The following is a 284,893-nucleotide window of genomic DNA, read 5'->3' as shown; positions in this document are numbered from 1 at the left end:
ACAAAGATCAAAGTAACAGACAAACTCCAAAAAGCTTTAATGCTATTCCACTTTCAGTGAATTTACTGGCTCATACTATCTAGTGGTTTTAGTTGCAATACAAATCACGCCAATTTGGATCATATATATATAATAATTCATTATTATAGAAAACTTGTCCTTTCTCTATAAAATCCCTTGCTACACTAATTCACCAGTGTTTCACTAGTGCTTTGATAACATCAAGGTAGAAAGTCTTCTCAGTAACCCGGCGCAATGATCGGACTGCAGGCCTCATGTCTGAAAAGCTGGCCTCCCAGGAACCCTTTTAATAGCCCATAAATGCGAAAATGGCTTGGAGCATGGTTAAGTTAGAACAGTAAGGGGTATGTGGCACTAATTCCCAGCTGAGTTATTGTGCAAGTGGTGTTCATGAACCGTTGTGTGTACAGCTGGCTCCAAGCCACCTGAGCCAGGAACATCATTCATGATGTATGGCCTGCTTTAAAAAGTTTCAAATGTTTCACTGCAGCAATGAGTCTCATCACCATACTATGCTTGAAGTCTTCCATAAATGTCAATCAGTTTTTCGCATTCATTCACAAAAAGTGTCATCACAAATCTCAGTTTGACTTGAACACCCCTCATATATTGAAAGAATAACTCATGCCCTCATTGGATTCCATCCGTGATATAATGAAGACTTGTAAGTGAACAGATAACATGTTCACAAATTGAGTCCTCACAGACAGTACAGCAACAGTTACATTGCTTTCATCTGTCGAAGATACCAATAAACTTAAGTTTTTTTTTTTACTGTGCTTTTTTTATATAATAAAACAGCCCTGATCCATAGAGCCATGGACTCGATTATGCATCTAAAGGTGTGTTGTATTATCTGGCATCATTCCTCTGTAGCAAAATCTTCAAGTCCTGATAGTTACAAGGTGGGACATTCAAGGATTGGACTTATTTTTCCAGCACATCCCATAGACGCTCGGTTGTACTGAGATCTAGAAAACTTGAAGGCCATGTCAACACCTCAAACTTGTTGTGATTCTCAAACCATTCGTTTCTGCAGTGTGTCAGGGCACATTATCCTGCTTGAAAGAGGCCACTGCCATCAGGGAATACTGCTGCCATGAATTCATACTTGGCAGAGAAGAGGTGTACTTAATCACCAGCATTGTTTAGGTAGGTGTTGTGTGTCAAAGTAACATACACATTAATGGCAGGACCCAAGATTTTCCAGCAGAACATTACCCAAAGTATAACACTGTCTCCACCAACTTGCCTTTTTCTCGTAGTGCGACATGAGTGGTTTAAGGAACATGACAAAAAGCATGAGGAACATTACATGAAAGTGTCAGAACACACATGGCATTGCAGCTTGGTGTGTGTGGTACAGTGTAGCTAAAGACTGGTCAGAGTGCATCAAAACTTGACAATGAAGAAATAGAAGAGGGTGGTCTGAGCTGATAAATCATGTTGTCTGTTTTTTTTATTAAGTGAACCTGGGCAAGATATGGCACCAGGATGTAGTATGAGGCAGGCCAATGAGGTCAGAGTGATTTTCTGGGAAACCTTAAGTCCTGGCATTCGCATGGATGTTGACTTTGACACCTATCACCTACCTAAATATTGCTGCAGATCAAATCCACTTCTTGGTGGTGGTATTCCGAATGGCAGTGACCTTTTACAGCAGGACAATGTGCTCTGTCAAGGGTTTGAGGAGCATTAATGGTTTGAGAAACATGACAGGTTTCAATATCTTTTTATTGTGGGATGTTCTAAGCAAACAAGTTTGACCAGTAGAAGCCCCATCTCACAACTTTAAAGGATCGTTTCACTAGTGATTGTATACCATTAAGGTAAAAATGCTTCTCAGTACACCGGAGTCATGATCATAGTGCCTGCTACCAAGCTTTAATGTCCTAAACATGTGGAAATGGCTTGGAGCGAATTCAGGACTATACTGTATGAGGACGTGCCAGCCGAGTTCCTGTAACATGCAGCTGATGTTTGTGAATCATTGTGTGTACAGGTGGCTCTGAGGATGTACTGCCTTCTTTCAAAAGTTGGCACCATTCAAATGTTTTATTGCTTCGAAGAGTCTCACCACCCTACTGTGCTTCTGTAAATGTCAATCGATTTTACACCTTCATTCATGAAAAAATGTCATCAGAAGTCCCGGTTTGATTTGAACACCCATCTGCTATAAAAAAGAAAAACCCAGGCATTCATGTGATACAATATTTTGAGCTCAAATGTAAAGGGATATGTAAAAATGTGAGAAAATGTGTTTAATTGTAGTAATAACTTTCTACCGATATTTGTACTGGCTGCCTTAGAGAGTGGCATCAATAAATCACTCCCTGTAACGTCTTGGTCCACTGCCCTGTGCAGACCATTTTAAGCTTTTTTATAGTCTTAGGTTTGTGGCTTGTGTATGGACATCTCTTATCATTTCATTTCATTTAGTTTTGAAACGTCACATACACAAAAAAATCATCTAAAAGATGGGATCTTTGGACTCTTTATTCCCTCCTCTCACTGTGTGGGAGTTTAGTGCTCATAGGTTCAATTCCTGGTAAGTATCCAACTATTTTTACAGAAGTATTTTTACCTGTTTGCGTCTATTTTTTAGATCCATTACCTGATTTGTCAAGGTCAACAACCATTTTTCTCTTTTGTGTTGGAAGATGCTTGGTCTTCATAACATTTATCTTTACTTATAAATATTAGGGTCATGGTGGATCTGGACCAATGGGTGTAAGGCAGGAGAATTTGTCACAGATGGAAGTAAAGTCTGTTGCAGGGGACTATGGATACTCTGGAGATCCCAGAGGGAACCCACCTGAACAAGAGTAAAACATGCTCAGGTTATAATGAGGGACTTTAGAGCCATGAGATGGCAAAGCTCCATATTGCCCCACCATGCCACTCACCTCAAGTTTATACCCCAGGGAGCATATTATGAAAAGTAACAACAGCAGACTGTGACTTGAAAGCAAGTGAGAATTTAAACTTTTCATGTGTTTGGTCTCTGTAATGGTTCAGATATTTTTTAAAAAACTTTTTTTTTAAAGTTATTTTAATGAGAATTAATTATAAAGGGCACTGTTTATGGTGAGGTGTCAGTAAATTATATCTGCGCTATATCCTATGATGAATCAGACTGGCACCACAGGTGTGTTGCTCATTAATCGAGTGCTAAAAACACACTGGCAACCAATCATCTAGACACGATTCTGTGTGCCATAAGGACTGAATGCTAATATTTAGATGCTGTACCCAAAAATGTGCAAAGAATGACATCAGAGTATTAGATCGAGGTCTAAAATTAAGGTTTGCTTCTTTTTTGTTACACAATTCCAATAAAAACATACAGTTGTTCTTTAAGAAAAGAAAGTTATGTTTGATCAGGAACCTGTCCAAGAAACACTGACCATGAGGAAGGAATACATCCTGGAAGGGCTGCCAGTTCATTATACTTTAGATCAGGGTGCACACACATACTTATACCTAATGGCAACTTAGCATACTGATGTTTTTGTGAAATGGGAGGAAACCTGAGAACCTAAACAAAAACCCACATGCAGACATGAGAAAGCCCTAAACAGTCTGCAACCCAAGCTCGAGATTGAACCAGGGACCCGGTACTAAAGGCAAGTCACCCATGATAATTATAATGTTGACTAAACTGTATTTGCATACAGTCGCACAAGGTAATTATTGAGAATTAAGTTCTTGCTAGCATAAACTTTTTTCTCTGCATTTCCCATGTCTGAAATATGAGACACTATTTGATGTGCTTAAGCCCATAAAGCATAATTAAGGATCACCCAAAATCTTTTCTGTACTTTAGCGTTTCTCAGGATTTGCCCTGACTTGGAATTTTGCACTGTATAATACCCAGGAACTCATAGAGTAAAACACTGTTTTGTGGCCTACTTACACCTCACAAGATGAATCCAGTCAAGCAGTCACGTCCAACATGGCACTAAGATGTAGGTCTACAGATGCCTTCAAAGATCTAACAATAATATAATACGATTTTTCCTTTTTATCTTCAGTGTCCACAATCCTGCCAAAAGCATCCAAAAAGTGCTCACGATGTTCCACTATAATTTGAGCAGCACTATAAATATCAGGCCTAAACCACAACCAGTTCTTTGGTAATGTCACACAGAGTTGCTGATGTGGCTAGAGGACACAGTGGGACTAAATGAGCAACATGTTACAGCGTAGCCAAACATAATTGGGTGCAGCCATCTTGGCCAATAGAGTGACTCTTTAATAACTATTTTTCCATGTTGTATCCATTGCAGCTTTTGCCATGCTAATCCTGAATTTGGAATTATGCAAATAATAATATAGTCGTGCTTTGAGCTTAATTCTTAAATACATACTATCCGTGCTATTTTACATAGCATTTGCCTTTGCTCTTCCTGTTGTGGGTTGCTGTGGCAACAGGTTGCGTCAGTCCAAACTTGTTTAACCCTAGCCACAGATTCCAGCACCTCCTGGGGGAATCTCCAGATACTCCCAAGCCAACTGTGGGATTTAATCTCTCCAGCATGTACTGGATCTGCTGCAGGGTCTGTTTAGTTGTCTATGTCCTTAAAAAGTGCCCAAGCCACCTCAACCTATTTGCCTCAAACCCAGCTTTCTTCCAAGACTCTCCTGACCTAAACAGATCATTTGCTCACAAATTGAGCTCAATCTTTAGCCCTGCAGACAGGTACAGAGACAGTTACAATGCTTCCACACTATCTTTTTCAAAGACCAATCTAATTAGGTGTTTCTTTAAACTGATCTTTTTATATATAGCAAAACAGCCCTGATCCATAGGAGCATTAGGCATTCTAAAGGTGTGCTGTAGCACCAATTCCTCAAAAGCAGATCCTTTAAGTCCGTTGAGTTACGAGGTGGGGCCTTCAAGGATCAGACTTATTTTTGCAGCACATTACACAGACGAATAATTGTATTAAGATCTGGAGAATCTGAAGGCCATGTCAACACCTCAGGCTTGTTGTTGTGTTCCTCAAACCACTCTCGAACCATTTTTTACCGGGTGGCAGGTCGCATTATCCTGCTGAAAGAGGCCAGTGCTGCCTCTGCCAGGTTGCCTTTTTCCTATAGTGCAAGATAAATGGTTTAAGAGACATGACAGGAAGGTGTCAGAACAAACATTGCACCGCAGCTTGCTGTGTATGCGACTGCATAGCTAAAGACTAGTCAGAGTGCTTATTGTGATTCCTATGCACTGCTTAAAGTGTCTAGTATGGGCATGTGGGTATCAATAACTGGACCATGAAACAATAGTAGAATGTTGTGAATCGCCATTAGAGGCAGTGTGATGCTCTGGGCAAAGTTCTCCTGGGAAACTTTGTGTCCTGGCATTTTTGTGGATGTTTACTTCCGTAATGGGGATGTTTACTTCTGTAGATGTTTATCTGCATCGCTGCAAATCAAGTACACTCCTTCATTGCAGCAGTATTCCCAACCTTCTCAGCAGGCTAAGGTGCTCTGTTACACTGCAAAAAAAATTATTAGGTATGGTTTGAGGAACACTAGTGCTTGGAAGAACATGACAAAGAGCATGAGGGACATGATGTGTTTTAACTTGGCCTACTGTTTGAATATCTGTGGGATGTGCTGGACAAACAAGTCTGATCCATGAAAGCCCCACATCACAACATAGGATTTAAAGAATCTGTTGTTACTGTCTCTTCTATGTAGTTAATATATATTACCTATATTGAATTATATATCGAAGATTTGGGTATGTCATTTAAAAAAAATATTTCAGGTGAGACATTAATTTGCTGCCCCCCAAAAGTATGTGGACACCTAAGAGCTAAACATACACTTCCAAAAACTATGCGCTTTAATATTGAGATGTTCCCCTTTTCTATTTAAACAACCACTACTATTCTCAAAGGGTTTTCCACTAGATTTTGGTGCACATCTGTAGGGATTCCTGCCCATTCAGCAACAAGGTGACTAAATGGTAATGAAAGTGGATTGTGTTGATTTAATTATCTAAATTTGTCTTTTTACCTACCAAACTATATTGATGTTTCACTGCTCCCCTAAATAAATGTATCATGGATATAGTGAAAAAGTAAAGTGATGGGACTCTACAGAACATAATGAAAAGCCACGTCTTTGATGGTTTCTAAATGGGGAGAGAAGCAAAGAGAAGTGATTGACAACAGGAACCACGGGGATGTGCGGATGAAGAACAAGGCAGGTAAAACAATTTGTCTTCCACATGATGTCCGCCTATCTGTCTTTCCCCACCACCTGTTCCTCATCCTTTCTCTCTTTCTCTCTCTCTCTCTCTCCTCTCACATCCTCCTCCAGGAAAATTGGGCAAGCGTTGCATAAGCGCTGGAGGAGTGGTGGGGTGACGGCCATGAAGAACTGAAGAGAAGGTGGGGGTTGAGGCAGAGTGGAAATTAATGGAAACGCAAAGAGGAGGATGGGAAAGTGTGCCCTTTCTCCCCCTCATTCTCCCTCTCCGGTGCTGTCTGGCATGCGTCCTGCCGAAAGTAGGCTATGTTTGACGTGCTTGAGGGTAAGGCTGAGTCACAATACGCCACTGAATACTAAACCCACTGATTGCATTGGACTAAGGCTTTCGCTTGCATCATTGCAATATCTTGCATGATACAATATCAGTCCATCATCCTCATCATCTTCTCCACAAGATGGGGTGGCGGTGACAGCAGGATTAGCGAAGACAATTGGCGGTAGTGACGAATAATAAACTAAGTGTGACCTTCGGATCCCATTAACATTTAAAGTATGTTCGGTATGAGAAAAATTATTCTTTCTATTTTTCCTTCAAAACTGTTTGTTTGAATTTGAGACAGTGGAATTCAGTGCTCTCTATGACAATACAGGCCAATATCAAAGTCCTGCACAGTTTCCTGTTTCTGTGTTACTTCCTCAAACACTTGGACGGTGACGCTCCTGGAGGGAAGAAATAGTGTAATGGAGAAGTATCCAAGTACACGTCATTGCATATGAATTTAACTCAACAACGTAAACTATGACATGAATTAGATTACAGTAAGTTACAATTATTGGTAGGAATGGATGGATTTTGCCATGGCAACATCTTTCTCTTCTCATCTATGAGCTTATTTTGGCATGGACATTGGTATTAGTTACAGGCAAATAAGTACAAAGCCTAAACGTTCTGAAAAAGGTCCTATTAGGTCCTATAAAAATCTAATTTATCTTAATAGGAATTGTTTTAAAAGACTGTTTGATGAATTTGACAACAGCTCTTTAAAGCAACTGAACGAGATGAAAGCAGCAGCGGCGTAAACACGAACTAGAACCTTTGGTAAATTTGCAGCTACGTGCCACTAGAAACATGTACCCAATTCAGGCACTGAATACACAATAACTTACGATTAATATGAAAACAAAAGCCACCTGGAAACTCTGCCCTGTCACTCCTACATGTTCTTTATCACGAGTTTAACAACTTTAAGAAAATACACAGGTAGTGTGGTTGTGTTGGTTACCTACTCAAACACCATTCATTACCTTAGGTACAGACTCCCTTGTCCTGGACCTGTTTCACCTTTCATAATTAAAAAAATATGAGTTTTATTTTTCCACTATTCAAGCCACTATATTTTTTTTAGATGCATTGTATATAAATGATGTGGGATTACAATGCACATCTATGTCCACTAATAATCACTAAAGAGTATCAGACTGGCCCTTTTCTCTTGTCATCATTTACTCCATAATATGAGTCTGATGAATACAACCCTTTCAGTTTTCAATGACTTCCTTAGTCATAAAAAATGTCAGGTGGCCACAAAAATGTGTGTCTGGCCACAAAAATACTGGGAGCACGGTAGGAGAACCATGACTGTCTGCTGTGTGACCGTCCTTCAGCCTAATTTCTCTGATTTCCACACATTCCAGACCCGGCGCAGACACACACACAGTGAGACAGCCAGTCAGTGAGACAGCATGAGAGGCAAAAGCAATGACCTCATGCTGCTGGACATGCCAGATGTTTCCAGACACGACCAAGTGTTTCCCCACTTATGAGTAACCCGAGAGAAGATTATACGGGAAGAGAACGCACAGACGCTGTGACACACTGACTTAGTTTTGAACAGGGAGGAGACAGAAATCCCTATTTTATGATCACAAATTTGGAAGGAACTAATTAGTATTAATAGATATATGGCAGGACTTTTGGATTAGTGATTCAGATCATTCTGGATTATTGTTGGGTAATTTTCTGAAAATAGCACAGGTTGTAAGTTAAATCGGCCCTTAATGTCGATTCTTTTGTTTTGAAGCATCATCTTAATTAATACTGTATCGTAACGACTTATACGGCATAATCTAAGGCTAATACTGTACTATTTAGTTTTATTTTTTCTAAAGAAAAATGTATAATCCTGTATGATGCCTTCTGTAAGTGGATGTTTATGTCACATTAATGGAAGGATTCTCCAGTTTTAGCTTTTTGTCCCAGTTAACATACCACCATGGAACACTTCATGTTCTTTAAATGACATGAAAGAAGGCATCCCATGATCTCTATCTATCTATCTATCTATCTATCTATCTATCTATCTATCTATGAGCACACCACATTTGTTAATCCTTACTTAACTTGGTATATGTAATGTACAGTATTTCTCCATGTGTAAATGATGATTGTGATGATAAACAGAGCTATTCTGTAACCTGGATTATGTAATGCGATTGTACACAATCAGATTAAAGGTTCTTTATTCGGTTTACATGATTGCCATGTTGACATCAGTGAATCATAGTCTATTGATTTCAAATTTACAGGGTGTGAAAGTAAACTGCCTAACAGCAGCTGTTATGACTAACATAACAGCGTGTGATTTCTTGCAGTAGCAATAATAACTCAGAATAAGACAGAAAACCTAAAATATTAACTCTCTTAACTAGACATAATGTGCACATAAGAAAGAAAGAAGAAAAAAACTCTTCATGGTTGTCAGTTATGTACATGCTTCTCTTACTTTTTGTGGTTTTATTTAATTAATCCAGGATTTCTTTTGATAAAAATACACAAAAGTCATCGAGAAGATTATACCTATACTTATTTAATTTTTAACGAGTACTGGATTACATTTCTTCTGTGAGCTTCCTAATACTGCAGAGGGGGCAAACTTATATCAAAACCTATAGCTCATAACTGAACCCACTGCATTACTTTTGTGTATTTGTGTAAAATATCTGTCTCTGGTGTGCCAGAGGTGTGTGTCAGGACCGTAAAAACAAAGCCAGAATAAACAGGGGGTCTGGTGGCATACAGTACAATTTATTTTAAGTATCAATACTCTGCACAGCTTTGGGTGTTTGTGCAAAGTCCTAAAAGTGAAAAACTGTGTGCAAGGGTACGTACGTGAAAGTTTGACATAAAGCTACAAACGTCCATTTTTAATATCCGAGTTCCTTTTCACTTCACTTTCCATTTCGCTTTTGTGTGTGATAGGAAGTTAGAGGCTCTGGTTATGTAATGGCGTCTGTGTGAACAGCCAGGAGGGGTGTTACCAGAGCAGGCCTGTAGTGGGACGAGCCTGTCTGTTGCCTGGTTACAAATATTTTGGGCAGGGAAATGGGCAAACACGGCCTGCCTCCCCAGGAAATGGGCCGCTCTCGTGACTGCTGCAGGGGGCTTGAGTCGCACCAACACCACAAAACAAAACAGGAACACTGAGAGCATGCGATAAACAAAACCTGCTGTTTGGGTTTCAGCGTGTTCTTCCTTTTAAAGTTACAAAGTCGCCGCTGCAGCTTGCTGCTGCTGGAAAAGCTGCTGGATTACATTCGTGATATAGATAACTTTCTTTAACTTTGAAGATATATAGATTGCTTTGGTGCATACATAGGTATAAATATACAGTACATTAGTGATAGGCATTGTTTTACATTTTGATTCCATTTCTAGTTTTTACAAAAAATAAAGGTAGTTTAAAAGTAGTAAGATAAAAGATTAAAAAAAACGTTATGTAGTTTAAATTGCAGTCAAACTGCAGTCTTTAAGTTCTGATAATAGTTAAACTTGATTTGCGGTTAAGTGCAAACGTCTGTAAAGTTGCAAAAAGAAGCCAAGTTTACAATATTGATAGTAAAACAACCTAAATTATACTTATGCTTTTTATATATAAATTAGCTGTTGTTCCACTTTCTGCTAAGAACTGCTAAGATCCAGTCTAAGAACTGCAATTTTCCCTCCTGGGTTTTAATATCATTCATCTCCTGTAACCGGTTTATCCTGGTCGGGATCACGATGGATCCGGAGCCAATCCTAGGAACAATGGGTGCAACCCAGAAGCACATCCTGGGTGGGACACCAGTCTATCGCAAGGCACTATACACACACACAAACACACATTTATACCTAGAAGCAGTTAAGCACAGCCCACTCACTTGCATTTTTTGAGGAGACGGGAGCAAACCTGGAGAAGCTGGATGAACTTTCATATCCTTTTAAGCCTATAAAAAGTTTTTTTTTAATTGTTGTGGAAGCTTTTTTCATAATTACTGATTACAATAGACGTGTCAATGTGGGCGAACATTTTGAACTTAATAATAAACATAATTGCTGACATAAGACACATTATTACTTTTCACAGTGTATAAGATAATCTCTATAATATATTGCCCAAATATTAAAACAGGTCGTATAAATATCCTCTTATGGTAATAAATAATAGCATACTACTACTACTACTACTACTAATAATAATAATAATAATAATAGTTACTACAATTCTCTTGTCTCATCAAGCAATGTGATATTGGCTAGTGTAGAAAATAGACTTGCATTAAAAAAGGTAATAAAAAAAATAATAAATCATTTTTGCAAATGCTCCTGGGGTCACAGCTGTCCTGTGAGTTTTGCATACACTTATGCCATTTCACTGTTCATGATCTTTCAGGAGCACTGTGGCAGTGGTCACACTTAGATCTTTATTTAAACAAACAAACAAACAAATAAACAAATAAATAAATAACTAAAAGCTCTGACACTTCCAGAACTTTGTCATTAGACGTCTTTGGTTGCAATGTTGCTAAAACATCCTCCAGTGAGCACATCACGTTACGATACGACTCACGACCAAGGAGTTTGGTTACAATAGTTATGTTTACATGGACAATATTTCTTTGATCTAATTGAAACCATTCTGATCAGAGAGTTCAAGCTGTTTACATGGCTGCTGATCTGAGAAGATATGTGGTTAAATGCTCAAAGCATTTATTGAGTTTAGACCTAATTTCTTTGACATGTGCAAATTTTATTTTATTTTTTTCAACTTTGTTGTACAGAAAAAATATAATTCCAACAAAGGAGAAATTATCAGATTGAATTGTTTACATGGCTAATATTTTCCTATTGAATGAATTATCACATATTAACACCATATCTCTCATTCTGATCTCTCATTCTGGTAGAAAATTCTTTCTGATCAGGCCAGATCGGGTCAGAATGTTCTGATTGAGGTGTTTAAAATATGCATTTTCATTCTGATAGAAAAATCATACAGTGTAAACCCAGCTGAAGGTGCAAAACGAAAACTATTTTCCTTGCTAATGCTCATTTATCTATTTCACGGATTCCATTTAATTCAATTTAATTTATATGGTGCTTTTAACAATGTTTATGTTCAAAAAGCAGCCTTACGAATAAAAAAAAAAGAGAGAAAATTATTTTTGAAAGATGTGAGAAAATGTGTATAAATTATAGTTATCAGTTTGTCCCTGTTTGTTCCTGATAAGCAAGCCATGGCGACAGTCACAAGGAAAAACACCCCGAGATGACAATAGGGAAAAACTTTAAGAGGAGCCAGACTAATCAGGGAACCCATCCTCATTTGGATGATATCAGATAGATATAGCAGGGATTAATTTGCAGTCCTACTGTGTGTTAGGTGGCTAAAAGATCAGCATAATGGGACATGTATCAAAGTTATGTTAAGACCACTTGTTGGAGTCTCCTGTTTGTGGGAATTTCAGTCCTAAACTTTTGAGCGGCTGTAGTCACAAGCCTCAGATAAATTCTGACGCAGGCAGCCGAGTCCAAGACCATCTTCATGGTCAAGTAAAACCATGCTCAGCCACAACATCAGATGAAATGTAAATAAAGGTACTTTTTTTGAAACATACTTCCACCCAAAAAACAACTGGACTACAGACACACTAATGACCTAAAGGTTACAGTGTACAGTTGTTGTTTTACATATCTTTCCTGTGTTAATGTTATGGTAACCTAACCTCTTCTTGGAAGGTTTGCCTCTAGATTTTTAATTTTAATTTTTTTACTGAGCTGTGCAGGACACATGAGCTCTTCAATCCAACCTGAGCAAATCATGCCATCATGATGCTCACTTTGTGCACTGAAGCATTACGATATTGAAACTGTTTGAGGTTAAGTTCCAAAGAATGAAAATCTTTGTGTGCTAGCATCTTTGTGGCAACAGATTGTGGAAGAGCTAGATATGGAGATAACATTCAGTTGGCCACAAACTATAGGGTATTTAGTGCGCTTGTAGTTAACTACTTCAACGTCAACAGCAAATCATTGTTTTAATTCATTTTTAAAATGTTTGGTGATAAAACACAAGCAAGGTCCGAATTCTTAGAAGAAGGCGCTAGCACATTGGCTATCTCGGCTCTAGCTAGCAACCCCCCCTCCTTTTTTTTTTTTTTTTTTGCTAACCGGATGTTTGCTAATATGCTAATGCACAAAATTTAGATAATCTGTTTGTTTTGAACTTATTTAGACGCAACGATTTTTTTGGCAAACCTGTTTAGCAACCAGCTAGTAGCCGTGAGAAAGCTTTCCAACTAGTGGAAAGGTTACGGCTAGCGTCCTAAGCTAGCTAAAACGTTTAAACCGAACAAATACTATGCAATATATTATTGGTAATATCTTTTTAAAAAACGCTTATCTTTTACACATCGTGTATTAAAATAGGTTAGATAGTAATTATAAACCAAATATATCTAAGTCTCCGTGTCTGCTAATCTGCTAATGTGGCATACCCAATAACTCCTTCCTCCCTTTACAAGCGCCCTAGGTAGTGTATAAGAAGTAAAGGCTTCCGCTGCCATATTTAGTGCACGATTTGTACTAGATTAAGTTGTTTAGATGGCGCTCACAGAACCGCTCATTGTGCGGCCCAGGGGTTGCCACGGGAGACGGTTGCTGCGCAACAAAAACAAAAAAAAAGACCAAATCGTCATGACGTCGCAGCGTCAGACGTGCCGGAACGGCGTTTCCATGACGACGTAACGCCTGTACATACACATCTGCAGATATTCTGTTGTAGGGAGCAGCGGCAACACATGGGACTGATAGACTCGAGTTGTTTAGTGTCTAATCAAGAAATACGGAATGTTCAAATTTTTTTATAAGCACAAACAAACAAATAAACACAGACAATGGTGGAATACAGATTCGCATATTCATCTTTTACTACCAGATTTGATCCAGATTTGTCTGATGAAATAAAGGAAAAAAAACAGCTGATAAATCTGATTGTTTCTCTTCCTCCTCCTTCCTCTGTCTGCGTCCCACATAAGGAGTTATGATGCGCTTTTTTTCTGACGTAGCCATGGGTCGGCAGCTCTTAGCCACTGGTGAGAAAGAGAGTTCAGGCTGCGTTTTTTTTGCGGAGAGATATTCCTGGTGAAAGTCATGTGTTAGTCATGTTGGTTAGAGAGTAGTAGTCTAGCTTAGCTCCTACCTGCCGGAGGACAGAACAGCTCGTTCTCCGTCCGTCAGTGACGTCAGACTGCTGACTAATTGTTGTCGTCCTCGCGCGGCCCTATACTCAGTGTTGACATTTTAGTTCTGCGTCTTATTTCCTCGCGGCGCACAAAAAAGCTCTCCTGCAATTTCCTCCTGCTTTCTTTCTTTCTTTCTTTCTTCTTCCTCCAGTTTCTCAGATCTCAGGCTCTCCTCATGTTGTCGTGCACAGGGAGGAAGCGATGACTTTCTATTCATTCTGAAGTGTCTCACTGTTGTTGCACATGCCTTCCTGGACACGCAGACAATAAGAGCTTTGTGAGGTTCCGGCAAGTTGTGCTCAGTGTAGTGAGATGTCCTCAGTGATGATTATGAGAACATCATCTCGCGTGAGATCTTCTTCGATTACATCATCATTAGTATTATTATTCCATCCATCCATCTAGGAACCTCAGTAGTCCAATGGTGGCCATTGTATTTTACAACCTTAGTAGGACCTCTGGTCAACATTCACATGCTCAGTCAAACCCTAATCTAAAGCCTAATAGTCATGTCTTTGGAGTGTAGTAGGAAATCGGGGTAGCCAGAGGAAACCCACCAAGCACAATGAGAACATGCAATCTCCATCCAGCACAGACCCCAAGGCGATAATCGAACCTGGACCCTGGAGGTGCAAGACCACAGTCCTAAACACAATTCCATCGTGCTGCACATTATTATTATTATTATTATTATTACTGATGGTGAAGCTGATACATTACCATGATATATTGTTGTTATTAATAACAACATTTTACGTTTTTTTCTATTTGTTGTTTACGTATGTTGTTTATGCATTACAAATTTCCAAGACATTTGTAAACCCAGTGTATTATTAGGCCACCCGGGATTCCGTAAGACCCATGAGAAAGTTTACAACGGAGAGTTATGTTCACCGTAAGCACATTTCCACAGCCTCATCATTCACACGGGATAACGGATAGCGCCATCTCTGCTAAACTGCATGCATATCTGCCAGCTTTATTGTGTCTTTTAGTCAGTCAGTCATTTTCCTTTCATCTATCTATCTATCTATCTATCTATCTATCTATCTATCTATCTATGTGTAATATCTGATCAGGACACTTTAATTATGAGAAATAGCATAATAATAATAATAATAATAATAATAATAATAATAATATAGTCATTATCATTATGTTGATTTGAGCTTAGCTTACAGGCCAAGTATTTAAATAACAAATGAGGTCCATCATGTAAGTGTCTTTATCTACATTGTTTTGTTGTCATCACTTTCCCTGGCAACATTAAGCAAAATCCTATATGCTGAAACTTTTTTTTTCTTTGACGCACTTGCCGCAAAATAAGTGTAATATTGCCTTTCCTTATCGCTTTTATAACCTACAGTGTCTATTTAAAAAAAAGATGCAATCAAAAATATCTCCTCTGTGGAAGCTATAGTAGTAAACGCTGCTATTCTCGACCGTGCGCGCTAGAGCGTTTTTTTCTGTGGGTGAGGGAATCCCTAAACGTCATCGCCTAGGTTACCAAAAAACAAAAACACGGCTCCATGAACCATATATGGGCACCTACGTCAGCGGAACTCCAGTGAGGGGCGGAGACAGAACTCCCTACTTTACAAAGCGATCTCAGATGGCTTCATTCAGAAGAGACGAGGGACGCCGGCTCAAGCGCACAAAACGCTGGTTTATCATCGATGACATTTTTTTCTTCATGGATATATAAATGCACACTTCAAAAAAAATATAAAACAATAAAAGGAACTTTTTAGGGCTTGGATTGTGATCTCAGCAGCCAGAGTGGACGTGTCCGCTTTGGAGTTGTAAACTTCTTTCGCCTCGAACGCAGAACTGGATTGCCATCTTAATGCAACTTTTTTGGAAAGACACGAAAGGCTTCTTGACTGACTCTTCAAGTAGTAAATCTTGTTACGGTAGGTGACATGTTACATCATGGCTCGTATCATGTAATGTAAGCGTGTGTTGTAATAGCCTTATTTAGCCTACATGACATAACGGTGTAATAAGCGATTTCTGTAGCTGTGCATGCATTCAAGTCAGATGAAGAGACTTGTCAGTGCATTGTAATGATTAATTAAAACAGTGCACTAGAACAACCAATTTTTGGGCGCCAGGTGACGTGCCATTTTCTCCGGGAACGAGCGCTTTCTCGGTTTCACTCGGCTCTGCCGGGGAGATGTTCCAGGGGTTCCCCGGTGACCCGGACAGCGGCTCACGTGGAAGTTCCTCTCCGTCGGTCGAATCTCAGTACCTGTCTTCGGTGGACTCCTTCGGGAGCCCCTCCACCACCACTGCACCACAAGTAAGTCGTTTCCTTGCTGCTTGCATGCATGCATGACCTGTCAAACTGAGACTGTTTCTTGCATTTCCTGAAAATCTGTGAATAGTGTTAAATGACATTGTAGTGCAACATTTTCTGTTAGCAACGTGCTCCGCGTGTGCGCGTGTATGTGTGTGTTCACCGTGAATTACATGCCGTGTGGAACCTCTCTCCGACGCGCTCTCGCTAAGCCCCTCCCCTCGCTCCGCTCTCCGCGGATCCCTCCTCGTCGCTTTGGCCTCGCTGTGACGTCAATGCGTTCTATTTTGGAGTGTTACGTCGCGTTGCTAAGGGGAGCACTGGGGGAGTGACGGCGCAGGCGGAGCGTGGAAAGAGGGCGGCGGGAGAACGAAGCGGCTCGCGAGCGCCGATTGGCTCGCGCTCGCGGAGTCTCTCGTCTGACGCTGCATATGAAATATTATCGGACGTCCCCGAACTCGAGCGCGCGGGCGGGCGGGCGCGCGCTCGCTCTCTCCCGGGCTTTACGGACGTCCTCGGTTTCTAAATAAAGAAGTGTGATGTGTTCTTTTTTTATCCACGGATTATTGTCATTATTATGATTATTATTATTATTATTATTATTATTAATAATAATAATAATAATAATAATAATAATATAAGAATAATTGTTATAAATAATGATAATAATAATAATAATATGTTATAATATATATATATATAAAATGATGTAATTATACATATAAATTATATAATTCACTATAGCGCACTGTTGTATAGGGACTATATAGGAAAAGGAAGCATTACAATATTTGTTTTATATTCTGTTAGAATTGATGGATGGATCACGGAAATAGGAAGTAGTGTGTGTGTGTCTGTTTAATCCAGGGCATTATGTTATCCCTTTATGACCTTTCCAGCCACTCAACCTTGATCCTGTGTGGGTTCATGTTCCACAGGAGTGTGTATCAGGCGCTGGAGGTGTAGGGGTGGGTGGCGGGACAGCTGGCAGTGCTCCAGGGGTGGACATGCCTGGCTCCTTCGTTCCCACAGTGACTGCCATAACCACAAGTCAGGACCTGCAGTGGATGGTGCAACCCACCCTCATCTCCTCTGTGGCACCAGGGCAGAGTGGCACAGGTACGACCACCATGACCCAGTCCGTGGCCCTAGACCCATACGACATGCCAGGGCCAAGCTTTTCCTCTGGCTCGGGCTACACCCCTCCCAGCAGCTCGGACACCCCAGGTCCCTTGCGCCAGTCACGGAGCCGCCGGCGCACACGTGATGAAACGGTAAGCCAATGCTTCTGTTGGACCTAACACCTTGTCTTCCTGTCCCTGTAGGCCGAGGTTTTGTCTTCTCGTCTTGTGCACGTGTGTATGTCATTTTGCAAAATCCCAAGCTGTGCATACTACGGATGTGCAAAAGTGTTGAAAATGCTCTTATCCCCTCCTTCAGCTGACTCCGGAGGAGGAAGAAAAGAGACGCGTCAGGAGGGAGAGAAACAAACTGGCCGCTGCCAAGTGTCGCAATCGACGACGTGAGCTTACAGACAAGCTACAGTCGGTGAGCACCTAATTACATTTATCACATGCATTTGACTTTATACCACATCTATAGTGTAAATGGGAGAGGACATACAACATACAACAAGTGTAATCTTAAACTCAGCATGGTAAGTGTGGAGTGTTCTCACTCTCATTTCTACATGATTTAAGCATTTGATGATAATTGAACTGCTACTGTAATCATAAAGATCATTATGCTTACACTGAACATTCTTTCACCACACTTAGTACTGTCTGAATTCAGAGTATACAACTATGGAATTTTGGATTATATTATTCTCACTTGATCTGATAGATGTGACTGTAGCAATAGGTCTTTATCCTTCTGTATCTTCTTGAATTTCTAAAAGTTCAAATTCGTATTTTATTTGACAATACAATGTGCAATCAACCCTCTTCAGGTAAATTATGAATAGCTAAAAACTGTATACTATCGGTAATATTATGTAGGTGGGTGTTGTGGGTGTTGTGTGAGTGGTCAAAGGACCACTACAAGGTATTGTCCATGTTCAGGGTCCGAATGCCCTGAAAGAAAAGTAGCTCCTGTTCTTTCTCCCTGTGTTGGACTTCAGGAAGCGAAAGTGCTTTCCTGACTGCAGCAGAGAGAAGTCCATCACTTAGTTGGCTGAGGTCCATCACTATCTTCCAGGCCTTGGTCCAGCACCACCTGCTGTAGACAGACTGCATGTCACAGAGTTCAGTGTGGATGGTGGGCTCAGCTGATCACACCACACTCTGTAAGGCCCGTCTGTCCTGCTTGGTGCTGTTCCCAAGCTGGCTGTGATGATTCATGTCAGGGCGCTCTAGATGTTGCAGGTGTAAAAGTTCCTAAGCAACTTAGAAGGCTTTATAGTCCTTTAGATATCTAAAGTGGTAAAAGACGCTGACAGGCCTTCTTTACCACGCTGCCGATGTGAACAGAGATCAGTTTCAATCAGCGGAGAACATGTTTCCCTGTCTGTCACTCTCACTCATCTCCGTTTTTACCCAGGAAACCGACATTCTGGAGGAGGAAAAGGCTGAGCTGGAGGCTGAGATCTCAGAGCTGCAGAAGGAGAAGGAGCGTCTGGAGTTTGTCCTCATCACCCATCAGCCGAGCTGCAAGATCCCTTACCAGGAGGAGCAGCAGCAGACGCCGGTGCCTCCTCTGCCTCCATCCTCCTCTGTGGCAGTGGTGGGTTTGACTGTGAAGGAGGACTCGTTCTACCTGCCTCCACCTTACTCGTCCCACCACCACCACCACCACCAGCAGCAGCACCACCACCAGCAGCAGCAGCAGCAGCAGCCAGCGCAGCAGCAGCAAGGGATGATGCAGGAGGTAGCCTTTTCTAGTTCTTTCTATGGGCCGAGCCAGCCGGCACCGGGTGGCCCGTGCCTTGTTGCCGACGGCGGCGGTAACCCTGACATTGGCAACCACAACCCCTCATACACATCTTCATTTGTGTTCACCTACCCAGAGGGAGCCTGCGGCGCCAGCGCTAACCAGCGAACCAGCAGCAGCGAGCAGTCCTCTGACTCCATGAACTCGCCCTCGCTTCTTGCACTCTAAATGCCCTGACACTTTCCTTTCTTTCAATGCTCTTTTACACACACACTCACACACCCACATACACACACAATCATTCACTTAATCATGTGCAGCACGATAGTCTCTGACACTTCTTCGAGAAGATACCATTTGCTGTTGCATATTCACATCTTAGAATTATATTTATTGCCAAAAATATACAAAAGTTCTCACAGTCTCATCGTTTCAGCTAAATTGTTTTTGCACTGGTGCTTTAGTTGCTTAACTCAAGCCTGAATCACTATCAGATAAAGTATTAACCTTTTAATAGATTCAGACTCAGTATCAGAATAAGTTGGCACCTGTGACATCTTATCCCTTACACACTTACAGTACATTTTATACTGACACCTAATAATGCCCTTAGTTTCTTACTTACATTTCGCTCTTCTCCTTCTTTCTCTTTCTCTCTCTCTCTCACACACGCTATCTCTTTCTTTCTCTTACGCTCTCTCTGCTCTCTCCCTCATTGCTCGTGCTCACTGCTGGTGTTCAAGCTCTCCTTTTCTCTCCATGCTGATCCTCTGCACAGTGTATTTGTGTATCTGAGTTGAAAAGGGGACACACACCTTTTGTGGCTTCAGTATTTGTTTTTTTTTTTTGGTTTTTCATAGGCCAAACGGTAATCCACACACTTTTCATCTTCCATCTAATCTTTTTCCGTCCTTTTCTGCTGTCATGCCGGGACTTTTTAAATAATAAGGGACATCTTTTCCCTCTACAGTCAATCAATCAATCAAACAATCAGTCAGTCAATCAAATCACTATCTATCTCTTTTTCTTGTCTCCTGCATCGTCCATCTGCCCATCTGTTTCTCCTCTCTTCTGTCTCTATGTGCCTCTGGTTCTCTGTGAAGCCTTCAGCCCCCGAGAGCCCATTGGACCCTGAAAGCCCTTGGAACCTTGAATGATGGCCGGGCCACCCAGCACCAGACAACCCCCTTTTGTCCTCCAGCATGGACCGACTGCTACACTGCAAGGAGGAAACGCAGAATTTGAAAAAAAAAATACAGCCAAAAAATACCAGCTACAGCACGCAGGTCAAAACCAGGAACGATCAGCATTTCAGAGCAGGCATCGTGTTCCGTTTTTACTTCTTTAACCCCAAGGAATTAGAAGTATGATATAGAAAACCAAATGGACCTGACAGATATCGAAAAAAAAAAAAAGGACTTGAAAGGCCGGCGCTGATGGAAGAGCTCTTGGTGAGCTAGATATCCTCTCATTTCCTGAACACCTCTGAGAAGAGGAAAGCAAAAAAATAGCCACATGAAAAACGAGCGCGTCCTGCCACACGCCATCACTTTATCTTGATTTCTCCACATATTTTTCAGATCTTTTTTTTTCTTTTTTCGTACAGTCCTATGCGGACACCCTTTATTGAAGACTGTTTTTAGCGGCTTTCCATCTGTTTCCGCAATAGTATTAGCTTTGACCTAAAAAAAAGAAAAAAGTGGCTTAAACGAATGTTACATGCAAAAACTGCTCTTGTTGTGAGTGGCACAGGTTTTACAGTCAGTGCTCGTTACAGATTGTTATAGTTATACAGTTTTTAATCCACCTCTTTAGAATTTGGGCTAAACGGCCTGTTCGTGGCCGTTGACCTTCGCTACCAGATCAGCAGGCAGCTGCAGGCTTTTATTGTGAAAGAGCATCACTGAAGCTGCTTCTCCAGTTTATTTCTTTCTGTAGATGAGACAGCACAACTGTGGGCCAAGACAGACGGAGGAAGAAAACCAGGAGTCATTTATGAATATGAAAACTTTATTTTTCCTGTGAATTTATTAAATATCATTTTGGATTTTCTTTTTCTTATTTTATCTTATTTTTATTTTATTTTTATTTTTTTTGGTTACGCTTTTTTCTCTCGCTTTTGACTGTATTGTTGCTGCCAAATGGAGGAACCTTGTGGAGCTGTGAACTGCTCCTTTTACTCTGTTACTGTTGTCCTATTGTTGTAATAAGTATTGTTATTATTATTATTTCATCGTTACCCTACGTTTGGCAACTAAAAAGACATGTTGTGCACTATGAACCTTTTTTATGTCCTATAACGTTAACCTAAAACGCTCTATATTATAATATGTACAATGATTGTAATGTATGAATGTGCAGAAATGTAAAATGGATATTTTTGTTAATGAAGAAAAAAAGAGGGTGAGCTTGGTGTGGCTGGTTTTTGGTTTAAACATAGATATTTTTCTAAAAGAACAAAAAGTATATTATGATATACAATAATAGCCCGCCTTTCCTTCAATATGAGAAGCATTGTCACTGCCTTTGCTCTATTGCTGTGTATTTATATGTTCTATATATAAAAACACATGATATGTATGATGACTGTATTCTGTGGTGCATATAACGGTCTATATGTATCATGGGTATGTTGCAGTGATGCTGTGCTTTTTTTTTTTTTTTTTTTTTTTGCTCTTGCTTTTTTTGTCAGTGTGAGGTTAATCCCACAACTCCTTTTACCCAGCAAACCAGCCCCTGTGGACAAAACACACTGGATGCAAATGAAAAAAGGAATATAAAATGAACCAATAAAATCAAGTGAGATAAAAATGTGTCAATGTAAATTTAATACTCATACAAAAATTCCTATTGGAATGTTGTGGTCGAGCAATATTAACAAATAATCAAGGACATAATTCTGGATTGATTTTTACACTCCAGTGTGTACTGTCCCATGTGAAGTTGCAAACACATGCAAAAACAAACGTGAACTTTTTTCCTTTTTCTTTTTTTTTTTTTTAATAGTATCTGCAAGATTTTGACAGGAATTTGATTTCCTGTCAAAATCCCATCGTCTCTATTCAACAGGCAAGGTAGAAAAGCAGGGATGATATTTCTTGCACCCTGGGAAACTGAGATTATAAAGCAGCTGTCAAATGTTCTCATTATTTGTGCGAGTGGTGTTTCATGGGATGAACCTCAGAAAAAAAAATGTGAGGCTATACTTTCATTTAAAATCAATACTGCACCATAATGCTTGATGATACTGAAATCCTCTTAAACTGGCTCTGTGGTTAAAGGCATTCAGCTTTATAAGAAAGCAAGGATATTGCAAAGCATGTAAGCACTTTCTAATGTACAGTAGAAAGTAGACTTTTCGTATCCATCCTGAACAGATACTATGCTGTGTAATGTAATGATAAAGATGGACTCATATTGCACAAAATGTCAAACACAGGCACAGTGCGTGAAAGTTACAATTTAGAAGTTTAATATTAGCTCAGAAAATACAGATTGCATCCTTTGTGGTGTCTCAAGGTTTAGAGACATTGCATTGCATGCAGAACTCTATAAATCTGCTGGCATTTGGTGCTCATAGTACGCTGTTGGTGCTTTTGTTATCCTTAAGCCAAAATATAGTGTTACTTTATCTTTTACTGTATATGACATGACACTAATATGGTTACTGCATTGGAAACAGAGCATGGCGGAAATTCCGCTTTTGCAAAAACGTTCAGTTTAGTTATAAAAACCAACATTGCTGCAGTCATTGTCTTTGATGTTAAATGCATTTTAAATGCAATATAAATGAATACCTTAATTTCCTGGGGCAACACTGGCATGTAGCACAATAGCTATCCTGCAAAATAGGCTTTTCTGAATGTTCAATAGTGTCATATTGTGGGTGAAGTTAAGGCTTTGCCTTGGTTTATATGTTCTCGTTGATGGAGCTATGTGTTTCTTTGATATCCCAATCTGCCTTTGTCAAATCAACAAGGGCCTTAATTCTGAAAATACAAACCTTTCCAAACACTTAAAACAGAAAAAGAAGATGCATTTTATTTTTATGGGACATTTTGTGGACTTATTCTTTATTTTTCTCTTTTTCAGAAGTGGTGCCTCTTTTAGTCCCATCAGCAAAGCACTTCGGATGATTTTGGACTAGCCCTTATCAATATTTGTATGTCTCTATGTGTATTTTGATGTACGAGATATGATAATGTCAAATACAAAAAAAAAAAAAGATCTTCGAGATGTATATGAATTAAACTGGCTGGGATATTTTAGGTGTAGGGGTGTTAGTTCTGTTTAAGTCAGAACATTTTGAACCCCCGTACGACCACCAATCCTGGCTCTTCAGCAATTCTTGATCTCATAGTGTATATTTTTCAATCTCAATGGCTCTTGGGGGCTTATTATACTTATTATATTTATCTTTCTCAACTTCTATTACTATGTCATTATATTATAAGCCCTTTACAACAAATGAGAAGGACTTTGTTGCATAGGCTGTGAACCCTAAGTGTGCTAATCTATCTGGGTCTCTTGGTATGATCATCATTTTTTTTTTTTTTTTTTCCCTTTATTTTTATTTTTTATTTTTTTGTTTTTTAAATGGCATTAAAATAAACTGAAGCATATTGAATAGTTTTGATTTTTGGGGTTTATTCAACATGTCTTGAAAATATTGAATATTTCTTGCTTAAACATGCTTTAAATCATTTCAATCAGTTACATTAATACAATAAATGATGCATTAGGTTTTATCCCAACAGTAAAATAAGTCATAAATGTGATTGGTCTTTCGGCTGCTCCCGGCAAGGGGTCGCCACAGCAGAATACCCAGTCCGCACTACAACTTGTCACAGGTTTTACACCAGATGCCCTTTCTGACGCAACCCTCCCATTTTATCCGGGCTTGGGACCGGCACTGCATCCAGTGGCTGGGGTTTGGGCACTGGCTGGGAATCGAACCCAGGCCTTCTGCATGGCAGGCAAAACACCTACCACTGAGCCACCAGTGCCCAAGTCATAAATGTGATTATTAGCCCTATTCCCCAGCCTTGCATTTGGGTTACATGGAATAGGACATGCCCTATATCAATTGTTTATATCAAAAAGCTTTTAACCACAATCACATTATTATGGATATTAAAGCCCATAGATCTCTATTATCTGCTTTTCTCACTGGGTAACACTTTAATCATATACACAGTGGGCCAAAAGTCTGATCTAATGGTTTAGTAAATCCTGTTTTCTGTACATAAGAATAATTCTACTCAATCTTCTATTGTTAGTATTCAAAGCTGTGCTAGGTCTGAAATTAAATAATAATAATAATAATTATTATTATTATTATTATTATTATTATTATTTTTATTGTTGCTGTTGTTATTATTATTATTAAGAAAAATCTCTATGGATTCAGATACTAGGGCCACCCTTTGATTTTGCTTGAGCATATACTGTATGATCACTCCCAGCAGCATTTTGACATTATCTTCCCTCATGATCACTAGCCTCTCAGGGGAGGCACCATTGATAACCAAAAGTGTCATTTTCTAAATTTGTTTTCCTCAAAGTGGGATCTGTGATATACATCCAGTAGATTCTTTACTGTATTCAGATGAGGAGATTACAATTAACTAGAAGAAATGTTATCTTGGTTATCATTTAATCGTCCTAGCTTGACTGACTGGTCACTTGAAAGTTCACTTGTCACTTCCTCTAGATGTCCGTACATCAGAGACTTTGACTATCTTTAAACAACGACTCAAGACTCATCTGTTTCTTCAGTACTTGGACTAAAAAAAAAAAAAAAACCTCTTCTTAGTTGTGTTGGACTAATGGCACTTAGTTATTAACCTAGTTAACCCAGTGTAAGTATGTATCCAATTATGTAAACATTAAAGCAGTTTTTGTAAGTCGCTCTGGATAAGAGCGTCTGCGAAATGCCTAAATGTAAATGTAAATGTAATGAAAGGTGATAAAGAGGTCATTTGAAACTGCAATTGTACCAGGAAGTGATTGACACAGACATGCTAGAATAGTTTTTAACAACTTTAGAACGCGCATAGACATGGAATCAGAGGAGTGTTCTTGATACATATTCAAACAGCATGAAGATGTCTTTCAGCAAGCCCAGGTGAACCAAGATGTGACTTTGTCAATGTTTAAATGTTTGTCCCATCTCTTTAAAATTAAATGTATGGGTAGAAAGGGATATTTCCAGATTCCTAGCTATTCGTGTCAGGGTTAGTCAACTCTTATTTTGACCAACAATCTGGCATCTTTTAAAATCATAAAGATGGGCATTTTCTAACCCAGAAAGCCAAAAAAATAAATAGAAGCCATGAAAGTAGCAATGCATTTTGAAAAGAAAATTCACATATCTACTGTAAGTGTATTACTTATTTCAAGTTTGCATTTATATGATACATGCTATTTATGAGTAAAAAGTTAAATATTTAAAAGATCTAATAGCTTTGAACTAATGTCATTGTACCTATTTGCCTTACATTGGTTTTAAAATTCAATTTGATCATAAGTGGTCTTTGGAAAGTCTGCAAAGGGTGCCTGAAACCCCTGGCCATACCAATGACACATGCCTACTTTAAATATGACAGCATAGTAATTCACAAAATATAGGCAAAATTTTGTAACATTTACTAAATTAAAAAAAAACATAAGCTTAATAACAAATTCCTGAACCAGCAATTTGCAGCCACTTCATTTTTGACTAAGTGAGGTACATTATAACCTATGTTTAGTAAGTACTATCAGCAATGTACATTTGTTATAGCTCATGTAACATATATTCTTCCTAATTAATGCACTTACCCCTTTATTTAATACAAAACATAAATGTCATATTTGAGATTTGTAAACTGTGAATTGTCAGTACACTTTATAATTATCTCAGTTTTTATTTTTGCTAATTGTTTAGACCTCTATTAATATTAATTTAGTTACATACAATTTAATGGTATTCCTGTCAATAGGATCAAATAGATTTTGAAACTTCTACACATCAGAACACGTCACTCCCAAGCAATCCATTAGAAATGTTGCATGTTTTACAAGCCTGTTGTTGGTGCCAGTATTGCAGAAATCCAGCTGTGAAGGAAATAAACATTCCTCTTAGAGTCACATCTCTCAAGTATTCACAAATTATTTCTGATAATAATATAACATTGGGGTAGAAATGCTATCAGGTTTGAAAAAAAATTATTCATAATTCATCATTCATCATTCAAACGGGTGTACTCTGTGTTGCTGTTAAATCAGACCTGGAAACATTTAGAATACTGAGCAGTTGATCTGAAAAAAGACTTTTGCTTATTAAGCTCATGAAGGTTTAAAACTAATTTCACTTGAAATGATGCTAAACTGATCTAGGGTTTCTTTGTCCAGGGTCTCTTGTGAAGGAATTCCTCCAGGTTCTCTCACACATTTTGAAAACAGGTTCTGAATAGAGTGTGTGAATGTGTGTGCATGGTGCCCTATAATTGACTGCTATCCCATTTAGAGTCTATTCCTGACTCACTCCTCACTCCTAGTGTTCCTGGGACAGGCTCCAGATCCAACATGATGATGAACGAATTAATGAAATAATGAATTAAGTTAATCATGTAACTCGTTATCTGGAACAGGAAAATTGGATGAGTAAAGTCCTCCAGAGAGTGGCGAAAACTAGATACCATATTGAATTTGTAAGATTTTACTGCACCCCAGTGGTCCAAAAAAGTACTTTTAAAAATGCACCAAACTAAAAGCAATAGTGTATGTGACAAATAAAATTTGAATTTAAATTTGAATTATAATATACAGTATAATATATCATTTATCTGTCTTGTTAAAAAATAAATCAATTCATAAATCTATCACTATCACAATTATGTTGTGGTCATGACTTACTAAGGTGTGAGAATAAAATAGTATATACTGTAGCACGAGATACTATGTAGTGGCCACAAATTAATATCACCTGGAGATGACATAGTTTAATGCATGGCCACGAGATATCATGTCGTTGCTACGACTTAATAAATTCAAAGTTAAAATTTTATTTGTCACATACAAGGTCATACACAGTACGATATGCAGTGAAATGCTTATACGACCGCCCGTGGCTTTAAAAACATCAATAAGATGATAATTTACAAATTAGAGAATAAAATAAGAACAAAACATAGAAAAATATAGCCTCATTACATCTATGCTGTTGTAAACTACGGACAATTTTATTTCAAAAGTAGTATTTGTTTATAACTGTTAGTATCGATAGATGATTACCTTTAATTTCTCACTGACACAACAACAACAATCTTTCTGTCATGACTGGCACATGAATGATGGCACATGAATGATCTTATTACAGCACATGACTGGCACATGAATGATCTTATTACAGCACATTTAAATCATGGCCACAACGTAATATAAGGGACATTGCATTGCATTGCATTGCATTAGTAAGTTGTGCCATAACATAGTATATTGTTCCCACAACTTAATAAGTCGTGGCCATAACATCATAATCAGAGTATTCCCATGCCGTAGTAAGTCATGGCCACAATATAATGTCACATTCTCGCAGCTTAGTACCTAGTACATTGTGCCCACACATTAGTAATCTCTTAATAAACTCTTTATAAGTCGTGGCCACAATATACTGTTAAAAAAATAGTTAAAAAACAAAAAAGAAATTAAACCAAAACAGCAAAAGGACTGTAAAAATTAGCTGTAATATATATATTCGTGGATGATGTGATCTCAGGGTTCACTCGGAAATATTCGGATTTCCGATCTGTTCCGAGAAGCAACAGGAAATGACATCACAATAGTTCCGCAGTGTGAGTTTTTCCCCCACCAAAATGGCGTCCGTGACAACAGGTGAGAAAGAGAGGCATCTCTGTTTGTAGCGTTGGCTTATGGTTAAATATGCCGATATAGTTTTAAATTGTGATATATTTTATTTTAAAATGTGATAACGCCGGTATCACAAAGAATTCATCATGTTTCTGGTAATCCGGTTATCTCTTAGGCGAGCTGATATAACCGAAGCTAACAGGCTAACAAACAATTGTATATGATAGAATTTATACAAAACAAGCCATGTCGTTGACTTTATTACGGCGGTATTTAATTTAAATTTATAATCTATGCAAAATAGAATAAACGATATTAACAATAACTCGCCGTCATTTTTAATTTAGCGTTATTTTGTCTGAACAATGAAGCCGGGTAGCTCGGGCCTTTTCGGTTGACTAGGCGGCATGTAATTACTGTTATAGCGTTACCTAAAGAACACCACCGTAATGACATTTAATATTGATAAAAACAATAACACTATCTATAGGTTCTGTCTAGTTCTTCATGTTTTAAATGTGACTGAAGCCGAATCTCAAATGTCTCCTCACTACAGTACGTACTTATAGGATGTGAAATAGAAAAGCCATCCGAGTTATTCCTCATGTTATACACACGTTAAAAAGCTGTTTAATGTCCTAATAACTGATCTGTATATAACAGGATTATAAACTGTAGAACTAAACCTGACTTTGCAGTTCACTATGTCTGTGATCAGTGCTTTATAAATAACTCTCAGCTGCTCCTGAACATCAACTGCTGTTCCCTAGGGCTCAAGTCACCCTTGCCTATATGCAGCTTTTAAAAACTCAATAGAAAATTTCGCTGCATAGAAGTTCTTTTAAATCACAGCTTGCTAAAATCAACCAAGGCGATGGTCCGAAGAAAAACTACAGTTTTAACTGCATTTGAATGGACAAATAATCGATTAACCTGCTTAACTCTTCCTTTTTTTATAACATGAGGGGGCTGTAGGATTAGATTTTTGTTTGTAAACCCCGTTGTGATTATTTTGACACGCATTGCGACTGCAATTTAAACCAAAATATTGAACTATTTAATGCCATAATAACCATATATTGTATGCCATAATAACCCACCTGTATTAAAATGTACATCAGCCATGGCATTATGACCACCTACTAACTTTTGTTTTGCAACCAAAACAGTAATGACTTGTGTGTTCTGATACCTTTCTATATAAAATCAGCATTAACATTTCAGCAATTAGAACTACACTAGCTCTTATATTGGTCCAGACTACACGGGTCAGCCTTCGATCCCCATGTGCATCAGTGAGCCTTGGCCGCCCATGACTCTGGCACTGGTTCACCGGTTTTCCTTCCTTGGATGACTTTTGGTATTTCCTGACCACTGCAGACGGGGAGAATCCCAGCTGCTCTGACCCAGTCATCTAGCCATTACAAATTTGGCTCTCATCACAGTAGCTACAATTACAATATCTCATGCCAGTGGCACCTCTAAGTGGGTGGGTATATTGGGCAGTAAGTAAAGCTTTTGTCCCTGGAGTTCATGTGTTGAAAACAGAAAGAATAGGCAAACGTCAGGATTTTAGTGACTTTGACAGGGGCCACATTAAGATGGTTAGATGTGGTGGTTACACAACTTCAAAACTGCAGCTTTTGTGGGATGATCTCGATCTGTAGTGGTCAGAAATGAGCAAAAGTGGTGCAAGGAATTAAAACCAGCAACAGGGTCATGGGCAGACATGTCTCATTGATGCATTGTGAAGAGCGAAGCCTGGTCCATATGGTCCGATCCAATATAAGAGCTATTGTAGTGCTAATTGCTAAAAGGGTTAATGCTGGTTCCCATAGAAAGGTGTCAGAACACACAAGTCATTACTGTTTTCGTGGCAAAACGGGGGGGGTGGGGGCGCTACTTAATTTTAGGTGGTTGGTCATAGTGTTGATACGGCCAATGGCTGATCGGTTTATTTATCTAGGCTAATGCCAAATAAATCAATTTACCAATATTTATTTATCAACTCAAAATGATATAAAAATGTATTGACAAAAAACATGCATATTAGGATAATTAGCATTCCAAAATTGTCCATAGTGTGCGAGTTGATTGTGTGTCCTGCAACGGATTGGCAGCCCATCCAGGAAATAGTTTTAAAAAATTGCAAGTAATTTATCTTAAACTTCAAGAGAAAGAATCTAATTATTATATTCTTTTATTATAACATTAAACAAGTTGAATTGTATGTAAAGACTATGATGAAGAATTTCGGGGAACACTTGAGTCTGTCCCGGGCACGGTACAAATCATGTCTAATGTGAAAAAGCCTTTTAAAATCTGTGGAGTTAAATGTCGATTATTTGCTACCTCTTTATCTAAACTATACTGAAGCACATAGCATAACTGGACTTATTAAATTAACCTATGAAGTTGCTACATATATTACAACTACAGTATTGTGGGGAAAAATGTTCAGCCCCATTTCTGAAATTTCTGATGCTGTTTAATATATTTCACCCACCAAGCAGAGTCTTTTATGCGTCATTTATATGCTGGTCAATATATACAGCGACTTTTTATGTTTGTATTTTATTCCAATTTCATTGCAACCATCGTTCATAGCACTTTCTGCAGCAGGTAATTATTTAAGTGGTATTGCAAGTATGGTGTCAGTCTTGCTTTGCTTTTAAGAGTTATGAATTGATGTCATTGTGCGCTGTATGTTACAGGAGAAATTATTTTAACTTGTTACTGGTTGTTTGCAAAAATTTCTATGCTTCCATTTACTAGAAATCATGTCAAATCTTATCGAGAAAGGGCCAGTGTGGGTGTGGGCTTTTAATCCAATCAAGAAGAAGCGAGACCTGGTTTCACTTGTTTAATTAGTCACTCCTTGGCTCTTAATAGACTCTCAGGTGCGGCTTATGCTTGCTAGGAACGAAAGCCTGCACCCACTCCGGCCCTTCCTGGAGAAGATTTTTACACTCCTGTAACAGACTTTGTTCCATTCTTTGTTGACTTCAGTTTTTTTCCCTCCTGTGTTGCATTATTGTTGCCCAACCACCTCAAAAGGCAACATTATAGTTTTTCAGCTTCTATTCACTAGAGAAGTTGGTTTGCGAATATTGACTTTAGTGTAAGAAAATGGCAAAAGGCTCATGAACATTTGTGAGTTTACTGTGTATTCAAGATCGCATTCTAAATAACAGTTATTTATGATATCGTCTTTGATATTCAGGGGTGCGTTTCCCGTACAACGATGTAGCTCTTTGCTTAACCACCGTTGTATGATGCAACGTTGAAGAAAAGAACTAACTAGTCACGACTGTTTCCCAACACCATAGTACCTGTGTCACACTTCCATTGTTAAAACCCTGTTGGTTTAATCTGTTGTTGTTCTTCTTCTTCTTCGATACAATGGCGGAGTAGTGCCATAGGCACATATCGCCCCCTACCGTAAAGTGTTTTTTCTCTCTTCGGCTCGCATTTAATGCGCTTTCGCAGTGACATTACGTTGAAGTGGTGTAATAATGTCACGAACGCAACATTCATTATTTGTACAATAAAACTTATATAGGCATACACAGTTTAAATGTGCTCTTTTCGAATAACAAAGTCTATAACCTTTAGTTATATTTCATTTGAACTCATTTTTATTTGGTATTGATACACAAGTACAATTAAAATAAAAAGAAATTATGTGTTTTAAAATTGCTGGGATTGTGTTGTGAACACCTGTTACCTATTTTGCTCAAGATCATTTCCTATATAAGTCCCTTTACATAAAGCCATGTTTTAATGAGAGTTGATGTGAAAAAATGACATGGAAACCACAATTTACTACAAAAGAGCTTGCAGGTCAACAATCAAATCTTGCTTTTCTAAAAAAAAAACAGTTACAAATTCTGACAAAAAAAAAAAACAAGGAATGAAATCGCACAAAAAATTAATGCTTCTGGAAATGGGTATGAGAGAAGCCCAGAGGAAGTCAGAAACAAGTGGAGGAACTTTGCAAGTGTAACCAAACAAGCAAGTCTAGTGGTGGCCTGAAACCAAACCCCTCCAAAAGCTGCCATGTAATTGTAGTTACTGCAATTGTCCACAACATTGCAGTCAAGGAAAATGTCCTGCTTTTTGATGAGGAAGAGGGGGTCTTTCTGGTGCTGCTGTGAATGAGGAAGATGACACTTGTGATAAGGATATCTATATTTCCAAATCGCTCAAAGTGGTTGGGAAAATTTTTAGAAACTAATAGTGCGTAGGGTCGTGAACTGTGAATAGAACACACCCAGCCGCGGCAAGGAACTATGCTTCTAACCACAGGTCGAAGGCTGTAGTTCCAACCACGTAAGTTTGCGACGCTGTTTGCGAATGTTCGTTCGAACTATGGTTTCGAGAAACACCGAATTGTTGAACTATGTTGGTAACGACGGAACTTGCGACCATAGTTGGCTGACGATGCTTTTGGGAAACGCAGCCCTGATCAGCAATTAGTCCTTTAACTCTCTTGGTGTTTGTTCTCAGCCACATCTGAGTGGATCCAGTTCTTCAAAGATGCAGGAATTCCTCCGGGTATGGCTGCTACCTATGCCATGTCCTTTGTAGACAACAGGTAAAAACCCTTTTCATGGCAGAGAGACACATCCAATGTTTGTTTTATTTTATACAATTTAACACTGTCAATACTTATTAGATATTAAGCCTTAAAATTATTAGAACATAATTATTAAAATAATTCAGAACTATTTACCCTGTGTAAGTTGTTTAACCTTGTTTATTTTGTGCGCATGTGTGTGTTACAGAATTCAGAAGAACATGCTGATGGATCTCAGTAAGGACATCATGATGGACTTGGGTATCACAGTCATTGGGGACATTATTGCCATTCTCAAACACGGCAAGCACGTTTACCGACAGGTGAGCAACGTCTCTGAGATAGATGCTTGGAACGAAATCTTTAATAGACTTGTCTATATGACCGTTAGATTTTGGCATAGACAAGGATTACTTATAATTACTAATATTAAATTATAAGTTTAATTTCTTTATCATTACAATAAAAAATTAAATGTTTAATTTACATTAAAAAAAATGGAAAAGCGTATTTTTGTACAACAGAAGGCCCCAGGTTTAAACCCCAACCAATCAGTTGCCACTGTTGGAACTCTTGAGCAAGACCTTAACTGCTCAGGTGTCTAACTAGATGCAATCTAAGTTGCTCTGGATGAGGGTGTCTTTAAATGTGCAAGCACTGGCCACTGTAATAGGAACACTTGGGGAATTTTAACATTAGGATCTTTTCCAAGAACACCCCAAAACCTGGTTTATTTTGATCCATGAGAATCCAGATGGGAAAAGACTGCATCTTAAACTCGAGCATGGATCGAACCAGATATGGAAGCCAATCGTACCTGAACACTGAAGGGGATGTGATTTCATTAGTGCCATCTGTCTCCTCCAAACCCTGAAGAGACACGGGAGCATTGCTCTTATTTTCCTTAAAAACATTTATATTATTAGACATAGCTTCTTCCTTTTTGTGCATACTGCCTTCTGCTGTAACCAAATATGGAGAAAAACAATAATGTGAAAGTTGTCCAGTTGAGAGGGGGGCAATCATTTTTGGACATGCCACAAATCAGTCGTGCTTAATGTGATAGTGTGCTTAAAGGTCCTACACATCATATTTTTCATTAAATGTTAATATGATCTTTAGGGTCCTAATGAAAAGTTTGTATTATACGTTAATTAAAAATTCAAAAGGATTGTGTAAAAAAAACACTACTTTTACCTGGTAAAAACTAGCTCTGTTCTCAGCAACCTGTTTCAGTACATGCTAATTTGCTAATTTAAATGCTCATGACCATCTGCAAAGAGTCATAGTAAAATAAATCACACTCACCGAGCCTGGTGAAGATAAAGCAGGAACACGAAGCGTTAGTACAGATCCATTTTTAGGAGCAGCTTCCTAGTAAAACCTGCTTTATATTGACCCGCGTTTATAAAGCAGTCTGGTAAAAAATTATTATCGCAAACATGAACGCATTTAGGTAGATCAGCGGGGACGTTAGCTTTAAAAACTAAATTCAGCCACTGCCTCCTCAGTGGCTCAGATACCTAACCCTAGGTAGGTACCCTAGGTCACTAACCCTAGGTAGTGAATGACGACTGCTGTGTTCGCTATTACACCCAACTACTGTACACCACACTCGCTTAGGCGCCATTTTGTTCCAGCGGCGAAAAACAATGGCCGACAGCTTCTTCTCACTCAGGGCGGGTCTTTGCTAAAACACCAGTGTCAATCAACTTGTGTAGGAGCGGCCTCTGTCGGTTTGGCGTCACATCGACAGGCATTTGTGATTGGCCTGATTTCAGAAGGGGGATGTTACTGTAATAAACGAAAAGAAAACCACTGGGCGGCTCTTTATCATCGTAGAGTGGTTGTGTACGCACTCTCCTAACACACAGTTCAGTCCAAACAGCTTAAAATAGTGCATGTAGTGCTGTATGACCCCTTTAAACTTTGCTTATTTATGCAGTGATCCAATTAACCAAAACTATGCTGGTTTTCTGCTAACAGTGGTTTTAAAGAGTGGTTATTTAAGTTCCTGTTCCCTGTTAATTCTAGTGACATTAACCAATCACAGGCATTTGCAACTTGAAGTATGCAGAATGCCTGTTTCTACTTTCATGGTTGTCTGCTGTTTGTGGTACGGGAGAGCTAGCTCTTGGCCAAACTGGGGGAAAGCAGCTCAAAATGTGGCTGAATAAAACAAAGTAAATAGTAAAAGGTGGTAAAATTAGGTCAGGTCAAGTTAGGAGTAATTTGTTTCCAAGCAAAACGCATATTTTTGCACAGTACAGTCACATGGTCAAGCGGTTTTAATGTTGTGAATTATGAAGAAAATATAACCCTTACTCTTTGTGTTGCTTGTTGTAGGATATGTGCAAAATGGCCACTGAAGCTATTTCCTCAGGCCAGACCAGCGTTCAGGCTGAGCTGAGGCGTACTGCCAATACCCGTGAGTATCTTACCTACTCAGATGCACATCCGCCCTGATATAATACAATTCTGATAAGATAAACGGAATGAGTGAATAAGTATATTTATTTGTTGTTAGGCATACAATGGCCTAAAGGGGTGTGACTTATCATTAATATATATATATATATATATATATATATATATATATATAAAGGGGTGTGACTTATCATTATTATTTATATTATATATATATGTGTGTGTGTGTATCATATTATATAACAAAAATCAATCTGGCATTTTCTGATCGTCTACCAAATAATACATAAATAAAGGGAAAAAAAAGGCTAAAACTATCGAGTGCATTGAGAATTTTTCTTTTATATCGGACTCATGTTTATAAACCTAAAGACCGAGACCGCTGGCATCAGCACGATTCTTCTGTATTGCAGTAGATCAGTCTTTTTTTTTTTTTTTTTTTTTTCTCTCTCCCCTGTTTAAGCTGCCACTCGGATGATCGCCAATGCCTTGAGTCGAGACTCACCACCGAGCACGCCCGTGCGTCGCCCTGACAACCGGCTCTCAGTGACCATCTCCAACAAGAGCTCCAAAATCGGTACAGCTCTCCTTTTGGTAGCAGCTCATCTGATTATCCCGTTCCCTCTGCCATCACCATGTCATTGGGTGTTATCTTAGTGTAAATGTTTATTTCTCAGCACACATGCATGTCTCGGGTGCAGACATCTGCTCAGTGCCCACACCTCTTTGGTTTTCACACCTTTGTTTTTTACAGTTCCTTTTTTTTCCCCCTCTTTCTTTTTCGTCTCATCCTCTATCAGCCGCCAGTCAGACTTCGGCAGAGGTGAACGGATTGCCAGTAAAGCGCCGGCGAGTAACTTCAGAGATGGAGGGGAAATACGTAATTAGTATGCCAAAGGGCACCACCGCCCGGAGCCGACGCATTCTTGCCCAACAAGCTAAGAAAGGTGACCAGGGATCAGACTGTTGGCCTTATGTTTAAACACTGCCTTCTTGTTCATGGTGTTGACTATCTAGTTTCCAGATGAATCCTAAATTAATAATACTCACCATTTATACCCTCATCGGTTAGTTAATTAACTATAATCAGCTGCAATGTTGGTTCTCTTAGCTACTTAGTGTTGATAAATTTTTTTTTACTTTTTCACAAGGTTCCCCATTATTAACTTTTAAATGTCTGTTAAAGTTGCTTATTATAAGTAGCTTATTTATTTAAGTTGATTGTGTGTGGCATTTATATGGAACACATATTATGTTTAAGGTCCAACCTCATTGTGAGGCGAGTAGTTCACCTGGTTTATTTAATCCTGCTGATTTAAATCAATGTTGAAATAGCTGCGTTGAAAAAAAAATAATATAAATTTAATGTTAATTTTTTTTACTAGCATTTTTAAACATATAAACAGCACAAACTTGGTGTAAAGGTTTCCTGTTACACAAGTTGCTTGCTTATTTTAAAGTTTTAAGAAAATCCTTTTTTTTGTGGAATTAAAATATTAATAGTTATAGCTCAAAAGTTTTTAAAATCTTACACAGTTGCAGTTGACAGTTTTACTAAGCTTTGATTAAGCTCAAATTCAGCTTTTAATTAGTTAAGTATATATTAATCAGTATATATACTGTGTGTATAAGTATTTTTTAAAAGCTCAAGCACTTACATTCTTCCCATCTGTTTTGGTTATAGGTAAAAGTTTAAAGCGTACTTCCGTGTTTGAGAGACTGGGCTCCGATTCTAAGACAGACACAGCAACAGCCAATAAGGTGAATATTGTGGTATATTTACTGGTTTAGTAATCTGTTCATCCTGGATCGACTGTAAGGTATTGAAGAGGTCGATCATTCTCTTGCTCTTTTTTTCTCTCATTTCCCCTTCTGCAGCAAGTAACGGGTGTGTTCAGCCGTCTGGGCAAAGTGGACGAAGATGAAGAGATTGATACTGCAAACATCCCAGCGGCTGAAGAGGACAGCGATGGCGAAGGCTCCGTGCTTCAGTATGCAGGTGTCCTTAAACGGCCCCAACTGCCATCCAAAAAAGAGCCCATCGTCCAAAAAACTGAACCCGTCGCTCTGTATCGCCTAGGCACCAAATCTAAAATCCCACTAAAAGAAAGCACGCCTACTGCTGTTCCCTCTTCTACATCTTCCAGCCAGGAGGTGGCGCCCAAACGAAGGATACTGCGAAGGTTGGGTAAAGTTCCTGCAGCCAGTCCTACTCCTGCGTCTTCTTCCAGCTTACGATCTAGCCAGTCAACAGAGACTCAGGATAGTCAAGTGACCAGCAGCAGGAGCAAGGCAAGCTTTGCCGTGGCCAGTCCTAAAGTCAGCAGCAGCACAGGGACGGGCAGGGACGCACACGGGGCTCAGATGGACGCTGCTACAGTCAGTGTGTTCAAAAGGCTCGGCGCCAAGAGGAACTAACACACAAACCTCCTCAACACTCCTTTTCTTTTGGGTTCCTGAAGTATCCCACGTTCAGGTTTTAGGAATAAAGAGTAGTCTCTTTGTGTATATAGGAATGATCATGTGCACCATTAACATTTTGCAGACTTCTAATTACTTTTCACATAATGATCCTATACCTCTAACATTTCTCCACTTTGAGAAAGTCTCTTTAGATTTTTTTTTTAGGGAGGAGAGATTCTATGGCAGTTTTATACAGCAAGGCAATTATGTATGTGCTGTTATGCCATAAACAGACTTTGCAATATTAGGATGTGTTATTTATAAGATTTTTACTTGCCTCTTCACACAATGATCAGCAATTTGCCTGAAATTCCAACTGAATATGCAGTTCTGTTTTAAATTCTGCGGATAGAAAAAACTATCAAATCTTTACAACTTCCCAAAATAATGTATACAGGAAGGTCTGGATTAGTGAAATATTGTGTGCACTGTGTTACCGGTTCACCCACTTCACATCAACATCTTTCACCTGCCTTCCTATAATCAAGAACAATGTCCTTTTATTTTCACTTAACTGCCCATCAACCTTACCGACTTCCACCCATGTAGCCATTAAAATACTTGTAGAATGATATAAAACACATCTAAATTCAAATTTTATTTGTCCCATATACAGTCATATCTACACTGTAACTCATATCCACAACAACATATCCACACTGTAACTCCAGTCACTGTCAAAACACTCCATGAAATCAGATGTTACTTTAAAGCCCTGAGTTTTTCTTCTTCTGATTCAAAGCCACGTTAAATGTTATCTGGATGTAAGGAGTAATCAAGGTGTCATCTTCCCCTGCTGGGAAATAGCATTAAGTTGCTAAGCAGTGCACATGGCGATAGACCCTAGGGTGTTGATGTTTTTCACCTCTGTTTCTGGCCAACATGACAGAAAGCAGCTTCTGGGTTTGAATTACACCAGCAGGTGCTGACCACACTCTTGTCTCAGCTACATAAATGAATATACCTGGCCTCCGACCCTGAGTCGCCCAGTTTTTGTATAATTATTTTTGTTTATTTTAATTTGTAAGTTTTAAAGGAGACCTTTTAGGTTTAAAATGGGAAAAGATAAACGATGGTTTATTTTATAAAATGGCTGTATTTGCAGTTGATTGACCATAAAATGGAGAAGTAAAAAACTGGCTGCTCCCTTTCTTTGAGTGTCTCACATTAAATGTAGTTTAATTTTTAAACTAGGTCTAGTGTCTAATGGACTTTCAGCACATTAACTGTTCGACACATTACAAGTCAGTTCATTAATTTAGGCCTGTGGTTTATCTTAATAGTAGAAGAGCTGCTGTTCTAGAAAGTGCAGTTAAAATTAAGAATCTTGTAGCACACTGCCTGGCAAAAAAAAAAAAAAAGTTGCACACACTTGCTTTGATTATGGTGTAAATCTGCCATGCCAGTGTTTTGACAGCCATATGCAATGTCATGATTATTTCTGTCCTGAGTTGTATATTTTTACTTGTCAGGAGAGTCAAACCACTCTCATGTCACAAAAACTTTCATTGTGGTTAAGGTCAGGACTATGTGGTGGGCAATTCATGTGTGCACAGAAAAAAAACTCCATAGATGTGATAACCTGGTCATTCAGTACATTCAGGTCATTAGCAGACTTCATTTTATTGCCACATAACGGTGCTGGGTCAATCTGAACTCATCCGACCACATGACCATTTTCTATTGCTACAAAATCCGATCTTCATACTTTCTAACAAATGTAATTTTTTTGTCTGATAACGTTGCCTTACTAAACGTTTTTCTTATGACAACAGCTGTTTAATCCCAATCCTGTAAATTCTTGTCACATTGAGCCTGTGGAACTGCTCTTAGTTTTGCTGTATAAACGTTTAAACATAGCTGTGATTTCTACGTTTTTTTTACAAAGTTTTCTCCATTTGTGATTATATTTTTGTACCACATTTCTTTTGTTAACTTGGCTTTCCAGCATATTCTTTCAGGTTTCAATAATGCATTGGCCAGTAATTTTAGCAATATCCTTAATTGTTTCCTTTGCTTGATACATATATATATATTTTTTTTTTTTCAGGCAGTATACATCTATATCATTTCCATTTTGTATTGGTAACTCACAAATCTACATTCAAATGAGTTGCTTTAAAGAGCAATTTTAATTTTAATGCTATAAATTATGACCACAAAAATAAACCCTCATTTTGGTGTTAGGTTTTGCAAACCTCTTAAAATTATCAGACCTAACATAAAGTTATGTTTATTTTCTGATGTCTGGAAATACATCTCAAAAAGTAAGTCCAAGAAATGTGATAATACAATTGCTTGAATTGAAAAAAACAATGTGGTGGGAACTTTGTATTTTAGTCATATTAGCATTAGTATAAAGTTTTAAGAATATTTCCTTAAATTTGGATTAGGTTCAACAATGAAGAAACAATCACTTTGAATTTATATGGATACCTTTGTAGAAAATAATGCTTTCAGGCCTTAATCTGATTATAGACACTTCTAAGTGCGGCTTAGGGCAGTGATTGGACATTGATTTCATTTCAGTGTGTCACAGCTTTATCACCTTACTGAAATTAGAATGCATTGTAATAGGGAATTGTCTTTATATCTTATTTAACCCCAAATTGCCAAAATCTCCATTGAGCTTTAATCTAATCAATGATAAATTATGTCAGCCTGTCTGTGGAAGGTTTGGAAATAAAAAAAAAAAAAACTCTGATTATAATAAATAGCCAGAATATTATTGTACATGTATAAATAATAAGCCAAATAATTGGATTATGTTTATAAAAAAAATTGTCCTGAGTAATATTAGTGAAATTTGTTACAGTTAAAGGGTTCTCTGGCATGAAAAAGGTTTAGTCACTAGCACCTGTACTAGTCACATGTTTTTCAGGTTGTACTGTAAAAATGAACAGCAAATGATAAGTGTTCAGCACCAGAGTACTGCAAAGGGTTTTTCCTAACGCCACTTCAAGAACCATTGATCTAGATAAACAAGAAATGTTTATCACCTTGCAACGTTTTATGAATTTCACAAAAGTTCATAAATCCATTGAAATATACTACATATGAAAATACAGTACTTATCTGCATGTATACAAAATAGTATAATGTGGCTATTGCATTTGTGTATGGCCTGAGTATAATCCCCATCAGACATAAAACAGTTTTTTTTTTATCATGTAGCAAACTACAACTACTCTTCCATTAAGAATAAAAAAAATCTAATATTATACCTCAAAATAATTTGATCTGTAGAAACTGGGATAACATTAAATCTGTCTTAGCTAGTACAGTTCCTACACATCATTACACTGTTGCTTTTGGAGAATGATGACGTGAACATTCATATTTCACAGAGATTTAGCTGCCGTCCCTTTTTTTCTTTTAAACCAAATGGACCACAGAGAGATTTTAAAGTTCAGGTTCACATCAAGTGACTCAGGAAATTGATCATAGCATGTTTCTAGACAGTTCAAGGAATTGGCCTTCCCAAATTGCCCATAGTGCTCCAGGCTCCCGCAACCCTGTAAACATGGGTATGCAAATGTCATATCTGCTTGATAGGAGTATACCCCTGCAGACACACTAGCGGAGAAGATTGGACACAACAAACAAGAAGAATTTGACTTTTCCTTGTGTGTCCATGTTTCATGCTATATGATTGACCAGGCATCATCCTAACTACATCCCTGTGCATGTTTTGTTTATTTATTTATTTTTTGTAATTTCTGTTTATTTATTTATTTATTTATTTATTTATTTATTCATTCCCTGGCTGTCAGAGTGTTAATAGCGAGCGTGCTTCCGAAACGTGATCGTGATGCATCATCAGCAGCTCGCCCTCTTTGGTTTCCCATCATGCCACGCGGCTTAGGCGTCTGTTCGTGGTGCTGAAGCTGAGAGAGAGAGAGAGAGAGAGAGAGAGATGCGCTGAGCTCAGGAGTCGCACAAGGCGTCCGTCACCCTCATCAGGAAATAACAGTGCAGGGAGAATAACACGATTAACAGAAGAAGAAGAAGAAAAAAATAGAAAGGAAATGTCGAGTTCGTGTTTTTTTTTAAAAATTATTTAAGTTAAATTTTGGACGCGCTCTGATTTGATTGTTAAGGATTTTTCTTTTATTTCGGTGCGAGCTCTGCGTTCTCGGCGCCCCGCGTCCTTTATGCACAGCACGCTGCTCCAGCCTGTAAAGCGGAGCCAGGCCGCGGGTGGAGACGGAGGAAGCAGCGGAGGAGGAGGTGGTGGTGGTGGTGGTGGTGGTGGAGGACCCGGAGCACGAAGCGCGGAGATGGAGTCCAAAATCCAAAAGGCGATCGACTTCAAGCTGGAGGGTCACCGCTGCTACAAGGAGAAGAAATTCCGCGAGGCTATCGGCAAGTACCACCGCGCGCTGCTGCAGCTGAAAGGCGTGCAGGTGGCGGCGGGAGGAGGCGGGGGAGGAGTCGGCGGCGGCGGCGGCGGGGACGTGGAGCTGCTGAGCCGGGCCTCCGCCGAACAGCTCTCCGAGGAGCAGCGGCGCGCCGTCAGGAGCACCGAGATCGAGTGTTACGACAGTCTGACAGGTCGGTCCCTGTGAGGATCTCCTCCTCCTCCTAGCAGTTTGCTCTTTACTCGGCACACTGAGCAAGATTGTGTATTTTGGAATGTGAATAAACTGAGGCATTATCCACGAAATATCTCATTCGTGTAAAAAAATAAAAGAAATAATAAAAAAAAAGAAATATATATATATATATATATATATATATATATATATATATATATAGCTTTAGGATCTGGTCATATTTCTAATATCTGAGGCTAAATAGATGTTTGTATTTTATTCAGATAAAAGATTGTTATTAGGGATGGTTACTCAAATCAGTGAATTAGAAGATGCACACAATTATAAAAAGACCAAAAAAAAACACTTTCTAGCTTCTTTAAGGGTCATAGGAATGGCCACATTTAGGTTATGACCACTCACATACAGAGAGAGAGAGAGAGAGGAAGGAGAGTCTGGTGTTTTGCAGCCTGGAGCATCCCTGGTGGTCTCCCACGGTAGCATCACAGTGGCTTGTGGTCAACACAACAGAAAGAGATAACGGAGTACTTCGTGTTCCAGCGCCGTCCCTGATTTGCCATCATGCCTATGATTTCTCATCAGCTGATCACGTTCCTTTGTTTGTCATCTCGCAACCTGATGTGAACCTGCACACACAAGGGAACATCAAGGTTGTGAATGTCTCGTAGGTGCAGAAAACGGAAAATGACGGGGAAAAAAAGCCATGTTGGCTTATATCTGTTCGGATGTTTGAAGGAAATATTCCATCAGTCCACCATGTTGGGTTGAAATGGTCTTAAAAGCAAAAAAAAAAAATCCAGATTTGGGTCAGCATGTCTAACATGGGCTGTGTAGTTCAGGTTATATTGTGTTTATGATTGCATGCAGGACCTTAAACCTGTGTGCGCACACAGAGATATTTTTCAGCTTGTGGTTCTGTCAGCATCAGCAGTCGTGCTCGGGTGGAGCGGTCACCGATGCTCGTGTCTATGGTGGAGGGAGAGGGAGGGGGTTTTGATAGAATAGCCTGCTGTTAGTCCTGCCAGGCTGAGTCAATACAGATGCTGCTTTTGTTGGTGTCTGTGAAAGAAAGAGAGAGAGAGAGAGAGAAACAGACAGAGAAAGTTGGACATATAAAGCTGTTTGTTGACAGTAAAAGGACCGGTTGTCCTTTTATATGTTCAACACACAGTAACCACAACAACTTCTGAAGTTAGCACAGCTTTTTAACAAAAGCAGCCAAGCAGTAATTATGAAACACATCTAAGGCAACATGGTTGTATTGAGACGCACCCATAAAACCTCTGATAAACCTTAAACAGACTGGTGAGACTGGTAATCTGTGATTAGTACAAAAGCAGAATGACTGGAAGTGAGTGTAGGATTTGGCATCGTCATGGTCTATACCGCTTTATAGGGTCATGGGGGGGGTGTCTAGAGGGGTCTGGGCACGAGGTGTAGGATTTGTGTGTAGGGAAATTTTGGCATGACTCAAAGACCTGATGTCTCTGTAAGGCAATGACTTATTATTAAACAGCTACACAGAAGTAAATGAAAAAATAAAAATAGAGAGAGATGTTCTAGAAAAGAAACGGCACACTGAAATTTCCCTGTTGTTCCCTGATTCTGACTGAACTGTAACAGAAGATGAATGGTCTATTTGCAATCCTTATTAAAACACAGTCTCAGGAGGGAGCAGGGCTAGGAAGCCTTTGTATCTGGGTTACAGGTACATTTGTCAGGCTATGCAGTAGCTATGAGTTTTGCTGGGTCTAGTATTAATCAGCCTCCGAGACTTTGCAGACATACAAAAGAGAAATCATGGCTGATGAAATATGTTTATCTTCCTGAATGGATTCATGAGGAAGGCTAAACAGCATCATCATCATCTGAGGTAGTTAGGGCTTTTTGACAGAAGTTAATCAGAGAGCGCTTCTGTGAGGTTTTCGAGCATCAAATCAAGATATCACTACAAATAATGCAGTTATGCTTTGAAAATTGAGATCAAATTATTTTTGATTCATACCGATTTATTACCAGTGGCATCAATTTACCATCAAAGTACTTTAAACTATCATTCCTGGCCATGCATTTGATTTTGTGTGGAACCCGACAGCAAAGTGTTTTGCAATTCATAACTGTTCAAAGAACACTCGGGGAGTTTTCCTTATTCGAGAGGGTTCCATATAGAAAGTCAAGAACTCAGATACTACAAGCTGAGATGGCAGCTCTCAAAATGTCTGCAGTGCTCCTGCAAAGTCGCATCATTATCATCAAAACAGTGGAGTGCTTACACATTCTGTACACACGACAGCAAACAAGGATTTAAAATGTTTAAATCAAAATTTGTTAACGGAGAAAAAAAAAACGAATGAATCAGCATTTACAGCATTTCCTCAACGGTGTTAGCATCAGGAGAGATCAGTGGAGTGAGGAGATGATAACAAGGCTCGTGTTTAAATGCCATGAGTGACTTTTACCTCAGGATATGATAATACGTTTGAATAAGGTGAATACTCATTTCTCAGCACTTAGCATTGTTGTCTCGCACACTTTCAAATCTCACCACATGAGTTTGCATGTTCTCCCTCTGCTTTGTGGGTTTTATTCAAGTACTTTGGTTTCCTCCTACAGTCTGTAGACATGTGTTGATTGGCCGTAGTGTGGTGCGGGCACCCCATCCAGGGTGTCTTCCACCTTGTTCTCTGGGATCGGCTGGATCCAGGGCCCCTTGCAACCCTGCACAGGGTACGCGGCAAAGAAACTTAAGGTATTAGGTAATGTTGTTTTTCCAAGGGGTAGAATTGATCCAAATTTAGGTGGTAAAATTTTCTGTAAAATTGGATTAAAATGTAAAAATTGTTCTTAATTTCATAGCATTTTTTGGAAGCTAACCAGATTTTTAGATCTAGACCTTTGATTGAGAGACATAGTTAAGATCATAAAAAATGCAGTTTTTTTTATCATTGTTGGGGGATGTTACTTTTTAAAGTAAGTAATTACATTACAAAATTACTGTCATTAAAAAAGTAATCAGTTGCATTACAGCGTTACTTTCTGATAAAAGTTAGAGTACTTCTCCATTCCTTTGTGATTCCTCATGCATGTTGTTTTAGTCAAGACCTTTATAATTATTTTCCCATCATCACTTAACGTTTGGCTCATAACCTGTTAACTACTAAAACCCCTATCTCACCTACGCGATTTCGCGCAGTGGCCGTAAGTACGGTTCATTATGATTCATTGCGAGTTTTGGCGCTGTGATAACGCTTCCAAGCTCGCTGACCCTACAGAACGTCGGGCGGTCACTCGTGGCGGCTCATGGTGCCTAACACCGCTTCTCACCCGGAGTCAAACAGCATAAGTGAGATAGGGGTATAACAGCAGGAATAACAGAGGGGGTGGGTTGTTGGGGGCGGAGCTTGTAGGACGACTATCACACACACACACTAACGGAATGACTGCTGTCTGGCTCACATTTTTGAAAATATAACTACATAACTAAGTGCTTAAATGGCAGATTACTCAGAACAGATAAAGTAATCCAAGTACTCTAACGCTACACCCAACACTGGTTTTCATATAGTAAAAATATCACATTTCGATCATGTAAGCCAAATATTAAAGCCAAATACATGTACGCAGTCCAATGCTTTAATATTAAAGCCAAACTCAGCACCAACAGCAGAGTACAAAGTACATATTGCATGTATCTTAAAAAAAACTACTTTTATTAGTGAATACTTTTTACTTTTATACATCCCACAATAAATGTATTTGCACTTTCTACTTCACTACATTTCTGCATTGTGTTGCATTACATAACCAGAGTGGTGCATAGTATTTAAAGCAGTAACATCGCCACTTTATTGCGTAATTGCATGATTTTTTTTTCTTCCCTTAATCATGTGGCACTTGTTTGAACTCAGAAGTGGAGATGGTTGCAGAAAGTGAAAAAACAGCATGTTCGCAGTCAGAAAACAGAGCGCTCTCGCTATCTCTTTCCAGACTGCGAATGTGCTGTTTCGTCACTTTCTGCATTCGCCTCCACTTCTGATTTCGAACACCTGCTACATGATTAGAGAAGAGAGGGAGAGAGAGCGAGACTTTTATTATGACTTTATGGCAATTGTAAGCTAATACAAACTCATTACTTTTGATAAGGTAAATACATTTGTACTTTTGCTCTAATAGAATTTTGAATGAAGGACTTTTACTTTTACTTGAGTAATATTTTACCTCGGGAATCTAGACTTTTACTCCAGTACAGGATTTGTGTAGTTTCTCTGCCACTGACGAACAGTCATGAATCAATAAACCTGTACCTACAAAAACCATTGTAGTACCATGGTCTGGGGCAATGATGTATCAGGTGGTTGCAGCTCTGGATTGCTGGTCTGAGGGTTGGGGGTTCGATCCCTGCCACTGTCGGGTTACCCCTGTTGGCCTTTGGGCAAGGCCCTATGCCGACATATAATACCCAGCCACCCAGAGCCAGGGCAGAAGTGGGTGGATTGTTGCAGGAAGGGCATACAGTGTAAAACCTGTGCCAATACCTTGCGGATCGGTTTGATTCGATGTGGCGACCCTGAGAAAGGGAAAAAGCCAAAGGGAATCCTCATAACAGTGGGACATGGCAGAACAGCTGGTAAGGCTAGTGCAGATAAACTTCAAGTTGATTGAAGGCTTATGGCAGCCAAATCACTTGTAGTTGGCTGTCTTGTTGCCTGGCAGAGTAGATGCATAATATTTTGCAAATCAGGACTGAATGAATAACTTGGGGTTTGGTGCAATACCGTTTTGGATGTTGCATCAGCAGCCTCCAAGCTAAATGAAATCTTTCTGCATATTACTTATGAGACAAATTATAGTGTTTTTTTGTTTCTTCTCTACACTGCAATTTTTTTTACAGTTGAGCTGTGGGTTTGTGTGTCTGTGTGTAGCCAGGACAGGAAATGGCTGCAAAACAGTGGACTTATCATGCACGCATTCCGCTGACACGGAAAATCGGCATCGTTTCATGGATTGCGATTATGCTGAGATGGTGAAGATGAGTTCATATTGGACTCATATACTAGGCCTGAGCGATCACTAGAGACCTCTGTGATGAACAATTACTCTGCTTTTTTTTATGAAGCCAAAGGACTCCGTTCATTGCACTTTGACTCTGTGTAGATTCTGTAGAATTGTTTAAATATGATTTTTAAAAACCTTTTTAAATCCTTTGCTATGCTGGGTAATTAGGAACGACCAGATTAAACAGGATTTAAGAGATAGACATATTCTAACAACCCCCGTCCTTTTCCCCTTCCCTCTGGAGAAAGCAGATAGCGTTATACCTTTCCCTTCATGGGCAGGGCCTTATCAACATCCCAGGAACCCAATCATAGGAAAGCAAAGATAGATAAATAAATAAATAAATGGAAATCATCATGCTTTAAAATTTCTGTGCTGTGAGCATGATGAATTGATGTATAAATGGGGGAAGTGGAGATGAGAGTCCTCTCTCTTTCCCCCTATAGGCAGTGCTGGTTGGGAGAGTGCGTAGGGCAGCCGGTGCCAGGTTCGCAGATGGCAGAGCGTCTCTGTGGGGCTCCACTCAGAACAGACCCTACTGTACAGTACTGTATTATAACATAACAGCTCCATACGCCACAGAAAGAGAGAGAGAGAGAAAACATCAGAGGATTATGAGGATTATGAATTATTATTTAAGAAATGCTGTATGTGTTTTTTTTCATGACAGTTAATTAAGATACTTAATACTTAAATATAATATGTTGTGGAATTATGTTTTAAGTATGCTTTACAGTAGTAGCAGTACTAGTTATTGCAATTAAAGCATATACGGCAATTTTTTTTTTCTTTATAACAAAATTGTATACCTCCAAACACCTTTTTATGGCCTCATTCACTCACTCACTCATCATCTATACCACTTTATCCTGTATACAGGATCATGTGGGTCTGGAGCCTATTTCAGGAGACTTATGGCACAAAGCGGGGTACACCCTGGATGGTGTGCCAATCCATCGAGGGCACACACAATCACACTCACATTCACACACCAAGAGCAATTTGAAAACATCAATTAGCCTAATCTGCATGTCTTTGGATTGTGGGAGAAAACTGGAGTACCTGGAGGAAACCCACCAAGCACGGGGAGAAGATGCAAACCCTCTCCACTCAGACCAGAGGTGGGATTCGAACCCGGACCCTGAAGGTGCAAGATGTCCTTTTATGGCGTTAGGATACATAAATATTATAAGATTATAATTTTTATTTTAGTACTGTATTTACATTTGGAAGCCAGAATAACTCTTCTAGAGTGCTTGCTTCCTCTTTATTGCATTATTTAACGAAGGAAATGGCCACCTAGGCTGCTGAGGCTGCCAAAGCCAGACAGGGAGCTGTCATCAAAGGAAATCAAATCTATTTGGCTTGAAGTGTGGAAACAAATCAAAACAAAAAAAAATTAAATACAAATAATAAAAAAATCATCTGAACACAAATTTATGTTGAAAAAAAAACTTGATAGATGCCTCTACACACAGACTGTTGCCATTCTGTTCAGAAGCATCGCTTTGAGCCCTGACACATTCATATTCCGAACACATGCACCGTTTGATCACTTGCTAATGTTCTAGTTGGAGGTTTTACTGGTGGTTTGATGTTATTGCGAGCTCTTCTCTCAGGCAAGGTGACTGCACCGGCTTGTGATGCTGAGTCATTTAGTGTATGCTGGTGGGCGAACACAAACGCACCCTGTGCATTAGGTCTTGATGCTCCCTAGAGGCCAGTATGGATTAATCCATTATGATATATACAAAGGATTTGGACGGAGATACTGTATCACTAGATAACATACATGAGAGATGTAAGGAATAAAATACCATGTGGTATGCTGTTATAGGAAGATAATCTATGACAGGGCGGTATAAAGTAGAGTTGCTGTTACTACAGAAATTTGCCAATAGTTTTGTTAATAAAATGTTAACTTGTTGGTTAAGCAATATTAGATGATAAGGTGATATTTAGTACAACAGCATGTGTACTGAATAACAGAATGTGATATTGCTTTTATACAACAGTCCCACAAACCATTGATTATCAACCAATTATGACTTTTTTAAATTTATTTTTTATTTAACCAACAAGTGTCAATCACAGTCGCTTTGCACCTCCAGGGTCCGGGTTCGATTCCCGGCCAGGCTCGATTCCCGTCTCTGTGTGTATGAAGTGTGCATGTTCTTCCCGTGCTTGGTGGGTTTCCTCCGGGTACTCAGGTTTCCTCCCACAGTCCAAAGATATGCAGGTTAAGCTAATTGGCGTTCAGTGTGTGAATTAGTGTGTGTATGTGTGTGTGCCCTGCGATGGATTGGCACCCTGTCCAGGGTGTACCCTGGACAGAATAAAGTGAAATACAGGATAAAGTGGTATAGAAGGTGAGTGAGTGAGTGTCAATCACTTATTTCATACACCAAGTAGTGCCCTTGATCAGGGGTTAGATAGGGATTTGGGATTCAGCATTGAGCAAGTTAGTTTTGTAGTACACATTAGCCGGTTTCGGAGGCAATTCAGAATGACTTTTAAAAGCAGTTTACTAATTAGACAAAGTAATGTTTCAGATGATAAAGTTATTAGGTGGGTTTTCTTGCTAAAAGTGCATTTATATAAAGCTGACAGAACTGTCCTTTCTTGATGTTGTTCGGGACATATGTTGCGTGACTGACTTTCCCACTCCTGGAAACACTAGGAGGCTGTACTACAGCACCAGATGCTACTATTTAAGGTTCCAGTAACCCACAAAAATGCGGCTTCTGCATGAGATTTGTTTATAACTTTATGGAAGGTGTAGGGTTTATACCGTATATTTTAGTCAAGACTAATAATTAACTGAAGCATAATTTAATAAATGATAGCAGTTCAATAACTTATTATTTTATAAGTATTATAAATAATACTTATTTTGTTCAGTGATATTCAAAACCCTTATTAAGTATCATGCATCCTATTTTCGTGATTCTAGGTGCCCTGCTCTTTTACGTCATTCTTTTCGGTCACTATGTACATTCGATCCATTTTGGTGGTAGGATCTCATCTCTCGAATGCCCCTTTCAGCTCTTCAAGCTTGTCAGAATTCAGAAGCTTGCTTATGTTTTGCTGTTCTTGAGTCATTACTAGAGGTTCCAACTTGATTTTTCATGTCAGTTCTTTTTGTATTTAGTGTATTTGGGAGGTTTTAAAAGATTTAGTAGTAACCTAAGTCTAGTATGATTGCAGCTTCTATACAAAACCGTACTAGACAAAGTTAAGGCTCTTGGTTACCGATCAGAAGGTCCTGAGTTCCAAGCCCAAGCCCCCTGAATAAGGCCCTTAACATTTTCTGCTCCAGGGGTCCATGATATGGGTGCCAACCTTGTGCTCTGACCCCATCTTCCTAACAAGCTGTTATATGCACAAAAAAAGGAGAAAAAAAATAATTTCACTGTGTTGTAATGTATATGTGACAAAACAGTCTAGAGATTAACAATAATCATGTAAATATGCACGTTCTAGGAAACAATTGCAGAGAAAAGAAAAGCGAAAAGTGCTGGTACTGTACATGGTACCAATAGAAAGAGAAGGACATACCAGAAGAACATTACTTACCTATAATACTCAAAGTTCTATTTACTGCACCATGCCAAAGGGTTCCTCGCTTAAGTTCAGAAGTTGCATCAGCATTTCTCTGGGAAAGTCAGAACTGGCTTATGCAGGTACTTTACATTCTCTGACCTGCCCTTTCAGATTAAAATCACCTGCATGTGGTTCTCACCACAGAAGGTATAAATAGACCTGTCTATCTTTAAGACTAAAATATCAGACGGGTAGCAAACACGGGCTGTGGCATTGCTGTCAAATGTAATGCGATGTAACATAAATGCAAGGGACAAATGTTGTTCATAGTTTTAGCAATAAGCAAAAATCTGGTTCTTGACATAAATGAAGACACTTATTAAGGCTGATTCAAACTCTCTTTGCTGATTACTCTGACAGTGTCACTGTTATTAAAGATGTCTAATAACGTTTAATATCGGCATCAAATCGTTTTTTTTTTCAGTGAATTCACAGCCTAAAAACATACATTTCATAAGCATGCATGACATATTGTGATGATAATTTATTAAACTGTCCATACCACTTGATAGTGCTTAAGTCTGTAATTACTGTTGAGCTGTAATTACTGCAGTTGCACTCCTTATAATGCATGTAAATTTCACCAGATACTCCAGTTTCCTCCCACATTCCAAAAGTTGCCTGTAGTGTGCGAGTATATGTGTGCCCTGTAATAGATTGGCACTCTGTCCAGGGTGTACCCTGCCTCGTGCCCTAAGTCACCAGGGATAGGCTTCAGGTGCCCCACAACCCTGTATACAGGATTAAGCATTATTTAACACATACTGTAAAAAAAAAAAAAAGGGGAAGACTTACTCTAGAAAGAGATTACTTGGTCAGAGATAGCTCTGTGGTTTATGTATTGGACTACGGTTCGGAAGGTCCCAGGTTCAAATCCCATGACCACCAAGTTGTCCCTGTTGGGCCCTTGAGCAAGGCCCGTTACCCTCAATGGCTCTGATGTACAATGTCAAATCCCTCAATTTTCACTAAGGTAATCGGATAACTGACAAATAAGCAGTTTCACTGTCAGGTGTGGTCTGAGGTCTGGATTTGATTCCAAGTGTTTAATTTGCATCTGGTAGCTGTTCATGGGAACTCTCAACATGCGGTCCAAAGAGGTGTTAATGCAAGTGAAGGAGACCATCATCAGGGTAAGAAAAAGACCTGGCAAATCACAAATTTGGTACATCTTTATCAAGAAGGAATGCAGAAGTGAGCTCAGAAACACTAAAAGGCCTTGAATGCCACAGAAGGCAACTAAAGTGGATGATTGAGAATTAGTAACGAAAAACCCTTCTCAACAGATGCCCAAATCAAGAACAATGAAGTGTCATTGTCAGTCTACAATTAATTTAAGCCACCATAAAGGTAATGACAGAGGGTTATCTTATGATGCAAACTATTGGTAACTCTAAAAAAAAGAAAGGCCAGACTTTAGACTTTGCCAGAAAATATATAATCTTTTAAAGGTGGCTCTGGTAATGGACCAGGATGGCATCTCAAGGGAGGAAACCCAGCATTTGGTGATGTCTATGTCTTCTTAAGTAACCTGAACTGCATGAGTTCAAAACGAAACCCCCTCCAAGCTTAAGCAGCTCCTGTTCCTTGGTTACAGTCCAGCTGTCTAAGAACTGTGATGAAAGACTAAGTAAAGGTTAGACACTGACATCTGCACAACCGCGCCAACACTAAACCGGCACCAGATACGTGCTGGGGAAAGTGCTATTAGCAGATTAAGTAAATAAATCATTTGAATGTATTGTCACTTATAATATATCTTTGGTTGAGAGATTACCGTTTAGATTAGATTTGTAGATCTCTGGTGCATTTAAATGCGATTTCATTCTAACTAAGGTGTTGGCTCCCTGGACTGAGAGAGCTGCCAAGAAATGTCACCACAGTAAATACAATCTTGTTAGCCTAAAGGAAGAAAGTAAAAACTTCTGGCATTAAAGAATAGAAGTAAGAAAGATTGCTTTAGCCCAGTCATACAGAAACGGAAAAATCTATCCTTTCACTCCTCAGGAGGTTTTTTAAAGATGGGAGGAAAAAAAAATTATACTTTCTGTAAACGCGACCTTGGAAACTAGTGTAGTTCAGTGACGCATTGGTCCATAGGTGCTCAAGCATGAGGTTTTGAAGCAGGTGCACAAATAGACCAACATTTGGTAACATGTTGTATAAGAGTGGTGGCCAAAAGTTTTGAGACAATTCAATGTTTTATTGAAATTATCAGTAAAATAACTTATTTTATGTTAGGAAATGGCTATACAACAATCAGTATTTATTATGAAATCCTTTATTCCTCCCAACTTGCTGATTCTGGCTGTGCATAGAGTCAAAAAGACATCAGCAATACTCTGGTGTCACTCGCTCAATCCATGCCTGCTTGATTGCTTCATATACAGAAATTTGCCAAGAGATTCGCAATCCACTTGAGAATTCCCTAGTTATTGCCATCCTTTGTGCAGACGTGGACGTCCCAGCTTTGGAAGAAGAAAAAGTCTTGCCACATATTTGTTCCATCCAACTAAACCAGCTGATTCTAATTCATTCAGATAAGTAAGGAAGTAATTAGTGTTGTCACCCATTTTGTGCACAGAGAGAACTATAAAACCTGGCATGTGTTGTCTTAGTACTTTTGGCCACCATTGTATACACTTTAGTGTTAGCCATATACTGCAATTTTTCTTTTCTTTTATCCTTGAAATGAAGACACACTTTTTGTACCACCAGGGACCAAGGGAAATAATATTTCTCTTCCTTGTGGGAATATGGGTCAGATATTATTTCCTTTCCACTTATATGCAGAAGCAGAGCAAAATGAGGACAGGTATAGTTTAAAATAGAGCAACAACCCAACTGTCCAACTATTAATTGGATAATGTTTAAAATGGTAAAATTGCTTGATTCTATTTTTAAGTTTTCTTGACAGATAGATTGCGACCTGTTAAAGATTGAAGGCACTCGATCCTCCTAGGCATTCTTACCTGACAAATATGTAATATGGAGTATGTTTATTTGATATAGAAAGGGGAAAGAAATGCTAGGAAAAGTTTCCACAGCTGTCAACATTGGATAGTCTCGCTTTAATCAACAGAGGGAAGAATAAATCTGTCCTTCTTATGCAAAGAGTTCTGTGCACTTTATGACTCTTGCCAAAGATAGCTGTGGCATCACTGCAATTCAGATTTATGATCTCATAAAGACCGGGGCAGTTGGAAGCCCTAAAGCTAAAATGCATTCAAATAAACTCTTCTAAAACAGGCTGGTACTAAATGCTGGTACAAAAGGTGGAACTTTCTAAAATGGTAGATAACCTACTGTACCTGAAAGGGTGCAGAAACTTGTCCAGACTGATTTTTTTTGTTGCTGCGCAACAAAAAGTGTGTTCTGACTGTAAAATCCTTGAGCGATTTTTTTTGCGAATGACATTTTTGTTATAGATAGCACTAATTCTGCTTTAGACATTCTTACAATTTATGCAATTTTTTTGTAATTTGCAGACCTCCTTGCTTTACCACACTGTTGTTTTACATAGGTGTTCTGTGGCACTTCAAGTCGATGTCTTGGTATTGCTGTGTGTAGGTGTTTGTCTTGTATTTTGGGCTCTAGTGCTTCACTGCCTGTCTCTAAGCAGGCGAGTCGAACGAGAACTGTCTGCATTTCCCCCCTCATTAGCATCGACACCTCAGGTCAGCAGCACAACATGTTTCGCACCTGGAGAACACCGAGAGAAATTCTACTTTTATTCAAGTGCAACACTCGCTAAGCTTTTAAACCTGATGTAATTCAGAAAATCTCGTTTATAGCGATCATTTAAAATAAAACGTAATGAAAAATCTTAAATAAGATCAGATCCTAGCTGCGGTCTTTGGAGAAAACCGCCAGCGGACAAAAGGGACTTTAACAACATGCCATGGTGGGTTACATAAGTGTTACTTCACTGCCTTGTGTAATTCCTCAGAATATAGTCAGTGCCATTTTTCCACTAATAACCTTGTACTGTTTACATAGTTCTGATAATGCTGTTCATTCTTTTGTACCGATTTTGCACCTACTTTTGGAAAGATATAAAGCTACACAATTTGTTCTTTATTAGAGTAAAGCTATTTTAAGGCAAACAGATACGTGCATCCAACAGTCTTTACAAGATTTTGATGATTCCAAAAGGAAGTTGCTTAGTCATGCTGCTAAACATTAAGTTAAATTAGAACATATAACATCTGCTTTCAGTGGAACTTAATGATTTGTGCTTTTAACAAACACATAATTTGCAATTTAAATGGATAAAGTCATAATATGTTGCTGTATAACTGGTAAATGAACCCCAAGCTTAAGCTAAGCTAATGACTAGCAATTAAGCTAGCTTGTATACACTCCCATATAGCGGCATAGTAACAGCAGAAACAAGACAAGATTACCAGAAAACATCAACATTTCCCTCAGATGTGTTGCTAAACTACAAAAAAAAAAAAGAAAAACTATGATTTAATTATATTTAGCAGATACAGTACTACAGACAGAACTTGCACGAACGCCGCCATTTTAAAAACGCATCAACATGAAGTGACATGAACTTATGAATCATGAATCATAGCTGTTTCCTATAGTGGATATCTTTGGAATTTTCTTAAAACACAATGGTGTGCATGTTTGAATGTATCAAGAGTCCAGTCCACAATGAGTTTCATAGACAAACGGGGATTAGGAAAGTGCTGATATTTAAAAAAGCAATATAATGTCTTCCTGGAACTTACTATGTAGTCGATTTGAGCGCATTCATGTAGATTCAGCATGTCTATATCTAAACGGATATTACTGGATGTCTGCCTTTTTATTGAAACCTCTAATGCTGGCTTATTGCCATCCCTAAAAAACCTCCAGTAAAATGTTTCATTCCAAATTCATGCATATGCCCAGTAGCCAAGTAAGTTACAATAGGAATTAAGAAACGCTTTCAATAATTGAATTTGGAGGATTCGTTAACTTCTAATTAATCTTCTTAATTAGATTTATTTATGAAGTGACATTCACAGATATGATATCAAAGTGCTGGTCAGTTTAGTAGATAGCTGGATATGGTGCTAACATGCACTATACACTATTTCAATAAATTAGAAAATCGTCGAAAAGTTTATTTATTTCAGTAGTTCAATTCAAAAAGTGAAACTTATATATTATATATTATTACAGAGGTAGGTTTCTCGTCTGCCATGCAAAAGGCCCAGGTTCGATTTCCAGCCAGTGCTCAAACCCCAGCCACTGGATGCAGTGCCGGTCCCAAACCTGGATAAAAAATGGGAGGATTGCTTTAGGAAGGGCATCCGGCATAAAAACCTGTGCCAAGCTGGTATGTGCGGACTGGATGGTCCACTGTGGCGACCCCTTGCTGGGAGCAGCCAAAAAAACAACCACACACAGACTGATACATTTCAAGTCTCAGAAAATTTGAATATTATTTAGGACCAATAAAAAAAAAAATTAGCACAGAAATGTTGGACTACTTAAATGTACAAACATGTACAGCACTCAATACTTGGTCAGGGGGTCCCTTTGCATGAATTACTGCAACAATGTGGCGTGGCATGGAGGCGATCAGTCTGTGTCACTGCTGGGTTGTTATGGAAGCCCATGTTGCTTTAATTGCAGCCTACATCTCTTCTGTGCTGTTGGGTCTGGGGTCAGGCATCCTCCTCTTCTCAGTGCCCCAAAGATTCTCTATGGGGTTTAGCTCAGGCGAGCCAATCAAGCACGGGAATACCATGGTCCTTAAACCAGATATTAGTCCCTTATGTGGGTAGGTGCCAAGTCCTGCTGGAAAATGAAATAAGCTTCTCCATAAAGCAGGTCAGCAGAGGGGAGCATGAAGGGCTTTAAAACTTCATGGTAGATGGCAGTGCTGACCCTGGACCTGATAAAACACAGTGGACCAACCACAGCAGATGACATGGCTCCCCAAACCACCACTGACTGTGCAAACTTTACACTGGACCTTAAGCAACTTGCCTCTCCTCTCTGCCTCCAGACTCTAGAACCTTGATTTTCAAATAAATTGCAAAATTTTCTTTCATCTGAAAAGAGGACTTTGGCCCACTAAGCAACAGGCCAGCCCGTTTTGTCCTCAGCCCAGATAAGACGCCTCCAACATTGTCTCTGGTTCAAGAGTCACTTGACACAAGGAATGCAACAGTTGTAGCCCATGTCCTGTATACGTCTGTGCATGGTGGCTCTTGGAGCACTGACTCCACCTGCTGTCCACTCCTTGTGAATCTCCCCCAAATTCTTGACTGGGCTTCGTTGCACAGTTCTCTTAAGGCTGCAGTTATCCCTGTTGCTTGTGCACCTTTTTTTTTTTACCACTTTTTTCCATTGATTCAACTTTCAACGAGTGTGACACCATAAGTCTCCAAAATGTAACTTTTTTACAAATTTTTTATATTCTGAGATACTGAAATTTGGGTTTCCTGTAAGCAATCAAAATTAAAAGAAATAAACACTTGAAATATATTGGTCTGTGTGTAATGAATCTATATAATACATGAGTTTCAGTTTTTGAATAGATTATTTATTTTTTATTTTAATTCTATTCTAATGAAGTTAGATACACCTGTATAGACAAAAGTATTTGGCCAAACCTGCAATGATTGTTTATCCAAATTTATGTCCAAATACTTTAATATGGAGTTGGTCCTCTACTTCTTTTGCCCATATAGTCTAGCTAGAGTGCTATAGTATTACACTTCTCTGCCACGCTTTCACTTACTTAGTGTTTTGTGTTGTGAGCTGTTGTTGTAACTGGAAGTTTTGCTCGGCCTTGTTTGCTCATTTAAATTGGCTATATAACCACACAGTAATCCTGGGTTTAGTTTCTACTCCATCAAAAAAGCAATTTGACTCTTGTTCATTTATATTCATCTTTCCATGCATGGAAGAATAATTGGTGTCTGTCCTTTTGTTTCCAGAACAGTTAAAATGTTTAGTTGCGGATTACGTGCCTCGGGATATTATCCTTGGCATTTCCATTTCTCACACTGCCTAGTGATAGATGTCAGAACATTAGGATGTCTAGCTGAAGTTCTTCTCAGTTTGCTTATAGGTGCTTTACGAACCATAATTGGCAATCCATCTGCTCCATTTCACCCCATATCAGAGATTGGTGCATGGATATAACAAGTCCTGCGTGGGTTCAAGCAGCTCAAAGGCACAAGTGACTTCTCAGGCGGGTTTGCACACAGCCGCAGTCATGGCTGTCTGTGCTGTAAACAATGTCATTGCTTATAGCAGTGATTGGGATTGGAGTCTGAGTCACAGGCTTATGAATAATGCAGCAAAGTACTGTTGATCAGCCTGATCTGTTTGTGCACAGTGTGCATGAGGGAGCTGTGGGAAGGCAGCTAACGGGATACCCCATTAATATTTCATCCCTCCTTCTTAAAACATGCTCAGAGTTCGCTCGTGTGGCTGCATGAGTCCTTCTCGTTACAAGCTGATCTGACTGCGTAATCTAGCGTTCTTTTACGATCACAGCGATCCCTGCGGCACCGTGGGTAATCCATGCAAATAGGGCTGATGAAACGCTGGTTTCCAGGGCTGATGAGCGTTGGTGCTCGTAATGAGCTCTGTACGTGTTCGCTAAGCCAAACACCTACTTTTCCTTGTTTTGTGCCTGCGAACAGATCTAGAGTTGACTTCTCAGGAACACATAACTGATCACACAAAAGCATCCACTAAATGTCGCATATGAGGAACAGGCGAGGCTGCAGTGATTGTGGGACAGCAACAGAATAATCACCCTGGGTGGAGTTTCTTGTTGTTGAGTGGAAAAGAAGTGTGAAATATCATCGTAGGCTGTAGAGACACATTCACCCCCACTGTGTTGTGTTACTTGCCTTTGGGCGGGTTTCCATGAATGTTAATACTGCTGCGTGTATACCTTAAAGCTCCTGAAAACCTAGGTTCAAGTGTTTACAGTAGTGAAGATAAAAATCGTTAGAAATGCCTTAGGTGGTGGTGGAATCAAGAATTATATAAATATTTAATTATAACGAAAAGCCACAAAAATTTTATTTTCTGCCTGTACAGAACAGTGTAGGTGTGTAGATCTCATACTGATTAACGGTGGTGTCTCGCTGGCAATGTAAACAACTTGTGAAAAGTGATATTGCTAGAAAAGTGTGTTGGGAGGAATGACATTGAGGAACCTCCTCGATGCTTTAGTTTTTACATGAGTCATGAATGTTGCAGGTGCCATGCTGCATTTTGTACCCATGTCTGGTGCCATGGTGCTCACGCAGAGCTTCATTTGACAGCAATGGCCTATTAAACATTTAGTCTTCCCTGAGTCTTTCTGGTGAGATCACATCACATCAATTTTATTATTTTGTAATAAAATGGAATGCTTTTTTTTTTTTTTTACATAATCCCCTTGCTTTTCAAAACACTTTGTCCATATGTCAGCAGGCTTTTGATTGTTCAACCCTTTTCCTGATAATTTTCCAATACTGGCCTTAAAAAAATGTAAGCACCAACTTGCCAGCTTATGATTAACTTTTACCTAAATGGCGATTGAGGATGTTTCTGCTGTTTACTCTCAGGCTCATAGTGATAAATCCATGTCTAATCATCAGTAATGATTCGCTTTAAGAAACTTTGATCATCCTTAGAGTATCGGTCCAAATCTCGTTTGCAGATATCCGAACACTTTCTCCATATTGTGCTCAAAGTCTTCGATAAATAATGGCACCAGATACTGCACACCCTCAGACCAGAAAAAAACAAATCACTGCACGGCACTCTCCTTTCATGCAAATCACAACACAGGTACATCCATATTTGCTCGCACCGCAGTTACCAGTATATGTCACATGTACACACCGGCACGGCAGTGACTGGGGAAACAGTAGCCTTGAATTAGGGCAAGCAATTATAATGCGGCAAAGAGAAGTTTAAATATAACCGGAGTAAATCATTAGTCAAACCTCCTAGTGATTACAAGACGTAATAGTAGAACAATCTATAGGATGGTGCATAAAAATGATATAATATTAGAATTAAATTTGCTCACTCTCAGGCACAAAACAGGGTCAAGGCACAGTCACTTGTTTTTCTGTTTTGGAGTGAAACAGGAGCTAACCGTCGCCGATTCTGATTTAAACTGCAGAGTAATGATTCGATGATTTAATGATTGATGAATTTTCAGTGGGAATGCGAGGCCGGTGTAGACCAACACTAATCCGTTATAGAATAACAGGACGATATAAGCCATGTAAACTTGATCAGATCATTTTTTCTTGGATAAACCCATGGCTTCTCGGAGAAAAGTTTAGCATTCCTGATGAGCTATAAAAGTCCTCTTGTAAAACTGCAGGAGCAGTATCCACTGTTTGATGGGAAATAACGGCTAAAATGCAAATATTGTCCTCAGGACTCAATGTGAGGGTTTTTCCTAAGAACCTTAACTTCTGTAAATCTGGAGAGCGCAGGTCAGTGATGTGAATCGGTGAATTTTTACACCTGTACTTCACACACTGTTGGAGAGCCGTGCATCCCATCTGTGTGCAGTTATGGGAAAGCTGAGTCATGCATCGTGTCAACTATCCTCATGTAAACAAACATGCTGTCGTGGTTCGGTATTCTGAGAGTGCAGAAAATAAAATATGGATGAACCATGAATATGGAGAAATGTTATGATGGATTTTGGGCGAATAGGAGATGGTGTTGCTATGCAGCCTGGCAGCAGCTTCAGTGTTGGTGCTGTTTGGCAACCTTTGCCATGGCTCACCCCAAGAGATCAGGCTTATTATATTCATTTAGATGGAGAGAGAGAGAGAGAGAGAGAGATGGTAATGATCTCATAATAAGGGCAACGCTAGAGGAAAATGGAAATTAATATAGAATAGAATAGAACCCAAACCAAAAATAGTCTTGAGGCAGGAGGAAGAGAGAGTGCGGCGGTTATTTTGGCTTTGTCTCCAATTGCAGGCCATGCCTTTTGATTTAGGATTCTCGCGATATCCTTCAAGGTTCGTCGAACTGAGTGACAGCACGTTAGCAACAGGCCGACGAACGCAGCACAGGAACTGCCGCTCAGTACAGAGGGAAGAAGCGTTTGAATTATGCATGCAGTCACAGCATTATTCTCACCTATCGACTGTTCCTGACTACTTGAGGTACTGTGGAGAATCCAACCCACCTACAGTGCAGGTCAGGGAGTTGTGATTAGATTTCTAAACCATTAGAACCAGAGAGCCATGGGCTTCTGTCTCCAGCCTTCAGGATGTCTTGGAGATGTCATTTACCTTCATGGTGACTAGTCAGTGAAATTTGCTTCAGGGATCTTGATGCTAGACACAACGGCAAAAAAATAGCATCAAACAATCAGGACGCAGCATCAGGGTCAAGGACTACAAATACACACTGTTTCACATATAACACAAATAAAAACTTTATGTACAGTAGCTGCAAGTTGCTTGATTTTTTTTTCCTGTGTACAAATACACAAATATGATGTTATTCATTACAGAAACCATTTACAATCTCTATGAGATCACGGTCGTGTCTGGCTTGTGTCTGGTTGTCTCAACTGTAATCGCATTATTTATCCTGTTGTTTTTAGCTGTTGTTCCAGTCAAACCCAGGACTTTTGATTGTGCAGAATAACAGAACACAGTTGTGAGAGTAAAAACTACCTTCATATACGTAGCTATATAATTCCCTGCGACACTTATGCACGTATCCCCGCATTTCACTGATGCTTGGATACCATCAAGGTGGAATGTTTCTCAATATGCTGAACCATAGTGCGCCTACCTACAGTACTTAACGTCTGGAACCCTGGTCACCCAGGAACTCCTTTATTGTGCAAACATGTGGAAATGACTTGGAGCAATGCAAGGACTATACGGTGGATGTGGCAATAACTCCCAGCCAAGTTCTTGTAATGTGCAAGTGGTGTTGGTCATTGGTTTTGTGCACAGTTCACACAGACGGATGTGTCTCTTGTGCAAGTTAGTGGCAAGTTATCTGTTAATTTTGCAACAATCATGTGTTCCACCCTCTGGAACTTCACAGGAATGACCACAGTGGGCTCCAATCCACCTCGGCCAGAATCGTTATTCATGACGTAGGGCCTTCTTTCAACAGTTTGCACCATTCGAATGTACTACTGCGGCAAAGAGTCTCATCATTGTACTGTGCTTGAAGTCTTCTGGAAGTCTGTAAAAGTTTTAAGCACTATAAACCTTAACCAAACCAAAGTACAGCATTGCCATGTTCTTGGCAGAAAACATGATGGCTATATCCCATAATGCACCATGATGTACAGTATATGCAGGAGCTCTGTCAGCCAACATACAGTATAAAGGCAAGTCAGAGACACATTTCTGTCAGGTTATGATGGGAAATGAAGCCTTCCGTTATAGGGAATAGGTGGTTCGGTGGCCCTATAGGTCAGTACTGTTGTCTTGCACCCTCAGATTTGGGTCATTTAATATTACCATTGATCTGTGAGCATGGAGTTTGCCTATTCTCTATGTACCAGCTGGGTTTCCTCCGGGTACACTGGTTTCCTCCTACAGTCTGATGACTGGGTGTGTGCTTGTACCCTAAGATAAGTTGGCACCCCATCCACCTTGTGCCCTAAGTTCCCTTGGATAGGCTCTAGGGGCCACGATGTTCCCTATATTGAAACAGGATAAGTGGTATAGACAATAGGTGACAGGTAGAGAGGACAGAGTGCAATGTAAGTTTTTAGGAAAGCCTAAATGTCTGGTCTCCACATGTCTGGTACCATGGTACCACTTCTGTAACACAGGGTCATCCATGATACAGTGCCCCTGGAGCAGAAAGGGTTAAGGGCCACTGTATCATGGATGACCCTGTGTTACAGAAGTGGTACCATGGTACCAGACATGTGGAGAGTAGAGATAGAGAGCAGGTGTGGGAAATAGAAAGACACGTGAAATATTACACAGGTCAGAAGGGTGAAGAAGGGCACGAAGGGAGAAGCGACGTCAGGAAGAGTGATGGGTCCCAGCATTGGCTATTAAGCTCCCAGAGAACTAATTACTGCCTGAGTGACAGCAAGGTGATCAGTGACGCCTAACGCTGGCTTTAAATTAGCTCCGCTAACACTGCAGGCACTGGACCTGTCAGAGAAAAAGGAGCCATGAAGCAGGACAAGGGATGAGAAAAAAGCGAGAGAGATGAGGGAGGAGAAAGAGCAGTCGAGGGACAGTGACAGGGCAATACTGTCAAGTGGAGATGGATGTTGCAGGAGGAGGGCATTTACAATCGATTACCCAGGAGGTCTCATTCTCTCTAAACTGCCTAACCTTTTGTACCCAGCATCCCTGTCTCTATTTCTCTCCCTAGATCTGTCATCTCTCTTCTTCTCTGGGTGTCCTGTTTTAGCTTCTTATAGCCCTGATACATCACGCTGGCTCTTGGGTACACAATGATGATACTATTCCTGCATTGGAACTAGTCATCATTGGTGGACAAAATACACAAATCCTGTACCTAAGTAATAAGGAAGAGACCCTAGGTAAAATTTTACTCCAGTTAAAGTAGGGGTCTGCTAATCGAAAGAATTTTCAAAAAGTTATTGCCTGCAAATCAGTCATGGCAGATCAATCTGAAAACCAGAATCACATTTTAGTCTCTGGCTGATCGACCAGTGAAACTCTATTATAAAAGTAATGAATTACTTAAAAAACATTTTGGAGTAAATGTGGTAATACATGAATTCTGATTCGATTTCTAAATATAATAATAATAATAATAATAATAATATATTGAGTGGTTGTGAAATAAGAGGATTCAAACACAGCAAACATTCCTTTTGAGACTTATCTTAACATCTCTGCACATGGTTATCATAAACATTAAATGTTTACATCTCCACAATGAAAGAGCCTTCAACTAATAAGCTTCGAAGTCTGCAAAATGTTTCCTCTGGCATTGCTTCTGTCATATTGCATTGCAGAGTAGTGGTCTTTGCTGCTAAAAAAGTTACTTAGCTAAAAACCTTAGCCATGCACACCGCACACTCATAGTGACGACAGATTTATTTTAAGCCCTCATTGATTTTACTAATGCAACCAGTGTTACAGGACGTACAGTACAATAATTATCGTATTTGTACAGTAATTTGTGTCTGTATGATGTATGATTAATAACTAAAAATCCTTAAATATTCGATGATTGCGTAAACATAGTTTTTATGTCATAGTGTAACATCATGGGTCTGATTCGGAACCAGTCTGGATATTTATTTTATATACTGAAAACCTGGTCATCACATGTCACAGAAACCTGACCCTAGATCTGTAGTAAATCAGCCAATCCACATTTCTACTGAGATCTCGTGAAACATCCGCTCTCGCCTGATAGGTGTGGCACAGTATAGTCTATGTCGGCATTATAATCGATGCTCAAAAACAATTGTTGGAATAGGTGGAGTCCATTTCAGTTTGTTTGGGAGACATATTGTATGTATTTACAGTATATATGTATTTACAGTATGATCCAAACTCAGTTCTGGAAGCGCTGTAATCAAATTTCCAATGTGCTGTAATTTGAGAAATATAATTATTCTGGGGTCTCTGTACGATTATTTGGTTTTGACTATTACGCAACACTTACATTAAAATACACATTAAAGAAAATGACCACTAGCGCAAGAAAGGGCTTACTGTACCTCTACATGTTAGCTTAGATTTTAAGCAGAATTATTTTAGGAAGTAATTATTCTGGAATGAGGCAAGCGGAGCAGGCATTCGAGAGACTCTTTTATATTTTGCACAACTCATGGGTTTAGAATGAGAATGTTCTAATAAACTCATGGGTGTTGAAGTGGCGCATTAGAGTCAGGATTTTATTTATTGATTTTTCCAGGCGCTCAGTATTGGAGGCTTTTGCACTGATCTTGTTATAGTAACACTCTGTTTGCTAGGTATTGTAGATATAGTTGGGGCCAAAAGTATTAAGACATATGCCATGTTTTATGGTTTTCTCTGTGCGCTGAACCGGTGATTTCATTAATTAGTTTTCACTATCTGAAGAGTTGTGCTTATTAGAAACAGCTGCTTTAGTTAATTTTTTTTAGTTTAGCCTTTATTCATGATATAAACAGCAAATAACGGTTAAGGGTCTTGCTCAAGGGCCCAACAGTGGCAGAGCTGGGCCTCGAACCGTCAACCTTCTGATCCTTTATTCAGAGCCTTAACACACTGAGCCCACGACTTCCCCACAGATGGGGCAAACAGATGGAGCAAATATGTGGCAGGCCTTTTTTTTATGGCTAAATGGCTAAAACTAGGAAATTCTCAAGTGACTAGCGTACTTAGGTGACAAATTACTGTAGTAGTGTTAAATTTCCTTCAGGAAAAAAAAAATCAGGCTCCACCTCCAAGGTTTAAAAGAATAAAAGACGTCATACTAAATTGCTGTATAGCAGTTTCATTAAATAAAAGGAGAGATTTTTCTTATTATCTTAAATGTCATTATAAATAAATAAATAAATAAATAAATAAACGTCATTAAAACTTAAACTCAAATCAGCCGCTAAACCTTTTTATCATTTGTTAACTCATAGGCATAAAGAAATGACAGATGTTGCATAAGGTAGTGGAGTTAAAGTAGAAAGTCTTTCAAAATGGAAATACTCAAGTCAAGTGCAGATACTTAAATAGTACTCGAGAACAGTAACAGATTACATTTATATGGAAAGCCAAACACATCAAAAGTGGGACTTAACCGCGGCACCTGATTGAGCCGCCCTGGGCGGACCAAATATCTGCGCGGCCCAATGAACAGCGCAGCGCGACAATCTGGATAGCACAGAGATGTTTTGGTTTATTCGCGCATCCCGCTGGATCGCGCAGCGTGGACCAACTCGAGCAGCACAGCTCGAATCACAACCCTGCACGACTCTGATAGAAATAGACCCCGCCCACTATAAATGTACATTTTACCCCGCTAACACAATTAACACAATTAAACTACACTACAGTGGGGAATTGTGGGTAAAATGTAAATTTATGGTGGGCGGGGTCTATTTCTATCAGAATAGTATCTATCTATCAATCAGTTCTGGCATACTGGTTAGTCAAGCGATATTCAAGTTATTATTATTATTGTATTTATTTTTTTAATAATAACACTTTTCTCTATTTTGTTTTTTTACTCATGGTTACAAATTCCTGCCATCTCTTGGTTCCCGGGAATAATTTCCGCTTAAATCGTCTCTGTAATCAGCATGTTCATCAATCAGATCAGTTGATTTTGGTTTTTAGTTGGATATTTGCTTGGTGTATCATTGCCAGAGATGTCTCTCAACCTTTTGGTGCTGTACTTGCTATCGTACTTGGGCTGCAGTGCTCATCCACCCACTGCAAACCTGCCTCTCACGCCCATGCAAAAAAAAACAGAACCATGGTAACCACTATGTCCTGTCATCCCTTACCCTGTAGCTCAGATGACTGAGCATGAGTATTTACACCACTTACATCTAGCTACACGTCTTTTGTAGATGAAGAGGCTTTTGTATAATCTACAGCTCGAAGAGGATGAAGCTGAGGAAATCCTAGGCATCTGCTACCGCTCACCTGATTCCACACCTGTTAAGAGAACATTCGTGGCCTCACCTCGGGTTCAGCTCTGTATATCACAGATATGCTTGGTGTAGAGAGAAAATGGTGGGTGCTCCTAACTTGATCATCACTTGACTTTAAATGCATCGATCTAGCTTCTTCACAAAGTTAGAGCACTTTAGAGCTCAATGCTGAGACCTGGTACTTTTGAGCGAGCTGACCACTTCTTGCTTTCTCGCATCGCCTTGTCAGTCTTGTTATATCGTAAACTTGGCCCGAGCTGCAGATGAAAGTGCAGCAGACCCATTAACGTGTGGCCCCGATGCCATTATTATTTGACTCAGCGCACACTTAAGTGCAATTCCCTGTATCCGCATTGTGACGCCCTATCCATTTCTGTGATAAATTAGTCTGTTGCTGCATGTTTGTGCATGTGGTATGAGTTTGCGCCTATGCAGGCATATCGAGACTTGGGTGGAGCAAGCGAGGTCCAGAGAGAATGGGGGGAATCAAGACAGTACAATAAGAGTGAGGATCCATTAGGCGTTTATGGTTTGTAACCTAATACAGGAGAAGCTTAGCAGGATCCGGGGAGCCTAAAGCAGCTTGGGTAAAGCGGAGAGAGTGATGTGAGGACGAGATTAAAGCTGACAGGCGTTTACTGTTTCACCAAGCCCATGTAGGTCCCACTGGGGGTCATAACAGGACATGAAAATCTGAGAACGGGACACGGAGATGGAAATGCACAGTATAGGCTTAACTTCAGTACAAATGACCCTTGAACTGGGCTTGAAAATGGAAAAATCAATAGTGCATGCACAGTTCATAACTCTTCATGATGACTTATTACTGTTGAACCCAGCTGGAGGACACCAGGGAGTCGGTTGCAACAGCAAACCACTAAGAACATTACATTTGTGGTCAAATACAGTCTTGCTTAAGGTGTCTGTTTCCCAACTCTCTGGTCGTGAATGCGTGCAGAAAGTGAAGATGATGTCTTGTGTCACGATACATGTTCGCTTTAGGCAAAGTTTTATATTTTTTCGAAATGATGTAGGTGTGAGAAAAATTAAGATGAAAATTGAAGAGTGCTTTAAAAGGAAATAGAGAGAGAGAGAGAAAGAAAGAAAGAGAGAGCCAAAGGACAAAATGCAGTCATGTAGTGAAAGTAGAGCTTTGAACGAGACCTAAAGTCGCATTTGCATGGGACTTTAATAGTCTGACTGATAGTTCAGTTGGAATATAAAATCCATGATTGTGAAAACGTAAAATTTTGAGGCCAAAGGAATGTTTTGTCCAATTTTTCAATAGTTCCTCTTTCTCAGTTTTGGTGTTGACATTAAATATACATACAAGTAATGCAGAATGCATGCATAATCCATAATCTTTACTGTAGAATATAAGACATCACTAATGTTTTAGTTGAGAAAGGTTTTAGTGGTTAGCATTGTTGCCTCACACCTCCAGGGGTGGGTGTTCAGAACTCGCCTCCAACCCTGTGTACGTGGAGTTTGCACATGCTTGGCAGCTTTCCTCCTGGAACGATGAGCTGCCTCTGACAAGTCCAAAACCTGCAGTGCAATTTGCTATTCCCAAATTGACTGGAGTGATTAATTTTATGTACTTGTGCCCTGCAAAGTGTTGGCACCCCATCCAGGGTGTACCCCCATCCTGTGCATGTCCTCCACGACACTATGCATGATGTTTATTACAGGGTCATGGAGCTTACCTCAGGAGACTGGGGCATGAGGTGGGGTATACCCGGGACAGGGTACCAATCCATCGCAGGGCAATTTTGGAAAGCCAATCTGCATGCCAAAACGTCTTGTTTTTGGACTTTGGGGTGAAACTGTAGTACCCAGAGGAATCCCACCAAGCACAGGGAGAACATGCAGAAAAACTCGAGGCAGCAATCGAACCCTTTATCCTGGAGGTGCAAGGCCACAGTGCTAATCACTACGCCACCCTGAAGTTGTATATATACACACAATACTTAAATGAAAACCATTTTTAAAGCAGTGTAAAACCGCTTTGCATTCCATTATGCAGCCCTGTCACATTCTCTGTGCCTTGGTAAGGGATCAGCATCACATAATCAATAAAACTCATTATCACTCGACTCTTTTAATGATTTGGTTCCAATATGAGCCACATATTTTTCTATTCATAATTACTTCATCTGGCTATCCTTATTTAACACAACTATTTTAATTAAGTGTTTAATTAGCGTCAGATTAGCATGTTTCATCGTGCTTTATCAAAACCCCTGACCCTTATTTAAAATAATAAACATCATGAAGACAAATTTGTTCATTCTTTTCATACTGCTTATCATGTTTAAGGACGCATGGGGCATGGATCTTATGCCGGAGAGCAACCCATCACAGGACATGCACTACACTACTGTCCGAAGACATTATATATATATGATATTAATGTTGCGCCTGAAAATGGTGTGACAGAATCGCCCATATGGTTGAGCTGCTTTTCTTAATATCTGTATGTAATTAGTTGGGTTTGCGTGAAATAAAATTTGTAAGCCTTGGCGTAAAATACAGCCCTCTGCACTATTATTAGTGTTTGTATGTACTACCACTTAATTGATGTGTTAGGTTTCGTTGTAGCTCCTTTTATGTGTCTGGTCATTTGGCGGATACCCAGTGAATATCTACATTAAGTGTTTTGTGTGGTTTAAGTTATATAATATTAAACTGAACCACAAATTGTTTTCCTCAAATGTTCAAGGGCATCTGGATTTAACACCAAAGATGTTACAGATGTTACATTCCATTCTGATGTTTAAATTACACTTGCTTTTTGATTACTGATCTGTAGTCCACGTTCTCTCCCTCTCTCTTTCTCTCTCTCTCTTTCTGGCTCTTGCTAAAAGTCATGCATTTCACAGAAGTGAGTGTCAGCAGCAGATGGAGAGATAGGTGGTGGAGTGAGAGAGCAATATAGTGAGGAAGAAGGAGAGAAAGTGGCGCCATGCGGTGGTCAGCCAGCTCTGCTGCCCTCTACGTACTGCGCATTTACGCACATTAACCTTGGCCAGGGTCAGACCTGTGCCAGTCTGCCAGGCCCTTGGCACCGGTGACTCACTAAAGGGGACAAGGCTCTTTACTGATACTCCACTCATCTGAGGGCTAATAAACCCCATGTGTGTTCGTCAGGCCCATGCAATCACTGTGAAAGAAATCCGCTCAAACATGCAGTCTGATGAACCAATCTGATCAATAACGTAAATCTGTCAAATGTTTATTATATCTGTATAGATATATTCAGTATTATATTATATATATAAAATAATATATATTAACGACAGACATCGTCATAAAGCAGTTATATAGAAATCCTGATTTAAATTTAGATTCCTAATGAGAAAACCTGACACGACAGTGCAAACTCCTTGAGATGACTTGAAGAAGAAGAAACTTTAAGACTTATAAGATTATAACTCATAACTGACAGTATTCAGGTATAGAAGAATACAGATAATTAGTAATGAGTGCTGGAATGATGTTTCAACGTGAGTATATTTTGACTCCTGGTTTGATCACAAGACAGGCATTAGGACGACAGCAGCAGTTCTTAGGTACAGTAAATCTACAGTATCCAGGTGGGTGAGATAATGGATGAATACAAAGGAGGATTCGGGCTACAAACTGCTTCTGGGAAGTGTGTGTACAGTATGTGTGTGAATATGAATGGCAGTTTGGTTCAATACAATTCCGTTTTATTTGAACAGCACTTTTAATTGTGCAGCATTGTCTCAAAAAAGGATAAACTATACCTCTAAGTTTGTCTCTGACGAGGAAGCCGGGAGCGACGGTGGCAAGGAAAGGGAAAACTCCCTGAGATAACAATAGGAAGAAACCTTGAGAGGAACCAGACTTAACAGGGGACCCATCCTCATTCGGGTGATGTGATGACCACAAGTACCTGAAAGTTGAATGTTCAATATAACAAAAAAGGTGTTTATGTTAATATAAAGTCTGCTTTCATTGTTGGAGCCTTAAAAAGTTTCATGTGAAAAGTTCTCCAGGAAGTTCTCCAGGCTTCCTGCAGCTCAGTTTTTGACTCCCATATTTAGTCCAGTCCGGGTACCTGACCTGGTGACAGAAATGTTCTGTACAGCAAGTCTGCTATGAATGTGTGGCATAAAAACCACCTAACATGTGAGGCATGAACCAGTGAGAAACAGGTGCAGATGATGACAGATGATCAGGCCGGGGATTAGATTACTGCTGATGCTGAATGTTTAGTGGTTGGAAAAGACGAGAGTGGAAATGAGGTCGCTGCTGAGTTTGTTACATAAGCTGCCGATTTTTAAATGCATTATGTAGCCTGTCACAGTAAAACATTTGTTCTCATGCCTTAAATGTAATCTACATCATTTAATTTAATTAAATTTAATATAAAGTAATGATGGGTGTTTCAAGAATTTTCATGGGAATTTCAATTCTCAACTACTGACTGCATTCACAACCCATTATAAATTTCATCTGCATCAGCTGAGTCCAAAACCATCTACATGGTCAAGTGGAACTGTCAATGGTCACCACGCAGAATAAGGAGACCATATGAGGCATCCGCATCAACAGCAAGCCAACCAGAACTCCAACCAGAAAGGGGCACCAGGATGAGTCAGACAGGCCCGGGGGTCAAAAGAGGTCAGGATCGCAGGCAATTCAGGAGTGCCATGTGTAGGTCAAGGGAGGCCAGAGTACGATTCCCAAACGCCAGCCACTGGATGCAGTGCCAGTCCCAAGCTCGAATTAAAATGGCAGGGTTGCTTCAAGAAGGGCATGCGGTGTAAAACCTGTGCCAAGTTGTTGTGCGGATCAGTTGGTCCGCTGTGGCCACCCATCGACAGGAGCAGCCGGAAGACTAACAACAACAACAACATGTATTGCTCGAGAGAGAGAGTATGTTAACAGTTATGCAAGCTATGCTATGATAGCATAACTGAAAGGAAGAGCAAGAAGGAAACATAGACATGAGGGCTCCCTGAACACATAGAGCTCGAGCATTCTTCCTATAAAAATATCTATAGATAAAATAAAACTAGCTAAAACATATACACAAGCACATCACATTTAATTCTACTGTACAACCCATATAATTCCACAGCAACAATGGTTTCACTCTGTTTAAATGCGTGTCACAGGACGGAGCACCAACTCAGATTCATTTGCAGTGCAGATGTTCTTTCAGGGTCGAATGCACCTAATTTTACCCTTTCACACAGCTATTAATTAGCTGTAGCATTTTTCTTTCCTGCTGAAGACCTCTGATGTTTTATTCATTCAACATGGAAATGGGGGAGGAAATGGGATTTCAGCTGTCGGGTATTTTTAAAAATGACCTAGGATGCTTTAGACCAGCTGTTAATAATCTGCTGAATTCTGATGTGGATATATTTTGTTCTCATGCTGCTCTTGCTTTATTTAGTATATTTAATTAAACTGATAATAATAATGTATTTAAAAAAAAAAACAAGAAGGTTTTACAGCATGACACTGATTTTTATATTTATTCGAAATAAATTATAAACCTGCATTAAGGTCCGAAGTTCCAACAGTGAAGACTTAGTTCCAAATTGACAGTTTGGAAAAAGCTTAGACCAAAACTCAGACCGGCTAAAGTAAAAATTGCCCTGGCACTGCCCAGGGGATGCCTGACTACAGTCACGTTCCCATAATCACTGTCACATTTTGCGTTTAACATGGATTAGTGTATATATTTAAGTTCCAGTTTTTCTGTTTGTCTTTGTTTTGCTTCTTTTAACTTTTTGTGATTTTGTAAAGTCTAATACTTGCTTCCTTTTGCACCTTTTCATCATGACAGAATTAGAAAAATGGAAGCAGCAGATCATTTTTGCTGAAGCAGACCTAGAATCAGATCAAAGAGGGGGTTGGGGATTTAAAGGCTATAGCTTTGTGATGCCCAATATGTACTGTACAGTACTGTGCAAGAGTCTTAAGCCAGATGATCAGGCCGCGGATTAGATTACTACTGCTGATGCTGAATGTTTAGTGGTTGGAAAAGACGAGAGGGGAAATAAGGTCGCTGCAACAGTTTCTAGATTTTTTCACGAATTGATTTGAAAAAAGGGAAAAAAAACAGCTATCGAATGGTTGTTCCGCAGGCAAGAGATTCCTTGATGAGTATAGAGGGCAGAGGAGAATTGTAACAGTTGGTTTTTAAATACAGTTTTAAGAAAATATTCAGCATAGATACGCTTTTTATTCCTCCAATCCTAGAAGAGAGAGACAGCATCACCATCAGACAAGCTTTTTCCATCTTTGTGTATTTGCCAATAAACCCGTTGTCCTAGTCATTGTTGCTTATCTTATGAAGGTGCGATTCGGTCTTCATTCTAGGAAAATGAATAAATCTGTAGTCTGAATAAGATGGAGAACATTTAAAATGTAGCACTCAAGACTTAATTCCTAACAATTAATGCCTGATGTAAAGTAAAAAAAAAAAAAAAAAGATCTGTGTTACACTATTTAGCTGTTCAGCTGGCTCTGCACATCCTTTTTTTCCATTCTGGCTTTTATCCCATTTTAATTCCGAGATTTAATTAATTAAGTTTTTCTTTCCTTTATTCTCTCTCTCGCTCTCTGTACAAGTGTTTCTAGCTTGTCTCCTTTAATTGCAATATTATCAAAGAAATGAATAACTTCAGGTTTTGAAATACGGTTTACACATTTTAAATGCCACATTGCTTTCTTCCCCTCTCTATCTCTCTATAGCGTGTCTGCTCCAGTCAGAGCTGGTGAATTACGAGCGAGTGAAGGAGTATTGTTTGAAAGTCCTCGGTCATCAGCAGGACCATTTCAAAGCCATGTACCGCGCCGGCATCGCCTTCTACCATCTGGGAGACTACGATTGCGCCCTGCGCTACCTCCGCGATGCCAAGAGCCGTGAACCCGCGGGTAGGCCCTATTTATTTATTCTCTTGCTTAGCTGTGTCTATGGGTATAGGAACCAGTCTACCAGTCAAAAGTTTGAACGAACCTTCTAACTTCCTGGTCTTTCCTGATTTTTATTTCTTCCTACATTTTAAAACAATGCTAAAGGCGTCCAAAATATGCAATACAGTGGTACCACGGCCTACAAATTCAATCCGAGTTCTTAATGTGAAATTTTGTATTGCAAAACGCTTTTTCCCATAGGAAATAATATAAATGTATAAAATGCGTTCCAGCCATTACCAATACTACTAATATTACCAATTTCTATACTATGATCATATTATTGCAAAAAAATTGATAGAAAAATATCAAATAAATAGATATTAAACCTGACTTAACCTTGATTTTTGATTCCTCTTGGCACCAACAATTTAATTGACTGTAGCTCTGTTTCATCCTTGCCGCCCCTCTTGATAACATTCTTGGGACCCATGGTGCTACTGTATGTTTTCACTAAATCCTGCACAAAATGCAAAAAAAATAATAATAATGTATATATGCTTTGCTTGGCATTTTTGTTGCTAAATTGTAGTTCTTAAGGCAACAATTTAAAAGTGGGCCATCATATGCTGAAGTACCACCGTAATCTCTTTTAAACAGTTGATATTGAGATGTGTGATACTTATGGTCTGTAAAGCCTTCATAACTGATGATGATTTCATCATGGTGCTCGACGGGTTTTGCAAATGCACTTGACACAATACTGTTTTAGTAAGAACTATTCCAGAGCGAATATAGACGTTTGTGTCTGACTGTAGTCAACAACTGACTGTAATTCAGAACGATCCGATATTGTTCTAGAATTTAGGAAACACCACTGAATTAGGAAGTGTGTCCAAACTTTTGACTGGTACAGTAAGTGTATATGTGGTGTTCCTCACCGGCCCCATGGATGAGCTGAGACTGGTTCCAAGAGTATCCTAAATCTGCACTTAACTTTATACATTGACTCTGATTATACTGTAGTTTACATAGAACATAAAAGAAATCTATCCAATTGAGTTTCTTTTTTCTTTTCTTTTTTTCTTTCTTCTTTTTCCAGACACAAATGTGCTGCGATACATCCAGCTGACGGAGATGAAGATGAGTAAGAGCGGTCAGCAAATGCGGGAAAGCAACAAAGAGGCTCTGGGTTAATCTTGGCCCATTCCTCTGTCCATTTGGCCATCCTCTCCACAAATCTCTCCCTCCTTTTCCCTTTCCACTCCTCGTACTATGGACTATCAGGACCCCTGTACTGTGCCCTTTAGTGAAGATGGACTGCTTTTGGCACGGAAGCCCCTCAACCTACCCTCTCGCTCTGAATCCTCTCTGTCCCTTTAAAACCAAACCGCCCCGGTGCTTTCAGTTTCCCAGGTACTGACTGACGAAAACGATAAGGAAAAAGAAAAAAAAATTAAAAAACACGACAAAGCAACAAGAATCAATGAAAGTCTGTAGAAAAATTCACATGGACCTGATAAAGGACCTTATACGTTATTGGGGAGGTGAACGAGCAGTGAAGTGTAGCTATAGAGAGGTGGAGGTGTATTACAGTGTGGCCACCATCCTTTTAACTATAAAAGAGCACACATATCAAAGCCACAGTGCTGTGCCAGAAACAGACACTAAATAGGGCCTAGGATTAAGCAGACGACCTTTGAACTCAAACGCACTCCATCGCACATCTTCTTCTTCCTGGCTGAAGGGAGCAAGAGAGAAAATGCAATTCTGTTTTGCCGGATTACTACTGATCTCTTTGCCTGCGGTTTTAATTGGAATTTTAGTCCGTATCTCTCTCTCTGTCTCTCTCGTTCTCTCTCTCACTTTCTCTCTTTCTCAAATTCGGCTGTATTTAATCTCTTTTGAACTGTTTCAATTCAAGGGCTAATTCTGAGATTCGTAATTCGTCCTTCGATTTTTTTTCCGAGCACGTTTTCTTTCTTTCCGCTGCTCGTTGTACAATAGTAGCATTTTGTTTTTACGCGAATTTGTGATGGTTTTTTTCCGTCTTTCTCCGAGCAAACGCTGCCCTGAACTTTAGAGCTCTTTTTGGCGAACCCATCCTTTTCCTCGCAGTAATGTCAGTTTGACCGTTAACAGTATTTTTACCCATGACAAATCCTGCAGGGTTTTATAAACAGAGTTCGATATCGTTCGATAGTGCAGGCTTGCTCATATGCTTTATGCTTTATATCGTCACATCTGTATTACTTTGTGCCATGTAAATTCAAGTGCCACTATTAATGACTTTTTTTTTTGTAATGAGCTTTGCATATCAACTTTTAGTCCTCTTTTATACATTTCTCAAAATTGTTCGTCCCTGCCTCGTTGTCGCAAATTGAGCGAAAGAAAGCAAACGTCTGGATATGCTTTCGTTTTAATGATCTCATCGGCTGGCAGTGGCTTTTTTAAGGCGTTGGGTTTAATACCATTTCCATCATTTAAACCTCCATTAATATCCGCAGACCCAAAAGTGGAAGCATTCATAATTAATCTTGATCTCCATTCTTTTTTTTTTTGCTCTGCTACAGAATGTGTCTGCTTGTTAAATCACAGGTAGCCATATAATTCGTGTCTAAATGAGAGCTTCTTGGTGCAATCGCTCTTAGTTTCCAGTTTGCATCAGCCAGCGTGACTGGTCAGCTGAGACGTTGCTACGGAAGAGATAACGGTGTCAGTGCGACTCTGAGGATTTGGACGCGGAGAGACTCTGACGAGACGTAGGACCTGGAAAGGGGAGACTCTGAGCCACTGTGCTCACAATGTTGGTGAGAAACAAGGGATCAGAATTCTTGCTTGCGACTCAGTGAGGCACGGCGTGACCTGAGAAACAAAATGCTTGCTTGCTGTCTTCGTGCCTCCCTGGCTCCCCAGCTTTTCTGTACTATTTTTCATTTCTATACCGTTATTTATTTTTGTATTGATTTTTTTATGTGAAGGGCAAAGACGATAGCGATGCATCAGTGGAGTCTGGGTCATTAGCTCTGTTTAACGTGTCTCTTTTGTCCCCGTGCGCTGGCTGTCTTCGGTCAAACGGTTACGACAGCGGATTGTGTGATTGTTGTCCCGACAGCATCAGAAGCACAAACTGAAAGGTCGGACGGACGAAATTGAAGCAGTTAGCCGTGCTTGTTTTCTTTGATGTCATTTGAGGTAGGTGTTTGTTGAATGTTCGAATAGATACATGTGGTTTTGAAACAGATGTACAAAAAAAAAAATGAATAAAAAATGGTTGTGGAGAGCTTTACTTTACGGAACTGTTTTATTGATATATGAGAGAAAATTAAATGAGATTATGAAAATAAAATATATTTAAAGATCAAAAAGGGGCAACTTTGTATCCGTGTATATGTTAAAAATTTCTTTCGGTTTATTGCCTCTTTTTGTGATGTCAAAACTTCCGTCTTGTCAGAATCGCAGTCCAAGGGTTTGGGGGTATGACCTTTGACCTCCCAAGGGTATTATTATAATGATGATGATGATGATGATGATGGAGGAAGTAGTTGAAGGGGTGAGGGTACCCTGCAGACCTGACCACAAATGAACAACTGGTTCATTGGTTTCTTTTTTCATTCGTTTGTCTGTTCTGGAGAGAGCGACTCATACCTTCTGGTTGTTCTGGTTCTTATCCCACCGTCTTGCTGGTTCACGTTTTGCCCCCTCAGCGAGAGTGTCTCATTAGAAGACCTGAGAACTGGTTATATTTACCTGCAAGCCCAGGAATGCACTATTGATATGTATTTGATGACAAATAAACTTTAGAAAAATAGAAGAAGCGTCTTGTCTGTTTTTTCTTCCAATATACAGAGCTACAGATTTGCTGCTTTATAAGTAGAAATGTTCCAAATACCACCTCCATACTTTTTTTCTCAGGAGCTGGATGTGAGAAATCTTATTTTGGATGTGAAACTTGTGATCATCCTTAAATGCCTCCAACTGCCTACCTACACTCCCTAACCTGCTCGCCCACATCAGATCAATACAGTATGAGGGAAGGAAAAAAAACAGCATTCATCTGGCCAAATAAAAGATTTTAGCTCATAAAGGAAAACATTGTGTATCTTTTGGGTTTTACACAATGCCTGTCTCAATCTAGGTGTACATGTTTAGCACTGTTGCATTGCACCTGTATAGGGTTAAAGGTTCAAATCTCATCTCTGGTCTGTGTGCATGGAGGTCGCATGTTCTTCTCATTCTTAGTGGGTTTTCTCCAGGTGCTCTGGTTTCCCCTAACTTGGTGTTTCCGAATTCACACTATGGGCAATTTGAGTACAACAATTTGCCTAATCTGCATGTCTTTGGACTGTGGGAGGAAACTGGATTACCCGGAGGAAACCCACCAAGCACGGGGAGAACACGCAAATTCCATGCACACAGACCCCAAAGCAGGAATCGGACCCAGGACCCTGGAGGAATGAAGCCATAGTGCTAACCACTACACCATCACACCATCCATAAAGAGTTTATAAGTGTTATTATTAAATCTCTGTTGTCAATTTACAATAAGGAAGTTTAGTACAGTAAGTGGAAAGAAAGCCTTAAAAAAAATCAGAAACTTATTTCCAGCCAAGTCATCCATATACTACTGTATATTTTCAACATAGTTCATTTGCATTTAGAAATGCCCATATCCAAGTCCATAAAAGGTAAAGCTTACAAAAAGCCACATGCCAAAAATTGTGGCGAATATTTTTCAAGTTTTTCAAGTTAAATCAAAATTAAGGTGCATATAAGGACATTACGTTGTCCTGGTCGTGGTCATTATATATATATATATTTTTTTTAATATTTTTTCTTATCCCAATGAGAATAATTTAGTTAGTATCTTTCAATGTTTCAGTCTATTTAGTACAAATTTAACTTTCAGTTTACACTGAATGCACTGTAATACAATAAAATGTTAATCACCTGCGTCTCCAACAATGAAAGTGGACTTCATGTCAATTTAAACACTTGTACTAAATTTTTAGCCTCATAGCACACAGTTTGACCACAAGTGAATCTCTGCTATATCCTTCTCATGAGTTTTTTGTTCTATTGTCATCTCAGGGAGTTTTACTTTGTCACCATCTTCCTCGGCTTGCTCATCGGATACAAACTGATAAGTATAACCTATGCATAGTTCCTTACATTTTTCAAATTTCTTTCCATATTGTAACAATGACCATTGTTAAAAGTGCTATATAAACAAAATTGAATTAAATTGAATTGATACTTTCCAACTTTATTGTGAAAAAATTACAACGACTGCTATAATGTACTTACCGTATATGCACCTCAGTTTTTATTTAAGATAACATAAACAAACCGAACTATACATTAAACCACATTATGAAAATAAAGAAGGATACTGTAACCTCTCGCAGCCGGAGGTCTAGAGAGAGCTGATTGGCCGAGCTCTCTCAGAGGGGAGGGATGAGAGGTACGTAGTGCTTTCACATTAATCACGGCTCTACAGCCAATCAGGGTCTGTAAGCTCACGCAAGCGGAAGGAGCGGATAGCGCTGTCCTCCAAGTGGGTTATGCCGTCCCCAACGGTGTGTGAGTGAGCAGTTCGAAAAAGATGCAGTCAGCTGGTGCACGTGGTTCGAAGGAAAGGTCTTTCCGACTGAGTGGTAGTAGTAGCTTAATGAGGGAGCCCCCTAGTAACAGGGAGGAATTGGACACGACTAAATGAGGCAGAAAATCAGAAAAAAAATCCCCCCCGCCAAAAAAAAGGTCAATTAGGTATCACTAGTGTAAATCCCTAGTGTTAATTTAACACTTATATATGAGTCCAAAAGGACCTATACAAACACTGCAGGGTAATAATTAATTACTCTAAGTGTTAATTTTGATGCGTAAACCAAGAAAAAAAAAGTGGGTAACCAGGTGATCCTAGGTACAGTAATATTCCTTCATTGATTTGTTTTTGATAACGGAATATCCCATCATGTTTTGTTCTTTTTTTATACCTTTATTTTTATTCTATATCAACTTTGATTGTCATTTCAAGCACACCTTGTATAAGAATAAATATATATCACATAATAACTGTTTGGAGAACATAATGCAAGATAAAGGAACTGTAAGCAAAAATATTAAAAATTCCTAAAAATTACAAAATGCTCTCTCACTCACTCATCTTCTATACTGCTTTATACTGTATTCAGGGTTGTGGGGGGCCTGGAGCCTATCCCAGGAGACTTAGGACACGAGGCGGGGTACACCCTGGACTGGGTGTCAATCCATCACAGGGCACACACACACATTACGGGCAATTTGGGAACGCCAATTAACCTAACCTGCATATCTTTGGACTGTGGGAGGAAACCGGAGTACCTGGAGGAAACCCACCAAGCATGAGGAGACGGAGTCTGGCCGGGAATCGAACCACTACACCACTGTGCCGCCTATTACAAAATGCTATTTGTTGCTTTTTTTTTTTAGGTAAATTTATAAAATAAAGTATAAATAATAAGCTCCAATTTTATAATTTTATTAATTGCCGTTGAATGGGGAAAGATAAATGAAATCCAGTCCATTTCAGCTCCAGAAGATAAAGCTGCATTGGATAATGGTTCTGCATCTCTCACAGGATGTGTACCAAAAGATGTTTTTTGAAGCTGTGATTCCAGTAAATACTGGCATAATATTTTAACACCGAGATTTGTGAACGCCTCGCTGGCCGAGGTGAGAGGAATGCCCAATTACTGAACCGTGAGCAGGCTTTCATTTGAGCGCCTGATGCTGCTCGATAATTGGGCATATTCACAAGAGATTCTGACTACAAAATAGTCCAACATTATGTTCATTATGGACCTTGTATCAGTATGATAACATCCTCATGAGCGCATTAACTAGGTCTTGGATGATTCAACACATTATTTGTTGATGCTTGTGAGCCTATTCACCTCCTCATTCAGACGCTGCTAGCTTTTTCTTGAGACCCTTTCTCGTTCTTGTGGGGTAATTATGAGTCTGTCACTACTGAGTGCTCTCCTTAATGGCTCCTACTGCTTTGAATGCAGACAGAGAGAGAGGGAGAGAGTTGCAGAAAGGGATAGAAAAAGAAAGAAATCACATTTTTATTGGGTCAATTTCCTTTCCCCCATAGATTGATTGCAGTTATGCTGCGGAAAGGGTGCAAAACCACACGTTGCTACAAACGGAGTGATAACGACCCATTTTGCGTGATACTGAATACAATACAATGCTCTTATGTGAATAAATGTCTTCCGATAAAGCTCGTCATTCTGCATTGACGGCAGTGGCTTATTATAAACACAATGGTAAACACGTGCGTTTTGTTCCAGTATTGCCATGTCCACCATCTTCCCTTGCTTTCCTCCCTTCTTTTCTTCACTGTGGCTTTTTATAGCATTGCCATGGAAGTGAAGTGGAGTTGCTAGGTAACTGAGTGGCGTCCAAAGTGTTGGAGCGGCGGCTGCTTTCACAGACACGAGTATTGGAGCAGAGCACAGCTACAGTATGAGTGTGTGTGTGTGTGTGTGTGTGTGTGTGTGTGTGTACGAGTATGTGGGGATAGGTCCATGTGCAGTAATGGTGGGACAGGATTGTGTGTGTGTTTTTTTTTTTATCTGTCATATCCAAGTCCAGACTGTAGCTCCTGGTGTTTTGTTATAGAAAAATGACACAAGAGTGATATGAACACACTACATGGAGTCTGAAATGGTGGTTGAGGAAAATTTTGGAGCTATGTAATAAATAATATAATAAAATAAGGTAAGGTAAAATAATATTAAGAGTATTAATTATGTTATTTAATACATAATATCATTATTTGGAATATAATAGTGTAACTATACAGCCTATGTAATTACATTAATTATTATAATAATAATTACAGCATTATAAAATTATAATTACTAGTGCAATTATAAACCTATCTATCATAAATCTATCTATCTATCTATCTATCTATCTATCTATCTATCTATCTATCTACGAAACAGCTATTACAGTAAAAGCAAACATTTTAAATAAATACATTTATTAACACATTTATGCATATGTTGCTGTTTATTAAATTATGTATAAAAATTATTTATAAATTATGTTCCAAACAATTGATCTATAAATGTATTTATATATACTTTAATTGATGGTAATCACATATAATGCATGCTGTATGTGTTGTTGTTTATATAATAAACAAAATAATAAAAAATAATATAATAATAAGGAGCAGAATATACTAGTGTAATTATATACATATATAGTTATAAATTTACTTTGTCAATCAAGGACATTATCTATCTATCTATCTATCTATCTATCTATCTATCTATCTATCTATCTATCTATCTATCTATCTATCTATCACATGTAATTAAAGTTGTACTGCATGTTTTATGTATTGCAGTTTCACTCACTCATCTTCTGTACCGCTTTATCCTGTATTCAGGGTTGCAGGGGGCCTGGAGCCTACCCCAGGAGACTTAGGGCATGAGGCAGGGTACACCCTGGACAGGGTGCCTTACTTAGTTGGGCCAGGGGTAGCTCAGTGGTTAAGGTATTGGACTACGGTTCGGAAGATCCCAGGTTCAAAGCCCAAAACCACCAAGTTGCCACTGTTGGGCCCTTGTAATGAGATAAAAATTTAAGTCGCTCTGGATAAGAGCGTCTGCCAAATGTAAATGTCAATCCATTGCAGGCACACAGCATACACACTACAGGCAATTTGGGAACGCCAATTAACCTTAATCTGCAGGTTTTTGGACTGTGAAAGGAAACTGGAGTACCCGGAGGAAACCCACCAAGCACGGGGAGCACATGCAAACAGAGACAAGAATCGAGCCTCTCCGGGAATCGAACCCAGACCCTGGAGGTGCAAGGTGACAGTGCTAACCACGACACCACCGTGCCACTGTATTGCTGTTTATTAAATAATAATAATGATAATAATAGTGTGATTATAAACATATATAGCCATATATTAGTATATATTTAGTTATAATATACAAATATTTCATCCTGCCATTATTGTCCAAACCTCCCCTTGCTTGTGTAGCTTGCACATAAGAATTTCACTCACGTGTACGGTACCAGTGTACCAGTACGTGATGTGACAATAAAAGCGACTTGACTTGACTTGACTTGACTTGTGGATTAATAATAATAATACTTATAATACTACTACTACTACTACTACTACTAATAATAATAATAATAATAATAAAGCCCAATGATTTCTTATTTTTGTAAAATATTACTTACTTTCTTGCTTTTACTGTACTTTGTATACAGTATATATACACAGTGTATACACTCCTGTGGTATTTAACTCTGCAGTTTTGTGCTGTTTTTTTCTGGCTGTGTGTGTATTTGGCGCCATCTAGTGTACAGTTTTTGCACTAAATTTCTATCCCTAAGCTCTTAGAGCTCCAGTCAACATCCTCCTACACTGACTCTACTCCCACTCTAATCATCTTGTACAGAGAACCACAAACAAAACTTAAGATGCAGTTATACATCAATAATATAGTTATGATTATGATTTTTATTATGATTATTATTATTAATGATAATAATAATAATAGGCCTAATTATTAATATTATTATGATTATTATTATTATGATTATTATTATTATGATTATTATTATTATTATTATATGACCATTTGTGTATGTGACCCATTAAGTCTTTAATGATCTGGCTGTTTGTGTTTGTTGCAAATAGTGAATGAGATAGACTGATAATGAATAATAATTCATGACTGCTTCAATCATAACAATAATTTTAATAAATACTCTTAGTTCTTTTCACACAGGAAACAGGGGACGGCTTTGCGTCTCTTCCCTCCACAGGTTCACCCCATACAAGTGATAACAATAAGAACACACAAACACACACTCACGCGCACATTCACGCACATACACACCCACCGGCAGACAGTCGAAAAAATACTGTCGATTACCGGGTTGAACCTTCGAGCATAAATTGGACGTCATAAACACAAGGTCGAGGGCTCGTTGTTCTGAACGGAATGATGTCATCGCGCATCCTCCTCTTTTTGTGTCCGATTACAGCGGCATTTCATAGCATAGAGCATCGATTTATAAAGTGTGATCAGTGTGTAGGTTCGAGGAAGATCTTCCATGGTCTCATGTAAAGAGGTAAACAAGTGTGTGTGTGTGTGTGTGTGTGTGAGTGTGTTTGGATACAGGTAGTAGATGATGATACAGTGTGTTTCCTATTTTATTGCAGATGGACAGAGACCCTCGCTCGACCGTAATCAGTCTCCAGGCCTCGTCGAGTGTTCCTGTTCCTATTTAATGAGGAACACAGAAGTGAGAGGCCATTTCAACCCGAAACGGAACAACTGAGAACTGGTCTCAGCACCTATGACAACTCCTACGACACGTCCTCACAGAAAGACACATGCACACACTCTTGCTTACGTACTCACACACAGGCATTATGTACTATACACCAGGATTTGCTGACGAACAAGGCATTCACATTAAGAACAGCTCCTGCTTTCTGATTAGGTTCTGCAGAGAGCCTGAGATGGTCAGTCTTCTCCTCGAAAACAGAAGAATACAAAATTGACTGTATTTTCTGGACTATAAGACCCACAGGTGTCTCAACTGATCATCTAACATGCAAACAGGTTTGTTCATATTTCCAGAAGTGATGTGGGACAGCAGAGTAAATGAGTCAAATATTTTACGACATCAATAAATAACTGACAATTATTATAATATTATCCTTCCTTAAGTACTTGAGTACGTATATACAGGAGGTTTTGCTGTTTTTGTTGTTGTTGTTTAATTAGATAATGTGAGTTATATTCATTATGGTGCTAAAAGGATGCTGGTTATTTTTAAGGTCGACTGTTCTCTTGCATGTGTATAAGTGGACAATGAGAATCAATATGATGCTGTGTCTTTCAGCTCTGTGTCTCCTGCATGACCAGTCCAAAAATGGTCTGAGAGATTTATGCATATTCCTTCCCATCACGGTACAGCACTACACCTATGATGTGAAGCCCCTGGACAGCTCCAGTGATGGAAATTAGATTTATTTTTATTTCTTACTTGTTTTTTTCGAACGCCTGTAAACAAATAAAATCAGACGATTGTTTTGTCTTTGCTTTACAGTTTACTGGATTGTACTGTAATGAAATATACACTGCCCGTCCAAAAAAAGTCACCATTTCAAACAGGCCAAATAATTAGGCTGCATCAAGCACCAAAAACAATTTCGAATTAATTAATGGAATCTTTCTTAAAAATTATTAAAACGTGTAGGGTTTGTGTTGAAGCATCAGATTTGTTGTAAAAAGTATATATTGATTTTTTAAAAAGTATTTAATAGTGAAATTAAGAGCATTTGCACATGTGCAATATGGATTGGAACTAAATTGCTGTGTGTCCCTAATAGTGTTAGAGGATGTTACTTTTTAAAGGAATTAATTACATTACAAAATTACTGTCATTAAAAAGTAATCAGTTACATTAAAGTGTTACTTTCTGATAAAAGTAACTAGTTGGAGTACTTTTCCATTGCAGAAAATGAAAACTCCTTTGTGATTCCTCATGCATGTTGCTTTAGTCAAGACCTTTATAATTATTCTACCATCATCACTCAGCCAAGTTTGGCCCATAATCTGTTAACTACTAATACCCCTATCTCACCTATGAGGTTTCGCGCGGTGGCCGTAAGTATCATCATGATTCACCGCGAGTTTTAGCGTTGTGATTACGCTTCCATCTTTCCGCTTAAACTTAAATTTGCTAAAAAGAATACAGATTTGGATTTTGGAGCCAAAGAGAAAATGTCATGTGATCCGATGAGTCTAGACACCAAAGCAATGGGCGCATCAGAGTAAGAAGTGAAGAACATGAAGCGATCATGCATCGTGGCCACTGTACAAGCCTCTGGAGGTTGTGTTATGATCCGGGGTTGCTTGAGTTGGTCAGGTCTAGGCAATAAAATGAAATTCAGCTGACGACCTGACATATTTCATATTTTGAAATATGTCACGGTTATCACATCTATGTCCTTTTTTTTTCTCTCTAATGGCACAGGCATGTTTCAGAATTCAAAAAGAGAAAGTGTGCAATTTTTTTTTTTTGGCCAGGCAGTGTATAATTCTTTTGTGTTTTAATATTTAGAAAATCAGACAGATGTTTTACAGCTGTGACCGAGGAAACAAAACGGATACAATACAGAACTGAACTATGGTAACACTAAAAGGACAAGCTAAATCAGAATATTATAATACAGGTCTCTTAATGTGACATATACAGTATAAAACTTAATTATATGTATTTTTTTTGTCATAATTAAGGGAGGCATGTCTTAATATCATGAGCAACCTATTGTCCAGAAAATACAGTATCAAAAGGAATGGCTTTTTGCCGATGCAATTCATCACATACATATTACCTGGTTATAAAAAAAAGAGAGTTTTATTGAACAATCTATAAGGGGAATGATGCAAGCAGTAGGACTTGACCTTAACTTTTATGATGCTCATAAAAGTGCTGCAGCTCTAAGACTGAGGTTCAGTGCAGTGGTTTGGAAAAGTAATCCACAGTCCTCCAGGTGTTGCTGTTGTTGAGGTCTTCCTTCTCACTCACTGTAATGAGATGTCTGTGGTTTCTGTGATACACTGGTAGAACCACAACCGCCTTCATATGAGATAGGCTCGACCTGGCTAGGAATTTCATGGCTCTCTTTGTGTCTAGGGAATATGCTGGCCATGTAAATCAGACCAGGTGGCCCGGGTTATAATAGGGGTTTCCTGGGAAATTATAAGAAGTTCTGCCCGCACAGTGTGGCTCGTGAATGTTGCCCACATAGAGGCACCGTGCTGTCCTGGCTTTGCCCCTCCATGTCCATGTCCAGCAGAGTTTGGCGGCCAGTGGTGGCTCCTGCGCTGACCCCGCTGTCCCCAGAGCCTAGTGGACTGTCACAGCTGCTCCCAGGAGATGAGCTGAGCGTCCGGGACAGTGAAGAAAGCTTCCATGGGTCCGGACGCGCGCGGGCGGGGGTGGGCCGCGGACGGGGTGCAAACTCCAACGTCTTGGGCCGCTCAAGGGTCGCAGTCTGGGATTCTGAAGGGGAAGTTTTGCGTCGATGCGCTGCGGGGTAGACTGTGGATGGGTCTGGTAGACGAGGGATGTCTAGAGTGTCACGGGAACCTGAGGGACGACACAGAACATCATGTACATACTAATTGCTACATACCGTAGAACGAGAATACTATATAGGAGGCGCATTCAAGTCAAACCAGGACTTGTGATGAAATTTCTGGTGAATGAAGGAATTCAATTGATTTGATGTTTGAAGAAGATTTCATACACAGTACGGTGATGAGAGTCTCTTAAAGAAGAGACGTTTCTGTCTGTTGTGGGAAACGTACACATAATCATTCAGGAACTCGACTAAGAGTTATTGCCACAACCCCCATACAGTCCTGACCTCGCTCCAAGCCATTTCCACATGTTTGGCCATTAAAGGAGTTCCTGGGAGGCCAGCGTTTCAGACATGTAGCACATCATGGCTCCGACATACTGAAAAGACTTTCTACCTTGATGGTATCCAAGCACTAGTGAAACGCTTGGTTATGTGCATTAGTGTAGCAGGGGATTATATAGAGAAATAAAAGTAGTTTTTACTCACATAACTGTGTTCTGCACAATCAAAAGTCCCGTTTTGACTTGAACGCCCTCCAAACTTTATGGAAACCCATTAGTGAATATAAAACAGAAAGAAAGACCCTTCACGTTTAGTTGAAATTCCATTCCACAGTTAAATCAAAATACAGACTTTGTTAACTGAAGCACTTAGCAGATAAATAGGTATATACAGATAGTGGCATTGTGTTACATCCATAATACACACCTGTGTGTGGTGTGTTAGTGGGTGTGATGGGAGGAATCGGCATGCTGCCATCTGAGGGCGAGCGTCTGTGCCCTGTGACTGTCTGTGCACGAGGTCTGATGGCACCGTCGGATGGCGTGCGTCGGTGCCCGCGGTTCACGGCCATGGTGGCAGAAACATGAGTGGGTGTGAGCGACTGGTTAGGCTCGCGTTTGAAACTCTCTGCTCGTAGATCCAGCAGGGGGTTTAGAGCGGGTGCTGGACAGGCCATGTTGCTGCTCGGACTCGGGATCAGATCGTCCGGGTCCGAGGGCAGCAGGGACTTGGTGGAGTTGCAGTCAGAAAGAGAGGAGAGGGAGAGGAGTGTGACAGAAGGAGATGGGTCCAGGCAGGGCAGGGCGGATTCGTGATGTTGGCGGCTGTGGGAAAGGGACAGGGACAGTGTACGACTTGGGGGAGACGTGCTGCGCCGGAATCGGCCTGTGCGCTGGAACAGACCTTCCTTCTTTTTTCTTTGCTCCTCACGTGCATCTTGTTCGTCCTGATTCACCTGTTGTTCGCACATCATTTGAAAACATCAGTTAATTAATGCTTTAGGATTTAATCTCACATCAATTCCATCTGCTAAATATTATAACAAATCAAATCAGAACAAATAACAATTAAATTCCTTTCCTCCACCGCGCAAAGACTAGACTAGTTTTACCTCTTTAATAACCATGAACTAAAGTCTTGAAGTTTTGACCTACAGTATAATACATTTTCTATTATATGGATGGCATCAGAGGTGAGACAGAAGGGTTGCTAAAACTGAATATGCTAGTGGATTCAATCTACCCTTCATTACTAATGAACTTAAAATGCACACAAGGAAACTTATTGAAACCTTATTGAGGTTAAAGACATTAAAGGCTATGTATGTTATCAGAAAACACGGATGTGTTCCCTGTCGTCTTTACCTGCAACCGTCCCAGCTGGAGCAGATCTGAGCCGAAGCCCACGGCGGCCAAGATGGAGGCGCAGCCCAGCAGTACCATGTCGCTCTTCTTCCTCTGATTGAAACGACGTAAAGGATCCTGGGGTCCCACTCCGTGGCCGACACCTGTCCATGCATGGCCGGCATCCTCCGTCGCCCCGTTGCTACTGCCCTCCGGTGCCAACCGCTCATCGAGCTCAGACTGTTCCTCTACAGAGACGCAGACGTGAGAGATTATATTTATACTCCTTCAAACTATTCAAATAATTCAAAAAATTGACGTATGATTGATGTCGACTCACCCATTTCACTGAGACTGGAAAAGCCACCAGTTATAGGAACGTGTTTGGGGGACTTGCCTAGATTTGGAGCACTGGAAGACCACACCTTCCCCTCTCCAAGTGACTTTAACCTGCAACAAATATGGCTTTTAATATATCTTGTCAGATAAACTTTAGCATTTATTATCTTAATGAATTTGCTAGCTCTTATCCATATTTCTGCATCAGTCACTGTGTATGGATGGAGCTGCAGATACCTATCTTCTCCTCCAACCCGTTCTCGCTGGTGGGTGGAGCTGGGACCCCAGGTACGGCCTTTCTTTTTGGTCCCTGCCAAGTCTTCTTTCTTACACACTGCTGTACGGCCCCAGGTGTTCCTCCCATCACTCGGGGTCACTGGAGGTCGAAATCACCATTTTTATTGTAAACATTTCATAAACGGATTTAGACTTAGCTTCAAAGCAGAAACAAAGAATTAGGCATGAGACATAACTTGGCTGATATAAGGTAGATACGAAAGCCTGTAAATTATTAATTTAATGATGCAAGCCAAAGGAACATGGTGTATTCATATAATAATTATTATTATTATTATTATTATAACATCCAAATTATTCCACAGTATACTTCCGGCTCACATCCTAGCATTTCTGATACACATAATCAGCTTTCTGAAGTTCTTATATAGAGTTGAAGACATGTACTTACATCGAATGGCTCTGAGGCGAGGTATAACACCCGGACTGGCAGGTGGAGTGGTGCTCTCACTACCCTGGCTTTTCCTCTTATCCACACTGGGAGAGGCTTGCACTGTGATCTTATGCTCGAAATCTAGACAAGAGCAAATAAATATATTTTTTTCTATGTTACACTCAGGAATAAAATCATGAAATGAAAAGAATAACCCTTCGATGCACTTTTCATGGATCATTCGGTTGCATTTTCTATTCCACCCACCAGAGGGCAGGCTGATGCAGTTGCTGTCTCGGCCCAGTTTGTGGAGCCGGCTCTTCTTGAAGTGGCCCTTGCGCTTTTTGACGTGCGGTTTCTCCTGGTACATCTGATGGATAATGATGTTCAGCTCTCTCTCCACGATGTCGATCTCCCGCTCAGCTAACTCCTGCTCGCGTCTCTTCAACAGCTCCTCCTGCGTCCTCTGTTCCTCTGCGGCCCGGGCCAGCGCCTCTTCCCAGGAACGCAATTCCTTTTACAAATGACAATGTGGTAATATATTTTTAGAGAAAACAGAATTATAAAAAAAAATTACGGTGTTTTAAGGAAATAGAGATAATGCATTAGCATTAAGCATTAAGCCAGTTAAGTTATTAACTTGTTTCACTTTCAGGTACTGATCCAGTGTCATAAAACGGTAATTTATTGAAGACATAATTTATATGCTGTCGGATGTTCAAGTGATTACGCTTTTAAAATGTTAGCATTGTGTTTACATTATCACCATGACTAAAAATCTACAAATAATACTAATCTCCGTATACTACTACTACAGAAACCAATATTAAGTAAAGATAATATCAAAAATGACTTGGTGGAATGAATGGAAAAGAAGTGATCTATTACAGAAAGACATCGGCGAGAATAAAAGGGCAAGTCTACAGTGAGACCGGTAATATTGTGCAGTTTGGAGACATGATCAAAAAGTCTGACAAAAAGACATAGCTGGAGATGCTGTGATTTGCTTTAGGAGTGACGAGGATGGGCAGGATTAGGAATGAGTATATTCTGAGAAAGTGCAGGTAGGACTGTTTGGGGACAAAGTAAGAAAGGTTAAGATTAAGATAGTTTGGACATGTGGAGTATAGCGGGAGGAGAATGGCAGAGATGAAGCTGCCAGGCAGGAGGAGAAGAAGAAGACCCAAGAGGAGGTTTATGGATGTGGTGAAGGAGGACATGCAGGAGGAGGTTGGAGTGACAAAGGAAGATGTGGTAGACAGATGGAGACAATTGGGAGGAGGAGAAGGACATGCAGGAAGAGGTCGGAGTGACAAAGGATGATGTGGTAGACAGATGGAGACAACTGGTCCACTTTGTCTCCGCGACCCCTAATTGGGAGCAGCTGAACTAAAATATTTATATTTGATATTTTAACGCCTTGACAATTTACACCTTATCGTCATAAAAAAACTTTGCTCTGCTATAGTAAGTGGCCTTTGGTGGAGTTACCTGATTATAAAAAGAATCACTCGTCATTGTTACCTTCTCTTTGGCCCTGAGCTCATCAAACATCTGCTGGATCTCCATCCTCCAGTCCTCCTGCAGTGAATGGAAAGACTCCAGTGGCATCTGGAACATGGAGGACTGCTCGATGGCCAGCAACCTTTTCAGTATGTTGCTAAAGGAGGGACGACTGTGAGGATTCGGGCTCCAGCACTCTGTAGAGACAGATTATTATATAACCATGATATAAGGAAAAAACACTGTAAAAAAAATAAATGTATGAGATCATCATGACAAATATGGCGCGGCGCTATGGGTAAGGTTTCAACTGGCCCAAAATTAACGCCATTCCGCTACAGTGCTATTCTTAGTACAGTGTGTTTGTGCACATGGGTGTGGGGTCAATCATACCTCCTAACAGTTGAGCAAAAGCCTCAGGGCAGGTGGAAGGAATAGGGAGGGTCAGTTTGTTCATGGCGACTCCATAGGCCACAGCCAAGGCGTCGATCTCCCGATACGGCACCTCACCAGTCAGCAACTCCCACAGCAGTACCCCAAAACTTGTGGGACGAAAAAGTGATATGCAAACATTTGGTCTTTTTTAGCCTTATCTTCACTAGAACTATTAATCAGCCGTTTTACTTAACATTGCTAATGAGCTAATGAACCACGTGACGCCAGCCGACCGCATATTTTCGAACTGCTCGCTCACACACCGTTGGGGGCGCCGTAACACATTCGGAGGACAGCGCTATGCGCTCCTTCTGCTTGCATGAGCTCACAGACGCTCCTGATTGGCTGTAGAGCCGTGATTGATGTGGGAGCACTAAGTCCCTCTCATCCCTCCCCTGCGAGAGAGCTCGGCCAATCAGCTCTCTCTAGACCTCCGGCTGCGAGAGGTTACACCATCACCCGTAAATCAAACTCGCGATCTCCGGATGATAGGGCGAGCACTTTACCACTGCGCCACTTTTCACAGTTCTAGTTTAAGTGCCATAGAACTGGCAAGGTGTGTTATATGTTATCAGCCAGAAAAAACAAGACACTGATCATGTCTTGGTATAATGTGACGTTACAATATAGGTCCGACCTTCTCCTTAGGGTGATGTCTTACCTCCACACATCGCTGCTTTTAGAGAAGAGCGACACCTTAATGACCTCCGGAGCCATCCAGGCGTAAGTGCCTGCCGCACTCATCTTAGTGGTGCGATGCCACTCCCGTGCCAATCCAAAATCTGTGATTTTTAGCGTCTTACCGCTCAGGTCGTCCCTCGCCAGTGGCTCCAGAATCAGGACTGAGAGAGGGACGGAAAAACAAGGAGAAAGAAATATGAGGGGAAAAAGGTGGAAAGAGAGAAAACGTCACGTTAAACAAGGACGACCTGCAACCAATCATTCTGTAACCTAGAAGCTTGTTATGACTATACACATTTTACTGTTGCCTTTTTCTTTTTAACACACAGACTGACCTTTTGGCCTTTAAAGTTCAAGATAATAAAGTAAAACTAAAAGTTCAGTGTGCTTATCAAACATTTACCTCTCAGTCGCATGTAGTGTGTGTGTGTGTGTGTATGTGTGTGTGTGTGTGTGTGTGTGTGTGTGTGTTTGTGTGAAATAACCCTGGAGTGCAACATGGTCTCTTTACCAGGCGCACGCTGACACGCAAACACACAATGACACATTTGCATGTTTAACCACACACACCCTCCACATGAACACAGGTTAAATATTATTCATAGCACGACTAGCATTAATAATTAATAACATTGCAGACGTCTTGCCTTCCAGTTTATCTCAAGAGCAACTTGGGAACTGATTATCGGCATGCCTTTTACAAAACACAGATGGTGTAAGTACATTTTCATGTAAACGCTTTCACGTGCTATCGATACGACCATAAATTTAAGTTCGCTTTTTAAGTGCTAAAATATGAAAACAACCAGCGAGGCATTAATAATTACCCAGTGTAGTCATCATCAGAAGTATACTATTGTCATGAAAATGGGTTTCATTATCACCCGAGAGTCCAGGCATTAATCTGAAGAGGGCTCAGACGTGTGCGCTCACACACGCACGCGCTAAAAGGTCCATTTAAATATAAATGTAAAGTGCTGAGTGGCTATTACAGAGCTTTCATGAATGAATCATAATATTAAGACCATACTGATAAAAGAAAAAAGAAAAAAAAAAGAAGAAGATGACTAATGGAGCGTGTGTATGTGTGTGTGTGTGTGTGTGTGTGTGTGTGTGTGTGGAAATGTGTATATCAAGAAAAAGGTTAGGAGCTAATAGTGTCTAAATGGATCCAGACGTCCCTGTATCGGTAAGCACAGCTTATTGCATTGCTGATGCTTAAAAAAAATCAAAATCAAAAAATTAAAAATATCAGCATCCAGTTGGTTATCCAGCTTGCACACTACTGTGTAGGTTTCAGAACCAGTAACGGTGCAATTGTGAGGCTCAGGGAAGAAAAGTGGCATTAGTGCTTGCAAGGTCCTGGTGAGGGGGCGTGGCTTCAGCTTGTCAGTCTCAGATTAAGAAGGCGTGGCCTCTGAGTCTGTCTTTAAGTGAACTACTCAAAGATAATCCTTTTAAGAAATATTATTTAACCATGCACCATACTCAATCCTACTGTTTAAAGAACTCTGGCTATGAAATGTGCATCATATTGTCTCATACCGTCTGGTGAAACATTTTCCCTTTCCTGAGTTTTAAGGCTGGGTAAAATCCGTCTGCATAGGGAAATGCTGAGGAGGCTCTTGGCCTGGACGAACGTAACTCAGGGCCTGACCATCCAAAGATTTGACTGTCAATTAGTGGTGCTGGGAGTGTCCTGTAGTCCATGCAAGCCTGAATATGCCGACAGTTTCATTGGGAAAATCGTCTTGCAGATCATTTGATTATGGATGGATATTTTCCGTGCTGTATGTTGAGCACGGAGAGAACAGGAAAGGGTAGGAGACTTGGTGAGGGAATGGGAGTTGAAACTCTCTCTCTCTCCCTCTCTCACTCTTTCTTTTTCCTCTCTCTGTTTCTCTTTGTCGCTCTCTCTGTTGCATAGCCACACGCTATCTCTATCTCAGTGTCTCCTCTCTAGACTTCCTCCTACATTTGTGTGTGTGGAAATGTTTATAGTATCAATACTGGTCTGAGTTGCTCGGAGCTGTGTAGGGAGGGGCTGTGTGCCTTTCCCATATCACCTGTGCATATGCAAAAGACACAGCGAAACCAAGAGTGTTCGAGAACATAGCAAATGGCTTTATCTGACTCACTCAATTCCAGTGCAACAGATACATAAAAACATACTATATGGACAAAAGTATTTCGCCAAACCTGTTCATTACTGAATTGAGGTGTTTCAACCCGGCCCCTTGTCCCCAGTGAAGCACAATCTCAATACTTCAGCATACCAAGCCATCTTGGACAATGCTCTATGTCCATATAGTGTATAATAGTAACTGATTTAGAAAATTACAAACAGTATTCAAATCAAGTAATAAGTGCAATAGTGTAGCAGGGTATTATATAGAGAAATAAAAGTCACTCTATTTACTCTCATAAATGTGTTAAAATGCATGATTAAAAGGTCCTAGTTTTCACTCCTGCCAGGTCTGCTTCTGTCCACCAGCTGATTCAGAATGCAGCAGCACATCTCGTCTTCAACCGTCCCAAGTTCTCCCACACCACTCCACTTTTCCACTTCCTGCACTGGCTTCTTGTAGATGCCCGCATCAAATTCAAAACCATAATGCTTGCCCAGCACCCACATACCTCCCAGCTCTAATCACATCCCACTGCACCACATTCCCTTAGATCCTCCAGCAATGCTCGGCTGGTCCCACCATGTCTCAGAGATCGACTTGATCGAGACCTGCATCTAGGCTCTATTCTGTTCTGGCACCGAAGTGGTGGAATGAACTTCCTCTAGATGTCTGTACAGCTGAGTCTCTGGAAATCTTTAATCGATGACTTAAGACATACTGTATCTGTTTTTTCAGTATCTGTTTTTTCTCTTTACTACAGAGAAAAAACCCTTCCCAGCACCCACCCAGCACCTATTAGTAACCTAGTAACCTAGTGTAAGGATCTATCTAGGGCTGCAACAACTAATCGATAAAATCGATAATGATCGATAATGAAATTCGTTGTCAACAAATGCCGTTATCGATTACTTGGGCTGCTTACGTCACTGAGGAGCGCGACCACAAGATGCACAAATACACAAAGACACACACACAAATACACAGCCGCTCGCGCAATGGAGGTTATAGAAGCTTCTGCAGGAAAAAGCGCGCGCCCTAAGAAGACGGTAACCTGCACGCTATGCAAGACCGAGCTTTCATGGCATGTCATGCACGAACACTTAAAAAAAAAAACGTGTTGGTGTTACGGATGGCGAAACGTCAGCAGGGTCGGTAAAAACTGTATCTCTTTATCGTGTAAAAGTTGTATAGTTTAAGTGCTTTTGTTTAAACTGTTTGCTAACTTTAGCACAGTTGCGCTAGATCTGTTCACGTGCTACTCGATAGCTAACATTGGGCAATCACCTCTTGAGCAATAATGAGTAGTTAAATGGCGCTACTTTAGATTAGCTTTAAATTACACAGTGCGAATAACAGTAGAATATTACATTTAGTTATTGTTGTGGTTTTCAGCGAATGCAAAAAAACACAAATAACACAATAATAACAGTACATTTGTGACTATAAGCTTTTTGCATTTTTACAGTTTTTTTTTTATAGTCCACTACTAAGTTAACTTGTAACAAACGTAATTTACTGTGGTTTTACTTATGCATACATCATTTATTATACAAAATTACATTATTTTAGCTTTTTATATCTTAACAACTGAATATGTCAGTGTATTTTTTAAACTATATATATATATTTATTTATTTATACTGTATATATTATATGCTACATTTCATTTAAGGTTTAAAATGTCAAAATTAAACTCTATATGTGGCTTTTGCATTTTTAAAAGTTTATTTTTATACATAAATAACACCTAGATTTGTTTTTTTTTTATATAGTTATAAGCAAAACATCAAATTAAAGAAGCATTCAGGGTTTATCCGATTAATCAGAAAAATAATCGATAGTTGCAGCCCTCGATCTATCCAATGATAAAATGATGATTAAGCACTTTTGTAAGTCACACTGAATAATAGCGTCCGCCAAGTACCTTAATGTAAATGTAAATGTATACTGTGTATTTCTTTTATTATTGTATTTAGTTTTTAACATTACCCTTTTCTCATTGTGATTTTTACTTAATGCTTTTTTGTTGTATAATCTAATTTATGATTGCTCTGCTAAATTAGTTCAGCCATTGTGACACTATGGCTATGCTACTGTGGCTTGCTACTGTAGGTACAGCTACTTTTAGCCATATGCTAGCCATGCTAGGTCAATAGTAACTTTTAAATTTCAGGTAATAAAAAACACACCATTGTAAACAACTGATGTCTCTTGGGTGCTTTTCAAAATATCCCCGGTTTTAAAGTAAATTTGGTAGAAATGCTCCCTGGTAAAGCTAATGCTGCTTGGGTTAGGATAGGCTAAGCTAAGTAACTAAACAAAAGCTGACTAGCAAGTGAAGCAAACGATAAACTACCTTTATTTAAGTAGCACTGTGATAACATATAGCACATAAACAGGCTAACTTTTATTTTAATTGGTCTATACATCAATCAAAATAAAAGTAAGCCTGCTTGTGTGCTATATGTTAAGACAGCGCTAATTACTAATACTTTTTTTGTTTTTCGCATGTTAAGAAACTTCCTTGAAGAAAAGTGACTCAAGGCATGTTAGGCAGGAACAACATTTATTACACTAGAGACATTAACATTTTTACCACACAACATGTGTGCTAAAATAGCTAGCTAGATAATAGTATGTGTGTCTAGTATCTATCTATCTATCTATCTATCTATCTATATAAAAGGTCTTGCCTATGTGTACTTTAGCGCAACAAGAGAAGAACAGAATAGAAGATGACTACTGACATTCATAATAAGCCATTGTTATAGCCCCACTCTCTCCTTTTCTATTTCAGTGCCTCTGTGCCTGTGAGGGACAGCTGTCTCTGCAAGGCTCTATGTGTGTGTGTTTGCATGAATGAGTAAGTGAGCAAGAAAGAAAGAGGGGGGGGGGGGGGAACGAACAAGAAAATATGGCTATATGTACATATGTGAGTGAGAGAAAGCAGAAAGGGAAAAAGAGAAAACGAGTATCATCGAAAACAAGCCAGTAAGAGCCAGAATAAGAGTGTATACCGAAAGTGAGGGCGTGTCACTAATGAGTGTTTGATCTAACACACCTTTGTTTTGCCTCTTGTCTTCTATACATGCATACTGTACATGTGTTTGTGTACAGTATGTGCGTATGAGAATGTGTTACTGGGTGAGTTTGTGTGTTTGGAATGATATTTGAGCTCACAGTCACACAGGTTTGGCCAGTCTGCCGTCACAACTCACATCAAACACAGCAAATCCCGTGCCCACTTGGCCTGCGTTTACGGTGTGTGCCACCTGAAGCTACCATTATTCGTTATGTTCACTTCTAAATGCCCTTGGTGATCAGGTGAACAGTACTCTCTAGTAAGAGACCAATACAGCTTTTTCAAATCTACAATTACATTTTATGTCCATTGAAAGCTGTTCTGTGATGCACAACATCCAGCAGAAGCTTTCTGTAAGTGGCTTATAAGAGTTTCATAGCAGTGGTCACACAAAGTTTTTTATTTATTATTATTATTATAACTGTAATATAAAAATAATTATTTGATCCTGAAATATGTAACTCACCAAACCGAGGACTTTTAAAAAATGGGACTTTTAATTGTGCAGAACTACACAATAAACACAGTTATGAGAGTAAAAACTCCCTTTATTTTTTCTATGTAATTCACTGCAACAATAATGCATCATTATTAATCCAGCATTTCAGTAGTACTTGGGTACCATCAAGGTAGAAAGTGTTCTCAGTACATCTGATCCATGATCAGCTTGCCTGCTTTGTGTCTGAAATGTTGGCTTGCCAGGAACTCCTTTATATGTGAAAAAAACTTAGAATGAAGCCAGGACTGTACAGGGATGTGGCAATAACTCCCAGCCAAGTTCCTGTAATGGGCGAGTGGTGTTACTAAATGATCGTGTGTATGGTTACCACTGACAGATGCATCTCTTTCGCAAGGTGGTGACAAGTTAGTTATAGATTTTTTAGATTCCACATACTGTACTAAATGTTCAGTGACGTATTTGCACCATTCAAATGGTTTACTGTGGCTTAAAGTCCCATCAATGTACTGTGCTTGAAGTCTTCTGTTTTTACACTGGTTTTACACCTTAATTCACGAGAAATTGCCAGTATGAAATTCCCAGTATGACCTGAACTCCCCTTGTAGTTTATACAGTATGAACGTAACAGGGGTCATTTTTTTTTTTGGAAATTTGTAAGCAAAACTTTAGCAAGATTATGCTCTCAGTAAAATTACCTCATATTTACAGACACTATTTGCTAAAATGTTTATTAATATCTGTAGTCCAATCCATCATTTAAAGCTATTTTAAAGACAGCCAATTAGAATATTTTTATCAGATATATTCAGTATCAGTAACCTCCATACCTTTTATGAAACCTTATTTTGTTTTTAATAAAATATTCCATTTAGTCCAATTAATTTTAACTCCTTTTCAAGACCATGAGAAAAAAAAAAAAATTATCCAGAAAGACATTATAAATATACATACACTCTTCATGCGTAGTGTATAGAACTGACATTAAAGCAGAGTATGTCGATGAGACTTTTAGCTGCAGGAATAGCCAATGTGGCTTGGAGCCCAGTGCATGTTTTCCTGTGAACATTCAGCGAGTGGAACGTCTGATCCTTTAAAACCAATGGATAACTTGTAGCCTACTTGTGAAAGAGACGCATCTGTCTGTGGGAACTGTACGCACATTCTTTTAGGAACACCACTTGCACATTACAGGAACTCAGCTGGGATGCCTCATCCCATATAGTGCTGACCTTGATGCAAGCCATTTGCACTTGAGCCATTAAAGAAGTTCCTCTGAGGCCAGCATTTCAGATGTGAAGAAGGTAGTCTGATCATAGCTCAGGCGTCCTGAGAAAACTTTTTACCTTGATGGTCCCCAAGAACTAGTGAAACACTGGGATAAGTGCATTAGTATAGCAAGGGAATTATATAGAGAAATAAAGGTAGTTTTTACTCCAATAACGGTGTTCTGTTATTCGGTATAATCAAAATGCTCTTCCTATGTATTTCTGATTTTTTTTTCTTACGCCCATTGGTGCTGCTCTTGGTTTTTGTTCCACCAAAGTAAAAAATCTTGTATAAAAGGCAGTGAGTTCACAAGGTGGTAGAAAGTTAGTTTACATGGCAGAAATATTCTAAATTAAAAGACAGAAATCAAACTGAACTGACCTGAGCAAATCTATTGAGATTGCCATGATATGCTGGTAAATACTGTACATGTGTACTACGTTCTATTTAGAAAAATGTTTTCACTACTAGGTGTGTATTATTACCTATTCAAATAATATACTGTAGTAGAATAAAATGCTGCATTCCATCTTCACAGCTGTAAATCCTATCATAATGAATATGTGACTGCTTTATATGTATCCTTACTGCACCTGATGATTCAGCATGTATTGATCTGCAAATACAATCTTATGAAAAGATCCACATTTCTATCGAATGCACAAATGTCTCATCTGGTCCTAGCCACGATCTTTCTCACATAATTAAAACGGTGATTAAACAGACTATTTGTACTGACACTTTTCTCTCTCATGGATACAGAAACACAAACAAACACACGGACTTGCTGTCTCCTTCACCCATCTTCAAACAACCGTCTGACTCAACAGGGCTGTGTCTCAAATCAAGGCTTACTCACCAATCTCCTCCATATTTACTCTGCAAATATTAAACATCGCTTAAGTGCACACTCTAGGATAAAATGAGGGTGTGGAGTGACTGTGAAGAAGTTAAATGAGTTATTTGTGGGGTTCATGAATAAATTAAAGCTATGGGCATTTTTTCTGAAAAAAGGAAAAACAACAAGGTAGTGGTAAACTACTAGTGTATATAGAGGATGAAGATTTTTAGACCCCTAGATTAATAGATTATTACTATGCTGTTAAATTCGCTAATCTGATTGGTCAGGGGATGTTGCTCAGTTTTCATTAATACATATGATACAGCAGAATGATACTGCACTAGCTCTAATATGTTCTCATTCCTGTAGTAATATACTGTATAATCATTGATGTACTGAAGTTGGAAGTTGGAAGGAGTTTCCATTTTCGGCACTTCAGGAACAATCAGCAAAAACAGAAAAAGTAATCTGGATTTACACTTTCCAGTTCCTTAGTCAAATGATAAGCTGTGTTTTTTTTTTTTTTTCATCTTATTAACTTTAAATTAAGAGAGGAAGAAGGACAGTTCTCCGACAGTTAGTGCAATTAACTAGGGTGAAAGCAGTTTTAAGTTAATACCAGTACTATGTAGTTAAATAAATAAATTAATTAATTGTTCATTCATAATCTGTTGATAATAAATGGCTGTCATGAAGATGAGGAGAATAAACAATGGAGGTGATAAAAAGGAAATCTCCTATGTTGTTCTGTATATTTGACCTTTTATTCAGCTTTAAAATATAAGCTAACTTCCGGGTTCCGGTAACTGAACCCCAAATAGCGTAAAATGGAAAGTAAGTGTGCGATGATGTACACACACAAAGTAGTGCCCTTGATCAAGAGTTAGCGGGGTACTTGAGATTTTTGCAGGCAGCTGCTTCTCCCCCTCTTTCCCGTTCTGCAGTTTCCTCCCACAGTCCAAAGACATGCAGAGAGATTGCTTGTAGCGTCTGAATAAGTGTGTAAGGCGCTTAACCCTCAACTGCTCAGATGTATAATGAAATAAAAATGTAAGTTGCTCTGGATAAGGACGTCTGCCAAATGGCTAAATGTATATGAGTGAGTGAGTGTGCGTGCCCTGCAATGGATTGACACCCTGTCCATGTTGTACCCACTCTAAGTTTCCTGGAATAGGCTCCTGAGTACAGGATTGAGCGGTACATACCATGGAATGATAATGTTATTTGTTAATAATTGACATTATCCTGGTATGTGTTCCATAGTACCATACTACAGTACATGGTGTAAACCATGCTCCATAGTATACTAGCATGGTGTGCATCTATGGCACTGTCAAAAATATCAAGGTACTACATATAGTACCATGGTACCCATACCATCAGGATACATATATACGGTATATACAGTAGGTAACCATACCAACTATTTATAACCATAAGCAACTTGTATTGTTGTTTATAATGCTCCAGGACACAAGGAGAGCTGATGTTGCAGTTGAATCAGGTCCCTGGCTCCTGTTTCCTGCATTACTGTATACAATTCTTACTAATGCACACTACCGTTAGACTGCTGAGTGGGTGCATCTAGGGCTTTTAATCACAAAGAAGACATTTTGCAGAATGCAGAGTTCTGTTCTCTCTTCCTCTCTTTATACACATATATATATATATATATATAATTTTTTTAAGAAATTGTTTTTTTTTTTGTTGTTGTTGTTGGTTTAATACATCACTTGATACACATTCCTGTGTGACAAAAGAACAGATGACAAGCATGGCACCGAGCCAATAAGCCTGACACAGCAAACAGGGGTGGGACTTCTTTTTAGTCCAATGGCTGCGTGTGTTCTCCTCCCTGTCCTCAGCAGTCTCTGGGAGACTATACCTCTCCTTCATCGCCATGCCCTGCAGACAATCCCTCGCACACCCCTCCCCTCCTCATGTTCTCTCCATCTCACTCGCCCTCCCTCATTCCCTTGTCTGCTGAGGAATCCTCTCATACTGCACCAAAAGATGAGCGCACGCCAGAAAGAGAGAGAGAGAGAGAAAGAGAGAGAGATAGAGAAGGAGAGGCAAAGAAAAGGAGGAATTAGGGCGTATATTTGTGGCGAACTTGCGTGAATGCATGAGAATGTGTGTATTGTACTTCCATGCATCGGATTTTGCGCCTGTGTATATTTGCATTCATGTTATAGAAATGCATAAAGAAAGTGAAGGAGGAGGACAGTGCATGCATCTTGCTGATGTCTCAGTTTTCTCCTTTGACCTTGTTTATCTACATTCAGGTCACTTTGCTCTTTGTTTCCACCATCTCAACCTAATCTCAACTTAAATATCAGCCAGAGATAAAATAGAACTATCGGTGCCCTTGGTAAAAATGCGTTTAAAATAACTAAACCTTTTAATTTACACTTATTATTTTATATCAGTATTAATATTATTGATTTATATTTAACAATTATTCACTTGTATTACTACCCCTGCTTTTATTACTTAATGCATTTTTACCAACATAACAGCACTGAGTCTTCTCCATTATTGTTAGAGAAATAAGAATGAGGAACTGTATCTAATCTTCCGGGACCGTGCCACAACAGTGCAAAACCTGATTCTGCTGTCATTATGGTGAGGTGACCTACTGTAAAGAGAAGACTTCACCTAGGATCCTGGTAGATCTGGAGAAATTGTTTGGTAAGGATGGCTTTTAGATATCTTGCTATCTTGCTGATAAAAATTTGGAAACATACAATGATGTAGAATGTCCGGGTATGCCCTGGCAATATTATCCAATTTACCTCCAGTGGAACTACGAGACCCACCCTGTTCCAGCATGTGTACAAAGCAAAGTCTGCGAAGATACTGCTTGCCAAGGTTGAAGTGAAACCCCACTGACCACATTGGGGATGAACTGGAACACTGACTTAACCTCAGGCCTCCTCAACCAACGTTAGTGCATGACCTAATGATCTCGAATTCCAACATCCACACTCCAAAATCTTAAGGAAAGCCTTCCCAGATAAACAATGGCAATTAAAGCACTAAAGTAAGGACTAAATTATAATATAATAATATGTTATAATATAATATTAGTATATAATAATATGTATCTCTATGACGGTCATAACCTTTGACTATATAGTGTATTTTTATAACCACTGCATAATTTATGCATGTCAGTATACATTTGTCCTATTTAATTTATGTGTACTTTTCTGCAATTAATGGCTAAGAGCTTTTAGCATCTCATACTTATATGCAGGTGAAACAAGACCTCATGGCTGATTACTTAAGAACTCCTAGATGCTTCCAAACAAATTAATCCAATAAATTGTGTACAAATTAGAAACTTGAGTTAATCAGTATAAATATATAACAAGGTCATAATAACGCATGTACTGCCATTTGTCATAATTTTTTGTTGCCAATTATGACAACTAAAAATGCATTCATAAGTTATTTTCACTAACAGAAAAAACGAAATAAGCAATGCATGTTTTCATGAATAAAACCTGATTTATAGTGATAAAGCATTCATGTGTCTAACAAGGGTAAAAAATTTAACTTATGTGTTGCTTTTTAATTTTTTAACATACACACACAATAATTATATATATATTTATACTGCAAAAAATATATATAAACACACTGAATGTTATTTTGTTGGAAAAAACTGCTGTAACACAACATTTTTTAAATATAAAGACTGTTAAAGATCATGAGAAACATAAACAATACAAAAACCTCAGTTTACAGCATCATTAGCCTTCTCGTTCAACAGTTTCGGTGTCACAGTAATCACAGCTTTCCTCACACACAGTGCATCTCCTGATAGGTCTCTTGTGCACAAAATGCTTGTGCATATGATTTGTTATGTTATTTTTCTGCATCACCACAGTGCTGTGACTACAATTTACCAAGTATTTGCCAGGGTATTTCCACAACATGTCGCCGATGTTAAGTGAAACGTACCTGTCATTTATTATTATTATTATTATTATCATTATTAATAGTAGTAGTAGTATCACTGCTGGCGGTAAAGAAGTGTAAACATCCTTATTCTTGGCTCCAACATTCTCCAAAAATCCACTAAACACCTTTAAACTATTCACAGCAGCTGCTGTCTTGCGCATGAAATATCTTTGCTTTACTGATCATGTGACAGAAAGAAGCGCTGCCATTGACTCATCACAATCACAAAATTTTGTGAGGTTCGTTTCGTGCTTTGGTTAAAATGTGGAAGCGTAAAGCTTACGTTATATAGCGGCTTTCAAGCTAAAAACTGTCATAGACAGCCTTGTGTGTCAGAGAATAAAGATTTACCAAAATAAGTTAAGGTCGTGAATTTTGCTAAAAAAAAAAGTCGAACCAGATCAGAATGTGTATCAGACTGCCCAATTACTGAGTGATTGACAATACTCAATTTACACTGCCGCTTAAATGCTACTGTTCTGTTTCAACAGCATCCAGATGTTTTAAATTACTGCTCGTTATTTTAGGATAGTATCGTAAGCTGCACTGTAACAGTGCAGAGGCGGCGCAGTTGTGCCTTAAAACATGCCTGCCTTAATAAGCTTTACTGCCCTTGCAATTAACTGCCTATTATCACACTGACAGCTCTGTGGTCACTGCTGGATAATTAACCAGACATTTGCCTGTTTTACAACATGAGGCACGGACGTTGAAGTGTGATTTTTAAAAATCAATGTTATTATGTCCTGCTCCGGGAATTTTCTGTTTCTTTTAATAAACTGCGTGGTGGAACAAATTCTGAAATACTGTACAGTAGTTATCATTGAAAACATCCACCTCATACACATGACAAAGCAAAATTTCACCAAAAAAAAGGGATGATAGACTTCAATCATGTGTATATGTCACAGCGTCGTTTTCCAGAGGCAATGTTAACTCTTGGACTTCATTAGTCTAATTTATTTAGAATTAATTGTTGGATAATCATGAATATAACTGTCACAATTTAAAATTGTAATATATATTAGCTATTTGTCCCAAAATAAAAAAAAAAAGAAGTTGCTGAAAATGTATAAAGAAATGAATTTATAATGTATAAAAACTTAAATATGTCACTAGGTGCATTTACATGGACCCTAATATTCCACTAATTATGGGAATAATTGGAATAAAAGGCGTAATGTAAACACCTCGGTCCTCACAGTCTGACCCAATCCGACCTGAATAAGAGAGATGGTGTAAGCCTTAGATAATCGGTCCAATACATAAATTAATAATACATAAAAAACCTCATCTGATCATTTGTGTTTTTCTTGAAATGAATATAGTCTTTCTGTGCATGCTTACCCCATGTGGACGTAACATTATGTGACATGACTAGTTTACAACAAAGTGATTTTGCCTCGATTCAGTATACCCCAGGGTATTTTCACAGTCTTTCTTTTAAACTTTCATCCACTGGGTCTTTGTGGATGGAGCACTGATTGGCTTACATTCCACATGTAGGAAAGCATCTAACCAATCATAGAGGAGTCTGAATTCTTGTGACAAATCATAGTGCAGAGGGAAGGATTTTTCTGAAAAAATGGGAAGCCTAACCCTAACCTTACAGATGGAAAAAAAGTCCTAATCCTTCTCATATCTCTGTCAGATTAAACACGTGGAGAGAACCGAACAAATGCCTGGACATCTTATCTGATTAGCGTCCATGTAAACTGAGGGACATGCAAGCAACATATATACTGTATTCCCATATTAACTCAATATTAAAATAAAAAACTGTCGATTGAACTTGAATGAACATACTATAGACAGCATGTCTTTGTCCGTTTGTCTTTAAACATTGTGGTTTTTGCACAAACCTTCCTTTGTGATCTCTCTAGCTCTCTGTGGTCTAATGAACTGCCTTCAGCTTAATAATTTACATATATGTAAGTGACTGTATAAACTGAAACAGAGGATTTGCTATAGAAGCCAGGCTGGGCCATACTTAGAAAACAGAACTGCATCAAGATTTATTCATTTATTTATTTTTTTATAGCTGACACTGCTTGTTCCTGCTACTTTGCAGTGTCTGACTGTTAGCTACAATTAATAATAAGATATTAGTTGGACCTTTAATATTTTTCCTTGAAAACTTTAATGTCACTCAGTGTCACTCAACGCTGAACTGTATGTGTGACCTTTCTCCTGTAATACCAGCCTTGGAGTTACTGATACAGCACCTTAGCTCTAGACCTCTAAGTGACATTTGCTTAAGCCTTTATCTGCTCCATCATGACAAATTGTACTCCTGTGAAATTTGTCCACTTTTGTAAGATCCTGCTTAAACCCTAAACAACATTTATAATCACATGTTCAAACGTTAGCCTGAAGTAGTACATACAGTATATCGACTGCACACACTGCTTATGTTAGCATGTTCTGAACACACATTGTTAAAGCTATTTGGAATGCAAACCACCAAGCAGGAACTGGAAGGAAATTTGCCTGGACAGAGGACGGCAACGAGTCCATGCTCTGTGCTACTGATCCTTGCTCCAAGCTTGCCTTTCTTAGAGCTGTTTGCTTGTGCGATATAAGTTCTGTAACAATATAACACACATTATGTCTGAGCACAAGGTGATCTCAAGAATATATGATTTATACCACATTACATAGATTCAGTATGGTATTATATTTCTGTTTAAAATATTGCTTATTTACTGTATACATCACAATAGATGATCACTGTATTTTAAGGTAAGTACAAGATTGTGAGAAAATTATTTTAAGCCAATTTGCATTTCCTGTGATTGTCCTTAGGAAACAGGTACAGTAGGCATATATTGTAGCAACCGTACTGGCCCCAACCAATCAGGGCATTGACCTAATAAAGCTTGAACAATACAGCTTGAGAAAAGCATTCGTTATCTGCTAGGACATAGAAATCCAAGTCAAATCAAGTGGGTTTTGATTGTTGTTACTGTGGTTATATTGCTTAGATGGGCGTTGGTGGCTCAGTAGAAGACTCCCAGACAATTCCCAAGCCCAGCCACCAGATGCATGGCATCTTTAGTGCCGTGCACAAGCCAAGACAGAATAGTAGGGTTGTGTCAGTAAGGGGATCTGGTATAAAACCTGCTCCATGTTGTATGCGGATTGTATGGCGCTCCGAATTCCAGAAAAGTTGGTACGTTTCTTTATTTGAACAAAATAGAAACTGAAAGACTTTTAAATCACATGAGACATTTTTTTATTTACAACAGAACATAGAAAACATAACGCATGTTTAAACTGAGAAATTTTACAATTTGCACAGCATTTCCAACATGACATTGAGGAATGTTGTTTTTAAAGTATTCCACAATCTTTTTACGCAGTCTTTGACAGATTGAAGAGGCTCGGCCCATCTTTTCTTCTGAGAGACACTGCCTCTCTAAGACATCCCTTTAACAGCTAATCATGTTACAAACCTGATTCTAGATGTTCTCCCAACTAAATCTTTTCAAAATATCTTGCTTTTTACAGCCCTTTGTTGCCCCCGTTCCAACTTTTCTGTAGGTGGCATCAAATTTGAAATGAGCTCACTAAGTGGATAAAAGTGTAAAATTTCTCCATTTAAACATTTGGTATGTTCTTTATGTTCTATTGTGAATAAAATATTGGTGTATGTGATTTAAAAATTTCACTCACTCTCACTCATTGTCATTACTGCTTAACCCTGTATTCAGGGTTGCGGGGTCCTGGAGCCTATGCCAGGAGACTTGGGGCACAAGGCAGGGTACACCCTGGATAGGGTGCCAATCCATCACAGGGCACACAGACATACTGTACACACACTCACACACTCATTTACACGCTACAGGCAATTTGAGAACACCTACATGTCTTCAGGCTGTGGGAGGAAACCAGAGTACCCAGAGGAAACCCACCAAGCACGGGGAGAACAAGCAAACTCCATGCACACAGAGACGGGAATTGAGCCTGGCCGGAAATCGAACTCGGACCCTGGAGGTGCAAAATCGACAGTGCTAACCACTACACCACCGTGCCGCCTATTTGAAACTTTTTTAGTTTTAATTTATTAAAATGTAAAAAAAAAAAAAATCCTATTGTCTTATATCTTGTCCACATAAAATGAAAATATATAGCACTGTGCAACGAGTGATAGTCATCAAGAACACAGAACAATATGTGCAGAACAATAAACACACTTAACATGGACCATAAAACTAGAAAGGAGTGTTGCGGCAATAAGTGTAGCCCAATTTTTGTACATCCTTTCCCAAACACAGTCAGCTAAAAAAAAATTATTAGGTGTTTTTCATATTTTGAAATATATAATACATCTTTTTGAGATAAAAAGCTTTTTAATGATAATTGTCATAATAAAAGTTCACACCACAGCAACTGTGCTGAAACTACTGAAACTAGGAAGGGGGATTTTACTTTTTGGTGTGTAAAGAATTTAAAACACTAGGGATGGAAATCACCAGTGGCCATCTGATACGATATTATCAGGATAACTAGGTATCTATATTATCATGATACAGTGGTGTGAAAAACTATTTGCCCCCTTCCTGATTTCTTATTCTTTTGCATGTTTGTCACACTTAAATGTTTCTGCTCATCAAAAACCGTTAACTATTAGTCAAAGATAACATAATTGAACACAAAATGCTGTTTTTAAATGAAGGTTTACGTTATTAAGGGAGAAAAAAATCCAAACCTACATGGCCCTGTGTGAAAAAGTGATTGCCCCCCTTGTTAAAAAATAACTTAACTGTGGTTTATCACACCCGAATTCAATTTCTGTAGTCACCCCCAGGCCTGATTACTGCAACACCTGTTTCAATCAAAAAATCACTTAAATAGGAGCTACCTGACACAGAGAAGTAGACCAAAAGCACCTCAAAAGCTAGACATCATGCCAAGATCCAAAGAAATTCAGGAACAAATGAGAACAAAAGTAATTGAGATCTATCAGTCTGGTAAAGGTTATAAAGCCATTTCTAAAGCCTTGGGACTCCAGCGAACCACAGTGAGAGCCATTATCCACAAATGGCAAAAACATGGAACAGTGGTGAACCTTTCCAGGAGTGGCCGGCCGACCAAAATTACCCCAAGAGCGCAGAGACAGCTCATCCAAGAGGCCACAAAAGACCCCAGGACAACATCTAAAGAACTGCAGGCCTCACTTGCGTCAATTAAGGTCAGTGTTCACGACTCCACCATAAGAAAGAGACTGGGCAAAAACAGCCTGCAAGGCAGATTTCCAAGGCGCAAACCACTTTTAAGCAAAAAGAACATTAAGGCTCGTCTCAATTTTGCTAAAAAACATCTCAATGATTGCCAAGACTTTTGGGAAAATACCTTGTGGCCCGACGAGACAAAAGTTGAACTTTTTGGAAGGTGCGTGTCCCGTTACATCTGGCGTAAAAGTAACACAGCATTTCAGAAAAAGAACATCATACCAACAGTAAAATATGGTGGTGGTAGTGTGATGGGATTGTTTTGCTACTTCAGGACCTGGAAGGCTTGCTGTGACAGATGAAACCATGAATTCTACTGTCTACCAAAAAATCCTGAAGGAGAATGTCCGGCCATCTGTTCGTCAACTCAAGCTGAAGCGATCTTGGGTGCTGCAGCAGGACAATGACCCAAAACACACCGGCAAATCCACCTCTGAATGGCTGAAGAAAAACAAAATGAAGACTTTGGATTGGCCTAGTCAAAGTCCTGACCTGAATCCTATTTAGATGTTGTGGCATGACCTTAAAAAGGCGGTTCATGCTAGAAAACCCTCAAATAAAGCTGAATTACAACAATTCTGCAAAGATGAGTGGGCCAAAATTCCTCCAGAGCGCTGTTAAAAGACTCGTTGCAAGTTATCGCAAACGCTTGATTGCAGTTATTGCTGCTAAGGGTGGCCCAACCAGTTATTAGGTTTAGGGGGCAATTACTTTTTCACACAGGGCCATGTAGGTTTGGATTTTTTTTCTCCCTAAATAATAAAAACCATCATTTAAAAACTGCATTTTGTGTTTACTTAGGGTTATCTTAGGTTTACTTATTACTGTTATCTTTGACTAATAGTTAAATGTGTTTGATGATCAGAAACATTTAAGTGTGACAAACATGCAAAAGAATAAGAAATCAGGAAGGAGGCAAATAGTTTTTCACACCACTGTTACTAAATATTCAAATTCAATATGACAATTTTTGTTAAGATTTTAAGATCTTGAACCTTCAAAAAAAAGTTGTCACGACTCAAAAGTTTTATACCTTAAATCCTGTGCATACCTTCGTTCAACTGCATTTTACTGCATCAAATGTCTCCAAAGTCTCCAATCTCAACTTGACAATGAGCTTGTGCGGTTTTTGATGATGTAATACCATTAAAATCTATTTCTGTTGCGCCACTCAAAAGATTGTGCGTTCTGTACAGAATCGTTTATATCTAAAGTAAATCTGCCGTTCACTAGTCATGGCCGGTCACTGGCCAATCGACCGATGCGTCTCCATTATCAGTGTAAAAATTATTTTTAAAGAAAAAACTAAACATTTTGGAATCAAAAACACAAATGGAGTAAAACAAAAAAGGAATCTATTTTTTTTCCATCTTTACTGTACAAGTGCGTCTTGTTTACAAGAATTTTTTTGCTAAATATCCCATGTCACCTATGGTTTCTCTATTCTATTTAAACTGTAATTTAGTTCCATGGAACGTTTCCATAATTAAATTTACATATATATAAATGTTGACATTGCTCATTTGAATAGTTTTCAGTGCTTTAAAAAAGTGGCATGTTTATTGGTGCCAGGTGGGCTAGTCTTTTCCAAAACTGCTGAGCTACTGGATTTTTCATGCACAACCATCTCTAGGGTTTACAGAGAATGGTCTGAAAAAAAAAAAAAAAATGCAATGAGAGGCAGTTTTCTGGATGAAATTGCCTTGTTGGGGCCGGAGATCAGAGGAGAATGCAAAGACTGCTTCGAGATCATGCAAAGGCAACGTTAACTCAAATAACATCTCATTACAGCCGAGGAATGCCAAAGAGCATCTCTGGACGCACAATACGTCAAACCTTACAGCAGATGGGCTACAGCAACAGAAAACCAAACAGAGTGCCACGCCTGTCAGCTAAGAACAGGAAACAGAGGCTAAAATTTGCATGGGCTTACCAAAATTGTACAATAGAAGATTGGAAAATGTTATCTGATCTGATGATTCTGCTGCAACTTTCAGGTGGCAGGGGCAGAATTTGACACAAACAACTTGCAAGCATGGATCCATCCTGCTTTGTATCAAGAGTTCAGGGTGCTGGTGATGTAATGATGTAAGGAATATTTTCTTGCCACACTTTATGCTACTTAGTGCTTGAGTATTGTTGCTGACCATTTCCATCCCTTGTGGTCCATACAGTATGACCACAGTATGCCCATCTTTTGATAGCTACTTCCAGCAAGATAAGTGCCATGTCACAAGCTAAAATCATCTCGTTCGGGGTTCTTAAACATCACAATGAGTTCACTGTACTCAAATGGCCTCCACAGTCACCAGATTTCAATCCAGTAAAGCACCTTTAGGATGTGGTGGAACAGGAGTTTGGCATCATGGATGTGCAGCTAACAAATCAGTAGCAACTGTGTGATGCTATCATGACAATATGGACCTTGTTGAATCTATAATCTAGGCCACAAAGTATTATGGTAGGTCTGAAGGCAAAAGAGGCCCAACCCAGAGCTAGTAATGTATACCCAATGAAGTGGCTATAGAGTATATACCGCACATAATACTGCTCAAAAAACTTAAGGGAGCATTTAGTCCCGGTTTGATTTGGACTTCAACATCCAATGGCTACTTCATTACTGTACTGGGTTTTGCATAGAAGGTAAAGATGCAGATTTATATTTAATAGATTGAAAAAAAAATTAATTAAAACAAAGTCAGGACATGGAACTGAAGCATGAACTCTGGACATGAGCATAGCATGAAAAAGCAATAACAAGTACAAAGACTACAAAACCAAAACTTAAAAACACTAAATATTCATTGATAAACATAAAACAAGTATGCATGATTAAGGCCATATGACAAGATAATGGTCAATGGAAAATGCAGTATTAAAAAAGCTATCTTGACAAAAAGCTATCGAAATTTAAGTCTAGCTTATGCTTCATGTCCATATTTCCCTATTGTCTAGCAAAATATTTTTCACAATGTTACGTACATTAAACAGTGAGAATACTGAAAGCACAAGTTTACACGTCCAATTCAAACTTCCAACTTTCCAAATCTACTGTAATTGCCGACACCCACTTATCCCGCACTCTCAGGTTGAGTTTTTAGACTTTGGAAGCGTTTAAGGAGATAAAACATCACCATATCTTTATAATCCTGCAAGTGGTGCACTCTGTACTATTTACACCTTTTCATTCTGTGTCGCATGAGTGAATTATTTGCTACGTTTGTTTTGAAATAATAATTATGGCAGATGACATAACAGAGATACGTGCTTCCCAGTAAAAAAAAAGGGCTTTTTTTTTTTTTTATTGTTCATTGCTTTTCAAGTAAGAAAATCTATTTCATAAAAACTCACCATTAAACTTTTTTTAAAATGTAAAACTGTAACATTATTGGGGTAATTGTAATATCGGCATATTTATAAAAATTGCGATTTTAATTAAATCAGCACCAAGGTATGGTGATATATCGTATCAGGAGGTGACTAGTGATTTCCATCCTTACTTTAGTACAGTTAACACTTTTAAAATGGCAAAAAATACAACAGGCTTCTGAGTCAAGCTGTAAACAAGCAAGCTAAAAGCTACAGCTAATGTAACTGCTAAGTCATGTGGAGTATAAAATAAAACACTGAAAACTGTCTAAAATATTAATATTTCTCTCAGTTATGTTAGAAATCTACTCTAAATAAGTTACTTTGGACTGTAATTACACTTAGCATTAATTGCTAACCAAACATCCATATTAAGAAATGCTAGCATTGCACCACAGCTTGTCAATTAACAGCAATGCAAACGGTAGCACAGTAACTATGGCACCATTTAAATGTAGCATAGCAGGCACTAGTGTTAAAAAACACACAAAGTAGTGGAAGTAATGTAAGAAGTAGTGTACGAAGTTATTGTTAGTTGTGAGAAGATAGTTCCACACACACTCTCTCTCTCTCTCTCTCTCTCACACACACACACACACACACACACACACAGCCTTACAGTATATGTTTAAGGGTTGAGATTGTTTGTTGAAGCACAATGAAGGCTTCATATAGATGAGGGTCTTCTTGTCACTGAACTAGTGTTAGCATGGCTGAGTGTAAGCATGCCCGAGCGTGGTGGCAGTGGTAGGACTTTTACAGGAGAATGTAGTGCCAGGGCACACGGTGTAGCAGCGTCCTGATTCCAGCTGCCCAGGAACAATACGCCTCTCACTGCCCGCGTGCCATTCTTCCCTGGATCACTCAGCCGAGATCGTCAGTGCTGTGCCATGCTAGCTCACTGTGTGTGTGCAAAGCTGTGGCAACTCTTTGCATTTGCATTAGTTTCTTTGTCCATCCATGTGTGTGTTTTGTATGTGTATTCATGCATTTGTGTGTTATGGAGTTAATAAATATTTTTTTTTTGTTTGTTCTGTGATTATCGCTGTAATTATATGAGCGCCACTGAGTGTGTATGCGTATATGAATGACGATGTATGAGTGTTTGGTGACATGAAGTAGGTTAAGGGCAGTGTGTGTGTGTGTGTGTGTGTGTGTGCTGTGCGGGTGTGGATAAAGGTCTCTGTTTACACTGTGTTACTGCTGTTTCTCTCTCGGTCATGTGAGCTCGAGATCAAACCTTGGACTCTAGAAAGCCAGCTTCAGTTACTCTTTAATAACTTGGTGGCACACGGACTTTATGGCACGGTTGAAGAGAAATTTCATGTGTTACGGTGTAGACCGGTACTATTTGGTAGTTCGGTTAAAATCTGAAGCAAGTGGTGGTGTTTGTATTTATCTTGTTTTCATGGTGTCGAATACTAATTCACTAGCTGCTGCCTCTGGCTACATAATTTATCTCTTTATTGATCTGTGTGGTGGCCAGTGTGACAATTGGTAGACATAAAGTGGTAGATATTGTGCGTGTGCATGACGTGCTGTTTGTTAGATTTGTACATGCTTCATGACAAATATAGATGTGATATTTAAAGAACAAAATTACCCAAAGTTTAAAATTTACATAGCATTTTCATTGGCCACACGTGTATTCAATTAGCCATGACCATTTGCCATTTCTGGAGCCTGAAGCTTGCTTCGATATTTCTGCACTGGAGCTATGAGGTTAACGTACATAGATAAGAAGTTAGAAAAACTAAAATCTTACAGTTTGACATCAGTTTGTAATACCATTTATACATTTAAAAAAATGAAGAATATACATGTAATTAAATGTAAACATATGAATTACATTATCATCAAGCATAACTCCATCATTAAACTTTCTTTGAGTGCCCTTTTAGCTTTTTTATTGCTCGAAGTTTGTGACAATGTAAGAAACCACATAAACAAGCCAATTTTAGATACCACTCAGGGTTTCTGATACTGCATGGATTTTCCATGCCTTTATCCCTTATGTCCATAAAGCGACACGCTCATGGTGCTTCCTGATTCCTTGTATGGAAATACTTTCTATAGCTCATATGTGCTGTAACCTTTTTGTCTACCTGAAAAATTTGAATGTACTCCCTATCGTTTTGCCTGTCTTTGGTTCTCCATATGACTTAAATGTTAATGACTTCTGTTCTTTTGAGGTATGGAATTCCAAAAAACTTAAATTTGGCCAACAGTGAACACGTGTGTGTGTTTGTCCCTCTCTAGCGATTCAGGGCAGGTCGGTAGGCGTATCAAGGTGTGATGGATGCATCATGCAATAAATCTTTCCTAACACACTTGTATACTGGTCTGATTTAAAATCCTACTATCTGGAGTTACTCAGAAAAGGATGGGTTATGTTCGTAGTCTGGTTCGTATAATGAGCACAGGATGGGCTTCATGATTACAGCATCAGATCTTTGAATTCTCATGCTATAACCTCTGTCTTGCATTTTAGGAATCTAAATCAACTTCCTGATATCAATCTGCTTTGTAACAATTTTAGATTGCTGAAAAAAAAAAAAAAAAAAAACTGGACAACAAAAATCCAGCTTGCCACAGTGCACCCTGATGCCTTGTCCATTAAAGTGACACACACACACACACACATAGCTGGCTATTCATATGCTGTAAAGTAAAACATGATCCACCTTCTTCTTCTTCCATCGCATTATGGTCCAGTTAGGAAGCGCACATACTTCCTATAGGCTTTTTCAGAAGTGGTTAAGGGTCAGCATGAGCACTCTGATCAAGCTATGGATACACATCCACATACAAAGCAAGCTGTGTGTTCTGACACCTTCCAATCACAGCCAGCATGAATACAGTACAATACAGTTGTAAAGAGTGCTCATATAAGTTACTATATCCTTCCTAATAGTTCAAAACAATCTACCATTTTCTACTGGCTAAATCTCTTATCAATAAAGAGTTTCCACTCATAGAACTGTCACGTGCACACACACACACACACACAATGTTTTTTCCATACCATCCTTCAGAGACGTTGTGGTGTAAAAATCCCATTAGGTCAGCAGTTTCTTGTACTAACATCTATGACATGGTTAAAATCACAGAGATCACGATTTTCCCCATTCTGTTATTTTGTCATGTGAACGTTAAGTGAAGCTCTTGACCTGTGAGGGCATGATTACTTGAAGTGTGGCATGAAGTCTTGTGGTTATACAGTAGTAAGTTGGACACATAAAGTCCATGTAAACATAATCGCCATTACTACTATCTAATGATGATCAGGCATAACCAAAAGACCTACAACAAACATTGTCTTCAAATTAGGTATATGTAGTGAAAGAACCAGGGACTCCCATTTCTGGAGCCCTATTTGGACAGGACGCATTTCTGCACTGATTATCTGATCATTTAAATCATTAAGATGTTGTCATGTGCATGCACAATCTCACGCATATGTGTGTGGGAGTATTTCAGTCTTGCTAATCATTGATCCGTGACTGTTTAAGATGAACGAGGCGCTGTCATTCTCCTCCTTGTTTTCCACAGTACTACATTTATATTTATACACGAATACTAATGAGCAAGGAGATCTAGTGTGCTGTGTTACTGGGGAAGCAGTCACGGTAGCACCTGGTGACCCACATGTCCTCGTTCCCACAGGGTCGGCGAAGCCACAAAGCTTGAAACGAAACGGTTTATCAGAGCGTCAGAGCAGTCGTCAGCCAGAGCCGGCAGTGAGTCACTGATTCTACCCACAATGCAAACAATCATCCGTGGCGCTTTTACAATCGGCACTGTCTAAGAAACCTCATCAGTGGATTTGAGTAATGAGAAAGGAATGCACTCGATTACTTATTAATAGTTCACCACAAAGCAATTGGGTTGACTTCTAAGCGATGTGTGAGCAATAAAGTAGTGTAGTGTTGTAAGCGTTTACAGTCAGGGTGTCCATGTCAAGGACAAACTCTTTCCAGCATGATTGCCGTTATAATGGTTCTAAGTGTGCAATAGGTCATCCTACTAAATGTTCCACACTATTTGATCTCATTATAACATAAGACTCAATTATATTAAAGAAGGTAACCCGATATAAGTGTATTACTCGGAATGCACAGACAATGCCTTATAAATGAATACAAATATAGATAAGGAGAAGGAAGAACACTATTAGGGGTTTTTAGGAAAAGGTTCCTAGAGTAGAGGTGTGCATGAGTGAAGGATCACATGGAATAGAGCAAAAGCATCATGTAACTCTTTGCTATGTACTGTACATATGTACAGTACATGACATGGATCCACTGTTTCAGCGACAAAAAGCAACATTTTCTTTATTATTTCCAAAGAATCCACCAATTCTTCACAATGTGTAACACAAAAAAAATGGAAGAAAACCCAAAATCTTGTCAAACTGACGTTACAAAAAAAGCGTAAAAGGAAATACGATAGGCGTAACTCAATGGGAGCTCATTTACATAGTCTCAGAAATGATAGGAGGGAAAATGTATACCTGTATGTACCTTTACAGTAGTAGTTGATGCCATTTTTAAATCTGGATTTGAAACGTTATTCTTTTTCTGATATATCTTTCTGATTATATCGGATCTCTCTTCTTAATGGCATGGGATCTTTTAGGCTTCTTGTATAAACTGTAGGGTCTTGTATGTCTGAAAATGAAGAATTATTGCCAAAATACCTGCCAAATCAACAGACTTTACCAAAAGGACTCTGATCGTGCAAAAAGATAGCTATTATCGCTCCACTTATATAATCTGAACCATCACATTTATTTAACATCAAAAATTTTTTACAATGGGATGATGATAAAATCCACACATACACAGATATATATTAACACCCTAGTAATGTGTACAGGTGTTCACTATTGAAAACAAAGCTCGAAATGCACCTAATATTGTAAATTATTACACTTTATAAACTTTTTCTTTTAATAATCTTCTTTAAAGGTGACCTATTATAGCAAAGTTTTAATCATTTGTTGACATTCAGGTGAACACTGAATAAACACTGTCTGTTGTTTTTGTCCTTTAACAATTTTTTTTTTTTTTTTTTGCCAGGGCCAATTAGATTTAGCCCCTTATATGAACTCATATAAGAAGTTACCCTCCCCTGGCTTGTTGCTCAGCTCCACCCAGCTGTACTTAGCTCTGGTGATCACTGGCAAGGCGTGGCCCTGCAGCACCTCGTTTACATGAACACTGAAATAGTGCATACCAGTTTTTGTTTAGAGTATTTCAATAAAAATTAGAATATTTTTTTACTATAATAAATAAATTAAATACATTTCTTATATAACAGCATCGTCTTACGTATTAAACCAAATTTCATAAGCTAATAAATAGATACTGTATATAACAGTAATTTGAGTAATGCTACTGTATATTATACATGTAAAGGAAAATGAAGGTCTTAAACAGGATGTAAACAAGATTTCATTAGAGAAAATTGAGGCCCATTTTCTTTAGTCATTTTACAACTCACAGAGAGGACAGCCCAGTATGGAGACCCCAATGTCTGTGTACAAGAGCATCATCAGCTGTATATCACTTAAGTACATAAATGTGCTCCTACAACACTCTAAACGAACCTGTTGAAACAAGGATTATAAATAAAAACACGTACATTTAAAATATAACTAGCAACGTGTACACCATTTTGCAAGGGACATGCCATTTTTCCATCCTGAACATCATAACATTAATCCATTCTGTCATATTGTGTATGGACACACCCCTGGTTTTAATGCTTAACTGGTTACCCTCTGGCCTGGTGACCTCAGTGCCTTTGAAAATCACTGACCCTGAAGCTTTTTCACTTACACACACACGCTCTCTCTCTCACACCCACACACATGGTTTACACACATCCCTTGTTCTATTTAGTCTCTTATTGGTACAAGGTCCACTCCATGTAACTCATGTTCTCTCCATCCGTTGTTCAATTTCTCGTCCCTTCCCCCAGCTGGCTGAGTGACTGGTGTCATTATAAACCCAGTTCTGTTATACAAGTGCGATAAAGGAATCATTGTTGCTATGCTGCTGTTGCCAGCCTCAGGATGTGTACTTCACTCACTTTCTCTCCCTCTATCCTGTCAGCTGTGCCGCTCTCTTATTGCTCTGGACCTGCTAAACCTGTACCTGTGGCATGCGTGGTTGAGACTAAGCATTTTAAACTGGAATCCTACCACCTGCGTGTTGCCAATGCTGGAACACACCTTCATTGTGTACTGTAAGCCTGTAGTATTCAGTGACATGTGCAGCACATCGGTAGTTTGGACATACCTTCTAATTCCATAGTCCTTCCTGATTTTTATATCTTTCTACAGTATTTATAATATGCAATGATCTTCTTCAGTTGATATTGAGATGTCTCCACTACTCATGCTCTGCACTGTAAACACTTCATAATGGCTCTAATCTGAGGTGCTGTTAATTTCTGAGGCTTTTAACTCTAAATGAACTTCTTCTCTATAGCAGAGAAATTGAATTAAAAGGTCATCATTCATTCATTTTCCATACTGCTTATCCTGTACAGAGTTGCGGGGGGGCCTGGAGCCCATCCCAGGAGACTCTGGGTATGAGTGGGGGTACTTCCTGGAGAGGGTGCCAATCTATTGCAGGATACACACACTATGGGCAATTTGGGAACGACAATAAGCTGATCTGCATGTCTTTTTACTGTGGGAGGAAACCGGTGTACCCGGAGGAAACACATGCATGTTCTCAACTCCATGCACACAAACCCGATACACTAATCAAACCCTCGACCCTGGAGGTGCACCAACCTTTCGCCTAATTAGAACCTATGTCCAAATATTTGACTGGTAATGTATAATGTAACATTTGTCCTTAGAAATCTGATGATTTCCTAGAAATGTTAATATGAGGTGGTTATTTTAGTTGATTTTACAACTCTTTATTGACATCCATATTAACTGAATATAGATTCTAAATCAAAACATCACTTTAAAAGTCAGGCTAGCAGTAGTTTTGCATTCAGAAACACCCTGTTCATGACAGATTAGGGGTCAGAGGTGGATGGCCAGGCTGGTTGGACCTGACAGGAAGACTACTGACAACTCAAACACTCAGTCTTTTCAACTGTGCAGAGCAGAAAAGCATGTCAGTATGTACAACACACAACCTGATGGCTGATGGGCTACAACAACAGAAGACCACATTAGGTTCTCCTCCTGCTCCTTGCCAACCGAGAACAGAACGCTCAGGCTACACTAAGTACACGCTTACTGAAACCGTACAGCACGAGATAAGATAAAGAAAAAAAACATCACCTGGTCATTTTCCCTCCTTCAGCTGATCTGGCTCACTGCTGGCTCAGATTCCTGATCTTGTTCTCCAGGACTGAGGAGCTCAGTGCGGAGTTCTGCTATCTCATGATTGTGCTTTCTGAGATGCCATTCTGTTTATCGCGGCCGTGAAGGGTAGTTATTCGCATTACTATAACCTTTCTGTGGAGTTTCTGTCTTCTTTTATCAATAAGACTTTTTTTTTACTCATAGAACTGCCACTCAATAGGTGTTTTGAATTTATTTTAAATAAATATAAGCTTAGAATTACATCAATCAGGCTCGGAACATCTTTATTTAATTTGGATACTGAATATTTAAACGGATCTTTTTTTAAATTACAAAAAACAAAACTATGCAGTAATTTCAACTCTAGCCTTTTTTCCTTAAGAAACCCATTATCTGAATCAATTAATAAATAAAATAGGAATTAAATAATTAATAGAATAATTAATAGTAGCAAATCCTTACGGGTTTCCTGGAGGTACAGGAGTCTAAATAAGATGAATAAAATATCCCAACCAAAAAGATCACCTTGTTTTCTGCCGTTAGTTCACCATTTTGTGCCTGGTCATCTAATAAAGTGACATCTTAATGTGATTGAGCTATGAATTATTACAGACGTTCTAAAATGCTGATTTATTTGTGACTTTTAGGTTCTTTATGTCTTCATCACAAGATAACTGTTATTACTTTCCCATGAATACAGAATCATTTTATTTAGTTCTTGCCATATACTGTACATGGATTATAGGAAGGTAAATGTAAACCCTCAAATCCGTCTTGATATTGTTTCACTTTTCAGTAAAACATGGTTTCAAATGGTTAACTACGATCTGAATATGAAATGAGGGTTTAGGGTTTTTATGTGTCTGAGAGCAGAGTACAGGTCACGTGAGCTGGCCACTGGCTGTCACTCCTACTGGATTCTGGTAACCGTCTGCCTCGGGAGTGTATCAGGGAACGTGATCAGGTAGTGTAGCGTTACCCTGCGCTGAGTCACCCCTCAAAATTGATCCTTATACCTTGACCGAGGTGGACGCTTTTGTTTTTTAGGATGCAGGTAGCTAAAGTATGGAACGAGTCCAGCCATGGAGTGAGATGGGACATGGACTGACCAGTGTGCACAGCCTATCAGATCACAAAAGCCCTAGTGACATCACTCCAAAGAAGGTCACAGTAATCAGATTATCCTGGTTGCACAGAGCAGGTTTTCAAGTGTGGTAAAATTAGCCACCACAGGCGACATCTATGAATGCTGTCATTTTCATTCAATTGCCTTCGCCTTGGGGTGCACCATGAATAATAAAGAGCAGCTAAGTCATTATGTAGCATTGTCTCAGGTTGACATATTTCCATACGTCGAGTGATATGTCCTGCATGACTCACTGAACGCTGAGCTGACAGGTGACAGGTGACAGGTGTGAACAGCCCACAATTATATCGACTTTTCCTTCTTGGCTATTGTATTTTGTAATCACAGACGGTAGAGCATGCAACAGGCTAGATTTAAAGGAGCAACACAATTGCCGCATTCCTGCTTTCTGAAAGGTTTAAGCAGAGGAGGGCTGATTACTGTGTAACACTGGTTTGCTGGGAAGAAGCTGCAGGGCTTGGGTTCGTCCTGCATCACCTCGGTGGCTTTGCCAAGTGCGGCTAGAGTTTGAAGAAGATATCTGAGCTCGAAGCACCTGGATAATGAGCCGAAGTAATTCTACACGCTCACAGTCTAATGGCTAATACCTTTCCACACACACACACACACACACACACACACACACACACACACCTCCTCCACCTCATGCAAACAGGAGCAATGTAAACGAGCATCCCGGTCATCCCCGAGCACTAATCTTGAAGGAGATGAGGACTATGGGACTTTGTTAAGCTTCTCTCTGGGTCCTGAGGAGCACGCCATAAATTTCAAACTCTGACTAAAAAGAAACACCACTGCTTAATATTAAGGTTCAGCCTACGCAAGTATATGTGTATATATGTGCGTGTGGCCACCACATCAACATCTGCAAGTAGGTTTTAAACAGCAAGTGGCACAATGGACCAGAAATAGCCCACAGCTCCCTTTCAGCAGAAGAGGATGACAGCAGGAAGTAGGAAGAAGAGTGAGTCTTCAAGGCAAAGGAAATGCCCCTGATGCTTCAAAACACTGCATGTAGTCACATGCATGTATTTACACTAAGGGTGTAAAGTAAAGACGTTACCTACAGTATATCCATATCTGTATCTGTATGCTTTGAAGCTCTGGCTATGACAGTTTCTTGATAATAGGAATTGTTATAGGAATTTCCAAAAACCATTAAATGGAGGTCACTGGTATCTTTTTCGGCCTATTTGATTTAAAGGCACTGTCACGTCTATTCTTGGTAAAGCAGAAGAACTTTTACTAAAGCATGTAGTATGTAAACTATATTTATATAAACTATAAAAAACATAATATACCATAGTATTACCATAGAAATTCAAACATTAGCATGGTAGGCCATATGGTAGACCACAGGATATTAAAGATGTTAAATTATGGCACTGCAGTGGATACTGTGAAAGTACTATGGTGTGGTACTACAATATTTTGGTAAAAAAAAAAGGCACATTTGGGATACCATAGTGGCTACAGAGGCTCATCATATGCAGTATGTTTGTACATACTGTACCATATTAGATATGTTAGTACAGATCATTGGTATTGTATAGTACAGGCATGATCTTATTAGAAACCCAATGGTATGCGATAAGTGCCAGGTATTCATCAAAGTATTGCATATTAACCCTTGGTGGGTACCACAACAGATAACATGGCACTGCAGAGGTTACTATAGAAGAGCACTTTGAAAGATACTACAGTGGAACCAAGATTTGGAAAATAGCAAAACATGATACAATATTACCATACCATATAGATACAGCAAATATTACCATTATCGCATGTAAACATGTATAGCATATCTTTGACAGGATCCTGGTACATGTTCCATGGTAGAATCATGGACCATAGTGAAGTACATGTACTATATCAGCACCATGGTGCTGTCCGAAATACCATAGTACTATATACAATGGGTCAAGTACTATTATAGTGTGTACTGATGTAAGCTGGTCCAAGCGCAACCTGCAAGCTGGCAGAATGTGATACCTGCTAATGTGCTTTATCATTCACTAGCTAGCCTATTTTAAAAATGAGACTTAGCAAGGCCTGTCTATTAGCAAAGTGTACACTTTGACAATGTTTATTTTGCCTACTCATGTTTAGAGCATCAGAGGAGGCAGTTTCCCCCAAAAATTAGTACTGGTCCATTTTTCTCTGAACGGGTGGATTTTTCATGTGCACTTTCCAAAAATAAGATTTCATTCTGACAACCGCAACGTGGAGGTAGCCCGTGCAAATTAATGAACTCAATCATCTGCAACTATGACAATGCAGGACATTAAGTTATAAGGTAAGTTTTACTATATGAATACATTTCGGAAGAGAATAATATAATCAAAAATAGCATGCTATCATACGCTGAGTAAAAGAACGTCTTCCACACAATGTGAGGAAACTCATGAAGATGTTAATATACCACCATTAATATGAAATTGTACTCACTGTTACTGGACTTTAAATCCCTGTGGATGACAGGGACGATGGTCTGGTTGTGCAGGTAGTCCATGCCAGTAGCAATCTGCACCGCCCAGTTAACCAGGACCCTGGGAGGAACCTTCTTCCCTGCCAGTGCCCGGTTTAGCGCCCCACCACGAGCATATTCCATTACCAAGCAAAGGTTAGGCTCTTTTAAGCAGACCCCCTTCAGTGCAATGATGTTGGGGTGTCTGAGCATCCAGAAGAGCCGTGCCTCTTGCCTCACACTCTCCGCCGTGACGCTGATGTCTTCATCGGGGTCCTGGCGTGCTGCTTTCACAGCTACCTCCTTGTTCCTCCAAAAGCCTTTATATACTTTCCCAAAGCCTCCTGCTCCGATGACTTCGTCCAAGCACAGCTCTGAAAAGTCGATCTCCAGAGGACTCTCACCCCCAACCAGCAAACCTCCAGTGGGCAGCATGGTGTCACTCCGCGTCACGTAGTTGCTCGGGAAGATGCCCACCTTGTCTTGGATCTTACCGGTCCACCAGCCTTCATCTCCAGACACCTTTGAATCCTTGGAAAGCACCTCCAGGAGATCTCCACGTCTTAGGGTCAACTCCTCCTCCGTCGCCGCTTCATAGTCAAACACGGCCGTCCAGTAAGGGTTGGAGGCCCCATGATGCTGGTGCATGTGGGACTCGGGGGAGCTGACCGAGGAGGACAGGGTGGAGGAGTTCCAGCTGCTGCCGTTCTCTGCATGAGAGAGGCAGGAAGTCTGATTCGTGTTCGGCAGCACTATGGAAGGAGGTGGCACCCCACAGGAACCTCCACACCCGATGCAAGGTAGTGGGGTTGCGTTGCCTCCACTACCCATACTGCTTAGTGTTGAATTTGGGTCCATCTCCGAAGTCACTGAGTCAGCGGTGCGGTTTCAACAGCTGGGGGAGAACCTCGGTTAACTCATGCACAAAATCCATGAACCAAATTCAGGCCTGTTAAACTGGAGGGAGGTCTTAAATGAGCCAAAAGCACCACTATACTGTGCTGGAATGTTATTTTTAGCAAAATGACAGCCTCTGTGTTCTAGCATCTATAAAGGCACTTTTAAACAGGTGTCTGAAATCACTGTGGCGAATTGAAATTCTAAACTGAGTACTTCATTCACCACACAAATGCATGAAAAAGATTTTCCCGGTTTCCTCCACTGGAACATCATCACAGGGCCTGAATCTCTCGCATCTTTTCTAACAGGGCATGACTTGACTCAATGCTTTTCTTATAGTCGTTCATTCTGTTCACACAAACCCTTCACAAGCAATCAAAGTATGTGATCAGGCCTATATTGTACTCTTACAATGACTACCTCAGACAAGATACAGTACCTTCCATCAAGATGATGATGATGATGCATGTTTGCATTCTGCACATCCTTAGAGACTCAGGTCTACTACTAAGTCATGATCACGGAAACCGTGTTGAACCATGTTTCTTTGGTTTGGGTCCACAAGTAGAGTCCGGGCATGAATTCATTCACTTTATGCAAATATGTTTATGCGGGTCCATCCATGCTCGAGCCAGAGAAGCATTATGACACGACTCCACTCCACCTTGTTTTATCTTGCACAGGAATTGCACAGATGCCTGCACACACCATGTTCCCTTGGCATAGCTGTCCTTATTGTTGCCAAGGAGGAATATCCCTGTTGTACAGAGGCAACCACTTGTATTAATAGCTCAGGGTGCTATTCATTTCGCACGAACGTGTAATTATTCTGATTCTCCGTAAGAGGTCGACGATGATGAAATATGACCTGATGCTGATGGATAAACTGCAAAGCCGACGCATCCTTCCACCATCTTATAATAATAATAATAATAATAATAATAATAATAAGATGCAACCTCCTCCTGTGGTTTTATCTGTAATCCACCTTCCTCGGGTTAAAAGCCTGTCTTCTGTTCCGTTCAGCTCTGTCTGTGGTCGCCTGGTTGCCTTTACAGTCCATCATCGCTCCAGCAGGCTCGGGTGTGACATTACGCCGCGCTGTTCTCCGCTCCTGGACCGGAACCGAGCCGCTCGTCTCCCGCGCCTGCGCTCTCTCTCTCCGGACTGATCCAGACGTCACCGGAGTGAATGTCTCCACCTGTCAATCACAGCTCGTGTATTCCGCGTCCGCGGATCGGACTGTCAGCTCGAGCTGACTTTGTATCCAGATACACCGGCTGAGCAGGAGAGGGGGGGCGGAGCGGTGGAGAGCGCAGGTGTATTGTGGGTAGTGTAGTTTATTCTCTATACACTGAGTGCTAGTGACGGAAAGCGCTGTTGTTTATCAGCGATGTGAAATTCGGAGCCCCTCTGGTGATATTTAGGGAATGAGTCAGCAAAAAAACAAACAAAAAAAAAAACTATACTAATATATTTCTAATATCTAATATTAATATAATAGTAATAATATAATCGTTATTTATATATATCACTTTATGATCTATAGGAATTCCTTTAGTATTACAATAGTTATGCACGTTTTTCTTTTTCATATACAGATTAATATAAGCAAATTAATACAAGCAAAAAATGTATACAAACTTCAGTGTATATATATATATATATACTGTATACTGTATACTGTATATATAGACAGAGAGAGAGAGAAAGAGTCAGCCAAAGAAAACCTAAATATGTATATATCATCTTCTATACCGCTTAATCCTATATTCATATGCCGGGACCTGGAGTCTATGGCACACAGACATACACACACTCATTTACACGCTACAGGCATTTTAAGAACACCAATCAACCTAACCTACATGTCTTTTGACTGTGGGAGGAAACCGGAGTACCTGGAGGAAACCCACCAAGCACGGGGAGAACATGCAAACTCAATGCACCCAAACAGCCTGGCCGGGAATCGAACCCGGATATATGGCTGGCTTCTGAGCTACCAGTGATTCAGACTCCCTCTGCCCTCTGTCCTCTGTATTCGTTCTGGTGTCCCCCTTTTGGCTGGAGTCTTCGTCGCATGGATTCCTTGTGTGGTCTACCTGGGATGCGTGTGGTGAATGGGGGCGGTTCCACTTTCCCACGAAGTCGGTCCTGACCTTGGCAGATGCTGACAGCTGTCCTCTGAGGACTCATGATTGTATATGCCTTGATAGTTCAGGACTGTAGTTTAGGACTGTACAGTCTACCGGAGCCTCCAATAATAAACTGGACTTCATAACTTAAACACATCTCCTGTTTTACTGAACGTCCAGTTTTACACAGTATGACTGCAGATCAATCACCCAAAGTAGAATGGGATCAGGAATAATCTTATCATTTGATTCATGAATATTCACATTTCATACAAACTTAAATAATTCCTTTGATTGTGTAAAGCTGCTTTGTGACAATGTCAATTGTTAAAAGTGCTATACAAATAAAATTTAATTGAATTGAATACAAACCTATCACAAACAATTAAACTATGTGAACAGGCCTATATTGTACCCCACCTTGTGCCAAAAGTCTTGACTCCACACCTCATATGATTTTTTTTTAGCTTGGTTTAATCTTAATATATTCTGCATTGTACGCTAATTGATCTTTCCAAATTGCCCGATGTCTATGAGTGAATGTGTGAATGTGCGTGTGCATACCCCTCTTTGTGCCCTGAGCTCGCTGGGATAAGCACCAGGCACCCCTGCAACCTTATACAGGATAACCGTTGTGGAAAATAAATGAATAACTGAATCCTAGGGCAAGGCTTCACAGAGTCCACTCTGAAAACCACAGCTCTTGACGAAATGACCTTTTTAATCAGAAGTGGACCCTAAGGAACTGTATTCATCAGCAGCAGATTCTGTACATCAGTATATGTGCATGGGGATATTTGTTAGAAGGAGCCTGTTTACATCTAATAATTCTTCTCACAAATGTTGACCCAAGTGTCTGTGCAAATATAATCCACCTGCAATGTGTTGTTGAAGCAAGCTTATGTACAAAATGCAGGAACAACTGAATAGCAATGTACAGTTCTGTTTCATGTTAGTTTACTGTCAAAAACACAAGTCAAACCTCAGCTAATACTGCCCCCTTGTGACACCAGACAAGGAGCCATTTTGGACGCCATGGGAGGTGCCATGCTAGACTTGTACAAGGCCTGAGCTTCCATACCAGCTTTCTCAAGTGTGAGCGTAAGATAAAACGGAATTGAGAAAGAAGTTGCAGAGCTTGACATCCTGAAGTCTCCACCTATCAATGACCCAGGGTTAACTGTCTATGGTGTATTTGGGGACGAGGGCTTGAGCTGGCACTTAGTCTCTGTCCTACTGGTCTTTTGGGAGGGAAAGCAATAAAGACAGAAGTGTTGCTGCATAAATTTTCCTTCCCTTGGGATCTCCTTAGGCCTTTGGTGGGCTTTAAACAGAGGACCTCATAATGGTGAAGGGCAGATGTACCAGGCTGTCTGTGTTGAGCTGCAGTGATGGCAACCTGGTCAGATCTTCTACTTAAGGTTGATTGTGACTGGGTTAATCAGGTCATTGGCCTCAGAATAAACCGATTCCATATTTTGTATTTCTGTGATAGGGGAGGTTTCTTCTGCCTGGTGGGGGTCAGAAGGCATCTGTGTTCCTCTGGGGGGGATGGAGCTTCCTGAGCTGGGCAAGGCTTTTATGGACAGAAAGGTCAGCTGGCTGAGTAATCTCTATTCACATGATAATGTGGAAAGGCATGGCGCCAAGGAATTAAAACCGCTTAATCAATAATGAATTCGAGTTCCTCTAAAAGAAAAACAAAAAAAAGACCCTTTTATAAGCGGGATGTGACTGTGTTAACGAGTATTTACCAATCACATTCAAACTCATGTTCCACAGTAATTATGACAATAAAACCCAAATAAAGATCAGATGTGTCTGTAGGATTTTCTTTAATATTTTCTTGGTTTCAGTAACCAAATTATCTTCTCACATTTTGAACTGCTAACATTGATGGATGTTTGTCTGAGACAGGTGTCTTTTGGGCCATATACTAATAAGCTTTCCACATTTAACTCTGTCACAATAATTTACCTTGCCAAAATTAAAAAATGTCTGAGGGATGAAAATTTTGACTAATACCTGCTTTAACTTCATATTTGGCTAAGACAGGGACATTTCAGACATCATACAATCATTATATTTTGCAATGTTTATTGTTCATGCCTCCTAAATGACTGTTCACAGTCATTTATTTATACAAGTGTTAATATTTAGTAGCCTGACAATAAAACCAATGAAATATAGATAAGAATAGATAATGACAATTGCCCTTCTTTCTTCTTTCTCTCCTTTAATGCTGATCCCACAGGGACTGACCCATTATTTTTTAGGGGGGCGGGGGGAGGAATGGTATGGTATTGAACTGGGTTAAAAAAAAGAAAAAAAGAGGGGGTGGCTGATATGTGTCAATCTTATATTATAAAGTAAAATATAACTAGGTTGCATTCTAAACCATGATATACAAATACATAAAACAAAACAAAAAAAAATTTCTCCGTTCAGTGATTCTGTAGTAATGTAGTAATTCTTCTATATTGGATTGTGTAATTCTCTTACACTAATGTGCTTTAATAATTTTTTATCTTTAAATATACTATATTATATATAGAGCACTCATAGAATATGAAAAAAGTAAATAAAAAAAAAAGGATATATGTAGTTAACAAGGGATAATAAAAATTATTAATAATAATAATAATAATATGAAATTATTATTATTATTCTAGCAACTTAAAAATCAACAATATTATTAATACCACTGATAATAATAATAATTATTATAGTAAAAAATATATAAATCCTTTATATGTTCATATACATAATACATGTTTTACTTGCAAAAGATGGGGGATGCTTAATTTCTTTTAAATTTATATATATTTAGCATCTCCACTGTTCTTTAATTCAACTCCAGTGTGAACTGTTTCTGAGAAATTGGCACTTCTGATTTGTTGGATACTGAATGCAAATGTAATAATAGTCAGTGAGAAAATTAATAGGCAACTATATTTGTTGTCTACTTTGAACTATATCTATCTATCTATCTATCTATCTATCTATCTATCTATCTATCTATCTATCTATTAATTAATATAACATTCTGTGAACGTGTTTTGTTATGATGCAAAGACACCTAGTCTATTAAATGATGGCTTTAAAAACCTTAAACCTTAAAGACTTCACCCAAAAAAAGTCACCGTAGACATGATATAAAATATGCACATATTTCAATCCGTTTCCTCCGGGTACTCCGGTTTCCTCCCACAGTCCAAAAATATGTAAGTTAGGCTAATTGCCGTTCTCAAATTGCCCGTAGTGTGTGACCCTGTCCAGGGTGTACCCCGCCTCGTGCCCTAAGCCTCCTGGGATAGGCTCCAGGTCCCCGCGACCCTAAATACAGGATAAAGCGTGATGGTGAGTAAGTGAGTGAGTGAGTGAGTGACATACAGTATTTCAATCCTAACTGGGGTTTTTTCTCTCTTTTTTGGTGAAATTTTTATAAGCAAGTTAGTAAAGTCTCTTCATCCCTAATACTGTAGACCTGCTACACAACACAATGTGCCAGCTGCTTCAGTTTTGGCTCTTTTGGATCAATAAATATCTCAGCTATTGCATGCATACCTTTCCCCTTTCCCCTGAAGGAGATCCACCTGAGACAAAGTCTGCCGTCCTCTCAGCTGTTTCCAATGTGGATTACTTTTGTTTCCTAGCAGAGTCACATGACATTCATTTCTGGTTAAATATAGTAGACCTTAATGCGGCTACATAATGACTTCACACTAATGTTATAAATGCTAAAATCGATGCATAATTTTTGCATATGCTTTATTTCTAAATCTGTGTCTCTTTTGTAGCTCTAGCTCAGTTTGAACAATCTGTGTTAAATATAAAATCTTGGACCTAAAACTTAAAACAGTAAACAACAAATCAAATTATAATCCAATAATTCTAACCTGCTATTAATTTACTTTCTTTTGCTTTTCTGCTACTTTCCTACAACATGATTATGATGCATGAGGCAGACTCACAGAATGACCTATTGTAATATAAAGCTTTTGTTTGCTGCCTATGTAAATCAATGTGGGACTGAAAAATATTACTGGTTCTGGTGTTGCCTCTTCATGTTTCAAGAACAGCCCTGGGACAAGACCCAAGTCGTAGTAGATGGAAGAGTGAGAGAAAAATGCCATAGCATCCTTTTGGAGGTAGGTCATCAGATAGGGCTCGGTGCAGCACCTGCCTTAGGGGAATGAAGTAAAAGATATTACAAGATAATGAAGATATGGCTGCTGAAGCAGGCAAGAATATCCCAAACATTCAGCAAAACACATCTGGCTTACGCTTGCACCTACAAAGCTGAATCTCAGCCTGCAACAATTCCTTCTGGGCCTGAAACAGCAGAGCTACACAGTAATTCATGTAAGAAACGACAGTGGGAGGGCTCCTGTTAGGCAAATCAGAGCTACTATAGGATGTTACTTTCTATAGTAACAGCTAATTGACAAGTCCCTAAGACTATTAAAAGACAGATTTTTTATATTCTGTTATTTAACAAAGAAAAGAAGAGAGAGAACCGAAGCATGTGATAAAAAACAATTTCGAACTTATAATGTATTTGATGAGAGGGGCCAATTCATAAGATGTTGTATACTATTGTAACTTTTATGATGCTGTATGAAAAGTAGAGAACACTTTGTATCTTGGTCGTATAGAAAAACAATTAACTCTGGGTGGTAACAGGACCAGGAGGTGATAATTTTCCTATAAAAGCACATCCTAAAGTTTATAATCCCCACTTAAGAGCATAATACTAAAAATATCTCCATGCATAATAAAGGAAGCCACAATAAAAATGAGAAATAAAGATATTTAGTAAAAGCCTAACAGCTTTAGGAGTGATTGTGGTAAAGGATATGCCCATTCTAAGATTAAACCATTTTCATTGTTCTTAGAAAGACAAACTACATGTTAATATACAGTACTTTTCACTGCATGCGTGCACACACACACACACACACACACACACACACACACACACACACACAGACAAACTAAATCAAATACACATAACATTGTGAAACTCTACTGGCTTATAATACCATTTTGTAATGATCTTATGTAACATGACACCCCAGTCATTTCATTTCTGAGAGAATCACTTCAATCCTGCACCGCTAGGTGGCACTGTACACCACCACAGAGCACTTTGCTGTTGAACAAGTCACATTCAGGATGGAATTAATCAGCTAAATCTCATTGGAATGAGCAAATTCAAGTGACACTAGTGCATTACTCTAAAGCAAAAGTAATACATAAAGGTTTATTATTAAATATGGGAACTAATATTTAGTTAATGTAAAAAGAAGTAATATGGCTGAATGGAATAAAACAATAGGTTACCACAAGTACTTAAGTTCTAAAATAAAGAAATAAATATGTCCTTTATTATAATTCCTTTATATTCTTTATTATTATTATTATTATTATTATTATTATTATTATTTAGTCATTACTAATACTAATTATAGTGCTGTTATACCATAGTAATACTATGGTAATTAATGTTGTTTGTTGTGGTGTTTATACTACTAAATTCTTTTTCTTTATGCTAACCTAACAGTGTGGTAACTTGTGTTATACAGGCCTGCTATTTTGTCATACATTATTATTACTTTTATTAGGAAGAAGAAGAAGGATAATGACGATGATGATGACGATTACAAAATACCCGTTGCTCCATCTGCGTGCAGATCCTGACGCCTGCGTGCCACCATTATCTGCGAATGGAATGTGTGGTCAACTCGCTGTCCCTCCTCATGCTGCTCCAATGTTTCGGCAGCCCTTACTCCTGCCTGCCGTGCGCGCTGTCTCTGTAGATGCTCTGCAGTCTGATCTGTGGTTTTAGTCATATGTCATAGTATGACATAAAAGTTGATGATGACGCAAACTACCGTGTTATTCAGTGAGGAACACCTGCACCACGCCTGTTGTGCGGTCAACTTGCTGCCGCTCCTTACACTGTTCCAATGTTTACGCCAGGCCTTACTTCTGCCTGTCATATGTGCTGTCGCAGTAGATGCTCTATAGTCTGATTCGGGTTTCAGTAGCTAGGAGCTCGGCCTGATGCGCCTGTTTTCATCACAGACGACAGTGCATACTTTTGTAGTCACGAGGAAAGCCTGTGAAAAGCTCACATTGTGACTTAAAAGTTTTATATACTGTATAGAGATTGCTATTTAGGGGATTGGTGGCTCAGTGGTAGGTTTCTCATCTGCCAGGTGGAAAGCCTGGGTTCAACTCCCTCCCAATTCCCAAACACCAAGGCCAGATAATAGGGGGGTGTTGCGTCAGGAAGGGCCAAAACCTGTGCCAAGTTGTGTAGAAAACCTGTGCCAAGTTGTGTAGAGATCAAATGGTCTGCTGTGGCGACCCCAGCTGAAAGACTAACAACATACTTTATATATAGGTTATTATTTAAAAAGAAGGATATAATAATGACGATGATGATTCTTCATACACTTAAACTTTGAGGGTCTCACTAATACAAACTAGAAACAGTAACATGAAGAAGTGTGGATTGTTATGTTTTTTAGCCTATTTCCTGAGCAAACTGTGAAAAATAATCTGCAGACTTAATAAAAAAAAAAGAGTAGCAAATGTAATTGTTATTTCACGTTACAGAGCTTGCTTTAAAGAATGTTTCTCACAAGCATCCACTTTCTTCAGGTAAATAAACCCTATATCAACAATACAAACGTCATTTCATTTGATAAGGAAGATATGCACGGTAATTTATTTTTCCTTAGCGTTTTGGCGTGCGCATGCGCAATGGCCCTATGTGCGTGTGCACGCGTGCGGTTTCGGTTAGCTGGGAAGAGAGCGAGAGAGAGAGAGAGTGGGAGAGCGCGAGCGCCGGGAGAGGAGCCGTTTACACCTCAGTGCTGGCCGAGAAACGACACTTTACATTCTGGATTCTGAATCATACTAAAGAAGATTCCCGACTCCCGACGGAATTTAACTCTTTCCCGGTTCGAGCGGAACGCCAGAGGTAAGAAACGCTGCTTTTAAAACGAATTCTGCGATGTTCACTTAAGTGTTTCAATCAACAAATGCTAAGTGACGAGTAAACACTAGCGAAGGTGAACGCTACCGGTTAGCCCTGGTGCTAATTTCATACTATCTCGCTTAGCTTACTGTTCCCACAGCAGTCTCCTCTGGACATGTGCGCTATGTCGGTTGGAAAACTCGGTATTCCCTAACCAGGGTTGCCCATTTACACCGGGGGTAACTAACACAGCCATTAGGAATTCTGGTTAAGCCTACATCTGAATTGATTTCTTTCCTTTTTCTCTTTTTTTCACGTGTGTGTTTTTTACACGGTGGTTGTAATAAACATACACACTGCATAACTTTACATTAGAGATAGATACCATATAAAAGAAATGTTCGCGTATAAACCGTGGGTCGTTCCTGGTGACGTACTGCGCATGCGCACGAACATTAAAGCGTGCTAGAGTTTGTGTGTTCCCTCACCTGCCCTGGTGGCCTACTCCCTATTTCCATACAAACATGCGACTGCATTATGGGTATTCTGTACCTGCTGTGGTGCCTTGTTTCTGCTTTATATTCTTTACTATGACTTCGTGCATAGCTGGAAAATGTCCTGATTATGATGAACGTTTTAGATATACTTCTGGTTTTGGATTTGTGCTTAATGTAACTATTGTTGGATTGAGACAAAAAAAGAAAATAAAAACTGATATTCTGAGCATCTGGATACATCTTAGATTTTAATAAAATCATTTTAATGACATACGGTTGAAGTCAGAAGTTCACATACACTTGGGGCGGGTTAGGACATCTACTTTATACAGGACACAAGTCATTTCCCCCCCAACAATTGTTTACAGATTGACATTATTTTACAATACCATAAATCCAGTGGGTCAGAAGTTTACTTACACTCAGTTGACAATGATGTCCTGGTTTTAGAAGATTTTGATCAAATAGAATAGAATCTTTGTCACTACACAAGTGGAACTAAATTAGTTGCCGTCCTTGGTGCAAGCCGAAAGTTCTTATACTGACACAAAAACAGTAGACACAACCCCCTTCCCAAAAATAGCCTCATTGGCATCACTTGAGTCATTTGGAGGAGTACCTGTGGATGTATTCAATGCGTTCCCTCAAACTCTTTAGACATCATGTAAAAATCAAAAGAAATGAGCCAGGACCTAAGAAAAAATGGTACAAAAGTATCTATATCCACAGTAATCAATATCAGCAGATCATGAAAGGCCTCTCAACAAGGAAGTAACCATTGCTCCAACACTCATAAAAAAGCCATTCTACAGTTTACAGCTGCACATCGGGGAAAAATGGTCTAATGAAACAAGATTTTAAATATTTGGCCATAATGACAGTTTGGAGGAAAAAGGAGAGGATTGCAAGGCGACCAACACCACCCTCATGTGAAGCACAGGGGTGGCAGCATCATGTTGTGTGGGTGCTTTGCTGCAGGAGTGACTGGATTTGTGCTTAATGTAACTATTGTTGGATTGAGACAAAAAAAGAAAATAAAAACTGATATTCTGAGCATCTGGATACATCTTAGATTTTAATAAAATCATTTTAATGACATACGGTTGAAGTCAGAAGTTCACATACACTTAGGGCGGGTTAAGGTGCACTTCAGAATAGATGGCATCATGTGGGTATGTTGAAGCAACATTTCATGACATCAGCCATCAAGTTAAAATTTGGTCGCAAATGCATCTTTCAAATGATTAGTGACCTCGGGTATACTTCCAAAATTGTGTAAAAATGTACTGGAGTGGCCATCACAAATCCCTCGCCTAAATCTAATAGGAAACCTGTGAGCAGAACTGAAAAAGTGTGTGCCATGAAGAGGTCTAAAAACCTGACTGAGTTACACCATTTCTGTCAGGCAAGAAATGGGCTAAAATTCCAGCAGCTTATTGTAAGAAGCTTCTGGAAGGCTACCAGAAACATTTGACCCAAGTTAAACAATTTAAAGGCAGTATTAGCAAATACTAACTGTACGTAAATGTCTGTCCCACTGGGAATGTGATGGAAGAAATAAAAGCTGAAATAAATCTTTTGCTCTGACATTTCGCATTCTTAATGATTCTAACTGACACAAGGTAGGGAATGTTTTCTTGAATTAAATGGCAAGAATTCTGAAAAACTGAGTGTAATTGTATTTGGCAAAGGTGTATGTAAACTTTCAACATCAACTGTAATAGGGATTTGGGCAGAAAGCTTCCCAGACACTGGACATGAAGCACAAACTCTCATGGATGCCTGTAAGCTATCTATCCTTTTTTTTAAAATCTTTATCTTGGTCTGCATTGTGGTGGATCTGGGGTGTGTGTCTGTGATTTGTGACGTTGGCATGTGTTAGATCAATAGATAGTTAGATCAGTAACACAGCATGCAGGAAATATCCTGGTAAATATGAAAATATGAGGTTTCCATGACGTGTCCTCTTTTGAGAGTAATTGGATAAGCTTTGATAATAGTGTCAAGAAGAATGATTTTGAAGAGACCGTCTGCAGATAGAAGTCACAACATGCGCATTTTCATGTGTAATTCTTAACAAACAGGTGACTCTATTATCGAAACCTAACAGATGATTCTCTGGCATCATTATGAATTTTACATGAGCATGTGTAACACCTGGTTTAACCTTGAAGGTTTTGAGTTATCTTTATCTTCGGCTTGTGACGCGATTTCCTCTTGTCGCTTAGTCCACTTCGTTGCTCCTGAAGGAAATTACATTACAAGGATACAGTGTCAGTTTGTGAGAATTTGAATGCAGTAGGTTAATATGAATAATTGCTTTCAGGTGTTTGATGCTTGTTTTTTTGTTACAGTTGCTAATATGTGGTGCCCCCGACCCCCACCCCCTTTTTTTGGCTGTATTAATGGACTAGCAAACTAACTTTCTATCTGTTGTGAGGAATGAAATGTTGCAAACCATGTTGTTATACAAAAAACAATACATGTGTAATGCATGTAAAATTTCAGAGAAAACGGGTATAATGTGGAGGCATTATTGGTTGTTCATTCTAAACCTTGGTTTCTGTGCTTTGGTACGGTTAGCTTGCATACCTAATTTGAACTGTACCTGAGTACACCGTACCATACCGTACTTAAGAGCACATTTACAACTGGAACCAAGCATGGTATGCTGATCAGTAGGGTACAGAGATCTTACAGAATGAAAGCAGGCTAAAACATGGGACTGGAGCTTTTACTTAGGAAGTGTGTAGAACAAACAAACAAATAAATAAATAATCTTAATTGTGCAAGCAGAGAATGGTCTAGCGGATTTTTCTGTCTGGATGCATTTATGCTCTTGACGTAAAGAACAATAAGGTTAAACAGATATCTGTGTTGATTTCCATGGTCCGTTTCCTTTGAACACTGAACAAACAAAAGACCGCCGTGATGTTGACTCAATCCGTTAGCTCACACAGACTAATGGAGTATCGTAACGTCCGGGATCGCTCAGTGCATAATGGTGGGGGGAAGTTGACGAGGGTGTGTTAAAAACAGTCCTCGCGCTTGTGATTTTGGGTTTTAAGACGACCTGTTGATCTCACAGTCACATGCTGCTTTATAATTCGGTTTAACGAACAGATACGATATCTCAGAAGAATATAAGAGTGATTCATAGGCGCAATAAAGGAATAAAGTTTGAGGTCGGGTATCTTGACTCATTTATTAAAAAAAAAAAAAAAAGAAGTGTCATTTCCGTTTATTAGACTTCCTGCGTGAGGAAAAGTGCCTGTACAGAGTGCAACAAAATACAGAACCATGGAACACACAAAGTTTTTTTACGTTTTTAGTTTATTGATTTATTTATTTTATCATATAGTAAATTTTCAAACCCCTACACTGGAAAACGGACATTTCCAATTTCTAGTAATTTTGCTGTTACTAGATTTAGAATCTGTGACAGTAACTTATCCTGAAATATCGACAGCAGGGGTTCATCATCAATACACACAGCTAAACTCTTACATGCACATCAATCGTTTAAATTGACCCTGATTATTTCTTTAAGAAGCGATGACTAGTTTTCAGACACATACCCTATTAATATATATTTATCATTTAGTTAAATCCTAGAATTGGAAATAATGATTCAGTACTCTTTAGTAGTGTACACTGCTTATAATTTAAAGCATCACTAAGGGCTCTAAAAGCTATAGCCATAACTCTTATTGCTTATTGATTTCTAAATAAGCCTCTCTGACATTTTCGGACACTAGCACGTAGGACATCGCAGCATTCTTCCTGCCATCACCAGATAAGGTTTAGCGTAAGTATCAGGCACAGTGTTTGGTTTTTCTTTCTCCCTCGTGGTCGCTTTTCTTACTTTAAGTTCACCAATTTAGCAAAAATCACTAAACACAAAGCCAGAAAGCAATTACACTTTATAAAATACTTATTTCAACTCCATTCTACATAGCTAGCAATAGAGGCAGCATTTTTCCATCAGGCATCTTTAAAGGCAGAGATCTGCGTCTCTCTGTCCCTCAGTCTCCCTGGCCTGTTAGACCGAAGTAAATATAGCCTGTTTGGTTTTAGCCGGAGGATAAACACAGATGTTGAATAGGCGCGCTCGCCACAGAGTGCACAGACCAGGAGTTTCTTCCTAAGAGAAAGAGAGAGAGACAGAGAGAAACTGACTGACTGAGTTTTTTTCCTCATAGACAGAATCTTAGACCACAGGTTTGAAAGATTTATCACACTAGAAACATTTTATTGTCCTTATTTGACTTCCTCAAGCTTTTAGTAATCCATACTGCACGCACCATATGTCCTATGACTTATAGACCCATGAGTCGTCTCTACAAGCAGACAAGAGAAGATTTTTACTTTAAAGAAACGTTTTTGTTTCTGCTACTTTCAGACATCGCCTCGGTGGGCGACTTTCTTTAGGGAAGAAATTTAACAAAATCGGTAAAAAAGTATAAAAACCTGTGAGTTTTAGTGATGAGACACGAAATGTGATTTGAATGACGACGAGGAGAACTCTTTTTCTGTTGTTGGCTATTGTAAAATTCTTTAAAAAAGGTTTAAATTTGGTTTGATTACCAGCCATTGCCCAAAATCTAGTCACTGGATGCTGGGGATCCTTAGTGCCAGTCCTGCCAAGTCCAAACCGAATGGGAGGGTTGCTTCAGGAAGGGCAGCCGTATGCGGTTGTATCATATGTAGAGCAGATGGTCCGCTGTGGCAACCCCTTGATGGGAGCAGACGAAAAAAATAGTAATGTTTTTTTCTGTAACTGCACAGCAAATTTCGGTGGAATTGGATTGAAAATTTTTAATACAGTGTCCTCTTGTAGTTTTTTTCTGATGTAATCAGAGTTGAAATCTTTAATTGTGGTTGGAAACACATGATACATGAGTCGTAGTAGTTTCCAAGTGTTATGTGTAGAAAATGTGACCGTAAAAGGGTTTCCCCAGTTCTGTATAACCATAATAGATTGTAAGCAGCAGCTATTTGCTGTTTGTGTGTAAAATTTAACCCAACTGTTAATTACACATTAACCAGAGCTGTATTTGCATTGGCGCATGCCACCTAACTGACTGTCCTGCGCGCTTACTGTAGGGACACCAAAGTAAATGATCACCAAAGATATAATGTCCTGTTCATCAGCTATTTGTGCCTGTACTGCTTCAAACCAGTCGTTCTTATAGGCTCACCATGAAAGAAAGGTTTATCAGATGTAAAAGGAAGCCGCAGTTGCACCTGTTCAAGTTCAGCTGTTTCACTTATTTCATCTTAGCCACCCAAACCAGTGAAACCTGTCCGACAGGAGCTCGCCGATGAAAAACAGATGCTTTCCTCTCATCGATTAAGCTTTGTTTTCAGATGCGAGATGCATAACACGTAGCATCAAACAACTCAGGATGTCTTATTGTGAAAAGCCCACACTTACCAACTTAATCTTTACCAGCGTTTTAATTTTCCCATGACCTCGTTAGAGTTTCACATCCACAAACGTCTCATAGGGTTGCTTATGAGCAACAACCAACACATTTTTGAGATGCCTTCATTTTTGTCCTGTCATGAGTTTATTCCACATAGACCACAACAGTTTAAAGGAGTCATACGGGCCTACATGCATTTTTCAAGCTGTTTGGACTGAAATCTGTGTTAGGAAAGTGTGTACACAACCACTCTACGATAATAAAGAGCCGCCCAGTGATTTTCTTTTCATTTATTAAAATAACATGCCCCTTCTGAAATCAGGCCAATCTCAAATGCCTGTCAATGTGACGCCACACCGACAGAGGCCGCTCCTACTATAGTTGATTGACACTGGTGTTTTAGCAAAGAGTGAGAAGCTGTCGACCATTGTTTTTCGACGCTGGAGCAAAATGCGAGTGTGGTGTACAGTTGTTGGGTGTAATAGTGAACACAGCAGTTGTCATTCACTACCGACATCTGAGCCGCTGAGGACGCAGTGGCTGAATTTTGTTTTTGAAGCTAAAGTCCCCGCCGATCTACCTAAATGCGTTCATGTTTGCGCTAATAATTTTTCCCCAGACTGCTTTAAAAACGTGGGTCAATATAAAGCAGGTTTTGCCAGGAAGCAGCTTCTAAAAAATGGATCTGTAGCAACGCTTCGTGTTCCTGCTTCATCTTTACCAGGCGCGGTGAGTGTAATTTCTTTTTCTATGAATCTTTGCAGATCGCCTCTTCTAATAATCACGATGAATGCGAAGTGTAAGTTAACTTACACTCTCATAGAACATGGTTATGTAGTCTTCTCTATGTACATCCGTTTCTATATAATTCCTAATCTCACGTTTATAATAAACAATGCATTAAGGTGATTGTCTAGTTTCAAACTGTGTACGTAGTCGGAAAACTATATTATGCTTACCTTCGTAACGCTAGAGGGTTTATAACGGTGTCTGTCAAAGATTAAGAAGTCATGTAAACACATCAGTTGGGGCTGGATGACCCCTTTAACACTGATAATTCTATATTTTTTAATGAATAGCACACCATATGTATTATGCATTTATTGTTGTAGGTGAACAGAGACTTTCAGTTCGAATATGAACAGTAGTTGCCTCACAAAAATTTCTTTTTTTTTCTTTTTCGTGGCTTGCGTTTAGTGAGGTGCAAAAATGCTGTTTGTCCTGTTACTGACAAACCAGGAAGCACAAAGATCTCTTAAAGTCTAAAAACTTTGTTATAGCCTTAGCTGCTGCAAGCTTACCGAGCAGATTGGATTTTTTGTGTGTGTTTTTTTTGAGTGTTGTGCTAGGATCCTGTAAAGTAGAAATGGCATGGAAATGGAGACGAAACTTAACTGAATATGAAAAGAGTAATTGATTCTCACTTAGGAAACTGCCCCGTGTGTACTTTGCTTAATGAGCTCAGATATTTTGGCCTGCACAGTAGTGGAACAAGTCCATCGCCGATCCCAGGGGAACTTCTTGTTCACAACCCCGTGTTCATCAGGAGTTTCCTATCAATCTGCCAGTGCAATTTAAAGGTCCTCTCTGGAAGAGCATGGACGGAAATGGGGAGGGGTGTGTGGGTTGGGCTGCTCAGAGGAAGCCGAAAGAGCACGGAGGAGAATCCTCGATGGCAAGCAACGTGAAACAGGAAGGAAACGATGATGAATGGACAGCGAGTCTTTCACACAAGTCACTCCCAGCCAAGCAGCCCCCGCGGTGTCAGATCAGAATGGCCATGTCCACTTGATAGGCAGCGCTTAAAGGGGTATGAATCAGAGCAGAAATAAAGATGAGGATGGTCCAGGACAGCTTTGCTTTCCTGATCAGAGACCAAGGACTAAGCACTGACTTTTTCAGCACACTATTGAAGGAGCTAAGCAGGAGATAAATGTAGCGTGATGACAAGCTCTTGAATCGTGTTCACTGCGAAGAGACCTTACACGAACAGTATGTTACACTGTTATTTTACGTGACTACAAGCCACCAATAAGATTGTGGTGCGGAGTAAGACACAACTCAAAATGCTGAAATTTTCAAATATTTGGGTTAGCAGTCATTTGAAATCTGGACTTAAAATCCCTCTTCCTGTATCGCTAAATAAACACTCACTTCGAACACTTGCATTACGCATACTGTGGTTAATCAGCACGCTAATAATTTGTATGTTAGTTTCTTTTAGGAAAAATAAACTCACAGATGACAAGGTGATATTGTTCGTATTATAATTTCAGTACTGTTTATTTTGGCGCATACTTGTATATTAAAAAAAAAAAAAACATGTCTGTTGTGTCGGTGCTCAGAGCGGGCTTTTACTCACGGCGTGGTAAAGATTACAACAGGTTTGTAATTATCAAATGAAACACATTGTTGTATTTTACCATCACTTTTGTCACTGTTATCACAGAACACAAACAATTCTTAAGGGTCTTTTTCGTTGCCGTCGTCGCCCTCGGTTTACTCATCAGGGACAAGCTGTTCATTTCGATTTACACTTATTTTCTCACACATTTCATATGCGTTTGCCTGATTTTTCTTTTTATTCTTTAAAGCTGCTTTGTGACATTTTTTTTAAAAGCGATATATAAACAAATTGATTTGAATAGGAAAGGAAACGCTCAAAGACCAAGATTTGAGGCTAAGCTAGGTAAGCTAATTTAGCAAGACAACTAAAGCGAGAGAGATGTGCTGCTAAGCTTGGGTTTGCAAGAAAGACCGACTACACCGAGATGCACTGTGAGCTAGCACACCAACATAACCTTATGTTCACTTTTTGATTGTTCCTGCAGTTCACGCTCATGGTGGTGTTGATATTGTTGCTGTCCAGATATTGTTGGTCATGTCCAGAAAGACTGTTTTCCACTTCAGTCGCTCATCAAAGGTGTCATATACCCATACTTTAGAAGATGTTGTCATACCTTTTTTTGTGTTATACCATGAGCCAATACTTTCATCAAATGTGCACCACAGTGTTTGTTAGTCTATATTAAGATAATGTTTATGTTAAGATTTTTTTTTAATTCGAGAACCTTCATCACATAATGTGACTCGGAGATACACGTACCATATTTTTTTACATATCTATTATGGCCCTGATCCAAGATTTTATTGGGATCATGTTGTACAGCATGACAAGTAATCATCTTAAAACAGCTGTAATAACAGTGTAGAACAGGCTTAAGGGATTTAATGGATATGTTGCGCTTTTTTAATGAATTCATTTCGTTACACGGCGTCTCAACCGAATCCCAGCGAAGCACCACGGGCGCCCCTGCTTCTGAAACGAACAAGCTAATGAATCACATTGCACGAATTTCCTGTGTGTTGTGGGCGTGTGGAACATTCTTAGATATTTTCTTTGGAATGTTTTGTGAGGGTTTTTCTCTTTTTCTTATTAACTCACCCCTTAAACTCGGCTATTCACCATGGGAACGCACTGGGAAAGTGTAGAGAGTGGTCTCAGTCATAATTCAGCTGAGTCACATGGCTGGTGTTGGGGGTTTGTCTGATTCATGAGAGCTTATCTTCGGTCTTGTAGTGTTGTCACAAAACTAAAATATTTTTGATACCATCATGAGAGGAACTAAACTTCCTTAGAAAAATTCTGGAGATAAATATGTTACAGTGGAGGCCTAATTAGTTTGTAAGATACCACACCTAGAAACATTTTGATGAGACTGATTACATTCATCATAATCTATGATGATTTATTTTTCTTTTTTTTTAGGGGTCATTAGGTTTATACCAGTAAAAAAAAAAAAGAATTATTATTAATATTACATATTATTTTTATAGCGTTATTACACTATGATTTCTTTTTTTCGTTCGTCTCATGTTCTGCCTGTTTACTACTTTCAGTTTCTTTTTAGTTTTTCAGTTTATTATTTATTGTTCATTCATCGATTTAATTGTTTCCAGATATATTGATTGCTTGCTTGATTTATTAATTTATTCCTTAATTGCAAAGCATCACACACGCACATGCCTGGTTCCTCTTGTGATGTATATTTCTTGCAGTCCAAGATGGCTTCAGCGCTGTTTTACCGAGTATCGATTTAAAGCTTCACAATTCTTTCTTTCTTCCTTTCTTTCATGAAAGCGTCGGCCCGAGTGCTTAGAGCGTCGCCGTGGTCTTAACTGTAGAGCCTCGACTTTTTTCTGTTCTTCAGCAACTCGCCCACCCACCCACTCACACACTCTCTCGCTCTCTTTTACACACGCATGCACACACTTCTGTATAGCCTCCACATATTCCCACTCATCACTACGAGCTGTACAGAGTCTCAGAAGCTTGCAGAGGAGTGCCGCTTTCTCCAAGCACTCAAAGCTTGACTAAGATCTTGGTGCTTTGTGTTCAGCTCGACCCTCATCTAGTTTTCTCATTCCAGTTTCAACTGCAAAACTGCTGTTAGCATGGATGGGTGAGGTGATTGGCACTGCCTAAACAGGCTTTTGCAATTGTTAAATGATGCTGGCTTGATTTCAAAGGTTTAATAATTTAAGATTTTAAGATTTGTTTGTTGAAATAGCTTTTATTTATTTATTTATTTTTGGAAACATGGAGGATGGACTGGTAAAGGATTTTCTGAAATGCGATGCCATTTAAGTTTCTATTTTATGGGTAGAAAACCCCCCCCAAAAATGCTAATTAATTACAGTCATTATCAAGTCCATTCTCAAGCACTAGAACCTGATTAAACATTCACCAATTATTCCAGAGTAAGGTTAAATATTTAGATCTGATTGGTCTGTGGTCATTTTGTGTCTCATTTTATTATAACTTTGAACAATAGCATAGTTCCCATAGGATGAGTAATTAATGTTTTTCTTAATGGCCTTTTTCTAATACGTTATTGTTTCAGCTCTAATACAGAATGGGAGATACCCCACATTATCCAAGACCAATAATATCATTTATTAGATATTACATGGCATTACAGTGTTTGTTAAATACTTTTAAAAGTTATTAATACTTCACATCCTGTTAGAAATACAAGCATTAACATAAACATGAGTGCTGCTGAAACAAATCGAATAAAATTGGCGGGCTTCCTTTGAGTTAAGGCTTTATTAGCTGGTTAGCGTGCCTTTAATGAAAACCCAACATGAGGGCCTTTGCGTTTATGATCCAGCCTGGTTTTTCACAGCCTGCCACATGTAGTTTAGCGCCGTGTTCTGTTTCTCACTCAGATAAGAGCATTTTCACAGTAGGCTGATGATTGATGGATTTGTACCGTGCCCAGGAACAATTGCTCTCCTCTCCCCGCTCCACTGATGATCAGTATTCATGTCATGTTTGCTCTTCGTTTTCGGATACGCGTGTGCATTTACACTCTCCGATGTGGCAGGTGGCATTATGGATCTACTTGGTTTGTGAGCCATTAAACGAGAGAAGAAGAAGAGACAGAGGAAGGTAACCTTCTAAATGTTGATCTGCGACTGGCTTGATTCCTCCTCTTCCGGCGGGCACGGTTGCGATTGTGTTCTAACTAAACAGACCAGACTTTTGTTTCCAGTGTTCTCAGAAACGATCCTGGGCCCTAACGTGAAAACTGCCTACAAATCCTATATAAGGAAACCTAGCGCCGCCCCCCCCCCCCCCCCTTTTTTTTTAAATCTGTTTAAGCAGAGGCGAGGCTCAGTCTCTGTTCTCTGTATCACCCTGCGGGTGGGGATTATCAGTAGAAAGGACCACAATAAGCATTTAAGTGTGCGAGAAAACTACTCAGGCTGGAAACCTGGGAGTCTATTAGCACCTCGTCCAGATTAGCAAACACAGCTGAAGTGAGTGTACACGGGCGTGTGAGGGTAATAAACGGCCGGCCGGCCGGCTGGCGAGGTCTCCTGCAGCGGCCCACACAAAGCTGCAGATTGTTTCCGAGCGCCAGCTTTTGGCTTTATTGCGGCCGCTCGTGCCAAGAGCACCGAGGCCTTTTTCCCCCTCTTTTCCCTCGCCACTCCTTCTGACTGGAATGCTGCACACAGGAAGGTGTGTGTGTGTGTGTGTGTCGGTTTTCCCTTGTGTTGCACTTAGGAGTCACAATCAATGCAACTGTAGCCTCATTGTTTTATGTCTAATTGAGTAAATCATGTGGTCATTCCTTCAGTGCAATGTCCGCACCAAAGCCTGTTTTGTTTTATGGGACAAAATGGTTCTTTGACTCAGTGCTACAGTGTATACAAAATAATGCAAGGTCTATTTTCAAACCAGGATACATTACTTTTTGTAATGTGTTTAAGTGTGTAAGTGTAAGGAAAAGAATGATTTAAAAATATAATAAATGGTGTGCGTATATGGGATTGTGCAGTGTAGGATGAATTGGTTTACTCACGTTTGTTTATACCATCATGTGTTTGTATCTCGGATTATCTGTACTGCCCGTGCGTCTGTGGGGAATTTAAGGCCACCGTTAGTGTTGTTGCACACAAACACACGTACTTGCACTACTGTATGCTGAGTGGACATGAGGAGCGACCAGGTCCCTGAGGAGACGTTTACTGGACAGGCGAGTGAAGTGCTGCGTTGTCTCTAAAGAATCAAGAAGACCTTATTGTCATGGGAGAGAGGAAGAGACGGATTGACGGATGATACTGATAGTCAACGGGTAATAAATCTCCAAACTAACATCAAGAAGGATCACAAGTTTCTAATCATTGGAGGAAAATGCTTCATGACATGCTGGTGTTGTAAAAAGAACACTTTCAGAGCGGTGGAAGCTTTCTACCTCACACAATGCTAGGCTGCTCCACACCACTGCAATGCACTGCTATTTATTTTCCTTTAAAAGCATTCCACCAATTGTTTTATTCTTCACATAATTAAGTTTTCATAAATCTTTTTTATTTTTTCATCTCAATTAAGCCAATTATGAATACTTTTGTATTTTAGTAGAGTATGCTAAATACATACACACGCTAGAACTTGGGATGGAGTTTAAGTTTGAAAGTGCCAAAGAAAAGGAAAGTACAATCATATAAGATTCGGGATGAGTTGAACAACAATAGTAATAAGAGGAGCTCAATTAAATAGGATAAGATAAATCATGCAATTAGGAGGCTGGTAATAATGGAATTAGCTTAAGGGTTTTAGGATGTGCAGCGTGCTGCGCTCGAAACAGTTACACAGTTTCTTTGTTCTCCAACGAAGCAGAACAAAGATCTAATCCGCAGGGCGTCTTGGAATATTTAAGGCACATAAATCTAACTCCACGAACGCCGAGAAGGAAATCATCTCCATTTTTATTCAGATCTGTTCAGCAGCCGGTCTTGTACTCAAAGCTGGAAATCGCCCCAAGTCTAACCAGCACACGAGCGTGCAAGGAGAAAGTGCCGAAACACCGACATCTGTAATCAGTCAACTCATTCAGAACAAGTAGCTGCGGTTCAATCCGATTTTATTAGTCGCGGATCCTCCGCTCGTTTATAAATATTTTTGAATAAAGCATTCTGATGATGCATGTACAGCGCTCTACACAAAACGATTACATACGCAAACAAAAGCACAATTGTGTTCCGATATTGTCGCCACCCCTATCCCAGCCTTTACATTGACTTCTTTTTTTTCCCCCTTTTGTTTTTTTTCTCTCAACTACTGTTTCTGATCTCTATAAGACATCATTCTTTCTCTCCATATCCTGGCTCCTCTCTCTCTCCCACCCTGCCTCTTCCTGGGTAGATCCTATCAGTCTGCCCGGTTACACCTTTGTATCTGATTCCCAGAAAAAGAGAATGTTTAGTGGAAAGCTTTCTTTCTTTCTCTCTCTCTCTTTCTCTCTCTCTCTCTCTCTTTCTCGTGTGTGTGTGTGTGTGACAGAGAGAGAGACAGAGACAGAGAAAGGAGTGAGTGAATGAGTTTGGTGGTTTGGCATAGAAACGTAAATCCAACAGGAACCAGACCAAACCCAAGAAAGTTTTTTATTTTTCAGACCCAAACCCAAACACGCATCTTAACAGTTTCCATACGTGCCCCGGGATGTCCCGAGACTTATTCAGTCCTTTGCCGAGAGTCACTAATTTCATTAACACAAACATGGATATATACAGTTATGAACAAAACCTTTACCACCAGCAGGAAATGTGTAGTAGTGATCTTGTTGCTAAATATAACAAGCATACAATATTTCGGGTGGAGTAATGGTACGGTGTACTGGAAGGATAAATCAGTAGCCACCGGCGAGCAGATTTTCTGTTTGTGCGATTAGATTTTTATTTGACGTTTTCTGCTGGGCAAGTAGGTCCAGGAAAGCTGTTAATACAGCCTTATCAAGTGTTGTGAATTTTTCATTATGTCAGAAGCGTGTGTGTGTTTTAATATAATTCAGTCAGCGCTGTACATATAGTATTGTCCAAATCCGACTGGCTGCCAGAGAGGATAATAGCAGTCATCCTTTTTTTGGTAAACTTGTCTATTTCTTTTACTCTCTTTTTGGAATAACACAAATTAAATTCTTAGGACAACAAATCAATGTTAAAAAACACTGTTGTATCTCCTATAATGCAGTGCAATTCCAGGCCTTATTGCAAAATTCGATGATTCCATCTAAGGCCTGATATGCTGCACTTTTGCTTCTTAAAGCAGCAATTCAATGTTTAATGGTTATCATGAATCACTATTGGAGCTGTGAATCGTCTGCGAACTGTGGTTTCAAAATGATTCGGTTTTTGGGCGTAGCAGTATTCGATTTGATTCATGTTGCTGTCTGTTTTGTCTTAAACGTGTCTATTTCTCACGGGTTTCAAAATATTAAAAACTCCCAAAGGTATTTAATAAATCTTCTGCTCCAGTCCTGTAGGTAGCATTATTGCACCAATCACTTATGAACTCAAAAGAAGAAGAAGACACGATAATCTATCAAATCTCATGCATGTGCAGAAGACATAAGCCGTTTGTATTTCTGCAAGAACTATGCTATATTCTTAAGGAGTTTTTCAGTTTGCGACTATTTTTAAAACTTATCTGTTGACTCAATGAAATAAGTTGACCACCAACATATTGATTCAATTGAATATGATACTATTTTGTTTCTTATGGCAGCACTTTGATATTTGGTGATACTACAGAGTCCGATAGGACACGATACAGAGTCAGTTAATCGTACAGTATAATATGATTTAGCTTCTTGTGGTATAATTTTACAGTACTTGCTGCTATGATGTAATACAGGTTTAAAAACTTTTGTAAAAGTATCCGATTTGCAGTTAATTGTCTTGCTACCCACTCATGAGTACATTGAAATCAGCTAACTACCTAGCTACAAAGGTTAACACATATATACTGTATATATATATATATATATATATATATATATATATATATATACTGTATGTGTATATATATATATATTTTTTTTTTTTATTATTTTTTTCTGTGTTTTTTTTCCATTATTACATTAGCAGCCCCTTTCTAGTTTTGGTTTTCCTGCAAGCACACCATAAAACTTGGCATCCCATTCCTGCTTTCTTTTGTATATAAATTGTGAATAGACTCGAGCCAAGATTTAACCCAGTTTTGCTCGCATCGACGGATTGTAATTTCTGTTGATCAACTGTATTTCCTGCCTCTATAATTCACTGCAGACATTTTTTTTTCTCTCTCTTTTTTTTTTTAGACTGACAGGTTATTTTATTCGGCCAGGAGATCCGGTAAGCATTTCTCCTCAGTCTGAACAGGTGGCTAATACAAACACTTTTACCTGAATGATCGATATAAAACTATACACCACTGAACAAGTCTTGGCTGATCGAATATTACTGGAGTGAGGGGAAGATTGTGTAAATTTGAGTTCTTTCATGCATGTCGTGTCCTGTTGGAGTTCAGGTGGAGGCTTTGTTGGTGCAGGGTTCCCTCCAGTGCACACGTACAAAAGAAAGACCGCATCTGCAAGACTATTAAACGTGAAGAGTCTGATGTATCCTGACCTAGGCATGAAGGCACACACACATACACACACACAAGCAGGGGAGTGGCTTTTTAACCCAGTTCCCATGTCTCAATCTGACAGGAATGTTCACTGCTCCATGGGGACTCCCAAGTCTCTTGTGCCTCACACACACGCACACTTCCTGTTGTCCTTTCTCTCGACAGCGTTCCTTCTTGCTCCAGCACAGACAGTGTTAGATATACGTGGCTTAATTCGTTGGATGTCTTATTCCAGAAAGAGTAAGGAAAATTCTTGCCCCGTCACCCCCCGCAGTTAAACCAACCTCAGCGGTAAATCCTCCGTTTTGGCAAGCAAGTGTATCCCATTTTTCGTGTAAAGAGACACCACCTATAGCAACTACTGTCAAAACAAGCCCACGTTCCAGCCAAGGGAAGCCGTTACGCGTGTCTGTTTTCATTGCCTGCACGTTATTGGCACTCCTCCTTATAAAATGATATGCCACACGACACTGGCATAAGAGCAGATGGTAGGTGGTTGATATTGTAGATCTCTGTTGAACTATAACGTGGCTAGGCCATTAGAAGTAGGATACATGGCACTCCCTAGTAAACGTACCTTCTTTCAGGCCTAATAAAAATGAGGTTTTCAGCATTACTTGACATGCACACAAAATTTGTGGTACAACTCAACGCAGCTATCTTGAACTGCTCAATGCTCCATATATTCATACCTGTCTGTGTATTTGAATCTAAACATATGTGGTCTTAACCTGCATTTATTTATTTGTTTATTAATTTATTTAATTTCGAATTAAGTATTACCACTATGCCTCTTAGAACTCCGAAAAAAATGCTCCGGGTGAGGGGGTGGTGTGTGTGTGTGTGTGACAATGTCAGTGCAGTTAGCGTTGTGTGGACATTCTATCTTTGACGGTTCTTAAACCTCAGCTGTGTCACTCAAATCCTGGTCAAACATTTATTACTGTTTGTACCTATCGATGTTAGGGGTGCAAAAGTAAATATTAGTCTTTTTATTGGAAATATAAACAAGTTACATATACATTCATACATTGTACACTATTATTATTTTTATTTTATTTTTTTTATAACTCATACCTCCCTCTGTTTTTTCCAAAAACACTTGACCCCAAAGTCTGGTTCATTTTGATCAGTGAGAACCTTATCGTTCTGCGCTCGGGACCGGTGCCCGTCCTGGGGTGTCAAGAACATACACAGGCGTGGATCAAATCAGATATGAAAGCGATCGTAGCTGAGACAGAAAGTAGATCGCTGTTTAGATGTGATGTCATTAGTGTCTGAGAGTGTAAATACATAAGTGTTCTCGAGAACAGAGAGCAAAAGAAATATGAATGCTGGCCAGGGCGTAGTTGGTGCCTAATGCGAAAATGCTCTAACTTTCCTTTGTAGAATAAATAACGGCAAACTTTTTTTCTTAGTACCTGATGTCCAGACATAACTACTGTGGATAAACCTCGCCTCTGACCCAGCATCTGTAAGTTTTATCACTGCTACAGACAGAGACCTTTGATCAAGAGTGTGCTTAACAGGAAGCTTAACAGGCTGTAATGTATTGAAAACACATGGCAGAAGCAGAGGGTGGTTAGGAAGAGGCCACTCTGATTTAAATGCTCCTCGTCTTGATTTAGGTCTGACCGTCTACAGCAAGCGATCTATCTAACTAGCCACATGGGAGCACAGGCATGCAGCAGGTCTGAAACCTTTTTCCCTTCTTACAAGTTGAAAAAAAAAGTTTTTCCTCTATTTTCCCCAATTTTGCCCTTTTCTCAACATGAACATGTACCAACACACTGTCTTGATCCTGTTCCAATATGCCTCTTCATTTCTTTCATGAACTGAAAGGCGGCTTTGAAAATCAGACACACCTTTCTCCTTTATGTGTCTTAATAAACACAGAATGGCCTTTTGTTAAAGCGAATGAGCAGTCAGAAAGCTTTTACTTTCAGCACCGATCAGGAGTCAGCTTTGTCCACACAAAGAACTTCATTTCAGCCGGATATCTGACCAGAATATAGAGACCATGCTCTATACCATGCCATCACTCACCTGGCAGAAAATTACTACAGCCATGTTTGCTGTCTTTTGTGTTGGTATTCTTTTCTTGAAAAAAGGAAAAGTCTTTACAGAGAATTGAATACACCTGGGGAATTCCTACTTCACACATTTTCCAGGACTGTTTGCTGACCTTCCAACTTGTACACGCTTTTTGTAGGGCCTTCATATTTTAACTTGACACGCCCCAAAAAAAAACCCAGAGTCAATAAATGCTTTTTTTGCGTAGACATTTGGAACGTTCCAATATTAATCGACCCCACTGGAAGCCCCGCCCTCTTTACTTCATACTTCTTATCCTGTACAGCATCGTGGGAATTCCGGAGCTAATCCCAATGTCCTGTCCACAAGGTGATTTGGGCACACCCTGGACAAAGTGGCAGTCCATTGCAGAATATGCACACACACACCCTCACACACTCATACAGTACAGGCAATTTGGGAACGCAGGTTAGCCTAATCTGAACATACCTGGAGGAAACACACCAAGCGTGAGAACATGCAAACTCCATGCACACAGACCCGAGGCGGGTCGCGAACCTGGAGGTGATACTTACTATGCCACCGTGCTGGATTTCACATCAGTCGTTTTTGTCGTATCACATACATTTTTTTGCTTCTAAGATTCGCAAAACAGCCAAAGTCAGAAACACTTTTGACAAGAATCATGACACCAGCTTGTACTCGGCAGGCTCAAAAGATAAATATTTTATGGCGAGATTAATCCAGGCATTTTTTTTCAATTCTAAAAGCTCGTAGATTTTTATAGTGTAAGAGAGAGAAGGAGCCTGAGAGAGAGAGAGAGAGAGACAGCGATGTGCTGCACACTGCACAGTCTCAATAGGTGCATTTAGACAGAAGATAATATTCCACTAATAGTCAGAATAATAGCCGATAGGAATAAAAACGCAGCAAGTGAACACGTCAGACGGAACAGTGATCTGATCCGACCTGATCTGTTCGGGAAGTAATTTTCAATCAGAATGTAAACGTTTAATAATATGTTCAGTAGGTAAATATTAGCCAGGTAAACACTTGATTTCTCTCTAGCTGGAATGAATATCTTCTTTTTGTGCATGTTTGCCCAACGTGTGGGTAACACGACTAGTTTCCGAGGAAAATTTGCTCTTCAATGAGAACATCGCTCTTCCACCTGTCCTTACTTCAGCCTTTCATTCGTTGGGTCTCTGGCTGAGGAAGGGATACTGATTGGCATGTTATTTCTAGGGCTAGGCATTGTTTGAGTTCTTTACGATACCAATGCCAAATCAACACAAAAACCGGTACCGGTGTCTATTAAAAGTTTAAAGTATGCATAAATATATGCGTTAATAAAAAACACAACAAATTTGCATACAATAATTTAAACACTAATAACAACAAATTGGTTTGTATTCTTGGTATGCTACGAACCAGCTTCAAATTTTACCAATGCTTTTGCAGAAATATGACCACATTTGCCTTATCTGGCAAATTACGACACCTTTTCAGACTTTGGTAGGGTTGGTCTGACTGGGCTCGGGGACGCCCACACAGCCTGCTGATGTCCGCTGCTTTCAACTTCATCCTGCGAGTTCTCAAGTGTTTTATTATTTTTTTTGCACATTGCAGTGTAGAGAACCCTTTGTTGTAAAATACAGCCACACTTTAGAACGTTTAGCTTTAGGCATTTTAATTTACGCGTGTTTAGCTTAGCGAGCTTAATGCTACCTGCTACCGTCAGAGCATGTGTAATTACTGCATTCACACCGGTGATCTCATTTCCCCCCCGAGTTGTGCTTTTAAGTCGGAATGTGAAATCAATATAGCCACCCATGTCACTACAAACATGAGTTGTATTTTCTCAGTCGTGAAAATAGTTTTTTTATGTGTGGCGAAGGCGATGATGCTTTTTACTTCCGTTTCAGAGAACCAGAGGACAGATATTTGAGTTGATGTTGATTTCCCAGGCATTTAAGTGGCACTGTTGGTGAGGCTACAAAATCTGCATTCTGATTCGGTTTTATTCAATTCAATTTTATTTGTATAGCGCTTTTAAAAATGGTCATTGTCGCAAAGCAGCTTTACACAATCAAAAGCATTATTTAAGTGTGTATGGAATGTGAATGTGTATGAATCAAAAGTGCATATTGGTTATATGTGCATATCGATTATACAGTATGCCTTATATGGGCACCGGGTTCCTAGTCATTTGTGAAACATTTAATCAGATAGAAATATACTAAAAAAGAGATGAATGCATATTTTTCTCCAACTTTGAGGTTGGAATTCAGTCTCGTCTCTGATTGGTTAGATTCGAGACTGAATTCCAAACTCGAAGTTGGAGAAAATATGCGTTCTTCTCTTTCTTAATATATTTCTCTCTGATTAAATGTTTCACATTGAGCAGAACCAAGTTGAACAAAAAAAAGTTTAAGTATATTGTGATCAAATGCTTTGTGCATGTAAACACAAAACATACCTTGTAAACTGTTTAGTTGGAATCTCTAATCAGAAGGTTGAAGAAATATTGTCCCCGTAATAAATGTAGCTAACATTCCCTCTTTCTCTTTCTTATCCTACTTAGCATGGCTAAGAGTGTTTCTGCTGTGTGGCCTTGGCAGAAAACAATGTACCACTGTGCCCTTATGTTAGTGCTGCGTGAGAAACGGGGGCTACAAATCTCTTAGTGTGTGTGTGTGTGTGTGTGTGTCTGTGTCAAGGGATTCCTGAGCCAGATCAACTCCAAAAGAGTAGAAATGTTAATTAAACATATTTACAGTTTTATAACTACTGGTTTGTCTTATCTGATGGCAAATGTGTAATTAGAGCACAGGTTCAGGTGTGTAAGGAGCTGGGACGGAGATAACATCTTTTTTTTTTTTTTTGAGGTCTGGATATGTTTTTATTATTCCTCATTATCATGTAAAAAAATATCATCAAGGCAGACACAAGAATTTTTTTTTTCCAGCAGTATCTCAGTGGTTGAGGTTCCTTACTGTTGTTTGTTCAAATCTCAAAAGTGTTTCTGTTCTAGATTAGATTCAATGCTGGGGCATTTATGCATGAGCCTTGTTTTGAAAAGACAGAAGTAGGGAGGAGGAAAAGGAGTAGCCCCAGCTGGTCAGTTAAAACCACAACATCCATGATCAAGGAAGTGCGTGTGTATGTGTGTGTGTGTGTATGTGGGGCGTCTCGTATATGCTGCGGTATATCTGGTTCCAGTCACGTCACAAAAGAGCCCTTTGATGCACAGGCAAGGTTGGCCTGGCTCTATGTGTGTGCATACTTTAACCCACTTCAGCACTTAAACTCCGTCCAGAGTCTCAGTGCTTTTAATCCCCTTTCCTCCAGCCATAATACTTAGTGTGTGTTTTGGTGTGTGTCTGAGACAGAGCGTGAATGGGAGAGTAAATGTGGCACATTTGTGTTAGCGCCTCCATTGACCGTTTCCTGGCAGTAAAAAAAAAAAAAAAAGTGTTAAGATGTCCCTGCCTAGTGTCTGAAGTTGCTCTGCATATTAACAAGACAGACCTGCTGAGTCACGCCTTAAGAAAGTATGTTTTCCCACACTGTGTTTTTTTTTCTCTTTTCCCCTTTTTTGGGGGGGGGAATTGGAACAACTAAGGGGACTTCCATGGGACATGAACCAATGTAACAGTGCTCCAGAGTTTAGGAAAGTTCCGAAGATGAATTGCCCCCAACCACAAGATGGACAACTCTTTAAAGTTCAGACCTCAGCTGCATGGTCATTCATGGTATTTTCAATTACCAGTCTGAGTTTAGTCAGTTTGCATCGCACCCTGGTCGTTTTGCCCCTTATTACAGCAATCACATTCTGGCACAGGACCAGAACACCATGGTCTCTGATCTAATACTAGTGTATTTCTAATACATCGCTTTTCCCAAAGTTAATGCTTTTTATGCACTAGGTGGATGGAAATATTCAATCATTAGTCACATGTAATTTGCAGCACAGTGAAATAATTTAGCAATACGAATGTAAATGCTTTGGCAAAATGAATGTAAATATTTGTTGAGCCAATGAAGCACCTTTTGAATCTTTTAATTTACAGTAATTTAAGGGCCTTGCTTAAGGGCTCAACATTGGCAGTTTGGCGGTGCTGGGGGCCCAAACTCCAAACTTTCTCATCAGTAACCCCAGAGCCTTAGCCGTTTGAGTCGCCACTTTAAAAGGATTATTTAATGAGTGGGGTATCTTGGGTTGTGTTTAGAAAAGCCATAATACCACTTCATAGTTTTACTGACAGTAAATTAGAAAAGAATTGGCAAAAAAATAACGTCTCTGTGCCTCTGTGTGAGGATAAAAAAACAATTATGATTGGTTCGAAGAATTCGGTCTCATCTATGATTGGTTGAAAACCTGGAGCACAAAGGTGGAGCTTAAATTATTGTGGTTTTAGTTCAGTTTTAGCACAGTATATTTCAAATTCTATGTTTACAATTACATTTATGATTATGATTAAGCTGATGATTATTTGTCTGATGTTAAGAAATCCCGCTATCTGCGTTATGATTCATTACATGAATTCAGGCTTATCTGATTATTTGGAAACCTATAGCGTGAATGCGGGACATAAATCGTATTTTTAGCAAGATCTAGATGTGTACGAGTTCCTCTGGGGTTATAAAATTACTTGTTTTTTTCTCTCTCTTTTATGATCTCTGTATGAATGTTTGCAGTTCAATAAAAAAAAAACCTTTTATTTTCAAATCCTTTTCTTTTTGCCATGTGTTAGAGGATCTGATGTCTGATATGTGTACTCTGATATCCAGTCCACCATTTTTGCTTTTATTGTCAAGACACTGTTCCTGTGTGATAGCTGTGTGATGTCCTGGTAGGGACGGAAATCACCAGGGAGCACCCGATATCATATCACGATGTGCAAGTGTCAAACCAAAGAATTGCGATGAATTACTGATTTGATAGTAATTCAGTAGTGAAGTGCTTACACAACAGTTCGTGACGTAAAATGGAAAAATATTATTACAGTGGAAAAAAAATTGCACTAGAATTTACTTTTAAACTTATGATGTGATTTTTTTTTTTTAATGGATAGATAAAGTACAGAAATGAAAAGTAACCTAGAGGTCATAAAGAGATCTGTCTCTGTGTATTTAGGATTCCAGCGTTATCCTTTAGACACATGATGCTAAACCGAGCCATGAGACGCAGACTGCACCAAGCGACCGAGCTGTGGAGCAGCAGGAACCCGAGATGTCCTGCATATTTTGTCCCACAAAATAAAAAAAAATTAATAAAAAAACCCAGAGAAAATGGAGCCTAGATCTGACTGATCGCTTACCCCAATAAAGCAAACCACTATGGAACTATTCTCTTGGCTAATTAAATTTTTGACCACATTAATACAGTGGCTTCAAGGCTAAAGGCTTGCTGGTATGCTGTGTGTTTTGTCCATGTCTCGTCGGGCTGTGGTTTAAACGTCATGTCGAATCACTGGCTTAGCGCTGGAAAAACCAGGGCTGGACATCTTTAATTTATTTATTTATTGACATTTTGTTTCTTTTCTTTTCTTCTTCTTTCTCTTCATCTCTGTCTGCCCTAACCACCCTGCCAGGCCAAACTGGCTGTCAATTACTGCCGGAGTTAGTAATTAACACGAGCTGCATTTCGGAAAGGAGAACAGAATGAAGGATTGAAGAGAAAGCTGTCTCCAGTTTTGTGTCTCCAGTGTTTTTCTCTTGAACTCACAGTGAAATGAAGTGTGTAGAATTCACCATGACCACTACACGCTTGTAGTTAATTGCGCTTAACAGTGGAGTTTTTTTCTTTGTGCTATCTTCTGAATGTCGAGCGTGCAAAAGAGCTGTCAAGTGTGTAATAATGGAGAGCGACACACTGACGCAGAGTGAACGCAGTGACAGGCACGAGGAGAACTGGATGACTGTGACTAATGGTTTTCATACAGCAGGCATGTGGCAGGGCTAGCTCGGTGGGTAAGTAGCAGCACTAGAGGCCGGGAGGTTGCGACTCCAGCTTGAATGATCTCTCAGACACTCAGCATGTCCAGGAAGTGCACTCGGAATCGAGTCATCTTCAAGCTACAATGTGAGCGGGCAAAAAAAACGTGGCAACATCATATTTACCTCAGTAAGCAAGAGCCGGCTAATAGGTCGAAACACAAACGTATTAAGACTGTGTCCAAGGTTCAAACCCCAGCACCACTAAGCTGCCACTGTTGGGGACCCTTAACAAGGGCCTTGAACCTTCAACTGTTCATGTGCGTAATGAGATAAATGCCTGATAACGAAAATGTAAATGATGATTCGATGTCACTTGTAGTAGAAGGTGACCTTCCTCAGACCTTCCTCGCGGATGCTCTCTTTTGTTGTTTTGTAATGTAGATTTCACCAAGGGCAGCTGAATTCATGAAACAAAGTAATGACTTGTGTGAGCTGGATGTTTGGTGTTTCATACAAGAGAGCAGGAGCTTCTTATGGTGTTATCTGGTTGGTCACGAGGGTGAGAGCTTGTAGTTTGTGCGCGCCCGTAGCCGCGTGTGAACACGGCAGCTGGCGTGGTGGTGGACATTCCAGCGAGGGCAGACTGTGTACCATCTGGGTCCAGTGTACTTCCAGTCTCCGTTTACGACCACACAGGCAGACTCGTACTCGGCATGAGTAGGCTTTGAGTTGTCAGAGGTGCTCTTATAGCGAATAAAGGGGCAGTGGTGGCTTAATCAGTCAAGGTTCTGGGTTTGAGCCCCAGCACCGCCACGCTATCTGCTCCATGTGACAAATAATTGAAGATTTTAGACCTTAAATCAACTCCATCTGACCAATCAGAAGTGATCAAGTGCACCAACCAAACTCTACAGCACAGATTTCAAAAATTATTTATCCAGTTAGCTATAATAATCCATCTTTCTTGGGCAGAGGAACGTGCCTGAGAAGAAAAACGCCGATATATTCAGGATCTTCTGGATCAGGCCTGGGAACATGTCCTGCTTAATACACAGCATAAAAGTGACCCAGCCTGGCTCTTTTCCCACTGGTACACTTCATTTATTTCCATCACCTTTTATCTCATTCTTCTACATGTCAACCAAAAACTATTTAATACTATTTAGTTTATCTTTTTTTTTTTTTTTTAATAGGATTTCTGGTTTGAATTTATAACATGCATAAGAATAACAGGGAAATTCTAAAGAAACACCCTCTCGAAATCCAGCGATCCCACGACACCAGGGCGATGTGTGGTCGCTGGGAAAGATCTGGAATGTTCTCAGTCGCTTTCAGCGCTTCATTTAGCTTGGCATTTTTCCCTCTCAGTGTTGTAAACTGCTGACATTAGCATTGTTTATATCAGAGCCTTCGAGACAGATCTGTATCAGGAGCTCTGGTTTGTGTTTGGGAGAAACCGTTCCGGGCTTTAGCGGGTCATAGCGTACTATAGGTTCGGGTGAACACAGCAGGTCAGCGAAGCCTCATATATCCATCCTCCCGGGTTGGGAAAGAAAACACAGAAAAGTCTCTGTATTAGACACTGTAATTCTGTTGTAGCTTTTTGGTCACATGACCAAGTTTAATGTATTGGGAGCTTTTTATGATGCGAGTAACATAGATAAATAACGAAGTTAAGTAAAAAATTAAGTAAAGTAAAAAAAAGTAAAACATTTTACACACAGCTTTTTTGTGAACACATAGACGACCTCTTTTTAAAAAATTTTGGAATCTGTGTGAATCAAACGATACATGAATCGCCACAAAAATGAACCACGATCTGAATTAACGCTCATGTATGTACACGTATAACTAAACTTAGTGACACTTAGAGAAACTACTACAGTAACACAAACACTATGTTCTGCATGACTACTAATAATGTCACAAAATATGGCACCAAATCTGTCTTTAATGTTTTTCATGTTCCTTTGTAAAATAGATGAATGAAAGAGGTTCCTCTCATGAGCTTATTTTCTGATTAAATTGTTAGCACACGTGTGTTAATTTCAATGAATACGAGAAGTTGTAGCATTTATACGTATGCTGTCAGCATTAACAAGTTAAAGCTTGTAATAAATTCTAATAAGTTCTTAAAGTGTTAAAATTATTTAAAAATGAAAACAATTTCAAAACCCTCTATTGTCCTTAAGGAGACACAGGATACATCTCGCCAGGCAAATTGCAAAACCGGATATCAGAGATGTGCAAACAAACACAGTTCTGAGAACACTTCTAGTTTTGAGTCCTGTTAGATTGAATCAGTTCTGCGGTTCTACAACTGTCCCCAGAGCTGTCTCCATTTGTGCTTTTCCAACCTCAGATTTAAGATTTTGTCCAATCAGACATGCCGTGTGTTACTTTAAGGAAGTACAGACCCATCCTCAGAAAGCACATTTCATTGATGAATATTGGGATTTGAATGTGTTAGCATTAACTGTAGAAAATGAAAGGTACACGTGTGTGTGTTTGTGTTAACGTTCAATATTTTTATTAATATTTTACTGACAGCTGTAGTTTATAAATAATTGTTTAATTAAGCACAAGTAAAGCATTGGACTAATTAGTGTATTGAACGTTTATTATGAAACCACAGTTACAGGTTTTCATGTATTTTTATTTATTTGTTTGTTTTTTTTTCCAGAATAAAAACAAATAAGTAGAGTAGAGTAGAAACCAAACTTGTGACAAGGGAACTGTAGAAATGCCGTACCCTGCAAAGTCACACTATAAGAGCTGTAAGCTCTATAGAATGTGCCATGGCAAGTTTTTATGCACTCATTGCTTAATTGCATCGTACGTGATTTACATAAAATAAAATAAGTCTCAATTCATGTATAATTTTTCAATTGCCATTAGCGCAGAAATCATTTAGAGCGGTCATCTGTCGCAATTCCACACGCTAGTATGAGCATAGAGTAAGACTTAATGGCTTTTTAATGTCTTTCATTGTCGCAGCATTGAGCGGGCTCGAATACAAACGCACACACTGTACACACAGACAGTTGGGAGTCTGCCTGCTCGCAGTCAATATTTGCCTTTGTAAGTTTCTGCCTTCTGGCATGGGAACAAACGACCAATGGATGACTGGCTAGCAAGGAACGAAAGAGAAAGAGTGCACGCGGGGAGGGTGATCCCATCTTGCCCTTCCTTTTAAACAGCGTCTTCATTACAATAGTGTCTTGTTCCTAACGTTCTTTCATTAAATCAAAACTGTTACTGTTCACGAATTTGCTTTGGTTTAAAAGAAGTTATAGGAAACTTCTTAGTTTCCTAAGAATGTCAGTGAAGTTAAAGCACTGACGTTACTGTTACTGGACAGTAATCACCCTACTAGCTTTGTTTCCTGTAACAGTACACACCAAAAGATACAGTATGCGGATTTATAACCAAGTCGTACACCCTATAGAGTATGTACATGCATTATTTTAACAGTATCTTCTGCAGCTTTCTCAGTCGTGATCGTTGAGGTGTTGTAGACGGTTTGGGACTAGGCCACCCAGCGGGCCCGCTGCTCTCCCGGTTTTTCTGCTCCGTCCATCTGGCGTTCAGTGAATAAGGGAGGAAGAAGGGGAAGACTGTGGTTACAGCACAGCTCGCAAAGAGTTGCTGAGTCTTATAAACTTAAGGGCTTAGGGATGCTTTGAAGTGTGCTGCTCGAGCCGTGCGGAAATCTGTCCTTCCCTTGTGCTCACGTTGCTGCATGTGGAAACACCGATGACTGAGAGAGAGCTGCTTCCCACGTGAGCCCGATCGAGCCATGGCCTGGATCTGTCACATACGCCATGTCCAAACACACAGCTCCTCTTCGTCACATAGGGGGCACGGCCCAGGTTGTTTAGAACGTTTCCAGAACGTGACACTATACAGTTGAAGACAAATGACAACATCATCTCTGTGACGGAGGTTACACTAATTGTCATTAAAGTCAACGTGTCCTAAATCGAACCTTGCGTTTTAGGTTTGTTAAAGCCTAAGGGCTGAGCTTTCTAGCAGACGTTAATAACTCATTTGGAGCATATGCTAAATATAATTTTTTATTTTTCCTCCCGTGTTGTTGGCCCAGCAAGGGGTTCTCTCATTTCTGTAACAGTGGTGGAGGCAGTGCTGGGACCCTCGCTTCTTTCTCATCCTGGCCTTGGGACAGACAATAGTGGAATGATTTTGTGTGGGCAGAGCATTAAGAGCCTTGTCCAAGCACCCAGAACTTCAACCACCTGAGGTACCACTGCCTAGACTGTGACATTCCACACTACATCATCACAGTATATTGTACATTGTGTCATGTTGTCACGTTGCTGCTCCTGTTTGCACATTTGCACGTGCACTTTGTTGTCTCGTGTTATCTTTTGTATTGTAATGTCTTTTGTATAGTACTTTTAGAATAGTTTTTAATCATTCATGGTGTCAATTTGGTTTGTCTTAGATAGTCAGCTAATTAGGTGTCCTAGTTAACTAGTTAGTTTCTGTTGATTTATGTTGCATGTATGTAGCAACTCCGTTCTGGATGACAGCGTTTTGGTTCACCGTGTACTGAACAGTATATGGTTGAAATGACAATAAACCCCACTTGACTTAATGTGGACTAATTTAGACGTCCTCTTTGTGAGGCTCCACTAGTTCTATAATTTGCAACATCTAGATCAGACTCAAGATCGTATAATATTGGTGCTGATCTCTCTAGTGTACGCTAGTTTTCTTCATTTGAAAGTTGTGCTAGATCAGACCCTAGCTTAAAATTTAATCTTACAGATTAATTTTTGTAGTGTGCACTCTTTACTCATTTGGAACATGTCCTCAGTCTAATGCTGTAGTTTTAGGGTGTTTTCACATTAGGGCCCTAGGATCGTTTCTGAGAAAAAAACCTCTGAAAATCCATGTGTGCGCACGTGTAGTATGCGCCAATCTCATCCTCTGACCTTCAGAGCTATCTATATAAATAAGTGGGGGGTTTTTGTCCGTGCATTGGTTATACTTCCTGCGGGAATTTGAAAACCTGTTTGTCTCATGCTCCGAAACCGTGAAGCGTCAAACATATCTTGAGCGGTACAAGGTGAGGGCGTGTAAACTACTCAAACTGAGATGTTATGTTATGCGCTCAAATACAAATGTTGAGTAAATGAACAGTTATGTGCTGGATTTAGTAATCTACTTAAAAAATATACATATAGTTGCAAACAACGATGACGGGCCCAAGCACCCTGCGCCATCGCCACCCAGGTCCACCGAACAACCTGTCTTTTATTTGAGCTTGTTAAAACCTACAAAAAGCCATCGCCGCCCGGGTGCACCGCACATGTCAGCTTGGGCCCTAAATATTTGCCGTGTCAACTGTGCGTGTGCGTCTGTGTGAGAGAGACATGTGTGAGTGTTAACATTTGTGATGTGTACGTGTGTAGAAGAGGCCGCAGAAGCTGGAAAAAAAGCATCACACTGATGTTCCTCAGTGTGATGTCGCTGAACGTGTCACTCAATATAATGCCATACAGAAATTTATAAGCCCAGGACATGCAGTGCGAAAGTTGTTCGGCTCAATGAGCTCTAAATGTATACGAGTTTCGTGTGCCTATGTGAAAGTGTGTATGAGCTATCCAGCAAAATCCTAATGGCAGCAGATTCCAACCTGCCTGCCAATTTTCATGAGTTTTTGAGCATGTTAAGATGCCCAAAAAGGCCAAAAGGGTGGGGAAAAATACATAACCCTTAGGAAAACAAGAGGGTCCTGCACACCCTATAGTGAGCTACTAATAAGCTACTTGCTCAATGTAAACAAACATCTGCACCAAGAGATATTAATTAGAAAATCTAAACTGAATGAACTGAATATTTTTACTAGTCTTTTTAAGTCGTTTTTATCCCTTCTGCTTTTTTAATTTCTAATCTGTGGTTCATTCTCCGATTACCAAACATGAAGTGTATTTGGCTGATGACAAAAGAAGTCCAACTTAGCGTAAATTGACATAAGATACTGATCTTTACAAAATTTTACTTCTTTGTAATAAAAAAAAAAGACAGTCAGACGTATGTGGACTTCAACTTGTGTCACTGATTACATTAAAGCTGATCAGCTTATTTTTAGCTTTAACGCTAGTAGCCGATAAAGTAGTAAGACACGAGAGCGTTACTCATGACACGATATTTAAAGACATATCAGTTATTTTTCTGCTTCTCTTGCGTTTAATGGTGGCTCACTAACCAATTAGGTGGGTGCTGCCACCTGCTGTATGGGAGAGCGTGAATACGCAAGCGTACCTGAGAATGAAGAGCAAAAACACGAGTCACTCATTTGAAAGATTTGCTACATCAGGCCATGTAGCTTAAGACTGAATATTTCAGGTGAATTTTGTGTCCGTCTTTGTAGTGTAGGCTTGTTACTGATCTGGAACACCCGGTATATTAAGGTTGCATGAAGTGAATGAATTTGATACTTGTTTTTGTAGTATAAACTTGACAGTTATTTGGAACATGTCCTAAATTAAACACTCAAACATCTTAAAATAATAAATGTTGATGGATTTGATGCATACCTTTTGTAGTGTACACTATTTACTCATTTGGAACACACTCTGCATTCTAAATGTGACACTGTGGTCTAAGATAAATGATCTGGACTAGTTCAGAAGTGCTCTTTGACATACTGAAGAGTCCAACTCAACCGGTTATTTAATCTGGAGAATGACCAAACGTTGCATCTCAAGATCATCAGATAAATGATAGAAACTCACGAAAGCATTCAGAGTATGAGGAAACGTGTGCGAGGCTGATAAACATGCAGCGGACGTTTCAATGGCTGTACACAAAATGAGTGCCTTTACAGCCATATGCCGTGTTTATTTCTCAAGCTGGTATTGTGATAATGCTTAGGGAACTATATTGTTTTGGCATTTACGTGTTTTATTTCTCTCTACAGTGGCTATTAAATTATTTCTTTTTTTTTTTTGTATCCTGCTCTTTTTATTTCCTTTGTATATGATCACGTTAACCAATATGCATCAAACACACAGAAAAAGTCAGTGTTTCAATTACGTAAACACACGGACATGGACACGCATAGCTCAGCAGCACCTGGGTGTGTAAATAATTTACCCACATCCAGACATTGTAGCTGATGTTTGTTATAGCACTGTTACTGCCTGATCAAGCAGGGCAGGATGAACAATCAAACATTCTCCGTATGAGGCACCAAACAATTACCAAGGCAAGATTGATGACATTATTATCAGAATGCAATATTTATGATGTTGAAGCATACTTAAAAAAAACAACAACTAAAATTTGTATAGACACGTATAGACACGTGTAGACGTTTAATATCCACTGGAGCTCTCTTTCCTAGTCACTCTGGTTAAACCACTTGAGTAAAAAAAATAAGGCTCTGTTGTTGGAGGGTATCTTATCTACTTACCATTTTGTATTTAAAGTAAAAACTTTATATAGAGTATTTAATATAGGGTAAAAGCAGATAATGACCCCAGAAGTAATTGAAAGGCTTATGAACGTGTACATCTCATATTTCTCATGTGTTTATTAGTTTCCGAAATCTCTCTTTGCCAGCACGATGCTTGCAAGAGCTTTATAATAATTGTTACTAATATTTAAATACCTCCAATTTAGTCTTTCCTGGGGCCTCATGTACAAAGACTTGCGTTGAATTCATACTAAAACATTGCGTATGGACAAAGCTGTAAATGTACAGCTGTACGCAGTGTTTCATACATCCGATTTTTTTACTGCGTACGCGGAATCCCACGCATATTCTCTTTGTCCATCCGAATTAACGTGAAATTAAGCACACGTGCACGAGCGCAAAACCCCTCCCTGCCTCCTCCTCCGTATAAATATGGTAATACCTCCACTTTGGCAAAACCAAACGAAAAAGCGAAGGGCAAAAACGAGCAAGAAGAGAAACTTCACAGAATGTGAATTGGAGGTGCTCCTATCGGAGGTAGACCAGAGGAAAACTTTGTTATTTGCAAGTTTGTCCTCCGGAATTAATAACAAAAAAAAAATAAAAAAAAACTTGTGCTGGAATAATACCTTTAAATACATCACTCACTAAGAAGCCACCCATCGCGCACCCTGCCACCTTGGAGCCTCATCCCAACCATGCTGTTTGTGAGGATGAATGAATCATGAGTTGTCCCAGGCCACCTTGCCACAATATTTGTTAGGCGCATTTGAGCATCACATATTATTTGCACATTTATTAATTGGAAATGTTTCCGATTCACGTATGCAAATTCGACTTCAGATGGTGCCTTTATAGCAATGTGCGTGCAGTCGATCGCTTCGATTACATTAGGAAAACTGGCGATCGCTGCAAATTACGCTTTAATGTTTGGCTGGTCAACTGCATGGTATGGAAACCTTATATACCTGCTAGACATGCGGATAATCCCGTCCCATACAGCTGGCATTGCACGGCTCAAAGACTACTGGCTTAACCCCGAGGGGTCTGCCAGTTTCCTTTGGAAAGAACCAGTTGCCAGGAAACCAAGCGTTGTCAGCACCTGTAAGGGAACTGGTAATGCCTGGCTCCTCGCTGTCTCTCTTTCCAAATTTGGACTCAACTCAGCACAGAGCTCCAAGAGGATAGCTCTTGGAAATCTGAAACGGATAATAAGCCAGTCATCATCGTGGGCCAGAAAATCACTGTGATCCCTAAAAACGTGTCCCTTCGGATTCGGCCACTGACAATGTCCTCTAATAAGGCCAACACTGCCATTGCCATAGACTAAGGGTTGTATACATTTGTAAATGCTTTTATATGTTATAAATCACATAATTGGTAGAAAAATATTATGTCAATTAACCCATTTTATCAATTATAAATTAATAGCAATGTTTTTCACGTGTTGGTGCGATTCTTTGTAGTGTGTAATGTAACATAATTGCCTCTAGGAGTCGCCAACGGAAATAAAACAAACACACACAAGAAATACACGTACGCCAGACATGAAGTTGGCGTGGAAGAACGCACATTCTCACGGTAATTTCACTGTTAGTAAATCCGACCGCGAGCGTGAAAACTGGCGTAAGCAAAGTTTTTGTGCGTACGCAGCGTTGATACATGAGGCCCCTGGTCACCAAAACCCTACCTACCGTACCCTTATCATCTGGGGCCCGTGTCACGTCAATAGCAAACTGGTTCTGGTCTTTGAATTTCAACTTAGCTAGCCAAAATTAGCACCTCACCCTCAACTGCTCAGATGTGTAATAGGATTAAAATGTAAGTCGCCTTATATAAGGCTGACTGCCAAATGCTAAAAAGGAAATGGTAGAAATTAAGACTTCTGCCACCCTGTTTTGTGGAACCTTGGATTACAAGCATAATTTGGGCTCAGGAAGTTTGAAAAGTTTCCTGGATAAAAAAAAAAAAAATTGTAGGAACAGAAAGGGGAAACCACTTACCAATTCCAAACTAAATGCTATGATCAACGAATAAGTTATTGCGATGTTTTCACGCAGTGGCTATGTAAAATAATATTGAGCATGCTCAAAGTTGTACCAAACTCTGGTACCAAGACGTTCCAAACTCTGACAACCTTCTTGACAATCTCTCCTACTTCCTTACCCCTTTTCCACTGCTCTGGTTCCTGTGCCGGTTCCCAATTTTGGAACCAGTGCCGCGCTTTTCCACAGAAAAAAATTGGTGCCAGTGCTCTAAAATAAGCACCGAACCGGCCTCTAAACTCTGCTGGTCTAGTCGCAAGAACCCGTGACGTCATGAGCGATGGGCGGAGTTATAGGAAGCGTTTAAAAAAAATGGCGGAGACCCAAAGTCCGTTAATGTGGAGCGCGGACGTATGAGAAAATAAGAGAAGAACTACAAACAACCGACCAAATAGTGAATAAACTAGTTGTTTATGTCGATCTCTTTCAACGGTTATAACACGTTGAGTAAGCTGCATTTGAATACTAAAATGAATTTTTATAGTTTGGATAAAAACTGTAAACTGGCTTCGGCCATGTTCGTTTCTGTTTAGTGTGCGTGGCCTGTGACGTATTATCATACAGCTTTCGCTGAGCTCCTGTCTAGTGTAAATGCGGGCCGGTTCTCGGTGGTTTCCAGTCCAGCACCGGCCAAGCACCAGAACCGGCACCTGGTACCTGTGATCTCGAGATTTTACCTGTTCGCGGTTCAATCCAGGAATGTGGCATTACAAGACTTTTTAAGAGCATGCAAACAAAAAAACATTCTTAGAAAAGAATATCAACTAGGGCTGTAGCTATAAATATTCAATAGCTACAGCCCTAGTTGTTATTGAACATGAGCTTTCTTATCATGAAAGAGCTTTTCATCTTCATGTTTTGTCCTAGTAGCAGTTTGCACAGGCAGGCATTATCAGGGCGGTGTGTAGGAAATTAATGAAAGCTGCTGATCACTAATTAATGAAAGCTGCTGATCACTACTGGGATTTGAGCGGCGCTATGTACTGCCACGCTTTCTTAAAGTAGTTCAGTAGCATGTGCGTTTTCCTACTCTAGGTTCTCCTTGCCCCCTCTTTCTCTCTCGGGTTTGCTTTTCCTCTTCACATTTTTCTTTTTCCTCCCACTTTCCTTCTTCCCACTCCAGTCTCCATCGCCGGGGCTCAGGTAGTTATTAGGGTCACGGCCGCATACCAGCTGATCCCAAAAGCTGCACGGGGGGTGCTTGAAGGAAATAAGCTGAAGCGGCGTCAGGAATGCTGTGAACGTTCTTTTTATGTTTATCTGTACGGTTTACCTATCAGTTCCCTCTATGTTGCACGTCTTTTGGCCATGTCTCTCCCAGCTGTCATAACACTCAGTGTTATCTCAGCATATTTGCATGCACATAACAATTATTTCTAATCAATGTGTGTTTTTTATTTGTGTTGCAGAAGAACAGCGGATCAAAATCCCAGATGTCCAGAAGCCATGAGGCCAAGTGGACTGACTGGAGTTCTCTGAGGATGTGTACGTATTTAAGTATTGATGACAAAATGTTGCAGGATTGAAAATTAAGAGCTGTTACAATAGTATAGCATAAAGCCTTAATTTACACTATAATTTAAAATCTCCTGCTGATTGAGAAACTATTATATCATTTAGACCATGGATTTTATTCATATTTACATTTATTCTTTTGAGCAATGATTTTATCTGAGCGAGGCAGAATCTAGTCCAGGCATAAAGCTAAGAAGTAAATGGGGTTCAAATGTAATTTTCAAATGTATTCAGCTAGCCAGGACAAATATGGGAGGTTTTTTCCTAATGCATCAATATCGTTTTCGTCCATATGAGTACTTCAGGTCGATTCTGATCCCAATAAAATAATAATAATAATAATAAAAAAAGACGCTAAGTATTGTGGCATCGTGGAACATTTCATTTAGCTCTTTTTATGTTTTCCCGGGTTTTGAATCTGTGGCCATGAAAAGCAAAATGTGTCCAGGCTGCTCAACCAGTTTTTTTGTTATGGTGTGTAGCTAGTTAAGTTTTAGATACAGTGGATGGAGTTAGGGTTTAGGTGAAAAAGCAATCAAGAACAACATAAAAACCCCAAAAGCGTGTGATCATCAAGAACAGTTTTCTGAGCTAAGAGCAGCTATATTTCACTCACATAGCGTTTTCATGAAACATTTTTCCATCCTAGCCAGCATTTAAAACTCTTCATTTCAGATTTATAGTGAAGCTGGTTTATGAGGCTACTTGTATCATACTTGCTGTGGTTCATCCTTGTTATATTTTAAATGATGCAGTTTGTAATCTGTGCTGTAATGTTTCCTGATTGCAGTCATTCTCTTCTTGTCTGTTCATTAGTCTAGCTGATATCATTGCGGTACGGTGGGTTTACAGTATTGGATTGATACTGGTATTAAATGGATGCATCTCTCATTTAAGGGGACCTATTATGCAAAAATAATGTTCTGATGAGTCTTCAGTGTGCATGTACAAACAACAGATGTGGTCAAAAGACCCTGCTTTTTGTTCTTTTTCCATTTTAGTATTAGGGCCCAAATAAGCCAATTAGATCTCACCACTAATGTGATCTCGTATCAGAAGATCCGCTTCTCTCGGCTCGTTGCTCGACTCTGCTGTCCTCGGGCAGGGCGTTGCTTGTGAGATAGGCAGAGCTCCTTTACATAAACATTGAAACAGCAAATTTGAAGAAAGAGTGCGGTGAGGGGTATTTCAGCTAGAGCATCAACAAACACACACACAGTTTAAGGGATCTCTGAGACTTCTGTTAACTTAAAATGTTGAGGAAATAGTAAAATACGGGCCTTTAAAACTGCACTTTTACGGACCTTTAAAAGGGCCTTTACACACACAAGCTTTTGATCTGAGAATCGAGAGACACTGTTGGTCAAAACTAACTGTAGTGCTGCAAAAATGCAAAACCTCATGGATATTTAAATAAAGAAAATGGAGAAAAAACACTGGATACATTCACAAAATGTTTTTAAACTAGTTAATGTTATACTTGGATTGGAAATTATTACAAACTTTAACTTTTTTCAGTTTTTAGATGTACCATTCTGTCAACTCTGTCTTTTTATCCTGTCTTTTCTGATTGTTTAATTATGTGCAGTGCAAACCCAAACAAACAAAAAGTATAAATTTTAATTTCGATTCAGACATAGCAAATGGACTAATAGGTGTTAAAGCTCTCAGAAAAATCACACACTCATCTTACACCATGCCAGTGGTGAATAATCATTAGGACGTTCTTAGACGGTTTCTGATATGACAGGCGCAGAAGGATGCCTTTCTGAAGCAGCTCTTCAGCCTATAGTTTGGTGTCATTGTTGGTCATTTTGTTTTAGAAGAAATTCGGATTATAATTATACATTCATAAATTTAACGTACACTTATAAAGCTGCTTTAGCTTTCTTTGATCAGTGAGTGTAAAACCAAAGCATTTTAAAACCAGATAATCGTGTTAAACGTGTGGGTTTAAGCCATGACCTCAGTGTGTTTTTACGGCTAGTTAACATGCTGCTAATGTAAAACTGTGTTGTTGTTTTTTCCCTCCCTCGAACACTTGTACTCAAGGTCTCCGCTACCCCGAACTCACAACGTAAACCCGCCGAGTTAGCACCGCGCTAATCTGCTTAATTGTGACCCCATATTGTCTCCGCGGTAAAAGAGTATATCTATAATCCTCAGCGTTCTTTACACCATGTTTTTGTATCCCACTCCAGGATCCAGTTTGTAATAATTTTTCTTACAAAGCACCCATTAGCTCACCCTCCTGAGTATACAGAGCCTCATCAGAGAGCCCAGCACACAGAGAACAGATATCATCAGTCTGAAGACGTTTATTCAGCTCCGTAGCAGCCTACAGATTTCAAAGCGCTTTAGACAAACAAGAGAAAGAGGAGAGGAGGAGGAACGGTCAGACACTCTTTGTGCAAGCATACAGTAACATCTCTTTCTCATCTTGCTCGTCCCTCCTGTTTCTCCACCTCCGTCTGACCCCAGACTGCAGTTGTCTGTGTGTGTGTGTGTGTGTGTGTGTGTGTGTGTGTGTGTGTGTGTGTGTGTGTGTGAGAGAGAGAGAGCGAGAGAGAGTGAGAGTCAATCCAGTTCTGGATTCTGTTTTTCATGCACTGGGAAAATGGATTACGAATGACAGGATTGGGAGTGGGAGGCTTCGTCCTGTCCACTTTCCGCATGAGTTATAAGCTCTTTATCTGCTTTATCTCTTCTCATAGCCGATTAATGCCTGCCAAGTTATCATCCCAAGCTATTAATCGACGGCTAATGCAAGATATGTCACCACCGGACGGTGTACATCTGCTAGGCTGAACTGGCAACAAATGTTTTGCTGTGCAGTTTTGGGGGGAAATTGGAATCGTGTGAGAAGTATTACTCTTACCACTAAGAATGTCGATTATTTTATAACAACAGCACATCATTAAATCACAGCACCTTTGCCAGCAACTGCAATTTCCCATTATTAATAAATGGCATGCCATGTTTTTAATAATTAATGATAAAAAGCACATTTTCTTTAAACAGTTCTAGCAGCATACTCGCAATAGGGTAGTTATGGAAAACTAATTAATCATGCAGCCAAAAAAGTAAAAAAAATCTTTGTTTAAAAACAAGGCTGATAAAAACAGTGTTTTTTAAGATTACTGTATGTATCACTCGAACTACAAGTTGAGTAGAAGTTAATAAATAAGTAAGCCAGGAGCAATATTATGCCAACATTTTTATATCCATTAGTTAAATTCTTCAAGAAGGAATAGATCATCAATTAATCATCAACATCCCTAGTTTGTATTATTATGCACAAGAACACATGCCAGAAGTTCCTGTCGCTACACGTGTTGCGCTATGTATGTGTAGATCTTAACTTTTTATTTATTTTTTTTATTTATTTATTTTTTTTCTTCTCATGCCTGAAGTTATTAAGATGAAAATGCAGCTTGTCTTGTTTGGAGAAAAATCTCCAGGGGACTCGAGAGAGAAAACTTAACAGGAGAAATGAATATATGTTTTTTCTTTGGTTAATAACGATGCATTTGTGTATTATTACTGTAGAACATTCACACGTTTGCCATCGCAGTGGTGGCAAAGTGGTTAGCACTGTGGGCTCGCACATCTAGGGTCATGGGTTCAATCTCCACCTGCGTGTTGAGTTTGGCTGTTCTGCCTGTTCTTGGTGGGTTTTCTCCACACATGCCAAAGACATTTAATTTCATTACTTTCTGACCAATCAGATTCAGGAATTCACCAGTGGTATTGACCAAATAACTGTAAAACAGTACGTGCGTAATCATGTGTGCCTGGATTTCTTCCACAAGTCCCTTAGTTTCTGCACAGCTCCTTTGAAATTTAACATTTTCAAGGCTTTATTAAGCAGATTTTTAATTAGGACACAGAACACAGCTCGAATAATAGCGAAAAAACAACCCCCCTTCCCACCACGAACGCTCCAGACGCGGAAGGCCTCCTCCGCCTGGTCAGACCCCCTGCTTCTTGTCATTTCCCCTTCATCAGGAGTGTCATCACTCCTCATTAGACTGTCCTCTGCGCTCTCTGGTTACAAAAAGAGCCTGTGAAGTTCAGGACCCCCCGTAGCCCTGTCCCTCATCCTGTTAGCTTGTAACGTCAGGAAAATATACACACTCGTAGAAAAAAATAAAGGCCTCCATCCAAGGAGTCAGCAGGGGAGCCCATTTAGCTAGCATGCGATCTTGTGTTTCTCAGCCACTAAACCCGGGCCTGATGCTCAGGGCCTAATGAAACAAGAAATGCTCAGCAGGCCGGAGGTGCTTCACTCCTAATTCGAGTGCGGCTCTAACCCTTCAACCTTCCAGCACGCTCCTCTTCACTGCAGCTTCAATTTAGCGTGGCCCGCGACGACAGCTCGTTGATCGACTTCATTTGATATATTCAGCTCCGCGCACGTCGTCCCAGTGCTGTACATGACTCACACATGCCCACTGCAGTATACTCTGCACGTACGCACGCACGCACGCACACACACACACACACACACACGCAGGCACACTGGACCAGGCTGTCATAGTTACTCAGCTGCCCGCAGGGGAGTGTATGCCTGAGGATGTCCAGGGAGGAGAAGAAAAAGGAGGCACAGATTTAGATTTATATAAAACTGGATGGCTCCCACATGACCATATAGTATGAAAATTTGATGTCCAGAGACATCTAGTCATTGCTACTAATGCTAAAATGTTGGCTGATTAATCCAAATTGAATATTGGTGTGTTAACAGTATTCGGTGTATCGGCATTGGTTAAAAATATTTTACCCAACACGAAGACTATGAAGTAGGATAATTTTGAAAAACCTGGTGGCTGCAGCTTTAGAATAAAAAAAATGTTTGCTTTTAGTCCTATACAAACATTAATAGATTTAGCTGTCTGACTTCAAGCCTTTATCTGATGGATCTTGGCACCTCTTGTCTGTGCTCGCCAAACAGATAAAGCCATGCTAGCCTTCCACGCTTGGAATGTCTTCTGGCTCCGAACATGAACCTATGTTTAAATTAAAGACCGGAATACTTAAGGATTAGTTCTCCAGGCTTTCTGAAGGACTTTTTGGCCTTTAGTTTTTTTTTTTTTTTGTCTCTTATTTTTAGTCCAGTCGCTCTTCCCGACCAGTTTCGAGGAATGAAACAATTTTTTTGTTTGTTTGTTAAGCCACACAGTGACCTATGAATCATTGAAGCATAAAAAAAAAACCATCTAAATTAAGGCATGAACCATCAGTGGGAAACAGGTGCAGATGACGACAGATGATGCTGAGTGGTTGGAACAGATGAGAGAAGAAATAAGGTTGCTGCTCATTTTTAAACTATGTAATTAGGCGATTTTAATGTAATCTATATAATTGTATTTAATATGAAAAAAAATTAGGCATGTCGAGTATTTAACGGGGCATTGTACATAACGCTTTACATTTTTTATTTTTTCTTACAAATTGTTGCATATATTGCTTTGTTGCTTCACCTCTGAAGCCTGTTGTTCCCTAATTGCAATATTAATATGATTAAATATTGCGCACAGCCGTACACAAAACCTGCGCTCCAGCCTATGGAGGGTCATCCATCACTTCGTCTAGTGCTTCAGGCATCTATACTCAGCAAAAAAAAAAAACGTCTCCTGACTTTCAACTGTTTTTACTTTCAGTAAACTTAGTGTTCATACAAATATTTACACATTAAGAGAGTCAACACCATAAGACATAAACTAAAAATGTTTCACAATGTGTCCCTGAATGAAGGGAGGCTCAAAATCAAAAGTACCAGTCAGTATCTGGTGTGGCCACCAGCTGCTTGAAGTACTGCAGTGCATCTCCTCCTCATGGACTGCCTATTGCGGACAGTTTGAGCACTGATGGAGGGATTGTGTGTTCCTGGTGTGACTCGGGCAGTTGTTGTGGCCATCCTGTACCTGTCACACAGGTGTGATATTCGGATGTACCGATCCTGTGCAGGTGTTGTCTTCCACTGCGAGGATAATCAGCTGTCCTTCCTGTCTCCCTGTAGCGCTGTCTTAGGCGTCTCACAGTGCGGACATAGCAATTTATCGCCCTAGCCACATCAGCAGTCTTCATGCCTCCCTGCAGCATGCCTAATGCACGTTCACGCAGATGAGTAGGGACCCTGGGCATCTTTCTTTGGGTGTTTTTTCACAGTCGGTAGACAAGTCTCTTTAGTGCCCTGCGTTTTTAGAACTGAGACCTTAAATGCCTACTTTCTGTAAGCTGTTAAGGTCTTAACGACCATTCCACAGGTGCATGTTAATTAATTGATTATGGTTAATAGAACATGCATGGAAAACATTGCTTAAACCATTTACAATGAAGATCTGTAAAGTTATTTGGATTTTTACAACATTATTGTTGAAATACACAGTCCTGAAAAAGGGACTTTTTTTTTTTTTGCTGAGTTTATAAATAGTCAGCAAAAGTTGTCAGCACAGTTTGTGAGAAAGCTTCTTTGATTTGAACTTATTGCACCTAGCTGGATAGCTCGTACAGATCTGTTCACAATTGTGTTGATTTCGAACATGCTGTGGTGAATGTAACGTCTAAACCTCATGACACTCAATAACACTCTATGACTTTATCTATTTATTCTCGTGCCTTTAAAATTATTATTATTTTTTTTAATATTTATTTTTACCCGTTCTGGTTGATTAAATCATTAATTGCAATTTTTCTAACAGTGATTTTAGACGTGCAGTAAAAAAAAAAAAAAGAAAAAGTTTATCTTAGGGTGTTTTCACATTATGGCCCTGTAACAGTTTCCAAGAGCACTTCCAAGACACTTTTAAAGTCTGGTTCATTTTGATCAGTGAGAACACATGCATTCCGTGCTCGAGAAGTGCAGACAAATGATAGATAGAGCGAACCCGGGCACGAACTAAATCAGGTATCGAAGACAGTTGTACTTGAGAATAGAAGTAGAATTGAGAGTGTATCGTAGAACAGGAGAAGATCGCCAATGATCGACTTCATCGTTCCTGAGCACGGTACAAATCAGTAGTGAAAAAGTATTGTAAAAAAACGCCCTTACAAACCTGTAGCCGATGCTGTGAGAAAACAACATTGTACACAGTCCACATTAGATAGGAAGGTATTGTGAAGACTCGAAGCTCACAGCTGGGGGAAGTGGCTCACATTCTTTCTGGAGGTCAAAGATGTTAGTGGGAACCCCGCTGAAGATTGTGTAACCGTGGATTGAATGAATCATTAGAGACGCTGATGCATTTAAAATTCCAGGGCGGCCAGCAGAGTGGCTTGACTTCTTATTTCCGGGTAAAGCTAGTTGTCCCCCCCCCCCCACCTTTTTTTTTTCCTATCTTTATATATATTCTATAGTACTTAAAGCAATCAATCGAGAGAAAATGCACCACATTTGTTGGTATTTTAATGTTTTACAATACTATTCAGTAGCTAATGCTACCCTAAGGCATCTCTCAGCCATCTTTGGCTTTCTACAAATCTTGCACATGATCTCCTCTAATTAGGCCAGCAGAGTTAAAACTAGATGAAACGACACAGTACTGTATCAGCGATTCCTTGTTATCCAGTAAGGTATAACAGTTCTTGGTTAATGTCTTGACCCGGACAAGGAAAAAAAAAAAGAGAGCAAGCAGATTTAATAGGAACTACAGTAGTTCCCTCACATGAAACAATTATGCCGTGTATGCGTGTGGCTGAAAACCCATGTCAGCATGCTGGTGTGTCTGGCAGACAATAATCTAATCTCCAACCTGACTGACGCCAGCAACGCTGCACACATGCCTGCCGTGTGTGGACGTCTTTGTTAAAGGCAAAGTGAGTCATATCTATAGTATGGGCTTCTGAAGATCTGTCATGCCTCAGAGCTGAGCTAACATTCCTTCTCTGAACTCTGTAGACGCTTACTGAAGTGAAGTGATGTGATGTGATGCTGTACATAGGAAGAGAAGGCATGTTAAGATGTTTGTTGTGTGTGTGTGAGAGAAAGAGATTGTTTTTATACAATCTAGTGCGGTCTTCTAAACGTACGCTTGGCTTTGTAATGCTTTTTGTATTTATATTTCACATTAGACGCTAATGCTGAACGTGATCGATAGATGAGAGACTCGCGTCATTTTTGCAGATATCAGCCTATTCTTTTCCTGGAAAGACCCCTCCCATTACACACATGCGTGCACACACACACACACACACCAGAGGCCCTTAGAGTGCTTCATTCCCATAACAGGGGCCCACCCCTTATTAGCATATAAGAGAAGAGCAAGCAAGACTGTCCTCCTTCGCTTCCCTGCAGTGATTCAGTATACACGCACACATGCTCTTACACACACACACACACACGCATGCACACATGCACAGAGACACACTCTTAAATAAACACTCAGACAGGGAATTATAAACTTGAAGGTTGGCTGTTCTTGAATAGTTCCTGCAAGAACAGTATTGTAAAGTGTACTAGCCATCAAGCATCATGATAAAGCTCTAATGAAGATCAGGATCAGAAAATACCAAATTAACAAACCGCACCTCAGATTAGAGCCGTTATGAAGGCTTTACAGCTCAATGTTATCGTTGGTCTTTCGGCTGCTCCCGGCAAGGTGTCGCCACAGCGGAATAAGTGAGTTAATACATCTCAGTATTAACTGTTCAAAAGAGATTGTGTATTGTGGACACTTTCAGTATTGTTTAACAATGTAGAATTCACTAAAACTGACAGGCACAGAGGACACGCTTCCTTTATTAAGACTGGCCGGCATGTAAGCCACACCTTCTATATTAGGGTTGACACGCACATAAACCACACCTCCTTTATTACGACTGACAGGCACATAAGCCACACCCCCTCCTTTAAGATTGGCACATAAGCCACACCTCCTATATTAGGGTTGACACACACACATAAGCCACACCTCCTTTATTACGACTGACTGGCACATAAGCCACACCTCCTATATTAGGGTTGACGCGCACACATAAGCCACACCTCATTTATTACGACTGACTGGCACATAAGCCACACCTCCTATATCAGGGTTGACACGTACACACAAGCCATACCTTTATTACGACTGACTGGCACATAAGCCACACCTCCTATATTAGGGTTGATGCGCACACATAAGCCACACCTCCTATATTAAAACTGACACGCACATAAGCCACACTTTTGTAAGCCTCCTTTAATAAGTCTAACAGTCACAGAGGCCACGCCTCCTTTAATAAGACTGACAGGCACATAAGTCATACGTCCTTTATTAGGACTGACAGCACATAAGCCACGCCTCCTTCACCGACACACACAAAGATGGTTCTTCTCATTCATTACACCCAGGTCAAACTCTGTTCGTTTGTCTAAAAGCAATGATTAATTACCACATTTCCCAGAGTTTAATTATGGGCTGCTCGTGTCACGTTGTCATGGCGAATTGCTTAAATTCCTGGAATGCACTAATGTACGCTACAGTTCACTTGTGTGCACTTTGAGTGAGAGGGCTGCTTTATTTAACCTGGGATGAACGGCCACATGTTCCACATGTAAACTTAAACTAGAAGTTCTTAATAAGCACTATGCATGCACGACTTCAGATAGTTGTTCAAGCATTAGCAAGCAGCTAGCTTATGGACAGCACCTGTATTTCCTGGTTGCCTAGCAACAGTGTTTTTTTACAACAGTTTTATTGGTTAGCAAATTCACTTTTAACATAAAAAAAAAATTACTTTGAGCTTTGCTTTTGAATGCACCATAACCATCAGGATGAGGTGTGTGTGTGTGTGCGTGTGTGTGTGTGTGTGTGTGTGTGTGTGTGTGATACCTCAGGATCCCTACCCTCTGTCCTTGCTGTGCTGCATCAGGGCATTCTGGGTAAAACATGTTTGAAACGTGTTGCCATGGTAAATTTTTTGTCAGCCAGGAGATCAGTACAGTGGACCTTCATCACCTGGTTCACACGCACACACACACACACACACACACATAAACAAACACATGCACTTGTAAAGAGAGAAACACAGTAACTACTGTACAGATAAACATGATGTAAGGATGTGTGAAATGCACACACACACACGCGCACACACACACACACAGAGCAAGGTAAAGCATAGCCTGTGTTGTGAATGGAGCAACTAGAGCTGAATTGATGAGTATTGATGTATGCGTGTGTGCATGTGTGCGTGTGTGTGTAGTGGACAGTCGCATCCCAGCCTCCTTTTTAGGATGTGTGTGTGTTTGTGAAAGAGAGAAAGGCACACAATCAATATTTATTTCTGTTGCACATAGCACAGCCTAATCATTTCCGCCTATACGAGTTATGTTGCAAGGAATGAGCTGTGTGGGTGTGTGTGTGTGTGTGTGTGTGTGTGTGTGTGTGTATGCGTGCGTGAGGGAGAGAAAACCGGTTAGCTTGGCATTACCAGTACACACAGACAAAAACAGCAGCTGTCAGCTTACACTTATCAAATTTATTGCGACTCTGTTGTCTGATGACACAGTGCAGAGGTGCCCAAAGGCACCGCAGCCCTCAAAACACACACACACACACGCACGCACGCACGCACATAACTATATGTTATATAGCACCACCGTGCGCTTCTTAAAGACAGAAATGTCCTCTAAATATTTTCCAGTGCCTCACTCAGGTGTGGAGGGAGTTTCTGTGGCCATGCTCCAAATCTAATCCTGCCTAAAGGAAGAAAGCTACAGATTGCATTCAGACAATCTCTACCCCCTTTTACGTGGAGTATAGCCGATAAGCCGAGATACAGGATAAATAATAAAGCCTGATTTATTTCGGTTCGTATCGGATCCACGATGGTGAATAACTCAGATGAAGTGTTAGGGTACAGAAACTGAAGGTTAGTTGAAGAACAAATAGAACACCAGCGAGCCAAAGCAGCAGTTGACTCGCTTCCTTTTTAAAGCAGCATACAGATCGGATTATTTTTACACAGGGAGGTGGGGTAATGTAATTATTCCATCTCCTTCAAATCCATCACGTGAGTAATAAATGACAAAGCAGGACAAATCGGTTTTGTATTCTAATGAGGCGTCCTCTCGCATCTCTGCGAAAGTTGCTTTAGAAAGAAAAAAAGTTTCTGGCTGTGTCTCATATACATCTTTACATCTGTGTGTGTGTGTGTGCGTGTGTGTGTGTGTGTGCGCGTTTTGTAATAGTCGGTAGAAACAGTCTCGCCTGTCAGACGTCACTCACGCCCGCGAAACTCGGCACACTGATACCCTAGCTCATGCCTTCCAGCAGAGCGTTTCCATAGCAACGAATGTCTAATATTCTTTCAAAACCAAACAGCTGTTACAAACTAAAACATGCAGCATTCAGTGCTCGTCTTTACGCCAAATTAGTTGAGTCGAGGTTGCTCCCCGGCGCTATGCTGAGCACACACACACACAAAATTCTCAGCACAGGGGCACCACTTCCTGCAGCTCACCTACAGTTGCGGCAACGTTTACAGGAAATTCATCCGAGCTGAAAAACAGGTAAACACGGGATTTACTAGGAACACCAAGAGGAAGCAGTATCGGGTCAAAACGACACCCAAATACTGGTGCTGGCTTTGGGGACTGTGTGTATTCAGTAACAATATTGGATATGGATTGGATTTTTTATTACTAATATTATACTTTGTGAGCCACACGAATCAGAATCTTGTGTAAATAATTACATGACTAAACAGCAAAAGAGTGTCTCCTAAATGTCATTTCTAACAGATGGATACATAAGAACTTTTCACTTCACTAAAATTAGTTGCACGTTCCTTTCAAAAAAAAAAAATGCAGTGTCAGTTTTTATGAGCTAAAGCGAGGTTCACATAAGTGAGCATGTTATTCATAAATTTAGACCAAAAGTCAGTATGATGCAAAAAAAATTTCTTTCTCTTTTTCTCAAGGCAAACTCGCACAGACTCGGACAAGAGTGCTATCCACCCTCTTCCTCATACTGTACATTAGCTCACAGAGGCATATGGTTAGCTAGTGTGGCTATGATTGATTGACAGGAAGTCCCACCCCTTCCGAATAGAGCACAAACTATTTTGCTCTTTATACGTAATCTCCCAAGGAATCATCAAGGGTTTACTGTTGTTTCTTGTCTCGCTTGGGATTTATCTAAAGGTTAGTTTGGGTTTCATGGTTAATTACGGAAGTGCAAGCTATGTGAAAAGTTCAGAGACGGTTTCGGTAAGTTTAGCTCTTTGGTGCAGTGTTTGCGCTCTCTCTCTCGTGTTATCCCGGCTAATCTGTCTGTCCCGATTGAGGCACGTCTCGACCTGCAGGTATGATGTTTGTGTTTAGACGAGCTCCCGTTTCAGGTTCCAACACTTCCGAAGAAGGAAAAACAACTCATTGTTTCTAGCTATCTGTTTTTTGTTTTTTTCCGGCCTCGACAGAGAGATTATTCGCATAAACGGCACATTCGCATTCAGAGTAAATATGCTTTGCCATTAAAATGCACTGTAAAAATATATATTTTTAAAGATGGAGCTGAAAGGTGGTTTAGTTCAGCAGCTTTATCTGGGGCTGCAGGGGCGTGTCGTGTTATAAGACGAATACGAGGGAAAGATGAGGGAGACATGACGATCGGAGAGAATGCGCAGTTTGTGTGCAGTGTGTGTATTTATGAGATTCCAGGACATGTATCTGCTCTGGAGATTTATATTGTTGTTGCAGAGCTGTTCGCTTTCCCACACCCTGCGTGTGGCCTGATGAGATACAAGGCCGACCGTGATATTTGTAACGCCATATCGTGATAGAGATAAGACCTGTGATGTATTAAAAAGCTACTGGTGAACCCCAGCTGTGGTTGAATATTGGTATTATGTATACACTGCTTGACTTAAGTAAAAAAAAAATCCCACTCTTTAAGATGTCATTGAGTCACCTTCAGTTTTGATTACAGTACACAATGTTGTGGCCAGTTCATGGGTGAAAATGATTTCTCATTCCCCAATCCACAGTTTGAGTCCTGAAATATGTTGTGACATAAGGGGAGGAAAAACTCCATTGATGTGATGATAACCGGATCATTTGAGCAACCCAAACAACATAACACCGTCTCCAGAGGCTTGTGCAGTGGCCACTATGCATGATGGGTGCATCGCTTCATGTGCTTCCATTCTTACTCTTTCTCTATGGTTTTTATTTTAATTGATTTTTTTTACCATGCAACTTCACCAAGTGAGTGATCTCTATTCATGATTGAAGTTGATGGTTTAGCATTATGCTTCCTGGCTTTGACCAAAGGTCATACCAAAGGTTTTATAAGCTATTCCCGGTCATTTCAAATCTCCTTAGTTGTTTTCTTTGCTTGGCCAGGCAGTGGATGTTATTTCCACATGCACACAGAAACAATGTACCTGATTACCGCACACAATGAAAATTTTAGTGCTTTTTCTGTAAAATCAGGATTAAAATTTTTTGTTCCAAAACATGACATCATTTGAAATATGAATATCTGCGTGACTACATGTTTACACGAAATCTAATAAGATTTAAGGCTTATTTTATAAAAATTCCAACAACGTATTTAAACGGATATAGATTTTATAACCAATTTCACGAAGCTTTACAAACGTCAAGACAAAGTCAGTAGTCCAGCTCCAACACATTCACTTTCGGCGAGTCTCTTATGTGCTTAACTGTAACGCAGGGATTTTTTTTCCCTCCAAATTTTGAAAACATTTTAAAACATTAAACTTAGTTTTTATACATCTTGTTGAAATTTTAGATCATTTAAGCGAGAATTGGCTATATTGTTAAACTACGAAATTATGTAAATTTATATATTTATATATATTTTAATTTCTCCGCTGCTGCTGCTGAGTCGGTGTACAATAAAATTAGCGTCAATTTTTTGTTCTTTAATTAAGCCTCATCAATCAAGGTACTTGTGTAATCCGTTTTAAACTCCTCCACAGGGTGTCTGCTGGCCCTTTTAAAAACATTTGCAAATAAAACTTAATGATGATCCATGCTGACACGTAGGCAACACTAAAGCGATTAGCACAACCCAACATATGTTCCGTGTTAGAGGTCAGGTGACCTTAGTTCTGCCAGATGCGCTGGTACCCAGCAAAGGATTAAGAAACTAGGAATCGTTTACTTTTTTTCTGTTTGTAATAAGAAATCAGATACCAAATTTTTTTTTTTCCGATAGAGTCGACTCATTGAGCACACAACTCTGAATTTGATTCTTAAGATCCTGCTATTAACGTCCTTAAAAATCACAAGTAACATCTCAGGTTAACCTGGCCAATCAGTCAATTACATTTATGACATACTTGACACATTAGTGGATCTGACAGAAAAATGTCACACATGATTTTATATTAGTATATGCGAGAGAAAACTCTATCCCAGGCTTTATGTACTCCAGAGACGGCGTTTGCAGTTATGACAGACGTGGTACAGATTTTGTATAAGTGAACAAGGTCGTACCTTAAATGCAAAACAGTTACTTTGATCATAACTGTAATCTTGATAGTCAAGTTAAAAATCCATAATCTGTGTGGATGTGTCATGTTTTTATTTCAATATTGTCTGTAATAATATACTTGGGTAGTACTTGGTTTCAGAGTGAGTTTAAATCTATAGCTGTGAATCGTACTTAAATTGTTGATTCGATTCTACACAATTCAATAGAACTAATGTTTACTGTTTAATGTTTACTGATTTATTTTAAGAAGCTATACTTCATATCGGTTTTGAAGTTTTACTAAAATCATCTAATAAACATTAAAATGCTGGATAACTTGTAGTGTTTGTTTATATGTCATGTATGGGGTAAGGTAGCTGTCAAAAAAGATGTGTATGAATAAACCTTAGTTTGTACTATGTTTGACTTGGAGTCAGCAAAATGGCAGATGAGGAGAGTGCAACAAAGAAAATCAGAAAAATCGCTTATATATCTCACATTGTGTTGTGATATACTTTTTCTACATATTTTATGTAGGATTTGACTTACATGAGAGTTTACTAAACCACATTTTCGCACAACCTTATTCTAATATGTGCAAATGTTTATTAGTACACGCACGTCTTTTTTGACAGTTACCTTACCCCATAGTCATGCCTCACACAAAGTGGTACTGTAATCCTTTCTTTCTGGTTTTCTGGCTCCACATGACGGTTAAACCATCAACAGCACAAGTTACACAGCATTTTAGTGACTATTAGATGATTGTGGTATTTCATAATACGCCAAACAAAACTAAAAATAAACCTTAGTGATTCACAGCTTTAATTTGCTCTGTGAGAAATCTCTCATTTGGCTCGAAAGGTTTTAGACAGATTGACTGCTCTTTCGGCTATGTTTGTTAAATTTGCTCCTGGAAGATAGCAGAGGTGTGTGTGTGTGTGTGTATGAATGTATATATATATATATATATCCTTAAGCAAAGACACTCCACCGCTTAGCTCTATCTTCTGTTCAGTTTATTGGTGTAGTAGAGCTTTTTTTTTTTTTTTTTTTTTTTTTAAAATTGTCACAAGTCAGCTTTACAGGAATAAAAAAAATCTGGATATTATTATATTAAATGTTTATCCCTATCTTATGCTGATGCAACAAACAAAAACAAAGATGTTGCTTTTTATTATATAGCCGTTTTCCAGTTAAATGACAGAAATTACTTATATTTCTGTATTTGTTTTTATAGTTTGTTAAAATAAAAATGCAGTCTTTTCAGGCACATAAGACATGAAAAAAAAAGTTATTCCAAGTCATTAACATTGACACACACACATATCAATTAGCACTGTCATGTATTTAGTTTGGATCAGATCCAGCCTTGGGTGTCATTTAAAAAAAAAACAAAAAAAAAAAACATTTGTTTGTGCTTGTAGAAAATGCTATAAGCTACAGTAGGGTCTCCTCCTTTTCTAAGCTCTTCCATTAACTCTGGTTTGATAAACTGAGACAGCTGACATGACCAGAAGCTTCAAAAATGAAGTGACAGGAAACACAGAGGCAGGTGTATGATCGACAGCTCAGCAGTTGAACCTCGTGTAATACCTTGTGTGTGGGCCGTACATGTGTGCGTGTCTCCAGATCATAAACACAGACTCATACAAGCTCCTGCTGTTGAGGAGAATGAAAAAAGTATGTGTCGGACAAGGAAGTAAAAAACGATCTTGCTGTAAACACAAGTCATTTAAGAGTGGATAACAAAAGCAGACCTGCACTCGAAGTGAATCATCGTTACTGTCGTACATGTGATCGAATGTTTTGTCTATCGTGTGTATGAAATGAAGTGCTCGGTGTGTCATCGCATTGAACTTATGAAATGAACTCATCACGTCTTTGTCGCCAGACATCAGTCATGACTAAGATGATGTAATTGCCATCATTAACGTTAATTGTGCCGTGTGTGGTCGCAGTCTAAAGCAGGTGAGACTAGTGAGTAGGCGAGAAATTTTTTGTCTCAGTTGGGTGAAAACTTGTCTTAAAGGAGCGGTGCTGTTCTTTCCTGAAACATTAAACGTGGTCAAACGGAGCCAAGACATGTTTGTCTGTCTGTCTGTCAGTCTGTCTGTCTGGGAAAGTCTTTTTCAGGAACTGAATCTTTAAAGACTTCAGATGACCGTGTTTGGTTGCATGAACTTATTTGACACATTGATTCATATTCAGTAAGCACTTACTGAATATCCTGGTCAGGGGCCTGGTGACTCCAGAATTACTTGAAGAATTTAAGAAACGCTTAAAGCAATATATATTCAGTACTATATTGTTAACTTAACATGTATTATGAGGCTGGATTTTTTTTTTTTTTACTTTTTGGTGATGTTATGGACATTGGGACAACACCAGTATGCGGTTATTTATGAAAGTTGTTTTGAATTATTGCGATTAAACTACATCAGAACAGCATTGTCTCCATGACGATGAGAAGGTTAAACAACTGCCCTTAATACAGTATTGTAAAAAACTTCAAAGCAAGATTAAAACCGATATAATGAGCAGGATTTAAACTCCAGTTGCTGCAGTGAGAGCACTGCCTGCACCACTGCCGCACCACTAAGGAACATGATGTTAACATTAGTAACTGCACGTACATAACGATGTGTCCCACAAAATACCGGTCAACAGCAATTTGCCAAAATTGGAGAGCATCCGAAAAAAGGATAAAAACAAAACTGCCTAACGTGTGAGATCTGTTAAAGCGGACATATGTGCAGGAAGCTGTTGTGGCCATCCCAAAATCTCATCGGAAGCCTGAACCCTGTTAGAAGCTTATGGGACCATGGTTGTAGTCGGATGTTGTGCAAATGAATACTCTGGATAAATGCTCCAAATAAAAACTTAAAGCTCCTTCCGAGGTCAAAGTCTAACTTCTAACTTTCAAGAACAACTTTGTTGTGATGATGAATGTAATCACAATGTCATCACAACTAAACTACGTGGTCATGGAACGTTAGCATTCCCACTATGAAGTTACTCATCTTCTTTTAAATAATATTGAATTAAATAATAATAATAATAATAAACATTGGGATACTTTTTATTATCTTTGTCCTAAATAATTGACCTAGTGAAACAATGTACATGCGTATATAATTGAACTACAGTATGAGTTCTAGTATCAATGTTGTTTTTTGGCCTGGATGGGTGGGGTTTCAGGACTGCAAAGGAGAGTTTGTGTGAGTAAAAAACACAAATGTACATAATTCCAAGTTGAGGAGGCATTTGTTTTGTTTTTTAACCAAAGATCTATAATTCTGAGTTACCAAGTTAAGTCCAACACAAGACAAAAGGTTATCCTAATTGTCCAACATGTCTTTGCCCCCTAATTCTGGTGGATATTGTTTTCCTGGGTCCGCTATTAAGCTGGTCCTGTTCAGCTTTCTCTTATTTCTTAATCTACAGATACTTGTTTGTATTAGTTTGTTTGTAAAATATAAACTATTCAGATAACTTTGGTTTACGTATGAGAATGAACATTTGATAGCGTTCATGCATTATAATATCATTCTAGTACTTGGATTGTTTTTTTTTAACACGCCTGTAAAATATTGCACTGTTTGCACCGAAAGATGAACAAAGTGCTCATATCATGTTGATATTTAGACCATTCACAAAAAAGGGAAGGGAAAAAAAAATTTTTTACTATTTTTTTTTTTGTGACCAAATACAGTAGCCTTTATGTTTGTGCCACCGTAACATGTTTAGCTTGTTTTTGTTTGGGTTGTTTTTTTTTGGCTATAGTACAGCTAACACAATTAATCAGTTGCACTCAACACACACAGTCAAGCTTCTCAAACGTTGAATGAAGAGGGAGTCGTAGCAAGTGTGAGAAGAGAAAAAGGAAAGAGAAAGAGCTCTTTCTTCCGCTCTCGGCAGCTGTTGTTGTAATGTGGCGCGACAGTGCCAAATCCAGGAGGAAGAGCTTTGTGCTTTCTTCCCCAGGATGACCTTGTCGGAGGTCACAGTCCCTCTTAAACAGAGATAACGAGACATCGCCGCCTCCTTCCTCGCCTCCGTGCCGGCCTAGGGTGTAAGAGAGTGCCTGTTGCCGGCAGCCGTATAGCTCTGAGCATTCAGAAAATGAGAGCCACAGCACATGCTCTCTGAAGCAGAATCAATTGACCTGGTGTGTTTTTCGATAGCTGTTGTAAAATAAACGGAATTGAGAGTCATTAAGTGGCTAAAAGTGTTTTTGTTTTGTTGTTTTTTTTTTCTTCCATGCTAATGGATGATTTGAAAGTTGTAATGCTCCGAAAAACAGACATCAACAGACATTAGATCAGTTCCTGTAAGACTTAACAGTATTGTTTACCCCTAGTGTATTGTGGACATTTTTAAAAACCATAAGAGTCCTGCTGTATAAGGGAGGGAGAGCAACATAAAGAGCTCTTCGAGTAGCTCAATATTTGTGTGTATAGTATATGAAAGAATTTAACATTCCCCGTGAAGCCAATCACATGATTCTGATCATGTGAAGAATTTACATTACTTTTAGAGCTGCAGCATTTTTATAGCATTAGACACTCATCCAGGTTGAGGTGATTTGTAGCTCCTGTCCAAAATAAATCCTCATGCTACAGTAGGTCAGAGTCCAAGAATTCCTTCAAGCTAAAACTGTGTTAGTACAAGAAGATGTGAAAACACACAAGTCTGGGGATTTTTTTTTTATTTTTTATTTTAAGTTATAAATTAAATAAGTGTTTGTTGAAGAGACAGGTCTTTTGTATTTGATGGCAGACACCCAGTGACTCATAAGTCATTTGTGCCAACATCTAGAGTTCAGCTACAGCGAGTGATACAAAGAGCACCTGTCTGTGTATTTATCAGAGCACATAAAATTCCCTCCTGGTAAAGACGGTTTACTGAAGAGCAAAGAAAACAGGAAGTAACAGATTTGTTAGGTGCAGAGAGCAAACGCTTGGCGACGACTTATCTAAGTAAACTTTGACCTGTGAATTAACCTAACCTTGGTCTCGTGGAAAGCAGGACAGGTGTGTCTCTTGTTTTTCTTCTTACAATAAAAATCCCAAAATTTATTCTGTTGATGATTTTAAAATAAGGTATTACCTAAATATATATATAAAAAAATAATCTACGATGATTTAACACTACAGAGGGTGGATAAATAAATAAATTATGAATAACTTTATAGTACTTTTATTTAATTTGGTACAATTTAATTGTGGTTTGATTGCTGTCGCGTGCATGTTCTCGCCGTGCTTGGTGGGTTTCCCCCTGGTGCTCTGGTTTCCTCCCACAGTCCAAAGACATGCAGATTAGGTTAACTTGCGTTTCCAAATTGCTGTTTTTTTTCTCTTGATGAGAAAACCAAAGGCCCACGCTAAAAGCTTATCAAGTAGAGGGAGCGAGAACGGAAAGATGAAAAGAAAAGCAACCGAGGTTAAACAGAAGGAACAGGCGATGCTGAGCGAGCTTTTTATAGCAGCAGCGATTCACTGATGCCCGATCCCGTCTGACTTCAATATTAAAGCCCGTCACGATGACTCAGATCCTGTCTCTCTCTCTCTTTCTCTCTTTCCCCTTCTTCGCTCTGTCACTTTTAACTCCTCTATAACAACTCTCTGAAATCTCTCCATCCTGTCTCTCTTATTCTGTCTTGTCTATTTATACCTATGAAAAAGAAAACGGGATTCCTTTCATTCCTTATAAATCATTCCAACACTTTCTTTGAGTCATGTCCAGTCTCCCCAGGGCAGGTTGTTTAAAAAATAAAAAATAAAAAATGGGCAGAGGACACACCGCAGTGATTACAGCCGGCTTTGCATTTTATACGATTCCTGTTCTGCCTGCTAATCTGGCGTTTAGATTAAGTTTAGTAATCGCCAGGTGCTTGAGCACGCTGAAAAGCTCCCGTCATGTCACCACGGTTACATGAGCTGCACGCTGTTATTCACATGGTGCTAAATCTGTCAGCACCTTTGCATACCTCACCAGCCTGACGAGACCGGTGCACATTCTCTTGGGTTTAGAAAGCAGCTGGCTAAGGATAAGCCCCATTGAGCCACTTCAACGCTCAACACTAAACTTTCTAAAGATTTCTGACACCTGTGAGACCAACGCAGAACATAGCCACCTCTGGACTCGTTCAGATTTTTTTAAGGCACTACACGCTTTTGTCCAACTCTATAAAGAGCAAGAGATAGACTATAGATAGAGCCATGTGTTTTTTTGTTTTTGTTTTTTTAGGCTGCTGTTAATGATAATGATATTTGTGCCAGGAGAGGAAACGAGAGATTTAGCCTAAATGCATGAGACAAAATCTGGCTTTCGAAATCCTTTCCTGTCATTCACTTCCTCTCTTTAAGCGAGGTTTTTAAAGCTTTCTCTTTCCATTTTTAGCTTCAGCCTATTCTTCTGTGGAGAAACAGCAGATCTTCCTAATGCTATTACAGCACGATAGTTTAGCCGGGAATTTTTTTTTTTTTTTTTTTTTAAATAAAGGGATATGTAAAGTAAATGAGTCTTTAAATCCTTACCATGGAAAAATGGTAATGTCCTGAGCACAGCAAAAGAAAAAGTGATTTTAATTGGCCGTTTAAGTCTTTATTTAGCTTTATTCATTCGTTTTCCAGTAGTTTCCTGAAGCAGTGTTTTTTTTCTTACACTATTCAAAGGATAAATCCAATATAAATTTTGTCATGTGTTTCTAGCCATGCAAACCAACTTATTGTTTTTTGTGTGTTTTTTTAAATAAATATATATATATATATGTTTTGCAGGTCTGTGCCGGAAGTGACCGCTGCTCCTTTGCCTACGTCACTGTGACTCATCAAGCTCTACCTGGGGAGGCGTGGTCCTGCCCCACTCAAACAATATGTGCATAGGAAGCAGAGGACAAAGCCAGCGCGTGGAGCCCCTGCTTGCTCCTCTCAGCTCGGGATGCTCTCTTCCCTACAGCCTTTCCCATCGCCCCCTTTGCCCCGTTTTACGGCCCTGATACTGCACCTGGTACCATAAACATGTTCAGAGACCCTGGCCCTCTCTCTCAGCCCCTCCTACCCCCGGTACAGCTGCACCTGCCGCTCCACAACGGCCACACCTCCCCAGCCGATGCCAACTTATCCCGCGTCTCCGTGCCCAAAATGGGCGTGCGAGCTCGCATCGCCGACTGGCCCCCAAGGCGGGAGCAGTCTCGAGAATCGCTGCTGGAAAACGGGCAGGGTATCACATCAGAGAGCGTCGGTGGCGGGTTTAACCGAGGGGTTAGGGCGAGAGTGCCCCAGCTACGACGCAGCAAAGACGCAGAGTTTCGAGATGGAAGAACTCTAAGGGACATCCCGGGTTCTCCGGCACGTTTCCGGATCCCGGGATTCACGCTGCTCCGGCAGCGCTCTAGCAGCGAAATCACACTGAGCGAGCAGGACGAAACCGAAGTGGACGCTCGTCTGTTCCGGGTCTACGGCAGCACGTCCTCGATCAACGTTCAGGCTGTGCCTGAAGAGAGCTTCTTCGACATGCTCAGTCAGTTCCAGCAGGAGATGCCAGACCAACGCAGCGACGCCCCCGCTAGACTGGGAGAACTACTGCGAGCCGAATCCTCACTTATCCCGTCCCCTTCTCCCGCCCCCTCCATCCCACGCTCCGAAGACCGCCCTGAGAGCCGCGTACGGAAAAAGAGCGGTGGCACAGAATCGTCCCTCGGGACTGCGTCCCTGTTCCGGAAGCTTCGCAGCGCCAACAAGGGGGATCCCGAAGCATCGCGCGCCGACTGCGAGGAAGCACGACAGTCGGAGTCTTCGCTCAAACCATGGTTGTGCGTACATAGCTTTGCGCACTATGACGCCCAGAGCCTCTTGTTTGACCTTCACGAGGCCGCCGCCCAGCGCAGCTACGCAGCCCAAAGACGGAACACGGCCACAGGGGCTTCTTCGGCATCAACCGCCGTCTCGTTGGCCGTGACGGTTCTGGGCGGAGCCGAACCCTCCTTTTCTAGTACGGACGATTTAAGTTTGCTAACGGAGGGATCTACCTTGGACGTAGAAGTCTTGGACTCAGCAGGACCGGACAGCTCAAGTTCGGGTCCTCAGCAACAGCTCCTGCTCACCTGCCCCAACTTTGTGAACGAGACCGGAAGTTACGGCGAGCGCAACGTGAGCTTCCTGAGCTCGTGGGCGGAGCACGGGGATGGCAGGCTGCGTATGCGCTGTACCAACGCCAGCATGGCCGTGTTGGAGGTGGGGCTAGACGAGCAGGCAACACGCATAGAGAGAATGCAGCACCACTGCATAGAGCACGTCGACCTGGGAGCACGTTACTACCGTGAATACTTCCACGGAAAAGGTATAGAGTGCAGACACGCTTGTAACCTCTCTTGGTTATATACAGTTAATATCTTAGAGCTTCAACATTTTATGGACTATTTCAAGAGGTTTTTTTTTTTTTAATACACTCACTTAACAATGCTAAATGGACATCTTTAAGCCTTCTTTCATTACCAGTGACATTTTAGCTCCTGTGCGAAACCTATTAACTAAGCAAATGACACTAAATGTTTGAGGTGGAATTAGGGGAAGGGATATTAAGTACATTAAATTTTTTTTACAAATCTACCCAGTTCTACATACAGTATCGTACTCTTGAGCAGGTCTCATCTTAAGTTAATAAAACAACTTTAAAAATAGTCAGATGTATGTACTGGGAGCCCTGCAGTCACACTCACAGTAGCTGCTTTTTAAAAATACTAGACGTACATCTGCCTTCCAAATGTTAATCCATCTGGGGGTCTTAAATGCCAGTGTTGTAAACTTCTCCAACCGCGCGCTCCAAAAATAACTTAATTGTCACTGTTTAACTACGTTAGCTGAAACCTTGCTGATAGTGGGTTCTCTAAAAGTCAGCTCTTAAAGCGCTGGGTTGGTGAGATAATGGGTAGGGTAACAGAAAGAAGCTGCCAGTCACACGTTTGGATTTGTTTTCTACTTTCTAGATTATTTTTTTTAAACTATGAAATAACACGCATGGCGTTAAGTAAATGAAGTAATCACAGCAACATTGTTAAAGAAGAGTTGTTAAAGATAGTTCTTGCAAGGATGGTATTGTTAAGTGCATTTGCAAAACCCATCAAGCACCATGATGAAACTCGCTCTCATGAAGACAATCCCAGGAAGGCAAGACTTAGAGTTACCAGCCTCAGAAATCACCAATTAACAAACAGCACCTCAGATTAGTGCTGTTATTTACATTTAGACATTTGGCCGACGTGATTATCCTGCGTGATTAAAATTTTTATCTCACTATACAACTGAGCAGTTGAGGGTTAAGGGCCTTGACTGGGCCCAACAGGGACAACTTGGTGCTCCGGGTATTTGAACCTGGGGCCTTCTGAACCAGTGTCCAATGTCTCAACTCACTTAGCTCAAAATCAATTGTTCAAAAGAGATTATTGCATATTTTGGATGGCTTCAGCATTGTTTTACACTGTAGAAAGAAATTAAAAGCAGGAAAGACCATTGAGTTAGAAGGCATGTCCAGACTTTTGACTAAAGACAAAGAAGAGGAAGAAAAGTCCAGACTTTTGACTGGTAGTGTACCTGTGCTTTTTGAAGCACTAGAGCTTCTGATGTCTGCGAAAGTCAGGAGTTATATTTCATTTAAAGGCACCTTTATTAAAAAGGCACCTGAAACGTTTATGAAACATAAACCTCTTGATTGATTGATTGATTAAATGATTGAATATTAATATGCAGTACTTTTGTTCAGCCAGTACCATAAAACATATATTAGTACTCATTAGGGGAATAAAATGATCCGTAGATCCCTGCTAACAGACAGCTAATAGGCTGTCGATGAATGAGCTTTATTAAAATCAGTCTTAAAAACAGGAAAGACAGACTGTGTTGTAACTGAAGATAAAATTCTACTAAGCCATAAATCCACATTAAAATGAAGTCATTATCTTTCACGTAGTTGCATTTTTCAGTGTTTATTTAATGACAGCAGGTAGCCACACCTGGTCAGCAGTACGGTATGTCACTGTGTTAATGAGTGTATTTTTGAGGTGTGTGTGTGTGTGTGTGTGTGTGTGTGTGTGTTTGGATTGTGAATGCATGCATGTGCCAGGCACACAGCAGTACACCGCTGTCTAGGCAGTGCCAGTCCAAGGAGGACCTCGTCCTTCATGTCCTTGGTTTAATTAGGTATTTCATATCCGCTCACTCATCTCCGATGTCCTGGTGTTCCTTATAAAACTCCAGCACAGCATCATATCCTGATTCACAACCTTGGGATGAAAGACGTCTCATTGCTGCCATTTAAGACACTAGGACTTAAACCCATAGCGCAAAAACGTTAAGTGAATGTGCTTTCTGTATCTCGGTTCTCGTTATGCTTGTTACACATTATACCTTTGTTTAAGGTCACTGTATCTTTGTGCTTTTGTGCCGAGTGCTTTGTCAACAATGTCGCATTGCTTAGGAATGCTCTTAACAAAGCCATTTTACACTAGAAGGATATTAATACCACTCAACTAAACATGACCTTCTCAAGTTGAGTCATTCTGCCCTGATCTCTCTCTCTCTCTTTCTCTCTCTCTCTCTCCTTTACCCTCTCTGTCAATTCATCCGTCTGATTCTTTTATTAACTTTGTTTCCTGGACCGCAAGTCACTTTGGAGTATGAGACCCACTTCCTTTGGCCTCGCTGACTCACATTTATGCCAGGAGCGAAAAAACAACATACTGTTATAGGAATATAATGAACGAGGATGTGTGATGCAAACTCGAAGTCACAGTGACCACCCCAAAGTTGATTAATTCCCCACAACATCACATCCTGAAGTCTGTTCCTCTTATCACAGAACATTTACAGCCATTGCATTTTTTTATTTTATAATTTTTTTATTAATCATGCTTTTTATCCGTTTATGGAAGGTCCAGGGTATAAGTTAGTTCCTCCTGTCATCCCATACGTCATTCCATCACCAGCTTCTCTTTTCATCTTACTTACTAAAGTTAACCGAGAAACCACATGGTAACATGGTGGAAAATGGAGACTCCCTTCATAAAATGTTAAACAGTCCTTATAGAAAGTTTCAGCAGGTCAGCGATTACATGTTTTTTTTTTTTTTTTTTTACAATACAATAACAATAACATCTTAGAACATTATATTAGTGCATTAAGATGTTTTTATGATTTGACCAATCAGATTTGAGAATTCAGCAGCAGCGTGGTATAAAAACACTAACATGAATTCATGGTAAATTACACTGGCTAGATATTGTTTTGAAAGTTTTCTTTCACTTTCAACTTTTTTGCATTGTTCTCGTCAGTCTTTTATAAACATCCTTTTTTCTTCGGTTCTCTCTCTCTGTCTCTCTCTTACACACACACACACACACACACTCTCTCTCTCGTCCTCTATCTCTCTTGCTCACTTTTGCTCTCTCTCTTTCTCTCTCTTTTGCTCACTCTTTTTCTTTCTCTCTGTTCCCAGAGCACTGGAACTATTTTGGAACAGATGAGAAATTGGGGCCTGTGGCCCTGAGCATCCGCAGAGAGAAACTGGACGACACCAAAGATCTGAAGGACCAATACCAATATCGTATAATCTTCCGTACCAGCGAGGTGTGTATCGAAGCAAAATGTGTGCAATCATGTGTGGATTTTCCCCTCACTTGCTTCTTCTCCAGGTGCCCTCCGACCTCGTTCATTTACACGCTCGCACTTACACAGACATTGTGACCGAGTCCCCTTAGTGCTGCACACTCAACACCTCTAACTTCTGCTTTGTGGAGGTCATGGTGGCAGCAGTGTTGAGGAGGTTAGTTTAGACAGCTTTGTCCCTATAGCCTCAGATTCTATCATACAACTTTGAGGAGTGCTCATCTTCTGAAGGAATTCAACTTACAGCTATTTATATTGTCCTTTGACACTAAATAAAAGTAATTAATATCCTTGCAATGCAGCTAGACCAGATTCCGTTGTCATTGTGCAAAAGAACACTTTCGGAGCCATGTGTTTACGCATCACTAACCAATGGCACGCAACCGGTGCGCAGGCTCAAAGAGTCTCATTCGCTTTAGAAAACTACTGTATAAGGAGCTTCCATCACTCTCGGTTCCAAAATCAACCATTTCAGCTACATGAGTGTATTTTTAAGACTGAAAAATTCAGACGTACAGGTTTTGCACATTTGTGCACCAATGTATTACTTTTTTATTTTTTGTTGAATTTCTAAAAAAAAAAAAAAGCATAGGTCTGGAAATGTCATTTATATTGAGATTATTGAGGTTGAGATTTAGTTTCTGCTTTCACTGTAGAAAAGTGCTTTCTTTGAATTCCTGATCTAACAAAGTAATAAAAAATTACAACCCCTAGTACACACGTCCTCTTCTCATCTGTCACCTTTGCGTGTGCGTTTAATCCTCCCGTGTGTTTCTGAAACTGGATCGCGCCGTTGTTCGTGCTCACTGGAATCCGTCTGAAACAGGGCTCAGGACTTCCCCAACGTACCGGCGCTGCTTTCAAGTTGAGGCCGAGGTAAATCCGGAAAGACCGAGTAGTGTTACATAAGGAGTGCACGTCTGTGTGAGAACCCGAAGCCTCTGCATTGTGCAGGCCGGGTGAATGTGATGCGTCCAGGCAGCCATGTAATCCGGCTAAACCAAGCAGAGCGGCGTAGCGCCAGCACAACTCAGCAGTTTCTCAGGCGCACACCATTACTTGGCGCGAAACGCAGTTAGCAATCCACCGCAAACATATTAAAGACATGAATAGCACGACGAACACGTTAACATGCAGCGACTCGGCTGCCATAACTGTTTCTCTGCTTTGGATATAACCTAAGCATGAGCATCCCCGTATAACTGCTAATAGCAGTATGAGTAGCTGTGTGTATGAGTGTCAAGACAAACATCCCCAGCACAGCATGTCACCCCATGTGACTCGTCCATGCGACCTGAATCAATAGCATTGTGTCCGAGCCCCAGCACAGCTTTTAGAGCCTCACACACTCATTCATGTAATTACAGTAGAGTAGAAAATGAATGAAAGGACCAGTAAGGCCCAGGAGGTTTGGGTGAATACTATGTGTTACGTGTTTCTCCTCCGTCACATCCTGAAGAAGCTCATGTGGGGAAACGATGCCACACTGTGGATGCAACAACTCATCAGCTCTCCAACTCGCACGTACTGTAGGCTTGAAAATGAATATTGGTGTTATCGATATATTTAATCTCGCCGTAACATTTCCTTAATTTCCTCTCTCTCTCTCTCTCTCTCTCTCTCTCTTGTTCTTAAATTTGCTCTTTGATTTTTTTTTGTCTTTGCTCTAGATGGTGACACTGCGAGGCTCCGTCCCAGAGGACGCTGTGCCCGCCACAGCCAAGCACGGGACAGTGCGAGGTCTGCCACTGAAGGAGGTGCTGGAGTTCGTGCTGCCCGAGCTGAACATGTCATGTCTGCGTTTGGCTCTCAGCACCCCCAAAGTCACAGAGCAGCTGCTCAAGCTGGACGAACAAGGCGTGAGTCACGCTTTAGAGCAAACCACAGTGGAATTTTAATAAGAACAAGTTCTCACGGAATCGGGAAGCTGTAGACCAGCATCCAAATTCAAGTGCTCCACTTTTGGCTCGAGTTCCCCAGATGACTGGGAGATTCTGCTTCCTGAAATAGCTGGCTGGGGAAGTTTTTTTAGGAAAGAAGAAGTTTAAGCATGGTCATGTTTAAACTTTTCTAGAGAGGTTGTAGCGGTTGTCTTTGGTATTTTGTGTAAGATCCAAGTGTTCCAAGGTGCAATTATGTACTTCCAATTATTTTAATTAAAGAAGAAAAAAAGGTTTTAGCTAAAATGTGCAAAAGATTTACTTTGATCCACACTGTTGGGAAGTCATGACCCACAGCCTTACATGTCAATAGAGAACAGGTGGACTTTACTGTGGTTAAAAAAAAAAAGAAAAAAAAACAGAAGAAGGAGAATATACATATGTGGTGTAATGTTTATTAGTACCGAACGTCGGTGGAAAATAGTTAAAAGGTTAATATAGTCAGTGATCTTATTATTTCAGGTTGTACGGCAGAACTCTCTGCCTAACTTATTAATACAAAGAAATAAAATTTTTGTAAGGTTAAGTATCTTGTTTACCCAAAAAGTAGATCAGATAAAGTTTTGTCTTAAAATGACTCAAGCGCGTTAAAATTCACTTATACCACTTCAGCGCTGTTATTTCAGCTGTAAAAAATATTCAGTAATCCTAGTAAAAATATTAAATTTAGCTTTGCTAATTAGTATCTTGTGGTACAGGTGTTTGTTAACATTGAGCAAGTACGTCTCCGCTAGATGCTGAGACGTAACCTGGCTGGACAAGTCAAACAGACAGAAAAGTTTGTATAAAACCTAAAGAAATACAAACTTTTTTTTTTTTTTTTTTAATTGCTTGTCTTGCGGAATGCTTGCAGACCGGGTGACTTGCAATCCGAGATTACACTGTATAGATTAATAAAAGTTATTGTAACTAAGTATGCCTTATAAAAAGCCATAAAACCCAGATTTTTAGTATGTGCTATACAAAAGTCTTAAACCACCCCTCATTTTTTTCACATTAAATGATGAAGATTAAAATAAATAAGTGGGAACAAATGTTTTACTGTGACAGGCTGCAAAGTGCCTAATGATACAGGCACCTCATGAGTACCTAAAGTACATAATGATACAGTTTTTGATACAAATGGTTGTTTATGTAACAAACTCAGCACTTTTCCCCTCTCGTTTGCACCATCGCCAGTATACTAATCACCAGCCTGATTATCAAGTTAGATGTTTTTTATGCTTGAATTATTCACAGATCTCTGTGTCGCTTAACAAACAAAAAACATTCCTCGGAAACTGCTTAGGCACAGGGTAACAAGCCTGGAGAGCTATTCCTCAAAAGCACATTAAAATTCTTACAAAGTCCGGCTTTTTGAAAGTTTGAGGGTTGGCTCAGGACTTTTTGTCTGTACTGTATATAAATGTTTTTTTGAAGGTTTATAATTGTGTTGAAATTATAAACCTGCGGTTCATAGAGACAGCTCTCAGATAAGATAAAAACAGATGAGGATTTAAGTTCATTTACAGAATCTTTGTTAAATTTTAGCTGAGCCAGAAGCACAAGGTGGGCATCTTGCTGTGTCGAGCAGACCAGAGCACAGAGGAGGAGATGTACAACAACGAGGAGGCCACACCAGCCTTCACCAACTTCCTGGAGCTGCTGGGGGACACAGTGTGTTTAAAGGGCTTTGACAAGTACGCTGCCCAGCTAGATACCAAGAGTAAGTGGATCCTATGAGACTCATTTTATTAATGTTAAAATTTTTCTTTAATATGATCTCTTTGTGAAACAGCAAGGCTTTTTACTTTTTTTTTTGTGTATAATTTAAGTGAAACCCGGACTTTTGATTGTGCAGAGCAACAGAACACAGTTATGAGAGTAAAAACTACCTTTATTTTTTCTGTATAATCCCCTGCTACACGAATGCATTCCTCTCATTGTTTTACTGAGTCAAGTTAAACTTAAACCTTTCTTTATCAAAAGTGGACTACGGTGGCCGAGAAGTGCAAACCCAAATAACAAAACCGAAAACAAAATAACAAATTTAAAATAAACAACTAAACAAAATTACAAAACCAAATACAATTTGGTCCTGGTTTGGCATGAACGCTCCTTACTTTGTAGTCTTAATTATGTGTAGCATTTGCCGTACAAGTTCCTGTAAACAGGCTATTACTATAGAAACCATATTGTAATAGAATAAATGCATTAAAAAAATGAAACTATAATTTGAAATACATGGGAATTGTGTTTTTCTTTGTTTTGTTTTTTATTGTTGTTGTTGTTTTCTGGAGGTATGTGCTTCAGACAACGTCCAGTTCTTGAGTAACGCCACACCAACTTTATCAGTGAGGTTGAGTTACAGTGGTGTGAGTTACCCTGATCTATAAACCTAAGCAAAAGTTCAGCGTAGGCGAATATTATATATGTAAATATTATATACATTATATACATTATATCTTACATTGCAGGATTACAGTACATCATTTCTCACTAAATAAAGCAGTTGTTTAATTGCTGCGTTTAGGTGTTCCTGCTGTTACACAAAATGTCAAAAAAAACAATTTTATATATATAAATGAGATTGTGTAACTTAACAATGTCATGACAAAACACATATTCCTCGAATTCCTTAATCACCATGTTGTTTGCTGTCTCAATGTGTGTGTGTGTTGTGTTTGCACAGCGGACTCCACCGGGACACACTCCTTGTACACTACCTACCAGGACTACGAGATCATGTTTCACGTCTCCACAATGCTTCCGTACATGCCCAACAATCCCCAGCAGGTAGAAAACACACACACACACACACACACACACACACACACACACACACACACACACACACACACTCTCTCACACACACACACACAGAAAGCCGACAGGTCCCGACAGCCCTTGGTTTTCTGTCACTTCCTTAAACTTCCTTATAAAGTCTTTTCTCTTACAAATACTCATCTACATTTTGTTTTGTTTTTTTCTTTCTTTTTTTTTATCTGATATGCAGTTACTTAGTCAGGCTAAATTTCTGTCAGTCTGCTTTCAGTTTCTGTGTTTGTGGACTTGTTTTGTAAAGGCTCATTGTTCACTCTGCATTCTTTCCGCTTGCTATTTTCTCTCGTTCTGTGTGTGTTTCTTTGTGTGTGTGTGTGTGTGTGTGTGTGTGTGTGTGTGTGTGTGTGTGTGTGTGTGTGTGTGTGTGTCTCTCTCTCTCTCCTCTTCATGTGGATGAGGGCATGGCGTGGCTCACCAGGATTTAATACTTTTCATGTTTGCATGACAATAATCCGACATGGAATGCGCCATCTGCTGTACAAGAAGCTGTATTGATCAAGCACTTGTATAAAGTGTTTGTGTTTATATACCAATATAGTCTGCCAAAAAAATTATACACACTTCAAGAAAAAAAAAAATGGTATAAATATTTTAATACTAAATTTGTTGCTATACATTACATATTAATATACTTGATAATATTATAATATCGTTAATATTATATTAATATAATATACATCATAATTTTTTTCCCTCGTGTATATACATTCTTTTACAATCTATATACTGTATTTAGAGAAAGATAGTTATGTGTAAAAGTTAGTGCACCCTCATTTAATTAAAATTTTTTTGTGTAAAAAAACAATTAAAATTGTTGAACCTCAGACGACAACAACAAACTTTTTTCCACTGTTATTTATTGAAAAAATTAAGCCAAAAGGAGAAAAAATATTTTAAAAGCTTGTACAGTTGTTACATCTTTAGTAACGCTTACTTGTAGCAATCGCTTCCTGCATGACTTTCTCAGTCTCTCACATTCTTCTTTACAACATTGCTTTACTTCTTTGAGGTTTTGGGGCATTGGAACTCTAAATTTTTGTAGATGGTTATATAACCCTCATCCGATTGATCTGCAGCAACAATTGCTTCGATAAGACCAGTGCTGATTTCTGTCCCTCTTGGCATTGTGTTAACACACACCTGAGCGCTCGAGACCAGCAAACTGCCAAAATCTACTGCTTTTATAGAGGTCTGCACACCTGCTAATAATCAGTTAAACAAGGGGTGATGATTAGCAGCACCTGGCTGCAACTTTCTTTTTGACTTTATTTTTGCTAAGTAAATAATACATTATTATAAATAACATAAATATACAGTACTGTGCAAAAGTCTTAGGCACTATTATATGCTGTACCAATTTTGTTATATATGTTTATCATGTCTGCATAATTATGTACAAAATCATTCAGTATTTTCACATGTAACTTAAAAATGAATGACTAAGTAACATTACAGGAGAATATATGCATGGCCAGTTTTCAGATGAAGACAAAAAACTGTCATACTCGCTCTTTTCTATTTCTTTGCAAATCCCAGGAGCGTACATTAGGTTTTTTTGTTTCCCTTTGAAAACTGGTCTGTCTTGTACTATATATTTTTTCTTCACAGCCATGCATATATTCTTCTGTAATGTTATTTATTTATTAAGTTTTAAGTTATATACGGAAATACTGAATGATTTTGTACATAATATTGCAGACATGATACATGGTACAGCATATAATATGGTGTCTAAGACTTTTGCACAGTAAAATAGTGTGTACAGTATCTCACAAAAGTGAGTACACCCCTCACATTTTTGTAAATATTTTATTATATCTTTTCAAGGGACAACGCTAAAGATATGAAACTCTAATAGAATGTAAAGTAATCAGTGTACAGCTTGTATAATGGTGTAAAGTTGATGTCCCCTCAAAATAACTCACCACACAGCCATTAAAGTCTGAACTGCTGGCAACAAAAGTGAGTACACCCCTAAATGAAAATGCCCAAATTGTGCCCAATTAGCCCTTTTCCCTTCTCGTTGTCATGTCACTCATTAGTGTTACTCAGGTCTCAGGTGTCCTTGGGGAGCAGGTGTGTTAAATTTGGTGTTATCACTCTCACACTCTCATACTGGTCACTAGATGTTTAACATGGCACCTCATGGCAAAGAATTCTGTGAGGATCTGAAAGTAAGAACTATTGCTCTACACAAAGATGGCCTAGGCTATAAGAAGAATGCTAACACCCTGAAACTGAGCTGCAACACAGTGGCTAAGACCATACGGCGGTTTAAAAGGACAGGTTCCACTCAGAACAGGCCCCACCATGGTAGACCAAAGAAGTTGAGTGCACGTGCTCAGCGTCATGTCCAGAGGTTGGCTTTTGAAAATAGACGTGTGAGTGCTGCCAGCATTGCTGCAGAGGTTGAAGGGATGGGGAGCCAGCCTGTCAGTGCTCAAACCATATGCCGTACACTGCATCAAATTGGTCTGCATGGCTGTCGTCCCAGAAGAAAGTCTTTTCTAAAGATGGTGCACAAGAAAGCCTGCAAACAGTTTGCTAAAGACAAGCAGACTAAGGACATGGAATACTGGAACCACATCCTGTGGTCTGATGAGACCAAGATAAACTTATTTGGTTCAGATGATGTCAAGCGTGTGTGGCGGCAACCAGGTGAGGAATACAAAGACAGATGTGTCTTGCCTACTGTCAAGCATGGTGGTGGGAGTGTCATGGTTTGGGGCTGCATGAGTGCTGCCGGCACTGGGGAACTACAGTTCATTGAGGGAACCATGAATGCCAACATGTACTGTGCCATACTGAAGAAGAGCATGATCCCCTGCCTTCGGAAACTAGGCCGTAGAGCGGTATTCCAACATGATAATGACCCCAAACACATTTCCGAGAAAACTACTGCCTTGCCGAAGAAACTGAGGGTAAAGGTGCTGGACTGGCCAAGCATGTCTCCAGACCTAAACCCTATTGAGCATCTGTGGGGCATCCTCAAACGGAAGGTGGAGAAGCGCAAGGTATCTAACATCCACCAGCTTCGTGACGTGATCAAGGAGGAGTGGAAGAGGATTCCCGTGGCAGCCTGTGAAGCTCTAGTGAACTCCATGCCTAAGAGAGTTAAGGCAGTGCTGGAAAATAATGGTGGCCACACAAAATATTGACACTGGGCACAGTTTGAACATTTTCATTTAGGGGTGTACTCACTTTTGTTGCCCGCAGTTCAGACATTAATGGCTGTGTGTTGAGTTATTTTGAGGGTATACACACATGCGCACACACAAGAGATATTTTTAGGTGTACTGTATGTCTAATGTCTGATTTCCGAGGTCTGCAGAGGGCAGTGTTCATCTACCGACTTGCTCATGTGTTTCGGTCCGTGTCTGTTTCTGTTTTTCTCTTGTTCTGCCACATGGGAAGAGGAGGAAGAGACTGAGGGAGTTAAGGATGCCTCGGGGCCGTGCTCTTGGAGAGCAGCCTCAGGCCTTGTTAGTCTCTCCGGACACATCAAACAGCCGAGATGCTTAGCTCAGCTGATTTAGACAACAAGAGTGAGTGTGTGTGTGTGTGAGTGAGTGAGAGAGAAGGCAAGAGAATAAATTATTGGAGAAGTCTTATGTACTTTTCATAACTGTCTAATATTATTGGCACTCTTAACAAGCCAAAATATGCCTCTTAAGTAGAGCATTGAGTATCTTTCTGAAATGTCTAACCAGGTTAAAGGCATTTAAAGTGTTAAATTTTTCCACTTATTTATGTACAGTAGAGTTAATTGGATTTGTTCTTCCTCAGATACTTCACGGTCTGGAAACAACTTGAAAAATATACATTAATTCTTTAATGCTGGACTTATGGGGCATTTCAGGAGTTTTGTGCAGGTTCTCTTCAATACCGTAGGTTTTCTAGATTATTGTTCAAATCATGAGACTCATAGGTGAAGGCATAGGTCTTGTGATACTTTATCCACTTCTGTATTGGTCGCCTTATTCTCCTGCTGAAAGCTGTTTCTAATGATAAATTGTTAATGCAGTCTCCTTATATCAGCAAATATCATATATCCATGGTGCGCGTAACCAAAAATGTTAGATTTTGGTTTCGACCGTATCTGACATATACTGTAGCGTAGCCCCAATGAAGAATCTTTGCTGCTGGATTTTATAACTTTCATAACAGATTGTTGTTTTGAATGTGGCGTTCAGCACCAGACCTTTTAAATTCTTCACCATCCTTCTCAGTGTGTGGGAGTGCTTGTTGATGCTCATGAATACATCCCTCTCACTGTGTGGGAGTGCTTATGGATCTCATTCAAATATCTGTTTCTGACCTGTGAAACTTTTTGTTCTGGTTCTAATTGTGCTTACTGGTATTTTTGACAGCTCATTTATTTATCTATCTATCTATTTATTTATTTATTTATTTATCTATCTATTCATTACCTGATTTGTGCAGGTCAACAATAAATTTGTCTGCTTTGTATTGAAAGTTCTGGGTTTTTGAAAGTATTAAATGTGTGTATAATGCAGGTGTGTATGTTTGTGAATGCCCAGGGGAAACAGGACACAGTTAAGGAAAGCTCTTTACTGAGAGCATAATAAACTTGTATGTCTTTGAAATATTATTATTATTAGAGGTGTGAGTAATTTTGGTGCATGTATTTTAGGGAGAAGATACAATCATTATTTCTTTATGCCCGACGAGAAGTTTGAGTACAAGTTTTTAAATATTGTGTTTAATGGTTATTTATAGAGCAATCGTATATGCTTATTATGATGGAGGGTGCCAATATTTCTTGAGGCCATTGTATTTGTGTCACTGTGTGCACAGGGTGGAAGCTGGTTTATATAATTGATACTCTTGCAGTGCCACAGTGTGAATAGGTGGGCGGCCTCTTCCGTGATATCTCAGCTTGGAGGCATGTCACTCACACACACACTCACACACACACACGCACACACACAAACATACGCGCCATGGGCTGTTAATCACTCTGAATAATGCACAAATCCCTCAAGGCTCCCTCTCTTGTGCTATAAGACCAAATGAATACACACAGAAACACTCCCATGTTTAACTGTACAAACATTTTATATCCACAAGGTGGCACTTGGTCCTGGGTACGTCATCCATCAACATCAAGGAAGTAAAGAATGATGGATAAGTCCGATTAATGTCCTACAGTCAACGTGGGATTTAAAAAAAAAAAAAACAAGGCCATGAAATGAAAAAGCCGTGTATGTGCTGCACTCTTAGGACCCATGCACACAGATGCACACACTATTGGTCCTGCATTGGCTCAAACACTAGCATGCCAACATTTTGGCATCTTGACAAGTCTCATCACAAACATCAGGGTTCATATGTGACGGCGTATCTGTCTGGAATTAAATCCTCTTATTCTCTTTATTCCTTTGTTAATCGTCATCTTTTTTGCTTCCTTCCTGTTTCCTTCGTGTGTGCATAGATTTTAGATTGTCTCCAAGTTGCATCATCCGAACAGTTGTGTTTTTGTTTCCTCCCTCTCCCCTCCTTTTGTCCTTCTCATTCTCTCTCTCTCTCTCTCTCTCTCTCTCTCTCTCTCTCTCCCCCCAGCTTTTGAGAAAGAGGCATATAGGGAACGATATAGTGACCATCATCTTCCAGGAGCCGGGCGCTCTGCCGTTCACACCCCAGAACATTCGCTCTCACTTCCAGCATGTCTTTGTGATCGTCCGCGTTCACAACCCCTGTTCAGAGAACACCTGCTACAGGTACACTTTCCTCTCCTTGTAGACCACTGCTGCCAGTTACCATAGCAACCCTGCCCTGACAGCAGTTGCTGTGGATACAACATGTTAACATAGCAGAGCTCTTTTTTTTTTTTTTTTCTTTTTGCATGTCAGTTCACCACCAGAGATGCTAATAGAATTCAGCAGTGTTTCTTTGAAAGGCTGATGATCATCTTCTCTCTTCTCTGCCTCCATCCTCCCGCTCTCTTTTTATCCCTATAGCGTTGCAGTGACGCGCATGAAGGACGTGCCTCCATTCGGGCCGCCGCTGCCTCCCAGTGGTTTGACCTTCCGTGACCCCGCCTCGTTCCGTTCCTTTCTTTTGGCCAAGATCATCAACGCTGAGAATGCTGCTCACAAATCAGATAAGTTCCACACCATGGCCGCTCGCACCAGACAGGGCTACCTTCGAGACCTGGCCGAGAACTGCGCCAGCAGCACTCCTCTGGACACAAGCGGCAAGCTCAATAACCTCATCTCGCTAGCATCCAAGCGACGGGAAAGAGTACGGGCACGCCAGGGGGCGGAGCTTGGTGCTGCCGGAGCGGTGGCCTGGCGGGTAGTGGCGCAGGATTTCAGCGGAGGCGGAGCAGAGCTTCCATGCGTGCTGGCCGTTTCTACGGAGTACGTAGTGTTGGCTGACTGCTCCACAAAACAGGTGGTGTTCAACTGCTTCTGCGCCGACGTGATCGGCTGGACGGCCGAGAGGTTGAATTTAAAGTTGTACTATGGCCGAGGGGACCACGTAGCGCTGCGTGCGCCTGAGGGCGGAGTCCAGGACATCAGAGAGGTGGTTCAGAGGCTCAAGGTACAAAAGCTAACAAAAAGTATAAAATGTGTCATGATGTCGTGCTTGGGTGTGTGTATAGTGAAGGTGAAGCTCGAATATTAATGAATACTATTGTAACTACGCTTTAATTATCTGTACCGCAGCACTGTTCAGCTCTTTACTCTGATTGGTCAGAAGATGTTTCATTTTCTATAACAGTAGAAATTGCCATAAATACTCCTAGTGACTTCTGGTTTAAATTACGCACTGTGAGATATATTATTGTTTGTTTTTATCGTAACAGCAAATTCACAGAGACCTGTATGGTGGACGCTGTACATGTTCTAAGACATAATAAACTACAAATGGCGTTCATGTCAAAGTGGAACATACTGTACACATTTAGAGGAAAAACTCCCTGTACAGCCTTACAACCTTAAATGTCGAGTCTCATCACCGTACTGCACTCGAGTTATTCTGATTCACAATTTTGACTTGAACGCCCCTCATTCTCAGAAAAGTAATTTTCCTGCACTTAATTTACTTTACAATAAAGTGTAATTGTTGCTATGGTGACATTTTCTGTAAAGAATTGTTTATGTAACGGTGATAAAAGGAGTTAATACTTTGTGAGAGTTAGTAAGTTTTCCAAAACAAGTAGGACTTCAGGTCTTGCCAGTTTCTCTGTAACTCAACTGCATTTTTACCCGTCAAGAGAAAGAGAGGAACGACTGTTTATGTCTGCTGCAGCTTAGGTGGTAACAGGAAGAAGTTGTTTGTTTTGCAGACATTCCACAACAAGAAGTGTAACTGTAAATGGATAAAAGGAAATGCGGTTTCATTAAAAAATTAAAAATTGACACCATTGCTGAATATCTGTAGTATAAAACTAATAAAACGGTCATGCTGATTATTTTTTTTTTTAAACGGCATGAAATAATTTATAAATAATAGACCTGCTATTACAGGGATAACATGCAAATTGTTCTTGTTACTAACTAATGCATTCAGCCAAGTTTTTAGATGTAGTTAATGTGTCAAAGACGTGCTTCAGGTCGATATTACAGCTTGGGCCTCAGTGTTGGATGAATTTCAAGTTTATAGTATGGGTGTGGCCAGAGGTTGGAGAGCTTCATAAATAAATACACTATGGCTTCATCTGTGATTCACCCGTGAAAAATTTCCGTTTGCTATAATCCCTGTTATTTGTTTTTACTGTGTTTAATTATAGATATTAAACCAGGTTTAATTTAATTTACTAACACAAACATACATGCTCACTCAGCTAATCATATTTTCATAAAACAGACTTATTGTTAAGTCTGTGTGATTAAGTGGTGTCTAAATGTTGATTAGATCACACATCAGCATTATTCATTAATAAACAACAGCCTCATGCAGACTGAAACAGAAATCCTGAATTGTTACATGAATCAGTCTATGTAAAGTGTCACAGTCGTCTATGAAAAGTGCTAACACCAGCGTCGTTCTTCCTCAGGCGCTGACGGTCGGGTGCGAGACGGTGGACATGACGCTGAGACGGAACGGTCTGGGCCAGCTGGGTTTCCACGTGCGCTTGGACGGCACCGTCTCCGAAGTAGAGGAGTACGGCTTCGCCTGGCAGGCGGGTCTCCGGCAGGGCAGTCGATTAGTGGAGATCTGCAAGGTCGCCGCTGTGACGCTCTCACACGAACAGATGATCGATCTGCTGCGCACTTCCGTCACTGTTAAAGTGGTCATAATCCCACCATTTGAGGAGGGAGGGGCCCGCAGGTGAGCCAAGACTTTCCTTGTTCATAATAAAATTAAAAAAATTTAAAAAGAGAAGAATTAAGTGGGTTCTTGATGCTGAACATTGAATTTATGAGAATAAAGCATTGTGTAGCTGTTTTAAAACAAATTCCTTGTTATTGACTGAGATTTCATGTGACAGAGAGACAGTCATGTGACTCTGCTGTCACCGTTTAGGTGTCCGAGGCAGTCAGTTCCACACGGCTACCCTTCTGCCACATTGGTTGTAATGTGGAAGCTGTGACTTTACTCTAACATCTGGTTATTTACTGATTGTTTTTTTTGTAGTGTAACATCTGGGTTTTAGTCATTTTGTTCCTTCCTTAATCTTTGTGTGTTTAATGGTCTAATGCTGAGTTCACCAGAATGACAGTGTGTATTCAGAGTCTGTCCAGTATCTCCTCACCTATTGAAGACAACCGTGCATGATAATCTAATAATGCCTGAAAGGTGTGCTCCCCACATTAAAGGCTAATTAAGTAAAACCTGCACAAGACAGCAGATTTTGTGCACAGCATAACAGCAGCAGCAAAATCGAGAGCCGCCAATGCTGCTTCCCACGTCGGCTTTCTGTCCCCCCCCCTTCCTTCTCGATTCGGTAATGATCAATACTAAGATTCTTGGCAGGCAAGGCTGCTGCTGCTGTTGCTGCTGTTGCTCATTTCCGTCGGATGTTTTCCGCACTGAGAGCGCAGGTTTCCGTTGTTCTCCACTGTGTGTGTTCATCCACACCAAACCAAGCTTTTTCTTCAGCGTTTGGCATTTTGTCCTCTTCCGATGAGCAGACATTGGTTTCTGTGCCGTAGTTAAAAAAAAATAGGCTTGAAATTACAAAGACCGAGTGCAAATAAGTTCTTTTCAGTCTGTTTCCTCTTTATGTAATTCGCTCACACACACACACACACATGGCAGATTTGGAGACAGTAGGCAGACACTTCAGTTCTCGGGGTAGCAGCGAGTGGGAGTGTTAGAGAGAATAGGAAAAGAGAACATTAAGTGTGTAAAAAGAGGAGAGGGAAATGTACATAACTGTTTAAGAAAGCGCAGAACTGCTGATCCTGTCCATATTGTGCTTCATAGAGATGCAGAACATTTTTTTTTCTTTAAGCATCTGTTAATCACTTTCCATTGTATTTTTAGACCATATTTCAGTAAACTGCCATTGTTGTGCCCTTGAGCAAAGCTATAATCTTCATGGCTTGAAGATACTTCAAAAGTATGTGGACACTTGCCTGCGGATCACGTTGAAATATTGATTCTCTTCAAGCTGGTCAATAAGCAATGTGGCCTCTTAGACAAAGTAAATTTTATGAAGCCTGGAGTGGAAGAACTCCACAGATGAAGTGTAACGCCAGCTGCGCTCTAGGCCGCCTTCAGTACCCATTCTCCCAGGGCAAATCCCCACAGCCATGCTTCGAAATCCAGTGGAAATCCTTCCCCAAAAGAGTGGAGCTGTTTAAACAGGAGCGAAGATGCACAAGAACAGCACGCAGGTTCGTATTAACAGCCGTGGCTTTAAAATGGGATGACTAACAAAAAACACACGGGGTGATGGATAGGTCTCCTATATGTCCGCATACTTTTGGCCGCAGTGCGGAATTTTCTTTTTAAAGAAGCTCTTGGTGGTGCACTTTACACTCCACAGAGGAGTGTGTAATCACTCGAGTCATTTATACAATGCTAAACAGGTGTTGAAAAGCTTCACTTATTGCCTAGCTACATCAGCTTAATAGTTTCAGTATGAATCCAAAGTCTCCAAAAACATAAAATGCCAAGAACATCTTGGCTGATCCACCACTTTTTGCAAAAAAAAAAAAAAAGTAGGGAGACTGTATTGAACTTGAACTCACAAATCCACACATGTGCTCATTCAGACAGCTCGTCTTGTGTGAATGTCCCGATCCAGAGTGCGGATGTGCTGTGGTGTGTGTAGCAGCACTTAAGGCATGTAATCACTGCTGCACTTTGCTAAAGGGGTTTCTCAAGCCCCTAATTACTCAGCAACAGCCTCGACACTGCACTCAGGAGCCATATGGAGCTTTTGTGGCAGTTTAATTACACAACTGAACTCCTTTTGGGGGGGGCGGGGGAAGAAAGAAAGTACTGCCTCTTCCTGTCGCCACTGTTAAAGTGCGTCTGAACTCAGAAACAGATTTTATGAATGATTTAACTCAGTCACATTTCCACAACATTTTTTAAAAGCGTGTTGTTTGGTAGTTTTGGCTTGGAAGTTTTCAGACACAGATAAGTCCCCCGAAGCTGTGTGGTTTTTTTTGTTTGTTTGTTTGGTCGTATTAATCTCACCAAACAGGGAAATTGATGGATCGATGACAAAGCAACAGTGTTGTAGTGTATATAGCTGTTGTAGCAGGGATTGTGTTATCCCTCCTAAGGAGAAAATAAGAATACCAAGCTTAATTTTTTAGCTTGGAATTGCCTTGTTGGGTTGGAGTGTTTATTTCACACGAACATATCTGTAAAGCTGCAGATTTTCCGAGGTCGTTAGGTTTCACACGCTTAGGCGGTTAAAAAAATAAAATAAAAATGTCCATGTTGTACAGTTACATCACTCTTTTTCTGTTTCTTGGCTTTCTCCCCATCTCCTGCGGACCATCAGTTGCTGTGTGTTCCTGCTCCTTTTTCCCTCACACCTCTTTCTCTGTTTCTCTCTTTATTTTTCACACCTCGGTGTCTCTCACCACCACCACCTCTCCCTTCTGCTTGTCTTTTTGTGGATATGGTGTCTGCAGAATCCATTTACTTTCAGTTCATTCATTGACATGCACATTTATTTGTCTCGCCCTCTTTCCCCCTCCTTCTCTTTCTCTCTCTCCTTCTCTCTCTTCTCTCTCTCTTCTCTCTCTCTTACGCTCTTTCTAAACAAGAGAATGAAAAATAAATAAATAAGGCATTTAATAATGCACAAGGTGTGCACGAGTGCCTTTCAAGAAAGTGTTGTTCTAGACAGAGAAGCGCTGATGAGCTTACAGATATTAAACGTGTCCGGACACCTCCTCTGCGCGAACCAGAAGTAGGTGGGTGTTAGAGAGAGCCCACCCCCTCCTCTTTCACATCCCTCCCACTGAAAGGTCTCTCCATCTTCGGGAGTATTTTCATACCGTAGCTAGAGGGAGAGAACAGAAGAGAAGCCACGCGCGTGTTTGCATTCGGATGTCGGCGCTTGCCTGCGCTCCAGCTGGTTAGAAGACGAGCGCGATGGCACCGCCTCAGAGATCTGACAGAGCCTGCTACACACACACAGGTTAGTTTACACTTGCAGAGACAGTACAGAAGGGACGAGTGCTTACCCATAATAGTCAGAGAGACTGAACGGGAAACAAAAGAAGATAAAAGAGCCACACAGTGATAAGGATGGATGCATAAATAGATAAGCACTCAGTGAAGGAGGGATTTGTGTTGCCAAGTGAATATCTAGTATTAAGGTATGGGCTTTTTTGTTTGTTTGTTTCTGTGTCATGTGCCTGCTTTTTATTTTTTTTATTTTTCCTGGATCATGTGTGGCTTTTATGTTGTGGTTGGGATGTGAGTCCTCAGGGATCGTTCTCTCAACACAGCTGGGTTTGAAATATAATCTGGCTCTGTTATGGAACTTTATCTGAACTGTAATGAGTAATAATAGCACAGCAGTACCATATTAAAAAAAAAAAAAAAACACACACACACACACACACACAACGCAGATGGCGGGGATACTGGCTAAGTGGCCATCTTTATTACTCTGCTTATTATTTACATGCCTGTATTTCTTCAAACTGGAAAATCTTTAACTAACTTCCTAAAAATCTTATTAAGCATGATTAAACATAAATAAATAAAACACCACAGTATGGAAACAAAGAAATGTGTAGCTGTTTGTAGATAGACCTAAAGGCTTTGAGATTGATTGATTGATTGCAATTGAAGGTTTTTATTGTTAGGAGATCATGAGTTGAAATCCCAAAAAACTGCCATAGCCATCTGTGCTCGGAGGAGCAAAATTGGCTAAGGTTTGTGAGTGGGAGAAATTGCATATTCTCTCTCTGTCTATCTTCCCTGTCAATCACAATGACACTAGCCAGTCATGGGCGTCTGAGCTCATGTATAAAGAAGAGGGGAGTTAGCATTATATTTAACATTATATTTAACATTATTTTTCTCACCTCTGGTTGAGACATATTAAGTGAGCCTAAAGACTGAGACAAGTACAGTGTCGGCAAATCAAGTCAATAAGTACAGTAAACATCTGCAGACTGGACTCGTAAATTTTGACATTTATGAGGTTTTTTTTGTTTGTTAGTTTTACTATTTGCTTTTGCAACCTGAAAATATTTAAGACATTCAGGTTGTCAGCTGACTTCATTTTTACAACTGAAGAAATCCTAGATCATAACACTGTCTCTAGAGTCTTGTAAAGTGGCCACTATGCATGATGAGTGCACCGCTTCAAGTGCTTCTCTTCTTACCCTGAGGCGCCCATCGCTGTGGGATTGGATCTATCTAAACTCATCCGAACACACTGCTTCGAAAGACCAATCTTTACACTCCCTAACAGTTAAAAATTTTTTTTTTTTTTTTTTTTTTTGTCTCACAATAAAATGGTTTTCTTGGGGCCACACAACTGTTTAGTTCCAATCCTGTGATTTCTCGTTGCATCATGTGTTGGAAATTCTTCCACTTTTAACATTTAACAAAGCATTTATTATATATATATATATATATATATATATATATATATATATATATATAAAAGAAAGGTGATTTAAGCAATTTTGAGCGTGGCATGGTTGTTGGTGCCAGACAGGCCGGTCTGAGTATTTCAAAATATGCTCAGTTACTGGGATTTTTACGCACAACCATTTCTAGGGTTTACAAAGAATGGTGTGAAAAGGGAAAAACATCCAGTATTCCGCAGTCCTGTGGGCGAAAATGAGACCATTCAAATTGTACAGTCAGAATTTGGCGTAAACAGAATGAGAACATGGAACCATCATGCCATGTTACCACTGTGCAGGCTGGTGGTGGTGTAATGGTGTGGGGGATGTTTTCTTGGCACACTTTAGGCCCCTTAGTGCCAATTGGGCATCGTTTAAATGCCACGGGCTACCTGAGCATTGTTTCTGACCATGTTCATCCCTTAATGACCACCATGTACCCATCCTCTGATGGCTACTTCCAGCAGGATAATGTCACAAAGCTCGAATAATTTCAAAATGTTTTTTTGAATATGACAATGAGTTCACTGTACTAAAATTGCCCCCACAGTCACCAGGTTTCAACCCAATAGAGCATCTTTGGGATGTGGTGGAATGGGAGCTTCGTGCCCTGGATGTGATCCCACAAATCTCCATCAACTGCAAGATGCTATCCTATCAATATGGGCCAACATTTCTAAAGAATGCTTTCAGCACCTTGTTGAATCAATGCCACGTAGAATTAAGGCAGTTCTGAAGGCAAAAGGGGGTCAAACACCGTATTAGTATGGTGCTCCTAATAATCCTTTAGGTGAGTTGAGTGAGTGTGTGTGTGTGTGTGTATATATATATATATATATATATATATATATACATACAATGCAAGTGTTTGAGTTATCTCTCATCACAATCATTCATATTATTTGTATTTATTTTTATTTTATGGCCACATTTCTCCAATGGCTCGAATTTAATGAGTTTTTGGCTTTTTTGATGCAGTTCATTCATTTGACTTTCTAAATGCTTGGCAGTTTGGCTGTTGAAAACAGAAACCAGTTACTTTCACTTCATGGCAGTGTTATTGAGGTGAACTTTGTTTTGAGAGTTCACAAGCTTTGTGAACCAATAGAAACCCAAACCGTGTCATATGATCCATTGGCGCTGTTTGCTACCAAAAAGCTTCGTTTCGTGCGAGTAGGGAGCTACTGTACTGAAGCTCAGATCTACAAGTAAGTCAGTCCATTGACACAAAATATTTCAGCTACAGTGTTAAGTCAGTTTATTAAGTGAACCATTATATGCAAATGATCTTAACTGCTGAACAGACATTGGCTTATAGTGATTTTGTCTTGTGATTCTGACCCGTACACTAATATATGCTGGTTTAGTTTTGTGATAAAATTGTTTTGACCTTGCTAGAATTTACTGGTTAGATTTTTTCATTTTTATTTTTTCCAAATTAGTTGGCATTTGTAATAGTGGCACATGCAGAATGTACAAAATGTTTAGCAATTAATACATACCTTACAGTAAGTATATCACACGCTGCACCAGTACCATGTTTAGTGAACTAGAGTTTTTGTAGGACCAGGTTCTTAAAGCTTGATTTTCACACTCTGTGTGAATGATTCATGGCGTTTGTCAGATCAGCTTATAAAGAGTGTGCATTTTCGGGAAGTGTAGAACGCACACAGAAATGTCAGAAGAGGTTAAAGTGGTGTGATGCAGCCATAAATAACTGTTACCACCCTGTATTTGAGTACACTGCCTGGTCCAAAAAAACATGCCATTTGTATTTAAATAAGCAAATATAATAAAAAGCCTTTGATTGGATAATTACTGCAGTAATTAATGTTTCAGCTGGCAACAGTTCTTTAAACCCTACCAGATGCGGCAAGTAGCTTCTTATTTCTTAAACAATCATGTCAGAAGACACTTCCTGTGTTTGTGGAAAAGATGTTAACCAGAATTATTGGCTGGCATCATGCGGAGACGGCGGCACGGTGGTGTAGTAGTTAGCACTGTCGCCCTGCACCTCCAGGGTTCGGGTTCAATTCTCGGCTAGGCTCGATTCCCGTCTCTGTGTGCATGGAGTTTTTATGTTCTCCCCGTGCTTGGTGGGTTTCCTCCAGGTACTCCGGTTTCCTCCCACAGTCCAAAGATATGCAGGTTAGGCTAATTGGCATTCCCAAACTGACCGTGTATGTGTGTGTGCCCTGCAATGGATTGGCACCCTGCCACGTACCCTAAGCCTCCTGGGATAGGCTCCAGGTCCCCACAACCCTGAATACAGGATTAAGCGGTATAGAAGATGAGTGAGTGAGAGTGAATGATCATGTGAAGACAACAACTAAAGAGATGGCTGAAAACTTTATGAAAGAAATATGGTTGAAAACATGAATAAGTGACCACACATGAAGTTCACACATGAAGTTGCATCACAGCTATCTTAACAAGTAAAATGAAGATTGTTTCCACTCGCACAATGTGACAAGAGCTTAAACTTAACTAAACAGCTGCGTGCTTCAATGCTTCAATTTGCTAGAGAGCAAAAAAAGAGGACTTAAGAGCACTAGAAAAAGGTAATGTTACATTAAGACCTCTTTAGTGTTTGTGGCCTATTTATCGCTGTCCACGATGTACAGGGAACATCTCTTACACACACATGTATATTGGAGATTTTGTTTAGTGGTCAAGAATAAATATGTTTATTAAGGGAAGTGAAGTCTATGGTATTTCCGATTGGGGGTCAGCGTGTTGGATTTCTTTCGGGAGTTAAACTGCAAACAGCAGGTGAATCTTAACTGACTCCTGAGAATATAGTGCTGATGACGCAAGGTCTTATATTTCTTCTTGTCATTCCAATGACATCTACGGTAAGGCTAGTTAAAAATGAATGCAGCTCATCGTATCCTTAAGAGAGGCTGTTGATGGACTCTGTGTTTATCTGCTACTGAATTAACTGGAATCATCTGAGAAAGTTCTTAAAGGTTTTTAAAGCATTAATTTAGGGAGAAACAGAACTGATCAACTAAGAAATAGTGAGAGTGTGTGCAGCTCTGGAAAATTATGGAGTTGCTCTGATCCAGTCATCTAGCCATTACAGTTTGGCCCTTGTCAAAGTAAAACAAATCCTTAAGCTTGCCTTTTTTCCTGCTTCCAACACATCAACTTCAGGAAAAAAAAGTTCACTTGCTGCCCAATATAATCGATCTGCTTCCTGGTGCCATTTTAATGAGACATTGTAACTGTAAGTACTGTGACAAGGGCCAAATTGTGATCGCTGGACGACTGGGTCAACTCAAAAACAGCAGGTTGTTCTACAGTGGTCAGGACCTACCGATAGTTGTTCAAGGAAGGTAAAATGGTGAACCAGTGACAGGGTCATGGGCAGGAAAAGGTAATAGAAAAGCTACTGAAGCTCAAATTGTTGAAAAAGTTAATGCTGCTGCCTTTAGAAAGGTGTCAGAACCAGATTTCATTACAATTCTAACCAAACCTAGAAAGTAATTTGCTCCTACAACACAGGATGTCCTGCTGTGTGAATAGTTTAGTGTGCAGAAACAGAATAGATTTTTATCCTATATATACAGTGAAGTCAATAGGTATTTGATCACCCTGTGATTTTGCAAGTTCTCTTACTTAGAAATCATGGGGCGGGTGGGTCTACAATTCTCAATATAGGTGCATTTCCACTGTGAGAGACAGAGTCTAAAAAGAAAAATCCTGAAATCACATTGTATAATTTTTTTTAACAATTTATTTATGAATTACTGTGTCAAATTTTTGATCACTTGAGTCAAAAAATTTTACAGAAGCCTTTAACAATTAAGGAGGTCAAACAGTTCCTGTAGTTCTTCAGCAGGTTTGCACACACTGCAGGAGGGATTTTGGCCCACTCCTCCGTATAGACCTTTTTTTTTAAATGTCAGGTTGCGGGGCTATCGCTGAGCAACACGGAGTTTCAGCTCCCTCCAAAGATTTTTAATTGGATTCAGGTCTGGAGACTGGCTAGGCCACTCCAGAACCTTGATATACTTCTTACAGAGCCACTCCTTGGTTTTCCTGGCTGTGTGCTTTGGGTCATTGTCATGTTGGAAGACCCAGCCACGACCCATCTTTAATGCTCTGACTGAGGTAAGAAGGTTTTTGCCCAATATGTCACAATAAATGGCCCCATTCATCCTTTCCTTAAAACAGTGCAGTCGTAATGTGCCCTGCCATGGATTGGGACCCTGTCTGGGGTGTACCCTGCCTCGTGCCCTATGTCTCTTGGGATAGGCTCCAGGCCCCCTGCAACCTTGAATACAGGATAAAGCGGTATAGAAGATGAGTGAGTGAGATATATTTCTATTCTGTCTTTTAATTTTTAGGTCACAGCCAGTCATATAATCAATTAATTGCATATGAACTCATGATGGCTTAAATAGGTAAAACACTTGTTTTGCCCAACAGTTCCTTGTTGTGGATATTCCTACATGATAACATGACATGCATTCAAAAAGGGTTGCTATACAACACTTTATTGTTTGTATAAAATGAAAATAAACAACAAAAGCATGAACCTGGTGACATGCAGACAAGAGTCTGTCCTTGATCCACAGTTTGGATGGAATTTTCTATTTGACTCAGGTATTCAGGACCAAGTGTGGAAACGCCTTTAGTTACTTAATTGCATTACTGACGGGTCTTTAGAGGAAAATGTAATAATTTGGAACTGAACTTATTAATTGCCAGCTCAAATTATTACTGTTACTCAAACAAACATGTCCAGGCTGATGATTGTGTAATTAGAAGTAAGTAATCAGGTGCACGTGTTTGACTTTTGGCATTATTGTTAATTCAGGGAATTTTAAATCAAACCATAACATTTAATTACATGTCATTATGGTGAGTTAGAAGTTTGTTGGAGTGGTTGTTAATTTGCACGTGTTATGTGTATACAGGGGCTGCACAGAGGAATACGAGATGAGGACTCAGGAGCACAAAGGAGATGTGGAGCCGATGGCAGCGAGTTACCGTTCCAGCCAGAGAGGGCCTGCGTGGCGGTGGGACAGTCCCCCTACCGCCCCATCAGCACAACGCTGGACTCCTGTGGGGCCTCCGTCAGGTCCAAGCCGCACGCCCAAGGGCTTGGTTCCCGTTCCATACAGAGACCCGCAACACATTCCTGCTAAAAGGTGAGACAAATTGAGGAAAGAAAATTCCAGTCTTGCGCTTTTGATTTACTGTAGCTTCAACAAGTAAGTATACACCCGCTTTGAACCTTTTTTTTCACTCCATGTGACACTAGGTGTCTGTTAGATCTGAAACTAACTTATTAGGTCATGAATCAGCACTAACTAGCCCATAAAACCGAGGTTATGGGAACAAAAATCATATAATTTACTAAATGATCTACAAATAAAAAGTGTAAAAGTTAAGAGTGAATAATTATTCATTTCCATTTCTGCTGGTTAGTTTTATGCAAAGTATGACATGATTAAGAATACATAAATACATTTCTTCCTAGTCCTTCGTTAGAGAGCATACCTAAACAAACAGGACCATGAAGACCAAGGAGCTGTCAGAAGTATAATTCAGCTGTGGTTCTTAAGAAAATCTCAGCTTTGAACATCTAAATCCAATTATTAAGTTTTAAAGTGGAAAGAATGAAGGGCAAATTTAGCCATAGGAGGTCATCTAACAAAAATGAGTGACTGGATAATGAAAGCATTAGTTAGAGAAGAAACCAGGAAGGTACAACTAAATGAGGCTCAGATGGGTAAAATCGGTTTAGTTCCAAATTGTAACAGTACAAAATATGGAAAGTTTAAAGGAGGTGGAGGTTGAGGCTCATCCAAGCATTCACAGGGGGACTAATCTACAACACAAGTGTAAAAAAAAAAATCGTAATGAAATTTGCTTTTAAACAGTATTATATATAGGTGACGTATTATAAATGTTGCAGTAATGAATGGTAGAGAAAAATCAACGAAAGAATCTTTGGAATAAATGACAAAACCGAGTGAGTGTGTCCTCTAGTCCGTCCATCACCTTGCTGTTTTTCTGTATAACAGCAGATTATGGGAAACAGATGGTGAATCATCAGCTTTTTTGGAAATTCTAATCTTCAGAACATTTAAATGAAAATTTACTTTGCCACTTGCTATGTCTTTTCTCCCTCAGACCTGTCAGTTTCCCTGAGAACCACTACAGTGTATCTCCAGTAGGAGCAGATAGATGTCTGCCCTACCGCAACCCCTCAGCCAGTTTCTCCAGCCCGGGATCAGGGCTCAGCCCTGCGCCCCTGAGCGGCCCCTTCGTCCGCTACAAACCCTCTCCAGACAGGTAAATTCCTGCAGTGATAATGGGAGCAAAAAAACCTATAAATTCACAATTACATGATTCTAATTGCAGTTTAGCTTTCGTGATTTTTAATAGATTAATATCGAATATTTCCTACATTGAGTCTTTTTATTTAAATCATGTAAGTACTTCATACACAGCAATGTGTTAGTGCATTTTGGTTGAGTTTTGCCCTTAAATAATTAACTGGAATGAGTGGATGTAGCATAAAATTAGCAAATACACAAGCATTAATGCTAATGACTTGCAAACCGTAATGATATTTGAACAACTTACTTTATTCTTATTATTATTTCATATAAATGGCAGTGGTAGCTCAGGGGGCTAAAGCACTGAGTTTGAGCCCCAGCTCCACCAGGTTGCCATTGTTGGGCCCTTGAGCTCCAGGGGCGCTGTATCATGGCCGACTCCACGCGCTAACCAAAGTTACACTAGGATATGCAAAGAAAGAATTTCACTGTACAGTAATGTATATGTGACAAATAAAGGCATAACTTGATAAGCTTTTACTTAGTGTCACTAAAATCAAAATAAGAATCAGACAACTTTTCTTCTTTCAGTTCTATTCAGGAAATTTGAGATGATGAAACTTCCTGTTGAATATGTGATTAATTAAATGTTCCAAACATTTCAGAGGGGGGTATTCACCAAGTCTGAGTCAGTACAGAGGAAAAATTTACGTTTTTAACCCTGTTTTAAAATATGAGGTGTTAAAAGAAATGTGAAAATAATTACTTTTCAAGCATTTTAATGACTGTATTTCAAGGGAAAGTGTGGTTATAGTGGGATCAGACAATGCGGTTTAGGTTTTATTAATGTTGTAATTTATATATCTAAAACACACACACACAGGTTGATTTACGGTTGCTGAATTACAGATGCAAGTCTCACCCCAAACATGGACTCTAAACCGGACTAGTGTACTGTAGTTGATGAGATCGCTGCTGTGGTCTTAGTATTAACTCCGATGATAAATACGAACATGGCAGCGTTTTATCTGTCTGATACGGACCGTTGGGCCTACAGAAGCGTTTTTTTTCACATGAAAAGTTACTATGAAACCGAAGCCAAACCGGTAGTGAGGTGCGGGGGTGTGAGGAGTGTGTAAAGCATGCCAGGGCGCACACACAGCTGATTAATCCTTCAGACTTGTAACACTATCAGGTCCACATGTGTTGGTGTGTGTGTGGGTGTTTCGGGAGGTCAAGGCATGTACAGGCACATCTGCTTTCTGCTGATTGATTCGAGTGTGTGTTTGTGTTTGAGTGTACCTATTGTAAATGGCCCTGCTGAGCCGGAGAAACACGTTCTCTGTGACCTAAAGGCAGTCAGGGTAAAGTGTGACTCAGTTTATTAATTATACCCTTTTTTTTAAGTTCTTATTTTGACTGTGCATCAATCTTTATTAATTTGTAATTGTACACGCTTCCTCAACTTAGCTTTTCCAAAATTCATGATATTGTTATTTACTGATTCATTTACCTTTTAGTTTTTTTTTTATTATTATAATTTTTTTTATATATGTAGTTTCCACATTGCACTGCTCAGTCCATATTTTCAGAAGGAGCTCCACAGGACAGTAATGACACGTACTGAGTGTGTGCTTCTGACCCAGATTTCAGTCGGCTAAACTCATGTTCTTTTACTCCATCCTCTCATTTACCTTCCTTTAACGTGGTAGCTTTCCCACAAACCTGCACATGCAACCCAAATTCGTTTCTCAAGAAATATAGAGTTGAATAAAGATATGGTTCACACACATATTCATTTCCTCTGAGGACATTGTAGTGCAGCTAATTAATGCTACTCTACACCTAACCTTCACTCAACCTCACTAACCACCAGGAAACACTTTGGCTTAGGATGATCGAAAGTCCCGACAAAGGAATAAAAACATGCCCACACACTTGGGTCTTATTTCCCTTACTGGGTGTGTATTGCATTAATGTATCACACTCACACTGGAAGAAAATTTTTGTTTATATTTGTGTAAACACATGGCTTTTGTGTGCGTCCTTGCAAGACTCAAGGAAAAGTATAAAGATGCCTGATGTGTGTGTGTGTGTTAGGATTTGGTTCCCTTTAGCTGTTCGCATCAGGTTCAAATACTTAATGTGAATCATCACCCAACATACAGTACATGACTAAGGACTTGAACATTGACAGAAAAACAAAGCTAACTGTCTTATGTGTGTATGTACATTTATATCCAGTGTGTGCTCTTTATATCCAGCCACTTCACTTATCACCTGTAGCAGATGTTAGTGCAACTCCTTGTTGTGATCTTTGCACTCTGATGTTGTATCTGTTTACCACATGATCACTTCTTTATGTCAGCTACATATTTGTGTGCATGCAGGTTCAGCTCGGGTCAGCGCTCTCTCCAGGCCTATGACGCTCATTTGACTCTTGATGGATCCAGCGGAGATTCGTCATCTGGCTTCACCAGTCAGGAGAGCACTATGGAGCGCAGCAAGACAGGTACAGGTACACACTCACACCTCATTTTACACACATCAGGCTCACACAGCTTGAGAGCAGTATGTTCATTCTGACCTCTGGTGGTGAAATGGAGGGCTGCAGCTGTTTTTCAGTTCCAGTTGCTTTATACAGAATTTTTAACTAACAAAGTATTTATATAAATGACACATTTTCCACACTTTGGAAAATCTGCTTTGAGATAGGACACAATTAATTAATTATTATTATTATTTTTTTCCGGTTTGGTTAAGTTTTACAAATGATTCATATGTAGACAATAGAATGGTATTGATTATATTTAATTTGTCCACAATTGATTATTTATTAGGTCTTATTTGTAGTGAAGTGTGTGTGTGTGTGAATGTGGACCTGCTATAAATAATTTTGATTCTTTGTGGAAAAAACTCTTTACGTGTAGCAATCTGTGTTGATTAATCGTCACGCGTGTGTGTGTGTGTGTGTGTGTGTGTGTGTGTGTGTGTGTGTGTGTGTGTGTGTGTGTGTGTCACAGAGCCAATGTGGCATGTTGCAGCGTCATCTCGGAGCTCATCTGGGGGCGGAGCTCAGAGGCGACAGGCTCGCCAGGATTTGCAGGGGAAGGACTCGCCAAACCGACACTCAAAGGTGAGAGGTCTTTCCTGTTACCATAGAAACCATACCCAGTTTCAAGTCTGTGTGCTACTTTGGCATTCATGCCTGTCAGATAATTGAATGAAGAATTGACTATTCATGCTCAAAGTTTTCATTGAATAAAAATGGTGTCCGTCTGTCTGTCTGTCTTTCCCACTCAGGGCGAGACGCAGTACTCCAGCCACTCCAGCAGCAACACCCTGTCCAGCAACGCCTCCAGCAGCCACAGCGACGAGCGCTGGTTCGATACCATGGGCGCTAGCAACTCTGGTACCCTCAGCGACCCCCTCGACCCTTGTGATCCCTGTGACCCCGACCCCATGGGGAAAGGAGGCTCCAGCGACAGTGGCATTGACGCCTCCACTCTGTACACGGCCATCTCCAGCAGCAAATCAAGCAAACTAAGTCGGAGCCAAGCAGGAACACCACACAAGAACCTTCACTCGTCATCTACATATGGCGGCCTGCATGAACTCTCTGCACCTACAGCCAGAGTAGGGGAGGGGCTGCGGCGAGAGTCCTCACCCGTCATAACCTCCACAGCCAATCAGAGCAAGAGTTACCACACGCGCACCTTCCCTCCACCTGGCTCAGCCAGCACAGACAACTTCAAAACAAGGTGAGCAAGAAGAGTTATTAAAGCTGAGTGCGTCATATTCAGGCATGCACTGTTACTATAACAAACAGACAAACAGATTGGATACAGGCTTATGTCATTTGTAATGTACACTGTATATTTGCTGTAACCTCATATGGAGCAGAAAGCTGTTCATAAGAAATATATTGTCCTTTTGTAGGAGGTGAACAACTGTAGATGTGTAAAAATTATATATATGTGTGTGTGTGTGTGTGTGTGTGTGTAGAGGCTGCTACACCCCGCAAGGCTTCAAGACCCCGGCGGTGCCTGATAAGCCCCGTCCATTCCGAACCTCCACGGCCACACCAACTTCAAGTTCATCACAGCTGTCCACCTCCGCCCCCAAATCCTTATACGGTAAAAACAAGCAAGGTGCATGGCAGCAGGAAGAAAGCAGCACAGCCACCATGACTTCAACTTCAAGCAGCAACGACAGCAACAGCAGCAGCAAGTATGTATATTTATACATGTGTGTGTGAGAGTGTAATATTCGATACATTTTTTTTTTTTTTTTGGATTTTCCCTTGATTTTCTCCCTATTTTTAGTCATGTCCAATTCCTCCCCGTCACTAGGAGCTCCCACATTAAGCTACTAAACCTTAGTCGGGAGGGCCGAAGATTATCACGTGTTTTCTCCAAACCACGTGACGTCACGAACCGCTTTTTTTCGAACTGCTCGCTCAGTCACCGTTGGGAGCGGCGCTTTCTGTTCATTCCGCTTGCGTGAGACGCTCCTGGTTGGCTGTAGAGCCGTGATTAATGTGGGAGCACTAAGTAACTTTCATCCCTCCCTTCTGAGAGAGCTCGGCCAATCAGCTCTCTCTAAACCTCCGGCTGCAAGAGGTTACAGCATCACCTAGGAATCGAACTCGCGATCTCCGAATGATAGGGCGAGCACGTTACCACTGCGCCACGCGGAGGCCCCAATTTATTTCATGGTGAGAGAATGTGTTACCTCTTTTCTCTTGCGCTCACTCGTTTGTGTGTCTGTGTGTAAGCAGGCAGGTGGACGTGAACAGTAAAAACGTGTTTGGTCAGCCACGTCTAAGAGCCTCTCTGAGGGACCTGCGTTCTCCTCGTCGTCCGGCACAAAAGAGCACTATCGAGGACGATCTGAAGAAACTCATCATAATGGACTCACCAGCCGACACAACACAAGAATCTGTGAGTACACACACGCACACACACAAACACGCAGGTTTATGATGTGCTTCTGCCTCAGATTATTCTGTGCCGCCTCTGACGTAAATTTTTCTTTGTAAAGTGAAGTATACATTATAAAAATTCTGTAGGATAAGCTCTGCCCCTAATAGTTTCTAATCTGCAAAAATGTATCTGCCGTAGATTAATTAGATTGATGGAAATACAGAGTTAAACAAAATAGTGTGTTTGTGTGTTTAGTCACCTCGGAAGACCCTTCAGCGGACCTTCTCAGATGAGAGTTTATGTAGCGGACGGAGAGACTCGAGCTTTGCCAGCACCCCGCTGTTTGACGGACAGGCACCGCCCAGTGACCTGCTCTTCACCAGCACACTGCCCACCCGTCGCCATGGCAGCAGCACCAACCACAGTGCCCTCTTGCCTAATAAGAAAGGTGTATATCCATATTCTGTATATGTTTATATCTATATTTTAGAATTGTTTTCCTTCACATCGCACTGAATCAAACGGGTCACATGATTACACGGGAATCATTCATATAACTCTATCACACTGATACACTAGGAAAATTAAATCCAAATTGAATCAATCAACTTTGCTACCTGTTTTCATAAATGACTCATATTTAGATGACATTATTTATTTTTGTTTAACTTGATGCTGAATTCTGTGTTTTTGTGAATTTTCAGTGCCATTGTCCGCATCAGAGCTGTCTCTGACAGAGGTGAGAGATAAAGTGCCCCCCATGCGCAGACTCGACCCCGGCCTCATGCCCCTTCCTGATACAGCAAGCGGTCTCGAGTGGTCGAGTCTCGTCAATGCTGCCAAGGCCTACGAAGGTGAGTAACGTCTAAGAGAAAAACAGACAGAACACAACTATCTATTTGACAGTCTACACAGCTTAGAAGAACACAGAACGGGTTGTTTAACTATTTTAAATCTTGACCCGTTTTAAGTAACGATGTTATGATTAGGGATCTCTTATTAAACTAAGGAAAACCGCGTGCATGCCGCCAGCTGCGTATTTGTTTATCATGTTGCCCATCATTCTGTAGGACCAGCATACAACATATTTCCAAGGCAACCTGTCGTACATTACACACTTTCCTGGCCTGTCTTCTTCCTACACGTTCACTGTTTGTACTTCTGCTGGAATGTGATCCACTGACACAGAGTGTAGCGTTAGTACAGCAGCTGTTTAGGATGCTCGAACATAAAGAGGTATTTTAGCAGTCACTTGAGTTTTGCTTGTGTTTTCTCAGTGCAAAGAGCAGTTTCTCTTTTCTCACTGTCTGAGCCTCATGTTGGAGGAGCTGAACTGAGGCCTGTGTTAAGTCCAGTTCCCCTGCTTGCATCACAGACCCCCCGCACTACACCCACCTTAAACAGGTAAATAATACACCGCAGGAGCTGGTGTAGCGTGACTTTTTATGGGTACATACAGGGAATTATATGATAATGTTTATCTTAACATGGAAGATCAGAGGACAAGTTCAAAAGTCATTGTTTGTCTTTAAAAACAAACACTGAAATCAAAATAAATATTGCTTTGCTACAGTTAAATAAATAGCTGGGAATATTATTATGGAAAAGAGTATTTTGTATGTTAAGTTTGTGACTTAAATACATTAAACAACAGAACAGATTTTTGATGAAGCTGCTTTGTTCAAAATTTAATTGTGGTAATATCTGCAACATTAGAGGAAAAAAAATATTTTGTTGTAATTTATTACAATATTAATGTCATTGATTAAAGGTAAAGCTATACAGATTTTCTTGGCAGTTTATTAATTGACAGTTTCAATTGTCTTTCAGTTGTTTGTCTTTGAGAAATTTAATTGTGTATTTAAAATATCTTTAATGTTTAGTGATATTGTAACTGATATTGATATATGTCGCTGATTTGCTAACTGCACTGATCATAAATAGAGAAGATTATTTTCTATATTCCATTATTAGTGAGGAGGTTTCTGGAGCCCTGTCAGGCCGGCTGTACCACCTGGAGGTCATGTTAAAGCAGCTGAATAATGATCTTGAGAAGGTCAGCACTCCGAATATTCACACACAGTTATCACACTGGCTTGGTCTTGGAGTCACTGTGTTAATTCGATCCTTTTTTCTTTCTCTCCCCAGGAGAAGCAGGATAAGGTGGCTTTGCTGGCAGAGATGGCTCACCTGAGGGAGAATAACCAGCGTCTGCAGGAGGAGTCTCTGTCCGCTAGCGAGCAGCTCCGCAAGTTCAGCCAGCTCCTCTCATCCTCATCAGACAGGAAGTGAGCTCTTTATGAGGAGAGGAAGCTAAAACCAGAGGCTGCACTTAGAACACAGGAGATGATGGATGACTCCCAGTTCCCGAGCTGCTCACACATGGCATGATGCCCATGCTGCCCTTCACCTCAACCTCTCTCCACACGAGTCTGAACACTCAAACCTGAGAAGTATAAGAGAGGGGGGGAAAAAAGAATGAAAAGCAAACAGAAATGGGGAGAAAAACGAAATAACATAAAAGAAAAACAGCTTTGCATTATTTCGGGTGTTTAGATCTTTAACTGGAAAAGGAAATCAGACTCATGCCAAGTAAGACCCAAACGCCTTGAATGGGAGCTCCATGAATACATTCCCGTCACAGCTATTTTCCAAACTATTGCTTTATTTTTGTAACGGATCTAAGACAGACACCAAGCTCGAGCCTGTTGAACTGAGAGACCTTCAGATCGTACATTGCATTCAGAGAGGCCTATTTACTGTACATGCAGCTCTTCAGCCAAAAAAAAAAAAAAAAGAGAGCGACTGTGGTTGTGCGGCAAGTTTCCGCTTCCCAACATGCACCACTGTAGAGCTGTAGGGGAAACACGGTACTGTAGTTTTGAATTGAGGTACTATGTATATGTCCTGATTTACAGGTACATGGAGCGCAAGAAGATTAAGATATTATAGTTTGATGTATAACTCAACAGGAGGCTACCTGACTGTATGTCACCCTGTGCTTGAACGTTGTAGATGATCTTAAACGAATGGTTCAGTGAAAGACAGGTCGTCCTTTTCACTGCTATAAGTATCTAGTGATGGATTTCACCTCTATATTTCATCCAGATTCCTTTCCATAAACGCACACTGTTCAGCTGTACATAATGTCACCTGGGTGACTGATTGTCCACCCCCCCACCCATGACGGCACTTCTCTAAGTGATCTATTTTGTACATATATTCTGTGTAACCCTAAATTTGGCAGTTCTTATGCATAGCTCGCTCTCCCCTTTGACACCACAGTTATCAGCAAGAAAGGATGAAGACAAGAAGCTAGCTGTCTTATGTCAGGAGGAAAGAGTCCTGTTCCACGAACACGATCAAAACAATGATGTGTCTATGCCATTACCTCCTCTCACTCACACAGCATGATCAGTTTTGCTTTCTCGATACACGTTTATGGAAGCAATCCTGTGTGGGGAAAAATATATATATAAATCTCTCAGCTGTTCGGCTACGTTTTCGCTCGAACCATTCCTTTAATGACGATCATAACTAAGCCAAAACATCACGACATCATTTTCCGCAGGTCCGGTTCTGACAATACCGGTTCCTCCGTTATCGAAATGAAGTCCATCCTTGCATCTTGTGTTTAGTGAGTCAGTACTTCTCTTACTCCCCATACTATGTCTCTCTTTCATGCTTTGACTGACTGTTTTTCAGCGACTGTAGAAAATGAATCAATCAGCCCAGGCCTTCACGTGGTGTTTCGCAGGAATCCGACACGTCAAGCATCGCCGTGACTACTGTTAAACAGAGTTACTGTAAAAACACAGGACCAATTCGAGCATCTGCTCCCAGAACTGTGATTCTCATCTTAAGTTTTTCCCCTTTCCAATGCTCCGGCATTGCACTGTGTGTAAACCCTGGCTTCTTTCGTGAAATCGAGACACTGTACGTGTGTACGTGAGACACAAACAGCTCCTGGGCTCATTCCGCACGGCAACTTCCACACATAATCTATTTTTCTATGTACCTCTCAGTTAAAGTGTATATCAGGTGACATGACTGTTGGCTGTTTTTTAAAACCAAGAACAAACAAATCCTTTGGCAGGGTTACATACTTATCGCGGTTTCCTCATCCCCTGCACTGTTAAATGATTACTCACTTTCCATGAGTTTTTTTTTTTGTACGCATTAGAGCAGTAACTAAACTATAAGTAGGTTTAATCCAAATCAATCAGTTGCTCATTAGCTATCGATAGGTACTCTGTGTATATAAGCTTTAACAAGGCATACTAAAACCATGACTATCCCTTTAATCTGGCCTAACTGGAAATCATCTCATCTCTCAGGACCCACAAAGCGCCCTCGATGGCCTAATCTATTTATTATATTTATTCATCAGTCAGCCAGAGGGTGGCGTTACTTTTATATTCTATAACCGAATAATCTGAGTGAATTTAGTGTAAACAGTCTTAGAGAGCACTGTTTAGAGTGCAAAATAATTATTGCTCAAGGCTTAAATCCACACCGATATTTAAACTTCAGTCTGTTTTTTATGGTTTCCTACGTTACCCACAGTGCTGTTCGTCTGCGTGCCATTTGGTGCAAGGGGATTTAGCCCTAAATTTAGTCTTCAGTCTTTATTTTTTCCCTCCTATGAAATGCATTAGCAATAACAGTGTCTCCCTGTGACATCAGCACGGCACACAACCAATACGACCATGAGTAATATCCTTAATGTGATTCACAGTGGAGGTTTCCTTTAAATCCTAAATGATTTACATCTTTGTATCTTGTTTTTGCAGCTAAACTGGACCTTCTCTAAAAAAATTTCACCTCACACTAAATAAAGGACAGAAATATGAAACAGCCTGTAAAAATCTCTCTTCATCTCTACTCATTATACTTCGCCCTCGCTTAACGCCAACTTCAGGTCATCCTGAAATATGTGTATAAAGGTTAGCTCATAACACACACTCCGACTCATAACCTCATGCGAATCTCTGCGTGCTGAATATACGCAACATCAGTCTTAATTTTTTAGTTTATTCAAGGGTGGAGGTGTTTTGATTTAGTTTTTGTCTTATTTTAACTTTTAAGCTAAATACAAGTGATCTTCAGCTAGCTGAATATGTGCACATGAGGAAATCATTCAACTAATAGTCCAGCTGTAAAACTCGCTCTGTCATATGTGTAAAAATTTGGATTATTTATTTTGGATTTTTTTCTCTCTCTCACTTCAGACACGTCAGCCATTTTTCAGTAGAAATTTAATTGAACTTTGGTTGATTTTTTTTTTAAATGTCTTGCATATGTTTGATTTCTGCTCTTTTGTACATTTTTTTTTTTTAATGATTTGTCTTATTTTATTTTTTCTTGTATGCTGCCATTCTCAGTTTGCTTTATGCGTCTTCAAATCTGATAACTGATTAATCTTTCAGTTTCTCCTGGGAACCTCATAATGATGAGTGTACATTTAATAAGTGTAAATTATGTTTTCAATATTTTATAAAAAATATATTAAAAATATTTCTGATTGAAAACTTTTGTTTGTGTGTGTGAACATTAATGTGAACACCTACAGGGAACTTGAACATTTATAGGAAACATGAGCAGGGTTTTTCTAAGGGTTAGGGTTAGTTTAGTTGGCAGGTAACACATCTTCCTGAAAGGACTAGACTTTTTTTTGTTTGTTTTTTGGTTGAGTGTCTGGTGTTAAATAAAGGTGATGAAAACTCCAGATTCCATTAAAAAAACTTTCATTACATTCAGATGGCTGTGTGTTACAACAGTTAGTCCCGACCAAGCAATTTGATTGAATAAGAGGCCCATTCAATGTGAGCGGGTGCATGTCCCCTAAAGTTTTTTAAATTAGATGAATGTAAAACTTTTAGTTTTTATGCGGTAGGTGATTTTATTTGCCTTTCTAATACAATTTTTAAGCTGAATGTGCTTTTAACAAACAGTGCAAGTCAGAATGCAAGACAATGGACACTGGAAACAATGCAGCACTGACCAGTACAAAATTCTTATGAGAGTAAAGTGTAAAACACAACAGCAATACAGTATTTTGCAATTCAGTATACTGATCAGGCAGGTGGCTTAGTGGTTAGCAGTTTAAGTATGTGCAAAAAAAGATATTGCAAGTGTGTGTTTGGCAATGTTGACAGAATGACTGCTGTATAATAATATTGATTCATATTGAGTAGGTCCTCCCAGCCTACAACCAGATCTACACTAGCTCCTCTATTGGATCAGACTCACAGACCAGCCTTTTCTCCTCATGTGTATCAGTAACCCTTGACCACCCATGACCCTGTCATCAGTTCACCAGTGTTTCTTCCTTGGATTACTTTTGGTAAGTCTTGACGCCTGCAGACCAGGAACATCTGCAGCCGGCAAACATCCCACAAGAGCTGCAGCTTTGAATTTTCTCTGACCCAGTTGTCTAGCCATAACAATTTGGCCCTTTTCACAGTAGATAGATTTTTAATCTTTTGTTACAATTGCACTGGAAGGTGGTGGGATGTTTACAGGCGGCAGTGGTCGGGAGGACATACCAAAAGTAATCCAAAGAACTGGCAACAGGGTCATGGGTGGCCAAAGCTCATGGATGAACATGGGGAGCGAAGGATGACCCGGGTAGTCCGATCCAGTAGAAGAGAGATTGTGGCTCAAACTGAGAAAAGGGTTAATGCTGGTTTCAATATAAAGGTGTCAGTCATCACTGTTTTGGTGGCAAAAGGGGGTCCTACTCAATATTAGGCTGGTAGTCATAATGTTATGGCTGATCAGTGCTCAGATGCTTGAGTTAGCTGTAATGCATGTTTTTTGCAGTAGGGAGCGCTAGTGCGCTTAGCCTTGTGCTAAATGAGTCTTCTAGGAAGTCTCTATGTTTTAATAAGCCTCGTTTGGCCGTCACGAGAGATGTATCAGGCTATGGAAAAGGGAAAATGTCCAAATATTAACCGCTAAACGAGCTAATAAAACAAGCACATCAAAGTATAGAATTACAAATACAAAGATACAGATACAAATCAGCACTCGTGGTGGTTACTTCCGCTCTCTTCGGCGACATGGGCCAATCACGATCCTCCACGTCACAGAGAACCGAAACCCGGAAGTGCAGAGTTAATCAGCAGGCTGTCAGAGAGAGAGAGAGAGAGAGAGAGATCTGTACAGTCAGCACTGATAATGCCAAGGATTCTGTTACTAACTGCACGCCTGGTAGTATGGAGACCACAACTGGTGTGTTAGTGTTTTATAGCGACGAATACAAATAAAAAGAAAACACGAAAACAAAGCTAAAGTAAACTTCTATCATTACAGTGTTGATAGTGTATAAACTTAGTGTTAGTCTGGGAAGCTGCAGCTGGACACCAGGTTCAACTTGACAGCTTTTATCATTTTTTTTATTTTATTTTTTTGTCTTCCCTCGGCTCCGGTGTCATGTGCGGGTTAACATGGCGGTTTGGAGCGGGTTTCGCCACGTTTACTTCAGTCTGACTGGCGCGAGCCAGAACAACAACAACAACAACAACAATACACTACGATAACACACACACACACTTCCAGTCGACGGAAACAATGTCCAAAAGTGGCCGGAGGGTCCGACCTGGACATCTGAACGGTTCCCGTGGCAACGGCGGCGTCTCCATACCAGGTTGTGCTTCAACAGGACCGTTTCGCGCTCGTGCTTTCCGCGTGTGGCTGTGGCGCGCGCTGCCGGTGATCCTGATCCTGCTGATGCTCACGCTGATCCTGGGCACTTACTTATCCACCTACCCCGGTATCCCTGACAGCCCAAGACACAGCAGGGATCTGCTTAAAGACAAGGTAAGTGTGTGTGTGTGTGTGTGTGGTTTTAATCTGGTCTCTGAGCTGAGACTGTATGTGCTGTTACAGTACACTTAAAATCCAATGCATGCAAATTGAAAATACTGCTGGTCATGGTCATGGTGATGTGTCCGGATGAGATGCCAGTCCTAAGATACCCGTCCTTGAGTGTGTTGCTTTCAGGGCATCTCTACTAACACTCTACTAAGCCAAAGATTTAAAACATTGTCTATGACAAGTCCTAAAATTTCCTTCTTTACGTCCATTCAAACCGACTTCCTGTAAATAGATGCATGCGTATTTCTGCTCATCCTCTGTCTGTGTAGTTCTCACACAAACCCAGGAAGTTAGCCCTGGCCCAGGTGCTCCAGCTTGCTTCTCAGGTGGATGGTGCACGTCTTTGGGAGACCCATCTGCGGCCCTTGCTGATCGAGAGGGTGCCGGGTACGGCAGGCAGCAAAGTCGTACTCCAGGTGGGACGCCACAGCTTCACCTTCCGACTTATTTTATGATGTCCTTTAGGATATATTTAGGTTGCTCAGTGATCTTCTAGATTTTTAACTGCAGTAGTGAATCTACCGACTGCTATTCTGTTCTTATTCTCTTACACGCTCAGCACATCGTCTCCCAGCTGCGCTCACTTTCTGCAGGCTGGACTGTAGAGGAGGACTCGTTCCAGTCGTCCACTCCCAAAGGCCCCGTTACCTTCACTAACGTGCTGGCGGTGCTTGACCCCTCTGCCCCGAGGAGACTCCTCCTTGCCTGCCACCACGACTCCAAAATTTTACCTAGAGACCCTAAAGACCCCTTGCGAGTATTTGTGGGTGCCAGTGACTCAGCCGTACCCTGTGCCATGATGCTGGAGCTGGCATCAGCGCTGGACACACAGCTAAGAGCTCTGAAACAACAGGTAAGCACTAGAAGAATATGATCATTTAGTATAAGCACTCGGAAAGCTTGTGTAAGAGTCTGTTATCCAGGTTAATATGAAGGTGAAAGTATTAGAAATTATTATCGACTTTGTGTAAATAAACAGGGTGTGATCTCTGTACCACTTCATTTAAATAAATTAAGTGTATCCTCGGTGCGTCCTCAGGTCTACAAAAGGTGTGTGGCATGTGTCTTAATCTCAATTAAAGGGGTGTGGCCTATGTGCCTTTTCATTTTAAATAACGGGTGTGGCCTATGTGCGTTCTCAGATTAATAGATTTGTAGCTTAATAAAAGGATGTGGTCTCCGTGCCTTCTCAGTTTCCTAAAGGGGTGTGGCCTTTCTGCCTTCTTAGTTCAATAAAGGGGTGTGGCCTTTGTGCTTTCTGAGTTCCTTAAGAGGGGCGTGGTCTCTCTGCTTTCTCAGTTTGGTAAAAAGGTGTGGCCTTTGTGCCTTCTCAATTTTGTTAAGGGGTGTGGCCTCTGTGCCTCCTCATTTCAATAAAGGGGTGTGGCCTACGTGCCTCTTCATTTCAATAAAGGGGTGTGGCCTCTGTGCCTTCTCAGTTCCTTAAGGGGGTGTGGCCTCTGCATCCTCAGTTCCTTAAAGGGGTGGGGGCTTTGTTACTTCTCAGTTAAATAAAGGGGAGGGGCCTCTGTACCTTCTCATTTCACTAAATGGGTGTGGCCTCTGTACCTTCAGTTAAATAAAGGGGGTGTGGTCTCTGCCTTCTCAGTTTAAGAAAAGCGGTGTGGTCTGTGTCTGTTCTAATAAAAAAGGCGTGGCGTTTGTGTGTGTGTCCGTAGCGTTTTGTCTACAGCTGCTTTGCATGTAGGTCCTGCTTTGTGTCAGTCTCCATTCTCACAGTGAAATATAAAAACAGTGTCTTTGGGGACAGGGGAAATGTTATACACAATATGCAGCCCGACCTGAAAAACTGAATGCGCCAGAAGGTATAATTTTGGCATAGGCGTAACCACATTTAACTACAGAGAGGAAAATTCTGCAATATTATGAGCTAGCATGTGTGTGTTTTTCTTCTGAACCCAGTAAGATAAGCATGTTGGGAAATGCAAACACACTCAGCACTGTGCTGAATCAGCTCCTATGTGTATTCTCATATCTGCTCACACTCTGCTGCGCTCTCTTGTGCGACCCCTTTTACTTTTCCCGTAGAGGTCTGCGGTGACGCTGCAGCTGGTCTTTTTCGACGGAGAGGAGGCTTTTGAGGAATGGACAGATACAGACTCTCTGTACGGCTCACGCCATCTGGCCGAGCTCATGGCGCACACAGCTCATCCTCCAGGCTCCACGCAGACCACGCAGCTCCAGGCAGTGGTCAGGCCATAATCTTCATGTACATACCATAACATTCAGACATTATTTTCTAATCTTTAGAAGATTACATACACTCTGTCTTGTGTCTTATCTTTTAGGATCTATTACTTCTGCTGGATTTACTCGGAGCTCCAGAGCCACTCATCGTCAATCATTTCGATAACACTGCACGCTGGTTTGATCGCCTTATTGCTGCAGGTCAGCGTTTTGTTTTTGTTTTTTTTGGCCATCAGCACATCAGTCAAATGCTTAGGACTGGAACAATACTTTGCTTAAATTTTTTTTTCCTGAGTTTAAAAAAAGTTATTTTGAAATTACTTGAAGAAAAACTACTGTAGCCTTAGTCTCCTTCTTTCATTGGAAAAAATAACAGTCTCTGTTTTTATCACTGTTTTAGAGAAAAGGCTGCACCGCCAGGGCTTACTGTCATCTCATAGTTCAGAACAAAACTACTTCAGGAAGGATGTTTATCTGGGACCAGTGCAGGATGACCACATTCCATTTTTGCTTCGAGGTGAAGTACACACACACACACACACACACACAAACACACACACTGTGTATATCACTATGCTTCCGACAACTTCATTGATTTAGTACAGCCTGCATAGATAGACAGTTTAGACCGGATACAGTTAAGCAGTTGAGGATTATTTCTGCTTTTTATATCATTTAGCTTGGAAGTCGAAAGACGGAATTCTAAAGTCTCTTTCGACATTATGGTGTGTTTAGTCTGCAAAGTGGATGCCTCCGTGTTTGGTTTTTGCTATCTAAAAAAAATTGGTACGAATTCCTACTCTGATGCTGTGAACAGCCATTAATGTTTCAGGAAACCGTCCTCAAGTTCATGTGTAGGCATTCAGATTTTTCTGATTTGAGAGGCAGTTTTTTTGTCCTTTTTGGTTTGGTTTGTTTTTGGCATCACGGCGGCATAGTGATCAGCACTGTGGCTTTGGACCTTTGTGTGTGGAGTTTGCATGTTCTCCCCGTGCTTGGTGGATTTCGTCCAGGTACTCCGGATTCCTTACGCAGTCCAAAGATATGCTGATTAGGATAATTCGCGTTTCCAAATTGTCTGTGTGCATGTTTGCCCTGGGATGGATTGGCACACTGTCTCTGAGGAGTAAACCTCTTCCCATGACCCTGTATAGTGGTATAAAAGATGAAGAAATCAATGTCGGATGTATTGACAAAAAAACTCCTAAAACAGCATAAGGAGAACATTTTGGAACTAGAGTAGAAACAATAAGGGACCCATCCAACCCATTCTGTCCTGTGTGACACCAGGAACTGTGATTAAAAATCATTACAGGATACAGGTAGGGCTGGTCAATAATTTGATATCAATATATATCGCGATAGAATTTTTTTCAATAACAGTGATATGATTTTTAAACACATTTCCGATATTTCGATATACATTTGATTATATATATACAGTGGCGGCCTGGCCATCTGGAGTACCGGGAGTTTTCCGGTGGCCTGGCCAAGTCAAACCATAATATTACATCTCTTTCCTAATCATATGGATGAGTGCGTCGATCACACGGACGCCGCAGACAAAGAGCGTGTTGTTGCGGGAGAGAGAGGTATGTTGATTTACGAGAGCTGTTTACGAGAGTGTAGTCCAGTGCGGGAGATGCATTGTGGGTAATGAGGTCCGGTGTGTGTGAACGCGAGTGCTAGATATAGAGCCTGAGTTTTGTTTTCTTTTCAGTAGTTTTTAGTTGGATTTAAGTGCAGGTTGAAAGGTTGTACTATAACCTGACAATGCAGCAAATAAAAGAACGGGGGCATCGAGCAGTTTGTCCATCTCATCATTACACCAGCATGAATTGACGCGCTGTTACGCTGCCGCGAGCAACATTACAAATAAAGCAGAGAAGCTAACAGTGTGTTTGTTACCGCGCATGCGGATGTATTTAACTCCCTCAATACTAATTAGACACAATCCCTTTTAATTTATAGAGGGAGAGATACTGATCCTTTTTTTTCCGATGCAGCGAATTTCTTTGAGCAAATTAATAATAATTTTTATGAATAAAAAGGAGGAAGAAGAAAAGGTGGAGCTGAAAGTTACACGAAAATAAGAAAAAGCTTTAGAGGTAAATGATGTGAAATGCTACAAATGAACAGATTCTGCCTTTGGTGAGAAGGAAAGTTCCAGTTCTGCTCTTACGGCTCTAACATTACTGTCAGGGACAGCGAGGCTGGATCCAGCAGCCCACCACATCCCACATCATACTACACTGGATCATTAAAGTGGAGATTCATTTTTACAACCACATACTAGTATTAAAATATAACACAAACAAAAACGTAAATAAAAAAGTATCAAGTCCCTAGTGGAACAATCTGACTACATGTGCAGTGCCATGGAAAAGTATTTGCCCCTTTCCAGAAACCTCTAGAGCCTGTCATAGGGTGTCATCAACACTCAACAATGTTCCGGCCAGAGCAATGTGTTTTTGTTGTTGCTCACTCTTTATTTATTTTATTATTTTTGTTTCTTTATCCTGGCTGAAGCAGTTTGTTTTTTGTTTCAATTTATATGAATAATCAGCCTGTTCTAGTTTAAATGGAAATATATTAATATATATATATTATATGATATATTAAAATATATATATATATATATATATATATATATATATATAATTTTAATAGGAGGAGCTTGAAGGTATTCTAGACTTTGCAAATTCAGTTTGCAGACATCCATTGTGTGTGTCTCCTTGGCAGTTTTTTCCTGAGGCTTTTTACTATTGTCCATATCGATATCGAAATTATATCGTATCGACCAAAATTAAGAAATGTATCGTGATATAAATTTTTGCCATATCGTCCAGCCCTAGATACAGGTATAGAAAAGTGAATGCAAGCAGTATAGCCTTGTGAATACTGGGATGAGGACAGGACAGGCTTTATGAATACAGCAGCCTCCACATAAGATTGAGAACTTTTTTTTTTTTTTTTTTTTTTAAATAAGTGCAGGTTTTTAGGGTATCCTTGCAGGATCGTCCACATCAGCCGACACGATCAGATCCTAAACATGTGCGTACTGTCCTGTAGGTGTACCAGTGCTGCACGTGATCTCGACACCATTCCCGCCGTTCTGGCACACACTGCAGGACACAGAGGAGAACATGCACCGGCCGACAGTTGAGAACCTCACCAAGATCCTCGCCGTCTTCGTGGCTGAATACCTGCACCTCTGAGCCGACTCAGACACACATACACACTCAGTGTCTTGAGTACCGGAAGATAGCGATGAAATACAGACATGGCATTAGCTGTGGAAGTGTGATACGGTTATTTTATTGATATTTTATCTGCTAAAACAAGAGCCATAAACTTACACGCTTTGGCAGCTGTTTCAATCACTAAAATGAAGACTTTTCATCCACAGACATGTAGCCAAAGACTGATGAGCCTGTTTGTTCGACTTACTGCACACATTTGAGCCATTAACCGCTAACCTGCTGCACATGCAGTGCTGGTTAGATCTGAATGTATCTTAAAATCATCAATTTTGTTATTAAGCTTTCTGCAGGACCTGTGAGAATGAGAGTGACCTCAACGAGAACAGTCTCCAATTCTTTCCAATTTAATTACTTTGAAGAAAAAAAACAAACAAACACAACTAAATTAATGTGAGCTAACTGCTAATGGTAATGCTAACAACAATTTCTTTGAGCAGCTACACACTTGAAATAAATAGCAATAAAACATCTTCTCTGTAAGTAGTCTGTCTGATGATTCCTTTGTGCTGTATATAGACATTAATGGAAACATATAACGCAACACCTTCTCTGGTTCAGTGCTTAGATCACGATAGTTGTAATAATTATATTATAATAGTTTTGTGTTGTTGTTTTTTTTATATCTGGTCATCATCAAGGTAGGTTTTCAATAGTTTTCTCATCAACAAAAAAATTCTCATCAACACCGCTTTCATCAGGTTTTGAGAAATGTTGGTACTTCATGGTAGTTGTAGTTCAGTCCAGTGTGCTTTTTAAATGGTAGGATGAAAGGATTGCCATCTTTAAGAAGCATGTGATGAAGTTTTAAATGTAACAGCAACGTAATTAAAAGATTTCACCTTGTGAGCTAATCCGAATTGAACACAGAAGTTAGTGATGTTTTAGTATTTACAATATTGTGCATGCAATATTTTAGCATATTGTGCATCAGATGATTATAAAACCAATTATTCAGCTGCATCTGGTGAAAAAAAGATCTAACTTTGGCAAAGTGTTGGTTCAAATTAACCACAATTAAGATCAAGATATAGCCAGAATTAAGTAATACGAAATAAAGTCCTTGTTTCTGTTTTATCTAAGTAATTTAATAATGTTTAGTCTACACAAACCTGGATTCACTTCTGTTTTGGTTTCTGTTTTTGTGAAAAGTGGATGAAGTCCCCTATCTTATTACTTTCTTTAATTACAGTATCAACATACTGTAGGTTTAGCATAAAATTTCTTTTGATGAATTCTGGGGAAAAAAGTGCTTGTGTCTATTATTTATACAGTATTATGTACAGGTGATCTGCTTCATATAATGCCACTAGCTTTAAATAAACTTCATATGGGGTAATAATTCAGTCCCTGGCAATTGTACAATATATTTTGAACAGTACAAAAAATTTATCTCACTTGGAGAACAAAATTGATTATGACACGAGTCAAAAAAGGTGGTGAGAAATATTTCCTTTGTCGTTAATTCTTGTCACAAACATGGTTATTTCCTAGGCCAAAAGACTAAATATAGAGCACATCTAATGGTCCAGTAAGAAACCACTTATCTCAACCCAAACAACAACAACAACAAAAAAACAGATTATACTATACCTTACCCCCTAACTAACACAAATCCAGGTTTAACATAAGAGAAGCTGCTTGGAGGTGGACAAACAAAGAACGTGGCTATTGCAAGTAGCCCAAAAGACATCACCAACAATCTGATTCTGAGATCTAAGATCCTGGTCATTAAGTGCATTTTTATGGTTAAAAAAAAATTGAAGGAAACTTTTATAGCAAAAGCATGGATTTCTGATGCATATGGAGTGAGTGGAATTTTACAGAACTCATTTAGAATATAACTCTGCTGGACATATACAGTAAGGCAGAGTATGTACAAAATCTAAAAAGATAATTGCGTCATCATCGTCATAGACTATTCCAAACACTTGCTTTCTATACAACTTGGAGCTACAACTTACACCTTCATCAAAAATAACGCTGTGAAGCCCAGCGAACTGTCTTATCCACAGCTGCTAAATGCTCTCGCCCAATGTTCCCTTTACCACCACCCTCTTCTACAGCACACAGGACCTGGATGCAGATCTTTGTTGTCAAACAGGATCATTCCTGCATATAGGATCAGAAAAATCTTTTGCATTTTGAGTTTATGAACTTGATCGACAGTGCATATACAGACAACTGAAACACCTTACTACCAACTATACAGTATAATTACCCAAGATCAATCAACCCTTTTGCATCAGAACGAAGGGAAATCATATTTAAAGATGCTTTTACGCCAGCAAGCTCACTACCCTGAACTAAAACAACTGCTCCATAGCTAGACTGCTCTAAAGACCAGATGGTGTTTCTAGGGATACACACTCGATTGAGCTCTTGATCAAAATTTTTAATCAAAGCTTTACCATCCAGAATAAAAGGTTTGAAAGTAGTGCCAGTACAGGCACTAAAGCCATGCCTTTAGAATTATTCTGCACTTTAACAAGTTTTACTTGCTAACACAAGACAAGCAAATGGACAGATTTGTGATGATAAACACAATTACGTGTCTCATTGCCCTTTGGGACGGAAGTTTTATGTATGAGCACAAACTCATCTGTCAAAAGCGCTCCATGAACAAGTGATGCCAACTCAACCCCAATCTCATTTTTAGCCTAGTCTCTGATACTAGGGATTAAAAGTGTGGGAGTTGAGTTTTGTCCTCAAGCCTCCACTGCAGCCACATCTGAGGTGAGGCGTGATACAATACCCGCCTCAGGAGGCTCAAGAAGGATGTGATGGTCCAGCGTCTGATGTTGTCCTTACTGGTACTTTATGAATTAAAATGTAGTAAAAGTCCACGAGGACTAGAAGATAAACCTTAGAGAAACACACAAATTGTTAGTAGTGCAAATGGTAAACTGATCCTAAGCAGTGATATATCAAAAGAACATAAAGAATAGAAAGGAGATTTAATGCAAAAAATGCAGCATTTGCAGTTGGGCGAATAGATCAAAGACACGGGAGACTAATTGAAAGGGTCTCGGACGAGCTCTCAATTCTGTTGCGAGATCAAGATTTGTCATTATTTCTTCTACCCAATCTATCTTTTGAGAAGTTGACCAGGCCAAACCAGTAAACAAAAAAAATATATTTTTTAACAGCTGGAGTTGCATACCTCCTGTCCAAAAAACAACAACAACAACAACAAAAATAAGCAGAGTAGCCAAAAATTTGCTTGAGTTTACATTTACAAACGTATTACTGTATACACGAGGTGTTTTTGTCTGCATGCTAGTCAGACAGTATGGCTATAGTCTTATGTCATATCTGTTTAATAGTTGCAGGTAAACTTTAAATAAATGAAAGGTGTAATATTTACATGTATGTGCAGCCCTATGCAGAAGCAATATTAGCAGCAGTGCTACACTATGCATTTGTATCATATAAAATTTGTCGTTTTAAAACTACAGTAAAAATCACAAGGTGACAATGTTAAAATTTCATCAACTTTAATTTTTCAACTTGCTTCCTTCAGAAAGGATTTCTTTCTTTTTTTTTTATTTTTAGGTTCTCCTAAAACTCGGGTCAAAAACCCAAATGCTTCCTAATCAGTATACTGTATAGGGTGTAAAATGATGTCACTATAAAACAATTTCAGTGCACTACATGCACAAAGCAGACGAATAGATAAAATAGACAAATGTAAAGAGAACATTCTTTAAAAAAAATAGTACCTGAGTAAAAGTGATAGCATAAATGACACATATAGTACATACGTTTGCTACTGAAGTTAGAACAAATTTTTGTGGACTATTTTATTTATTATTTTTACATTCCTATAAAAGCAACCGTAATTTGTTACAAAATTAAAGGGAACATAATAGTAGACAAAAAGAAAATTTATATTTTGAAACATGAGGCCATTTCCTGTAGACTTTTTAAAAAAATGTTCTTCTTGATAAGGCAGTTGTATCCAACACAGACTAATCAGACTGTGGGAGAATTTCTGCTTTCTTGTCACTAGGGGGCAGTGTATGTCTGTCCATATGTTCATGCTCCAGCTCATTAGAGTGAATTTAGTCTGCACTGAAAGTGGCCTCAGTAGGTAAAATAGTGCTGGGTTCCCATGTGCCTGAGAGGTGGAGGCTGGGCCGAAGAGACCTGAGAGCAGGGCAACAGTTCTCCTCTCGAGCTGGGACTCGGCGGAGGGGAAAGCTCGTCGTCAGACCTGTGGAGCGAGCCTCTAGTCGTTCCGTCTGAGCCCAAGCACTCTGGGACAGAATCCTCAATTTGTCTGATATAGAAAAAGAAACAAATGTGTCAGCTGTGATGCATCTAAAGCCGGAAGAAGGTTCCGGACGTTCCCTCACCCTTTGCGACCCTGAGCGGCTCTGTCCCTCTGACGGCGGTTCTTGAACCAGTTGCTGACCTGAGTGGCTGTGAGACCAGTCGCTAGGGCTAAATCCCGCTTCTCCCTGGGCGAGGGGTAGGGCTTCCTGCAGTACCACTCTCTCAGCACGCACCGTGACTTCTCCTGCATCATGCACATACACTAATGTGTTATCTAGAACAATCTGTTCAACAGTCAATTTTAAAACGTCTGGTATTTCTTGACTCTTCAAAATGTTTCGCAAAATTATTAATGCTAAATTCTTTGTTATTTTTCATGTCCATGTGCAACTCCATGTGTAAATTTGATGCCTCATAACTCATGTTTAAGTGATGCTATCTTTTGACCCGTATGCCATTATGTCTGAGGGTAATAAGGGCATGTAAGGATGTGTTCTTTAATCATTTTTTTTTTTCTGGAATTTTCCCTTTTCCCCCCATTTTTTCTCTTTATATGTCATGGATGCTTACATGAATAAAGAATGTTTTTGACCTACCATACTACTGTATATTAGATTATGATTTTATAGTATTATTATTAATATAATATGAGATGCAATGACATATTGTCTTTTTTTTTTATACAGAAAACTTTTATGAATTCATTAGTTTTATATTTTTATCTTTGTAATTTGACATTTTATATAAGGGACATTTTCGCATATTTATCTCATGCATTGATCTTTATTGCTTATTATAGGGTTGTACTTTGAAATCATGTTACAGTACCGTGCATCACTCATTTCTTCATATTTTGCTTTGAAATATCTTGTATTTTTAATGTAATCTTCAGGAATACAGTTCTCCAGGTTTCCTAAAGGACTTTTTGTCTCTCATTTTCCATCCAGTCCCTGTACAGTACCTGACCAGTTTCAGAGTAATATTTTTGCTTATTAGTGATCTATCAATCATTCAAGCATAAAAAAAACATCAAACTTAAGGCATGAACTAGTGAGAAACAAGGGAAGATGATGCACCTTAATTGATCAGGCGTGTGATTAGTATATCAGTGATGCTGAATGCCGAGTGGTTGGAACAGACAAGAGGGGAAATGAGGTTGCTGCTTAGGTTGTTACTTAAACAAGCAGTTTTTAAAAATGATATCTTTAAGCCTGTCAAAGTAAAATAAAATAAAAAATCCCATTTCTTTCATTTAACCTACATTAATTAATTGAATTTAGAAATAAAACATCAGGTATTTATTATTCTAGTGGTAGCAAAGTTCTTTCTGAGCTTCATCACTTCCCCCCCCCCCCATCACATCACTATATCTCTCATATACACTATAAGGACCTTTATACGAAGAGCCGAATCAGCAGATCAACTCTTCCTACCTTGAAGCAGTAGCTGGTCTCTTCTCCATCCCATATGGTTCGAGGCAAGGGGAACTTTCTCCGTACTCTGTATTTGCCCACAGCTCCAAGAGGGCGCCCTCGCTGCAGCTCAGCCTCTAGGTAGCGCGCCCGGAGCCAGAGCTGCTGGAGAAGCGAGTGACTGCTTGGCGAGAACACGTTGCCCTCGATGAGAGCGTAGAGCTCGCTGAACCGGCCCTGATGGAAGGCCACAGCCGCCCGCGCCTTCAACACACTCTCTACGTTATGCTGTGAGCCCAGGTACGACGAGGCAGGACATGTGGAGAGAGGAGGTACAGAATGAAGGAAGGATGATAAGCGATCGATACTCCCGCTCTGAAGAAGAACCTCACACACACATGCCACCTGGTCCTGGGAAAAACCTGTCGTCATGGTGAGGAAATCTGGAGGAGAGATTCGATTCAGATTTGTAATGAATAGGAGAGATTAACTTATGTATTAAATATAATTAGTTACAAAGGATGGTATAGTATTATTATTTCTAGAATTATTAGTAATACAAGCCTCAGATGTACTTATTCCAACTTAAACCATAAAGTATATAGCCATAGGGCATATTTTTACACTGTTTTTCCTTCAAATTTACCTTCTCTCAGGTTGGCCTTCAGTTGGGTCTCAAGAGCAAGGTGCCAATCGCATCGTGCTCCTTTGCTCTTCTCTTAAAAGTGCTGCCAAGAGGAGAAACAGCGAGTGTATCCAAGCATACGAGGCTTCACACACTTATACCTGTTCTTTCGTGAGCAGATCCGCCCCTGATGGAGTACACACAGGTAACCGGAGCCCATGTGGGTTAAGAAAACACTGACAAGCACTAACACACACTTTGCATTGAGTCATGCACACACAAAACAAAACAAACCTTTTAACCCAGAGCCTTGCTGATATCTTAAATAGTGAGAGACCTATCGAAAAATAAACACATTTACATTTGAATGCTTTCCTATTTCCAACTCAAATTAGGGTAGCAACGTTGAAACCTATTTGGTTAGCGATGACTATTGCATGGCATACGTGTAATGAGCGTCAGAGGGATGGACGACATTTGCCTTCAAACGTGCACCTGAAAAATGTTGTCTTTGCACCAAGACACAATTCTTTTGTAAAGTGTGTGCAATTGAAAGGCAGGTTAACCGAAAAAAGTATTAATGAACTAATTATTTAATTCATATGGACACACTTTATTTGAATTAAAAAAAAAGTAGAATTCTGTTTCTGTCACATAAAATTATTTAGAGAAATTTCAGATGTTGCAGTGGAGATCACTTAGACGCTTGGTGACATTGCATCATAAAAAAAACGACAGTAGGAATCATAGCGATGTTTAATATTGAAAGAAAGAGCATTTCCACATGCACAATAGGATACACTTGTACAAACCTCTGGAGCCTATGATCTGGTGTTGCTTCACTCGGTCAGCAATGTTATGAGGCAATAAAATAAAGTCAGCTGAAGACCTGAATGTACTAAATGACAAGGTTGTCACATCATTTTTTTTTTACAAGGCTCATAAAGTAGCAAATGGAGAGCCACAGAGACTTTTCCCGTATTGAAAGTATTTGGGATGTGATAGAAAAAACTTCACGGAGTGGTTCGACTCTTTTATCTTCGGTACTAGATCTCAACCAAAAATCGATTGAAATAAATGTTGTGACATCACTTAAGTAGTCTAAACAATGCCATGGCAACAATACGTACTGTAATCAAACCTAAAGGCGGTGCAAAGGTGGACTGGTGTTTTTGGCCAGGCGGTATAATGTTTCCCTTAATCCACAGGAGTTTCCTAAAAGTGACAAAAAAAAAGGTCTCTTACCGAGAAACTGCAAAACACATCCGCAGTCCTAAAGTATTTCCATACAGTGTGACAGCTGTGCGACCATAAGAAAAGCACTTGCTAGTGAATCTGATCAGAAAAAAGGCCTTTTATTTGTTAGATTGAACTTTGGAGCTATGGGAAAAAAAAAAATCATGTTGTCTGATGAGTCCAGATTGACCCTATTCCTGAGTGATGGGTGCAACAGGGTATCAAGGAAAACAAATCAAATGATGCACATACTGTACCATCATGCATAGTGGCCTCTGGTGTGTACAAGCCTCTGGAGGCAGTGTTATGGTCTGGGGTTGCTTCTATTGGTCAGGTCTTAGCAACATTATGTGGCAATAAAATTAAGCCAGCTAGTGACCTAAATGTACTGGACGACCAGGTTATCACATCTATGGAGTTTGTGTTCCCTAATGGCACTGGCATATTCCAAAAGCGTATATATGAAAGAATGGTTCCGGGAGCACAAGGGATCATTTTCACACATGGATCGGCACGGAATTAAAGCTAAATGTGATTGAGTGAAATCTTGTGTCGAAGATTAGATTTATTTATTTTTTTTTTTTCAACCAGGCGGTGTAGTTCAGCTGTACGTTTGGAATGTGTTCTGCCTCACTGGAAAGTCACTTTGGATAAAGGCATCTGACAAATGAATAAATGCAAATGTGAATGTAAATGCAAAGGCATACATCAAAACCACAAAATGAGACCAGACAGCTTGCATTGCAAAGTATATTTAACACAATGCCAAAATAGTTCGGATATAAAAAATAGAATAACTATAACAAGTACAAAACAACTCTTTAAAAGAGATATGCTGTTTCATCATGCTGGGAACATAAAAAAAAAGGATAGAAAAAAACAAAACAAAATCCCTTTATTAAATTGAAAGTACATTGCAAAATTCTTTGGTTTGATCAGCTGTATATTTTCCTCGGGATGGAGATGATTGTGGCTTTGTATATCTGATAGTACTGTAACAAATATGTTAAAATATGCCACAAAAATAAAGAACATTCAATAACAGCAACAGGAAAGTTCACTACTTGTTGCTTGTTGACACGACACACATAACGGACACACGAACACACACAAATGCCATTTGTTTCTTACATAGTGGGGAAAACAACACATTGTTCAGGTGCATGGAAGAAAAATTAATACAAGCCTTTGGCATAAAAATGCTACATGTCCTATTGTGAATACACTTCTAAGATACGGAAAGTATAAAGCAGAAGAGTGTTGATGGACCACTTTAGACAGAAGAAAAAAAGTACTGTTTAATCAGGGGTGGACAAATAATCCATGTATTAAACCGCCTTTATTGGTTCTTAGGTCTTTGGGATGGGATTGGATTGGATGGAGAAGACTTAACAGAGCGGTTCGACTCTCTTATCATCGGTACAAGACCTAAACCCAAAATTATTCTAAGTCTAGATGGAAATAATATTACTCGAGTTGTTAAAACAATGGCATGGTGAATGCGGACGGTAATCAAATCTAAAAGCGGCCCAATGAAATTAAACTGCGGACTAAAATGTTTTGGCCAGGCAGTATAAGTGTTTCCTTTAAACCACAGCGATTTCCCAACAGTAACAAAAAAAATATATATATAAAAACAACAGTCTCTTAAAGAGAAACTGCAAAACACATCTGCTCATCTGCTGTCCTGAACATGAAGGCAACTGGTTAATAAAGTGCTAAAGCTGGAGACTCCTTACATCTGTAAGGAGTGGTTTATCAAACCATATCAACTGGACAAAACCTGAAGGGATAGTGCTGAACCGTGAACTTTGTGGTTAAAAAAAGTTAATGAATGGAAATCACTTAAACACCTGGTAAAAGAAAAAAAGCGTGGGCAAGTCAGAGCTCCAATGTCCTATCCAGTGCCATGTTTGAGTTGGCTAGACTTTTTAAATCGACTAAAAAGTGGTAACTAATGCAAATTAATTTTTGTAAAACAAGCAATCTATATACAAAGCATACTGTATGAATCCCTGGGAGGGCAGGTTTTATGCAAGTGTGTACAGTCTTGACTCTTTCCTGGTAATGTTTATACCCTGGAACGAACGGCAAAGATTTGATCTTATATTTAATTTTAGTTAAAATTCAGTCTTCATTTTAGGCCGATCAAGGGTTACCTGCAAGTGTGCTACGAGAGCAATCGTTTTCTTGTCCTGCACTGTGCTACATTTGGCTCAGTTAACTCACTGTTTCCCTTCATATCTTTGATTCTGCATCCTAAAACACCCTGATAAACGTTGAACTTGCTTGCTTCCGGCACCTAAGGATAAAGATTTGTCCACCCCTGCTAATGGTTTAACTACACACAAAAAGAGAAACATACAAAACAGGAAAAAGGCACATGTCCGACTGATATTAAACACACAGTCTTCTGCAAAACGGAGATATGTCAGGTTTACGCTAGGGTCACATCATTACTCCTGTACAGGTCAACAGTGGAGAAAATGTCTTGATGGCTTCTGTAGGACCATTAGGAGAGGAAACGAGAGTTCATGGATAAAATGTGCAAAATATATTAAGACATGTTGGCCTACTGGAGATAAGACGTGTACAATATTGCCATACGCAAAGACTCTAGCATGAGAATAGAATTAGTTTGACTGCACATGAATACAGACAATAGACATTGTGTATAACTTGACAAATAAATCCTACAAAAATTCTCAATGTAAAAAAAGAAGAAAAAAAAAGAAATATTTGCACATATTTAAATGAAAGTGTAGTGTGAGTTCAACAGTTGTGTCAGATTCATAAGATTTAGCTTAAACTCTACAGTAACGCAAGTCATCTAAAAACGCTAACACCAACTCGGCAGCACCAATTTACCTTTCACATAGATTCTACTTGCATAGATAAAGATAATTAAAAAATAAAACAGTTAAAAGCCCTTTTTCTTTCATATAACTTGGCTGACAGTACCTTCTCAGTATGTGCTACACTGTAGTGACTGACGGGAGTGTTTCTTAAACTGGAACTATGTAAAGTAATAGTCGACTTCTTGCATGGTTATGATGCATAAAAAATATTAAATAGCAAAAAAACAAAAATGTGCATGTGTGAAAAACATTAAGTGTTATGCGGCAACATTACACAGACACACTATTAATCCTCTGAAAAATGAGTTCAGTCTTACGATGTACACGAATGAATAAAATGTATATACACGCTGCAGATTGCAGATGATTGTGACGCTAAAGTAGACACACAGCACCTTAAAGCCACGCCCATAAACATGTCTACTTTTTCATTAAAGATAGAAAAATGTTAAAGATTGTGTTTTACCTCTTACGTGTTATCTTACGTAAAAGTAATTCAAGCTTTCTGTTTGTAAAATCCAGGAGAAGAGTCATAAACAGTTAAAAAGTGATCCTTTTGAAAGGCAAAAAAACCCCCAAAAAAACGTCATTTTAGTGAAACATGACCTGGTCGTAATTCGTCTAGTTTAGGTAACTTCACGTTCCAATGTCAACATGCACTCCTGTGTTGAGGTGTCTGGCTCATAAAACAGAAATAACAGTCTGGTTTCCACATTTAAGCTTGTTTTTACATTCAGCCTTTTAAGATTATTACTTCTCTCACTGCGTTACATGATCCCAATAAAATCTTGTGAGAACGGAGAACGTTTAGGTGTGTTGAGTTATACTATGATGATTCTGTAATGATACCTATGATTAAAAATATATACTGTAGTCTAGTGTAATTCATCAATGCACTTTTTAGAGATTTCCTTTCATGGCCTAATTTTGGTGAATGGTAAAACGAACTTTAAGGGCTATACAATTGGATAAATAATATATAATAAAAAAAAATAATTAATCACACTACCATTATTTTTTACACATATTCCGATTGTAAACTGCAATATGTAACAATTAAATGTACCAATTTGCATACAGATATATTTATCTAGGTAAACAGCAAACAATGGCACAAATTATCTCATTAAAAGGATGTTTGCCAATATTAACACCTCCAACGTATTTAACAATAAACAAATTATAGATTGAATATTGCTTGCAATCATTAATAACATTTAATCCAATAGAGCACCAAGAGGAACTGTGAATGAAATTTGCTAGATTGTACTGCAAACAGCATTTCAGATTTTAGAATTGTATGTTTCTAATGTGAAAAATAACTGGGCAGATCCAAGAGTTTACCGATCTCTGACTGTGCTAAATGAAATTATGTTTTTTTTGTTTTGTTTTTTTTACCCTACAGTACGCTCTTTAATCCTTCAGTGTTAAAGGAATGCCAAAACCTGTTTCACGGTCAATATAGAAAGTGAAATAAGGCTTGCCTACCTCAGAATAAAACAGCTTTATAATGACACATGCTATGGCGGGTTAACCACAGTCAGGAAATAAAGCTAAACAAATCCAGGCTAGCTAACCAACAAAATCCTGCTTTATGAGACAGACCCCAGGAGTGACTAAGGAAACGACTTATTCCCAGTATTTTAAAACGGCCATTAAAACGTGCTGTAAAATCCAACAAACAAGGTTAGTTTAGCTGAAAACATGACTACATACTCTTCCATTTCAGCTGCTTGTTATATTGGTTTGTGTTCAAATTCTAGCAGCTAGTCTCCCTCTTTGTTTTTTTGCTTTCAAATAAACCCCTCAGCAGTGCCTTCTCTAAACGAGCTGAACTGAGGTGATCTGAGTGTTTGATTCATTACCAACAACAACTGTGAAGTATCTTACATTATTTAAAAAAAATGATTTTATAGTAAATTCAAGCAATAATGCATGATTTATATTGTCAGAAAAATAGTCCTGCTAATGAGGAGATACCCAACAGCTAATTCTCCATGTATCTCTGTAAATGCCATTAATCCATTCACGTGAAACCTACACACTGTTGACTGTGGATCCCAAAGGGGATATGGCGTTAGATGCAACAAAATCTACAAAGTTTGCAAGTGAGGCATCCTGTTTTCTTTTTATACATGATTCTATAAAATGAACAAACCAGGCATCGTTTATCAGAGTCTACCATGATTCCTATTTCTAATGCCATACATCGACTCATACAAAATATGGAGTGCTGTGGACCGAGTGTCAAGATTGTCCGAGGGCTCCTAAAGGCAGCCCGAAAGAAAAACAATTACAAACCCAAATCATCATCTACAGGGACGGACTGCAGTTGGGTAAGAATCTTTGAGTCTCCATCCATCTCCACATCATCAAGATGAGATTCCCTATGTACATCGTCACCTGGAGGAGGCGTACCCAATAGCAGGGACTCCCCACCTGGTAATCCCAATAAAGCTGGGTCCTCAGGGAGGTCCCCTTTTCCACGTACATCAAACAGTGTGAGTCCAGAAGATGATGACAGGGGCATGGGACTCCAAGCAGGTTGAATTAGATGATGAGCACTGCCTATTCCACTGCTGAGTGGACTGAATGACAGCATGCTCTCAGGGCTGAGGGTCTGTTGGGATGGCAGCACACTGGTCGGGGTTGCCGTTGGAGAGTCTGAGGTGTTTGGAGAGGCCCCTGGTGTAGGGTTAGCCAGGGCTCCGGGCTCAGGATTACAGTAAAGTGCAGCTGAGCCAATTAAAGGAGACGAGTGAAAGGGAGTAGAGGTCAGCCCAGAGGATAAGGAGACTGGTTTGTTTTGTAGTGAAGTTCCTGTTAAGGTTTGTTCTAGTCCACTGCTGCTGACACTTGGGCCAGGATTTTCTGGAACCGATTTGACAGGCATGCTGGTAAACTGAAAACCAGCTGGGATGGTGAGGATGAGTTTGCCGTTCTGAACGCTCAGGAATGGACTGCCACCTGCCAAGACGAAGTTACCTTCAAACAAGAGCAGAATTATGCAGTCAAGTTCTCTTATTTGGTCATGGCAAGGGGAAACAGAAATCAATTGTGTTGTAGTTAATGTACTAACAAACAGTAAATTAGTGTTTGGTTTGAAACCTTTGAATTGTCTGATTAATCTAATATAGCTAAATTATACAGTCTTGTATCTTACCTGGAGAAGCAGAGGGAAGCTGAATCACTCCTGAATTGAGAAGCTGGACACCTGGAATCGGACCAGTTGCAGGCGCACACTGAGGAGCTCCTATTGGACTCAAACGTATAGCCCCCTGCGGCAATGCAACTCCTCCTCCGGAGCCAGATGCTAAGATTTGGAAAGCACCTCCCGGAGTTGGAATGGAGAAGGAGGGTGCTGCTGGGACAACCTGAGGGAAGGATATGGCGCCTGTAGGTGCCCCAGCAATGGGGGATACAGGCATGAGTTGAGGCAAAGGAATGAGCTGGGGCTGCCCCGTGTCCTTGGACTGTGAAACAGGAACTACTTGTGTTGGTGAAGAGATGGGAATGCCTTGTGTACCCAGCGGAGTCTGTATCTGTGAGGTGGTAGATAAATTGGACTGGTCTGTTAACTGAATTGTCAGCCCTTGTGGACCTTGTTCATTAGGCACCCGGGAAACAGACACAGTAGTGTTCTCCCCAAATGCAGGGGATCCGTTCTGAAGTTGAATGTGACTAGGCCTGGACCCAATTTGCAGATTAGGAGTGGGAAAATGAGGGGTAGAACTCTGGGGTAGTTGAGTGGTAATAGGGGACACGGGAACCAACTGAGGGCAAGACACCGGAGTCCCTGCTGGGTGTTGCACTAATTGAGATACTGGAATACCCTGTATGGATGGTACCACCTGGGGCAATGAGAGAACCTGAGAGCCAGAGACAGTGGAACAAGGTCCCGTTTGTTTAAGAGAGGAAGAAGGGTGTATTTGGGAACCAGCTGTAGCTACCACCACAAGCTCAGGCTGCTGGGTGGATTGTTGTGTCATTACTGGGTTGGAAATAACTGTACCAGATGGAGGAACTGCAGAAGAAAGGACGCCATTTTGAGTTAATGCTAATGTAGGAAGAGAAGTGTGAGTAACCACTGTGGAAGAGACTGTGGATGTGGATATGGAGGTTGGGTGCACCATTTGGGTGCTATCTTGAGTTTTCATAACCTCTGGAACAGTAATGAAGTCCAATGGAGAGACATTATGGTTGGTCACTTTTGTGCCGTCTGTCAACGAGACAGGGACTGCGTTAGTGAGGTTGGCTTGCGTTTCCATTTTAGTAATGCAGTTTTCCTCAGGGCTGCTACTGTTCCCACTGCCCTTAGATATAACCTGTGCCCCATTAAGTAAAAGAGGAGTGTTGGTAGTTACAGGACTGAGGGTAACTGCGTGACCATCGCTCAAAGTCAGTCCGTTAATGATGACACCAGTTCCAGTCCCGGATATTAATGAGCTCCCATTAAGCAACAGTGAATGAGGACTGGTAAGGAATCCCCCAGTGTTGTTAAGAATGAGTTGACCTCCTGTACTACAGGGGGCACCAGCGATCGAAATGATAGAAGCGGTTGAGCCTCCGACCTCTTGAGCAGCAGCGGGTTTGTCAATACTGTCCTCCAGGTCAGCCTTGCTAGCCTCGTCCTCTGTGCTGTGGTTTCCATCAGATTCACTAAAAAAATAAAAGAAGGGGAGAGAAAATAAAGACATAAAACATCAAATTGAAAACAGAAACCAGAAATATTGCTGTGTTATACTGATCTGTCAGAAGATTTTTCAGCCTTGTATGAAAGGACAAACTTTAACAAATGTCTTACTTTTGACAATAACCTAGTAAGCAATTGTAGCACAAATTGAAAAAAGTGAATGCTGGCCACGAACACCCAGCGCACCACAGATAATCACGCACGGGGCCCAGCAGGCAAACAGCCCAAGTCCTGGCCTCCACAGATCGCAAGCCGATTGAGCAACCATGGGATGCGCTGGACAAACAAGTTTGATCCACAAAGGTCCCACCCCGCAACCCACAGCATCCAAAGGATCCACTGCAAACGTCCTGGAGCCAGATGCAGCACATCCCCAGAGGTCTTATGGAGTCATGCCTCAGGGGGCATCGGTTTATGTGTACACTGATCAGTGATAACAATAACACTACCACAAGGTGAACCGAATAACACCATCAACTAGGGCTGTGCGATATGGACAAAAGAAACCTATCACGATTTTCTTAAACAATATTGCGAATTCGATTTTAATCATGATTTTGACACACACAGACATGTTTTACAGTGTGAATATGAAACATTTTTCCAAAGGAAAACAAATAGATCTTTATCAAAGACCTGTAACATGTCTCTAAAACAGACATAAGGCAAAAAAAAAAATAATCACCTGGTAAAGATGTAACAAAATGTCTCTAGAACAGACCTATGGCAAAAAGTAAATGTGTGTATGTGTGATTGTGTGTGTGTGTGTGTGTGTGTGTGTGTTAGGGCTGTAGCTATAGAATATTTTAGTAATCGAGTATTCTACCAAAAATGTAATCGATTAATCAAGTAATCGGATAAAATTTAATTTTGCTTAATTAAACAGCAATGTAAAACATATAAAAGAAAGATTTTTTTTTTAGGAAAATCTACTTTTATTTTTTAAATGCTTATTTTAAAGCCTTTTCTCGGATGAAAAAACTTAAAAAAAGGTATTTCAAATGACTTTAAGTATCAAAAAAACTAAAGCACACTTATGCGTTAAAATGCCTCCCTACCACAGATTACCCAACCGCCCCTCCACATAATCTCTATCAAACATATTAGAACTTAAATTTATAGGTTTATGATTTACAAATTACACCAAACGAATTTGATTATAAAATAAGCAAATTATAACTATTTTGCTGGGGGACATGTTAGCGCATAACACACACATTAAAATAAATAATTATACAACACTTTACTTTCAGAACCAAAAGTTTTAAAATCTACATCTCAGGCAAAACATGAGCCTTTACTGATGATTTCTGTCGTTTTCTCTTGCTGGTTTCTTCTTTTCTTGGCTCACTGATATTTTTAATCGCTCCCTTCCATTTTGCAACTCGCAAAAGAACGCTCCATCAACATACACAGCTAACTGTTTGTGTCTCCTTACGCTTTGTGCTTGATGTAAGCGCCTCTTCTTCGTCAGTGTTTACTGTTGGCTTGCACCCGGAAGCACGCTATGTCCAAATAAATAATTGCGCAAAAACATGACGCAAACTTTTAAAATTTATTAAAAGAAGCTTCGAGGCAGAAATTCTATTCCATGTTCCTGCAGCCTATTTGTCGTTAAGCTCGGTCGCCTCGCGATTTCGATACGATTTCAATTAATCGCACAGCCCTACCATCAACTGATCATGGCCACCCAAGGCCCATGTGCACCAAATTCAATGCAGCAAAGACAGTCGAAAAACATAATCACAACAGAAAGGTATCAGAACATCCAGTGGATCACAGTGCGCCCAGCGGTTCCATGGAGTACAGTATAAACCTAAAATAAAAAAGCAGTTGCCGGTGGAAGATGCAAGAAGCTGCCAAAGAGAAAGAAAGAGAGAGTGTGAGAGAGAAAAAGAGAGGGGGGGAGAGGGGGAGAGAGAGATCAGCTGTCAGTTTTATTATGCAAAGTAAAATAAAAGGAATTAGCATTTTGGGGGTTTTCTTTGCATACTTGTTCTGCTGATTCGACACCTAAAGAAAACACAAAACCATAGAATCTGGAAAGCAACCATGTGGTATTGAGACCGATCTCAATGAAGTCAAATAATGTTGTTCAGAAACACTTTTCAGTAAAACATCATTAAGATATACCGTAATTAAAAACTTCACTTGAACTCAATTGTACTAGTCAACAAATAAAGGGTTCCAACGTAACTGTTTCAGACGTGCGATTACATGCTCAAAGCAGTTAACTTTCTTGACTGGTATGGCCACCCTGTTTAAGCAATTAATTGAATTTAAAATGAACAAGATGGTCTCCCACTGTGTCATGGAAACAATTTTTGTGTTTCCGCTGCTCTTTTTAATTCATGTATCGCCACAAGGCCCCTCAAACTCATGTGGTGTAGTGGTTAGCACTGTCGCCTTGCACCTCCAGGGTCCGGGTTCGATTCCCGGCCAGGCTCAATTCCCGTCTCTGTGTGCCTGGAGTTTGCATGTTCTCCCCGTGCTTGCTGAGTTTCCTCTGGGTACTCTGGTTTCCTCCCACAGTCCAAAGACAGTGTGTGAGTGTGTGTATGTCTGTGTGCCCTGGGATGGATTGGCACCCTGTCCAGGGTGTACCCCGCCTCATGCCCTAAGTCTCCTGAGATAGGCTCCAGGCCCCCCGCAACCCTAAATACAGGATATAGTCTGGTAATGGTATAGGTAATGACGATGAGTGAGAGATTGAGTGTATTAGAAGTGGTGAAATGTTGCTGTTCCTCTGTATTCCTGCAGGTGGAGCGCTCTAAACTATTCACATGCTGGCAGACAGCACAACATCCTGTGTATTATTTGTTACGTTCGTTTAGAATTGTAACAAAAACTGAATAAATAAGTAAATACATAAATAGATAATTTTTTTAGTAAAATAGTGATATTTAAAGAATTGCAATACAAAATGAATCAGTACATAGGTATCATGATATCGTACAGGGTGCTCTCTGGTGATTTCCATCCCTAGTTTTTACATGATGCATTTTTGTTCTCATTGAGCTTATTCTGATTATTAGTGGAATATTAGGCTCCATGTAAACACACCTTCTGATTTTGAGTTGACCTTACCAAAAGCGTCTGAAAAGGATTTTCGTAACTGTTATATCCATATGAACATGATTCTAATATCTAAACATACGCAATGACCTTTTTTTCCCCTTTCACCTCTAGATTTATGGTTCAAACCTTACTGTGTGTGGTGTGTGTGTGTGTGTGTGTGTGTGTGTGTGTGTGTGTGTATGGTTATTTGCAAATTTCCTCAAGGTCCTTTGATTTTCTCCCACCGCCCAAAAAACATGTAAACGCTAAGTGGATCGGCTATGTTAAATTGTCCTTGTGAGAATACAAGTTTGAATGTGTGCGTGTCCTGGGATGGACAGGCTTCCCTTATAGGGTGAATTCCCACTCACACCTTGTGTTTCCGGGATCCGCTGTGGCCCTAACCAGGATAAACCTCTTAGTGCAGATGACTGAATGAATTATTAAAACCTACCTCACTTTTTAAAGCTGAAGCCATTAGGCCAGCCTCCACTGCTGTCTTATTTCACTGCCACAATAAATATCTTTCTTGCTTTTTCTGTGTAGAGGAGCCAGTGTTTTCCAGGCTATTTTTATTTTTTTAAAATAACCGCAAATTATTGTACTGTGATACAGTTTAACAGCATGACACAAAAACCACACAGTGCCAAGAGTCATGTCCTAGCTAATCAATTTGGCGCAAAACAGATTTGCAACTATTTTATGGATGCAACCAAATTATATGTAATAATGTGTGAATTGTTTTGTAATATGTGTCATCAATTTATTGATGAACAGCATGTTGTACTTTTAACGTTTTCCATCCATCCATCCATCTAGAAACCTCTGTAGTCCACATCAAGGCTCCTTCCATAAGCATAATAATTGGCATATTAACACTGATATGCGTTTACTTTAATAAATACCAACAGATTGTTAAAATGTGGTGGAAAGCCTTCCCAGAAGTATGGGCGTATGGTTATTAAAAAAAGGCAAAGGGAATCGGATGTTCACCAAACATAGGTGTGATAATCAGGTGTCCACAAATGTTTGGATATATAGTGTAAATCTGTGATTTGATTTCCAGCTAGCATGTACTGTATATTAAAACTGCTGTGGAAAGTTAATTATTGTTTAGATTAACCGTGATTAAAAAATACAGTTTAACATTTTTAGGATCAAAGCTTTTGCGAATGAATGGATTAAATTACACTTTGGGATTTTTCAGGGACACTCTTCTTTTAGGAAATGCAGGCATTTAAGTTTGTACAGAAACGTGCAAGAAATAAACAGACACCCATAGTTTTATGATAAAAATGAATGCATCAAAATAGGTTGCTGTTATTGTGACTATTGTTTGTTTTCTTCCTTTCACTTTGGAATAAGTTAAGTCTTTAAAACAGGCCTAGAAGTGAAAACTAGGCCTGGATTGTTGGTCAGTCTGAGGCTGAACTGTGCCAGAAACAACTAGCTATAAATTTTAAAATACTGCTTTCTAGCATTAAAAGAATTCTAAATGGACAGATGTCAACAAACCAGCCAACCTGGGCTTTCTGAAAGACCAAGTTCACATTACCAACCTGACATGACTCAAATCTGATTTCTCACCCTACTGTCACACAGATTTTTATGGCTGTCTGGACGCACAAATCTCAATAGACCAGAGTCACCTTTGTATGCGGTCCTAGATTAGATATTCACGTAAGTTTTCTCTGAGTGGGTGTGGGGCGCTCGCCGACGTCATCAGTCAGCATGAGGAACTGAGTTCAACCGTGGAGGACGGCAGAGAAAGTACACAGTGGAGGGAAAGTGAAATCTAGGTGAGATTTAGTAGATAATATTAAAACAGCCGCCTAACTGTCTGCTATCCTCCCGGGGCGAATTACCAAGCATAATATATATTAGTTTATTTATTTATAGTTTAATTTTTTTTTTCCAAGCATAATATATTTTTTTTCTTTGGCTAAAATCCCTTCTTTTGTTTGAAACGAATCAGTGGTGACACGAACATGACGTGAGCAATATGTGCCTTTTCGGAGGACAGACCCTTCCACATTAAAGTCAGATAAAAGTCACTTGTGATCAGAAACGTGAACGGTCATGACACGCTAATCCGTTTAATCTGATGAAGGAAAAAACATCTAAATCAAAGAACGGGCCTTGTAATGTGAACGCATCACAGATTCTTAATGCTGTTGTTCAGAAAAACTCCTTCATCCCAAGCCTAGCATTGATTTTAAAGTAAAAAAAAAAAAAAAAAAAAAAATTTATAATGTATTAATAGAAAATCTTGGTGCATACATTTTATCTTGGTGCATACATTTTATCAGGAAACTTTGGGTGTCTGTTTACTTCTTGCATGTCTGTCGAGATGTAGTGTCTTGCCTGAAAATCGGAATTGTTGTTGAGTTGTTGTTGTTGTTGTTCGAGTTGACACGTTTCTTTTCGGTTTCTGTGAAATTCCTGTGCAGTGTGTATGGCAGGGAGACGTCGCTGTGCTGCACGTCGGGAAACCTGAGACACTTCTGGGTGTCGAGAGCTCACATTTCACAACAAAGCAACACGCTTGCACTCAGCAGGACTTGATTTCAGGCGACTTGTCTCGCTACAATAATCAAAACCGGCACCACTGGCCAAACTAAGTTTTTTTTTTTTTCCCCAACTTTCCAGCTCGGGATTGAAGCAAATGAAAAGCAAATGTCACCATTCCCAAGTCTAGGCCGCGTTACTTTCCTCCTCCACGGATAGAAGAGTAGTTTTACACACTACTGCATTAGTGTAACACTCATCCAAGGACATTCATCTAACTTTACAGTGGCTGTATGGTATACAGACATGCGTTTCTCAAATTTGGAGTTTAATCTGATGCAAAAACGAATACTTTTATAGTCTGCTGCTCCTGTTGTTGTTGTTGTTGTTTTGGATGGCTACAGTGTGTCCTAAAAGTATGCACATACAAAGGGAAATGGAACTTTTTTTTTTTTTTGCAACAAAACATTCTTAGAAGTCCTAATGAACTCACACCTGGTTAATTATGTTACTTGCTATGCTGTTCATTTCCTCTCTATATTTGTGGATACTTTTAAGACTCTCGCTCGTGCACCAAAATTAATGTGACTAATGCAGACAATAGACAGACCAATAAAACGTGCAATAATAACAGTAAGTGTTACTGCAGGAATAGTCACCTTTTGCTGTTGGTACCGGATGGCGTTCGGTCTCTCTGCCGCCGGTTCTTGAACCAGTTGCTCACTTGGGTCAGAGAAAGTCCAGTAAGTTTGGCCAGGTTTTTCTTCTCGTCCGGAGTTGGGTACCGGTTGACTTTGTAACACTCCTTGAGGGCGTTGCGCGACTTTTCCTTGAAACAATACACCGTCTCTTCTCCGTCCCATATGGTCTTCGGAAGGGGGAACTTCTTGCGCAGCCGGTACTTGTCCACGGCGCCCAGGCTGCGACCCCGCGACCTCTCCGCCTCCTTGTAGCGCGCTCTCAGGTAGAGGTCCTGCAGGAACCCGTGGTTGCTCGGGTGGAAGTCGCGGCTCTCTAAAATGGCGTACAACTCCGTGAAGTCCTCGCGGTGGAACGCGACCAGGGCCTGGGCCTTCAGCAGGGTCTCGTTGCCACGTAGCACGTCGGACGAAGGAGGGATGGTGGCCAGGAAGCTCCACAGGCGATCCACGTTGCCCGCCTGCAGGAGAGCCTCGCACACGCAGGCGACCTGCTCACTGGAAAAGCCGAGCGCGGACTTCGGGAAGGTCTCAAACAGTCGCTCGGAAACTTCCTCCGAGTCCGTCTCCTCTTTAACCCGGGCTTCTGAGTGCCCGGACTCCTCGGCGCTTCCATTCTCCGTTTGTTCTGGAGACTCCAAAGACAAGGAAGCCATTTTTTAGTTGAACTTTTTTTTTTTTCCTCTTTCGGTTCCTCCTCCCTCCCTCGTCGTTCCCTCAGCCCATTCTCCGCACTCTCCACACTGAGATGGACGATTCGAAAAGGAACCGACTCTTTTTTTTTCTTTTAAATGAACGAATCGTTTGATGAAAAGCGAGTCTGTTAGATGTTAGCAAATTTTTTCTTTAATGTATTTCAGTTCAACTCAATTAACACTTTGACAGGACTTGGCTTTTAAAATTTTAAATTGGCTTTTAAAAGATGTAAAGGCAACTTTACATCTATTCAATTAGAATTTAATTAGAATTGTTTAAGTTTGTATGGAATGTGAATGTGTGTGAGTCAAAATGATGACATTGTCCCTGATGAGCAACTTGACAGTGGCAAGGAAAAACTCCCTGAGATGGCAATAGGAAGAAACCTTGAGAGGAACCAGACTCAACAGGGAACCCATCCTCATCTGGGTGAAACAGAGAGCGGGAATTGATCTGCATTCACACTGTGTGTTAGGTGGCAGGCAGTTCAGCATAACAGTTTATGTTCATTGATGTTAATATGGAGTCCAGGTAGTTATTGGAGACTCAGCATTGCTTATGTTTTTTTTTTCTCCAGATACACTACAGTCACTTTATCTAAATGTAAACAATCTACGTGTATCACCATTATACAGAGTAAATCATTTTAAGATGAAGATTAAATAGTTTTTTTTCCTTCCAATAAAACATAAAAAAATTACTCTCTAGATGTGAAAAGCTGTTAGAGAATTACCCCAAAAGACTTGCAGCTGTTGACTCTCACTGCAAAAGACTTAGTTTAACAAAGTATTGACTCAGGGGGGCTGAATGCAAATGCACACCACACTTTTAAGATATTTTTTTATTTGTAAAATTATTTTTACATAAATAATAATAATAATAATAATAATAATAATATTAAATACAATTTAAAACCATTTACTATTTTCCTTCCACTTCACAAATATTTTCCACTTTGTATCACATGGTTGTAACATGACAAAAAGTGGAAAAGTTTAAGGGGTATGAATACTTTTGCAGGTAAAATAGATAGATAGAAACGATCTATTGTAGTAGATATCAACCATCAATCTGCACCCCTTGAGCGGACAGGGTTAATGGCTTCAACAGTGGCAGCTTGGCTGTGCTGGGACTCGAACCCCCAACCTCCCTATCAGTCACCCAAAGCCTTAACCGTTTGCACCCCATTTAATCTATGAAATCTGTGAAGCTTCAGCATGACCCCATGTCAATAATGTGAATAATCCCCAAACTACATTAGTCTAAAGTATTTTCCTATTGGTCATTAATCAAACGAATCAAATTGTTCATTTGATTCATTTAAGCAGAGTTGTTTCTGCGAGTCGACTCAGTGAAGCAAGTTGAGCGTATTCCCTGTGTGTACAGACTGAGGGCCACGCCCCTCCGGTTTCGTCAAAGACTACTCGACTATCCATCAAATACCCATCTGGAAGAAGTTTACAGTGTCTCAGTTACATTATTCATCTTTTCAAGCTGGAAAAACATTAACCTACAAAATGTCCTGAAACACGACTGTTAAACTGAATTTTAAACTGAAATCTCTAATTATAGGCCCGTGTATTAAAAAAAAAAAACAGTGATTAGAAATATAAAACATACTGATTCATGTAAAATGACAGCTTCTGTAGTAGGCTAAAAATTACCTGTTGACAGTTCACACAACTAATCTAAAACTGTTCTCTTTTCTAATCTGTTTTTAAATTCACTATTCAAGTGAGCTAAACTGAAGCGGACACCACCTCAATAACTTAAAGAAAGTTTACATTAGCTGACTAAGTTTGTTTTTTAGCTTTAATCAGTGGTTGGTGCTTATCCCAGGATATGTAGGGCACAAAGCTGGGTACACCCTGGCACACACATATACACACCCAGGCAAATCAGGAGTACCCGGAGGAAACCCACCAACCACGGGGAGAACATGCAAACTCCATGCACATCGACCCTAGGCAGGAATCACTGGAGGTGTTCAACTTTCGTTTTGTGTAAAAAATGCACAAGGATGTTTAAAAGCAGAAATGCCAAAATATTGTCAAAATTGTTTTGATTTTATAAGGGTAATTCTTGTATTATTTTGCAAAACACTATAAATCAATTTCCCACATTAATAAATCAGCCTGTAATTGTTTTTTGGCAATGTACAGTATATATGCAATTTAATTATAAAGAATATGTTGGTTGAGTTAAAAACATTTTTAGCAAGCCCATGCTTTGCTAAAATTTTTTTTAAAGAGTCCTATGTTCAGCAAGGCAACGAAATGGCTTAGTGGTTAGCACTGTCGCCTTGCACCTCCATGTTCCAGGTTCGATTCCTGGCCAGGTTCGATTCCTGCCTCTGTGTGCATGGAGTTTGCATGCTTGGTGGGTTTCCTCCAGGTAATCCAATTTCCTCCCACAGTCCAAAGACATGCAGATTAAGTGTATTGGCATTCCCAAATTGCCCATAGTGTGTAAGTGTGTATGTAAGTGTGTCTGCTCTGCAATGTATTGGCACCCTGTACAGGGTATACCCCAGCTCTCCTGGGATAGGCACCAGGCCCCTGTAACCCTGCATACAGAATAAAGTGGTATAGCTGCTATTTTAATAGGAGTTTTCCTTTACTGATAAAATGACAGAAGAAAGCAATGCAGTTTGCTTTGACTGGATGTGTCGCTTTTTGCTATGAAATGTGATCAGTCATTGCTGCGACTAGTCAAAAATGTTGAGCTTTAAGAAGAACAGATTAGGGTTAAAAAAGAAATGTAAATAAATCTTTGTAAGGGAAAACATTTGCCAGAATGAAAGTCTGAAAATGGTGTTTATGGTGTGTGCTCCCTGTGTTCACATGGGGTTGTCAGTTTCCACAATCCGAACTATGATTGTAATTGGATTGGTATGATACAAATGCATCTATGTGAATGTATTGTGTATTCCACCATGTCATTTAGAGATCCACCACAATCCTTATTACAATAAAGTCATTGCTGAAGTTGAAGACAAATTAATTAATTAAAAGCCCAATCCAGTTCCAAACAATTACACGGAAATGAATACACCTTAAAAGTGAATTCCATTGAAACTTGTGAACTTATGCTTATGATTTACTAGTTGAGATGCAAAAGTTGACATTTAGAATATCAGAGCTGATCTGGTGCAGCAAATATTCTTCTGTGGTCAATGTATTTAAATGTTTGTGTTACCATGACTGGCATTTCACAATGGTGCTTCCAGGATCTTCCGCTGAGATTATAACTATAATGTTCAGACCCTGCAAATCGTGTCGTTTTTTTGTTTAAAGTCTACCAGTGAAGCGTGACTTTGTCCAGTCTCAAACCATGTTATGTTTTGTGCAGTTTCGCAAGAATAAAACTTCTCATGCTACATTGTTGACATGGTGGAATGATAATAAAACCCCACCAGTCTTGTGCATGTAGGGTGTTATAAGGAGAATTAATATCCAAAGAAAGAATGAAATAAATGATATAAAGATGAAATATATATATATATTTAGATGAAATAAAAAATCCTACCAGTCTTCTTTGTTTAGCCAAGTTACATTCACTGCCAGTTAAAAGTTTGGACACGCCTTCTAATTACATGGTCAATGCTGAAGGCATCCAAAATATACAACAGTCTCCTCTGAACAGTTGATATTGAGATGTATCTGCTACATTGCCCTGAAAAGTCTTCATAACGGCTGTAATCTGAGGTGCTGTTTGTTAATTAGTTGATTTCTGAGGCCGGTAACTCTACATGAACTTTTCCTCTGCAGCAGAGTTAGGTTTTGGTCTTACTTTCCTTGGACGGTCTTTCTTGGAATGAGAGCCAGTTTCATCATGGTGCTTGTCCTTGCAAGAACCGTTCCAGAACAAAAAATAACAACTGACTGTTGTTGTTGTTACTTAATTACCTAATGCCATATGTGTTATTTCATCATTTTGAAAAAAATCCAGTATTGTTCTGTAATGGGGAAAATAAATCCAAACTTCTGACAGGTACTGTATAAAACCTAGTGCAAGTAACATATAAAAGTGTGTTGTAGATGTTGTGCCCACTGCTCCTTACCGCCGACATGTAATTTTATTCAAACGTATTTTTTAATTCTCTAAGAGCAAATCCTTCTGAAATTCTCATGCATTCTTCCTTTGAGTATTTAAAGTGGAAATTCTGTAATTTCTCTTATAAACCTGAAGGGTTTTATTACCACACATATGAACTAATGACCTGAAATTGAATTCGTGATCAAGATTGAATTACATGATTTGCAAAAGATCAATCTAAAATCCTAAACCAAACTTAATGCTTGAAGACGTAAGTCTGAACATCTGAAATTCAAAGCTAAGTATGCTTGTAAGCATTTTTTAATTTATTCCATATTTATTTTTAGAGTCACTTTCAGGACAAAAAAAAAACATTAAATAATTAGAAAGCTTAAATATTTTAAAAAATATATTATATGCGTTCTTTGTTCACACTCCTCTTTATGCCTCTTTTGCCTGGTCTCCGTATGTTGTTCTTTCGAAGAGAAAATGGGGAAAAACAAGGAAACAGCTCTTTATCTTGCTTTTGTTTTCCTTGGCACACACCTAATCCAAATAGTTTAAAAAAATCTCCACTGCAGTACATTTCAATATGAGCTCAGCGAACTAGAAGTTCAAGTAGGCTACGGTTTTCTCATTAACTTGTGTGCTCTAAAAACCTTTTTTTTCATAAAAGATAAGCTCAAATAAAATCAGAGCAAACAGAAATATATTTAAGGTGATTTAAGTGTTCTTAAATTGCAGCACATTCTTGCTTCTTATTCATTTTTTAAAAACACATAGTGATCCGTACTAGCAGTACATCATGCACTTACTGCAATCTGCCCTGCTTGCTGCCGCTGGGTCTGGACGGCTTGAAATCATTGAGGGAATATTAAATTCTAAATATTACAGGGTTAGGGAATGTCAAGATAGAAGTCCATGAAAAAAGGGTGTGTGATGCAATAAGACAATAGTCCTAAAGGGACAGTTCAGGTTTTTCCAAGTCTGTCTTAAATCAAAACTGGTCTTGGTTGTTATCATTTTTTCTGCTTGCACATAAACGACCAGGAAGTTTGTCACCTTGAACAAGAGTTCAATGTAATTAATCAGAAAGTAATTAAGTAAGCAATTATTTCTTTTCTCAGAAATAGCCAGAGGGCTACTTCAGGTTAGTCATACGGCCAGCTCTGGGGAAAGAAGAGTTCCATTTGTATTAAAGACACTGTAACCATAAAATATCCCACCTCGCTTTAGTTCAACAGGACTGCAGAAACTTTATATGAGACTCCGCTGAACTTTGCATGGATGCATTTTGCACGGCTCGAGGGTTGTGGAATTTGGCTCAATTACTTACATGGAACTCAAGTTGCACTACTTCAACTTCATGGTTGGTGTGCAGAGCAGAAAACGATAATAACCAGGACCTATTGTAGTGTACTTCTATGCAGATTTTAATTTCTGATAGACTTGGAAAAATTTGAACTATACCTCCTTTAAAACACATCATCAACTAACCATAACCTGATTGAGATGTAATGGCATGACATGAGGGCTGTTTAATAAAGTCATCCTAGAAATAGTGATAAATCAAAACAGATTTGTAGTGTTCAGTGGTCCAAAATTCCTCCTCATTCTTGTGCAAGTCTCAAAAGGAAATGTTTGGTCGCAGTCATTGATGCTACGAGGTTCTACATGTTACTGATTTAAAAAGTTCACATTCTTTTTCTAGCTGAGACTGTGAGTGTTTACTATAATAAATATACACCACCAATTCCAAAAAAAGTTGGGACAGTATGGAAATTAGCAATTTAAACAAAAAGGATTCTTATGCCAGGCGCGATTCCCGTCTCTGTGTGCATGGAGTTTGCATGTTCTTCCCGTGCTTAGTGGGTTTCCTCCGGTTTCCTCCCACAGTCCAAAAACATGTCGGTTAGGTTGATTGGTGTTCAGAGAAGAAAAGATCCATCGAAGGCCGTTATCAGTGTCAGGTCCAAAAGCCAGCATCAGTCATGGTATGGGGTGTGCCAGTGCCCGAGGCAGGGGTAACTTGCTTATCTGTGAGGGCGTCATTAATGCAGAAAAATATGTTCTGCATTCTGGAGGATCATGCCAGACTGTATTTAGCCCTGATTACACGTGCATGGCTGTTAAACACAGAGTTACGGGTGTTAGACCAGCCTGATTATGAAGCGAAGAATGTGGCAAAGAAATGGTGGATGCATGATGGAAGAATAGGGGAAACTCCTGCTAACTAAACTTGTGTCCAACTGGTGTCTTTATTGTCCAAAGACTTTATTAATAAGAAGTGAATAAGACCAAAGCGTTATTAACGGAAATGATGATGTTACACATCAATAAACAGTCAACAGTCTCAACTTTTTTGGAGGATGTTGTAGCCACCAGATTTGAAATAAGTGCGTGTTTTTAAGGAATAGTGAACTTCACATGATAACTCATTAAATAATGAGTTGCTGTAGAGTTTTCAATATAGTGAATACAAGGTGATGAGATTTCACAGATGACTTCTTTTTATTTTTATTGCCAATTTCCCTGTTGTCCCAACATTTTTAAAAGTAGGGTTGTACAACTGTGTCATGTGTACATCAATTAAGTCCGATTGTCCTCAGCTATATTTGCAACTTATATAATTGTGCACACTTTATTCTTTCTTGGTAAAAACTACTAAATTTAGCATTGGATATTAAATCACATTCATTCACAATATTCATGCTTAATTACTCTCAACAATGACTTTTTGTTAACAGCATCTGTCATATGCTGTTATACAATATGACATTATGTTGCATATAGATTGCTAGACATTAAACACAAGACAATTTTCACTTTTTTTCACTTCCATGGTTGTTTCTGTTTCCCTAGGTGACATGTAGATTGCTCCTGGGGAGAATATACACTCCTCAAATTTGCATGATTTAAAAAAGGCCGGCACAAACAGGCTTGCTGGAGTGTTTCCTGGTCATCGTCTAGCATTAATGTTTAACATCATACATTTAGTCTCATGTATATTTTTCATATAGAGTCATTATTATTATAATTATTATTTTTTCAGGTTTGTATCTCCTTTTCAAGCATGTGAATTAAGTAATATATTCATGTGTCTGTGTGTGTGTGTTTGCGTGTGTGTGCGCATTTGTGTGTAAGATACAACTTTGCATGCTGGATAGGCAGGATGAGTGAAGACTTTAACATAATTCACAGGCACACGTCCACACCTGGAGGACTGAGGGAAATGAAGCATGGCTTTGCACCACCATGGCATCCCTGTGAAGGAATGTAAACTCCACTTTCGTCGGGGGAAGGGGGGGATAAAGGGCAGCGAGAGGTTGAGAGTGTGTTGTACGCCACCCCTACCCCATCCTGCCTCCCTTTATCTGCACCTCTGAAGTGTCAGTCTTTCATCTTAGGTTTTATGCCTGTGCTCACTTGCCCTCTTAGGCACACCAACTGCTGTGAAATACACCGTCTGTGCAGTGCCTAAAGGGATTAACTTTAGGAAATGTTTATAGTTTTAGTTACTAGTCACTTTAGAATCGCTTCTTATATCAAACGATAACCTTTAAAAAGATCATTTTTTATGTACCTTTTTTAACATACAGTTACAGTAACTTCAGGTTACACTATTAAACCATAATATTTATTTAGAATCCTATTTGTACATGATGCATTTGAGCAGGCAGGGTCAGCATCTGACAGTCTTGCATATTTATTATATTTTGGTTTTGAGTCGTTATTTCGTTCTTGTTTTATTATTTTATTGTTTTATTGCTATTAGTTCTTATACCATTATTTATGAAATAATGTTTAATTCAATGATCATTAAAATTAAAAACAATTCTGGACCTCTAACATAGAAATTAGGCTAAAAGTTAGCAGAGTGTCAAATTATTTACCTGCAAGTACTTTTAAAAGGTTTCATTATAAAATTACAGAACGTTAATTTAGCACCATCATGTGGTAAACGATGGTATTGCAGCCAATGTTTTACCAAACTGCAGCAAAAGGCACTGTAAACAAACTGTAGTCAAGTTTCATTATGTGTTCTTCTTGTTGTTTATATGAAAAATTGCATTTGTTTAAGAATAAATGGTTTTATCATTTTAATCTGTTAGGTTTAATTTTTTGTGCATGTTTTTGACATCAATTTATATATATAAAAAATGATTGTAATGTTTTTTAAGTTTCTGGGTGGCATGGTGGTGTAGTGGTCAGTAATTTGGCCTTGCCCCTCCAGTGTTGGGGTTTGATTCCCTCCTCGGGTCTGTGTGTGTGGACTTGTGCATGTTCTTGGTGGGTTTCCATCGGTTGCTCCGGGTTTCTCCCACAGTCCGAAGACATACAGATTAGGTAAGTTTTTGCTATTTGTCTTTCTGCTGTTGGTCTCCACTGATCTGCAGACCATCTTATCCGCCACAGTTTATTATTATTTTTTTTTTTTACGCCCGATGCAATTCCTGATGCAATCCTTACATTTTATTCAGGCTTGGGACTAAGACTGCAGCCAGTGACTGTGGTTTGGTCATTGGGTGGTTGAATTAAACCTAAGCCTTCCGCATGGTAGCTGATAAACCTACCACTGAGCCACCAATGCACAGATTAGGCTAATTGGCTTTTTCCAATGTGAGTGAGTGAGTGGTAATTTTTGCTCAGTCGTGTGTGACTATGTATAGTTGGTTAAAAAAAAAATTATTTTTCATTATATTGCCTAGGTTATGGTGAAGTTAAAGCTATTTTTCTTAAAACATTTCTATGCTCCTATATTTTTATATATCTTTTTCTCTTATCTTATGCTTTAAATTCCTTATTTAAAAATTATGTGCATGTGACAAATATAATTTAAATGTTTTTTTTTTTTTTTAATTTGGAAAAAAAGATATAAGGCACACTATATTGCACATTGTCTCTAAGCCTTGATATAATCATTAAAACATAATGCGAAATAAATAAATAAATAAATAAATAAATAAATAAAAACTGCTCTGGACTTTAATGGTTTTAATAGTTTGTTTGTTTGGTTGATTGTTCACTAATACGTTTCTAACCTGCAGCTCAGTAACCTAAAGTCATGAACAATATCAAGTTGAATGTATTTGCAATTTAGTTAAGTTAAGTTAATTTATTTATATAGCACATTTAAAACAACTGATAGTTGACCAAAGTGCTTTACTTTTACTAAGAAGTAAAAAAAAAAAAAATTAATAAAATCATTCAAAAACACCAAAACCATCAATTTACCGATACAACACATGTTTGAAAGCTTCGGTAAACAAATAAGTTTTTAAGTTCGATTTAAAAATTTCAACACTGTGAGCTGAACGGACATGGGAAGGGAGCTTGTTCCAAAGGGTGGGCCCAGACACAGAAAAAGCACAGTCGCCTCTCCTTCTTAATCGTCTCCATCTTAAATTTAGACAAGACTGTATAAAATGCAGCAGTGGCTTATTGGTTAGCACTGTCACCTTGCACCTCCAGGGTCTGGGTTCGATTCCCACTTTGGGTCTGTGTGTGTGGAGTTTGCATGTTCTTCCTGTGCTTGGTGCTTCCTCTGGGTGCTCTGGTTTCCTCCTACAGTTCAAAGATTTACATTAGGTTAATTGCCTGTGATGTGTGTGTGTGTGCCCTGCGGATTGGCACCCCGTCCAGGGTGTACCCAGCCTCTTACCATTAGTCTTTAGAATTACAGGCCCCTGGCAACTCTGTATACAAGATAAAGCAGTATAAAAGATAAGAGAGATGAGATGTAGAAAATAATTCCTGAAAAAAAAGGATTGGATATAAAATACTGACAGCAACACCAATGTCTTTAACATGAGATTTTTATTTTCTAGTCTAAAGCTCAATAATTTATTTACATAAAACAAAAAAGAACATAATAAGTCCATTAATTAAGTAGTTATGTATTATAATAATTAAGTAAACATATTAAGTGTATTAAATAAGTATTTTTATAATTAACTAAAGTTATTGATTTAATAATTATAGACAAAACACAATTATTGTGAACACTTGGGCAACAATAAAAACCCAAATATACAATAATAATAATAATAATAATAATAATACATTATATTGAAAATATTACTTTATTAAAGTAGATAGTTAATCACAGGAACAACTCCTCCTTCCCCTTTATGGCGTTGAATTTAAGGGCAAATTTCAAATCGCAACTCTGTTAGAAACGTAGTTTACTTTAGAAGCCGCTACCCTACAGGCTAACGAGTGCACTAGCGCAGGGTGTATCGCGTGATTTGGCATCTGACAAACGTGGGAGGGAAGAAACTTCTAGAAGCGGGACTGGGCGCCGTGGAAACTACCGGAAGCTTATTATATTTTTTGCAAAGTAATTAAAACCGAAAGACTCACAGGATTTTATATACGTGTCTAAGGGGAGTCAGCGTTGTCTGTTTTTATTAAAAATATAAAACAATAATAATACAAATAATTTTGTTGTGGACTTAGGTGTTGGGTAAGTGTTGAAGGCGCAGAAAGGCTAGCTAGATTGTGAGTTATGCTAGTTAGCAAGCATGCTAGTTTGGCTAGGTGCTGCTTAATAACGTGAAACAAATAACAGGGTTATTACATATATTAAAAAACGACAATAAACGAGCATATATATTGACAGCAAGTTATATTGAAAGTGCACCCATAGCTTTTAAAGCAGCACATATTTCACTAAGATAACTTTAATGCAGTAGATAAGCTCTTCTGTATGATGAGTTCAGTGGCTCCTCATTAGACCTTTTCTGGGTGTTGTAATGAAACAGTAAGCTCTCCTAATCATGTGAAATATACTGATTCATTCCCCAGCTTCACATAACCAAGTTGTGTTGGCATTATAATATACATGACAAGTAAGAAATTGCCAATACCTGTGTATTAAATGTAATAATTTTTTTTCTAAAATCTAATTTTTCCTGATCCATGCAGAAAGAAGACAAGGCTGGAAAAAATGGATGAGTGTGTGACGGTGATCACCAACCCAGTAGTGTCTGTGCGTCTGACCAGCACTCTCAGCTCTTTCGAAGTAAACCGGAGATTTAACCGAGGGATAACCATCGCAGAGTTTAAGGTGCTCCTCAGTCACTGCTGCATCATGGACAACCGAGAGAGAAGAGATGGTTACGGCAAATGACTGTAGGCCAGGGCTTTTCAACTGCAGGTGTAGAGGACCAGTCTTCAGCACAGTTTGTTATTCACTAACACGCCCAGGCGACACAGTGGTTAGCACTACGAGTGTAAAGGGTTCAATTCCCGCCTCAGGGTCTGTGTGTGGAATTTGCATGTTCTCCTTGTGCTTGGCGGGTTTCCTCCTCCTACAGTCCAAAGACATGCAGTTTAAATTGACGTTTCCAAATTGCTTACATTGTATGTGTGTCTGTCTGTGATGTTGTGGCACCATGTTCAGGGTGTTCCCCGCCTCGTGCCCAAAGTCTCCTAGGATAGACTCCAGGCTCCTGTATGGTAAATTATTTAAATTACTACACCCATTGAACCTTGTAAATAACAAACTGTGTTTGAGTGGAAGAATCACCAAACTGTGCTGGACACTGGCCCTTTATGATGGGAGTTAAAGAGCCCTGGTATAGGGTGGTTCCAGACTGGAACTGTCTCAATTGGCTGCACAAACTCAGCATCAGTGAAACATCAGATTTGTAAATCTGATCATGTGGGCTGTCAGGAAGAGCCCACGTATTTTTGGACTTTATAGATATATACAGGTCCTTCTCAAAAAATTAGCATATTGTTATAAAGTTCATTATTTTCTGTAATGTACTGATAAACATTAGACTTTCATATATTTTAGATTCATTACACACAACTGAAGTAGTTCAAGCCTTTTAATTGTTTTAATATTGATGATTTTGGCATACAGCTCATGAAAACCCAAAATTCCTATCTCAAAAAATTTGCATATCATGAAAAGGTTCTCTAAACGAGATTATTAACCTAATCATCTGAATCAACTAATTAACTCTAAACACCTGCAAAAGGTTCCTGAGGCTTTTAAAAAATCCCAGCCTGGTTCATTACTCAAAACCGCAATCATGGGTAAGACTGCCGACCTGACTGCTGTCCAGAAGGCCATCATTGACACCCTCAAGCAAGAGGGTAAGACACAGAAAGAAATTTCTGAACGAATAGGCTGTTCCCAGAGTGCTGTATCAAGGCACCTCAGTGGGTAGTCTGTGGGAAGAAAAAAGTGTGGCAGAAAACACTGCACAACGAGAAGATGTGACCGGACCCTGAGGAAGATTGTGGAGAAGGACCGATTCCAGACCTTGGGGGACCTGCGGAAACAGTGGACTGAGTCTGGAGTAGAAACATCCAGAGCCACCGTGTACAGGCGTGTGCAGGAAATGGGCTACAGGTGCCGCATTCCCCAGGTCAAGCCACTTTTGAACCAGAAACAGCGTCAGAAGCGCCTGACCTGGGCTACAGAGAAGCAGCACTGGACTGTTGCTCAGTGGTCCAAAGTACTTTTTTCGGATGAAAGCAAATTTTGCATGTCATTCGTCTGGAGGAAGACTGGGGAGAGGGAAATGCCAAAATGCCTGATGTCCAGTGTCAAGTACCCACAGTCAGTGATGGTCTGGGGTGCCATGTCAGCTGCTGGTGTTGGTCCACTGTGTTTTATCAAGGGCAGGGTCACTGCAGCTAGCTATTAGGAGATTTTAGAGCACTTCATGCTTCCATCTGCTGAAAAGCTTTATGGAGATGAAGATTTTATTTTTTAGCACGACCTGGCATCTGCTCACAGTGCCAAAACCACTGGTAAATGGTTTACTGACCATGGTATTACTGTGCTCAATTAGCCGTCCAACTCTCCTGACCTGAACCCCATAAAGAATCTGTGGGATATTGTGAGGAGAAAGTTGAGAGACGCAAGACTCAACACTCTGGATGAGCTTAAGGCCGCTATTGAAGCATCCTGGGCCTCCATAACACCTCAGCAGTGCCACAGGCTGATTGCCTCCATGCCACGCCGCATTGAAGCAGTCATTTCTGCAAAAGGATTGACTTTTTTGTATTAAAAACACTTTTCTTTTATTGGTCGGATAAAATATGCTAATTTTTTGAGATAGGAATTTTGGGTTTTCATGAGCTGTATGCCAAAATCATCAATATTAAAACAATTAAAAGGCTTGAACTACTTCAGTTGTGTGTAATGAATTTGAAATATATGAAAGTCTAATGTTTATCAGTACATTACAGAAAATAATGAACTTTATCACAATATGCTAATTTTTTGAGAAGGACCTGTACATACTGTATTTCTAAACGTTTCTTATGTAACATTGCACTTTGGGTGACACTTTTTTTTAATGAGGAAAATGGCTTTGTGGGTATTTTTATACAAATCACTGTGGTTATAACCTTATTTTTTCACACAGTGATACTTTCATAGAATTACATTTTTTTACTTAAATACTACCTTGGATATATTCAGAAAAGTTCAAATATACAAATAAACATATTTTGGTCCTTTTCCTGCCTGCTCCACAATCCCGTCCGCCCCCTGCAGGACGTTTGACCAGTCTCTCCCTCTCCTAAAGGAAACCTGCTCAATCCTGTCTGCTCTTGCAGGAAGCTTTTCCAGTCTCTTCTGCTCCTGAAGAGGCTTGATAAGCCCCCTCTGTTTTTGCAGGATTGTAGACCAATCCCACCCTATCCTTTGAGAGGTTTTGCAAGAAAGTTTGATTAATCCTACACAATGCTGCAGGAGTTTCGAATCATGCTTGCTGCTACAATTGTTGTTTGCTGGTATATTTAGTTGGTTTTAAAGTTGAAAGTAGTTTGACATTTAAGCCTCCCTTACTCTAAAGTAGAGAATTTACTGAAGATTAATCAACACAAACTTTGTGCCATATCTACATTGTTGTTTTGTAATAATAGTTAATCACAAAGCACATACAGTGGTGTGAAAAACTATTTGCCCCCTTCCTGATTTCTTATTCTTTTGCATGTTTGTCACACTTAAATGTTTCTGCTCATCAAAAACCGTTAACTATTAGTCAAAGATAACATAATTGAACACAAAATGCAGTTTTTAAATGAAGATTATGTTATTAAGGGAGAAAAAAAACTCCAAATCTACATGGCCCTGTGTGAAAAAGTAATTGCCCCCCCTTGTTAAAAAATAACTTAACTGTGGTTTATCACAGTTAAAAGTTCAATTTCTGTAGTCACCCCCAGGCCTGATTACTGCCACACCTGTTTCAATCAAAAAATCACTTAAATAGGAGCTACCTGACACAGAGAAGTAGACCAAAAGCACCTCAAAAGCTAGACATTATGCCAAGATCCAAAGAAATTCAGAAAAAAATGAGAACAAAAGTAATTGAGATCTATCAGGCTGGTAAAGGTTATAAAGCCATTTCCAAAGCCTTGGGACTCCAGCGAACCACAGTGAGAGCCATCATCCACAAATGGCAAAAACATGGAATAGTGGTGAACCTTCCCAGGAGTGGCCGGCCGACCAAAATTACCCCAAGAGCGCAGAGACAACTCATCCGAGAGGCCACAAAAGACCCCAGGACAACAACTAAAGAACTGCAGGCCTCACTTGCCTCAATTAAGGTCAGTGTTCACGACTCCACCAAAAGAAAGAGACTGGGCAAAAACGGCCTGCATGGCAGATTTCCAAGGCGCAAACCACTTAAGCAAAAAGAACATTAAGGCTCGTCTCAATTTTGCTAAAAAACATCTCAATGATTGCCAAGACTTTGGGGAAAATACCTTGTGGACCGACGAGACAAAAGTTTAACTTTTTGGAAGGTGCGTGTCCCGTTACATCTGGCTTAAAAGTAACACAGCATTTCAGAAAAAGAACACCATACCAACAGTAAAATATGGGGGTGGTAGTGTGATGGTCTGGGGTTGTTTTGCTGCTTCAGGACCTGGATGGCTTGCTGTGATAGATGGAACCATGAATTCTACTGTCTACCAAAAAATCCTGAAGGAGAATGTCCGGCCATCTGTTCGTCAACTCAAGCTGAAGCGATCTTGGGTGCTGCAGCAGGACAATGACCCATAACACACCAGCAAATCCACCTCTGAATGGCTGAAGAAAAACAAAATGAAGACTTTGGAGTGGCCCAGTCAAAGTCCTGACCTGAATCCTATTGAGATGTTGTGGCATGACCTTAAAAAGGCGGTTCATGCTAGAAAACTCTCAAATAAAGCTGAATTACAACAATTCTGCAAAGATGAGTGGGCCAAAATTCCTCCAGAGCTCTGTAAAAGACTCGTTGCAAGTTATCGCAAACACTTGATTGCAGTTATTGCTGCTAAGGGTGGCCCAATCAGTTATTAGGTTCAGGGGGCAATTACTTTTTCACACAGGGCCATGTAAGTTTGGATTTTTTTTCTCCCTAAATAATAAAAACCATCATTTAAAAACTGCATTTTGTGTTTACTTGTGTTATCTTTGACTAATAGTTAAATGTGTTTGATGATCAGAAACATTTAAGTGTGACAAACATGCAAAAGAATAAGAAATCAGGAAGGGGGCAAATAGTTTTTCACACCACTGTACAATACGGTATTAATACAACAAGAACAGTTTGCGTGACAGCAATTTACAAAGGTTGGCGACTGATGGTGCAAAAACTAGAAGCATTATTAGGAGTTTATTACATGTTATGACTGGATACTAACCTGTATTTACACATACCACTGTCTAATCTAAAGTGGGTAATGAAAATGATAAAATTATTTATCTGTGGTATACTGTATCTTATTGTCTTCTGCTGTGTATGTTTTTTTTTTTTTTTTTTTCCAGAGCAAGTTGGAGCTCGTCATCGGATGCCCCGCAGCCTCCATGGACCTCCAGTTGTTCAGCTCTTCAGACAAGTTCTTGCAGAACCTTGAGGATAACGAGGCTCTGTTAGGTTCCTACCCTGTAGATGATGACTGCAGAATACATGTGAGTCAGCGATGGTGATGCAGTCAGGAAAACATGGCTTTTAAATTACATTAATCGGAGTAAAAAAAAAAAACAACAACTATATTTACTCTTTCTGCTCATCAGAAAACTAGCAGAACATGTCAGTTTATAGCTAAATAATTTTTGGAATTTTTGTTTAAGAGTAAGACATTAAAGTCTTAAACAAAGAATTGAGTTATGAGTAATGATGTGTTATAATTGCAGGTTATTGACCGCAGCGATACTCTATCTGGAGCATTCAGCGATTTGTCCAAAGTGGAGAAATTTGAGATTTCTGAAGACGCATATGAGAAGAGAGCAGGTAATCATTGTCAAATGCATTATTTTAGGTCGATTCTAGTACTTTCTGTAGTTTTCTTAGTTTTGTTGTTAGCTTGTTGCTGGTTTTCTGCAGTCTTTTTTTCACCCAGGCAGTTTATATACACTGATCAGCCATAACCTTAAGACCATTAACAGTAAAACCACTTTGGGTTCCTATTATGCCCCACTCGTCCTCTGGGGACGTGCTGTAGTGTCTGGCACCAGGAAGTTGGAATCCTTTGGTTGCTATTTGGGTTAGTCATGATGTTATGGTTGATCTGTATACTTTTTTTTTTTTTATAAGTATTTTATATATATATATATATATAAAATATATAATATAAAGTAGTTAAACCCAAACATTACATGAATCAATAATCACAGGGGTGGGCATAGTGTAAATTCATAAACTATCTCCAGTAGGGATGCAACAGTGAATCGATAAAAATCGATTATTGAAAAGCGTTGGCAACGAATTTCATAATCGATTTTTTGTGTCGCGGGACGCGGAGACATTTCATTATTTAAAAAAACTTTAGTTGAGCACGGAGCGGAGTGAACACACTCTGTCTCACGCATTGAGTTTGGCGCCTCATTGACAGGGCAGAGCAACGAGCGGACGAAGAGGAAAGATACATAGCGGAGACTGCTGGGTCTTAGTGCGTGTCTCTTACTGGTATAATCAACATCCGTGCACGGCTGTACTGTTTACTATAACACTGTGACCACGTGTGTACGCATAAAACATATTTTATTTTGTGTCTGTATGTGTGTGTGTAAAGCAAAAGCAAGTCTCATTAGAGATGTTAAAAATCCATGTTCTCTCTCTGCTCAAGGCTTAGCCTGCTCTTTGCCTGCTGTGTGTGTGTGTGTGTGTGTGTGTGTGTGTGTGTGTGTGTGTGTGTGTGTGTGTGTGTGTGCGTGCGCGCGTGCGCACGTCATTGGACACCGTGCTACACACACAGACCCCTCCTACTTTCGCCTTCACAGACACACACACACGCTTTCTCTCTGCTTTACACAGAAACACTGCTCTGTCGCGATTATTTTTAAAGGTAAAGTGCAGGTTAATTTGTTTTATTTTTACTCATTAGTCCACTCCTATATGTGTAAAATGCTGTGTCTGTAAAGAGACTTCCCCCTTTGGTTTTAATAGATTTTCATAGATCATGTAATTATCTTATGTTTTTTTTTGGGGGGGGGGGGGGGTTTCCAATTTTTCTCTCTAATTTAGTCGTAGCCAATTCCTCCCCGTCACTAGGAGGCTTTCACATTAAGGCTACTACTACCACTCAGTCGGCAGGGTGAAGACTATGTCGTGTTTCCTCCGAACCGCGTGACGTCAGCCGACCGCATCTTTTCGAGCTGCTTGCTCACACACCGTTAGGTAGAGCCGTGATTAATTTGGATGCGCAAGTACCTCTCATCCCTCCCCCCTGAGAGAGCTCAGCCAATTAGCTCTCTCTGTGCCTCCAACTGTGAGAGGAAAACAGCATCACCCTTGGTTCGAACCAGCGCTCCTTGGATGATAGGGCGAGCACTTTACCACTGCGCCACTCGGAGGCCCATCTTATGTTTTTTGATGTATTAGTCGATCTACATGATCAGAGTTTGGCTTAGAACTTAAATAATGTGAATAAACCAGAGAATATTTGATGTTCCATCATGTGTCACGCGTATGTTTGTTTGTTTCTCTTACCATGTCTGGGCCAATTGTTAAGCCTTAAGTTCATCAGACAGATCCAGTGGTTTACTAATCTATTTTTTTTTACCTGACACAATCGATTTAACAAATCATTCAGACATTTAGATTTTTTTGCTTGTGTATGTCTCCTCTGCATAATGGTCAACTATAATGTTCGAGAGCTTTGAAACTTACCTGACTTTTCTCAGACTCATTGCGAAACTTCAAAAAGAACATGAAGATGGGTCGCTTTAATGAAGAGAACATGGCTAAGCGTGAAGAGGAGCTTTCTCAGAAAGAGGAAGAAGAGAAAGCTGCATTAGCTTTGATCACGGTTGGCAAGCGGTGTCAAGTTCAAGTGGCTGGTCAGCCATCAAAGATTGGCACAGTTATGTTTGTGGGTACGTATATTTAATTTTAAAAAAGTATAATAGTTTGCTCAAAAGGAGGGAGAGAAAACAAAAACAAAAAATCTAAACGTTTTCCTGATTATACTAGGTGTACTTAATTAAAAGATAAGAAGTAATGATTATGCTAGTGGTAAATTCAAAACAGTGTATACATAGATTGTGCTTCTATATCTGTTTACTTCTAAGACTGTGTGTTGTTTACATTTCTTTTTTATTTTAGGTACGACAGACTTCAAACCAGGCTACTGGGTGGGTGTGAAGTATGATGAGCCACTGGGAAAAAATGATGGCAGGTCAGTTTTAGTATAATTTTTTCATGTTTTAAAATGGTACAAAAGAGGACATAAGTTTGTTTATCAGTTGAATCTTATGATGTTGCATATACAGTAAGAAATTCAGGATACAACTTATATTAAAATGTTACTCTGTTTAGTGATTTATTTTCTGCATTCTAGAACAATGCTAGATCCCCCCCATAAAAAAAAAAACTATGAAATAATACATATGCCATTAGGTGATTAAGAACAACAGACAGTTGTTATTTTAAGACAGCTGGTCAGCTCTTCTGGAATAGTTCTTGCAAGAACAAAATTGTCAAGTGCATTTTCAAAACCAATCAAGCAACATGATGAAACTGGACCTCATGAAGACAATCCCAGAAAAGCAAGACTAAAACTTAACTCTGGTGCAGAGAAGTTGTTCATTTAGTGTTACCAGCCTCAGAAATCATCAATTAACAGCACCACAGGTTAAAACCATTTTTAAGGCTTTAAAGAGCATAAGTAGCAAAGCCATCTCAATATCAACTTTTCAAAGGAGATTATTGCATATTTCAAGAGGCCTTCAGCATTGTTTTACAGAGTAGAAAGAAATAAAAATCAGGAAAGATCTTTAAATATGAAACTTTTAACTTAGAGTTTACATGAACATTAACTGCGTAATGAAGTACAACTGCACATCTGGTTCAACTATGCGGCACACTTTAAAGATGGAGTGAAACTGAATGTTCAGTGTTTTTAATCATTGAACCGTAGAGTGAGCTCTGTAAATGATTAATGTTATATTTAAGTAAAACGTCATGCTGTATTCCAGTTGTCTTTGTAGAGTTAATGTTGATAACTTTGTCTTAAATTTTTTTTCAGTGTGAACGGCAAGAAATACTTTGAGTGTGAACCAAAATACGGTGCGTTCGTGAAGCCTCTATCCGTGATTGTGGGAGATTTTCCAGAGGATGACTACGGTCTAGATGAGATGTAGGCTTATCCTTGCCATGGTATAATAAGGTATCAGGCAGAGGGAAAAAAAAAAAGAACAAAACAGGACTCTGGTCAGTCCATTGTTATAGCCTTTCATTACAAGGGATTTTCCTGTTGTTATGGCCAATCACATTTTAGTTACATGCTTGTCCTGAAGAGACGTAAAAAGTGGCCTTTCTACAAAACTCTTAATGGACATTTAGCAGTATGTGTTCACAAGTTAAACATCATCTTCAATTACATCGCTATTGCCCCTGGCATTGTTTAGCTCTTAATGTGAGGACATGAGTAGATGTACATTAGTTGTCTGACATATCAGCCAAGACAGAATTAACGGATTTTGTTTTCGCTCCATTTTGATTGCGAATATTTCACGTCTCATTTTCTGTCTCTCCCCATCTCTTCGTAGCTGCTTTTAACGAATGGCGAAATGCATTAGAAGAGATAGCATAACAATTGTTTGGGATGTTAAAATTTTTTATTTTCACTCTCATGTATAACATGTATAAATGTTATTGCAAACTAATAGTCATATTCATCATTTTCTTTTATTTAAAAAAAAATTAACACTGCACTACTTTTTCAGTGTCCTTATTTATACAGTACATTCTTATTCTTTGATTTCAGAGTAAATGACCTTGGGTTGTTTATATAAATAACATGATGCGCTCTTTGCTCTAAACAGCAATCACTTGGTGTTGTGTGAAAATAGATCCTTGATGGGAAGCCAGTTTATCACATGGCATTACATACACAATCTTGCATCTATGGGAACTTTTTGTCTAGTCTTAATCATAACAATAAAAGGCATTTGGCTCCTGGTCCACCTTGTGATATTGCAGTCTATACTACAGAATAAGTACAACTCTAAACACACTCCAAACATGGTTTGCTGAATAATAATGGGTTTAATTAGTAACATGGCCACAATGCAGAGACACGCAAGAAGTAATTTGAGCAACCTAACCCTTTTGAAGATGTTTGAATCCCAAGAATGTGAGAAATATAAAAGGCTTTTATTTACTTGCGACAATTCTTAACTCATATCCTGTATTTTTTTAAAGCCAAATTTGCTTTTGTGTCTTGCACTAGCACACTCACTAAACATTGTAGTTTAAGTTTAGTGAAGCAGATAAATAACAACTGTGATAAAATTCCTGCTCTGTCATGCGAAGTTTACTCTGATCTGTTGGTATGTAATTCTTTTATTTATTGTGATCGCTGATATATTAATGGTTTGTATGTGATCATAGCTTTTGCTAGAATAAATAACAAGAACAGATTGCATAAAAACTTGAATCTGTCATGAATCTTAATCCACTTGTAGATTTAGATTTTTGATCTTTATCATTCTATGTAGTCTTAGGGCAGCAGCTCAGTGTGGCAACTGCTTTCTGTGCATATGTGAAGATATAAAATAAAAATTTCCAAAATCCCAATTTGACCACAATTTAGTTTATTGCTGCTGAATTTAAAGCTTGCTGTCTGTCTATATACTGGCTATATATATATATATATATATATATATATATATATTCAATTCTGTTTTTAAACCATTGTTCATAATGCAATAAGGGTCCAGGTTCTCAAGAACCCGGCACTTTGTAGTGCAGATGGTTAAAAAATACAAATAGTCAAAATCCAAGTCAAATCACCTGACCTAAATTAATTTAAGCATGGATTTCACTGCTTTTTAAAAGCAGAATTAAAGTTCACATAATGAAAAGGAAAAAAACAGCATGGTGTAATTCACTGTCTTTTGGCACCCCAAATATCAATTACTTTTTATTTGTATAGTACTTTTTAACAATAGACATTGGAGAATATGGAAAAAAAATTGAACAAAGGGCCAGTAATGGCTCAATCGGTTAAGACTGTGGATTGCTGATCGGAATTTTGGTCAAGGGCTCAACAGTGGAAGCCTGGTGGTGCGGTGCTTTAAATCCCCATCCTGTGACTCCAGCTGTAAGGTACACATGACAAACAAATGAATTATTAATATTATTAAAAGAACTATAGACTATTACGTTTTTCTCTGATGAGCAAGCCAAAGGCAACAGTGGCACAGAAAAAAAACTTCCTGAGATGACATAAGGAATGAAACTGGAGGGGAACCAGACTCAACAGGGAACCCATCCTCATTTGTGTGATATCAGATAAGCATGACCTTAAATCAGTCCCAGGTATAACTGTGTGTTTTAAGGTTGAAAGTTCAGTATATTACGAAAGGTGTTAAAGTAAATGCAAAGTCCACTTTGTTGGTGATTCAGATAAAAAAGATAAAAAATCTTATGTGAATCTGTCCCAGCCTACTGAGTGATTGCAGTCACAGGCCATCACAGAAAAACTGCCAGCATCAGCAAAGTCCAGAACCATCTTCATGGCCGTCAGATGGAGCTGTCCTCAGTCACCATATGCATCCCAAGCAGACCTGCAAGGCCAGCTTTAGCAGAATTTCAGTGGCTTCCATGTGACGAGAACTCCAAAAATCACTGAGCAAACTTTGATTAGAGAAAAAGCAATTGAAGCAAAAAAGCAATTGAAGACAGACTTAGACATACAACTCAGAAGCAGCTGGTCCAACAGACAGATGCCCTACGAAGTCCCAAAGCCAAATAGAAAAAAAGTGAAGAAAAAGCCCCTGTTCCTTTTTTCAGCATGGGTTTTATACCTAAAACAACTACTGTGTTGCTCCTCGTTTGATAAAAATAAAGTCCAACTTTTTTTGACATATTATAAGAATGTCTAATTTGCATTTTGATGGTTTTTAGGGATGTTTCCATCTTTCCTTGGCTTCTTTATGCACATTAATACATATTTTTACTTGGGGTGCCCAAACTTTCGATCTCCACTGTAAGTTTTCCACCTAGACTTAAACACTAAGACTGGGTCTGAATCCCTACGCTAACTGGAAGGTTATTCCATAGCTGTTTGTGCTTTTTACGAAAAAGCTTTCATAATACAAGGTACGGACAAACAGCCTGCACCCCTTAATCAAAATATGCATTGCAGATCATAAAACACAAGCTGTTCACTCAGGTACTGTGGCATAAGACCATTTAGTGCTTTATAGGTCAAGAGTGGTACAGTATTTTAAAATCAATGCTAACTTTCACTGGGAAACGATGCAGTGTAAATAAGATAGGGGCCTAGACATCGTTACAGTAGTCCAGCCTAGTGATAAAAGCATGAACTGGTTTTTATGCTCCACATAGTGGCATTATATTTTTTATCTTGGTAATATTTCTCAGATGAAAGATTGAAATTCTAGTAATATTATCTACAGTGTCTTTCAGACACTGATATCACAATTACTACTTCTTGTTCAGCAGAAAGATAAAAAAGATTCTACAATCTTTCTATAATATAAAACATAAAAATGTACTGTACAGTACTTATGTGCAAGGTACAGTATTATCACATGGTCCAATAGGTCCATAAAGTCAAATGACTTGGCAGGAGTTCAGTAATTAGTCAGTTCATTTGTGAATGAAGCTAAGGTATAAAACTTTCCTGGTATGAAATCAAAGTCACTTAAAAAAAAAAAAAGTATCAAATCAGGATGTTTATAAAATTATAACACTTTAAGAATCAGAATATAAATCAAAATGGCATCTAGGCATCGCAATATTATCGTATCAGGTGATCCCTGGTGATTTATGTCTCTAGGGAGTGCTAAAAAAAAAGGAATGTTATACTATTAATGGTGATTTTACTTTGTTATTAAGGTTATCAAGATAACTTGTTACGCAATACTGGTTATAAAAGAATTATCAATATTTTATGAAACCCATAGACTGATTGTTGTATTACAGTATGTGTGACTTTGACACAAAAGAGCAGTCAAATACTGTAAATTTAATTCATACAGTAATAATTTATCTAAAACTATTTTAATATTAAGTATTTCCTTGTGTGTCTAAAAGTGGTTAACATGCTTTCCTTTTTATTAAGTTAGAAAGCATCAACTGTTTCAGTATTTTATGAAAAAAGGAAGAAAAAAATATAAAAGTGAAATTAAATGATAGGAAATGAATACTGGTTGTATTTCAAGTAGACAAACATTTTTTGTTCAGTGGTGCTATAAAGGGTTAAGTAAAGTTTTTCCCCCATTAGAGAAAAGAAACGTGAAACACACGAGTCCTCTGTACTCAGTAGTGTGTTAGTACTCTTTACGTGGCACACACTGCTTACACACACTGCTTACACATACTGTTCAGGTTAGTATGCGCTGTTGATTTCTGCCTGGGTTTATTTTATTTTTAAGATAAATAACACTTTCATTCGTGACTTTAGACTCGTCCCAAACTAGTGCAGAACTCCTTCTGTAGCAGCAATGGAAGCCAGCAGCTGTTTTGTGATTTTCTATCTCATTTTCTTTCAAATCAGGGGTAAGTTTGTTTCCTTGCTGGTCTTCTGAGCTTGTTTACACAAACATTTATATAATAATTACTGTAAACAAGCCATGGTTAGAATGTATGACAAGCCAACAATGAAGCTACAGCTAAAAAAATTTGACTTCGCTTTAAGTTGATATAAAATAAACTGGGCAATGTAGATGTACGAGCTGGTCTAATTTGAATTTACACAGAATAATTTATAGAGAGTAACTAGTCGGGATTGTACTAATAAGCCACTCCCTTCCCACCTGCATATGATTTTTAATCTGTTTTGTAATAATTGTACGTACAGTAATATATTTTACATTTACCTTTTTACCAATAGATTTATCTATGTCCACTCGATTCCCGAGTAATGGTGTAACCTCTCGCAGCCGGAGGTCTAGAGAGAGCTGATTGGCCGAGCTCTCTCAGGGGGAGGGGTGAGAGGTGCTTAGTGCTCCCACATTAATCACGGCTCTACAGCCAATCAGGGGCATCTGTGAGCTCGCGCACGCAGAAGGAGTGGATAGCGCTGTCCTCCGAATGTGTTACGCCGCCCACAACGGTGTGCGAGCGAGCAGTTCGAAAAGATGCGGTCGGCTGGCGTCACGTGGTTCGGACGCAAAACGTGATAGTCCTAGTGACGGGGAGAAATTAGACACAACTAAATTAGGGAGAAAATCTGGGGGGAAAAAAATATTTATCCATGTCTCAAAAGTCAAGAAATGGGAGGAAGAAATATATGACAGCAACTGAGGTATATGGTACTGCTTGGGAAAAAGAAGTGACTCCCAAAACTTCAAACTCGTCAAGCCTTGAATCCATCACGCATACTACACCATGGTTAAAAGCTCCATTTACCGCACCAAGGAGCCAGGACAGTCCACAGCCTGCATCAGGTATTATTCATGTATACAACACAGTTCTGTTTAATTCTGAAGTCTGATTGAATTTTCATTATAAGGGGCGTTTAGGTCAAATCGAGACTTTTAATTGCACAGAATAACAGCATACAATTATATTGATGATAGTTTACAAGATACAATTAGTTATATGACAGTAAATTTATTTCTCTATATAATACCCTGCTACACTAATGCACTTATTCTGGCGTTGCACTTGTGCTTGGATACCATCAAGGTAGAAAGTTTTCTTAGGATGCGGGAACCATGATCAGACTTCTGTCTTCAGGTCTGAAATGCCAGCCTCCCAGGAACTCCTTCAGTGGCCCAAACTTGTGCAAATTGCTCGGATCGAGGTCAGGACTATAAAGCAAATGTAACAATAACTTCTAAGATGTTCAGGAGTGAATGTGTGTACAGGTCCCAAGGACAGATGTGTCTATTCCGCAATAGTTATCCTTTAAGGCGTTCCACTAGCTAAATATTCAGAGGAATAGCAGCTGTGGACTTCAAGCCACCTTGACTGGGATCGTCATTCATGAACGCACAGGCTTCTTTAAAATATTTGCATCATTTAAATGATTTTCTGTGGCTAAGGTGATGAGCATCATATGAGATGAGACCATGATATGAGTTTGATGTTCTGTAAATGTCAATCAGTTTTATGCCTTCATTTTTCTGCTCATGAGACGGTGACAAAAAGTCCCGGTTTGCCTCGAACGCCTCTTATAGTTTTCTGTAACAGTACAAACTAGACAGAAATTCAGATTATGGGTTTTGTTCATGTTTATTTTATGTAACTATATGTCATTTTGATATAAAGCCAGAACTTACAGGTGCAACTCAGTTCATTAGAATATCATCTAAAAAAAGTTGATTTATTTTAGTAATTCAATTCAAAAAGTGAAACTCATATATTATATATATTTATTACACACAGACTAATATATATCATGTTTAATTTTTTTTTTCATGATTATGGCTTACAGCTGACGAAAACCCAAAATTGAGTATCTCAGAATATTAGAATATTACTTTCAGACCATTAAAATTTTTTACACAGAAATTGGAGTACTAAAAGGTACTGAAAAGTATGAACATGTACAGCATTTATGGTCAGGGCTTCCTTTGCATGAATTACTGCAGCAATGCGACTTGGCATGGAGGTGATCAATCTGAGGCAATGCTGAGGTGTTATGGAAGCCCAGGTTGCTCTGATAGCGGCCTTCTGCAAAATAGGCAAAATTTGGCCCATTGAGCAACAGTCCAGTCCTTAGCTCTGTCTTTAGCCCAGGTAAGACGCCTCTGACGTTGTGCCTGGTTCAAGAGTGGCTTGACACAAAAAATGCCACAATAATAGCCCTTGTTCTGGATACGTCTGTGCATGGTGGCTCTTAAAGCACTGACTCCAGCTGCTGTTGTCCACTCAATTCTTGAATAGGCTTCTGTTTCACAATTATCAGTTATCCTTGTTGCTCAAAATAATAGCAGTGTGTTGAAAAAAAGTGAGTAAAGCTCCATATCCATATAATAACTTTTTTTTATTTAAATCAAATAAATGCATTCTATTCTGAATCACAACATGAAGAATAATGTGCTAAATGTATTATTAGTTTACAGAAAGTGAAGAAAAACAAATAATAGTCTGTTCAAAAAAATTGCAGTGTCATAATTGATCTTTACAAAGTGATAAATTTACTGTTTAAACAAAAATGCTTGAAGTTTAATCTTTCTTGTGGATCTCTGAACTAATATTTAGTTGTATAACCATGCTTTCTGAGAACTGCTTCCTGAACTGA

General features: G+C 39.6%; 9 protein-coding genes across 18 annotated transcripts; 6 read left to right on the top strand and 3 right to left on the bottom strand.

Moving 5' to 3' along the window:
* The first annotated feature begins 15,010 nt into the window (after nucleotides 1-15,010).
* Nucleotides 15,011-23,600, top strand: fosb (FBJ murine osteosarcoma viral oncogene homolog B). 5 transcript variants are annotated; one of them, XM_053500417.1, is made up of 6 exons: nucleotides 15,011-15,716; nucleotides 15,918-16,105; nucleotides 17,002-17,376; nucleotides 17,543-17,650; nucleotides 18,644-18,970; nucleotides 20,077-23,600. In XM_053500417.1, the coding sequence occupies exons 1-6, from the start codon at nucleotides 15,650-15,652 to the stop codon at nucleotides 20,128-20,130; spliced, it is 1,119 nt and encodes a 372-aa protein (XP_053356392.1). In that variant the 5' UTR covers nucleotides 15,011-15,649; the 3' UTR covers nucleotides 20,131-23,600. The 5 variants fall into 5 exon arrangements, with proteins under 5 accessions (XP_053356392.1, XP_053356391.1, XP_053356389.1 ...); XM_053500416.1 differs by having other exon boundaries at nucleotides 19,110-23,600; XM_053500418.1 differs by having other exon boundaries at nucleotides 15,019-15,716; nucleotides 17,041-17,376; nucleotides 19,110-23,600.
* Nucleotides 23,601-27,776: 4,176 nt separating this feature from the next.
* On the top strand, nucleotides 27,777-39,154 carry c7h19orf47 (chromosome 7 C19orf47 homolog). Its single transcript, XM_053501132.1, has 8 exons — nucleotides 27,777-27,850; nucleotides 32,336-32,423; nucleotides 32,614-32,728; nucleotides 34,752-34,833; nucleotides 35,296-35,409; nucleotides 35,633-35,779; nucleotides 36,517-36,593; nucleotides 36,711-39,154. Exons 1-8 carry the CDS (start codon nucleotides 27,832-27,834, stop codon nucleotides 37,248-37,250), a joined length of 1,182 nt encoding a protein of 393 aa, XP_053357107.1. The 5' UTR covers nucleotides 27,777-27,831; the 3' UTR covers nucleotides 37,251-39,154.
* A 2,057-nt stretch (nucleotides 39,155-41,211) lies between these two features.
* Nucleotides 41,212-76,503, top strand: ttc9b (tetratricopeptide repeat domain 9B). Its single transcript, XM_053500700.1, has 3 exons — nucleotides 41,212-41,849; nucleotides 72,849-73,031; nucleotides 74,113-76,503. The coding sequence occupies exons 1-3, from the start codon at nucleotides 41,450-41,452 to the stop codon at nucleotides 74,205-74,207; spliced, it is 678 nt and encodes a 225-aa protein (XP_053356675.1). The 5' UTR covers nucleotides 41,212-41,449; the 3' UTR covers nucleotides 74,208-76,503.
* Nucleotides 76,504-84,907: 8,404 nt separating this feature from the next.
* map3k10 (mitogen-activated protein kinase kinase kinase 10) lies at nucleotides 84,908-124,588 on the bottom strand. 2 transcript variants are annotated; one of them, XM_053499750.1, is made up of 12 exons: nucleotides 122,740-124,588; nucleotides 91,436-91,616; nucleotides 90,733-90,881; nucleotides 90,361-90,536; nucleotides 89,104-89,350; nucleotides 88,855-88,977; nucleotides 88,404-88,542; nucleotides 88,168-88,277; nucleotides 87,849-88,075; nucleotides 86,911-87,439; nucleotides 86,689-86,742; nucleotides 86,122-86,207 (listed from the first exon to the last, which is right to left on the bottom strand). In XM_053499750.1, the coding sequence occupies exons 1-11, from the start codon at nucleotides 123,614-123,616 to the stop codon at nucleotides 86,708-86,710; spliced, it is 2,793 nt and encodes a 930-aa protein (XP_053355725.1). In that variant the 5' UTR covers nucleotides 123,617-124,588; the 3' UTR covers nucleotides 86,122-86,207; nucleotides 86,689-86,707. The 2 variants fall into 2 exon arrangements, with proteins under 2 accessions (XP_053355724.1, XP_053355725.1); XM_053499749.1 differs by lacking the exon at nucleotides 86,689-86,742 and having other exon boundaries at nucleotides 84,908-86,207.
* Nucleotides 124,589-132,641: 8,053 nt separating this feature from the next.
* sipa1l3 (signal-induced proliferation-associated 1 like 3) lies at nucleotides 132,642-228,264 on the top strand. 4 transcript variants are annotated; one of them, XM_053500199.1, is made up of 22 exons: nucleotides 132,642-132,787; nucleotides 167,550-167,625; nucleotides 188,870-190,430; nucleotides 193,581-193,711; nucleotides 195,421-195,609; nucleotides 197,221-197,395; nucleotides 198,362-198,465; nucleotides 204,097-204,254; nucleotides 204,495-205,080; nucleotides 206,540-206,814; nucleotides 216,470-216,703; nucleotides 217,692-217,853; nucleotides 220,231-220,358; nucleotides 220,864-220,976; nucleotides 221,144-221,601; nucleotides 221,846-222,070; nucleotides 222,621-222,783; nucleotides 223,021-223,213; nucleotides 223,470-223,619; nucleotides 224,043-224,169; nucleotides 224,740-224,821; nucleotides 224,914-228,264. In XM_053500199.1, exons 3-22 carry the CDS (start codon nucleotides 189,110-189,112, stop codon nucleotides 225,055-225,057), a joined length of 5,118 nt encoding a protein of 1,705 aa, XP_053356174.1. In that variant the 5' UTR covers nucleotides 132,642-132,787; nucleotides 167,550-167,625; nucleotides 188,870-189,109; the 3' UTR covers nucleotides 225,058-228,264. The 4 variants fall into 4 exon arrangements, with proteins under 4 accessions (XP_053356174.1, XP_053356173.1, XP_053356176.1 ...); XM_053500198.1 differs by having other exon boundaries at nucleotides 222,618-222,783; XM_053500201.1 differs by having other exon boundaries at nucleotides 220,231-220,352; nucleotides 224,914-228,263.
* A 1,650-nt stretch (nucleotides 228,265-229,914) lies between these two features.
* Nucleotides 229,915-236,591, top strand: qpctla (glutaminyl-peptide cyclotransferase-like a). The gene is made up of 7 exons (XM_053499814.1): nucleotides 229,915-230,589; nucleotides 230,916-231,062; nucleotides 231,206-231,499; nucleotides 232,696-232,857; nucleotides 232,956-233,055; nucleotides 233,255-233,371; nucleotides 235,927-236,591. The coding sequence occupies exons 1-7, from the start codon at nucleotides 230,341-230,343 to the stop codon at nucleotides 236,070-236,072; spliced, it is 1,215 nt and encodes a 404-aa protein (XP_053355789.1). The 5' UTR covers nucleotides 229,915-230,340; the 3' UTR covers nucleotides 236,073-236,591.
* A 3,277-nt stretch (nucleotides 236,592-239,868) lies between these two features.
* Nucleotides 239,869-242,537, bottom strand: six9 (SIX homeobox 9). Its single transcript, XM_053500545.1, has 4 exons — nucleotides 242,451-242,537; nucleotides 241,826-242,247; nucleotides 240,473-240,636; nucleotides 239,869-240,396 (listed from the first exon to the last, which is right to left on the bottom strand). Exons 2-4 carry the CDS (start codon nucleotides 242,234-242,236, stop codon nucleotides 240,201-240,203), a joined length of 771 nt encoding a protein of 256 aa, XP_053356520.1. The 5' UTR covers nucleotides 242,237-242,247; nucleotides 242,451-242,537; the 3' UTR covers nucleotides 239,869-240,200.
* Nucleotides 242,538-248,058: 5,521 nt separating this feature from the next.
* Nucleotides 248,059-258,298, bottom strand: six5 (SIX homeobox 5). Its single transcript, XM_053500521.1, has 3 exons — nucleotides 257,441-258,298; nucleotides 249,687-251,182; nucleotides 248,059-249,508 (listed from the first exon to the last, which is right to left on the bottom strand). The coding sequence occupies exons 1-3, from the start codon at nucleotides 258,133-258,135 to the stop codon at nucleotides 248,817-248,819; spliced, it is 2,883 nt and encodes a 960-aa protein (XP_053356496.1). The 5' UTR covers nucleotides 258,136-258,298; the 3' UTR covers nucleotides 248,059-248,816.
* Nucleotides 258,299-268,491: 10,193 nt separating this feature from the next.
* Nucleotides 268,492-278,384, top strand: tbcb (tubulin folding cofactor B). Of its 2 annotated transcripts, none has more exons than XM_053501105.1 (7): nucleotides 268,492-268,553; nucleotides 269,141-269,282; nucleotides 273,996-274,139; nucleotides 274,365-274,461; nucleotides 276,354-276,545; nucleotides 276,775-276,847; nucleotides 277,697-278,384. In XM_053501105.1, the coding sequence occupies exons 2-7, from the start codon at nucleotides 269,163-269,165 to the stop codon at nucleotides 277,809-277,811; spliced, it is 741 nt and encodes a 246-aa protein (XP_053357080.1). In that variant the 5' UTR covers nucleotides 268,492-268,553; nucleotides 269,141-269,162; the 3' UTR covers nucleotides 277,812-278,384. The 2 variants fall into 2 exon arrangements, with proteins under 2 accessions (XP_053357080.1, XP_053357079.1); XM_053501104.1 differs by having other exon boundaries at nucleotides 268,492-268,679.
* The last annotated feature ends 6,509 nt before the right edge of the window (nucleotides 278,385-284,893 follow it).

Source organism: Clarias gariepinus, chromosome 7, assembly GCF_024256425.1.
Source record: "Clarias gariepinus isolate MV-2021 ecotype Netherlands chromosome 7, CGAR_prim_01v2, whole genome shotgun sequence".
NCBI classification, from domain to species: domain Eukaryota; kingdom Metazoa; phylum Chordata; class Actinopteri; order Siluriformes; family Clariidae; genus Clarias; species Clarias gariepinus.
The sequence above is the reverse complement of the archived record's forward strand: the minus strand, read 5'-3'. Positions and strand labels throughout refer to the sequence as shown.

Bases quoted from the DNA above. Each gene is read 5' to 3' on its own strand.
- fosb (XM_053500414.1), top strand. From the start codon at position 15,650: ATGCAACTTTTTTGGAAAGACACGAAAGGCTTCTTGACTGACTCTTCA. The intron at 15,717-15,917 runs GTAGGTGACATG...TTTGGGCGCCAG, and splicing joins AAGTAGTAAATCTTGTTACG to GTGACGTGCCATTTTCTCCG. The intron at 16,106-17,001 runs GTAAGTCGTTTC...TGACCTTTCCAG, and splicing joins CCACCACCACTGCACCACAA to CCACTCAACCTTGATCCTGT.
- c7h19orf47 (XM_053501132.1), top strand. The intron at 34,834-35,295 runs GTGAGTATCTTA...CCCCTGTTTAAG, and splicing joins GAGGCGTACTGCCAATACCC to CTGCCACTCGGATGATCGCC. The intron at 35,410-35,632 runs GTACAGCTCTCC...ATCCTCTATCAG, and splicing joins CAACAAGAGCTCCAAAATCG to CCGCCAGTCAGACTTCGGCA.
- ttc9b (XM_053500700.1), top strand. From the start codon at position 41,450: ATGCACAGCACGCTGCTCCAGCCTGTAAAGCGGAGCCAGGCCGCGGGT. The intron at 41,850-72,848 runs GTCGGTCCCTGT...ATCTCTCTATAG, and splicing joins GTGTTACGACAGTCTGACAG to CGTGTCTGCTCCAGTCAGAG. The intron at 73,032-74,112 runs GTAGGCCCTATT...TTCTTTTTCCAG, and splicing joins CAAGAGCCGTGAACCCGCGG to ACACAAATGTGCTGCGATAC.
- map3k10 (XM_053499749.1), bottom strand. From the start codon at position 123,616: ATGGACCCAAATTCAACACTAAGCAGTATGGGTAGTGGAGGCAACGCA. The intron at 89,351-90,360 runs GTAACAATGACG...CATTTGTAAAAG, and splicing joins AGCTCAGGGCCAAAGAGAAG to GAATTGCGTTCCTGGGAAGA. The intron at 88,543-88,854 runs GTAAGTACATGT...TTCGACCTCCAG, and splicing joins TCGCCTCAGAGCCATTCGAT to TGACCCCGAGTGATGGGAGG.
- sipa1l3 (XM_053500198.1), top strand. From the start codon at position 189,110: ATGTTCAGAGACCCTGGCCCTCTCTCTCAGCCCCTCCTACCCCCGGTA. The intron at 206,815-216,469 runs GTGAGCCAAGAC...ATGTGTATACAG, and splicing joins GAGGAGGGAGGGGCCCGCAG to GGGCTGCACAGAGGAATACG. The intron at 224,822-224,913 runs GTCAGCACTCCG...TTCTCTCCCCAG, and splicing joins TGAATAATGATCTTGAGAAG to GAGAAGCAGGATAAGGTGGC.
- qpctla (XM_053499814.1), top strand. From the start codon at position 230,341: ATGTCCAAAAGTGGCCGGAGGGTCCGACCTGGACATCTGAACGGTTCC. The intron at 231,500-232,695 runs GTAAGCACTAGA...CTTTTCCCGTAG, and splicing joins TAAGAGCTCTGAAACAACAG to AGGTCTGCGGTGACGCTGCA. The intron at 233,056-233,254 runs GTCAGCGTTTTG...TCACTGTTTTAG, and splicing joins TGATCGCCTTATTGCTGCAG to AGAAAAGGCTGCACCGCCAG.
- six9 (XM_053500545.1), bottom strand. From the start codon at position 242,236: ATGACGACAGGTTTTTCCCAGGACCAGGTGGCATGTGTGTGTGAGGTT. The intron at 240,637-241,825 runs GTAGGAAGAGTT...TGCATGATGCAG, and splicing joins AGACCAGCTACTGCTTCAAG to GAGAAGTCACGGTGCGTGCT. The intron at 240,397-240,472 runs GTGAGGGAACGT...TTTCTATATCAG, and splicing joins GCCGCTCAGGGTCGCAAAGG to ACAAATTGAGGATTCTGTCC.
- six5 (XM_053500521.1), bottom strand. From the start codon at position 258,135: ATGGCTTCCTTGTCTTTGGAGTCTCCAGAACAAACGGAGAATGGAAGC. The intron at 251,183-257,440 runs GTGACTATTCCT...TTATTTTTTTAG, and splicing joins TCCGGTACCAACAGCAAAAG to TGAATCTGATGGAAACCACA. The intron at 249,509-249,686 runs GTAAGATACAAG...TCTTGTTTGAAG, and splicing joins GCTTCCCTCTGCTTCTCCAG to GTAACTTCGTCTTGGCAGGT.
- tbcb (XM_053501105.1), top strand. From the start codon at position 269,163: ATGGATGAGTGTGTGACGGTGATCACCAACCCAGTAGTGTCTGTGCGT. The intron at 276,546-276,774 runs GTACGTATATTT...TTTTTATTTTAG, and splicing joins TGGCACAGTTATGTTTGTGG to GTACGACAGACTTCAAACCA. The intron at 276,848-277,696 runs GTCAGTTTTAGT...ATTTTTTTTCAG, and splicing joins CTGGGAAAAAATGATGGCAG to TGTGAACGGCAAGAAATACT.